This window comes from Harmonia axyridis, chromosome 4 (genome assembly GCF_914767665.1).
Source record: "Harmonia axyridis chromosome 4, icHarAxyr1.1, whole genome shotgun sequence".
NCBI lineage: Eukaryota > Metazoa > Arthropoda > Insecta > Coleoptera > Coccinellidae > Harmonia > Harmonia axyridis.
The window spans coordinates 7,125,337-7,374,911 of record NC_059504.1 but is presented as its reverse complement, the minus strand read 5'-3'; the positions used below and the strand labels follow the sequence as shown (position 1 = coordinate 7,374,911).

At 34.5% G+C, this 249,575-nt stretch overlaps 8 protein-coding genes and 1 non-coding gene across 22 annotated transcripts; 3 read left to right on the top strand and 6 right to left on the bottom strand.

Annotated features, from left to right (window-relative positions):
• Nucleotides 1–8,620: 8,620 nt before the first annotated feature.
• LOC123677379 (translation initiation factor IF-2) lies at nucleotides 8,621–25,783 on the bottom strand. The gene is made up of 4 exons (XM_045613870.1): nucleotides 25,635–25,783; nucleotides 12,345–12,561; nucleotides 9,838–10,009; nucleotides 8,621–9,183 (listed from the first exon to the last, which is right to left on the bottom strand). The coding sequence occupies exons 1-4, from the start codon at nucleotides 25,649–25,651 to the stop codon at nucleotides 8,972–8,974; spliced, it is 618 nt and encodes a 205-aa protein (XP_045469826.1). The 5' UTR covers nucleotides 25,652–25,783; the 3' UTR covers nucleotides 8,621–8,971.
• Nucleotides 25,784–28,360: 2,577 nt separating this feature from the next.
• On the bottom strand, nucleotides 28,361–33,888 carry LOC123677377 (coiled-coil domain-containing protein 6). 2 transcript variants are annotated; one of them, XM_045613868.1, is made up of 7 exons: nucleotides 33,798–33,888; nucleotides 33,143–33,360; nucleotides 32,417–32,710; nucleotides 32,151–32,362; nucleotides 31,822–32,039; nucleotides 31,467–31,688; nucleotides 28,361–29,915 (listed from the first exon to the last, which is right to left on the bottom strand). In XM_045613868.1, exons 2-6 carry the CDS (start codon nucleotides 33,356–33,358, stop codon nucleotides 31,468–31,470), a joined length of 1,161 nt encoding a protein of 386 aa, XP_045469824.1. In that variant the 5' UTR covers nucleotides 33,359–33,360; nucleotides 33,798–33,888; the 3' UTR covers nucleotides 28,361–29,915; nucleotide 31,467. The 2 variants fall into 2 exon arrangements, with proteins under 2 accessions (XP_045469824.1, XP_045469823.1); XM_045613867.1 differs by lacking the exon at nucleotides 33,798–33,888 and adding an exon at nucleotides 33,471–33,630.
• A 33-nt stretch (nucleotides 33,889–33,921) lies between these two features.
• On the top strand, nucleotides 33,922–37,047 carry LOC123677376 (dolichyl-diphosphooligosaccharide--protein glycosyltransferase subunit STT3A). Its single transcript, XM_045613866.1, has 9 exons — nucleotides 33,922–34,200; nucleotides 34,262–34,429; nucleotides 34,489–34,847; nucleotides 34,903–35,094; nucleotides 35,217–35,609; nucleotides 35,827–36,215; nucleotides 36,322–36,542; nucleotides 36,626–36,778; nucleotides 36,841–37,047. The coding sequence occupies exons 1-9, from the start codon at nucleotides 34,110–34,112 to the stop codon at nucleotides 36,987–36,989; spliced, it is 2,115 nt and encodes a 704-aa protein (XP_045469822.1). The 5' UTR covers nucleotides 33,922–34,109; the 3' UTR covers nucleotides 36,990–37,047.
• Nucleotides 37,048–37,408: 361 nt separating this feature from the next.
• LOC123677375 (elongation factor G, mitochondrial) lies at nucleotides 37,409–41,833 on the bottom strand. The gene is made up of 7 exons (XM_045613865.1): nucleotides 41,680–41,833; nucleotides 41,208–41,626; nucleotides 40,609–41,114; nucleotides 39,904–40,315; nucleotides 39,064–39,308; nucleotides 38,668–38,916; nucleotides 37,409–38,080 (listed from the first exon to the last, which is right to left on the bottom strand). The coding sequence occupies exons 1-7, from the start codon at nucleotides 41,749–41,751 to the stop codon at nucleotides 37,734–37,736; spliced, it is 2,250 nt and encodes a 749-aa protein (XP_045469821.1). The 5' UTR covers nucleotides 41,752–41,833; the 3' UTR covers nucleotides 37,409–37,733.
• Nucleotides 41,834–42,030: 197 nt separating this feature from the next.
• Nucleotides 42,031–43,502, top strand: LOC123677378 (geranylgeranyl transferase type-2 subunit beta). The gene is made up of 2 exons (XM_045613869.1): nucleotides 42,031–42,596; nucleotides 42,694–43,502. The coding sequence occupies exons 1-2, from the start codon at nucleotides 42,191–42,193 to the stop codon at nucleotides 43,284–43,286; spliced, it is 999 nt and encodes a 332-aa protein (XP_045469825.1). The 5' UTR covers nucleotides 42,031–42,190; the 3' UTR covers nucleotides 43,287–43,502.
• Nucleotides 43,503–43,901: 399 nt separating this feature from the next.
• Nucleotides 43,902–44,056, bottom strand: LOC123679380. The gene has a single exon (XR_006747393.1). It is a non-coding gene; the product is annotated as a U12 minor spliceosomal RNA (small nuclear RNA).
• A 420-nt stretch (nucleotides 44,057–44,476) lies between these two features.
• LOC123677371 (sodium bicarbonate cotransporter 3) lies at nucleotides 44,477–111,106 on the bottom strand. Of its 10 annotated transcripts, XM_045613855.1 has the most exons (18): nucleotides 96,468–96,665; nucleotides 81,257–81,359; nucleotides 76,893–77,018; nucleotides 76,537–76,707; nucleotides 70,529–70,828; nucleotides 66,370–66,465; nucleotides 62,125–62,196; nucleotides 56,865–57,305; nucleotides 54,661–55,289; nucleotides 54,132–54,290; nucleotides 52,923–53,069; nucleotides 52,587–52,866; nucleotides 50,535–50,920; nucleotides 49,025–49,255; nucleotides 46,782–46,975; nucleotides 46,319–46,436; nucleotides 45,694–45,715; nucleotides 44,477–44,629 (listed from the first exon to the last, which is right to left on the bottom strand). In XM_045613855.1, the coding sequence occupies exons 2-18, from the start codon at nucleotides 81,342–81,344 to the stop codon at nucleotides 44,625–44,627; spliced, it is 3,465 nt and encodes a 1,154-aa protein (XP_045469811.1). In that variant the 5' UTR covers nucleotides 81,345–81,359; nucleotides 96,468–96,665; the 3' UTR covers nucleotides 44,477–44,624. The 10 variants fall into 10 exon arrangements, 9 of the variants coding, with proteins under 9 accessions (XP_045469811.1, XP_045469807.1, XP_045469808.1 ...); XR_006747095.1 differs by lacking the exon at nucleotides 45,694–45,715 and having other exon boundaries at nucleotides 46,223–46,436; XM_045613851.1 differs by lacking the exons at nucleotides 45,694–45,715; nucleotides 96,468–96,665 and adding an exon at nucleotides 110,803–111,106.
• Nucleotides 71,756–229,684, top strand: LOC123677373 (protein Wnt-1). 4 transcript variants are annotated; one of them, XM_045613860.1, is made up of 5 exons: nucleotides 71,756–71,910; nucleotides 71,992–72,065; nucleotides 206,057–206,319; nucleotides 219,927–220,228; nucleotides 228,508–229,678. In XM_045613860.1, exons 3-5 carry the CDS (start codon nucleotides 206,118–206,120, stop codon nucleotides 229,081–229,083), a joined length of 1,080 nt encoding a protein of 359 aa, XP_045469816.1. In that variant the 5' UTR covers nucleotides 71,756–71,910; nucleotides 71,992–72,065; nucleotides 206,057–206,117; the 3' UTR covers nucleotides 229,084–229,678. The 4 variants fall into 4 exon arrangements, with proteins under 4 accessions (XP_045469816.1, XP_045469818.1, XP_045469817.1 ...); XM_045613861.1 differs by lacking the exons at nucleotides 71,756–71,910; nucleotides 71,992–72,065 and adding exons at nucleotides 166,365–166,576; nucleotides 166,639–166,783; XM_045613862.1 differs by lacking the exons at nucleotides 71,756–71,910; nucleotides 71,992–72,065 and adding an exon at nucleotides 72,129–72,219.
• Nucleotides 117,840–122,664, bottom strand: LOC123677374 (protein Wnt-4-like). The gene is made up of 4 exons (XM_045613864.1): nucleotides 122,395–122,664; nucleotides 121,712–121,927; nucleotides 118,992–119,350; nucleotides 117,840–118,212 (listed from the first exon to the last, which is right to left on the bottom strand). The coding sequence occupies exons 1-4, from the start codon at nucleotides 122,463–122,465 to the stop codon at nucleotides 117,842–117,844; spliced, it is 1,017 nt and encodes a 338-aa protein (XP_045469820.1). The 5' UTR covers nucleotides 122,466–122,664; the 3' UTR covers nucleotides 117,840–117,841.
• Nucleotides 229,685–249,575: the final 19,891 nt, after the last annotated feature.

The window sequence follows — 249,575 nt, the reverse complement described above, 5'->3', positions numbered from 1 at the left end:
GACATCCATATCGATATTCAATGATAGTTCGATTCTTCATGATATGCTTGCAGAAGTAGTTTCTCGTCGAGATCACTTGATCTTGGATGGCTACAAGAAGTCCTTCTGTTCCTGGATACATTCTACCTGATGTGAACCAATAGTTCAACGCTTCATTGTCAGCAAAATCCTGGTTCAACTCGTTGAAATGTCTCTGAGGAAGTTTCAGGCATGGGTTTCTCACCCCATATTTGCAGTTTTTCTTAGATTGTCTGGTGATGGTACGAAATATGGTTTTCATGGAGTAAAGGTGTTGATAAGTTTGCTTCGGACAGTGTTTCGGAAACCTCCTATGTAATTGCTTGCCATTGGTCTCTGAAGTAAGCTCGTAGGCTTTCTATCTGATCACGAGCAAGTTCCATAAAGTCCATCAGACTCCTGCTTCCTTTATTCTTTGGCAGTGTTGTCCTTTCAATGCAGCTTTTTGGAGGGAACTCCAGCGTTCTCATTTCGCTTGTATCTTATAATTATTATTATTATTAGACACCAGTTTGGGCCTAAAACGAGGATCTCTAGATCCGTGGAAAGTGATCTTGCAAACCGAGACACTAGCTGTCTATACTTGCGCCCATGAGTGTCCCAAAAGAAAGCTCAAAGGGACAGCCAGAGCACGCTGAGATCCCCGGTATCATATAGCCAGGTGTCTTTACTGACATGGGAGTGCCATAATACCAAAAAGCGAGCCATAAAGCAACTGGCTAGAGGAAATAAAGTAACTCTACTATGTATACTGAGAAATTGTGGTATTGAAGTAAACGAAAAAGTTGATTAACCTGCAAAAAGGCATCAAGGTTAACACCTGTTAGTCCTGAGCCCTTCTGTGGGCTAGGAAAAGACCAATATAAGGTCCAACAATGAGAGTGAATAATAGAAAAACCCTCTGGAGAAACACTTCTAGTCTTGCTTAGGCAAATAAATTTGTGCTGCTTTCACCGACCTAACAGATTTAGTGGATAATAATAGATACCAGTTACCTCTGGAATATATTTTCTTCTTTGCAACATCAAAAACTTATTAGATAACTATATTCTTTACATCTCAAAACATATGCTGCCTAAATTTCAGAATGGAATTAGAATATTTTTACCTTGAACGATCCCATCAGTTGGAATTAAAAAACCAAAACATACTTAATTTGACACCAAAGATGTTCGAGCCCCTGGCAGTTGACTATGATCCACAATATATTAACAATAATTAAATTCAGATGATCTTCACCATTCAAGGACGTCTAGCAGAATCCTTTGGATTTTAATCTTCAGAATACATTTAACTTCAGTGATGGAGAAGGCAAAATTTGGGTATGACGTTCTTGACGTATTCAAAATTAGATGGTTGATTATGATCATCAGGAGAAATGGAGTCGAAAAGACTGCCTGCGGCGATGTTATTTTAAGTAATGAAATATACGGACGAAAGAAAGTGAACAAGGCGGCCTTGAGGTGCAGAATCATCCAAGAAACGTATGGGCTTTGTTGTCAATTCTTCTTCGAGCTCTTGGATGCATGTTGTGAATTAATTCGGTGAAGACTTGCAATTGCCCACAATAGGAATTCAAGGATGTCAATTCAGCTACGATAAAAAAGATGAGTTTTAATTTCAGCAGTAAGCTTCATCATTTTCACATCTACAGAAATTAACAAAAATTTTATTTCTCAATAACATTAAAACATTGGTAGTATAGGGAGTTTTTTTTAGAGCTATAGAACTTTAAATTGCAATAAAACAACGATGGATTATTCGATTGATGAATTTCATTTATCCGAAAGACAATCTTGTGGCATTACATTTTAAATATGATTTCTGGCATATGACCGCCACGGCTGGCTCGCATGTAGTTCAATCTTTACGTCCAATTTTCGATGACTTTTTTCAACATTTGTGGCCGTATATCGGCAATAACACGGCGAATGTTGTCTTTCAAATGGTCTAGGGTTTGTGGCTTATCCGCATAGACCAATGACTTTATATAGCCCCACAGAAATTAGTCTAGCGGTGTTAAATCACAAGATCTTGGAGGCGAATCCACTGGTCCAAAACGTGAAATTAGGCGGTCACCAAACGTGTCTTTCAATAAATCGATTGTGGCACGAGCTGTGTGACATGTTGCGCCGTCTTGTTGGAACCACAGCTCCTGGACATCATGGTTGTTCAATTCAGGAATGAAAAAGTTAGTAATCATGGCTCTATACCGATCACCATTGACTGTAACGTTCTGGCCATCATCGTTTTTGAAGAAGTACGGACCAATGATTCCACCAGCCCATAAAGCGCACCAAACAGTCAGTTTTTCTGGATGTAACGGTGTTTCGACATACACTTGAGGATTAGCTTCACTTCAAATGCAGCAGTTTTGTTTGTTGACGTAGCCATTCAACCAGAAGTGTGCTTCATCCATAATGGACGTAGTGCGCGATACGTATTCCGCACAGAACCATTATTTTTTAAATTTAATTGCACTATTTGCAAGCGTTGCTCAGTCTATTCATGATGAATTGCCAAACCAAATTGAGAATAAATCACTTGACAGCTGTTAAATCGGTCGCCATCTTGAACAGTAATGCCAACTTAAAGTTGTATACTTCGAAAAAAACACTCGTTATTTATATGAACTTTTTTTCATGAAAAAAGTTGTTCTATCTAACGCCAAAGTTATTGCTTCAAAATCTGGATCATCCTGCATAGATAGAATAATCAATTTGAGTTTCTCGTAGAATTTCGTGTTGATAGAGTCGTCAGAACCATAGAAAATTCAAGTAAAACTTCGAAAAAAAACTTATATTTTGGTGACAACACATCCGATCGAGTTGATATTACAAGGAACATAATATTATGACAGTTTTGAATTTAATGCAAAATTCGCATCATCAGAATCATTCAAATGAGATTTTTTTCTGATTCTGAAATCGCATCGTGAATTTCGGTTCTTTTTTTCACGGTGTATTATGGAAAGTTGTTAATATTCATGCTAAACTGGAAAAAAATTTATTATGCAATTTTAAAACGATTAAGCGAACCTAAATGACTTCCTGTACTTAGAAAGACCAAGTTCCTGACGGTGAAAAAAATTAATTGAGAAATTTTACACAGTGGCTTAGACCTATTATGAGTTCGGAGTTCTATTCAAGCTTGCAAATTTTGATATGATGGACAACTTAACTAATTTCACTAAGAACGGTTTATTATTACCTCTGAATCAACAAATCTCTCAACTTAAAAACTTCAAAAATTCAATTACAGCCTGTAATCCTCAAAGAAAGAACTCAAACATTAGGAAATATTCACAAAATTTTTATTGTTTGAGTGTTTTTCAGAAATGTTCAATTAACCGCCGTTTGAAAGTGTTCTTATACTACTACATACTTTTAAAATTCCAAATACCTAGGTTTTTCACTTCGAGAGTTATTGTGTTCACGGTCGGACGGCCGGTCGAACGAATAAAGTTGAATTCTCGACGATCCTTATAGTTTTAGACCCTTCCCGGCTTGAAATTCCAAATTACAGACACAGAACTCAAAACGGAATTCTTCTTCCATCGAGCTTGGCAACAATGCTTTATGGAAAGCAAAAGTTGCTATGGTAAATTAATGGTACTCCCACAGGCGAATGACATTTGAGAAGAAAAAGGCTACAGGCAATGACGAATGCAGCGGAGACACAAAACCTGTATAATAATTATTAGCATGTTTTCGTTAATAGCTAGTTCGATGACCGAAATCGCAAAAGATGAGAAGCATAGATATTTATCAATTTTAATGTAGTTTTCTTGTTTGCTTATAGATTACCATTAAAAATTTGTAAGTATTTATAAAAATATTTCATGGAAGAATTTCCGTACGAGAGTAGTATAATTTTGATGATCTATTAAATTCTGTAAATATGACCGTTGAAAATTCTGTTTTTCTAATGATTTTGAAACCATAAATACGATATTTAGATGTGGAACAACAGTTTCAAGCTTAATGCAAAATTTCATGTTGATTGCGGCAACAGAACCATAGAAAATTCCAGTTGAATATCGAAAATATTTCTGTCGAAATTTAGTGCAACTGTGTGAAATAAAAACCTGACTTTCATTAGAACCCCTCATCTAAAGGGTTTTCCAATTAGAGGTTTTGTTTTTATATTAAAAATACGAGTATAAATGAATGGATTTTTATTCAATTATAAGGAGAAAAGTTTCTACATTTCGCACATTTGCGCCTGTTCATCCTCTATAACTTCAGGAAAACCATCTTTCGTGGCCCTAAAGAAAAAAGTCTAAAGGTGTTAAATCATAAGATCTCGATCACCTCTTTGAGAAATATCACGTCCAAGAAACTCATCTTGCAAAATTGCGATTGTTTCGTTACTACCTCCAAGGGCACTTTCTGGCGCATGAATGAACGATGGCTCGAAAACTCCTGTTTTTATACTCATTCGAATACTATTCGTTGATTCAATAATCAGTCATTTCACTCTGTGTTTCAAAATTGAATACCCATACCTATATTATACTTATAAACCAGTTTTGAAGAAGTTTTTTCTCCGATTTGAAACATTTTGGTTGCAAAAGACTCCTTAAAATCGAAAAGCGAAAAGAATAGAAGTTTAGGTAGGTCAAAACTTGGCTGAATGGTTAAATTTCTCGTGAAGAAGATGAGAATGATATTTATATTTCCACACATTATAACAAATAAGGTCAAACACTGACCTTTATACCGTATTACGTGGAAACAAGTGAAGATTAATTCAAAATGTCACATAACGTACCTACTTGGTGAGAGTGAGATTTAATAAATTAAAGATGGAACTGCAGAGGTGTTTGGATCTATGCTTGAGAAATAACGCAGTATGATTCAACTACTCACAATGTGATTTTTTGTTAGTAGGCTGAAACATTTGCGAGGGTTGTGAATTTCAAATCAGTTTGGATTTCAAAAAGATTTCTGATTTTTTTACATGAATTGAAAAACAATTAATGAATCTTTCAAAAGATGACATTGTACATGAGAAAGCCGTGTGCAAAATGGGTGCCGCGCGAGCTCACAATCGCTCAAAAGTAACAACGTGTTAATGATTCTGAGCAGTGTTTGAAGCTGTTTAAGTGCACTAAACCAGAATTTTTGCGTCGATATGTGACAATGGATGAAACATGGCTCCATCATTTCACTCTGGAGTCCAATCGACAGACAGCTGAGTAGACAGCACACGATGAACCGAATCCAAAGCGAGGAAAAACACAACAGTCGGCTGGCAAGGTTATGGCATCAGTATTCTGGAATACTGAAGGTATAATATTCATTGATTACCTCCAAAAGGGCCAGACCATCAACAGCGATTATTATATAGCGTTATTGGATCGTTTAAAGGATGAAATCGTTAAAAAACGGCACCATTTGAAGAGAAGAAGGTGCTGTTTCATCAAGACAAGGCGCCGTGTCACAAATCAATGAAAATATGTAATAGCAATGAATTGGGCTTCGAATTGCTTCTGCATCCACTGTATTCGCCAGATCTGGCCCCGAGCGACTTTTTCCTGTTCTCAGACCTCAAAAGAATGCTCGCTGCAAAGAAATTTAGCGTCAATGAAGAAGTAATCTCAGAAACTGAGGCCTATTTTGGAGCGAAAGACAAATCGTACAACAAAAATGGTATCGGAAAGTTGGAAGATCGCTATAATCGCTGTATCGCCTTCGAAGGCAACTATGTTGAATAATAAAATCGAATTTTGCCAAAAAAATGTGTTTTACGATGGTAGACCGAGGACTTTTCAATTGGCCTGTAAGATAGTAATGATTTCTTTTAAGGAATTTGAAGAATCTTTTAGAATTTTCTGATTAGTGTCGATGTGTTTTTCTATTCGACTTCCATTCCCAAAACATAAGATGTAAACATTTCAGTAATTTCTCTTCTAATGATTCGAAAGAATCTTCAAGTAATAAACCGAATCAAACAATTATTCTAAATTGACGCAGAAGAATATAAAATCATGAAAGGTCTCCAGCAGAAGATTTATTCAATTCTTACATCATTCAATTTATAGGTCGGTATGTCTAACATTATAAAAGTGAAATTATTGTTATCAATATGATGATCGATGATATTATACCTATAGATTATTACAAAACATTTATTACTTCTCTCTCGGTAATCAGTATTCCATCTAGTTGATACTAAAAAAAATTCTTATGAACTCATCATCCAATACTCGTTTTGAATTAGTATCATGGTCAACAACTGATTCCTCTCTTTAATGAGATCATCAAAATATATTCCAACCCTGTCTAGATCACCAAATATTTTATAGTTCTTTCGTGAAAATTGAAGTACATACTCACGTATTGATTAAAGTATTGCCCATTTATGAATATTTCGATGAGACAATTGAAAAGTATTTTTGTCTTACTGAATTATTTAGGAGAACCCTTTAAAAAATGACTCCTCGAAAACTTTTCTGCATACAATAATAAAACCTATATTGCTACGATGATATTGTGAAGGGTGTTTTTTTTTAGAGCTATAGAACTTTAAATTGCAATAAAAAACGATGGATTATTCGATTGACATGAATTTCATTTATCCGCAAGATAATCTTGTGGCATTACATTTTAAATATGATTTCTGGCATATGACCGCCACGGCTGGCTCGGATGTAGTCCAATCTGGACGTCCAATTTTCGATTACTTTTTCTAACATTTGTGGCCGTATATCGGCAATAACACGGCGAATGTTGTCTTCCAAATGGTCAAGGGTTTGTGGCTTATCCGATATATAGACCAATGACTCTACATAGCCCCACAGAAAGTAGTTTAGCGGTGTTAAATCACAAGATCTTGGAAGCCAATTCACAGGTCCAAAACGTGAAATTAGGCGGTCACCAAACGTGTCTTTCAATAAATCGATTGTGGCACGAGCTGTGTGACATGTTGCGCCGTCTTGTTGTAACCACAGCTCCAGGATATCATAGTTGTTCAATTCAGGAATGAAAAAGTTAGTAATCATGGCTCTATACCGATCACCATTGACTGTAACGTTCTGGCCATCATCGTTTTTGAAGAAGTACGGACCAATGATTCCACCAGCCCATAAAGCGCACCAAACAGTCAGTTTTTCTGGATGTAACGGTGTTTCGACATACACTTGAGGATTAGCTTCACTCCAAATGCGGCAGTTTTGTTTGTTGACGTAGCCATTCAACCAGAAGTGTGCTTCATCGCTAATGGACGTAGTGCGCGATACGTATTCCCTACAGAATCATTATTTTGGGAATGAAATTTCACTATTTGCAAGCGTTGTTCAGGCTTGAGTCTGTTCATGATTGACAGCTGTTAAATCGGTCGCCATCTTGCACAGTAATGTCAACTTAAAGTTATATACCTCGAAAAAAAAACACCCGTTAGAAACAATTTTCAACTGCATCAAAGTCCTAAATAATATTTTTATTGATTCTCAACACTAATTTATCAGATTGAAATGAGATTCTGTGAGATAGGAAGAAATAATAAACCATAGTGGAAAATTTGTAGTATTTTCTAACATGACATCCTTTAGATGACCATTTTAGAAATTAACTAGAATAGAACCCATAAATAAAAAAATCCATTCAAACATTACATTCAAAAAACCAAAATCGTACTAAAGTTGGGAAAACTTTATGTTTCAAAATTATGCAGAGAATGACCTCTCTCAATATTGAAATTATGAAATACCATATAATCAATGTAAATTTCCAATTGAACTTTCTTGTCATTGCTTCATTTTATGAACAACCTTTTTTCAAACTAAATTATAACTATTTCATGCCTCATATATTTCTCTTCATGAATATATTGATTGTCATCATTGGTATTCAACTAAAAATTTGAAATTTATTGGCGAATTCCTAAGAGAAACTACATATTATTTTCTTTGCTTTTGTGACCTCTTTGATAAGAAATTTTCATATAACAATCACTATCACAGTTTTGTTCTGCATTATTTGATTTCATCAATATGTAAAAGTGGCTTCTTTCGCAATTTATATCCTCTTCGCTAATATAAACCTTCTAATAAGTAAATGTACTTTCTATTATTTGCATTGAACATCCAATTTATACCCTTCACTTCAACGTTTGTTCTCTGAAATATTCGCTGAGAACAAATCCTATAAGCAACAATTCTCTTTTCTATTAATATACTTTTCTATTCTTTATCATGAGATTTGTGATAGTTTTCTCTAATCAAATAAACCAACCAATAATATTTCAATGAATGGATAAGGAAAAATTTCTCCAGATCATGGGATTCTTGATAGTAAGAATATCATAACAATCTTGACGATTGGCATTCAAGAACTTTTCAACTGATAATTATCCTTCATCGAGCAGAAGAAAATCTTTCAATCAATTTTTTTAGCAATTAGTTTTTGCTTCATCAAATCTCAGTTATTCTATAGAAAGAATTCAAGGATTCTTTATTGCATTGGTCCAGAATTGATGAATATTACATTTATTTCCACAAAATGTAATAGGAAGGCTTGAGAACTCAGGTGATCATTTTTATTGATTAGGTATAGACTAGATTATTTGCGATATACGACTATGAACAAAAACATCAAAATTCGGTCTATTTCTTGTGTATTTACAATGTTTTCTGATAAAGTTTCACACCAAATTACAATAATTTAAAAGAAATACTTAATCTTTAACAGTACACAGTTTTAAACAACAACTTATTTCATACAGTTATTCGAAATGAGATTTTATAATACATATTCTTCATTGCAAGTGCAAAACGTAAACTCAAATGTTTCATATATTCGTCAGAAATTGTAAAAATATCATTACGTAACACTAGTCTTTATTTACATGAAGGTGCTAAAAAATAAAATAGAGGCTGACGAACAATTAGAAACATAACCATCAATAAAGTAGTTGTCCTGGCAATTTTCCAAAATTTCTAATTCATTCACTAACTTCTAGAGCTGAATCTACGTCCAGATCTTGATGAAGAAGATGCAGGTGCTGGCGCTTCTTCTTCTGTTTCTTCATTTGTTGTTTCTTTTTTAGGAGAATTGAATCGTTTTCGACCTGTCGATTTGTTCTTTGAAGGTACGGCAGCTTTTTCTTCAGAAGGTGCACTTTCCTCAGCTTCATGGTGAACAGCTTTCGCGTTGTGTTTGTCTGAAAATAAGTATACCAAATGTTATTAATTATTCATAGTTGAGGTTGTATATCACAGATTAATATATGTTTATCTCGAGTGAATACCGGATTTCATTGGATTTAGAATGTTGTCACATATAGCCAACCTTAAACTGTTTCCTCTTCCTTCATAAGAAAATTGTCGCAATATTGAGAATCGGAAATCGAATTCGAAGTTCAAGAAATTTGAATTTCTAATGAGTAAATAATATCAGCTATTAGATAAATTAATATTTCATCAAATATCTTTGTAAAAATTAAAAATACTATTTCCGAGATTCTTTTTGTTGCAAGACTGTTCTACATACTCACGCGGAGTTTGGGTGTCTGTTATTTGGTTTGATGACAGTGCTCTATTTTATCAATTAATCTCAATCTCAAATCTGTTTTGAGATTTTTCTATGAATAAACTTATCGAACAAAGAATATTTACTTGTTAATATTTTTCAATGTGAATGCAATATCGTAGATCAACTTTATGCAGGTGAATGCAGAAATATAGTCAAATATGTTCTTCCTATCTAGCTGTAGTTGCTCGAAAACAGATACATAATTTTCAAATTTAAAAATAGAAGGATTGTAGGCCTAACAATTCTGACAATTATATATTTTCAATTATAACTATGAACTTACTTAGAGCAGCTTGTTCTCTGCGTCTTTTCAAGGTAGCTAAAAGATCATCGTTGCTTCTGAAAGGTCTGACTACGCCTCCTTTAATAAATTTCTTTGAAGTTTCTGTTGTAGAACTTGGTTGTTCAGCTGGTTGTTCTTCAACTTCTCCCTCTTCTTCAACTGGTTCTTCTTCCTATGAAGAAATAGTTTCATTATGAACGATATTATACAATGGTTTCCTCTTGTGAAAGTGAATCTCTTTCTTGAATGAATCAATACTTTATAGGGATTTGATTGAATGAGCAACATAACGAGCTGAACTTTTTTACATTTTTTAAATCGAAACCTTCATTATAAACATATTTTACAAATAAAACAATAATTTGAACCGTTTGTGAAATTGGTAGTAGACAATGTGCTATCATGTTATCATTGGATAATTAAACATATTTTTGATTATTTACTTTGAAAATACATACATCTTGTCGGGTTGTCTAGCTGAGAATCTATCAAAAATCACATTTGAAGCTTTTGTACTGAATTAGCACCCTTTATATTTATTTCTAAGCAGTTTTAATGAATTTTTGACGACAAAAGTAAAGCAGATGAGATATTTGGAATTCGAGATCTAAATTATAATAATAATAATAATAATAAAGTCACAAAGGAAGAAAATATTCCATGTTAAAGAGAAAATTATCAATATCACAAATAAACTTTGTAGGTTCTCGTAAATTTTCACACTGATACTTGGATTGTATAGGGTGTTTTTTTTAGAGCTATAGAACCTTAGATTGCAATAAAACAACAATGGATTATTCGATTGACATGAATTTTATTTATCCGCAAGATAATCTTGTGGCATTACATTTTAGATATGATTTCTGGCATATGACCGCCAGGGCTGGTTCGGATGTAGTCCAATCTGGACGTCCAATTTTCGATGACTTTTTCCAAAAGTTGTGGCCGTATATCGGCAATAACACGGCGAATGTTGTCTTCCAAATGGTCAAGGGTTTGTGGCTTATCCGCATAGACCAATGACTTTACATAGCCCCACAGAAAGTAGTCTAGCGGTGTTAAATCACAAGATCTTGGAGGCCAATTCACAGGTCCAAAACGTGAAATTAGGCGGTCACCAAACGTGTCTTTTAATAAATCGACATCGGTAAATCGACATTGACTGTAACCTTCTGGCCATCAATGTTTTTGAAGAAGTACGGACCAATGATTCCACCAGCCCAAAAAGCGCACCAAACAGTCAGTTTTTCTGGATGTAACGGTGTTTCGACATACACTTGAGGATTAGCTTCACTCCGAATGCGGTAGTTTTGTTTGTTGACGTAGCCATTCAACCAGAAGTGCGCTTCATCGCTAAAGAAAATGAAATGGACGTAGTGCGCGATACGTATTCCGCACAGAACCATTATTTTCGAAATAAAATTGCACTATTTCATGATGAATTGCCAAACCAAATTGAGAATAAATCACTAGACAGTTGTTAAACAGTTGAACAGTAATGTCAACTTAAAGTTATATACCTCGAAAAAAACACCCTATACTTGGATGATTTTCTGTGGTTACCTGATATAACCCCCAATAAATTACCAAATTTCTCTTGTCAATCGAAAACGATCTTATTTAAATTCATCATTTTGGTTTCTTGCAGTGAATTTCAGAGATCCGTTATCATCGAATTTCTCCTGTGAATACTAAGTTTTCCACGTATACGCATTTCAGTACATTTCAAATTCTCAGAACAGTAGGTAAATCACACTCTTGCAAAATGACTTCCAAACTTTCTCAAACTGCATTAATGTCATTTATCTGAACTTTATGGGATGGTCTTTGCATATGTGGATGTTCGCTTTCAATATTTTGGTAGATGTAGGATCCTTGTGGTTTGAATTGCCTCAATAAAATAAGCTGAGTTGTAAATATTAATTGAAGAACCGCTAGATTTTACAACAATGCATTTCTTCATAAGACGTGATCAATTTTAGTCGAAGAATTGAGAGAATCTCATTTGTTGTTCTGCATGGCATTACCTAAGTAATGATTTCACGATATTGGGTGGTTATGATGTTGCACATCAACTGAATCATTGTTATTCTAGAAATATCAGTAGCAAAATTCTATCTAGCGAAATTGAAATGCTAAGAGTTAAGCCTGTTGTTCTAGTCGATTCAAATCATTTGTAAGTATTTTTTCTCAATTTTGACTGAAAGTTATATATTACCTGGACAGCATGCTTATTTATTTTTATTCGACAAGTTTTTCTGCTTGTTATGTAGCTAATTTTTTCCACTACCTCCAAATTTCCAGAAATTCAAAGCGTGAGAATATTTATACAACAAAATGTTGATGATATTGGTTTTATGGTAAATCTAGAAAAATATCCATAATCTGGCAACTATGCAAAAAACTTTAATGACGTCATAACATTGCTAAAGTGAATGGAGTTCAGATAGAACGATGACTTTCTTAAAATGGATTCTTTTTTTCTTCAATTACGAAGTTTGACCTACCTCAGGTGGTGGTGGAGCAGCTGTAGTTGAACTGGCTTTCGTGTTCCTAGAAGCCAATGGGTTTCTTCTGTTCAAAAGGCTCCCCCTGGACGCCACTGGTGATTTCTTTGGTGGTGGTGGAGCTGGTTCATCGGCGTAGTCCTCATAGTCTCCATTTCCCTCATCTGCAGGTCTTCCACTGCATAGCACTATTAAGCACGCAAGCCCAAAAAATAGCCTGAAATAAAAGAATTATTTAGATTTTAATTGTAATGAGAGAAAATGGAGATTTAGTACAAATGATGTGGGTGCTCTTGGGATAATTTAAAGTTAAATCAGTCGAAGCGTCCAAACGTTATGAAGAATTTAGATGGCTGTTATTCTAAGAGAAAGCTATTTTGGACAAACATTTTTATGAACTTTTTTTTATTTTGATGTTTACTATCACTACTATTTCTAGGGATTCATCAAGCCGAGTAGCTTGACATTTTAACCGACTACTTGACTTGAAAATCAAGCTCGTGTAAAATAACATACTTGAGCTTGACTTGACTTAATTTCAGATATTTATTGCTTGACTTGATATCGAGCTACTTGATATTACTTGAGCTTGATATACACGCGTCGTACGGCATATATTTCTGCAATCTCGTGCGCGCTTAGACTAAATAAGGGGATTCCTCGAGCGCCGAGAGACTTAAGCATTCGCCAGTGTGACTTTATTAGTAGTTTCTCACATTTCTATGAAATCATTTGGTAGATTTTGGTAGTTTCAGAAATATCTTTCCAAACTTGGCCAAAATGGCCGAGGATTTTTTATCAACGCCAGCATCTTCAGCTCCTTTTGAAAGACAATTTTCCAGAACTGCTCTTGCAGTTACAAAAACCCGCAATAGGTTAGGCGACAAATCTATAAGATGCCTCATGTGTCTTAGATCCTGGATGGAAAATTATGAAATCAAACAAAGCCTGGTGGTTTCTCAATATTAAGAAACTTTATTATTTTTTAATTTGTTATGATTCATAGTGAATTAATTTATGTTTCTATTTCAAAAAAGCTTATATTTTCGGTTCTTTATACAATAAGTTTAATAAATAAACGTGTTTTTTGCAAGGTTCCTTCTTATTTCATCATTTTATTTATTGATGTGACTCTACACAATAAAACTGCTAAAACCCAAGTAGCTTGATATGATTCGAGTACTTGATAAATAAATAGTTAACTTGAGATTGAAAAACTACTAGTTGAGATGAGCTTGGCTTGAAATCAAGTCAAGCTCAAGTCAAGTAGCTTGAAAATCAAGCCAAGCCGTGAATCCCTAACCATTTCTCTGTCAACTGGGCTAAGAGTGCTTCTAATAAATAGAGATTAAAGAGAAGAAGAAGAATATCAAGTGTTCTATGGAGTTAACTGTCATTTTCCTAAACCATAGAGTAAAATTTGTAGTGTTCCGTTGTATCGGATCGAGTCTCAGACAGTGACGTAGTCCGATTCTTCGTACGCCCACTACTATTTTGTTATGATTTATAGTGATTTAATTTATGTTTCTATTTCGAAAAAGTTCAATAAATAAAAGTGTTTTTTGCAAGATTCCTTCTCATTTCATCATTTTTTTATTGGTGTGACACTACACAATAAAAATCCTAAAAATCAAGTAGCTTGATATGATTCAAGTACTTGATAAATAAATAATTGACTTGACCTGAGTTCGAAAAATAGCTACTTGACTTGAAATCAAGGCAAGTATCTTGAAAATCAAGCCAAGCCTTGAATCCCTAACCATTTTTCTGTCAACTGGGCTACGAGTGCTTCTAATAAAAATAGATTCAAGAGAAGAAGAATACTGTTCTATCCATAGAACATAGTTAAAGCCAGTTAACTGTCATTTTCCTAAACCATAGAGTATAATTTGTGAATACTACAGAAAATTTGTAGTGTTTCGATGTATTGGATCGAGGCTCAGACATTGACGTAGTCCGATTCTTCTTACGCCCACCAGTTCTTGGGGATCGCGAGAGATTCCGCAACTTGTTGTGACCTATGATCATGATAAACGTCTTATCCACTTTCACCTCTCGCGGTTTCCACGTATCCGTCTACGGAACTCCCATCCATGTCCACGGTTACTTCATCCGAAGAGAGGTGCATCCTTGAAACCGACTCTGGAATTTCTCAAACATAAAGCAAAACCTGTTTCCCTCCAACGACGGAGAGGGCGTTGACTGTTGTTGTTCATCAGGGACGTGGGAGTGTTTTTGCGAAAAATTATCTGAGGTTAAGGGCAGGGGAGTCGTTGCAACTGTTCAGAGATGGGAACGTTGCGAGTTTTACATGACATTTTACGTGGAGTTTGAGCTAAGATGCAAAGAAAACCTGGTTTGTCTACTTATACCTGTAAAACTTTCAGACAAAACGGGGGATTTTTCAGATTTATACCTACTTGATTTCGAGGAATCGCGTCTGTTTCAGATGGCGCATACATCGTTTATATTTGACATTTCTCTCGATTTTTGGCTTTCGTGACCTTTGAGTATAGAACAATAATATTTTATATTCTATGCTCGTAACAATCTTCTATACTCTGTCATTACATTACATTCATTTCATGAAAAATTCGATAGGAACTAAATTGGAATTTATTGTGAAAGTTTGTAAAGTCTAAAATCACTATTTCATTTTTAAACGGCGCCAGGCAGATAGCGGGAATTCGAAAATTTCTGAAGAGCGCCACCTTACAGAACTCTGGTGAAGCAGAACACCAAAGCAACAGGTGGATATCTCAAAAAGTCTGAAACTAAATCGAATCAGTACACACACCAGGGATTCTATGCATCTTAGCTTAAGCGTTATATGACATTTACTCATTGTTCATTAGGTATTAGGTTAGGTTAGGTTCAATAGGTTTTGCGGTTCTATAAGAAAAACACAATTTTATGGTTTAAAATACACTTAATTATTCAGTATAGTCTCCCTGAACATCAATACACTCTTTCCAACGAGATTCCAATTTATGAATTCCATCCCAAAAGTGAGAATCTTGAAGGGTTGAAAATACGCTACAGCTGTTATGACCTCATCATTTGATGAAAAACATTTTCCACTTATAATTTTTTTTGGTTTAGAATCAGATGGATGTCGCTTGGGGCCAAATCTGGTGAATACGTTGGATGCTCGAACTATTCGAACTTTAATTCATGAATTTTAGCCAATGCACAAAATCCGCTTTATCTTTTCGAAAACGCTCTAAATATTGCTGAGAAAGTCTCATTCGAATGTGTTTTTGTTTCATTGTTAGTGAATGCTGCACCCATTTTGCACACAGCTTTTTGAAACCCAATACCTCAGTCAAAATATTGATTATAATGTCCTATGAGATGTCTAGGCCTTCTACTAAATCTCTCTTATTCACTAGATGATTTTCCAATACGATATCTTGTATTATTCTACCATTTCTGGTGTTGTTGCTGTTTTTGGGCGTCCTTGACGTGGATCTTTTTCAAGGTTTGTATGACCACGTTTAAATTTAGCAACCCATCTTCCTACTGTACTAATTGAAGGTGAAGAATCCTTATACACTTTCAACATTCGTTCATAAATTTCCTTTGCTTTAAACCTTCCAAAAATAAGAATTCATCACAGCACGATACTTGTTTTTTCCATCATGAAGAAACTACTGTGACACTATACTATGACGATACTAAATGGCTTATAAACAAATAATGAATTGGCAGATTCAAATTAAACTTCACACACGTTCATATGAAGGGTGTACCAACACAACAACGAAACATCTAGACTAGTAACAAAACTTATTGAACAACCCCAGTATTTTCAATAATAAACTTTTGCAATGTCTAGTATCATAAAATCGAGATATTTCAAATTGAAAATCATTGTTGAATTGCTTGTTCGATTTGTGATGAAAAAAATCTCTCATGCCTTTTTTTATGGGTAACAGTTTTTATGCAAAAATAAGACATCTTAACTTTAATACCTACATTGACAATATCATGAACTATCTATAACAGATAATTTATTGAAGAAATGAAAAATACGCGTTAAGATGTTTCATTTTTCTGCATGAAAACGGCTTAACATACGGTAAAAGACGTGAGATTTTTTCACAAATTGAACAAGTAATTCAAAAATCACTTTTAGCGTAAAATACCTCAGGGGCGTGCAATTTTTTTATAATTAATCAATACTCAGATACAGATATTTCATATTTTCATCACAACTATAAGTTGATGCATTAAGATGATGCACTAAGATTATCCAACAAATCATAAATCCTTCAACCTTTCAAAATACCAAGATGTATTTGGCATTATTCAGAGAGAACGATTAAATTACACTGAGATAAAACATTCGGTATAATCCAATCCTCAATTTCATTTCGACTCAAATTGATCACTTTAAAATTTACATAACCCAAGAGCGAAATACCAAGAAGAAGATCCTGATTACCGTGAGTTAATAGTGATATTATGATTGCTACGTATCTGCGATGCTAGCCATAAAAAACTGATCATATGTCAAGGACAGAATTCGATTTTTGATCATTTTGTAATTGAAAATATTCAATAACTTTCACTCTCACAATCTGGTTCTTGATACTACACCGATCTGTCTACCTGTGATAAGTAATAGTATTCATGTGATTCAATCTTGGTTTTACCAAATGGGTACTTCGTAATTAACATAGGAATTCGAACGCTGATAGCCGTACTAGTTTTGATACCTTGATTTTTTGGATCACCCAACCCATATTTTCATAGTCCATGGGGTATATAGGTTTTCGGTCGGATTATTATTTTATAATAACTTATATCACGCTTTGGATTCGACAAATTGAGGTTAAGCCATCGGGATTTCGAAATTCTGGGCATTACGCGTTGAATCTATTGGTGACATAAGAATTTTCATGAACTTGAGGAAACATCGTTTATGAAGAATTCAAAATTAAATACTTCCAAAACTATATTAACTGATAAAGAAACTGCAACACCCAGAAGGAGCTGTTCAAATTCCATTTTTTTTTTTGGTAAAACATAGATAGTATGGTAAAAGGGGTAAATGATTGAAATTTGTAGAAAAAAAAGAAGGGTTTACAATTTTTTTTTGATAAATTTGTTAATAATGTGTTTGTCCACCGCGATTATCTATACACTTCCCAAAACGTCTCGGCATTGATGCAATAAGATGGTCTATTTCTTCTTGAGGGATACTATCCCAAGCTACCTGTATTTCATGTCTTAGAGCCGCCAAAGTCCGTGGGGGCTGGGGTGAATTACCAAGCCTTCTAACCATGATGTCCCAAACATGCTCTATGAGCGAAAGATCGAGGGATCTGGGCAGCCATGGCAAAAGATTCACATTGTTCGCTTTGAAAAAGTTTAAAGTAACTCTGGCAACATGAGGTCGGGCATTATCTTGCTGAAATATTGGATTCTCGAGCCGGTTAAGGTAAGGGAGAACATATGTCTCCACTATTTCTTGAAGGTAACGCAACGCTTTCATGTTACCTCGAATAAAGACTAAAGGTGACCTACTTGCATGTGCAATAGCACCCCATACCATAACGCCGACTGTCCGGTGAACATGACGCTCAACTTCAAACTGAGGTTCACATCTTTCTCCCCGACGTCGTCTAACCCTTCTTCGGCCATCATGTGCACCCAAGGAGAATCGAGATTCATCAGAAAAAACGACCTGATGCCATTCCACATTCCAATGTTGACGTTCTCTGCACCACTGTAATCGTTGCCGGCGATGCTCAACCATCAGAGGTAACACAAGATGGGGTCGATAATTCTGCAGTCCAAAAGACTTTACCGACGATAAACCTTTCAGACAGTTACAGAATGGCCTTGTTCTCCTAACCACTCATCAGTCAAAGATCGAGTTATTGCAGATCGGTCTCTAATGGCCATAAGTCTTAGATCTCTAACTTCATTTGTGCCCCTTCGACGGCCGGTGCCTACTCTTCTTCGATTTTGGGCATTATCAAACCATGCTGGACAATATCTCATAACAGTAGTTGGATTTCTGTTCGTACGGTCAGCGATTTCTCGAAATGGCAACCCCGCCTACCGTAGACCAATAATTCGACTTCTTTCAAATTCACTTAGCTGGCGATAAATTCTGCGTACACGTGCTCTAGGCATTTTAACAACAACTCAACATCTACTTTGGATCTCCTCGAACAGCTGGTTTGTTGTAAAATTTGAACAAAAATTGCAAAAAACGACTACAATAATAAGTTACAAAAATTGTTTAAATGAAAAAACCTTCACGATTTTTTTCTCCAAATTCAGTCATTTTTTCCTCACTATACCATCTATGTTTCAAATTTAAACAGCTCCTTCTGAGTGTTGCAGTGTCTTTGTCATGTCATTAGAAGTATTTCCAGAGTTTTTGACCAAGAAATTCATTTGTGGTGAAGTGAGTTATTGTGATGCTCAAACTCGCGTGTGTATAAAAAGCAGCATTGCCAACATTAATAACAATTTTTGACCGATGATATAAAAACTTTCATGAATAAATTCATAAAAGAAATATTCTTCACACTTCCTTAAGAATAATTCAGCAACGAGATATTCTGCTGCAGCTGCATCTCATTTTTTTCCTGCAGGTATCAGTATCCCATATACGGAATGCTATCCAGTCTGATAAAAAAGGAATACACGGAATAACTGTTCATTTCACCTGACTCGACCTTCAGATTCAAAAGTGAACACTGAGTTCTACCGGGTCTGCTGATATGATACCTATACATATCGAACAAGAGACTAATGTGGTTCACTATACGGTAGCACTAGTCTAGATTTTATAATGATAATCATTTCCGAGACCTTGAGTAATAGCTACTACCTACCGTTTAGCGATAACCATTATTATTAATCATAGTTGTAAGGTATTCGATGTTTGAATCTGACTTCATTTAAGGAGATCGATATAAAAAATTTTGTAGGGAATCTATCGATTCCTTCGAAAATGTTCTGAGTCCGAGAACTGAAGAATTCGGTGTACAAACTTAGGATTATCAAAGCCACACCCCTAAGGGATCCGTAGAAAGGCTTTGCTAACGGTCGAATGGAAAACATCCTGAATACCCATACAACTCGGCATTTCAGGGCGAATAATTCAATTGAGTTCAGACCAGTCTACAACTACAACATATGTTCAACACTTGCACCGACAACGAGAAGATTAAAGATTTTCACATCTGTTCCCGAGACCGACAAAAAGTACCTGCAACGACCCAAGTGACCAGCGACCCTAAGAATCGATTACACAAATTATCATCTTTTTCAAACTCTTTTAGTGGGTTGAAATAAATTGAATTTTATCCTGTTCTTTTATTTCCCTAAATTATCCTTGGCCGTGAACTACTCTAGTCACAGTATAAGGACCACAACCCACAATTTATTCCACACGATGAAAGTACTTATTACATATTTATTTTCGAGCCATTCTGGGAATGAAAGAAAGCTAAGGTTCAAAATGCATACTGGCGTCTTTTGGAGATGATATTTCTACATATTTTAAGGCAGAAAGTTCATAAGAACAGAGGCAGAGATACCTACTTGCAATAGAAAGATTTGTAGAAATTAACCTAGCAAGAAACTATCAGAAATGTAATATAGCGATACATTCTGATAGTCAGGCTGCAATCAAAGCACTGAGCTCACATATCATCGATTCTAAGATGGTATTGGAGTGCCGAAGAAAACTCAATGAATTAGGCAAGAATAACAAGGTCTTTTTAATCTGGGTTCCCGGCCACTTGGGAATTAGAGGGAATGAAGAGGTCAACACACTTGCCAGAAAAGGAGCACAAACTCCTTTTATCAGCCCGGAACCTTTCTGTGGCGTAGACAAATGTACCTACAAGAAAGAGTTTCAGGAGAAGGAAGAAACAGAAAGAGAAACACTCTGGCGGAATCTTCCTGGTTTGGATCACTCCAAAAAGTTTCTTCGAAACTTTGACTCTACGATATCCAAGAAGTATCTGGATATCTGGAAATATGCTACACCTCCTCACTGGATTCCTCACAGGACATTGTCGCCTTAGGAAACACCTCATGAGAATGGGTCCAACAGAAAATGACGAGTGCAGATTCTGTGGGGAGGAGGAAGAAACTCTGGATCACCTGGTGAAGGAATGCCTCGCCATCGCTAGCCAACGCAAAACCTGCTCTGGACACGAAACTTGTGGAAGTAAGGAATTAGCCTCATTGAAGCCATCCCAGATATTGGAGTTCATCAGAACTCTGGAACTGGAAGGCGAGCTGTAGATCACGTTATGGAGAGAATAGCTCTGATGGGGCACAATAGACCATTAGGTCGCAGTGAAATGAAACCTCCTTAATTAAAACTAATCATAAGAATATGTGTGTTTTTATTGGCAGTTTTTGGCACAAGAAAAGGTAGCGAACACTTCATTAGAGAGAGAGGCTTCTGTCAAATTGGATGAATTTACTATATGTTATAGTCAAAATTATTCCAAACGAAAAGTTCAATAGGCACAAGTTTTTCTATATGCTAGTTTTGACGCTAGAGGCCTCTGAAAACTCTAATTCGTATTCTAGCTAACTGATTTGGCGTAGATTTTGGAAATTTATTGCTTTTACGATATTCTACACCATATCTCTTCATTTCTCTAGAGAACTTGTATCTTTGAAAACATAGTAACACCATGATAGTTTTTTCAATGACTTTTCAATTTTATTATTCGCACTTTACCTTTTAATTTACTGATTTTCAGTTTAAAGTCTTAGGTCTTTCACTCTTTGGAAGATTTAGGTATAGTAAACCTTCCTCATATTCTGCTATATTGTACGATGAATGGTGATCTGGATAACATTTTGATTTCCAAAGAGTCGAATCATTTGAGCTGCAAGCATCTGCCAACCAAATTATAGACACTTTCTCTAAGCTCCTATTTACAAGCATAAAATCGATTTCGAAAACTGTCAACATGAAAAATCATTATATTTTTCATACTTTTTTCATACAGTTGCAATTTGTGCCAAAAAACATGTGAGACATGCCTACGTGTGGCAAGTTGTTATATTATCAATTATTCACATTATTGAGGATAATTCACAATATTGAGGATAATCTATTCCCTATCTTATTCCTCATTGCCACTTCTGTTGATTATTGCGAATTTAATCTTATTGCTTCAATGTTTTTTAATTTGTAAAGATGGAATAGATATTCTGATGATTCCGAAATCTTATAGCTTCTTCATGCTCATCATTAAGAAGTGAAAACCTGGTGATTCATATAACCTATTTGGCTATTTATTTATATGATGAAAATATGTAGGTGTTTTTTTTTCTATCAACTCATAAACGGAACGATCTCCAATTAATTGTTGAAAAGCAAAATTTCCACCAATTAGTCGAGTTCTTTTAGAGCTCATTAAATTTTATCTGTTTGGTGTGTAGTTGTTTTTATTATAGGAACTAATCAGATTTAGTTCTTCATGGTGTTTGGCTCCAGACTACGCTCATTGGTTTTCTCTTGATGGGCATGATGATGATTTTCTATCATCATTTGGATAAGTTTCAATTGCCGCAATAATTCTAAACTAAACTAAGACGATGGAGTTTATGTATTGTTTTAAATCCATCCATAACCAATGATATGGTGGATTATTTCAATTAGATACTAAATATAGATTGGAGATTTCAACGATAGAGGAGGAGCGAAACACTTCTCTTTGGATGGGACTAAAAATAACATATCGTTGTCGTATATTCTTGTAATGTGATATGTTTGAAAAGTTTTCATTATTCATTATCAAAATCAGAAGATGAAACATTTGTGGAAAGAAGTATAGAAAGGCGTACATTTCTAAGGATATCTCAATAATTCCTCAAAATTCAGGATTCGTACCTATCTTGAGCGTTTCAAACTCTAGTTGTGTAACAATATAATGTAAAAGTACACCAAGCAAGCTGCTGATCCTGCATGTCTATTGTCTATTTGTTCCAATTAATTATTTTCGAACTTAAGCCTTTGAAATTGTTCAAAGAAAAAGTTCATTTAGACCCTTGAAATGTTTCAGAATGTTTCAGAATATATTCTTAAAATCTTGAAGAATATTAGAACTATTTGCATAAAATTAGTGAAAAAAAAATTGGTTGCTATACTGCATTGATCCTTGAAGGTCAAGGTTCTTACATGTATGACAAACCAAACTTTTCAGGGTCTAATTCAGAAGAGAGCAATTTTGTTAGCAGCGTTTTTTCATTATTGTATAGGGTGTTACCAAATGGGCGAATGTTTTTAGGAGGTAAATCTTTGTTGAAAATTTTAGGGGATATTTCATGTGAATTCTTTGAATTATGTGCCTAAGTTCTATTAACGAATGAGACGTAACTTTGAAATGTAACCACAAAATGGACTCAATTGATTCAAAGGAATATATTTCAATCATATAGATCATTCTGACGTTTAAGAAAAAAATGGAGTGAAAAACATCACAACTGATGCACAGTTACTTTGACGCACCCTGTATAATTCAGTATTATCCATTACAAATTATCAATTACAGAAAGTTTCACATTAGATATCATTCATTCATTTATATCTTCATAAAAGGAATTCATGCTGCAATTATTGTAGCTAACTTATTTAATTTTGGGAAGTTTATTTAAACACATTCGAACACTTATCAGTCTGCCGAGAGGTTCGCAAGTATTCTGAATTATTTCAGCAATGACCTTAAAAGTATTCAGGTCATACACACCCATCCTACAGATTTCAATTACAAATTTATTGAATGACTGTATAACATGAAGATACTCTTTTGCGATTAACATTTGAAGTCATATTGTAGGCTTTCAAGATATGTTAGAGTTCTAACGAAAACAAGTAGAAAGACACGTGTGTCTTCATTGTCAAAGAAATGATCTCAAGAAGATAATTTACAGTCTAATGAGAATATAACGTGTACTTAGGTATTTGAGACAGATGCCAGATATTGAAGAATAGAATTGAATTTGTCGAAAGAGGAAGAAGTTTCATTTTTTTTTATGATTGGTCACATTTTTTTGTAGATCATTACAGATATTCGAAAGTGTAACTAGAACTCCAATTTAAATTATGTAGTTTTCACATTTCTTAATATATCGGCTTTAGGACTGGCGAATTAAAGAAAATTTGAACCAAAATCCTTGTTAAAATGGCCAACGTTTCATACCTTCATTGGTTCTTTATCAGGGTTACAAAATAATTATAACCTATCGTTATGGGTACAGAACCAACACAAACTATAAATCCAAAAATCTAATGAACAAGATTTTTGTAATTTCAATTTTCCATAATTGCTCTGTTTGTGTAAGTTGCTGTTCATTAGATTTTTTGGATTTTTTGTTGATTAGCTTATAGTTTGTGTTTCTTCTGTATCCATACTGAAAATAATTGTACACAGTAACGAAGCCTACAAAAAACATAATCTTCTTCTTGATCACAGACTACTATTAACATTTAGGGCTACGTTCCATACCTAACAAATACTGCAGATGAGTTTTTGCGCTACAAATCAATATTTCTTTTACGAATTTATGAACTACTATATCGTATACTTTTGTGTTAAGGAACTTGCATAGAATTTTATTCTTTTCCTGCATTACATTTACTGTCGAAACCGCTGTTATACTTGATTTTTTTCAGCTGGTGCACCTTGAAATTCAGATAATTTGGCTGGGTTGATCTTTCGATATTTCAATAATGAATTTTTCAAGAATTCATTATTGCATATAAAACATATAATTATGTGCAATAAATGCTAGTAAGTATTTATAGCATGAAAACTTAATATCTACGAGTAGTAAAAGTATATACACATATTTTGTGCATCTTTACTTGTAAAGTTTTCAAGGTTGATTATACCAAAGCAAGATAATTCACACTGCTGATGCCGAAGAGCAAAGAACCTTTCTCTTGTCGATAAAAAATATCTAGTCGTGAAATCCATTGAATCTTTTGTCACGCAAAATTCAATGAAATCGGTAATTTATTCTTCGGTAATGCCATATCTTCAATTCTCCAGCAGGTTCTATTCGCAAATTGTTATGATGGTAACAGACACATCTTTCTTGAAAGGTCAAAAGTAATGCATTCTATCTATTAGAAACATGATTATATTTTATAAGATTTTACGTAACGGATACAAGAAAAAAGTTTTCATGGGATGGTTGGTGTTCGCGACACACATTTCGGTGTGATGAGGATTTATATTCTATGATCGAATTGTCATCGACAACTCAATTATCTTGCCACAAATGGCCTTAACCATTAACATACAAAATTTTCATCTTAAATGAACACAATTTTAAATCCTTTTGAAAGCTTCGTGTTTTCAGGATGTTTTTTTGAAAATGTGTGCATAAATGATAAAAACATTCTAATATCATTTGAAGAAAAAGTAAAAACAAACAAGTAAATTGAAGTGATTTCAAAACTGTTTCATCAGGTCTTAGAAGAGCATTTGGATCTTTAAAAATGTAGTAGATCATAGTTTTTTCTTTTTATTTTAAAAGTTCTTCGTAGAGAACCTATATAAATATATTACAACATATATGTTGTAATATATTTTCATCAAAGGTCTTCAAATGCCTATGAAGAAGGATACTTATAGATACGTTTAAAAGATTTATAATTAACGAAAATATAAACCTTAAATTAACACAATTTTCTCTGAGTGTAAATTGAAGATATTCATAAATAAACCAGTTGAGTTTTTAATAAGCAAGCTATTGATGATGATAGTTCCAGCTCTAATGTTTGTGTTAAATCTCTCAAGACGTAGAGTAGATTTCAAAATCAATTATCATCAATCATAACATATGTATACCAACTCTAATAAATGTCAATCAGGAAAGTTTAGTGAAAAATATTGTTACATACAACTAAAACCAGCTATTAACATTTTAGGCACTTTCACTAATTGCAATAGATAAAATACCGATCATGTTTTATTAGATAATTAACTAGATTTTGAAATAGTTCACAGAATATCGATATCGTGATTAATAATTAATTGAATAATTTTATTGAAACAAAATTATCACGAAGATTCACGTTAGACCAGAAGAGTTGAAAAATTCAGGTAGGTACCTTTGTATGATATTAATGTGATTAAAAATAGAGATATAAACATTTTTGAAAACTAATTCAGTTCCTCCTAAGTTTGCCAAATCAGATTTGAATAAAATGAAGTTTCCCTAATGAGGATAAAAATACACACACTAAAACGTATATCGATAACAAAAAAAAAAAATAAAACTTACACTATGCTAAGCTTCATTTTAACACATAAGATGTTCCAAACACAGACGAAATTCAGTAACTAGAAGCTGTCTGCAAAACCCACTGTCATATTTATAAATTCTGAGTTCGTTTTTCCCTTCACTTTATGGTAGACCAATCAGGTTCTAAACGTAACCATACCAGCAGAAGCACACACATGATTGTCAAGAATGCATTGATCAAGTGTTCTGTTTGAGCGTTTTATTTTTTCGAAACGAAAATCTCAAGTAGGTATTTTAAGTCCTTCAGACCAAATATTGATTTACGAGGATTGCTACTTGAGAAGATGATTTTTTGGTCGAGAATTTTTTTTCATTTTCGTTAATACTTTTCATTCCAAGAATGGAATACGAAATATGAAATTTTCAAAAAATTTGGTTTCTGTCAAATATCTACTTAATTAATCAGAATTTATGGATAACATACATATAAGTATATATAACTATGTATAACAATTAACAATGAAGATTTCGTATATTGTTCATTTTTGATTGAATATTTTCGATAATAAGCTGAGAGAATTGCACTAGAAAAATAATTTTAAATCTTCTGAACTCAAGGTGTTGGAATATGGACGCATCTGACAAAAAGATATTGAATTCACAGCAAATTTTGAATAACATATCATCATTTCCACTTTCTTATCTACAGAGTTGCTCGATATGGAAAAAATTTGAAAGCGTATTGTTTAAAGATTTTAAATGCACTTAGGATCATGTTGTTACCTACACTAGCTATTACATGACAGAAAATCCAATACAATTCTTTTTAATAACATTCAATTTTCATGGATGTTGTTTCTGTCATATGGAAAAAAATTTCCAAGAAGATAATGAATGTCAAAATGGCGAATGCGCAATTCTAAGATTTCTTCGAGTAAATTTTCAACAAGTTTTCATTTTGGCAATGTAAGATGCTATAAACCTTCATGGGAATTTACTAAACAACTCTGCAAAATTTCATGATAATTGGATGAATGTTTTAGAAATACATATAGGACAAACACACATACTGTCTGGATTTATTGTTATTTGAAAATTATCCTAATAATTTTGTGCTTTCGTCGTAGTGCTTTAGAAAAACTGATCATTTTAGATTTATTTTTTGGGTTTTTAGCCTTCATTCAACATGTATAGAATTACCAATATATGGGAAGTACCAACCAAAATATATACCAAACTGAAAATTTTGTTTGAATATTTTTTCCGTGATTCCAAAAATTCATTATGCATTAAGAAAACATTTTCGGAGTTGTGTAATTTTGAATTATAAGTTTGTTATGTGTGAAGAAGCTTATATAAATCAATCAACAAATGGTGCAGTGTGATGGTACCTCAATAATGATCAGTTATGGGTGTTATCAAAAGAACTGCTATTGTATTGTGAGGATATAATAAACCTATGGATAAAATTAGCATTTAAAGCTCATATTGGATCACGAAATCTTTGAAATACATTTTAGAGATATATGAGTAGCAGTATATCACAAAATTGTTCTTCCTGGTTACTAATGCCAATAAATAAAAAAAAATAAATGAATAGATTCATTACAATGAACAAGGTGTGAAAAAATGTTAAATGATTGACGCTCTTCTGTATATAAAGGTGAAGTGGTTTCTTGAAGCAGGCATTCTGAGAATCCATCAATAAACATATGCTCAAGTATAAAACACGTCATTTCCAACATAATGGATTCTCAGAAAATCAGCTATACTAATTGAAATTTTTCATCCTGAATTTTTTGAGAGAGCTAGTATAAATGAATTAATGGGTGCCAATTTTGAGCGCTCGCTCCCTGAACAGATCACAATATGGGTAATTTTCGAATTTAGAACCAAGAACGGTCTCAAACAATAAGGTTCGATTCGATATAGGCAAATTCGTGGCAAAATTCAAGGAAATCTGTCCGTCCGGCCGAAAAATCCCGAACAGGAATACCTAGAATTTTGAAATTTTCAAATCTTGAATGCCAAGGTTGAGTTAGTTCAAAATGTTATAGTCCTGTTAATTTGAAAACTGCATACTAGACAGAAATCAAAATTCTCATTTAGATACGAATAATAATTATTTTAAACCCATTGCAAAATTTCATGTTGATCTAATAAGCAGAACCATAGAAAATTGAACAAAAGCATTAAAAAAAATTATCCAATATTTCTGTGATTATGGAACCGACGACGCTGAGATTCTGGATATTCTTATACATTGTAAAATAACAATTTTAAGCTTGGCTCAAACTTTCAAACTGTTCCCAGCATCAGAACCATAGAACATTCAAGAAGAAGAATTTCAAGCTTAGTGAGAATTTTTATCTGAAAATTTTTTTTCTAAGTCTTTTCCCTCCAAGTTACTGCCCTCTAATTTTTTTTTTTTTCATATCGTCCCATATAAGATTTTAGTTCAAATCAACTTCTTTCATTTCAATACTCATCAATGATATACAGAGACATTTAATATTTTTATAAGATTATACGGAAAGAACCTGAACATTATTTTATTTTTCTGTTATCAAACCAATAATTTTAATAGAAAAAGCCAAAATATAAAACAGATGCAAATTGAACTTGTCTTCTTTGATTTTTTTCCCTTGCAAAATGTTGAAGCATCAACAAATATTGTTGTTGATTTTCTCATCTTGTTGAGATATTTGGGAAAGCTTAGGGTCAATCTCCATTTTAAAAGTGATGAATTTAGTTAAACAAAGATCTTCATAAACAGGATTTTATTATAATCAGAATAGGACAACTTAAAATCAAAAAAGAAACCCTAGCTAAGATCAAAAACATTTCCAAAAAACAAAAATTTTTTATCCTAATATCACCCTTTATCTTAGCAACAGTCATAACACTTAGAAAATCGCAGATTTATGGATCAAATACAAACAACATCTAGAACTGTAGCATGTATACACTATATATTTGTTGCAGTTGCAAAGAAAATTCAAACAAATCATAATTAAAGACTAACACTACCTATTAAAAACAAGGATATCAACAAGTTGAACAGTACGTTAAAATGTGAACTTCAAGAACTATTAATATTTCTAAATTGAAATATTTCCTGTTTGAGATTATTAATCAGAAATTATATGATTGAAATTATGTATTCAAAGGAACCTTTATTATTAGGAAGGATTTACAAGTTTTATAATTTACTTTTTGATCTAAACACATACAAAATGTTAACATTGAAATTGCTTGTGAATAGAAATCAAGTGTCATCTTTTTTCAGAGAAATTTTCAGTTAGTTGAACACACATATTCCATCATAAAAAAATGTAAATAATTTTACAAAAATATGAAAACGATTTTCTAAACTAAAAGACTATCATGAGCGATTTACCTCAAATACATTTTTGACTTTCCAAAATCAATAAATAACCATCGATTTTAGTGTTTCTTAATGGAAAATAATCTGACTGTTAAGGGCCAAATTTATAGATACCCTGTTCCATATTTTATCTGATTGTATGTTTTTTTTAATTAATTTTTCTCATCAAGAATATTTCACAAGCTATAAGTTCAAATACTTGAATATACTTACTTACATAAATATCAAAAAATGGACTTTGGCTCAAGAACCAGAGTGCACCAAAAAGCAAACATTCAGTTAGTAAAGCTTACAGCCCAATCACTTGTACGAAACCGTGGTACAAGAGACCATCATTTAGAGCTATCCACAGATATTGATTAAATTAAATAAGAAAATCAGTACAATACAAACTTCTTAAATAATGACATAGCATTTCACAATCTATTTATCATTTTGAATACTTTAACCTTACTGCAACTGCATTCAAATGAAGTTTCAACTTCCTCTGTATATTTGTATATATACAATATGACTGAGCCGTCAAATAGGAGTACAACTTGTATAAATGCAAGAATATGTTTCACAATCAAAGTCGACAATCAGCACACTGAATCTGATTACGTCATGTTTAAGCTGTACTTTACAATATTGATAAACATGGTGAATTAACCTCTGTGTTGTAAATACTGAAATTACCAACCTCTAAATACTTACATCGACATATAATTTATCATTTCAAACTTTTTGAATTTTATATTTTTAGTTTTAATAACATCATGCTCAAGAAAGAAGATGTATATCAAAAGAAATCACTAATTCTAGAGTGTTCTAGTAGATGGTATATTAAAAATAAGACAATATAAACATATCTTGCAAGCACCTATAAAACGTACTCTGGTCTCTTTAGGTCAGAACTACGAGGACATTCATTGTAATTTATTTCAGTAGCACTGAAAATGAAACAGAAGCATGTAAATAGGAAGATAGGTCAAATTAAACTTCATTGAAAGCAATAGATGAATGAGAATAGACTTATCTTGATGACTATTTCGTTGAAAAATAAGCTATTCGACAAATATTTCAAATTCTGTCAATTTATTCAGAGATCCTCATTCAGAACATAAAATTTAATCTGTAAAAATTGTAAAAGAAAGGAGTGGCCGCCAAAATGTCAGAATTTTACTCAATATGACGTCAATGGGTTCAACAGAAAGGTACCGTAAGTAGCTTCGCTACTGATAGGTATCAGTTAGTATACTCTGCTGGATGGGTTGCTACTTTTCTTGCCAGCAATAGGTTCTGTGGGTCCTTCTTGAAGGTTACGTTATGATGAGAGACAATTTTCTGTTATAATATCGATTTTTATTTCCAAGTTGGCTTACAGTATTATTACTTTTTTATTCTTCAATATATGGGAAATTTATTCAGAGTAACAGTTCAGAATGTTGATAAACGTATAAGTTCCTATTATTGCTATATTTGAAATTTAAATTTCGTCCCAAAATCACTGTCATAACTGTCACTAATGTCAGTTACTCAACATGTTACCAAAAAGTAGCTTAAAATAAATTTGCTACCAGAAATGGCGACCGCTCCGTAGCATATGCTTAAGATTCATAGAATCCCTGGTGTGTGTACAAATTCGATTTTATTTCAGATTTTTCGAGATATCCACATGTTGTTTTGGTGTTCTGCTTCACCAGAGTTCTGTAAGGTGGCGTTTTTCAAAAAATTTTCGAATTCCCGCTATCTGCCTGGCGGCGTTTGAAAATGAAATAATGATTTTAGATTTTACAAACTTTCACAACAAATTACAATTCAGTTCCTATCGAATTCCAAATGAAACGTATGGAATACCATGACAGAGTATAGAAGATTGTTACGAGCATAGAATATAAAATATTATTGTTCTATACTCAAAGGTCACGAGAGCCGAGAATCGAGAGAAATGTCAAATATAAACGATGTATGCGCCATCTGAAACAGACGCGATCCCTCGAAATCAAGTAGGGATCAATCTGAAAAATCTTTTTGTCTGAAAGTTTTACAGGTATAAGTAGACACACCAGGTTTTCTATTTTCAGTCAACTGCTGGAGCGCTTATGTAATGTTAAGTAATGAATTTATTATCAATTAGTGTTTCATTGCAAATACTACTTTGATCTCTCACATTCTTACTGTAGCAATCTGTTTTAGGTTAGAATTCAATGTTGTTTCAAAAACCCTGAGTTTCAAATACCTTTCTATAGAGAAAATGATTCTGTAAAATCTATCGAAGTCTAATATGTGAGGATTTCAATAAATATGAAAAATTTCTTCTTATCATCAAATAGCCTATTCTAGGTGATTTCGAGATTGTGTATCATAAGTTATAACTTAATCAAAATATGACTGGCTAAATGGATAATTGAAGGCTTAGAATCTTCATCGTAGATATACATGATCCGATAGCCATTCACAATATGAATTTTTTCACTGAAAAAAAAAATGAGGAAACAAACCTTAATCTTTTGAAACAGACGTATCCATAGGACTAGCAGGCTGTGGTGCAGGAATAGCAGGTTTAATAAATCTCTCCGAAGGCCGTCGATGAGCAGAAGCAGGGGAACCGCCGCCACCGTGATGCAGTGGAGCTGGTATCAACTGACCACATGCATGACACCTTAGTGACATACCCACCACTAGCGAATCACGAGGGGAAGGTGCCTGCATTGGGGCTGTACCTAGAAAATAAAAACAAATTATTCAAATCATGTTTTTTTTTGGTTGAAATATGTTAGTATTCTTCTGACTAGATAGATCTCCAAGCTAGGGAGATAATAAATGGCACTGCTGACAGACTGAGATGTTACATACCTAGAGCCTGCTCGCTGCTTAAGTGCTTATCTTCTTCCAATTCTAGAGAACTTTCACTTTCAGACAGGTGTCTGCATAGAGCTTCTCTTCTATCCACTTCCATCTGAAGTTTTCGCTGTAATCTGAGATTCTCCTCCTTGATGTTACGTTCTTCTTGAGCGTAACGTTGCATATTTTGAGTATGTTCTTGCTGACTGTTAGTAAGAGTTTGACGCAACCTAGCATAAAAACAAATCATTAAAATAAAATGCCTCGAAATACACTCAATTTTCTTTTATGAATTCAGTATTGTACCATAAATGAAAACTGGAGAATTTCAAAAAAATTACCTTGAAACCTCTGAGCGAAGATTTTGAATATGCGAAGTGAGATTGCTTGCAGTATCACCATTGTTTATTTCCCTAGGGCTGGTAGGATCAGAAACAGGTTGATCCAGTTTGATCTGCAGCATTCTCTTCTCAGTTTCTAATTTATCCATCTTTTTCCAAAGTTTGTTGACTAAGGCCTCTTGTTCTTGTTCCAGTGTGTTTTCTAGTTCAACCTGAGAATTTATATTTTATTTTTTCTTCAATTTTACTAGACAATAGAAATATACCTTTTCTCTTCTAAGCTGCTCCAAGTTGCTCTGTTTAGCCAGAGTTTCTGCTTCTAACTTTTCTATCTTTCTCATAAGACGATTGACAAGGCACTCCTGTTCCTGCTCTAAAGTCTGTTCTAACCTGCATTTTTCTTGACGTAATTGAGTGAGTTTTCTTGATAGATCATTAGTTAGGCATTCTTCTTCTCTCTCATAATGATGAGCTAAGGATTCCTTTTCCTTTTTCAAAGCCTGAATTTTCTTGAGCAAAGTGTTGGAAATGTATTCTTCTTCCTGCTCTGCTTTGGCTTGCTGTGAAAAAAACATGTAAAATTCAAAGCAAAAGCACACTTCACTGATAAATAGATTGAAGAAAAATTAGCTGTATTGTTATTCATACATACACTGAAATATAAAAAGCTAAGAAAGATTTAATGAGAAATAATCCATAAGATGAATATTTAACAATGTTATAAACAACCACAGTTTGGTAAATGACACCATATATAAATTCAGAAATGAATAATATACAAAGTAGAAAATGTTAATATACTTAAAAATTTTCAATGAAAATTGTGTTAAATAATTAGCAGCCTAGGTATAGGTTCTCAAATAACATTAACACTGTAAAAACCGCCTGTCATCTAAACAGAAACATGTAGAAAACTAATTTGTTCATTCTTAGAATGTACAATCGAAATAATTAATAAGTGCCTTTTTCTCTCAATTTGCTATAATACTTACTATAATAACAGATGCTTGACGTAGGCCTTTATTTTCCTCTTGAAGAGCTTTAACACGGAGCTTGTATGTATCTAGCTCCACCTTCAAAACTCTATTTTGTTGTTGTAAGCTTTCTATCCTTTTTTGCAATTGTTCTCGTGTTACAGGACTTGGAGGCATCATAATTGGGCCTCCATCTATGCTACTGGAGTCGGATTCACTTGCCGAATCTGCCATATCTTAAAAAAATTACCAATTGGGCTCACAAAAAATCACTTCACACAGCCGGAAATTTTATTAAAGATTCACAAGTTATTATTATTATATGGAACATATTCCTATGACTTACTTTTATTTTGAATATCAGAGAGATAATCAATTTTCAAATGAAAAAACTAGTAGCATAAAATTATCCAGTAAAAGATTCTAGTTAGGGCTTATAAAATTGACAGTACTTCGTGACAACTTCAACAGCCATTTGCATCACAGAAAACTATTGTCTCCTTATAAGAAAAATATGTAAAATTCAAAAAAAAAATTAAGAATACTGATGCAAAAATCAGAATAAAACTAATAATGAGACATAAAAAATTTGGTTCAAGGTTGAATGATTACAATTTGGAAAATTCTAAAGCAAATCAGTTTCAGAAATTGATTAAATACATAAAAATATTACTGATTTCTAATATCTTATTTCCTTTATTCAATTTTCACTTCTTCATGTGACTGAAAATTTTGTGTTCAAGAAATCCTCTAAATTTGACAACTGATGTCAAACAAATAAATAGTAAATTGTCAATTTTTTTTTTCGGCAAAGGATAACCTACGTTACCGTTTTGGGGTGTACTCTTTTCCGGTAGCTTTGTGGATTTTTGTGAATATTTGTATTTAAACTGCAGATAACTTGCAAAAAGGAATTGTGTGAATACACTCAAAATATGAATTGAATTTGAAATTTTTGATTACCATTAAAGAAATAAATATCAAGATGCTTGGTATAGGAAAGAAATCGTCAAATAGGTCCGAGGAACAGCTTACTCTGCTCACATTCTCTATTTTAACTTTGGCATCAATTTTATGTTAGTAAAATAATAATAAATGCTTTTCGTATTTATAATTAATAGAATGTATTGTTTACAGCCTTTGCTACTAGATTATTTTCTGTACTGAGATTTGAAAGTGTTATTCATGAGTTTGATCCATATTTCAATTATCGAACTACAAAATACTTAGCTGAAAATGGTTTCTATGCATTTCACAATTGGTTTGATGATAGAGCTTGGTATCCATTGGGCAGAATTATAGGAGGTAGTTGATAATTGATATTATGTTATGAATGCGTGTAATTGTAATTTGAAAATTTACAGGAACTATCTATCCAGGCCTGATGGTAACATCAACAATTATTTATAAACTTTGCTGGTTTCTCAATATTACTGTAGATATCAGAAATGTTTGTGTTTTTTTGGCACCTCTGTTTTCATCATTTACAACAATCATTACATACTTACTAACTAAAGAAGTCAAGAATGAAGGTGCTGGACTAGTTGCAGCTGCATTGGTATCTATTGTACCCGGTTATATAAGTAGATCTGTTGCTGGAAGTTATGACAATGAAGGAATTGCAATTTTCTGTATGCTTTTCACATATTATACTTGGATAAAAGCTGTTAAAACTGGAACAATTTATTGGGGAACACTTTCAGCTTTAGCATATTTCTATATGGTAATCCAGTATTTAAATTTCTACTCCTCAATTATATTAAAACCTTGCATTTCAGGTATCTTCTTGGGGAGGTTATGTCTTTCTCATAAACCTTATACCTCTTCATGTTTTGACACTAATGGCAACTGGACGTTTTTCACATAGAGTTTATGTTGCATATAGTACACTTTATTGTTTAGGTACCATTCTTTCAATGCAAATTTCATTTGTTGGATTTCAACCAGTACAAAGCTCAGAACATATGTTGGTAAGAAGTTATTTTTCATCTCACGTTATTGAAAATTTGTTTGTGGAAAGTAATATGTGCATTTTCTTAGGCTAGATCGAAATTTATTTTTGGCACTCGAATTGAATTGTTACATTTTGCAGGCTTTAGGAGTATTTGGTTTGTGCCAAATAATGGCTTTTGTGGATTACCTTCGAAGCAAAGTTACCAAATCAGATTTTGAAGCTCTTTCAACATTCTTGATGTACACTGTGGGGTTGATATTCCTAGCAGGAATTGGAATACTGACTCTTTCTGGAAAAATTTCCCCCTGGACTGGTCGATTCTATTCCCTCTTAGATCCCTCATATGCTAAAAACCACATTCCAATAATAGCCAGTGTTTCGGAGCATCAACCAACATCTTGGAGCTCATTTTATTTCGATCTGCAGATTTTAGTTTTCCTATTTCCAGCAGGATTGTATTTTTGTTTCAACCAACTGACTGATGCCAATATCTTCATTATTTTGTATGGTATAAGCAGTATTTACTTTGCAGTAAGTCATTTTTTTTAAACAAAATAATTTTTGGTTTTATACCAATAGGATGTTTGGCGGTATAAAAATATTTTTCTATTTATTGATATGCTCCCAGTTTTGACGTTTGAAAATAATATTCATTAGTTTAAAAAAAAATTATCAAATGCGCAAAAAAAAAAGATTTTCAGACATGGTTAATGAAAATAAATAAAATGAAAATGTTCCATGTTTTCAGGGTGTGATGGTTCGTCTCATGTTGGTTCTTGCACCTGTTATGTGCATTTTGGGAGGTATTGCAGTATCCCATCTTTTAGCCAAGTTTATGAAAAATATAGAGCAACAGAAGCCTCAAGAAAGCCGTAAAAAGCAACGCCTTGAATCAAACCATATTCTCAAAAATGAAATATCTTTAAGTTTTGTTGGAATAGTTTGTGTCTTGTTCATTTCCTACACCTTTCACTGTACTTGGGTTACATCGGAAGCGTACAGTTCCCCTAGTATTGTCTTAAGCGCACGATCTTATGATGGAGGAAGGATTATTTTCGACGATTTTAGAGAAGCCTATTACTGGTTGAAAATGAATACTCCCGAAGATGCTAGAATCATGTCTTGGTGGGATTATGGGTATGTATTCTTAGTTTTAATAAATCAGTTCTGTTAGCTTCAAAAAAATGAAAAAAGACGTAACTCAAATTGGTAATGAATGATTTTTAAAAATTTTCATTTACAGATATCAAATAACAGCAATGGCTAATCGGACAATTTTAGTTGATAATAATACTTGGAATAATACTCATATTTCGAGAGTGGGACAAGCCATGGCTAGTTCGGAGGACAAAGCTTATGAAATTATGAAAGAATTAGATGTCGATTATGTATTAGTAATATTTGGTGGATTAACTGGATATTCCTCAGATGACATAAACAAGTTCCTATGGATGGTTCGAATAGGTAAATATTTACTCGGAATTGTGGAAACATACCAAAAAATCCTTGAATTTGCATGTTCTTCACATTGTTCCATCATTTTCTAGGGGGTAGCACGGATCGTGGTGCTCATATCAAGGAATGGGATTTCTATTCATCAAATGGAGAATTTAAAATTAGTAAAGAAGGATCACCTACCCTTCTCAACTGTTTGATGTACAAGATGTGCTACTACAGATTTGGCCAACTTTATACAGAAGGTGGGATTTTATGAAAATTTATATGAATTCATTCGAATTTAACCAATTAAAATAATTTTCAGGTGGTAAACCTCAAGGTTATGACAGAGTTAGGGGTGCTGAGATTGGAAATAAGGATTTCGAATTAGATGTACTAGAAGAAGCTTATACTACAGAGCATTGGCTCGTACGCATCTATAAAGTTAAAGATCTTCCGAATAGGGGAGTGTAAAAATCACTAATTTACGGACATTTACTTTTTTCACTGATAATAAATACTTTTTTATATAACCCACTTTTTTTTGTTCCTATGTGATCAATCTTTGCAAGCTGGTGGGATGGCGCGCCACACGCTCCGCCAATCAGATTACAAGAATGGTATCAAACTTTTCTTGCGACCAATGGCAGTGGTAGTTCATTTGATCTGAGCATTTGACGTTTGGAGAGGTTATGTAAAAAGTATTGACATTTTATTTCGTCCTTGCGTAATTGATTGGTCAAACGCAAAAAAATTAGCGATTCTGAGGGGAAATAAAGGATGTACAGTTCAAATTAATGTTCCTCAATTTATCCATAAACATTATTCAAAGAACCAAAGAGTTATAAGGTAATGTCGGGAATATCATTAGTATGGAAATTAGTAAACTACAATTCATTCTATTGTCAATTTAATTATAAGTCATTTAAGTATAAAACAATAAACAACTTTGTTTATGAAATTAAAATATTTGTAAAAAATATTGTTTCAAAATTTATTATTTACTTAGTTCCTTTTTAGTTAGCTTTTTGGATTAAAAGTTCCAAAGTTTTCATTATTACAAACTAAAAAATTCACTACTCGCAGAATTTTTTCCTGAATTATATTTCTCACTAAAACATTCAACTTCGAGGTAACTACAAGTATAAACGTTAAGTCTAAATCCTACCTTAGAAAGACAATTTAAATTAATATTTACATTTTTAATTCAAATGATTCTCAGTTCTTCTTCTTTTTCTTATCTTCAGGTAACAGTCCCATAGATTTCTGATACTCTAATATTAATTTTTCTTGTAAATCCGGTAAGCACGGCGAATATCTCGAGTATTCCATTGTGTATTCTCCTTTTCCTTGCGTGCTAGATCTCAATTCTCCCACATAACCAAACATTTCATTCAGAGGCACCTCGGCATGTAGAGTAAACCATCCTTCTGTACCCTCCGTGCCAGTTATAATTCCATGTCTTTTGTTCAACTGAGCGATGACAGTCCCTTGAAATTCATTTGGAGCATTCACTTCTACGGACATGATAGGTTCCAGGATATGCCACGCTCCTACTTCAAACGCTAAAACAAGGAAAAAGAAGATAATAAGAATAAAAATATTGTCATTCAATTTTCTTCGTATTCTGATAGTGGGAATGTGCGAATGAAAGATAAAATATCAATTTTTTAATGAAAAAAGGTAGTCAGAGCTACTTTCTTTCCACAAATCTCATATTTTAGACGATTTTAGTACTTTGACACAAAATTCTATTCATGTCTTCTCACAGATGTTTGGCCGGATCACACTATGCTTTTCTGTCACTTGATTCAGGGCTGATAACAGAGCTGGAATCCTTGAAGTTAGTTTCTGCGGTTATGTATGAGGTTAATCAAATTTTCTATATTAATGCAACATAACATGAAACGAAACTACAAAAAGCTGTTTTACTATGTTATAGGTAGTGTCCTTCCTAATTTAAGTTTATCAAATAGATAAAATATGTTGGCCAACCTGCATTTTGACATTTCAGGGGGAAAATTTCGATTGTATTTCATACTTGACTCGAGTGTCACAAATTGGCAATGTGTGATACAGGATTTATTCAATATTTTTGCTCATTGAAAAAATTGACGGGATTCAACCGATAGGTACTGCATAAATAGATTACCTTGTTTTACTGCTCCTTGAGCTGCTAAAAAGAATGACAATTCGCTGGAGTCAACAATATGGTGGGCTCCATCAATCAAACGGAACTTCAATCCTGATAATTTTTGTCCTGCCAATAAACCTTTTTCAGCCATAGCCAAGAACCCTTTTTTTATACCTGGAATGAACTGTTTTGGTATGTTGGTACCAACTGTTTCATCCACAAAGTCCAAGTAAGTATTTCTTTGGGGAGGAAGAGGCTCCAATATTCCTGGAAAATCGAAATGTTTGTTATCACCAACGGATAAATTAATAGATATCTATCGTGAACAATGAAAGATGGCCGTAGTTGAGCTAGGAACAGTAATCTGTATCCCCGAAATTTATAGAGGTTGGTAGATAATTTTCATTTATTTACCTGTAACTCTAGCAAATTGTCCTTGTCCTCCAGATTGCTTCTTATGGAGATAATCAAATTCACATGGTAACACCAAAGTTTCTCGAAATGCTACTTTTGGCTTACCCAATAAAACTGGACAGTTATATTCTCTTTCCATTCTCTGCGCATAAATTTCCAAGTGAAGTTCGCCCATACCTGATACAATAGTTTCTTTATTGTCATTATCAAACCAGAAATGGAAAGTTGGATCTTCTTTAGTAAATCTGTAATATTAGTAGATTATTTCAATTTTTAATAAGTTATAGGAATGCTAAAGTAGGGGTATGGTCTGTATATCGCCGAGAATTTCAGAGCGGTTAGTAGTGTACAATGTCTCAGGTAACCTGCTTCGTATTTACGGACCGCTTGACACTTGTCAATGGTCAACTGAATTTTTCATTTTGGAGGTTATAAATGGTTGATCTCTTTTAATTTGTAAACAACTAAAAGTTCTTAATGACTCTGAAGGTAATTTGTTTCATAATAAAAATAATAAAGTTTTTGAGTGTTAGATATCATGGAAAATGTTCATAAACAATATTCGAAAATTAAAATGACAACTGTCAAGCCGAGTGGGCGTGGTTACCGAACCTAACCAGAATAAAAGTACAGTTGCTCTGGTGACAGATAACACACCGAAGTTTGAGGAAATAGTCACCAGTTTATGAGGAATATGACATATTCGGACCACCAATTTAGTAACCAAAGTGATATATGGACCATACCCTAAATGATCAATTTTGTTTCTGATTGACTCAAAACCTCACTCGAAATATCTCCAAATAAGTCTTTGTTCATTAAAATTTAAGCCATACTAACCTAGAGATAGCCTTTGAAAAATTATCCCTATCCTTATTATTTTTTGGATTGATCGACATGGAAACAACAGGTTCCGGAACATAAATGGATTCCAATGAAATGTTTTCTTTCAAGTTCGTTACAAAAGTGTCACCACTTGCACAATCCACTCCAAATAAAGCGAAAATGTCACCAGCATACACTTCAGTAACGTCTTCCATAGTGTTTGAATGCATTCTAACTAATCGAGATATCCTAACTTTCCTTTGAGTTCTTGCATTGAAGATTGTATCACCTTTCTTGAGCATTCCTTGATAACATCTCATATAGGTAAGTTGCCCAAATCTGCCTGCCTCGAGCTTGAATGCTAAGGCAACAAATGAGCTAGAACTACTTCTACTTGGATTCAATATTATTTTTTGGGTTTCTTCACCTAGAATAGTTATAAAATACCTAAGAATAAACATCATTCAATGTTCAACCTCATTTAAATATCATATATTATCATGGATTCCATATAATATGTGGAGAAAAGTTGTCGTTATTTTCCTTCTTGAATTCTTAAACTTTTGTACACATATAAAATTAATTTTTTATTTATGGTTCTTCAGTTTATATTATAAATTCATGAATTATAGAGAGATCAGAAATAATGCAATATACATATTTCCTTTGAATAAACATACTACTTGCTATACATATATCAGAATACATTCGACTACATACCATCTTCCTCCTTTAAAGCATAGTTATCAACTTCTCCTGGATTAGGTAAATAATCAAGTACTCCATCTAATAAAGGTTGAACTCCTTTATTTTTTAGTGCTGTACCAACAAAGACAGGAGTAAAACTTCTCTTAAGACAAGTTCTTCTTATTGCTGATTTTATATCTGCTACTGTTATTTCTTTCTCCTCCAGATACATTTCTCCAAGTAGTTCATCAGCATTAGATAGATGTTCAATGAGTTCATGTTTTCGATCATTACTTTCTGTCACCATATCTTTAGGAATTTGATCATATTTCAATTCCTCACCATAGTTTCCTTCAAAATAAATGGCTCTTTGCTCTACAATATCTATTATACCTTTACATTCACTCTCAAGACCTATGGGTAATTGAACAAGGGCAGCATTATGGTTTAATTTGGATCGCATTTGTGATAAAACACGAAGGTGGTTTGCCCCCATTCTATCTAATTTATTTATGAATGCCAGACAAGGTACATTATACCTATAAAATAAATCAGATTATTCAATAGCAATTTCTACACGCCAAATGTAATTTTCATAAAAATATATATTAGTTAATTCCCTACATTATTACCTTTTCATTTGTCTATTTACAGTAAGAGATTGACTCTGAACTCCCCCAACTGCACATAAAACTAAAATTGCACCATCTAACACCCTCAAAGCTCTTTCCACCTCCACTGTAAAATCCACGTGACCTGGTGTGTCGATTATATTGATATTATGTTCTTTCCATAAGGTATATGTTGCCGCAGATTGGATTGTAATACCCCTCTGTCTTTCCAGTTCCATTGAATCCATTGTTGCACCAACATTATCTTTTCCTCTTACTTCGTGCATCGATTCTATTCTGCCAGTATAGAACAATATCCTTTCGGTAAGTGTTGTCTTACCAGAATCTATATGTGCAGATATACCTATATTTCGAATTTTTTCAATTGATTTATGTTCTGAATATTTAGAAATACTAGACATATATTTGTAAGATGAGACCTAGAATGAATTTGAGTTGTGAAAATGGTAATTGTCAGAAAATACATTTATACCTTTCCCGAATGCCTCAATATTCTAAATTTATTCATTAAATGAGATATTCTAGGTGCATTTGTTAGAGACATTTTGATATTTGGGATTATTTAGTATTTAATAAATTATACTTTTTCAGTTATAGGTTAAATCACAGACAAACGAAATTAGTTTGTCCCTGGGTGCAGTCTCTAAGTATAGAACTACATTTTGCATTCAATAAAAATTAAAGCATTGTCTCTTGTATTTTCAAAATATTCATATTCGTTGGCAATAAGTTGACGTCAAAGAAAATTAGTGAGGATAATTTTCAGTGAATTTTTTATCAATTTTCTGAAAGGACAAGACTTTCTAAGCCAGGTTTTATTTCTGTGCTTATCCTTATCAGTCTGTGATTTGTATTTTCAGCTGATTTTAATTTTTAATTTTTTTGAACAGAAACCTCACAAACAATACAAAACATACGTCGAATAGATAAAAATCATTGATATTCTAGGAAAATTGCCTTTAAATTTACGTTATATAGTTACTATGAATGCCGTATACCAAAAGGATGTACATTTGAATCAAAATGTACCTACTACAATTCTTTTCTCAAAACATATAGAGTTCCTCACAAATTATGGAGAACACAAAGATAATTATGAAGCTACCATGACAGAATATCTGAAAATGTCTGGAATGTATTGGTGCCTTACAGCCTTAGAATTAATAAATTCGTCACCTTTCCCCAAGTATAAAATAGTAGAATTTATTAAAAGCTGCCAAGATCCAGATTGTGGAGGAATTAGTGCTTGTATTGACCATGATCCTCATTTACTGTACACCTTAAGTGCTGTACAAATTTTATGTTTATACGATAGTTTGGATGAAATAGATGTTGAAGGTGTTATCAAGTATATTGTTTCGTTGCAGCAACCTGATGGCAGTTTTGCAGGTAATATATGAATATTATCCGTTGGCTACTTGAATTTGTATCTGCTGCTGTTTGGTAATATTGTCTTACCTTAATGCTATGTTTATCTTACTTCTAGGTGATAAATGGGGGGAAATTGATACAAGATTTTCATTTTGTGCAGTTGCAACACTGTCACTTCTCAAAAAATTAGATGCCATAAATGTTGAAAAGGCTACTGAGTTTGTTAAATCTTGCATGAATTTTGATGGAGGATTTGGTTCAAGACCTAATTCGGAAAGTCATGCTGGACTCATTTATTGCTGCATTGGATTCTTATCCATTGTTGGAAGGTTAGATATTGTACAACAGGATAATCTAGCTTGGTGGTTATGTGAGAGACAATTACCATCTGGAGGTCTCAATGGAAGACCGGAAAAATTACCAGATGTTTGTTATTCATGGTGGGTCCTATCTTCATTAGCTATACTAGGCAAACTTCATTGGATTGATCGCAATGCTCTCAAGAAATATATACTAGCATGTCAAGATGAAGAGACTGGAGGATTTGCAGATAGGCCAGGTGATATACCTGATCCTTACCATACACTTTTCGGACTTGCAGCTTTATCGCTTATTGGAGAAGATTCAATCGAAGAAGTGAATGCAGTATTTTGTATGCCACAGGCTGTTATAGATAAACTAGGGATAAAAACTCAAATGCTGAAATAATTCCATAAGATTTTGTAATGATTTTTGATATATTTCAATCTGAACATTTTCCGTTTTTTTCATATACATTAATAAGGGATTTAAATATTTTTAAATATGTAATGAAATGATACTTGTGAAAATATTGAGATTGTTTTATCCATATCTCTCTTTGAATTACCTAGCATGTAATATTGATATGACTTATTGTACACTAATATAGAACATATAAAACAGTTTTTCACATATAAAATTCTAAATTTAAAAGATTAGATTACTCATAGTCAATTAGATTAGTCATTAGAGATTTTCAATTCATCTCTAATTCTTCTTTTGGTGCCTATCCATTCCGGATGTTGGTTAACATGATGGCGACACGGACCTTTATCAATTGCTGCCCGAAATAGCCCTGTGGTTGTTGAGTTGAACCAAACTCTCAAATTCTTCAACCACAATATTCTTCGTCGTCCAATGCTTCTCTTTCCCTGTAGTATCTCTAAATCAATCTGCATATAATGGTTAGAATTAATATTCATTAAGAAACTCTCCAAAACATTCAAGAAAGCAATAATTATTCAAGGTATCCGCGAATGTTTTGGGGAAAATTTTAGGTGGTTGTGTGTAAATTTAATCAATAGGGTAGATCGCTTCACTAGGTCATCTGCAAAGTAAGCAGACGTCCACAGGACGACCTTTACCCTTTCAAAAAATGTTAGGCTAGAAATAGCTAGCAGCAATGGCTTTGCGCTAACAAAGCCTTAGAATTTTCCTTACTCATTAGTTTAAGGCACAATTATAAATCACATTTTCCAGCCATTTATAATTGTTTGGTTCATGATTACCGAGTGAAATATATAATACTGCGCTATCTAGTGAATTTCTTCTTAAAAACTTTCATCTAGAAATAATAGATGGTAGTAGTTGAGCTAAAAACAGAAATCTATACTGGCGAGGGTTCACAGAATATAGAAATCTACAGAATTCAACGTTTTGATTAAAATAACAGATGGCGGTAGTTGAGGTAGAAACAGAAATCTCTCCACGCGAAATCTATAGGGGTTGGTAGATAATTTTCGTTTCTGCAAGATTTACTGCCCGGAATTCCTTGTGAAAAACATTATTAGGTGATTGGTCTATTTGTCATGTTAATAAAGAAAGTGAAACAAATGATTTCATCACTGGAAAAAAATTGAGGTACATATTAAGAGGGATTCAATTACTAAGAATTTATTGATTAAATTGAAATTACAATAACGGTCAATCTCAAAACACAGCCCAAGAGTTCCTCAAACGTGAGTTTCATCTGAATGTAGGGAATTCTTTCGTTTCTCCTTCCAATATTCCTTATCTCCAAGAAGTTCAGACTTGAAAAAAGAATGCTCAGTTATACCTTCGACAAGTTAATTTCAGTTAAATGCTATATGTATACATATAGGTACTTAAATGCAATTTGATCTGTATTTGAATGATTATTATTCATTTTCAAAATATAAAATATTTAACACAAGCGCGGATCCAAGAGGGGGGAACGTCCCTAAAATATTGCTGACCACCCCTAGAATTTGACATACTGAGGCTAAAATAAAAACAAGATCATAAAAAATTTAATTCGATTCAATTTCTAAAACAAAGATGTCTGAAAGTACCCCCCAAGACATTGGTCATGGATCCGCGCATGATTTAACCTTAAATTCCCCTTAAATTAGGTATGTATATACGTGCTTTTAATATCTTCATGAATGATGTAGATAATACATACTAGAGATAGCCTCGACTTTCATAACATCTAAACCAACCAATTAAAAAAAGAAAAGTATAGCTAGCTTCATTATTTTGCCTGAATGACTGTTACTTCTGTATTTGATTCGAGTGTGATCTCAAAGTGGTAAAAAGTACGCGAAGACGAATTCAAATCTCTTTATTTGTATCTACATTCCTACATATGGTAACTAAAGATTCGAGGTCGAATATATTGGTAATGTTATGAGCAAACTTTACTTATTGGGTTTGCAGATAAAGTGGTCTCAATTATTTTCAATAAGTCGAAAAATACTAACCTGACAAAACTAACACTCAATATTAATTTACATAGGTGTTTCACGAAAAAAAAGTATTTTTAATTATACATATCTTAATTCTCGAAAGACAACTACGACATTATGCACACATATACAAAAAGTTCTGAAAAACAATGCAGATGCTACTTATGTACTTTCATTCTCAGAACAACATACTTAAGCTAGTTTAAACCGAAATTCAAAAAACAAACACTTTCTTTTCGAACCTCATAGTCATGCTAATTATAGAAAATGTAGAATAAACTTTAAGAATCAGATTGATTCAAAAGAAGATATTTCCATTGTTTTGAAATATGGAAAATTTTAATGCACATGCTAGAATCTTAATGTCAAAAATTTTAAATAGGTACCATTTTCCTTTTTTTCTGAAAGCTGAAAAATTAATTTCGTGAATTACCAACAAAAGTGATTAATGTTACCAGAAATAGGATGATTTTTGATGCTGTGAAGAATGATTCAATATTTCTTTCTGTGTATTTTTACATTCAGCCAAACATATTCGTATCAATCGTATCCATACCTACTTCTAACAGTTGGAAGTGTATAGTTTCAAGATGAAGAAAATACATAATTAAACATGCAACTAAGGAAACTGAATTGTTATAGAGAATCTATATTTTTCACCTTAAAATTCTCAACCTTTTCTTATTAGTTTACGGTGTAAAACTTCCAGAATCACAGGGGTAACATAAAGGTATTCAAAAGAATATTTCATACTGATGAACAAAAGAAAAATAGATTCAGTTTGTTTGGTTCAATTTCTAATGAATTAAAATGATGTTTGAAGTAGTGCAACCTATCATTATCCTCTACTACAATTCGATTCAAAATTTCTATATTCATGTGATTTCTAAAGAAAACGGAAAGGTGCATACTTACACTTGGTCTACTACTAGTGCAACATTTGTACTATTGTGATTTGGTGAAAAGTGTTAGTGTAGGAACTTGTTAAAAGTGTATGGTAGTATCGGTCACCTTAATTGTTATTCCTTCATCTTCCTCTTCTTCTTCCATTGTAGATAGACGTTTTTCCAGCTTTTTGGTTTCTTCGCGTTTCTCCTCTTTCTTAAGAGTTTTCTTCTTTTTGAAGCGACTGAAAAACGCTTGTTTTGAGTTGACTGTCTGTTTTGAATTTGCATTAATTAAAATATGAAATACTTATTTCGTAAATTTATGATTTTTTTATCTCTTCATCATTTTACTATTTTGGAGTGTATTCTCACTTAAGTACTTTTTGTTTTTCAAAAAGGTAGAAACATTTTCTACAATCTACATTATATGTCAGGAGCTGTAACTTCTTCTATTTCTTTACATACTATTTTATTGGGCGTACTTATATTTTTATATTGCTTATTTATAACAGATAATGTTTTCATACGTTTCGAATAAATACTTTTTTTGTGCGAAAATAATAAATTAACTTAGAGCAATCGTATACCTGGAATTTTTTGAATTTTTCTTCCTTTCTTTGTTTTGCGATATATTATCGTTGACTTGTTTCCATATTGCAGTTTTGTTAACTTCTTCAGATATATTCACTGCAGATAATGGGATGTTCATAACATTTCCATTGGCGAGGGCTATTTTCAAATTACCGCTTGGCTCCATGTCCAAAGGCGATTTCTCGTTTTTCTTGAAAAAGATATTTGATATTATAATTGTTGTTTTTATTATTGCATTATTATTTTTCGCGAAAAAAGTGATGAAAATAAATGAGGCTATAATTGATAACTAACAAAAATAAAATATTTATACTTACTATAAGAGAAATAAGAAAAAATATGTGAAAAGAAATAAAAAATAAACTGTAAACAGAAATATAATTCAAAATACTACTTAACAATAATCCAGAATTTCAATGGTAAAAACACAATTTAATGAAATATTTACATAACTAAACATAACATAATAAAATGATAAAAAGTACCTACAACATTCATTCAATTCTGCAACATAAAATATACAGATTTTAAAAACTAAATATAAATAAAATAAATCTGTCCACAAGGGTCTATTCAAAAACATGAATCAAGGGTTTCCTATTGTATGACAATATCATTAAAGAATCACAGATGCCTTTTTGTAATTGTAATACTTTATAACGTATATAATTTCACTTTGAATACTCATTGATATCAATATTAAGAATATCAATTTGATTTTTTTCTAACACACAATTTCCTACAGCTAGTTGTTCAATTTTCCTAACATATTTAATTGCATATACCTACTATAGAGCTTGATAATTTTTAGTTAATTAATTTTAATATTTCATTTTACTATTGATCCAAATGAAAGAAGACTATAGATATAAATAAATTTGAAAGGTATACAGGGTTATAACTATTTAGAGGGGCGCTACAGGGATATCGAAAACCGTTAGAGATACAGGGTGGCTTAAAATACAAAAAAGTTGCGTTATTTAGGGATTAGTGTGTTGGTGTTAACAGATCCATAATATCTCCATTGGTTCCCAAGATATCTCGAAAAAACTGAAAATCGATATTTTATTTTTTTCTGTATAACTCATTTGTTTCAGGAGATAACACGAAATTTGGTTTGTAGTCATTATCCAATATAGAGATTCGAATAGTGTCGTCAGATTTTTTCTGTTTTCCATTGTTTCAGAGAGGTGATGGTCAATTTTATTTTTCCTATGGATGCCATATTGGTTTTCCTTTTGGGTTGATGAAAAAAAATTACGAATTCAACAATGTATCACACTCTACAAAAATATCGAGTCTAGGTACGCAAATTTGAAGAGTTGTTATGTGAAATCATCACTTGACTATCGCGTCTCTGAAACAATGACATACAGAAAAAATCTGAAGACACCATTAGCATCTCTATATTGGATAATGGCTATAAACCAAATTTCGTGAAGTTATCTCCAAAAATAAATGAGTTATGCAGAAAAAAAAAGAAAATCTCGTTCTTCAGTTTTTTCGAAATATCTCGGGAACCAATGAAGATATTTCGGATCTGTTAAAACCAACACACTCATCCCTAAATAACGCAATTTTTTTGTAATTTAAGCCACTCTGTATTTTCAACGGTTTTCGATATCCCTGTAGTGGTCCTCAAAATAGTTCTAACCCTATATATGATATTGGAAACCATATTACAATAAATTTGTACATAGTTATTATTATGGTTATCAGAATTTTCCTCGAGATTGGTAAATATTCTTTTGTACGATATACTTACCTATTTTGATATTATTGAAAAGTGAACGCAATAATTATGGAATGTTTTCTATCGGAGAACTCAAAACGAATAGATAACAATTGTTTAAAAAAATGGATTATGTTATAATCCATTTATAATCACTGTGAAAAGAATTAAGTATTAGGTATTGAAAATATACACTAGTAAATGGAAATGGAATAAATAAATTCGTTGTATTAGGTAGCAAAAGTATTTTGAAATGTAGGAATGAATAGAGAATATTTTCAGGGATTTTTGAAACTTAAATGTTCATATTTTGGTAAGTGCTGTAACGACATTGAAAAAACTTGATTTTGCATCATAATATTATCAGTCTTGAATCATTGTGGATCTTTCAATTTTTCTAGGAAATATATCTAGTATCACTCAACAAGCTACTTTGTCATCTTTTTTTGTCATAATCAATTTTGGACCTAAAATAAATTGGGAAAACTTAGAGCCAAATCCTCGCACCTCTTCATCTGTCAGCATTTCGTGTCTTTTTGACATTTCCGGCATTATGTCGTCCAATATCATCAGGTCCCTTCTGCTGAATATGAGGTCCAAGGATTTTCGGATTCCGATTATCACAACCAGCATCAAGGGGAACAGGATGGACGTTGAACTGAACGATTTTATTGACCATAGACACGCCAAGCAGAGTATCTGAATGGCGGTGAAGAGGTGAACCCTTTTTATAGGTACCTGGAAAAAATATAACGAAAAAACTTGGTAAGTGTTATAGGTACAATATGTCAAGACAGTAGGTACTGGCAATTGATCAGTTTGTTGATGTTTGAGGAAAAATGATTAGCAGCATGCTAAACTATTGTAAAGGACGAATGAAAATGATTGCAATTTGAAGAAATCTATGATCGCGATGTCTAACCAAATAGAAAATTTCGTAACAAAAAAAACGCCTATGAATAATCATACTCTATGTTAACTTATTAAGGCATTTTTGTGAGACAAATTTCCGTCTAGCTATAATTCAATCTTGGTCTCGTGAAGTTAGTCGTAATAAAACGCCTTATTATGATATTCTGTGATTCGGTACAGATGTCTAAGTCGTTTTTTTGCGACGAACTTTCCTTTTGAATGTGACAATTTTCCATAGAGTAATAAACATAGATAGAGGAAGTATACGCAATTTTTACATGTCCCCAACATGGTTAGATTACGTTGTCGGATTGTGATATATTTTCAAATCCACAATTTTACTACATACATCATTATGAATGTTTATTATATTGATGAAATATATTTATTTGAGCGATAAAATACGCAGATTTGAATATTTGGAATCCGATATTTTTCCTAATCGTCGAATTTATAATGAGCAGAATATTTAAAATTTTCTGTATCTACCTGCTGAAATCCAAGGTGTGGCAACTTTTGCTCGCCTAGTGTCATCGGTTGTTTCACGTCGTTTTGCGCGCTTGAAGTTTGTTTTTCTGAATTTCTGATATATTTAGGTATCAATTTCAATATATTTTGAGTTAATATGAAACGTTGATTCACTATGGGACATAAGAAGTGCGTTCTTTAATGAGAAACTCGCGAATTGAATGAAATATCGTATCACTGATATGATTTCATTTCCGCGCACCTTATGTAAAATTTGATAGTTCATGTTGAGGATAAAATTTGCTTACTGAAAATGATGTATGCTCCATCTATCTATGTTTATTAGTCTGAGCAATTTTTCATCTTGTAGAGTGCGTCGCGAAAAGAACGGAAAAGAAAAAATCGGTGATATATTTCTAAAGAAAAATCATCATTGGAAATGATTTTATATTCACATGTCATACACTCCTTGTTGTTCATTATTCATATTCTGTTTTGAACAATAAAATTTTCGTTTTTTTTTTGTTCGCATTAATCACGTTCGATCTGTGTTTAAATTTAATATACTTGAATTGCTTTATGTATATTTGAAGTGAATAAGAAATCCACAGATAGATAGTAAAAACATTGAACTCACCTGTCTCAAAAACATGTAGTCTGGCTGATACTTATTTGGCATGAACATTATGAGTATTCTATCGAAGAACTGAAGTCCCTTCAACGAAGCGGTTCCCATGTACAAAAATACTCCAAATAATACAGGCATTGGTATATAGCCCAACATTGGCGTTAAAAATACTGATAGTCCAATAGTCAAAAATATCAAAATATGAGTCACTCTCTGCTCTCTCACTCCCAAAAATTGGGGCTTCTCCCCTGGAGCGGCACATTCTGACTCCAACTTCAAGGAGTTTACGTGGTTGATAGACAGCACAGTAGCCGCAACAAACCAAGGAAGACCCATCAAGGAACAAATCTCGATCAATATGGATAGGACGAAAAGATCCAAATGGTATCCACAACCTGGAATGAAAAAAATGGAGGTTGGACACAATTTTTACATCTCCAAGAATAGAATGAGGAGAGCACTGGCGTGAAGTCAGGAGTTTTGGAGCGCTTGTTCATTCAAAACGTGTCTTTGGAGGCCACAAAAAATAATGTAAATTTTACCCAATTTCGCCATCGAAATTTTAGTCGATTTGTGTCTGCATCATAAAGTTATTCTCGATTAAACATGTCAGCTTACGAGCCAAATTCTCGTCATTTGCGGGATATTTCAATTTTCTGCTTTAAAATGACGAAATCTGCGGCTGAGGCTCATCGAATGCTCTCAAATACCTATGGTGAGGCCGCTATTAGTGAAAGAACGCGCCGAGAGTGGTTTCAACGCTTCAAGAACGGTGATTTTTGACTTCGAAGACCAGCATGGCGGTGGAGGAAACAGGTTTTCGAAGATGCAGAATTAGAGGCATTACTTGGTTAAGACTCATGTCAAACGCAACAAGAATTGACAGGATCATTGAGAGTGACGCAATAAGCCAATTCAAAACGCCTGAAAGTCATGGGAATGATTCAGAACCAAGGGTATTGGGTGCCGTACGAGTTGAAGCCGAGAGATGTTGAACGGCGTTTGTTTGCTCGTGAACAGCTGCTTGCAAGGCAAAGACAGAAGGGAATTCTGCATAAAATTGCGACTGAAGACAAAGGTTCATTACGATAATCCCAAGCGCATAAAATCATGGGGATAACCCGGCCATGCTTCCATGCGACGGCCAAACCGAATATTCACGGTTGCAAGGTCATGCTTAATATTTGGTGGGACCAGCTCGGCTTAGTCTATTACGAGTTGTTAAAACCGACTGAAAAAATCACAGGTAATCTTTATCGAACACAATGAATGCGTTTGAGCCGAGCATTGTAGTACAAACGGCCACAATACAAGAAAAGTGATGATAAAGTGATTTTACAGCATGACAATGGTCGACCCCATGTTGCGAAAGTGGTCAAGACATACTTGAAAACGTTGAAATGGGAAGTTCTATCCCACCCGCCGTATTCTCCAGACATTGCTCCCTCGGGCTATCACTTGTTTCGATCAATGGCACATGGCCTGGCTGACCAGCACTTCCGGTCTTATAAAGAAGTGAAAAATTGGTTCAATTCGTGGATTGCTTCAAAAGATGACCAGTTTTTTCAACGCGGGATTCGTACGCTGTTCGAAAGATGGGAGAAAGTAATGGCCAGCGATGGACAATACTTTGAATCATAAATGTATAATCTGTTAATTACAATAAAGCCTAAATTTTGGAAAAAAAAACGGCGGAAGCAAAGTTGTACGCCTATGTAATTTGTGAATTCTGAGAAAAATTCAAGAAGAATTCATGACGACATTATTCAGTTAATAGACTCACTATTTGTCGTATTCAGACAAATTTAAATGTGATTTTTCTTCAAACGATACAAGAATTTTCTCAGTGTACACAAATGAGCACTAATTTTGATGAAACAATTCAACAATTTCTAAACGTTGTTGAAGCGTGTATCTTTCCACAATTGAATGGCATAACCTACTAAACACAAAAAAAATGACAAATGTCAAGAAATAATATACAGTGTTGCCATTGTAACCATTTCAAAATGTATTGGAAAACCATGTTCTATTGAAAGTTCAATAAAATATTCAACTCACCTTTCTTCAGCTTATGCTCCTTCCTATTGACTATCACACTTGTAATTTGTTGATCCATAAAAATCAATATTGTGCCCAATAGGGCAGGGGGGAACGCAACAAATACTGAATACAGAGGATTGTTTTGGAATGGAGGGATCAACCATCCCCTGTCAGGAGACGTAGGTTTGAACTCCTTTGGAACCTCCAATTTTGGAGTCAAAATACCCACGTAAGCGTCTAGCAACGTCATTGACATTATTGCAATAATCACAGCAAAATCACTGATGAACTGTCGAACCTGCAAAATAATTCGGAGATTAAAATCGAAGTTTTTAGCAGGATGGTGTTACTCACTTTGGCAGGGAAAAAGAGCGCGTTCTTGAAGTCCTTCAGTTGAACGGAAATCAGGAATGTTCCGAAAAATAGAATGATGGACATGAGGAATACATCCGGTACATATGTTGGAGTGAAACAGCCTGGAGATAAAGTACCGCTGAGGTCCTGTAGAAGGAAATGGTTCAGTTGGGCAACATTGCTCATTCATACACGTGTTGTTCAATAAGTTAAGCGATTCGATATGAGTTGCTTAGAAACACCTCTAAATTTTGTTTTATTAGGTTGGTAGATTGCTCTTATGAACGTGTGAGAAATTTCATTTCAATCTGCCAATTCATTCTTTGTTTACAAGCCAATTAGTATCGACGTATGACAGTATTCTTTAACAATGGAAAAATCGAGTATCCTGCTGTGATTGAATTTTTATTTTTGAAGGTTTACAACCAAAGTTTTTTTGTTTTTTATTCAGAGTTTACTTCATATTTCATATTGTAAAATACATTATATTATGTTGAATAAACTCATATCTATCTATCTATCTAAAAAAGGAAATTTATAAACGAATGTTTGAAGTGTATAAGGACTCTTCGTCTTCAATGAGTACAGTAGAAAGATAGGTTGCTGAATTTAAACGTGGTCGTACATGCCTAGAAGACGATCCATGTCAAGGACGTCCAAAAACTGCAACAACATCAGAAATCGTAGAAAAAATAGAGCATATCTTATTGGAAAATCATCGAGTGAAAGAAAGAGATTTAGTAGAAGAACTAGGCATGGTTAGTGTAAGCAATATTTTAACTGAAGTATTGGGTTTCAGAAAGCTTTGGGCGAATTGGGTGTTACATTTGCTAACAATTGAACAAAAATACATTCGATTTCGACTTTCTCAGCAACATTTAGAGCGTTTTCGAAAGGATAAAGAGGATTTTGTGCGTCGATTCATCACTATGGATGAGACTTGGTTCTATCACCATGATCCTGAATCAAAACAAGAGGCTAAAGAGCTGTGTGAGCATGGTTCTTCGGCTCCGAAACGAGTTGTGTCAAAATTGTTTATAGTTTATCGCATATTGTATATCTGGTGAATTATACTCGGACGATTCTCGAGAACAATCGAATGATCTCGAGAAACGATATTCGATTCCCCATCATTAATTTATGAACTGAAATCCAATTTTTATTGAATATTTTCCCCCAAATTAACTGTTTTCAACTGGAATAACTTACAATACAAGCTGTCTTATTAACAGCTGTCCAATTTGCTATCTCAGGATGCTTCAGCTCAATGGTGTCGTTGAAGAAGCAAGCACACTCATGACTCAGATTGGTGTTTCCAGTTGTGTTTATAGGAAATTGTTTCCCTATCATCAAAACGTTCTCCACAGCCTAGGAAATAAGAAAAAAATTACTTGGACTTGAGCGGTTCAAAATTATGGAAGAACAAACTTATAAAGAGCCTTAAAAAGAGTACTCGATCTTTGGAAATAAATATCTATGGCTCTGATGACATAATCTTTCTGAAATTTTCAATAAACATTTGAGGAACTATTTTACATATACTTAACAAAATTTCAAACCTAAAAAAACAGACATCGTTGTGTTATAACAAGTGAATAAAGAAGCAACTTGTAAACCTTCACTTCATGATTATTTTTTCGTTCGGAATATGTTTCAATGTCAAAATTAAAAATTCAACACTAAAAACGTAGTAAAAAGATTAACTCCTATCTCATAACAAAAATATCACCTAACTCACCTTGAAAATAAATATGACAGCGATCAGAGTGGCGAAACTTTCTTCCGTGAACCTGGTGATGTAACATACGAAAGCACTCGCGTCTATAGCAACTAACACCAAGAGAATAATAGCGATCCAGGTTCCGATCCAAAACCTGAACGACATATAGTCCCAACCTATGGTATTGCAGAAATCGTACACTATAGTTTCGAACACCAAGACAGGCCCTGTCGACCCTAGAATCGTCAAGGGTTGACCAGAAAACATGCCATATCCCATGCCGCAGATGAATCCCGACACCAAAGACTCCATGGCCGCCATGTTTTTGCCCGTAGCTTGGGAAAGAAGTCCTCCGAAAGTGATGATTGGGGATAAGCAAGCGAAGTAAAGGAAGATCCAGGAGGCTATGCACTGAGATGCTAGTGCATCCTTGAAGTCCGAGAGGTAAAAAGGAGTCTTTCGCTTGATATCGTTGATGAGACCCCCAAATAAATATCCTGTTCGTGCTAGTCCCGACTCTTCTCGTAGTTTCTGCTCTTCTTCGTCTTCATCAAGTTCTTCAACTGGTTTTTCTGGTGGTCTTTTTCTTATCTCTTGGGACGGTATAGCAGCTGGTGGTTCTATCCTGATGGAAGGATCCCATTCACCTGAAAATAAGGTTAGTTTATTCAACGATCTTGGTGCCTTCAGACAAACTTTTTTCATTTCGAAATTTTTCTATCAATTGAAGGTTCGGCTGTTCTTTTATTGAACTACCTATAAAAAAAATTATTTAGATTAGATTATGATAAAAATGAAGTTGTAAAGATGGGCTACTGAGTAATTCATTCAAATACAGCCAAATCAGGGAATATCATGGTTGGTAGACAAGAAGAGCTGAGTTTATGGCCAAAAGTTCCTAATACTTCTTCCAGATAAAGATTCTGGATGATATTCGAGGCACCTTTACTTTTGATCGATTATGGCTTGATTTTCAACTTATTGCTCAGTTATAAAAAGAAATTGATGGTTGACCCGAAGAAAGTAAATCTTAAAACACATCTTGACCTTACTGAATCATAAAGGGTGTTTTTTTTTTAGAGCTATAGAACTTTAAATTGCAATAAAACAACGATGGATTATTCGATTGACATGAATTTCATTTATCCGCAAGATACTCTTGTGGCATTACATTTCAAATATGATTTCTGGCATATGACCGCCACGGCTGGCTCGGATGTAGTCCAATCTGGACGTCCAATTTTCGATGACTTTTTCCAACATTTGTGGCCGTATATCGGCAATAACACGGCGAATGTTGTTTTCCAAATGGTCAAGGGTTTGTGGCTTATCCGCATAGACCAATGACTTTACATAGCCTCACAGAAAGTAGTCTAGCGGTGTTAAATCACAAGATCTTGGAGGCCAATTCACAGGTCCAAAACGTGGAATTAGGCGGTCACCAAACGTGTCTTTCAATAAATCGATTGTGGCACGAGCTGTGTGACATGTTGCGCCGTCTTGTTGGGACCACAGCTCCTGGACATCATGGTTGTTCAATTCAGAAATGAAAAAGTTAGTAATCATGGCTCTATACCGATCACCATTGACTGTAACGTTCTGGCCATCATCGTTTTTGAAGAAGTACGGACCAATGATTCCACCAGCCCATAAAGCGCACCAAACAGTCAGTTTTTCTGGATGTAACGGTGTTTCGACATACACTTGAGGATCAGCTTCACTCAAAATGCGGCAGTTTGGTTTGTTGACGTAGCCATTCAATCAGAAGTGCGCTTCATCGCTAAACAAAATAAAATGGACGTAGTGCGCAATACGTATTTTCGAAATGAAATTGCACTATTTGCAAGCGTTGTTCAGGCGTAAGTCTATTCATAATGAATTGCCAAACCAAACTGAGAATAAATCACTTGACAGCTGTCAAATCGGTTGCCATCTCGAATAGTAATGCCAACTTAAAGTTATATACCTCGAAAAAAAACACCCGTTACATATATCGTCAAAATAAACGCCGAAATTGAAAATATTGAAATAAGACATGTATCAAAGAAATGAAAACTACGAAGGTGTTGAGGTGTACGAGGCAGAAGTCATTATATTGGTTAAAATCGAAATGAACTGTTAAAATTTAGTCATGTGAAAACTATCGAAAAGATTACGCTCAAAATCAGTTTGAGTATAGAGGACAGTTGTGCCAACTAGTGTTAAACAATAATGAAACTCACCAGGCGGAAGGACGGTCACTGCATCCAAGAATTCGTCAACACCTGCCAACAGGTGACTACGATTCCTGGCTCTGTACGCCACTTCGTGGAAGATTTCATCGGACATAAGGGTTGCCATAGCTCTCCCGATTTCATGATAACCACCAGTGTTGTTCGGAGGTCCCAGAAGTACGAACAAGAACCTTGTAGGAACTGGAACCTCTGTAAGGTCCCCTAATACTGCTGCCGTGTTCAATCTTACAAAAGCTGCTATGGTTTTGGTCAGGAAATTGACTTCGCCGACAAGAATATTGCTAGCTTCAGCACCAGTTGGAATTTTTTTCATGAAATGAAGATTATGTTGTGGGATGTCACCATTCATGCCAAACTCATTGTGACTGAGGTTTCTGTGCATCGAAGTGCTGCTCGCACTTTTCTGCATCGTGTGGGTTTTTTCTGTGCCTAATTGATGAAATAACAATGGATATAATTTATAAACGTAATAATTTATATATTCCCAATCGAAACCAGCAAACCAAATTACGTAGATTACAGTAATTGAAACATTTGATTTTTTTCATGATGACACAAAAGTCGTTGCTGACGATGCTCTTAAAATGCTAAATTAAAAGTCTTTTTATCCAAACTACTTGTTCAGATTCGATCAGAATGAAATAATATGATCTCTTAATTTTTTTGCTATTTGTCAATAGATGATTAGGAAAATTAGGTTTAATTTATTTTCGTAAACTTCGTTAGAATCTGGATTTAATTCTTTCAAAATATATAATAGTCTGTAATATACGTTCATCGGAGAAGCTTGTTTTTATTGGGACATACCATATAACCTATGGATATGAATAAAATCAACATGCATGAAAGTTAGTGAAAAAAGGCATTTATTACAGCAAGCAGAAAAAAAGGCAAGCCAATTAAGCTCTAAAGTGAATTTTAATGAAAGGTAAACGAGAAGTTGTTACTATACTATGTGGCATAAGAAATGAAATATCAAGAAGAAGCCTTTGAAGTTTTTTCACCAAACTTGGATGAAATGTTTAAAAACTCGAAAGCAGTAATTTTTTAGAATTTCATTCATTTAGTAGTAATGTGATCACTATCACCCAGTTGTCGATCATTTTCACGTTGCACTCTAACGATAATAGGAGCCCCAAAACGCAAAAAGAAAACAAAAACAATAACGAAATCGACCAGATAACTTCAATTGTAACAAAGAAAACGTAAACTTTTCCATGGCTACCAGATTTTGAATGAAATTCCTGTCAATTATGCCTACAACTTTTAACTAGTTGAAATATTTTTGTCATTTTTTATGTCGCAGAGTATATTACCATAGCAGTTTGTATGAAAGCGGTTTGACCCTATTCAAGGGAGGTGCTAATGGAACGATATCGTATATTTATTATGTCATTGTTTTCGTTTCAGGAAGCTTTCAACAAAACATGTGAACCTCTGCGTAAAATGGGGTTAAAATTTAAGCACCAAGATCTTATATCTACGAAATGAAAGAGAAGTGGTAGAGAATTAGGGAATAATCAAATATACTTAGGGAAACTGTGTCCTTGCGATATATCGCCACACCTTCGTTCAAACAAACTCATAACTCAAATAGATTAAACTGGAGAATTAACACGAGTCGACAAATGGAAGTGTGTCGAAAAGCCAGGCCTATAAATCGGTAAAATTTAAATGGTCGAATTCTCCGAAATTCCATATATATTCCTGTCTGAATTAGGTTTAACAAGGCTCTTCCTTCTTGTTCTCAATAGCTTCATGATATGTTTTTAACGAATTCATCAAAACTCAAGATTTTTGAATTAGATTCTAATTTTTTTATTATTTCAGTCAATTCTATATATAAAAAGAAGGGGGTTACTTGAGCAAAACCTATTCCTAAAATGAAAACTTGAATATTCATGAAGGAAAAACTTCTGAGTGGAAGTAGTCTGTGACTTTTGAAAACACAGGAAGAAACTGAAGATCTGTGTTTCGAATACTAAATTTGACATTTCGTTAGGATAGTTTTCATAAGTAATTGCACAAGTGCATCAAAATTACCGATAATTTTGCATGACAGCGTGTTGTCATAAAAACTGCATGAGTTCACTGCAGTTTTTCAAAGAAAACACGCTGGAATGCGAAATTATCCGGTCATTTTGATGCACGAGTGTTATTCGGGGGAATATTTCCCGGATAAACTGTTACTTCACTTGTCAAACTGATTTAGAATGGAATTGCCATAGATTCGAACTGTGTAAGATGCATAGAAACTATGCATCTATGAACAGAACAATTATCGCAGTGCTGTTTCGCTTCCTACAATGCAATTATCGTAAGTAATTGCACAAGTGCATCAAAATTACCGATAATTTTGCATGACAGCGTGTTGTCATAAAAACTGCATGAGTTCATTTTCATTTTTGGAGAAAGAGCCCGACACCGAAGGTGTCGGGCTCTTTCTCCAAAAATGGAAATGACCGAATGCAGTTTTTCAAAGAAAACACGCTGGAATGCGAAATTATCCGGTCATTTTGATGCACGAGTGTGATTCGGGAGAATATTTCCCGAATAAACTGTTACATCACTTGTCAAACTGATGTAGAATGGAATTGCCATAGATTCGATCTGTGTAAGATGCATAGAAACTATGCATCTATGAACAGAACAATTATCGCAGTGCAGTTTCGCTTCCTACAATGCAATTATCGCTGTAATTTTCGATAGTTGTTCTCCACATACATAGAATTTTTGACAGGAGGGAAATATTCGCTATAATTTTCGATAATTTGTTCTCCATATACATAGAATTTTTGACAGGAGGGAAATATTCATTCGAAAATTTTTTTAAATGTTCACACATGGAAATTTTATATCATCATATCGATTGATTCGTTGAAGTAGATGACGAAAATACAGAAAGTTCAGTGATGAGTCCATTATTTCAGAAATTATAGGTTGTAAACTCAAACTTTCAAAAAAAAATTTCGATAATATTCTCGAAGATGCCAACTCTCGTTGAGGCAACTTACGGACTTGAAACTTCAATATGTTATAGCCCACAGCTCATTTAGTCTTGTCAAGTCGACAACTTGTTCAAGGCTTTGTAAATATACGGTTAATTTTCTAGCCTTTTCGAAGTTAAAAATAAACGATTTAGATTTCTTCGTCCTCTCTTCAAAAATGAAATTTAAACCTAATAAACTAGGGTTTTCACGAACCGAGATACACTGCATTCAACAGCTAACGAAATTCCAGCGTTCAATCTACAAGGAATAAAACATGATCGTTTATTTCGAGAACCTATTCAGTGGGACCATAGAATTAAGTTCTGAAAGGAGAAATTGAAATTACTCTTTCAGCAGGTTATTTAAAATGCGATATTCCAACAGTTGATCGACTGGCGTCGATTTTTCTTCATTCCCCTCATTTCCATCCGTGAAAAACCGGAAACGGACTGCTAATAATTTCCGGTGCAGGGTGTGAAGCGATGAAACTTTGAGAATCGTCGTTTCGAGTTGAAAGCTTAGCTGGCGATTCAGTGAAACAACTAAGTCGATTCCTGCAGTTTACCGAATAAGCTAATTGTTGAATTGGTTGAATTCAATCAGATGATTAGGGCTTCTCATTCGAGGAAGTGGACTTACGAATGAATATAACAGTTACTTGGTTTGGTTTTACATGAATGATTTTTTTTTTGTAACACAGGTTTTTTAAATCCTCTCAAATAATTCATTGATGTTCAAGTATTAGACATTAAACTCATAACGAGTGAATATTTCCATTTCCTATAAATATTTCTTGGAAATAACAGTAAAAAAGTTAAATTCAAGGAGGAAATTTTCCATGTCTAATTCACACATTTTTGATTATATTCTCGAGGCTGCCCACTCTCGTTGAGGCAAGATACGGACTTGACACCTTGATATGTTTCAGAGCATAGCTCAGTCTATAAAAAACGTTTTTATTTGATGGGGCTGTGACCAATATTTTAGAAGATATAACGATTATTTTGTAGATTTAATTTTTACCTTTTTTTCCAAATTTTGAGTTCAAAATTCATAAACAGGGTGGTCTACGAACAATAGGTAAGCGGTGTTGGGATAAATGATCCTCAATTAGCCGTATTCCGCACTCACCCGAAAATCCGTGTTTCATTTTGATATTGAAAAAATGAGTACATTTTAAGAGAAATCAATGAATGTTGATTTCATTGTAAAGAGGTCGGTTTGCCATTAACGATGGAAAACGATATCAGCCAAATGGCCGCCACTCCTACGGTTGCAATTGCAATATTTTCAGTTGAACTTGAGCTACGTACACGGTTTAGATTCGTCACATCACCAATTTGCCCCGACAGCTCAAATTGAAAATGAATGTGTGTAGATCCTCAAAATAACTAACATATTTATTTTTATGTCGAAATTCGTAGCGAAACTCAATGCAAAAAACTATAAATGACACGCACATACTTCAAATTGACGTCATCGTAAGCAAGCCCAATCCTGTTTGTTTCTTATTACTTGATAAGAGGTATAAATATTTCGATTTTTCATAGTTTTTCTTTGTCGAATTGATGTTTATCGTTACCAAAAGTCTAATTTTCAAAATGTAATAAGTAGGATAATTTTTTTTTACTGAGGAAAAGTATATTTATTTAAATGATATCAAACCTAATATACTTATTCAACAAAACAGAGCAATGATTCTATACCTGAAGAAATAAAAAATGCACGAATAAAGTATCTGCATACTTTTTCGAAGGAAATCCAATATCCTGGAATATCTATTTTAACCAAAGTCGAAGTTTTATTGGAGACTAACATGCCATTCGGAAGAAAAAGACAAAGTCTTCACGGCAGCACGTGATTCCAATAAGATTTCAATCAATTTAAAAACAGCAGGGTAGCCCAATGCAGATTTGTTTCAATGCAATTTGGCTAGAAAGAAAATTGCAAGTGAGATTGAACACTGTCAGGTTTGATCTATGTTAGTGAATCGAATAAATTGTACTGTTACAATTCTGCAAATATATCTTTCTTTCCCTTCAGAAATATTTCAATAGTTGCTTTGTTGTATCTCTGAACATTGAACTACATGCTAGGTTTGAGAATGAGTAGGAATTTGTGTAAAAAATTGGGAATAGTAAAGCATTCAGAAAAAAAAGTAATCTATTGAGAAAAACAGAAGAGAAAGGTTTCAAAACAAAAGAGAGCTACCCTAAAAACATTCCACATGCTCTCAGGAATATCTGTTATGGATTTACCATGACCTGGAACTATCAAAAATTTCCCAAAATCAGGCGATCTCTCCGATTCTTCGTTAAGGTGCTCTTCCACTGCAAAGAGTAACGGAATGATTGTTATTGTATGCTTCTCTCAATGGTTTCAAAAAAAAATTGTGCATAAGACTTCAAGACTGTAATCACAATTCATACACTTAGTAGATAAAACGCAATCGAAGATTCCTGTATATAAAATCATTAAAACATAAACATGCATATCATATGTGAAGATGAAAATCTCAATTTTTTGTTGAAACACTATATAATGATAATAGTGTTCTCGATACACAAACTATACCAACGATCAACAATCTATGGCTGATACAACTGCATAATAATGAAGTTGAAAAATTGTTTGTATCCTTTGCAGCATGAGAATTCTTCTTTTTGTTGAAAATATTTTTATAATTCCCTAAAAAGGAAAAATAAATATGTGAATTTGAAATGTAAATCGTTTCGTTTCCATTGCACAATATGAAAAGATATCTATAGTTTGTCATTTCATATTTTGCACTGAATTTGTTGTACAAGCTTTCCATTTAGCACTGTTGTCACTTTGTGCAGACGTAACGAAGCAATTCTACCATTTTTGAAAACTGAATCTGAATAGTTTCTATGGATAATTTGAAAAATCATGGAATTAACTCATATTACTTAAGTTCAAGATTGAATTTGAAGTAATAACCTAAATTGAGAATTTCCCATTGTGTACATGTGTAAAAGTGGCTTGTGTATTTTTACTCTGAAGGAATTCATTAGATACATACGTGCTCAAGTAAAAAATAGTGTTCTATAATTCATATATTTGTAATCATCAGAAATATCGTGATATTATAAAATAGATAGTAGCTGAAAGTATATTGTTGGAAGATTTCTTAAGACATTAGCATAAACATGCATATTATACGTTGAGATAGAAATCTGAAAAGAAATTGATCGAAAAATCATGGAAAGAATTACTTCAGTAGTTTCCTAGGTAAAAAATGTTGGTAGTAGCATGAATATAAAGAAATGACAGAGAATGATTTTTCAAATAAACTCATAAAATACTTCCTGCTGGATGTCAATTTAGGTATCTACCGTAAGATCGAATGGTCAACAAAATTCTAGACAAGTAGGTACATGGAGCTAAAAGATTTCCAGATTTTTCATCTTGTTCTACCTATAAGCCTTACATGTCGGAGAAAAATTGAGGTGACCTGAACCCCTGGATCCTACGCTGACAGAATACAGATCACCTAAGCGTGAAATCCACATTTGCAGTGAGAAAAATTGTTTCTGTCATGAGTTCTCCTGTTTTGAGAAACAGGTCATTTTGTTTGCAGGTGGATTAGTTAGTTTTTTCCAGTTCGTAATGTTTACTCACTTGGAATTGAGTTTTTATGATCGTGGTTGCTAATAACATCAAGACCCACAGAATGAAAGCTATAAAAGAGGACATCAAAACATAGCTGCGAATTAATTTAAGAAAAGTCATTGAATTTATCATTAAGGTTTATCACTGGTGGTTTATTTTAGGATATAATCAATGGAGCCATTCAGTGAAAATGAAAAAAGCTTGAAACCAACAAAAAAGGGTTCAAAGGAAAAATCGAGTTATCTTGTACATCCTAGATGTATAATTAGATGTGATTGAATAAGACCAAGATCTTCATAAAACATAATATTGAATATTACTCGATAAATTATTGATTGAGGAGGCATCTGAACTTCCTCGGATTTTTTTTGGATATCTTAACGAGGAGAGATTTGGGATTAAAAAGTTAAACTTTCCTCGAAAGATCAGATCTTGTACTATTGTACAAATGAAGTTAGGTTCTGTAAAACCTTTGTTACCTTGTTCTTCTGTTACTTTACGTAAAGTATTTCAATGCTTCAGCTATGGGTCCGAAAAATTCTTCTTTGACAGGTAGATTTAAAATCGGAATAAAAATAAAAACTTTTGAATGAGTATAGCAGTGATATTCATAAATCTACGTTTTGCTCAAATTTCTCAAAAATACCAACATGCTAACCATTGAAAACTACTGAAGTGAATTTGTTTTCACGTTCTGAGCATCACTCTGTCAATTCTGACCTTTGCCAGCATCATGCAGAGTAACCCATGTTGTAAAACCTTGAACATGTGTAGAATACTGGGCTGTGGAGAAATATGTATAATTTATAATTATTTTTATTAACAAGATTGATTTTTTACCACATAAAATATTTTCGTCTAATGTTATTAAATAGAATAGATAACAATCGTATCTTTGAAGTTCTCAGGTGCCTCAAAATTGACTTTTCTAGGGCTCACAGAACTTCGAAAAAAAATGTAGTTTGTTTCATAAAATTATTTTCAAAAATGCATCCAATGGAAACTACTACATACGACTTAATTTCAACTTATTAAATTTGATTGAAATTTGATGTTACCGAAATAGAGCGTATTTTTCAATATTCTACTTGAATATTTTTGGTTCTGATGAAGCAAACAACAACAAAAATGCATCATGCTTGAAACCCTCGTTTTATATCTACATATTCTTATCATTCTTCTTATATTAGACCTTAGGTCTGTTCCTGATCGATCTCTCTATTCTGCAGGCATATTTGTGATGTATTCAGATAAGCTGTCACAGAAATATTGAGTATTTTTTGATAATCTTCTTAAATTTTCTCTGGTTTTGATGCTGTGATCAATATGAAATTCTGAGTGAACACATTTATTTTTACAATCCTTATTTTTCGGATTATTTTTTATCCTAGAAAGTTCGAAAAACCGTGTTTGAACGCAAATCTCTGGGAGATGAACATAATCTTTTAAATAATTGAATTCGTCGACTTTCTCAAAAAACATTACAATTTCCAGATTGATCACATTAAAGTTGAAAACTTCATTTAACTGCAATCTTTCCACCTTAGAGAAAAAACTGTTTCACAAATTAAGCGAGAATACTCATTTCACGTAGATATTCATAATCCGTGTGAAAATTCTACTGAATCCTTTGATGTGTTTGGAACTCGAGATACCTGAAGTGCAGAAATTTTCCTCTCAGTGCTTTCTACGGTTCACCGGGTAAAAGGCTTTTAAGAATTCCCAAGCTCTCTCTTCTCTTTCAATCAATTTCACGATATTAGAAAACCTCAATCCCTCCAGTCGTATGGTTTATTGCATTATGATTTCAAATACACTGAGCTCAAAAGTTTTGGTATACAGTGGATTTCCTCTACCTCTACAAAACATTTTCCCAAATATTCATTTTCAATTCTAGTGACATAAATTTTTCTCTCTTGTTTTTTAAAATGTAGCTACATGGGTTATCAACTGAATACGATAGTTTTTAGATGGTGAATTTTTGTCGATAACTAAAGGCGATTTTCATGTAAACGAAAGTACTTCTTTGAAAAATTACACCTTGCTGAAAATGCGGAAATATTTTTTTGAAATTTCAGACTGGTCTGAAGAATGGCATTCATCATATTCTATCCATACACAATACAGGAATTTATTGCAATTACTCGTTATTTACAAAAATAAGCACACATAATGCCATTCCTCTAACTATCCTGCAATATCAAGAAAAATATAAAAATGTTTTTTCTCACTTTTCAAGGAAAGGCTTAAGAGATTCTGTTTAGACATGAAAGATTCCTCAAATTTTCGATAGATTCACCTCTTGAAAAAATTCGTACTTACTTGGAATCACTCTGTAGAAATATAACCTTATTTCCATGATTAAATTTCAAGTGTCCAGAACAATTAAAATATTATTGGTAATTTTGAATCGAAATTCTGAACCATATGATTAGCTATCAAAAATATTTTTAAATATTAGGACTCTCTGGACAGGGATTCATTTTTGAAGCGCTATTGTTAATAGTTAGGTAATCGAATAGCAATATGTTATATGCCATAAAAAATTATTAATACAAGATGGGTTTGAAATTCACTGGAATGTTCTTATTTTCTGCTTGTATTTTCTCAAATAGAACACTTTCATAGTGTTCATATTGTCTATATTCGACCTTTGAATCATTGAGTATTAAAGTAATATCTCTTCAGAAATAGTTCATCATCAATTTTATTCAATGGCTATATTGGGAGATCTCCAGACATTTTTTATCGAATTTGCTTGGTTATAAATGTAATTCTGAATGCATTCTATAATTGTTAGTAGTGAATATGCGAGAATGAGCTAAAATGACCCTCCACCATACCCAAAGCTATCTAGGTCTTTTTCTGACCTGGTACTGCAATATAAGAACCGTTTCTCTTCAATTCTTTATTATCTAGTTCCACAATTCGAGGTTTTTTCTTCTTGGTTCCTGTTTTTCCTTTTTCTGAAAATTGAATTATGATCTAGTTCATGCACACAAATTATAACTCTGTTATTAATTAGTAGTAATTTCAATATCAATATCGGAAAGAACTGACAAATTGCATATGATTTTGATATTATTAATTCATCTTACCTTTTCTACTACAAAACTGGTTTTTATGATGAGGATAATTATAGATATAATTAGATTTATGTTCATTTTGTTTTCTAGATCTTTGAAGTAAGTTATAATATAATGATTTGCAGCATCATCACGATGTGCAGAGGAAATAAATAAAAATGATAAGAGTGAAATGTTTTTCACTTTGCAAACAAAGTGAATTTTGTATTATTCCAGTTTTTGAACTGTTATATAATCATTTTAAACGATAAAAGTTTGTGATAGTTTGAGAAAAAAAAATTCAAATGGCACAATTTTTCAGCTTATATTAGCTACTTATCTAAGATTTCTTCAATAATTGTCCCTACAAACATTCTCTATAAATTTTAAGATTTGCCAATGCAATGAAGTTTTTGGAGCGGATGCATTATTGATCTATATTTCTTCGAAAATGAGGACAATAACACTATTGGGGACTTAATGGAGAGACCTAACGATATCATTGAATTCTCAAATTTGTCAAAACAATCCTCCTATCTTTTGAGAGCATTTCTGGCACAAAATTCTAAACTTAGAGAAATTACGAAATGATGGTGCGAAATAGGGATTCATCAAGTCAAGGAGCTTGATATTTTAATCAACTACTTGACTTGTAAATCAAGCTCGTGACAAATTACATACTTGACTCTTGGCTTGACTTGATTTGAGATATTCATTGCTTGACTTGGTATCGACCTACTTGATATAACTTGAGCTTGATTTTATCTTTGTTTCCATTTCAATAGAGTTGATATTTTTGGTTCTTTTATTCTGTGAGTTTCATAAATAAGGTGCAAGGTTTTCTCTCATCATTTCATCATTTTGTTATTAATGTGTTCGCTATATAACAAAAGTGCTAAAAATGAAGTATCAACTACGACTTGACTGGAACTTGACTTGATTTCAAGTCAAGCCAAGCAGGGCCAGCGAGAGCAATTTTGGCGACAAGTATAGTAGTCTAGTAGCTTGACAATCAAGCCAAGCCGTGAATCCCTATTTGTGATTTTGATTGCCAGAAGATGTGGAAAATAATGATCGGTTATTATTGTCCACTTAACAATCAAAATATCACGAAACATGACTCTAAATATTACTTACTCCCATAGCATAGAAGAAACAAATTTACTAGACGATTTAAAATTAACCTACAAGGGACGCCCAAGAAGACCTTCATTAAATAATTTCAAATAAGCCTGCTGATTTACATAATACAATGAATAAAATACAGATTTGACATCTGTATAATTCCAAAGTTTTAAGTTGTTTCATCATCTCCGGTTTTCTCCAGAACAAAATTAATGCCAGTTAGGAGGAAAGAAATATTTTTCCGGTCTCGATGTCCCCGATTCCGAAAGAAGATAATTCTTCGAAATGTCAATTACTAGCGAAATCTCCCCCGAGTTCTTTGACAAAACGTTCGTTGTTCGCCCTACAGTCTGAACCTTAAATTAACGAGGCCTTTTTCCACTCTCCTCTTAATTTATACACTTGTAGAACTTCCAAAGATACGATCTTCTCACCGAAAGAAAAGGAGGCTTCGAAATAGGATTAGCAGCAAGTGGTGGCGCGTGACGAAATAAAAATTCCGAAGAAATTGATTCCGCTAATAGGTAGTGATGAAATGGATGACTGAGTCGTGAGTAGAAATGCGAACGCCACTCAGAGTATCGCGGATTTACGTGATCAAATTTCGAATCGAAAAATGTGGAAAAATAGCAGATTCGTGCGGTTTTTCAAACGCTCGTTTCGCACTAGAGATTCACAGCCTGACTTGAAATCTTGTCAAGTTCAGGTTAAGTTCGAGTCAAGTTGTAGTTTTTCAAGTCAAGTATTATTTATTTATCAAGTTTTTTGAACGCCCGTTTCGCACTAGAGATTCTCGTCTTGATTTGATATCCAAGTAAAGTGAAGTGACTGTTTCAGGAGCCTCTTTTCGATGGGCGGCAATTTAGCCCAGTTAGTGGCCGCTAATTCATATTTCTGAAAAAATATGGTTTTAATTCTTAAAAACAACATGAGGTTGGTCCGCTTTGCTGCGTTTATCAACATTCCCTGCAATAATCTCCAAACCGTCTTCACTTAGTCGAATGTTCAATAAATAACACATGGCAACCCAACCAATATAAGCAGCATTGCCTATTACCCTAATTGAATGAGGGATGGAATGTATTTCATAAAGACGAAAAACAACACTTCAAATTACGTAGAAGTTGTTTACACATTCCACATATTATGGAAAATTACTAACTTAAATTCTTAATTCGAAACTACTTACTGATAAATGCTAAATGAACCGCCCTTTGTTTTTTGTGATGTGATAGGTATTCGATCGATTGTGAATGTGAGAATCAGCTATATTACTTACGCATTGTTCATCGGTGTCGAAGAAATCGCGGAATTCATTGTAGGTAATACTGTCTGAGAAAAAAAGAAACCAAGTGTGAACGACTTCAGAAAGAAACGATTAGCAAAATTGCTAGAGAAATCAAAAATGGCGAATTATCATCGAGGTAGGTGATGTTTTTTGTTGTTTTCAATTCAAAAAATACCTCTGCCGATTATGGATTATATGTATAGTATGTAATTCCATTGAAAACCGGAAAATAGTTGTGAATCTATTACTTTCCTTTTTTCCTTGCCCTTTGGATTGAGAAAGTAATATTGAGGGTGTTGTGCTGAAAAATGAGGCATTCAAAATCTCAGGGGGGGCCATGGCCCCCCTGGCCCCCCCCTGCGGGCGCCCATGGGCATCTTATAGATTTGTCGCTTAACCTATTGCGGGTTTTTGTAACTGTAAGAGCAGCTCTGGAAAATTGTCTTTCAACTGAAGCTGAAGATGCTGGCGTTTATAAAAAATCCTTGACCATTTTGGCCAAGTTTGTGGAGATATTTCTGAAACTACCAAAATCTACCAATAGATTTCATAGAAATGTGAGAAAACTACTGATAAAGTCACACTGGCGAATGCTTCAGTCTCTCGGCGCTCGAGGAATCCCCTTATTTAGTCTAAGCGCGCACGACATTGCAGAAATATATGCCGTGCGACGCGTGCATATCAAGCTCAAGTAATATCAAGTAGCTTAATATCAAGTCAAACAATAAATATCTAAAATCAAGTCAAGTCAAGCTCAAGTATATTATTTTTCACGAGCTTTATTTTCAAATCAAGTAGTTGGTTAAAATGTCAAGCTACTTGGCTTAATGAATCCCTAATCACAAAGCATGAGACTATAGATACACGTTTTTTTCTAGCTACTTTGTTGAAAGGCCTGGATGACCTGCATTTAGGAATTCACGGTTTGGCTTGATATTCAAGCTACTTGGCTCAAGCTCAAGTAGCTTGAAAACAACTCAAGTTCCAGTCAAGTAGTAGTTTTTCAATGTTGAGTCAAATACTAAATAAATAAATATTTGACTTAACATTGAAAAACTTCTACTTGACTTGAACTTGAGTTGATTTCAAGCTCAATCTGCTTGAGCTTGAATATCAAGCCAAGCCGTGAATCTCTACCTGCATTCACCATTAGGCTATGGTCAACTACTCATGTTACACCCTTTAGTTGTTCATAATGGACTGAAATGCATTTGGCGAGTAGGAATTTTCAAATCGGAAAAAAACCTTGCTTCATCCTAAAAGTGATCACAACGCTTCGGTAGACTCATCAGCAGCGTAACGAACATCTGAAGCGATACAAAATGCTAAAAGGTATAAAATGGAATATTGATTCAGTTCATCGTCGACACATTTATCGCTGTACTCCGATGTTATGCAACAAAGCTCAGCTCTCGGACCAGTAAAATCGATAAAGTGAGGATTATCTGCCAAACAATTGGAAATCACGTACAAATACTCAATTTGTCAGTTCTCACCAATACAAACCTGCAAAATAGACAACCTAAAATGTTAAATGTTAATATAACTCACTTCTGGACGATGAATAGTTTCTTCCGATATCGGTAAAAGATCTGATAATCGGCAACACGTGATCTTTTCTTTGATGTTGGTGTCGGTGTCTTTTCAATAGCGCTTCTTTCACTTGCATTTTTTTATCTGAGGCCAGTGAGTTGTTGTTGACCATGTGATCCAGTACTAGATCTGCTATGTGTTCGATTGATGAGGCATCCATGTCCAAGATGACTGTTCCGTTTAAAATCAAACTGCGGAGCTCAAAGAGGGAATGTAGAGACAATGTGCCAACGTGAGGTTTTGACCATCTATTTCCACCTGTAAAAAAATTATTCATCAAGAATTTTCAATCTTTGAACTGTAGGTTTTAAACTACAAAATATGATAATTTTGATCGCAACATGCCTTATACAAATACTGATTGTTTCTGAGATGCCGGCAGTGTACATTTGGATTTTCATTTTCACAATAATTGGTTTGACTCGGTCTCTACTTCTTGGAAATTAACTATAATTCAACATTGTTGATAGAAGACGCTAGTTACACTTGGTTATGTTTATTGAGGCAAAGGACAAGTTTTTTTCGACCTTCAAATCAAATATTGATACTGAGTTATTATATTCATTTATATTTTGATGTAATGATGAGAATAGGTTGAACGATTATTTTGATTCCATTTTATATTTACCTTCGCCATCAAGATCATTCGCTATTTACTCTCTCATATGTTCTTTTTGAGCATTTTCAATTTTTTTGGGTTATATACCGATATCAATATTATTTTTATATTCTAAGTTGCTTTCAGTATAGGGCCATAAAGTTACTAGAAGCCTCTGTTCTGCAATGCCTTTGAAGTATACCAATAATACTGACTCAGAATGGTGCAGAACATTTTTCTCCCTATGAATCTGAGTAGGTAAGTTCTCTCGTACAAATTTCGGTTCTTTTCGGGTAGCAAACTAGAGAATGCTGCTTGAGCAGTTTCTTCCACATTTGAAGTTATCAAAGATAAATTTTCTTCGTAATTCATTTTTATTTACTCTTATCGGCAAAATCATGATTCTGATTGAAATCATATAAATAAATTTGACAGCGATGCTTTGATTTGAATTATTTCTTCTATGGAATTACATAGTGAAGTATTGAGAGTACACAGACCTTAAATTGAAAATATGAAACACATTTCAGTAAAGTTGTGACCACAGAGTGACATAATAAACATTATTTTATTACTCTGATGTTGAGGCATTATTCAGAATGCTGTGGAATACTTCTTTCTATGTTCGGTTGCCTATGACAGTTTTGAATTAATGTGAAATCAATCTGTGATTGAAAGTAAATGATTTCGAATGTGACTCAACTAAAAAATAGATCGTCTGAACTTCTTGTTTTTTTGAGAGGTGAGTAGTGGGAATCAATTTTGGCTAGTCAACCGATTGTAAATACGATAACATCCAAAAAAATCTCTACGAATTTTTCAGGTTATGGCAAACTCCTGGCTATTTCTAGATTGGACAATTCTCTCCCTAACAGCTATGGATACATAATCCCACAGGTACGTAATTGGATTTATGTTCGGTAAATTAGCAGACCACTTTAATCCTTGAATATTGCAAATCCTCGAGCGCATATTGTACATACAAGTTTGGTTCGTTGGTGCCAAAATTACTATACACTTGGAGGAATATTATCAAATCTCTGAACGTAAGGTAAGGTTATCAACACGAGTGATGTTAGTTTTTATAATAATTGATCCTTTATTTGTTTTTGTTCTCAAAGAGGAACAATGCAGTAAAAGATATATGGAAGCAAAAAATTTCTGCGGTTTCCTCGAATATTATTATTTTTCCAGAAAAGTCTCTTAGCATTCTAGTAAGATTATAATTGCTTATTAGGGCAAATTTCTACATATAGATCTGTGAAATAAGGAAAGTACTGATAAGAAGTTAGGAGCATTTGAGAGCTCACACATTCATATACACTGTGCTGATTGGGAAAGAGTTCTCTTCACAGATGAGTCTAGATTCTGCCTCTACCATTGTGATCGACGTTCTCTTGTATACAGACGTCCACATGAAAGATATGCTCAGTGCAATTTCCTGAACACTACTGGTTTCGGGGGAGGATCGATTATGGTATGGGGTGGAATATCTTTGACTGCTCGCACAGGCCTAGTGGTCGTTGATAATGGAGCTATGAATGCTGATAGGTATATAAGGAACATTCTTTAAGAGCATGTAGTGCCATTTGCCCCATACATTGGTGTAAATTTCATTTTTATGGACGATAATGTCAGACCCCATCGTGCGCGCATCGTTCAGGAGTACCTTGAAGAGGTTGAAGTCTCTCGAATGGAATGGCCAGCAAGAAGTCCAGATCTCAATCCGATTGAGCAGGTTTGGGACAACCTCAATAGAAGGCTGAGAAGTGCAGAAAATCATCCAGCTACTCTTAATGACTTAGGAATCCAACTCAGAGAAATCTGGGAAGGATTAGATCAGAACATTTTAAGATCACTCATTTTGAGTATGAACCGTCGTTGCCAAGCTGTAATTAACGCAAGGGGTGGAAATACAAAGTATTAAATCACTTATCAGCATTCCAGTATTTTGAAAATTGTTTATTTCTTTTCTTTCACATAAGATTCGGTGAAATCCTGAATTTTTCTTCCATTCAATGTGTCTTGTTTCGTTCGAAACCTTCCTGAGAGAATATAAAAAATAAGTTATAAAGTCAATGTAGAGTTAACTTTCATTAAAATTGAGATTTTCAGAATACGCGTTAATTTTTTTGCGCAGTGTATATAAACTACGAGAAACAATCAAATTATCAATTTTGCAAGGTATGTATGTTGTGAAGTTCGAGGAGTTCATAATTTCAGTATGAACTTATTCAATATTCTGTGGAATTATAGGGATGCTAAAATTATTTCGCCCACATTCTGAATTGAGACCAATAATAACAGCTGAAACTTTCGGAACTGTAATTAAATTTCAAGTTGCTAGGCGTTCGAACTTTCTGCCATGAGGACATTGGTGATTGAGATAATTGAATTAATCAGGATACCTCGAAGGCTAACAGATTAGCGAGTGCGAAGAAATTAGCTGTCTGAGAAAATGCAAAGATGAGGATTCATTATAAAGGATTCTCCAATGAGTGGTTTTATTTTGAATAGCCTGCTATCTGGGCAGCTGTCACTTTTAAAGCTGTCATCTTTTGACATTTGACAAGTAAATACTAAGCCATCTCTAGAAATGGAACGATACATGCTTCAGCAATGCATTTAAACTGTTGAAATTCACTAAAAAAAAGGTAAAAATTTCGCAGTGACAATTCGCAAAACTAAAGCATTTTTGGTTTAACGTGAAGCCACCTTCTCGACCAGCAATAATGAAACCGGTGGAAAATTTGAGCTGTGGGGGCGAATTTAGTGATGTGAAGCATCAAAATCGTGTGCGTCGTTCTAGATCAACTGTCGATATTGAGGGAGTGTAAACGAAAACCCAGGTTTGCTGAGTAGAAAATTATTATTAACGAGGTGACCGTAACCCATGAAGATAATTCTGATGTTCTATAGGGAACATTTGTCATTTCAGCACTGGCCAAAATAAGAGTCAATTAAAATTAAGGGGCATTCGAGTGCACATTCCTTAAAGCAATATCTACAACTAGAATTTGATATTTCAAAATTCAGTTTTTCTTTAGAATTTTTGTTTTCTTGGAAATTTCAAACATAATCATGTTGGGTACCTTCTTTTTTCCTAATTTCTCGTGAAATGGGTAGTTACGTCAAATTCTATATACTCGAGATAAAATTCAAGAAGATAAAATTTCTCGATTGTAATATTCAAATTTGTTGCTTTTCAGTATTTTCCTCAGAGTAATAAACAAAGATAGAGGGAGCATATATCATTTTCAGTAAGCAAATTTTGTCCCCAACATGAAATATCAAATTTGGCATGAAGCGTGCGGAAATGAAAACATATCAGTGATACGATATTTCACTCATTTTGCAAGATTCTCCTCAAAGAGCGCACTTCATATGTCCCATAGTGAATCAATGTTTCATATCAACACAAAACATATTGAGATGAATACCTAAATATATCAGAAATTCGGAAAACATACTTCAAGAGCGCCAAACGTCGTGAAACAACCGATGACACTAGGAGAGCAAAAGTTGCAAAACCTTGGATTTCAGCAGGTAGATACAGAAAAAAATAATAATAATATAAATTCGACAATTAGGAGAAATATCAGATCCCAAATTTTAAATTTGCATATTTAATCGGAAATCACTCAAATAAATATATTTCATTCAATATAATATAGATTCATAACGATATAGTAAAATTGTGGATTTGAAAATATATCACAATCCGACAACGTAATCTAACCATGTTGGGGACATGTAAAAATTGCGTATACTCTATCTATGTTTATAACTCTATGCAATCGAGAATTTTTTCTGGCAAAATTTAAGATTGCTATGTTATACTCCTCTTCCTACAAATTTAAGCTTGTTTTCATTTCTATAATTCTTCACGTGTCATCTCTAAGATGCTACCCTGTTTATTTGTTCTGAAAGGTATCAGATGTAGTAGATCTTTACTATTCCAACTGAATGTCTCCCTTAGCGTGCGTTTCGTCTATATTCCAAGCACGAACTCATATAAATTTCTACTCTGTGGAGAAAATTAGAACTACAATAGTAGACACATGTGACATACGGAAGGCGAAGTTTCATTGGACGAGGAAGCTAAGGGAGTTCATTTTTAATCAAAGAAGAGAGTTGGGTTTTCTTTCAGTTTTCCTAGTTATAACGATCTTGCATCTTGTAGGTGATAAAACTTCACTGAATAAGTGCTGAGCCTAACCAGTGACAATACATTTTTTTTTGAGAATTTAACTTTCTTTGTCAACATTGTCACATTCAAGAGTGATACACGTACTTCAATGATTCTCCTATTTTTCAATATTTTTTGTGTAAAATCATTTTTAAACCATACCATCTTTGTCGATGTAGCACAGTTGAAATAACACTTATGAAGCCATTCCTTTGCTGAACAGTATTTTACCCCATCAAAGAACAGTGTTTTATACACGAAACTTGTTTGTATCCATTTTTCACACAATAAAAAATGTAGCTTCACTTAACCTATGTATGTAAAGGGTGTTTTTTTTCGAGGTATATAACTTTAAGTTGGCATTACTGTTCAAGATGGCGACCGATTTAACAGCTGTCAAGTGATTTATTCTCAGTTTGGTTTGGCAATTTATCATGAATAGACTCACGCCTGAGCAACGCTTGCAAATAGTGCAAAATGAGATTGCCGTTGTTACCGATTTTCATAAGCGAATTTTGTTTAGCGATGAAGCGCACTTCTGGTTGAATGGCTACTTCAACACACAAAACTGCCGCATTTGGAGTGAAGCTTATCCTCAAGTGTATGTCGAAAACGATGATGGCCAGAACGTTACAGTCAATGGTGATCGGTATAGAGCCATGATTACTAACTTTTTCATTCCTGAATTGAACAACCATGATGTCCAGGAGCTGTAGTTCCAACAAGACGGCACAACATGTCACACAGCTCGTGCCAGAACCGATTTATTGAAAGACACGTTTGGTGACCACCTAATTTCACGTTTTGGAAATGTGAATTGGCCTCCAAGATCTTGTGATTTAACACCGCTAGACTATTTTCTGTGGGGCTATGTAAAGTCATTGGTCTATGCGGATAAGCCACAAACCCTTGACCATTTGGAAGACAATATTTGTCGTGTTATTGCCGATATACGGCCACGAATGTTAGAAAAAGTCATCGAAAATTGGACTACATCCGAGCCAGCCACGGTCATATGCCAGAAATCATATTTAAAATGTAATGCCATAAGATTATATTGCGGATAAATAAAATTCATGTCAATCGAATGATCCATCCTTGTTTTTTTGCTATTTAAAGTTCTATAGCTCTAAAAAAAAACACCCTTTATATCAACATACTAATATTTTCTTCTCTTACCTTCCTCCACGTCTTCTTCAAACTTAATCCATCTAGCTGTTTCTTTCCATTCCATTTCTTCACCATCAACAACCAGCTCTTCCATTTCAGAAAACAGGGGATGACTCTCGTGTTTGTCATCGTTGATATCTTCACCCAGTATAAATTGCACTCTTTGGGAGGGTGGAGTAACTGTAATGAGAAAGAATTGTTGTTTAAGAACTCCAATTTGAAAATTTAGGAGTTTGTGGAAAGGCTTCGTGGAAACTTTTAAATGAATTTTTCCTGTACAAAAGAGGATTATCCTGACTATAACAGGAGTTGAATTTAATAATATCGAAGAATCGATGAATACAGGATTCTGGAATATTATATACCTGGTCGATCATCCTCTGATCCTTCTCTGCTACTATCGCTTTTGTGATGATGTTTATGTCTTCTATGTGAATGTCGCCTTTCCATTGGGATGTGAACTCCTACAAAAACACTGTGAGCTCTATGTCCTGAAAAAATAGAATCACTTTTATTGAAAGTCGCTTTTAAGGATTCATCAGTATCGAAATAGCAGGAGGATTCTTATTTAAGTATCGATTATTCTTTCACTGATTTTCTCATTCATTATTTCATTGTTCATTCATTGATCCCTTCATTTATTCTTTATTTTATTTTTATTTATTCGTTGATTCATCATTCATTACCCATTATTTTTGTATTTATTAATTTTTATCCAATTCATTATTGAATAAAAGTGAGTAATCAAATAATGTCCAAAAACAATGATTTTGATAGATGAATAGAGTTAAATTGTAAAGAATAACTGGGAAACATCAAAATTAAAACAGATGTGGAGATTTGTAAACTTATCATTCTGCTCGTTTGTAAACATATTTGAGAAGAATATTGCGGTTTCAGGAAATTATTGAGAAAGCTATTAATTTGGAATTGAGGAAATGAATAGTGATATTTTAATAAATTCAATAATCAAAATGTAGTGATATCTATAACAAAGGTTCTCAGTTAAAAGTTTCATTTGCATGCAACCGTATCATCTGCCTTGAACAAATTCAGTATCTACCAACTTAAGGCTGTGAGTAAAGGCCACTCAAAAACAGATAACATAATGCGACCAACCTTGATTTTTCTCTAGAAAAAAATGTATAACTCGATCTTTATATTTGAAACCGAGTAGAATAGAGAAGAAATAAACACCGCATACCTCTAGTTATTCTCAGTGGTACTGAATATCTCATGACCTTATTGCTCTTTCAAGTTCATTGAACAGTGAAGACTGACTTTGAAAATGATCTAACAATTACGTGTTAATGCAAATGTATTTCGAAAAACGATTTCATGCTTAGAAGTCAATAACGTATTATGTTTGGACATTTTTCAAGACCTCGTAATACAATATCTACCTCATACTTTTTATGATTTTTATTCCATGACAAGTTTATAACCTTATCCACGATTAATACAGGATTTCCAATAAGAGGTTTCATTTTGAATAGCTCATAAAGCACATTTTGGTCGTCGTGAAGCGCCTTCTCAGCCATTTTCTATGGCCTATTTACTCTAGTTCTGATTAGATTGAAATTTTGCACTGAGCTGAAAATTGTTATTTTATTTAAGAGGAATAACCACTACGAGCCTTTCGCTTATATTTTTATCGATATTCTTGAATTTTTTATTGTTTTGGTTGCGCGATCACCATGAATTTTAGCATGAGGGTTAAAGGTGATTTGTCACATGCAGATTTTCATCTCGACTGAATGTGCAGTTTTGAAATGACCCAAAAACATTTCGAATGGCTATATTGACGGAACCCCTAGTCGATTTCTGCTCATTAACGAACTTAACCGCGGCATTTGAGATTAGGGCTTCATCAAGCCAAGTAGTTTGGCATTTTAACCAACTACTTGACTTGAAAATCAGGCTCGTGAAAATTTACATACTTGAGCTTGACTTGACTCGATTTTAGATATTTTATTGCTTGACTTGATATCAAGCTACTTGATATTACTTGAGCTTGATATGCATGCGTCGCACGGCATATATTTCTGCAATCTCGTGCGCGATTAGACTAAATAAAGGGGTTCCTCGAGCGCCGAGAGACTGAGGCATTCGCCAGTGTGACTTTATCAGTAGTTTTCTCACATTTCTATGAAATCAATCGGTAGATTTTGGTAGTTTCAGAAATATCTTCACAAACTTGACCAAAATGGCCAAGGATTTTTTATCACCGCCAGAATCTTCAGCTCCTTTTGAAAGACAATTATCCAGAGTTGATCTTACAGTTACAAAAACCTGTAATAGGTTAGGCAAATCTATAAGATGCCTCAAATCCTGGATGGAAAATAATAAAATCAAACACAGCCTAGAGGTTGCTCAATTTTAAGAAACTTTATTTTATTATTATTTTTATTTTTTATTTTGTTATAAGTTATAGTGATTTAATTTATGTTTCTATTTCAAAAAAGTTGATATTTTCGGTTCTTTTATACAATAAGTTCAATAAATAAAAATGTTCTTTGCAAGGTTAATTCTCATTTCATCATGTTTTTATTGATGTGACAATACACAATAAAACTGATGAAATCAAGTAGCTTGATATGATTCAAGTGCATACTTGATAAATAAATACTTGACTTGACTTGAGATTGAACAATCACTACTTGACTAGAAGTCAAGTCAAGTTAAAGCCTAGAATCGTTATTTGAGATCTAAACCTGAACCTAAACGTAAAAATTTGAAGTTTCTAGGTCATTCCGTTCAAAAGAATAAGTTATCGAATTTTATCGTTTGAGACCATTCTCGGCTCAAAATTCTAAAATTACCGACATTGTAACGAAATGATAGAGCGATAGCTTTGGATACGAGAGCTCAATGATATCTTGGCCATATACCTCTATTTTCATGGGTCTCATTTCCCTGAAACGTTCCTAATAATCCTAATTCATTCTTGATAGCATTACGCTGAATTAGTGCCAATTGAGTTGCTCACTAAAATTCACCTTCGCATGAACGAACGATATTCTAGGCATGATTACATCCTCCAAATATAAGACGATCGAACAAAACCAGAAATTATTAATATTGGAATAACTCGTATACGAAATTGATTGAATGAAGCAAATTTTCATGTGCGCCATTTTAGCATAATGATTATGTCATGATGGATTGATAGATGACACATGGGAATTGGTAAACATGAAGTGTTACACGAGCAATGACACTAAACAGATGCAAATGGAGCATGCAGATTTTTTATTTGAATAAACTCATTTGTCCCGAAATGTTCAGAAAGAATAGTACTATCAACAACTTAAATGCAATCTCTCATAAAAGATAAATACTTAAGGCAGAGCCAAATAAAATGATATTATGATATCTTAGCAATGATTATTCGAAATTAGATATCTTGTTTATTTAAATATAAATGGATCTGATTCTTGATATGGGAGAATGGATTACCTAGTTGCACTGATTTTTTCACCGAATTTTCAATACGCACCATAAAATATAGAAAAAAAGATGAAAGCAGTGAAGTTAGGAGCTTTTGAGCGCTCGTTCATTGCATCCTTAGAGGACAAAACTGTATTCAGACAGGGTGCTTTATTAGCTCACCGACAATCTTTGCCGTATGAAAGATCATCCTGTATAGGTGTGTATGTGGTATCCATTTAGGGATTCATCAAGCCAAGTAGCTTGACATTTCAACCAACTACTTGACTTGAAAATCAAGCTCGTGAACATATTAATTGTTGGGCTTGACTTGATTTTAAATATTTATAGCTTGATTTGATATCAAGCTACTTGATATTACTTAAGCTTGATATGCACGAGTCGCACGGCATATATTTCTGCAATCTCTTGCGCGCTTAGACTGAATAAGGGGATTCTTCGAGCTCCGAGAGACTGACGCATTCGCCAATGTGACTTTATTAGTAGTTTTCTCACATTTCTATGAAATTTATTGGTACATTTTGGTAGTTTCAAAAATATCTTTCCAAACATGGAAAAAATGGCCAAGGATATTGTGTTAATGCCAGCATCTTCAGTTCTTGTTGAAAGACGATTTTCTAGAGCTGATCTTACAGCAACAAGAACCCGCAATAGATTAGACGAAAAATCTATAAGATGCCTCATGTGTCTTAGATCCTGGATGGAAAATTATGAAATCAAACAAAGCCTAGAGGTTTCTCAATATTGAGAAACTTCATTTTTTATAATTTTTTATTTTGTTATGATTCATAGTGATTTACTTTATGTTTCTTTTTCAAAAAAGTTGATGTTTTCGATTCTCTTATACAATAAGTTTGATAAATAAAAGTGTTTTTTTGCAATGTTCCTTCTCATTTCATCATTTTTTTATTGATGTGACACTACACAATAAAACTGCAAAATATCAAGTACTTGATAAATACATACTTGACTTGAGATTGAAAAACTACTATTTGACTTGAAATCAAGCTCAAGCCAAGTATCATAAAAATCAAGCCAAGCCGTAAATCCCTATTTTCAATGGTGAAATTGACGAATGAATGAACGAACATCTAAATATAAATGATCTCATCTCTATCAAATATGCAATCAACATAAAAAGACAACATTTCGAACCATAAGAATAAAACGTTTTGGTAGAAAAGAATGTACCATCCACTAGTATACACGCGTGATATGTAAAAAGAAAATTTCAAGAAAAACTGTCCCTTTTAAAATCCCATTTCCCGTTCCTACTCACCTTCAAAATCATTCTCGTCAAATGCCAAAGATTTATGTGCACCAGGATCCCTAGAAGCTTCATCATCTGCTTGCTCTCTGTTGTCCATTTTTCAGAATGAAAACTGCAATCAAACAAGACACAAATTCAATGACAATAACACAGTAAACACAGATTCAAGATAAATTTGCGTCCAGTGCATGCATGTTGTCTAGCGTTACGTTTATTATTTACCAACTACGTTATCAAATTGTTGTATATATCAAAATAGAGGAAATGTTTTTATCAGAAACATCATATAATATGATAAATAATTGCCAGGGAATGTTGAGTTCAGTCAACTTTGAATTGGTATACGTCGGTAGGTACTGGATTGAATATCGAAAGATAGATAACCAAGCATCTGGGGAAAAGCACATCAAAGATTATGTTTATTATTATCGTTAATGAACGTTTGGAATCGTTCAAGGAAAACTTTGTTTCTTTTAATCGCCTTGAAATGTTTATTAGGCCGATTGAAACGTCCCCGGTCTGATGCACAGATGGCGGTGCTAGTATTAAATTCCATATAATATTTAGTTAGTACCAACCTTCAAACAATAAGTGTCAAAATTTGACAGCAGTCCTACCATTGGTTTGTGAGTGTAGCTACTTTTGTTATTTGAAAAAGAAGGAAAAAAAGAATTTCGTGTGCTGATAAAATATTTCTTTTTGAATGGAAAAAATACAGTTGAAGCAAAATCTTGGGTTGATGAAGAGTTTCCGGGGTCTGTACCAGGAAAATCAACCATCATTGATTGGTATGCTGAGTTTAAACGTGGTGAAATGAGCACCAAAGACGGCGAACGCATTTTATCAATTATCATGGTATACTGTTAAGAAAGCTAGTTATTGAGAATTACTAAAATATACCTACAAAAACCTACAGCTTTAGTCTTTCAACAGTACTTTTCTAAATTATTCCAATTCGCTTTTTCATTTCAAAACATCAATTTCGAAATTCTTAAACCGTCAGATATTTTTATTGAACAATTCCATCGTTTGAATATAGTGAATCAAAATAAAGATCGCGCCGAAACTATATCTAAGCATTGAGGTTCTAAAATAACTAAATAAATCTATTCTTACCAATTTCAAGGAACTTATTTCACATTCAAGCTTAAAAATATCATCAACAAATGTGTTAACGATTCAACACGTCTGGTCTAAGCGGAACACCAAGAAAAAAAACCTTGTCATATCCACACATTGTAAGAAAAGTTTCGAACAAACCATTTATAATCTCATCTAAATTCAGTGGGATATAAAATGATATAATTATATCAATTAGCCAGATAGCAAAATAATTGGAAACACGTAAAGATCAAGTAGGTATGATAGTTCAAATTGGTTCTTCTCAGACTGACAAGGAAAATTCAATCTTCAATCTCGGTGTATTTACTTGAAATATGAGAAATTAATTTTATAGACTGTACTCATGTTTGACCCTGACCATGTGCTGGTGAAGTTTGGGAAGATGGATACAAAATACCGGAACTCTGAATAATAAATAATCACTTGAAGTAATGTTGATTCATTATCAACCAGCTGAGATATTACCCAAGCTTTGTTTTCTCACGATTGATTGTTTCCGAGTCTGTCAACGGTAGGTAGTGGAAGCATTTTGTGATAAAAAGTATTTATGGTCTTTGATTTCGAAAGTTTCACTCGTGAAATTCATTTCAAAACATTTTGGAAAATTTTATTTCGATTCCATTCCTTGAACTCTTCATTAAACATTATTTCCTCATTTTTTGAAGCGTGTAAGCAAAGGGCTAAATGCTATTGTTTAGGGATTCATCAAGACAAGTAGCTTGATTTTTTAACTACTCGACTTGAAAATCAAGCTCGTGAAAAATTACACACTTGAGTTTGGCTTGACTCGATTTCAGATATTTATTGCTTGACTTGATATCAAGCTACTTGATATTACTTGCGCTTGATATGCACGCGTCGCACGGCATATAAAGGGTGTTTTTTTTAGAGCTATAGAAATTTAAATTGCAATAAAACAACGATGGATTATTCGATTGAGATGAATTTGATTTATCCGCAAGATAATCTTGTGGCATTACATTTTAAATATGATTTCTGGCATATGACCGCCACGGCTGGCTCGGATGTAGTCCAATATGGACGTCCAATTTTCGATTACTTTTACCAACATTTGTGGCCGTATATCGGCAATAACACGGCGAATGTTGCCCTCCAAATGGTCAAGGGTTTGTGGCTTATCCACATAGACCAATGACTTTACATAGCCCCACAGAAAGTAGTCTAGTGGTGTTAAATCACAAGATCTTGGAGGCCAATTCACAGGTCCAAAACGTGAAATTAGGCGGTCACCAAACGTGTCTTTCAATAAATCGATTGTGGCACGAGCTGTGTGACATGTTGCGCCGTCTGGTTGTAACTACAGCTTCTGGACATCATGGTTGTTCAATTCAGGAATGAAAAAGTTAGTAATCATGGCTCTATACCGATCACAATTGACTGTAACGTTCTGGCCATCATCGTTTTTGAAGAAGTACGGACCAATGATTCCACCAGCCCATAAAGCGCACCAAACAGTCAGTTTTTCTGGATGTAACGGTGTTTCGACATACACTTGAGGATTAATTTCAGTCCAAATGCGGCAGTTTTGTTTGTTGACGTAGCCATTCAACCAGACGTGCGCTTCATCGCTAAACAAAATTCGATTATGAAAATCGGGAACACAGAACCATTATTTTCGGAATAAAATTGCACTATTTGCAAGCGTTGTTCAGGCGTGAGTCTATTCATGATGAATTGCCAAATCGAACTGAGAATAAATCACTTGACAGCTGTTAAATCAGTCGCCATCTTGAACAGTAATGCCAACTTTAAGTTATATACCTCGAAAAAAACACCCGTTATTTCTGCAATCTCGTGCGCGCTTAGACCAAATAAGGGGATTCCTCGAGCGCCGAGATACTTACGCATTCGCCAGCGTGACTTTATTGGTAGTGTTCTCACATTTCTATGAAATCTATTGGTAGATTTTGGTAGTTTTAGAAATATCACACCAGTTGGCAACTTGGAAAACCAACAACCAACTAGCCCACAGATGAGCAACTTAATCGCAACTTAGTCGCAACTTGACAAGTTGGCAACTTGGTTGACAACTAAGTTGCTCGCCTGTGGGTCCTATAAGACTCCTCGAAACAATCAAGTTTTATGCACATTTTCCAGATAAATTGCATTATTAGATTTTTAATCATTCTAGATGAAATTAAATATTTTTGGTGTTCAACTATAAATCAAGTTGAAATCCAAGATGTACTTTCTCTCTTTAAACTCGGAGCATCTTGCCGAAATGAAGTCATTTTCAAAGGAAACAAGCCACCAACACTCTCTCTTTATATGCAATAAATTTAGTGGATACGGTTTTAGTGAACGTTTACCGTGAGATGTAGAACATATTTTCTACGTTGTAAACGACGTGGCTTCGATAGAAACTGTTACCCTACCCCATTTCCTAGCGCTTAAAAAACATTTTTCATCATCATAAACGATATAAACTACTATTAAATGTCTTCTCTTCCAGACTTTTATATCACATCATTAACTTTATGAAATGGAAAGATTTAATTTCATTTTCTTCCTGTGGGTTATTAAAGGTACCGTTAAACTTCTTTGCAAATTATTTAGATTCGTAGTTGTCAATTCAATTTTCCTCAGGTTATTAAATTTGCATTTACAGTTTGTCGGTATTTCGCATTTGAATTCTAGTAATATCGAATATTCAATTGGGAACACACTTTTCAATAATTTCCTCAGGTTTTATGATGGAAAATGAGGAAGTTAATGATGTGCATCTGTTCATAAAATTTTTGCACGAAATTAACCTCCAAAGTGAAAGCCATGTGATCATGGAATAACTCGAAACTTTCAACATAAAGCTACTTCATGAAAAAGCACGAGAAATAATGAATTTTACCACTAAAGTGTACCAGAAAACACACTGGAAATTGTTTTGAAGTTCATACCTCTACCGTTAGGGGGCTTAATAGCTATCGTCGAGTAGAAAAATTAATTTTTTCGGTAACCGTCCGGGAAGTGCTCACTTTCCGGAAGCTTTTTCTCTGCGAAAGTAGCATTTCCCGGCCTAGTCCGGAAAGTACGTACTTCCCGGACTAGGCCGGAAAAAAATCACGTCGTTTGTGTCATTGTGAATATGAAAATCTGAGTAGATATATTTTTAATAAATACAGTTGGTCATTACCATGGTAACCGAGAAAACGGCTGACAGTTCATATGAAATTAGTTTTCAACAATTTGCATGTTTTTATATCGCAATCGCAATAAAATATGGAAAGCAGCAACGATAGTGTTATTCTACACGGTTGCCGAAAAATTATTGTACGCAACACGCCCGAAAATGGTTTTTTCGGACTCAAAGATTTTGTCTATTCGTCAAAAAAAAACCTTTTTTCCGGACTTGTTACGTAATAGTAATTTACGTAACAAGTCCGGAAAATAGGGTTTTTTTGGACGAATAGACAAAATTCCAGGACGAGCGTGAGCGAGTCCTGGAAGTCTGTGAGTCCAAAAAAACCATTTTCGGGCGTGTTGCGTACAATATTTTTTCGGCAACCATGTAAAATAACACTATCGCTGCTGCTTTCCATATTTTATTGCGATTGTGATAAAAAAACATGCAAATTTTAGACAACTAATTTCATATGAACTGTCAGCCGTTATCTCGGTTTCTATGGATTCTATGATTCTTTTCCGGCCTAGTCCGGGAAGTACGTACTTTCCGGACTAGGCCGGGAAATGCTACTTTCTCAGAGAAAAAGCGTCCGGGAAGTGAGCACTTCCCGGACGGTTGCCGAAAAATTACTATTACTCCAAAATATGAATGTTTTAATCTCCTAATGATATAGCCTCACGAAATTTTCATGATCATTTCTTTCACCATTTTGAAACTTATTTTAATTTTCAATCTTCACCAATGATTCTTCTCCTAGTGCTTCACACTCGGCTCAAAATTCGAATAAGGACATTTGCTCAAAATGATATTCCTCTATCTTTATGGAATAAGTAACCATTGATTTTGAGATTCTGGAATATTTTATAATGCAAAATATCACCTCCAGTATTTTCAGAGTTTCAAAAATCCGAAAATTGTTGAATTCACATGTTTTCGGACTATCAGATTCATGTTAAATTATTCTTTATTTTCTCCTTCTTTTGGATATGTTGGAATTTTCTGACAACTCATTCATTAGACCGAATTTCAAAAGTCGGAAGTCTACATTTACCACTACTTTTTGATGTTTGTCGATAAATTAAAAAATATTTCTGCAATTTCATTTTATGAGTGACTCAGTCATCAAGTCCTAGATCGTAATATACCTAATGATCATGCAGTGTCATCACATCTTTGTGCAGCTTCCTCATTTTTTAACAGGCGGAAAATGCCACATCAATTTGTTCATTAATAGGATTTCCTTTCAACGTATTAACCATAATTATTCCATTCTGAAACACTCCAATTTAAAAATTCCTCAGCAGGATGCGCATTTTCTTTCAGTTGATCCTACAATTCACTTCTCACAATTTCGTGATAAACTGCATAAAAAGAGGTCAAGGCTAAACGAAAAGATGACTCTTTTTTAGTTTTAAGTACTTCCGGGTCCACCGAAAATAGAGAAGGTTTGTGATCAAGATCAATTTCGGGATGAAAACAATTTTTGGTATCTGTTGTCATCAAATAGGTGCAAAAACTTTAGTGATGTGAATCTTTGTCAAAAATTAAAGGGAGTCTTTCATGTAAATAGGGATTCACGGCTTGGCCTAATTTTCAAGCTACTTGGCTTGAGCTTGACTTGAGTCAAGCTCAAGTCAAGTAGTAGTTCGACTTGAAATAAAGTCAAGCTCAAGCCAAGTAGCTTGAAAATCATGTCAAGCCGTGAATTCCTATTTGAAAGAGAACTGTTTAGGGAAATATTCAAAAAAAGAATTATTCTGCTTTTGAAAAATTCCCGAATATATTGATGACATTAATATCTACTTCCGCGAAAAACATTTATTCAAAATACGCTATTGAAATATCAAAAACTGAACCATAAAATTGAGGAATATTGTCGAACAAAATACATACCTACCAACTGAACTATTATGATAAAATATCCAGAATAAAATTTTATAATAATAAGCACCAAATTAGAAACTGGGAATATGGAAACTTGAACTTTTGAACTCGCCAACTGCCCAGTTGCGCACTTGGAGATCACATAGTTCTAGAAAGCCCCTGATTTCACACCAGTGTATTTGTGTATTTCTCATTTTTTTCGAAATTCTGCTATAAATTCTATTATGATTCTCACTATATTATTCATTTGAAATTGTGCACGAAGCAGTACGAAATAAAGGCACTTGGTTATTGTTATTATTGTTTTATATATTCGGAGAACTGGCACTCAAAAATCTGGCTAGGTTGTAATACTTCAGAACTATCAAATTTCGAACGTATCAGTCGATTACGAAAGGATCACGTCGAAGGGGGCTATGAATATGAAAAAGATATGGTTGGAAACCGGTGAAAACTGGTATATTCAAACTTGAAAAAAGAGAATTCATTACGTCATTAAGAAATATCTTTCCATAAATATTTGAACTTTTCTGAGGTTATCTTAGGCATCAGATTTGGATTAGTCAACAGAGGTGATCCATTGTCTACAAATAGTAGGTATACACTAATTTTATTCGTCGACCTGTGAATCTACTTTGTATACTTGAATAATTTGACCTTGTCTATCGACATTTCAGATGATAATACACTGTGTACGTGAAGTATGGAACAAATTGATTTTTAGCTAAACAGACCATTTTGAGAAATAATCCTGAAACACGTCGATTTTTGATTTTAATATACCGTATTTTAAAATTATAATCTAATATACAGGGTGAATTACTTCCGAGTAATGACGTTACCGTCATTTTTAAATGGAACACCCCCATTTTGTCTCAATTTTCCGATCACTCTAGCTGAGCTGATTCCAAAAATGTATCACATGTTGATTCCAATTGTTACATGGTGAACAAAAATACAATAGTTATGTGTGTGCTCATAAAGTAACGCGTAACATTCTTTATTAGTTAAATTAACAATACTATCAAAAATACTTATTGCCTATCGGCAATTGGTTTGAATGTAACACCCTGTGGTTTGTTACATGTTTAGATTAATAAAAATGAGCTGTTTCCAAACATGTTTGGTACTTGTGGTCTAGCAGACAGAATATGAAAGAAATTATTTCATATCAATTTGAAAAAAAACATAGACGTCTAGTTTTTTGTGAAATGTCATTATTTGTTTAATAATTTATTGGTGTTCAATGACAGTTTATTACTACAATATTCTGGTATTCGTGAATGTTTTAATTATTGTTTAGATTATTATTATTATTATCATATTGTATTTTTGTCCACCCTGTACTAATTGGAATCAACATGTGATACATTTTTGGAATCAGCGCAGCTAGAGTAATTGGAAAATTGAGACAAAATGGGGGTTCCATTTAAAAAAATGACGGTGACGTCATTACTCGAAAGTAATTCACCCTGTATATTAGATTATTATTTTAAAATACGGTAGATTAAAATAAAAAATCGGCGTGTTTCAGGATTATTTCTTAAAATGGTCTGTTTAGCTAAAAATGAATTTGTTATATACTTTATGGACACAGTGTATAAGGATCAGATGTGAATTAGACGTTTCAACTGCACACAGCGGAAAAATTAAGAAAACGGACAAAATCTCGATGTAGTTTGTAGTTCCTTTTCTTAATTCATCGGGTACATATCTGTCCAAACGTCGTCCTCAAACAATTACTCTGTTGTTTATATACAGGGTGTATCAGTTTTAATCGTTAAAAATTCAATGGGATATTTTCCTCGTTTTCCTGATTCGGAAAAATGTATATTATATACCTCTATCTCGATCCCTAAGAGAGATACAGGTGTGAAATAGCTTCCATAAAAAAGCTTGAATTCAAATGAAATTTTGCATGGCTACCCTACTCCCTAAGGGCTATTTTATGAAGATATTTTCGATTTTCGGGGAACAACAGTGGCTTGCAATTCGGTCACATCTCAAGTATTTCGAAGAAAAAAGTATACCGCTGTTTTTTGGAAGGAATGAACGAAGCAATATCGAATTGCTCGTTCAATTTGGAATATAATTTGCTTCTACAGAACAAAATTTGAAATTTCAGATCCAGAGATGATTAGCTTTTTCGAAAGACGTGCTAACTCGAAATTGGCTACAAATTCATAATTTAGTCAGCCACGAATTGAATTCGGTAATATCTCGGATATCTTTCGCATTAAGTGAACGTATCTGTCAAACAAACAATCACATCTATTGTTTCAAGATATCTCTCCGAGATATTACCGAATTCAATTCGTGGCTGACTAAATTATGAATTTGTAGCCAATTTCGAGTTAGCACGACTTTCGAAAAAACTAATCATCTCTGGATCTGGAATTTCAAATTTTGTTCTGTACAACCAAATTGTACTTCAAATGGAATAAGCAGTTCGATATTGCTTCATTCATTCCTTCAAAAAAACAGCGGTATACTTTTTTATTCGAAATACTTGAGATGTGGCCGAATTGCACGCCACTGATGTTCCCCCAAAATCGAAAATATCTTCATAAAATAGCCCTTAGGGATTAGGGTAGGCATGCAAAATTTCGTTTGAATCCAAGCTTTTTTATGGAAGCTATTGCATAAAAATGATTTTTTCTTGTGAACTTCAACACCCTGTATCTCTCTTAGGGATCGAGATAGAGGAATATAATATACATTTTTCCGAATCAGAACAACGAGGAGAATATCCCATCAAGTTTTTAACGATTGAAACTGATACACCTTTCACAAAGATTTAAAATAAAAAAATAAAAGAAGGGTTTTATCCAGATGTGAGTGAATTGTTGGATGTTGTTCATGATGATGTTCGAAATTTGTATAAATAATGTAATCACATCAGACATAAGATATAAGTCCGTCTGACCGTGTCTTGTTTGACCTCGTTTTTTTTCCCTGAATGCTCACTATAATTGGCACAAATTCACATGAGGCTTATATTAGAATGAAGTCTTGGGATTCCTAGCAATCTCAGTCAGTCAGTCAGTGTAATAATTATTATGCCTTTCCAGGCTGGTTAACACACACTTAGTATTCACAAAATGTAGGGAAATTAATGTTACATTGTTTCGAATTAGCTCATTCTTGCTATGAATTAGCAAGAAAGAATAGGAATATGTGAGGCAGAATGAAAATTGGAATGAACGAGAATTAAATATTTGCGTGTTGGCGGTGTATGAAATAAAGTAAATAGTGAAACTAATTTTATATTTGAGAGCAACTAATTGTATTTTACGCTTATTATTTCTAATAATTAATCTTTGAAGTCAAAAATTTTGATGTATTACAGTTGTTTCTAAGTGTTAATTTACGTTTTGAAAGACAAAAGTCGGCAGGAGTCATATGAGGTGAAAAAGATGGTTGTCCGATATTATTTTTTATTAGGTGTACAACTTTTGCAATAGATGGCTGCAAAGGTAAGTGGTACTCGAAATGAATAGATCGTAGATGTCATACAATAAGTTTAGGTATTTATTAACATAACGCCATCTAAATATTAGTCGATTTGTGTCTTCATCATAAAGTTATTTTCAATTGAATATATCAGTTTACGGTCCAAATTCTCGTCATTTGCATGAGGTTTTGATTTTCTGTTTTATTATGAAGGAATCTGCAGTTTAGGCTCATCGAATGCTCTCAAATACCTATGGTGAGGCAGCAATTAGTGGAAGAACTTGCCGAGAGGGGCTTCAACGCTTCTAGAACGGAGATTTTGACGTCGAAGACCAGCATGTCGGTGGAAGAGAGAAGATGCAGAATTGGAGGCATTACTTGATTTGACTCGTGTCAAACGCAACAAGAATTGGCAGGATCATTGGGAGTGACGCCTGAAAGTCATGGGAATGATTCAGGAACAAGGAAATTGGGTGCCGTACGAGTTGAAGCTGAAATATGTTGAAAGGCGGTTTGCATTGCATTGTGACTGGAGACGAAATATGGATTCATAACGATAATTCTAAGCGCTGAAAATCATGGGGATATCCCGGTCATGCTTCCACGTCGACGGCCAAACCAAATATTCACGGTTCCAAGGTCTAATATACTCGTTTACATTACTGATATTCAAATCAAACCTCTCTTTGGAAAATCCTACAAATACTTACTATAAAATTGGCAAAAATGCTAAATGACAGATGAAGCTCAAAATTCCGAGTTTAGAGATTGATTATGTCATCCACTTACAAAATTCATTCATCCCATCGATCTTATTGCTTGAATAACCCAAACAGTAATAGAAAACATTGAAAACATAAACAAGTACTATGTCAGTATCATGTTTCTCGAGCAATACACTTTTTAGCAAGGTAGTAATACATTTTATGAATTGTTTCTATTTTTAGACTTTTATGTTTGGGTAGAAGTGAAATGTTACAATGTCAGTATCTTCAGCAATCTTTAATTGTTGAAATATACAGGGTGTTTCATCATAAACTGGACAAACATAATATATAGGTAGTCGTGAAGATGACGTCGGGAGAATCATTTTTGCCTTATGATATATATCTTGTTTTCAAAGCTCAACCGAGATATAGGGTGTTCAACGTAATTTCTGAGCAATATTCTATTGAGTGGAGTCAGTTATGTTACAATTTCTGGTTACATCAAATTATTTTCGAATGCTGACCATACTCAATAAAATATGGCTCAGAAATTACGTTGAACACTCTGTATCCGCTTAATATGCTTCGAAAACGAGATATAAGTCATAAGGCAAAAATTATTCTCCCGGTGACATCTTCACGACTATATTATATGAAACACCCTGTATTACTGAAATCACATTAAAGGAGAACTGTTAATGGTCTGTAAGATCTCGTTATCCCGAAACCCATTTTCAGGTGGATATCACTCATTCGTTATCGATTTAATAGACCAATAAAATCAACTATAAAATTTCAGGTTCAATGAACCTACATATAAAACTCGCAAATTTCTATTTTTCGACTGAGGGGGCGTATCTTCATTATGATGATCAACTTGCACTTTCAACACCCGTCACATTATAGCTGATTGATAACGATTTATTTCATGCTTTAAAAACGAGCAATAAATTAATTGATAACGTATCTATTAACTTAAACGAGATAATCATTCAGGTTTGAGATCAATATTATTCGTCCTGTATTTTGAAATAAAATTAATGAGAGAGATGAATAAGAGCTTAATAATCCTTCATATTTTACAAATAAGGAACTTGTGGATTTTGTAAATTATTTATATGTAGTAGTTTCGAAATGAGAACATTTTGATTAGGGCCCACTGCATATTTTGAAATTATTTTCATTGTATTGGTGATATCTGAATTGCAATTTTTTAACCTTAGAGGTATAGGAAAACATAAGTATTAGATTGTGGTTATTTTTTTTTCGGAAACGCTTTTTTTTTGAGTTATAAGCCAAAATTGAAATTTATATTTGAGCGATTTCTACATTGGTCATTATCCTGTTTGTTTCTGTTTGTGGTACAATATTGAAATAAAAACATTATTGAAACATTTTCTCGATACTTCATTGGGACACTCTGATTTTTCGAAACGATTTGCTTGATCAGCTGTAATAAAAATGTGTTTTTTTATGGAAACGATAGTTAAAAATGACATACGAAGAATCAGCCTACTGAAAAATATATGGAATATCATATATCGTCCCCAGATTCGTTTAGATATCATGATAAACATGTTTTCGTGCGAAATTTGAATTATTGAATACAAAGTAGGCTGAATCTTAGAATAATATATCATTAAGTATGGTGTTGCTATTATTTTGCGGTTGAATATTTTATGGAACTCATAATTTTCCATGATTTGATCTTTGTTATGAGATAAAAAATAATAAATAAATATTCAACCACAAAACCAGTACCGAGCGTAAAGATATACATATTAATTTGAGATTCAGCCTATTTATATTTAATAATTAGAATTTCATATATCAACTATATTTTTCATGATATCTGGATGAATCTGAAGAAGAAATATGATATATTATAAATTTTTGAAACTGAAAAGAAACAGAAAGTTATTATATATATATAAACTATTGTTTCTATGAGAAAATGTGAATAATAGCTCAGCAAGGAAACCTCTTGGCAAAAATCAATACGAAGGAAGTTGAAAAAAAAAGGGTTAAAAAATAGACAGGACTCGTAAGAGATATTTACTCAGATCCTAAGAAAACTCAAGAATCTAAGTCTAACCTCCTCTATTCGATTTTTACATGTGTAAATTGAAAGTTCACTAAGGAGTAAACTCATTTGGATTAAGATCAACATTTCGGGTGCAAATTCATCATAAGCTCAGCTCGGAAGAAGAGAAGATATATGAGGATGGTTCAATTATGATTAATTTGCAGCACTGGTAGGCTCAACATTTATTATAAGTTACTTCAAGCTAAACTTTGTTATTCAAACTTTCCCACCTTGTGAACATGCTAATGTTTCATTTTCTTCCAATTATCTTACGCGCTCTCCTCTTTGATCTACAGCATCTTGAATAACACCTAAATATTCTTTGTATAAACTGTATCATATATCATCGAGATTTTAGGAAATGTGAGCTTATCAGAAACAACATAAAAATGATTTAAATCTGAGTATAAAAATGACAATTTTCATTGCGTACCAGCCACAGAGGAAATTGAGCCTTTCTATGATTTTGGAAATTAAAAGAAACATATCTTTTCAATAAATTTTGTGTTTCATTGACGAACTTATGGTCTATTATTACGAGATGTGATTTTCCTTGTGTAGCTATCAAGGAATAATGATAGAGAATGCTTGTGATATTTCAGTCCATTCTGGTAAAGATTATCATGGAAATAGATCGTACAGCTCTAAAGTATATCTGAAATAGAGCTTACAATGATGTCAGATTTTCTATGTTATGAAAGTTTCAAAACTACGTTAAAAGTTCATAATTCAAACATATCCACTTGTCTGAACTAACGTTTTACTTATAATAGCGAAATAGTTGAAGTTGAAGGAAGCTTCAGTATTAGTTTCTGGGTTCACTACTTCGCAAACTATCATTCGACTAGAATACAGGTTTTCTAAAGACATGAGCAGTTGCAGCGAAGTGGTTTAGGTACATACTGCACATCTTGAATCAATTCAACTTCACTCGAAAACACGTTTTCAAATATGTATAAAAAACGCATTTATGTGCAATGAAAAGTCGATTGTTTAGAAAAATTACGTTCTTCTTGTAGAAAAGATGAAACATCGATATTCTATCTCAAAAAATATCAATGAGCAACCGGAGACTTTAAAACTACAAGACTTTTCTTCTTTGACGAAGAAATTAACGCAGAAAAAGCGGGAGATAACAATTCAAAAATAGCAAATAAATTCAAATTGAAGGATTTATTGAATCTCCGTACTTCATAGAAAGTCTCAATAATTAGAAGTTTGGACTCCCTGACACAAGAGGCGCGCAATGCAATGCTTGTTGATATTCAATTTTTCTGCATATACAAATGTCGATAGTCAACTCTGTTAACCAAATCAAAATATTTTGACAAAATAAATGAATATTGATAACCCTCTTATGTCACGGAATGGAACAAAATAATCAACATTGCGAATTATGTATTCAGAATATCGATGAAATGGGTACAAAAGAATAAAATAGGACTAGTGATAAATTATGACACATAAAAATGCAAATTGAAGAATTTATTGAATCTACGTACCAACCTACACTCAACAGAAAACTCTATAACTAGAAATTTGGAATTCCCTCACAGAAATAGCGTGAACTGCAATTATTGTTGATTTTCAGCTCTGTTAATTGTATTTGCATGTCGATAGACAAATCTAATAACTTTATCAAGATATTTTGGTGTTGGAAATTTATATTAATGATTCCTTTAATACCAGGCATGAAATAAAATAAACAGCAATTTGAATAATTCAGAATATAGATGAAATAGATACAAAACAATAAAATACGATTAGACTGAAAGCGTTAAGTGATAAATTATGACATACATAAAAATGCAAATTGAAAAGATTTATTGAATTCAAGTATATGTATACCTAATGAAAATCTCAATGACTTAGAGTAGGTATTTAATTCCCTGGTAGAAAAGATGCACAATGCAATTTTTATTGAGTTTCAGAATTATTGCACCTACATGTCGGTAGTAAATTCTATTGGTCCCTTGATTGGGTTTTAATCATTACTGAAGAATTGGTTCATCGAAAATCATCTCGTTATCGGTTTTTCAAAAATGTCATCAGTTTTAAAAATAATAAGGTTTTCGACTTTTTTTTTTCTATTTGGAGATTCAATTCATTTTGTTTCTATTGTATACTTGTTATTAAGTCATATATAGGGTGTCTTATTTAAAAAGCACCAACTTTCTTCTATATCTCTAGAGCGATACACAATTTCAAATAAAATGGAACACCCTATACATATATGTATATGACTTGATTACAATTATACAATGGACACAAAATGAATTAAACCTCGAAATGAAAAATGAAAAAAATATATATATATGGTGTCCCATCAAAAAAATTAAGTTGAAAAACACAATATCTTTGAAACGGATGTCATTTTAGAAAAACCGATAACGGGATTCTTTTCGACAAATTTGTGGTCAAAAACTTCGTTCGAAAAAACATATCGGGGATCCTTCAGAGTTTTTTCTTCAAGTTTTCTAGTTCTAGAGATGCTTTCAGTGTGTATCAAATTTGGGACACCATGTAGGCACATAAAAATTGAAATTTAAAATATTTATTAAATCTATTTTAAAACCACTAGAATTTTTTTGCATTTTCATCCGAGACATAAAGCAAAATAAACAACATGTTGACAAATGCAAGAATCTCGATGAAATGCAAAACAATAAAATACTACTACACGACAAGCGTTCAATAATGAATAATTTAATATATTAACTTGCAATTTCTACCTACATCCTCAACATAAATCTAAATTTTCCGGTATTTTGAATTCCAATCCCAAGAAAAAGCGCGAATTTTAAATATCTAGCAATCATGACCTACCTGTCAGCCCCCTTATAGCAAGTGTAACCAAACCAAACACCCGCACACTAGATTGAGTCAATACCGAGATGTCGAAAAATCAACAACGTAACTTTTCAACTGAACAGATCGTACAATTTTAGTCATGTTTTCGAACTATATATCTCGACTCCGGCTACTCTGACAATAGTCAGTGGGAATATGATCGAGGTCCCTGGGATGATAGCGATATCATTTGAAGCGTTCTATGTCATTGCTGTGCCAACTGCGTTTATGACTATCATTGCACGAAAAACCACCTAAACATTGGCGTAGACAGGTAGGAGCTTGGGTGGCAACGGTTCCCCTAGAAAGCTCGGTACATAAAATCTACCCATCACAGATACAACAACTCTGCTTCCGCCTTTTTTTTCCGAAATTCGAGGCTTCACTGTGAAAAACTGATTATAAAGGGTGTTTTTTTTAGAGCTATATAACTTTAAATTGCAATAAAACAACGATGGATTATTCCATTGACATGAATTTTATTGATCCGCAAGATAATCTTGTGGCTTTACATTTTAAATATGATTTCTGGCATATGATCGCCACGGCTGGCTCGGATGTGGTCCAATCTGGACGTCCAATTTTCTATTACTTTTTCCAACATTTGTGGCCGTATATCGGCAATAACACGGCGAATGTTGTCTTCCAAATGGTCAAAGGTTTGTGGCTTATCCGCATAGACCAATGACTTCACATAGCCCCACAGAAAGTAGTCTAGCGGTGTTAAATCACAAGATCTTGGAGGCCAATTCACAGGTTCAAAACGTAAAATTAGGCGGTCACCAAACGTGTCTTTCAATAAATCGATTGTGGCACGAGCTGTGTGACATGTTGCGCTGTCTTGTTGGAACCACAGCTCCTGGACATTAGGTTGTTCAATTCAGGAATGAAAAAGTTAGAAATAATGGCTCTCTACCGATCACCATTGACTGTAACGTTCTGGCCATCATCGTTTTTGAAGAAGTACGGACCAATGATTCCACCAGCCCATAAAGCTCACCAAACAATCGGTTTTTCTGGATAAAACGGTGTTTCGACATACACTTGACGATTAGCTTCACTCCAAATGCGGCAGTTTTGTTTGTTGACGTAGCCATTCAACCAGAAGTGCGCTTCATCGCTAATGGACGTATTCCGCACAGAACCATTATTTTCGAAATAAAATTGTATTATTTGCAAGCGTTGCTCAGGGTGAGTCTATTCATGATGAATTGCCAAACCAAACTGAGAATAAATCACTTGACAGCTGTTAAATCGGTCGCCATCTTGAACAGTAATGCCAACTTAAAGTTATATACCTCAAAAAAAACACCCTATAGAATTTCAATGTTAATATGAATATCCAAAAAAACATATTTTATGTCTGTAGTACCAAATATCTTTAAAGTTTTGTTTAGAAAAAACATGAATGTTAAAGAAACCAGTTTTTTGTCTTTTTAGACTCTTCCAAGAGAAAATCCTGGCTACGCCAATGCACCTAAAACACTTTCCTCCCATTGAGTAGCTAGGTATGGAGAACCTGAAGCCTGTTCTTGATATGGCAACGGCTATGGAAATTCATTCTAGACATTTGCATTCAATATGAGGAGATTATGTCCTAGGGCAGGGATAGAATAATAATTTCATTTTTGTTCATTTCGTAGTTTCCAGCTTGACTATCGTTTTTCAGTGGCGGTAATAGATTGTTAAAGAAAAACTTATACCAAGTCACGAAATGCGAAAGCCCTGACGTCATCAGGAGATTTTGCGCCCTTGATCCAATTCGTATTCATGTAATTTTTGCACGAAAATTCGCCAGCAAGTTTTTGCGTCTTGAAATAAAAGTATATTAATATACAGGATGCCCCAAACAAAAATTTGACCCCTCCAGAATTCAGAAACGAAGAATTTTCGAAGATTATAAAAAAATAGGTCAACTTCTGTTTTGAGGGGGAATTTCCATAATTGGTTTATTCGGAAAAAACCACCCCTATGAAAGAGTTTCAGGAATCTAAGAGTTTTGAAGAATACAATTAAAATTTTTAAGGTCTGTATTAAGTAGAAAGAATTCTTTTGACGACATTGTTCCCAAAAAACCCACTGAGGGTGGCAACAGCTCTTCTGATAATATGAAATATTAATTTGCTCAAAAAAATCACCAAATTTGAAAATTTTAACAAGGAGAAAAAAATCAAAAAAAAATTAACTGAACCACATCTGCACCTATTTCCTATTAAAAAAAATTAGGGGTTGTCACCACCCTCAGGTTGTTTTTTCGGAAAAATGTCGTCATAGGAATTGTTTTCTACCCACTGGAAGGGGTTGCTTCGTTGCGATAATTTTAGTTTAGGAGACAAAAAACACAACCAGCGCCATGTCAAGAAATCTTGGTGATTTTTCAATTATATTTGCTGATTTTTCGATGAGAAACTTTTTATTGTGCGTTATTGCGTTATCCAAAAGTCTTCTTATCGTAAAGCTATTCTTTTTGAAACTTTTTCTTCGATTTTCGATATTTCCATAATTATAAATAATATTAAATATTTGAATAAATCAAATAATAGATTATGTGTGATTGAAGTTATACAACTCACCGAATTAGGTAATTAGTATACTTATCATTTCCCTATTATGTACTGTTGTAGTTTGTACCACACTCCTATTGTTCTTAACTTGGGTTTAAAGTTCTTTTCTGCACTTGATTGACATTCTTAAGTTCCGCCTAATTCACTGTTTATATACGTATCTAATATATTATAATGATATCTGTAGTCATCAAACACCAGAAACAATTTGAAAACTCAATACTCAATAATCGAATAGCTCGATTATTTGCCAGTAATTGTGTATTTATGTATCTGTGAATCCTATCAGGTGATTCAACTGTCAGTAAACAAACTTCTTCATTGGATTATTTATGCAAATTTGAAGCATAAATATGAATACAAAGTATTCATTTTACGCTCCATAACAGAGGTGCAGTGTTATAAATTTTAATGGAAATATTAACTCTTTCCAAATATCCGAAAAGTTGATTTTTCTAAAATACTGCAGGTGTATATTGATTCGCCAATTTTTTGAACTGAAATCCAGACTAGGAATAACCTCTTTACAGAAATGTTAAATGCACACACTGGAATAAATTTTATATTTCAAACATACTTAATGATGTTTTTACATGAAAGAACATTTGCAACAATTTCATTGTTCCAACAACTTTACTGAAGTAATAATAAAACGTATACATTTGGAATAAAGAGCTTGTTTCTACCGGTTCGGACTAATACTGAAATTCGTCCATTAATATTTAATTTGGGTTAAATGTTGGTTAGGTCTCTCAAGTGCCATATTTGTGGTCCTCACATATTACCTCCAAGGTTCACCACATCCATGATCCATGATTTAATACAGATGGACTTAAATAATTACATATGTATGGCGTACCTACAGGGATTGCCCCTTAAGTGCAATAAACCTGAATTTTTGCGTCGATATGTGACAATGGATGAAACATGGCTCCATCATTTCACTCCGGAGTCAAATCAACAGTCAGCTCAGTGGACTGCACACGATGAAACAACTCCAAAGCGTTGAAAAACACAACTGTCAGCTGGCAAGGTTATGGCATCAGTATTCTGGGATGCGCAAGGTATAATATTCGTTGATTACTTCCAAAAGGCCATGTATCGTTTAAAGGATGAAATCGTTAAAAAACGGACCCATTTGAAGAAAAAAAAGGTGCTGTTTCATCATGACAATGTACCGTGTCACAAATCAGTGAAAACAATGGCAAAATTGCGTGAATTGGGCTGCAATTGCTTCTGCATTCACCTTATTCGCCAGATCTGGCCCCCATCGACATTTTACTGTTCTCAGACCTCGAAAGAATGCTCGCTGGAAAGAAATTTAGCGCCAAAGAAGAAGTAATCACCGAAACTGAGGCCTATTTTGAAGCGAAAGACAAATCGTACTACAAAAATGGCATCTAAAAATTGGAAGATCGCTATAATTTCTGTATCGTCCTCGAAGCCAACTATGTTGAATAATAAAATCGAATTTTGCCAAAAAAAATTGTTTTACTATGGTAGACCGGGGGCTTTTCAATTGGCCTGTTATTATTTGCACTTTTTTCCTTCAAATTATCGTTTGTTCCATCAATTTAGGAACATCCTGTAAAGCTTGACGCAGACGATGTTGCGGTTAAAAGCTAGTTGATGAAATTTGTCTATTCAAAGTTGAATCCACACGCATATTTCATAAAGGATCCCACTAAAATATCATCGTTTGTACATTATAAATATGAAGCCATTCAATCGAAAATGATTTTAATAGACTAATTAATTATATATTCAGTCTCTTGTTGATTGGGTTTCATCTTAACGCTAGAATGATAATGGCTTTGAAAGCTATTTATTATCGATTAAATTACTGGGGCTGTTACAGTGTTCGCTGTTTAGCACAATCAATAGAATATATTGAATACGGGGAATACCGCATTCTGCAGACTGTAAATAGTCGAATAGTGTAGGGTCAGGTCAGCATCTATGATTCATCAATGATCGATTTAATTTCCCATCAAACTCTGTGTTATGTATCTTTGATGTGTGATACTCTATGGTCCTTCAGCTGATGATTCAATTGGCTATTAGACACTGTTTCATGTACTCGTATCTCTTTGATGTTTACTTCTCGATGGTCCTTCAGCTGATGATCGATTTGCCTATTAGACTATGATGTGTTATGTATCCTTGATGTTTAACATTGTATCTTTGAATAATTGCGTTTGATAATATGTAATATTGAATTTTCAAGGATGAAGGAATTTGATTCTAACATTTAAACAAGGGCGTCTAAAATCTTGGGAGGCTTTAAGCTGATAAGGGAATATGTATATTCTTCCAATTTCCAGGTATTTCGTCAGTTGAATCAACGATATCAGATTATTTCAAGCTATTTGGATTAATAGTTAATTAGCAAAATAAATTAAACGTATTCTATAAGGGAAAAATTATCCAAACATCTACTTAACCTCTAACGGTTATAACGGCAAGCAACAAGTACATAATCTTGAATTTCACTGATATCTAAGAGGCCTCTATTTTCTACCTTAATCCTAATCAGATTTACGCAATGCAAAACATTCAATGTTTTTTCGTAAACAACAAGTATTTTGAAATAGGAGAAAGGTTTTGAGAGAAGAGAAAGTGAAGATAGTTTTGAAGTTATGAATATTGGATTTGGAATTTGAGACAAATCATTGGGTAATAACCTGTAGTCTACTTATTCTCCAATAAGCTGAGATATTTTGTGAGATAAAGGAAATATAAGAATCTGAACACTGATAGTTTTGACACATATGAACTAAAATATATATATTATTGAAAATTATCGGATTCAAAATTTATGGCTGGATTAAGATGTTACGTCAACTGAATGTCTGTTTCTATTATGGTTATCAAAATTCATATGGCAGAATTTTGAAAGCGTCGACTCTGAATTCATTTGTCGTTATCCCCTTTGTCATGTCAGATTTGTATCATTTGAATTTACATCACGCTTCAAATATCAATTAACGTAAAGAATTTTTAAAATTAGTTTTGAATGAATTGTAAGAAGCATGAGTCGAACTCTTCTTCATAACGTTTAACGTTATGTGGAACAACTGCATATTTTAAGATACAGAAAATGCGAATATACACCGCGCAAAAGAATTAACGCACATTATGGAAATCTCAAATTTATTCTACAACTGAAGGTATTCTCAATGATAATTATTTTTATCAGAATTATGCATGCATATGTTATCCACTTTCAACGTTTTTCTTCAATATAGATGTTTTTTCCCCGCAGGAATAAAAAAGATGAGATTATCAGATTTTGAATGTATTGGCTCCATTCTGAAATCAGTTGTTCTCAATCAATTCTAGTGATCAATAGTTTTTCTTTCGTTTGATTTTCTACACTCGATCGCTATGCAACGCGAAACACGCAATTTGACCCAAGAGGAATGTGCCCAAGCGGTAGTTTTGCGAGAAGAAGGGTGGACATACACAAGAATTGCGGAAAAGGTGTGTCCAGAATGTTGCAGCGATTCAGGGAGACAGGTATGAATGTCCGAAGACCAGGACAGGGTAGACCACGGGAAACAACTGCCATTCAAGAACGTTACTTGAGAGTTTCTTCGTTGAGACAACGGTTTGCAACCGCTCGCCTCCTTCAAAATCAGCTTGAGCAAACTCATGAGATGCAAATTAGCTCTCAGGCAATAAGAAATCGCCTCAGAGAATATGATTTAAGGCCTCGTGTCGCGGCAAGAGGCCCAGCTCTTACCCCAGCCCATAGAAGGGCGCGTTTGGATTTTGCGAGGGAGCATATCCATTGGAAAGAGGCTGATTGGGAAAGAGATCTCTTCACAGATGAGTCTAGATTCGGCCTCTACCATTGTGATCGACGTTCCCTTGTATACAGACGTCCACATGAAAGATATGCTCAGTGCAATTTCCTGAAAACTACTGGTTTCGCTCTGGATATACTCTCTCGCAAAATCCAAACGCGCCCTTCGATGGACTGGGGTAAGAGCTGGGCCTCTTGCCACGACACGAGGCCTTAAATCATATTCTCTGAGGAGATTTCTTATTGTCTGAGTGCTAATTTGCACCCCATTAGTTTGCTCAAGCTGATTTTGAAGGAGGCGAGCGGTTGCAAACCGTTGTCTCAACGAAGAAACTCTCAACTAACGTTCTTGAATGGCAGTTGTTGCTCGGGGTCTACCCTGTCCTGGTCTTCGGACATTCATACCTGTCTCCCTGAATCGCTGCAACATTCTGGACACACTTGTATGGGAAACTCCAAACCTTGCTGCAATTCCTGTGTATGTCCACTCTTCTTCTCGCAAAACTACCGCTTGGGCACATTCCTCTTGGGTCAAATTGTGTGAAAGAAAAACTATTGATCACTAGAATTGATCGAGAATAACTGATTTCAGAATGGAGCCAATACATTCAAAATCTGATAATCTCATCTTTTTTTATTCCTGTTGAGAAAAAACATCTGTATTGAAGAAAAACGTTGAAAGTGGATAACATATGCAAGCATAATTCTGATAAAAATAATTATCATTGAGAATACCTTCAGTTGTATAATAAATTTGAGATTTCCATAATGTGCGTTAATTCTTTTGCTCAGTGTAATTTATAATATTCAGAGAATCATAGAATCTTCGCATTCCCTTTTGAAGTGCGCATTCAAAAGTTGATATAGGTATGAATATATTTATTTATTTGCGTTTTCTTATAATCACACAAAAGAAAAATAACTAAGTCGAATGCTTCATACGTAAATCTATAGGTACTCACTCAGTAAATTCGCTAAAGTTATGATACTTCCTGTATTCACTTGTACAGAAATGAAATTCCACACATATTCCTAGATTTCGAGATCACAATTTAACACACACCAAATCGAATTATTTCATTTTCCGTTTCGAATAAAGTATATAAATCCCCGACAATTCTCTATTTTGATTGTTGAAAATTCAATTCATATCGTAGTGTCAAGCGTAGGTACAAACTGTTCTTTTGGCAACAAACTGAATCAGGAAAGAGACTTTCCCAGGATAAAAATAGAGAGCGATTGCAGCTATGAACGAAGGCCAGCGCTTATCAATATAAATTTGTTCCTGCTAAACCTATTTCCAGAATTTGATCTGAAATTTGGCACAGATGAGATTTTCAATCGAAATTATATGATTTCGAAAAGTTAATGAGTTCTGTTCAATATTTAGGTTCAGGTCAAACGTACCACTTTTCAACCACAAAATTGTGGTCGGTCTGAGGTGAGTAAAAACCTTTGGTCCCACAAACTTGTGGTCCGTCACATTACTAATTAGCTACTTACCACAATCCGACCACTATTTTGTGGTTTGATTCTAGCTGAAAAGTGTGACTTGAAGCATTGGTGTAAAAATTTGATCAATAACGACTGTGTTTTCATTGTGTTCAAAATATTTTGACAATCGAGGTTCCTCAAGTATGGCCGTCAGAAATGTTTTCCTGATTATTCCAAAATTACCAATTCGGTGAAGATGAAATTTCGCATGTGAATGTGCGATAACAATTTCAAGCTTGATGCAAAATTTTATGTTAATCGCATCATCAGAAACATAGTTAATTCAAGCAGGTTGGCGAAAAAAAAAACGATTTTCTGTAACAACAGATTCGTTATTTGAATATATTCAAATTATTTTGAAAAACGGGGTTCTGCGAATATGGAAATATAAATTCCAAGCTTGATGCAAAATTTCACGAAGATCGCTTCACCAGAACCATAGAAAATGCGAACAGAATTTTGATGAAGAAAGTTAGAGAATATTTTCGACTGAAATATGGTTTGTTTATGAAAAATAATAACTGGGAAGTTCATGCCCGAATTAAAGAAGAACCCCATCTAGATAAACTAACATAAACATAACTTAAAATCAGCATTTTCCTAGAATGTTTTGCAATTATCTTATGCCTTCTGAAATAGGATAACTTTTCAAGAATATCTACAACTTTATAATAAGAGAAATAGGAATTCGATATAGATATATGTTGGTAATGAATATTGCATGCATGGAATAGTCTCTTGTGGGTGTATTCACCTGTTCAGTGCATTTCTAATATTTTCAAGGTGAACCGCATTGAAGTGATATTTTTTTCCCAATATAATTATCGCGTATACCATCTGTATTTCTGAGGAAAGCAGTTGAAATTGAAACTCGTTTCTTCAAATGGAAGTATTTCGAACAATAGCTAACTATTTTCCAGTAGGTAACTACCAGATTAATAATTCATCGATGCAATCATGACTCACGCAATTGGCGTATGAAAGAAAGAGGGATCAAAAAAAAAAAGGGATTAAGTTGGCATTACTGTTCAAGATGGCGACCGATTTAACAGTTGTCAAGTGATTTATTCTCAGTTTGGTTTGGCAATTCATCATGAATAGACTCACGCCTGAATAACGCTTGCAAATAGTGCAATTTCATTTCGAAAAAAATGGTTCTGTGCGGAATACGTATCACGCACTACGTCCATTTTATTTTGTTTAGCGATGAAGCGCACTTCTGGTTGAATGGCTACGTCAACAAACAAAACTGCCGCATTTGGAGTGAAGCTAATCGTCAAGTGTATGTCGAAACACCGTCATCCAGAAAAACTGACTGTTTGGTGGGCTTTATGGGCTGGTGGAATCATTGGTCCGTACTTCTTCAAAAACGATGATGGCCAGAACGTTATAGTCAATGGTGATCGGTATATAGCCATGATTACTATTTTTTTCATTCCTGAATTGAACAACCATGATGTCCAGGAGCTGTGGTTCCAACAAGACGGCGCAACATGTCACACAGCTCGTGCCACAATCGATTTATTGAAAGACACGTTTGGTGGCCGCCTAATTTCACGTTTTGGACCTGTGAATTGGCCTCCAAGATCTTGTGATTTAACACCGCTAGACTACTTTCTGTAGGGCTATGTAAAGTCATTGGTCTATGCGGATAAGCCACAAACCCTTGACCATTTGGAAGACAACATTCGCCGTGTTATTGCCGATATACGGCCACAAATGTTGGGAAAAGTCATCGAAAATTGGACGTCCAGATTGGATTACATCCCAGCCAGCCGTGGCGGTCATATGCCAGAAATCATATTTAAAATGTAATGCCACAAGATTATAAATGCGGATAAATAAAATTCATGTCAATCGAATAATCCAAGTTCTATAGCTCTAAACACCCTTTACGTAATGTAATAATTTTATAGTTTAAACGCAAAAATGAACCAATTCAAATAACTGAAATATCAGAAAGAGATTTATCTGAAGAAAAAGCCTACAGATTTGAGTTTCCATCACTGAACCAATCATCCCTGAAATACCCTGGATCATTATTTTCATAGAGAAGCAATGTCAATTTGTATCGCTACCTCAACCGCCCTCAAAGGGATTCCGATTCATATAGATAAACTCTGGTCAACTGGTCCGATCACGCACGCCATTGCTCTTCAGCCAGGGCAGGAGTTGGGTTTTACAGGCTCTCGACAACAGAATTTCACGATAAGTGCTTTAAAAGAAAACATGAAAGAAGTGAAAAACAAGGAATGTTGCCGATCTACTTCTCTAGTGGATCCACATTTAAATTAGTTCAGAAAATCGATATATTCAAAATGAGCACTGGCTGCAACTGACAAACTCCGATATACAATCATCACTAAAAAAAATTAGACGAAATTTCATAATTCCTGATTATTCTGCATTTTCGATGGACGTGGCAGCATTGCAGTATTTTTGTGTATTCCTTCACCGTCTTCATGAATTTGTAAACGCCAAATTTTTAAGGTCTCTGAATCTACATCTTCTGAAACAGATTTGATCACACTGTCCCAACAGGTGTGGCCTTATAATTCAGCATCCTTCGCTCCTACAATCAGCTCTTAGTGTAGGTATTAACATCAGGTTATGTCTTGAATACTCTTCAAGACTTTCTAATTTAGGGATACATAGCGCGCTGTATATTCAAAAGAGCAAAAACTCGCATGGAACTACTAAGTTCTTAATTCGAATCCCCATATAAAATTTCATCAAAGCGATTTTGATAAAATTTCATATCGATGTGGGAATGAAATTTCATCAAAACGATTTTGATGAAATTCGACTTAAGCGTGGAAATATAATTTCATCAAAATGATATTGTTGAAATTTGATATAGTTGTGTGAATAAAATAAAATTTCATCAAAAACGATCTTGATGAAATTTGAGATGGGTATCATATTTTATCAAAATCTGACAAGTAATAAGCGAAATACCGCGATACCAAAGTTGTTCAGAATGGAATCGAGTGCATTTTGCGAGGAATAGTTTTGAATAGGAGAAAAAGCGATCACAGAGTGAACTACCTAGAGTCGAAAGCAAAAAGAACACCATTACCGATCAGGAATTCATGTATGTACATAATAAGTACATACATACGTTTATGAATAAGTATTGTCGAATTTTGCTCCTTTTGGCCAATGATCTCGAGAGGGAGTTGCTTCATTTCAATCCGGGCCTGCATCAGACGAATTACACGAACACGTGGAAAAATATTTGGATTGAATCCACTATCATTTGTGCAGAACATGCCATTATGCGTTTCTCTCACGAAAATCCAATCGGAGCAGTTTAATTAGTGGTTTTTATTGGATTATCCAATTATGGTCAGAGTATTAGATGGACGCCATCATTAGAAAACTAATTGACGTATTGATTTAGACTAATCCAGGAAAGGTTGATGAATCCCGGTCAAAATTTGAAAATTACAGACATCGAAATGAAATGATCTATTACGTTACTCAGTGAGTCTCGGTTCAAGCGCACAGATGGCAACGCCAGGTCATACCACTTTTTTTCTCTCTTGAAGCTTGGTACTAAGCAATTGGGATTCATCAAGCCAAGTACCTTGACATTTTAACCAACTACTTGACTTGAAAATCAAGCTCGTGAAAAATTAGATACTTGAGATTGACTTGACTTGATTTTAGATATTTATTGCTTGACTTCATATCAAGCTACTTGATATTACTTGAGTTTGATATGCACGCGTCGCACGGCATATATTCCTGCAATGTCGTGCGCGCTTAGACTAAATAAGGGGATTCCTCGAGCGCCGAGAGACTGAAGCATTCGCCAGTGTGAATTTATTAGTAGCTTCTTCACATTTCTATGAAATCTATCGGTAGATTTTGATTGTTTCAGAAATATCTTTCCAGACTTGGCCAAAATGACCAAGAATTTTTTATCAACGCCATCATCTTCAGCTCCTGTTGAAAGACAATTTTCCAGAGCTGTTCTTACAGTTACAAAAACCCGCAATAGGTTAGGCGACAAATCTATAAGATGCCTCATGTGTCTCAGATCCTGGATGGAAAATTATGAAATCAAACAAAGCCTGGAGGTTTCTCAATATTAATAATCTCAATTTTTTCATCATTTTCTATTTTGTTATATTTGTAGTGATTCAATTTATGTTTCTATTTCAAAAACATCGGTATTTTTAGTTCTTTTATCCAATAAGTTTAATAAATGAAAGTGTTTTTTGCAAGGTTCCTTTTCATTTCATCATTTTTTTATAGGTGTTAGACTACACAATAAAACTGCTAAAAATCAAGTACCTTGAAATTAATCGAGTACTTGATAAATAAATACCTGACTTGATTACATGTCAAGCTCAAGCCAAGTAGCTTGAAAATCGAGCCAAGTCGTGAATCCCTAGCGAAAAACGGAAAAGTTGTTTCCCCTCCAATCAGAAATTGAAGTTTTCGTTGGAACACACTGTATATTTCTCCGAGACCAATAGTTCTTGGATTCTTCCAATTACAAGAATCGACTAGCAACATTAAAAAAACTAATAAATTGCCTTCAAGAAGGTACATGCACTTCACAGTGATTGCATTCTATAACTTAGAGATTAGAAAAAAAAATCCTACTTAACGAGAAGCAAAAAGACAATGTCATTCTATAATCCAACAAACACCTTCAAAACTCCATAACCATAAGCACGTGATGACCCAAATGTGTTTACTATCTGACCAGTCTTTTGTCGATTGTGAAGGCTGCGTAGGTTTTCTCTCTACACTTGAACTGGTATTCTTCAGAAATTAATTAATTCAGGTAATGATTTATAATATTTCACTGAGAACGAGTTTCATGTGATCATATGATCATAAGCATGTGATCAGTCACCATGAACTAGCGAATAGGAAATCAGTTATGCTAATGTAGATTGTGAACGAAATTTTCCCTACTCTCACTGTGTTCAATTGCGCGAAAAGATTGTTACTGATTTATTCTTCGAAATTTTTGCTTATGCTAATAGGAAAAACTAGGACTTCCGTAAATTTCGTGCGAAACAACCTAATGCGAGACAGTTTCGAAGAAAAATCCAAAAATTTCAGCGCTTAACCGTAATAGAGTGTCGCGTCAATGGAGCACCCTGTATATACGAGGGTTGCCTATTTTATTTCGGGAATTGGCATACCTGATGGCTAAACGTCAAAAACCGACGTTACTATCGTGAAGTTTAACATTTTTCAGCATGAACTTACTCAGAACGTTTTAACGTTTGAATTATGTGGCTTCTAACGGTGTAAATGGCGCAAAAAAGAACGAGCGTTCAGAAGATCATGACTCTTCCTAATTTCTAACAGATTAAATGGATCATCCGTTCAAGATAGAATTGGTGAACACCCACATCACTTATCAGGAAACTCTAAACAAAATTCGAAAGTTTGGGAAGAAAGTGTGGGAGGTATACTACTTGAAACAACACATACAAAAAACGCTAAAAGCCAGTGAATTACAAAAGGAAGAGAAAGATATCAAGTAATATATTTAGAATCGAAACTAATTAATCCTATATGCAAAATCAACTATTCCGGGTGTCCCAAGTTATCGTATACACGTATACAGGCAGCTTATTTGACAAGATAATAAAAAACTTACTTTGTATAACATCAAAGTACCTTTCCAATGATGTCTGAAAAAAGGGTTCATACATTTGATAGCCCTGTGGTAGCTACCCCTCACTTTTCATTTTCAAATGAACCCCTGTATATTGTCAGTGCAAATTGCGTGTCATTCTATTTGGAATACAACGATAGCACATACTTAATTTTTCCAATAATAACCTGTGGAAATTTCAAAGGTATTGACAACAATTTACCTTCAACGAATTCAAAGGGTATGACTTTGAAAGCTCATAATAATTTTTAAATTACTTATACCCTCAAAATTATATGTTTTGTTTTTTTTCGAATGCATTGAACCTGTAGAAAAAAATTGGATCATTTCATATTAATCTGAAGAGTATTATGACTAGAGATTAAAGAAACCTTGGAACACTTCTAAAAACCTATACACGCAATCTAATTTTCTCGAGAGTGAGAAAACTGAAATTTAATTATGTCGCAATTATCTCACAAAGTGATATCTATAAAAAAAAACTTAAAGAAACACTCAAGATATTTTCCGATCTCGAATCGAAAATAAATAAAACTTTTCATGGTTTTTCTGAATGGAAGAAACGTATATTTGATTCGAGTCTGAAATGCTCGAACATTTACTAAATTATAGTTCGTAAGTTGACGTTATTGATTGGAATTGTTTCTATTTCTACCCTTAGTTACTAAAATTAGATATGCATGTTGTGTATATGTTCATTACAGGATATTTTTAATACCAATTCACTAATTTTTTCGAATACTTTTCGTGCAGTGATAATAGAAGCGAAAATGTTAACAGAATCTATATACCTACCTTGTATTCGATTTTTAGGTAAAAATAGCAAATCGGAGAACCAATTATTTCCTCCAGTTATTTTCAAAAAGCTTGTTATTTCCTCCGAATGTTCATCGGCTTTTATTACTTTCAGTAAACATTGATAAAATTCCACTACGAATAATAGTCGAAATATATGAATTAACAAAGTATATTTTTTTGGCAATTTTTAGCACTACGTAGCAAAAATTATGTATAAATTCAATTATTGACAAATATTCGAAAGGCAATGTTCCGGAGTCTTCATGGACGCGATCGCGACAAAGGGATGTTTCTCTTCCTTTGCACAGGACCTCTGCAGGACTGAAACAACTCCTGCCTAGCACGGGGAGTACGGGATTCTGCAAGTGGTATGCTGTGCTGTCGCATCAGGAACTCTGAACTTTGACAGTCTTGTTTGTATTGCAATTAAACTATTTGATGATATGGTTTAGGTTCTTCATCTCGTGTTATACAAACTTTTGTCATTCGGAATGATACTCGTCATTTAATTTTGAACATAATATTTTTGTACCTGGTCTTCGGGCAGTTTATTTCTGAATGAGATATTCTGAAGTTAATTCGTTGGGAATTTAAATAACTTCGAAACTTCTCGAATGTTTCGGACTTGTTGGCTTTCAGTGCATTTCTCATTTCCTTTACGTACGAATTAATAACTTCATAAAATCTCCATATTCATTATCGGCAAGTCAGAAAAACTTTTATATCAGATAGATAAAGAAAGGATTTCATCTTGAAATGTCAATATATGTATCAAGTCATGAAATTATAGGATTATTCAATTGATTGAGCGATAAAATAATTTGATATAGGTAAGCGATATCTTGTATGTACTTCAATAAATATTTGTTAATGAAGTGTTCGAAAAATAATATACAGGGTGTTTCCGAATTAGGCGTGAACCTTGGAGGAGGTGTAAGTATGACACATTTGCTGTCGTTCGAGCTATAATTAGTGATTACCAGAAATCAACAGTTTACGAGATATTTGAGTTCTTGTTATTTTCAAATGATTTCTCACCTTACTTCAGTTTTCGTCAATTTTTTTTACGTTGATTATAATTTTGGATTCATTTTTGTGGCCAGCGAAAAGTCCGGATCTTACACCGTTAGAATAAACGAAGCAGCGAGAAGATTGAGAGTGAATTTCAGGTGAAAAGTAACAACTAAAGAACTAAAGAAATGAGGAAGAGGGCACGTGCTTGTATAAGGAATGGTGGATTCCATTTCAAACGTAATTTATAAATATATTTTCAATTGAAATTTTGAGTTAAATGTAATAAAAAAACTCCTTTCTTTGCTTCTTTCCCCTATCAAATCAAAATCTGCTGAAACAAAACTAGTGCCTGCATTCCAACGAAAACTTTTTTAAGAAATGAAGATGGAATTTGGCAAGTTTTTGAAATAATTTTGTCATACATAAATTGTGGAATTCGAAAGTTGTACGCACATTTATAGATATTGGAAATTCACAATTTTTTTCTTCAAACAAGTTCCAAATCAAACTAATACTTATTCAACATCTAATACAGCATAGTTTTGCATTTTTCATACATATCATAACCTTTTTTTTTCTGATGAAAGTAATCCAAAATCCGAGTCAACGTAGGAAAATTGATGAAAATGAAGAAAGGTGAAAAATTTTTCAAAAGAACAAGAACTCAAAAATCTCGGAGAAATTTGGCTTTCGCCCATAGTTGATGTTTAAAGTGGAATTCTCTAGATATCAGTAGATATCACCGAAGCAGCTCACTTAAGTAAAATCAACATATTTTCAGATCTAGATCATTAAATAAAGAGTAATCAAATTTCAATTCAAAACTATATATCGACTGGAGATTTCGATATAAAATATCGATTATTCTTATCAGAGAAAACACCGACCAGATTAGAGAAAATATTGAGATCTGCATCAAGTGTGTTACGAAAATATCCACGTGTATTTATACTTGGTAATGTCCTATGAAATAATTATAATCAATACGTACAGAATCTCGATGTTGGAAAGGACTGTCTTCTTATCTACGACAAGCCCTTCTCTATCGTCAATATGAAAGATTCAAATGTGAAAAATTAGTTTTGTACAAGAAGCAAGTCAAAATTACTTAGAATAAAAATATTAATGAAGCATTTAAACTAGTTCTAATGAATCTGATCGATTTTTTTTTTCAAGATATTATGAGCAATATCTCAACAATGCAGGTTGAAGACGTAAGTGTTGTGCGTAAATTGGAAGATTACCAACACATTGAGGTTGGCCAAATGTCGATATGTGAACAAAATATTAAAAGTTATGAATTTACGTCCAAAACTCCGAGGTGCATCATTTATTTGCAATTCTCGAATTCATAGGAATATGATGAATCACTTGCATCCAGCGTATGAAGATTAAATAAAAAATTTGCATATCTGAGATTCGCTTTTAGCACTTTTCAACTAAGTTGCGGCCAAATTGAGTTATGTATATATATATACACAGTGAGTTTTACGTATGGATCACACGTTTTTTATTTATAATTTTTGGTGTATAAGGGTCTTGTGGTATGGCCGATATTATGGCATAGAATTCACATTGTATTCAAATCTCTTCATTTTCCGGAATAATACCGAACTTTTTTATTTCGAATGAATATTTTAAATGAATGCCATAATTCCAATTTAATGAGTTTATTCAATTATGGTCATCTAAATGTATTATTGAGATATACATATTTGGCGAAGAAATTGTGGATGTAGCTATATAACTTCGAAAATTTGGAATTTATATAGGGAGAATCACATGAAAAATATTCAGTACTTTTTAAAGGCGAAAATATGCAGGGTGATTCGTTTGAAATAACAAAGTTCATTATTATTCATTATTATGAGGCTGTAAGATGATGATGATTATTATTCCGGAAAAGAAAAAACCTGACAACAATGTGTATTCCACTATAATATCGGTCATATCAAAATAACCTTGCACATCAAAATTTATAAAAATCGTGAGATCTGATTCCGATATGAATGAGGCGTTCCATATTTAAAGAATTATCGGAATATAGGATGAAAATATTATGTCAAATACTCCTGACTGTTAAATGATAATGCATTTCAAACAATATAATTTATAACTAAATCAGTGTCACATCATGGTGTCTTGGTAAAATTCAATATAGGTGGTTCAAGAGATTAAAATCAATATTTTAAAATTCAAACCTTTATTTATAGACTGAATCAATTCTCCCATAACTGTAGTACATATTATGCAAATACCATTAGCATTGTATCTTCGTATGGAATCAGACGATTCTGTATATACCCAAATGTTTCACAAGCTATAAGTGCTTTAAATTATGCCATATGTGCTAAATCATGGAATTGCTTGTGTTCATACATGTAATTGTTTATGCTAATTCATAGAATTATTTGTGCTAAATGTCTTTTACTTACTTAATTATGACGATAAAGCTCATGTTTTAGGTATTCTAATTTCTATATAACTCATGAATCATGTTAAATGTTATTGAAGATTTATTAAATTTTGTTCCCCTGATGATTTCGTAACTTGAGTAATTCAGTAGGAAATGAATAGCACATCCAAATAGAAGTAGAAGAACAATTTCAAGTTTCAAGCGAAATTATGATCTCGCGTCACCGGATCCTGAGAAATATCAAGAATAATATTAGAAAAAACTTCCTTAATTCAGTGAGAACAGATCCAACTCTGCTGAGCTTTTGCTAGTATGTATAAGTAATAACAATTTCAAGCTTCATTGATTCCGTTGTCAGAACCATAGGAAAAAAACTCTAACAAAATGAATAAAAAGAAGTAATGTCGTGTACAAAATATGCATCATTCAGAAGATAATGAGGTTGAATTATTGTTACATGAACAAATTCATGAGCCTATAAAGTTATTCAGATGGAAAGCAATCCATAAAATATTGAAATACTTGAACAAATTGTTATAATTATATACAAGAAATAACTGTCATTGAATTTTCAAGAGAACAAGTGTAGGTACATGGCAACTTTTTACTAGTTCATAACGCTAGATTGACATTCAGGGTCATTTTAGCATCCAAATGATAATATTACACTCTCATAACAAACCTAATATTGAAATTTATGGATTAAATATGCATCAAAGGCATTTTCCCTAAAGCACGCAAAGTTGTTCAATAGCTCAGAGACTAAGGGAATTGAAAGTTTGCAGTAATCAATTTGGTTCTTTTTTGATCTGTTGATTTCAGTTTCTAGATTATGTGCCTCAAATTGGTACAATAAAAGAAATTGATTTTTTATTCTGTATTCGTTTTCTGTGAAAATTGTAATTTTCTTTATAATTTTTCATTCTTCAATCTGAAGAATGATCTATCAATCGTGTTGTTGACAAAATATCAATTTTCTGTAACAAAAAAGGTTGAACTGGCCTATCTTGAGAATTTTGAAGAGAAATGTTAACGCAAAAATCCATTTTATAATTCAAAACCGAACAACTATGACGCAAAAATCTATGTATAGCGAATTCAACGTTTTCACAAGAGCAAGGCTGGTTATATTCAAAAGATCTGAAATTTCTACCATTTACTAAACACCTATACGAATTTTCATCAACATTGGAAGAGTAGAAAGCGAGATATGGAAACTCCGCTAATTTCACGTTTGCGCATGCTCAAAGCACACGCTTCATCTGAAGAAGAGAGTGTCGATTACCATGAGTTCCAGACGCCAATCAATACTTGCCACAAATGTTCTCCACTCAGTCTCAGAAAGGAAATCCACTCAAACATTTTTCATGTCCTCTTCAGATGATCCATCTTAGAGCACGAAAAAACTGCAATCAACAGTGGAATCCAAGAGAGGTAAAAGCACAAATTGTTGAGATTTCAGGATGCAGCTCTCCTGTCACGCTATCAGCCCAAACTTTGGCATCAGAGGACATGCGTTCAACACCATATTGATCAACGCTTAAAGCTTGAAAATTTTCACAGAATGAAATATTATATCTTCTCCAAATTTTGCTGAATGGGAATTTTGACCTCTTGGAACATGAATAGATAACGAGATTACCCAATGATTTGTAGATGTTCGGAATGTATTATGATGAGATTTTATTCTCCATGAGTTTCCTTTCTCTTCCATTTTCGAGAGAAATAATGAACGAATTGGTGTGAGATGTTTATTTATGATATTCACTGGAAAATTATCAGAACGTTTATTCAAGAAAGGTAAATTAGTGATTATCTAATTAATTCAACTGAGAGATAGACCTAATAGGTTTTGATTTTGAAGAATGTATCTAGGTAATAATATTTCGAAAGATATCATGTGAAATTTTATATCGAACAAAATTCCTGAAAAAACTTTCATTCGATTGAGAAAAATTATTCTTGGTTCTCTAATATTACTTGAGAAATACATGCTTCATTGGAAGTGTAATACGTTTTCGTACAGGGTACAGGAAAGCTCAATTGAATGAAAAAATTTATTTAATTACTAACCATATCTAGTTTAACATTACCCTAGTGCTTTACATTTCAATATACTGAATGTTTCTTGAGGAAATATCAAAATGTTTACTCTATACAATGTATTATCTTAATCTTTGGTTCAATAGTGCTCATGTTCATAAAATTGATGTACAGCTTAAAGTTTCTATGAGAATTATCAGTGGAATTATTAGATCTATACCTTTATATTGGTTACCAGTGCTTACACATATACTTCCGCCTCATATTCATAGACAAGTTGCAGTCAAGAAATCTTGGGATGAATTTCATTTCTACCCGAACTTATTCCCAATTGTATCTTACCTCTCAGATACTAGAACTGCCAGATTGAAGTCACGTAAATCTTTTTGGATTAATACTTTCCTTCAATCTAATTGAAGTGACAAGGAAATTTGGCGTTCGGAATGGAGTTCTAGTAATCCAGTTTTCAACAAGAGTGTAATCGTTGATCCTTCAGAGAAAGTTCCAGAATTGAATCTTCTTAGGAAAATTTGGTTTATTTTGAATCGATATAGGACTGGTCATGGTCGATGCAATAGTATGCTCTACAGATGGCTTTCTTTTGAAAGCCCACTATGTGAGTGTGGTGTAGAAGCAACCATTGACCACTTGGTGAATATTTGTCAAGTTTATAAATTTCATGATGGTTTACAAGCTATCCATTCAGTTTCAGATTCTTTTTCAAAAAGTGTCACTAACTTACACGTAATGAAGCATTTGCAGAGATCTACCTGAAATATTTTTGAGATTTTTCCCATTTGTGGATAAAATTTCAAGAAAAGCGCTGAATTTTTGTCTGGTGCTTTGAGCGCTCGTTCATTAATGCGCCTATTGAAGACCACAGAACTTGTACTAGAACAATATATTATGAGAAAATGATAGGATCCTCCTAAAATTCGAAAATATTGGGTAAAATTGGGTTCATATTCTGTTTGAAGAATTTTGTATGGTTGATGTGACGCATCGAGCTTTAAATTATTAATATACATGTAGATTCCCTCAAATTTTCAACTCGTTCTCTTGTTCCATAAAACCTTTTTTATATAAAATTTTGCGTGAAGTTTGCAATTATTTTTTCACGTTTGAATGCATATTTTAATATCGATCAAATGAAATTTCTAACGGACATAATTACGGAACCCCTATAGACAGATTAGACTCATTAATGAACTCGATCAAGGCTGTAAATTTCTAGGATTTTTCGTTCAAGATTGATCGTGTTTATGACGGAGGGAAAACATCGAATCTTCTCGATTGAGGCATTCTGAAAATTGCAGACTTCATTACTAAATGACCTAGCCCTTAATTTGACTTATTAAGAGTTAAAGTGTGGCTGAATGCTTGAAAATATCATAGTATTAGATACAATTGTAATTTTACCGTTAATAATTTTCGTGGGTGAAGTTGCAAATTTCAATTGATAAGTACTTCACAGTACTCATTTTTACTTCCACATTCCATCTTCATCTCATACATTAGGTAAATGCAAATGATAGAAAATTTAAAAATCTAGATAGAAACATTTTATTTACAGGTATAAACATCTTGATTCTTCCTACATTGTTCACATACCAAGTCATCCCCATTGAACACAGCATGGTCCTTCCACTCGCAATTACAGATATAAACGACCTCTATACTTTTTACTTCGTAACCTCGACCACAGCAGAGCGTTGCACAGTTATCTGTACCGTTACAGTGGCGTCCAACGGTTGTATGACAGAGATCTAACGTAGGTTTGAGATACATGATACGGTGCGCAGTATTCTTCACTGGGTTGTTGACTACGTTCGTAAAGTCCACAGAGATGGCGCTGTGATATTCGTTTTTCAGGAATTCGGAGATTTTCTCGAAAGGTTTGATTCCTCTCCAACAAGTTTTCACGGAGCAAGATCCTAGAAAAATCACATAATGTTATATTTCAAAATAAATTCATAAATAAAAAAATACATATTTCAACTTGAGAGGGATTATCACCTCGTGGTTTTTCGCTTATCACACAAACTCAATTCACACAATATAAATCTAAAGTCAGAATATGCTGATCTGTGACATGCATATAGTAATAAACATAGATAGAGGAAGTATACGTAATTTTTACATGTCCCCAACATGGTTAGTTAATGTTGTCAGATTGTGATATATTTTCAAATCAACAATTTTATTTTATCGTTATGAATGTATATTATATTGAATGAAATAAATTTATTCGAGTGATTCCCGATTAAATATGCAAATTTGAATATTTGGAATCCGATATTTTTCCTAATTGTCGAATTTATAATAAGCAGAATATTTATAATTTTCTGTATCTACCTGCTGAAATCCAAGGTTTAGCAACTTTTGCTCTCCTAGTGTCATTGGTTGTTTCATGTCCTTTGGCGCGCTTGAAGTTTGTTTTTTGAATTTCTGATATATTTAGGTATTTATTTCAATATATTTTGAGTTAATATGAAACATTGATTCATTATGGCATATAAGAAGTGCGTTCTTTGTGGAGAAACTCGCGAATTGAGTGAAATATCGTATAACTGATATGTTTTCATTTCCGCGCGCTTCATGTCAAATTTGATAGTTCATGTTGGGGACAAAATTTGCTTACTGAAAATGACATATGCTCCCTCTATCTATGTTTATTACTCTGAGGTTCTATCTAACATCTATTTCCACCCACCTGACACACCATGACATCTACATTTTCTCTCCAAACTGGATTGAACACTCTTGAATCCAATTTCACTGTTATGTTTCATCAAAAAAGCCAAACCATCCTCGTTCTTTCCTACATTCAAAAATTTTCTGGCCATTCTTTTGGCGTATGGAACATTGAAGCTGCATCCGCCCCAATGCCATTTACTCCCATTGATAGCTTTCCCGTGTTTTCCGCATTTACAGCTTTGAATCAGGCCTTCTGAACAAGCCACACCATATGAATACATCAAACTTGCTGCTGCTATAGCTTGCATATATCCAGTTTCCCTGAATGATTCTTTGAAGTATTTCATGTTGAAAGCGCAATTCCATTGGTCGTATCTGAAAAAGGCTATTTATCAGTGATCGATATAGAGCATGATGCTATGTGTGTAGTTATTGAAGTGAATTAAAAAATTTAAAAAAAATTTGAAGTTCTTTCTTGGGAATATTGTACCCTTTTATCGATTGATTCGATTACGTAATGGGTGTTTTTTTTCGAGGTATATAACTTCAAGTTGGCATTACTGTTCGAGATGACGACCGATTTAACAGCTGTCAAGTGATTTATTCTCAGTTTGGTTTGGCAATTCATCATGAATAGACTCATGCCTGAAGAACGCTTCCAAATAGTGCAATTTTATTTCGAAAATAATGGTTCTGTGCGGAATACGTATCTCGCACTACGTCCATTTTATTTTGTTTAACGATGAAGCGCACTTCTGGTTGAATGGCTACGTCAACAAACAAAACTGCCGCATTTGGAGTGAAGCTAATCCTCGAGTGTATGTCGAAACACCGTTACATCCAGAAAAACTGACTGTTAGGTTCGCTTTATGGGCTGGTGGAATCATTGGTCCGTACGATGATGGCCAGAACGTTACAGTCAATGGTGATCGGTATAGAGCCATGATTACTAACTTTTTCATTCCTGAATTGAACAACCATGATGTCCAAGAGCTGTGGTTCCAACAAGACGGCGCAACATGTTACACAGCTCGTGCCACAATCGATTTATTGAAAGACACGTTTGGTGACCGCCTAATTTCACGTTTTGGACCTGTGAATTGGCCTCCAAGATCTTGTGATTTAACACCGCTAGACTACTTTCTGTGGGGTTATGTAAAGTCATTGGTCTATGCGGATAAGCCACAAACCCTTGACCATTTGGAAGATAACATTCGCCGTGTTATTGCCGATATACGGCCATAAATGTTGGAAAATGTCATCGAAAATTGGATTGGACTACATCCGAGCCAGCCGTGGCGGTCATATGCCAGAAATCATATTTAAAATGTAATGCCACAAGATTATCTTACGGATAAATAAAATTCATGTTCATCGAATAATTCATCGTTGTTTTATTGCAATTTAAAGTTCTATAGCTCTAAAAAAACCACCCTTTAGATCATGAAAATGCTTGCAGTTGGGCGATAAGTCCATTGTTTCATGAATTGTAGGTAATAATCTGAAATTTTCAAAGAAAATCGATAATTTTCAAGAAGATGCCACTTCTTCTGGACATAAGCTACGCACTTGAAACCTCTGTATGTTATAGATCAGAACTCGATCTCTGAAAAACGTTTTCATTTGAGGGGTCTGCGACGAATATTTTAGGAGATATAACGAGTTTTGGATAGAGATTTTATTTTTTTGTTTTCTCCCAAATTTCGAGTTCAAATTTCCTCGAAACTGTGAGGTCAACGATAAATTAGGGAGCGGGGTCAGAATTCACGATCCCTAATTAGCCGAATTTCGAGTTTGCCCGAAAATTTTTTGTCGAGAAATTTTTCTAGAAATCACCATACTAGACCCTAAATAATAAAGTTATGCTGCCACACCCAGTATATTATTCACGAAATGGTCGTGATATAAAATCCATAAGAAAAATAAATAGTAAATAACAACCAATAAAATAAAATGAAAATTAGATTCAGTTATCGGTTGAAACTTTTCCATCAACAATAAAAAAACTAGATCTGGGAAAGTATCTGAGGATTATAGATAGTTTCTCAATAAAATTTATATACGAGATAAACACAATTTTTTCGGTAGAATATCTACCCGTATTTACGACTGCTGACAAAATACTGCCCCAAGCCTCTAGTACCAGTAATTTCTCAAGCGGTAAACTGCTTATTAATTGATCTAATTAGAGCAAAAAGTGATAATTCCGTCGTTAAATATCCAATGATGTTAATAAATTACCAGGAATCTGCTTTTTGCCCCACAGTTCTGCTGAAAAAATATCGCTAAACGCAGTTTGTTCCTTGTTCCTTGTATTATAACGACATCTATAAGCATTTTGTAGTAATAATATTATGATGTATAATCATACGGTTTTGGTCTAATAACTTCATTATTCAAATTATAGTGCTTGAAAATATATGGTAACTACTGCATCACAGTTTTTTCTAGCCGTATATGTAGATACTAAAATTTGAACGATGTGAATATATTCCAGAATTGGAAATTGCATATTTGCATTCGAAGAATGCTCAAAAAAATCAACCACATCTACAAATGTGGCGTCCAAATGAATCGATCTAAATTTTACAGCTCACTGAAGAAGCCTTATTTTTTTTCATAAAGAAGTAGTTTGCTTGGAAGAAGGTTTTTGAATTTAGTTACTTTTAATAGATCAGAAATTTTATTATTTACAGAGAAGTCTATCCTTGATATTACAAGCAAAAATATTCTTACTTGAATTGGGATTCACAGTATTTTACAGCCAGCTTCCTTGCGTTCCACAGTATACGTGATAAATTTTTTTGTTTCGTACACATCTTCTTCTCTCTTCTACAACCATTCAACCAACTGCATGAACCATTTATTTTAGCTTTATCCATGGTGTGGAATTTTGCTCTTGCCATGAAAACGAGTTGAAAATAGGGTTTTCTACAGCTTGGATTCAGTGTTCTATGAATGAATGAAGAAAATAAATTGAAAAGCGAAAACCTAAAGAAATATTTTATGCTGTTTTTTTATCATGAAAATATCTTTTCATCATTTATGAATTTATGATTCGCGAAAAGAAGTAAAATATAGCAAGTTTGAATTTCTGCTATCTATCTATTATTGAGAAGATAGAAAGACAGGATTTGAAATCGTAGAGGAAACATCATTAGATATGACCTTATGAATCAAAATACCATTGAAAACTACCAGGATAATTTTGAGGAAATTCAAGTATTCCTACATTATAGATCATTTGGGAAATGTAGCAAGTGATATAAAAATCGCAGATGATACACAAAATTATTGAACATGCCACAATTTTGTTCTTTTCGTTTTTGATGTTCCGAAAAAATTCTTCGTATATAAAAAGGATTTATACAATTAGAAAAGCTAATGAATACTCTACAACAATATGGAATAATACTCACTTTTTAGCGCTAGACAGACTCCACATCAAACACAAAATACAAACAGGTACTAACACTCTTCTGCAGTTCATACTGACTTTGAACAATTAGTCAATACTTTGCAAACTGAGTGATATTTGCGATATCCTGTCATTTGACAATCCCATGTTTGTTTGAATATATCGCGTTTGAACTTCTAATGATTAACGATATGAACACTTTTTCTTATTTCAGGAAATAGGTAGGATATGATCTTTATTACTTTACCTAATGGATTTGTGTACTTTTTTCTATAATATAATCATTCCATCTAATCTGTTATATTTTGATTCTGGTGAATATTGAAAAAAAATTCAACTGTGATGAATCCATTCAAATTCTAAGAATTGTTTATAACCATGTAGTTTGATTCATGTAAAAATGTTCAATATGAATTGCTCAATTTTCTATAAGATTCTGTTACATTCCTGAGTGATCTATTTATATACGGGGGCGCATATAAAAAGCTGGCTGAATATTCCTATACCTAAACCTAAGTATGAGTTTGTCTGGAGGGAGGTCACTTTTTATTTGGAGGGGGTCAAAATGATCGCAAAATTGCCACCCAGTTTAAGGGCAAGATCTTATATCCAAGAATTTATAATCCCAAGATGAGCTCCTCCAAGTAAAAGAAAAAATCCGGAACTTGAGAGAGCCACCCTGTACATACTTTTCGTTCACACTTTCAGATGCGTAAAAGTCTGTTTCGTCGAAATGATTTATAATTTGTCCAATCGATATCTTGACTTTCGTTTCAAACAGCCGTGTATATAAACCAAAGCAGACCTGTGGTAGTGCTGCCCTGACAGTAAATATTTGACACCCTATTGACACAAGAAATCTTTATGTAAACTGAGTAAAATGGCCAACTAGTCCATTGTCAATATTGTATCCTTCACAAATATGTGCTTTCCGGATAGTTGTGTTTTATTCTGTTTACTGAATGTCACTTTGAACTGTAAAGTTGGCAAACATGATGACCAACGTTATGTCTTTTTTTCCCAGTTGATCCAGTACTGCAGTCACGAACGATGACGAAACAGCTCAAGACGTCATTTTAGATTTTATACATCGAGATCTTGTGTAGAGGTTTGGGGAAGTTGGAATTTCGTTTCAATATAATATGATTCAACTTTTTTGTTCCACAAAAAATATTAATTTTGATGTAGTATGATATCAAAAAGAAATGAAGACTTTGAGATGATTAATAACTTTTATAAAGTTATAAGGATCTCCTGAAGAAAAATTTGAATTGGATTGAAAGAGTGATATTGTCTATATTTCCCACTGCTTTTATATATCAAAATAATTTTCAATGTTAAGTCAAGTACGAATGAATACTTGACACTGATGAACAACTGAAGGGTGTTTTTTTTAGAGCTATAGAACTTTAAATTACAATAAAACAACGATGGATTATTCGATTGACATGAATTTAATTTATCCGCAAGATAATCTTGTGGCATTACATTTTGAATATGATTTTTGGCAAATGACCGCCACGGCTGGCTCGGATGTAGTCCAATCTGGACGTCCAATTTTCGATGACTTTTTCCAACATTTGTGGCCGTATATCGGCAATAACACGGCAAATGTTGTCTTCCAAATGGTCAAGGGTTTGTGGCTTATCCGCATAGACCAATGACTTTACATAGCCCCACAGAAAGTAGTCTATCGGTATTAAATCACAAGATCTTGGAGGCCAATTCAACGGTCCAAAACGTGAAATTATGCGGTCACCAAACGTGTCTTTCAATAAATCGATTGTGGCACGAGCTGTGTGACATGTTGCGCCGTCTTGTTGGAACCACAGCCACTGGACATCATGGTTGTTCAATTCAGGAATGAAAAAGGTAGTAATCATGGCTCTATACCGATCACCATTGACTGTAACGTTCTGGCCATCATCGTTTTTGAAGAAGTACGGAACAATGATTCCACCAGCCCATAAAGCGCACCAAAAAGTGAGTTTTTCTGGATGTAACGGTGTTTCGACATACACTTGAGGATTAGCTTCACTCCAAATGCAGCAGTTTTGTTTGTTGAGGTAGCCATTCAACCAGAAGTGCGCTTCATCGCTAAACAAAATAAAATGGACGTAGTGCGCGATACGTATTCCGCACAGAACCATTATTTTCGAAATGAAATTGCACTATTTGCAAGCGTTGTTCAGGCGTGAGTTTATTCATGATGAATTGCCAAACCAAACTGAGAATAAATCACTTGACAGCTGTTAAATCGGTCACCATCTTGAACAGTAATGCCAACTTAAAGTTAAAGTTATATACCTCGAAAAAAAAACACCCTATACTTGACTTGAACTTGAGTTGATTTCAAGTCAAGCTCAAGCAAAGTACCTTGAATATCAAGTCAAGCCGTGAATCCCTTACTTCAAGTCAAGTACTTAATGAATAAATACTTGACTTGACATTGATATACTACTACTTGACTTGAACTTGAGTGATCTCAAGTCAAGCTCACACCAAGTAGCTTGAATATCAAGTCAAGCCGTGAATCCCTAATTTCAAGTCAATCTCAAATCAAGTATCTTGCATATCAAACCAAGCCGTGAATCCCTAAATAATATACAAGGTGTTCTATTTGAAACATCGAAGTTATTAGTACTTTTTATATAAGTGGCAGAATCGCTGTGCTGAAAATATTTTAGATCGATACCAAGAAGAAACCAAATTTTCATTGAAATCATACCTTCTGTTCTCATTAAAAGTCCAGGATACCATCGACTGTGACCCTGTATACCTGTCTACAGTTCTGTAGTCTTCAAGGGCGCTATTAGCGCATGAATGAGAGAGCGCCTTACTTGGGAGCTCATTTTTTCCAAGAAGAGCTGGATACAGTACGACTGAATGATTTTCGTATTCAATATAATTCCAAAACGTAAACTATAAAAATTCTAAATTCATTATTGTGTATGATATTTTAGATATTCAACTCAGACTGTTAATTACATAAGTTCTTAATTACTTTTCTCAAACTTATAATCTTAATCAGATTGCTACCTACTTAACAACGGAGAGAAGGAAAATCCTATCCAGTACTTTATCTTTACGTATCACTTCATTCCCCCAAATTATAATTGAATGAATAATTCTCCACTAAAAAGATAATTGTCACAGTTATCACCTCTTGCACCTGATTTTAAGGAATTCAAAACTTCAACCGTAAAACGTTGAGAATATCCGTATCATCGGGTCAAGACCTATTGGACAAATAAAAATAAAACACTCCTAGCTTCCTATGCCTGCACCCTACAACAGATACCTTAAATAACCTGTCATCTTTATCTAATCTCCCATAATATACTGAGTGTATTCTATTCTATTATCGCTAATTAAGCAACTGATGAGTTCGACACAAAGAAGGGCTCAAAATAAGCTGATATGAAGCTAAACTCCGACCACCCTGTCACAAGAGGGGACCATTCTTGCTGACAAAGGCTACTTAGATCGACTAAAGACGTTTTGCCATTTCCTTTTCACTACAGACAATGTGACAATGTAACCTCATAATCGGTGTTAATGTTTTTGGTTTGTTTTCGTTGTGGTTTCTTTTCAAAATGACTAGTAGCTGGAAAATGATACCGTAAGCCGCTTTAGGTTTTACTGTAACAGAGGGGTATTACGAACATGTTAAACTATTAAAATTTGTGTTTTTTTGAATTGAATTTCTTCGAAGCCCTGCAGGTATTTATTATTCAATGCGTTTTGAGGTTTTAGTGAGGTTATACAATGACTTTGAGAAGTTTGCGCGAAAGATCAAGAGATTAGTTGAAAATTAAGTGGAAATACTTCGGATTTTTTAATTTTTTGTTTTGAATATAATAAAAAGTGAGATTGGAAATTTGAATACTATATTTTACGGTCCTAATGATTTCGGTTTTTTTTTTATAAATTTATAGAACAAGACTTAAGGGTTGGAATATAATTCTAATCTTCTATTTACTGTTTCCATATACGAAATTCGGTACACGCATTCCAGAATTTTAGAAATCTCAACAAGTGTACTAGATATACAAGTGAACAAGCCAATTGTGACAATATATTAGGTCAATTGAAAAGTCCCCCGTCTGATGCACATCAGATGGCGGTGCTAGTATTAAATTCATATTATTTTTAATTAGCACCTACCTTCAAACGATACGTGTCAAAATTTGACAGCAGTACGACCATTAGTTTGTGAGATATTGCTTTGTGAGTGTAGCTACTTTTATTATTTGAAAAAGATGGAAAAAAAAGAATTTCGAGTGAGGATAAAATATTGCTTTTTGAATGGAAAAAATACAGTTGAAGCAAAATATTGGCTTGATGTTTCCGTGGTCTGCACCAGAAAAATCAACCATTATTGATTGGTTTGCTAAGCTTAAACGTGGTGAAAAAAGCACTGAAAACGGCGAACGCAGTGGACGCCCAAAAGAGGCTGTCACCGATGAAAAAATCTAAAAAGTTCACAAAATAATTTTGAATGACCGTAAAGTGAAGTTGATCGAGATAGCAGATATTGTGAAGATAACATCTGAACGTCTACATCATATCATTCACGAATAATTGTAGATGGGAAAGCTGTGTGCAAAATGGCAAAATGGGTGCCTCGCGAGCTCACAATCGATCAAAAGCAACAACGTGTTTTTGATTCTGAGCAGTGTTTGAAGCTGTTTAAGTGCAATGTGACAATGGATGAAACATTGCTCCATCATTTCACTCCGGAGTCTAATCGACAGTCAGCTGAGTGGACTGCACATGATGAACCGAATTCAAAGCGAGCAAAAACACAACAGTCAGCTGGCAAGGTTATGCCATCCGTCTTCTGGGATGCGCAAGGTATATTATTCATTGATTACCTCCAAAAGAACCAGACTATCAACAGCGATTATTATATAGCGTTTTTGGATCGTTTAAAGGACGAAATCGTTGAAAAAGGCCCCATTTGAAGAAAAAAAAGGTGCTGTTTCATCGAGACAATGCGCCGGTACCGTGTCACAAATCTATGAAAACAATGGCAAAACTGCATGAATTGGGGTTCCAATTTCTTCTGCATCCACCGTATTCGCCAGATCTGGCCCCAGCGATTTTTTCCTGTTCTCAGATATTGAAAGAATACTCGCTTGAAAGAAATTTGGCGCCAATGAAGAAGTAATCGCCGAAACTGAGGCCTATTTTGAAGCGACTAGAAAAATGGTATCGAAAAGTTTGAAGATCGCTATAATCGCTGTATCGCCCTCGATGGCAACTATGTTGAATAATAACATCGAATGTTAGTCCATCATCAATTAATATCTAGACAACAATGTTTTTTATAGTCCTACTTTTAGTGATGATTATATCAGTTTATCGAACCTTTATTAATCTTCGCTACAGATTGGTAAATAAGTACCGAAACCAGCAGCAGATGCAACAAAACTAAATATTATTGAAAAGTGTAGTATTTGGCCCAAGTTCTGGAGGAAAGAAGCGGCCACTGTTCCAGAGAAAATATCACCCTGTAGATTTTCATTCAAAATTATCATGCATATCACATATCGAAAACTTCAAAATGGAATATATAAGTTGAATATATTGTGAAGGGGAGGTGCTACAAGAAAAATAATTGATAGAAATCGAACTTCAACACCCTATATCTCGAAAAGAAAGCCACAGAGTTTGCTACCCGATGTTTATAGGACATTTTTCTTGAAACGATCCGAGGAATCTCTCATTTTCGTTAGTACCTCCAATTTAGGAACACCCTGTATATGTTACATGAACAGAACATTTGCCTGATGAAAAAGTTAATTATCTATCATCTGAAAATAATATAATCGGCACAAACCTTATTATTCCAACCATATATCGTTTGTCATTCAAAACCACAAAATGGCCGAGCTATCCCCAAATTTCATGACATATGTTTTGGGGATAAAATGTCAGGAGGTCGTCTATTGGTGAACTGACATTCTCTGGAGTACAGTATGGACAGGTCTCATCTTTTACGACTATTGTGTTTCAAAACACAAACCCAAATGGCTGCCCTATTACCTCAGTCTTGAAACCACTTCAGCAGTTTTTCGCCAATATGGTTAGGTCCATTAAAGTCACATTTTGAAATACAACTTAATAAAATCCGTCGATGGTAAATAAATAATAATTTTTAGCTTATAATTCTGTGGATGTGCGACCGGCCAGGTAACGAAAAAAGCTTTGTTTTGACGCTATTGTGCTGTGGTAGGCAGGAGCGAAACTGGCCAGCCCAAATATTAATCAATGTCAGGAAAAGTCGACTATGCCTCGGCTAACAGTTGACCAGACAAATCAGCCTTGAAAACGCTGTTTCCTCAGCAGTCACTCAGTTTGCGGGCAGTCTCAACAAGCTGGATGAAAATTTGGACTTTAATGAGATCTGATTTTTTGCTGCTGCTTCGGTTCACTATTGACAATATTCAAATAGCAACATGGGCTGGAAGAAAAAAGAAAATTAATATAAAAAGATGATTTTAGAAGAGATTTTAAAAAATTATTTTTGAACATCATCCTTTAAAATTGGCAATAATTCATTTCGAAATTAAATTTATCCGCCGCCGCCAGACATTTTGGCGTTCCGGCAAATTAAAATTTTGCCGCCCTGCTTTGCTTGATTTATCCGAATTGTCATTGAAGGATCGTTTGTTATTTCTCTTAGATACCATTTCAATTTCATATGAAATCGTATTTTTTTACTAAAATCACCTTTTTTAAAAAAAAAAGACGATATAGTTCTGAAAGGTACCCATTTGTATTTTCATGAATATAGTTGAGAGCGACTATTCGATAAAAAAAATATATTTGGTTATTTCATTATTTTACTACAAAAAGTGGTATTTTCACTAAGAAAACATTTTTGTGTAAAAAAGTATGTCTTCTTTTATTACTGCGCCCCTAAAATTTGGCGCCCCGGCAAAATGTCCGGTTTGCCGCTCCTTGCGGCGGCCATGTCTAAGAGTAGCAGGAATCTACGCAACATGGAGTGAGGGTGAGAACTAGGGTTGCATCAAGCCAAGTAGCTTGACATTTTAACCAACTACTTGAAAAATTACATACATAGCTTGACTTGACTTGATTTTAGATATTTATGGATTGATTTGATATCAAGCTACTTGATATTACTTGAGCTTGATATGCACGCCTCAAACGGAATATATTTCTGTAATCTCGTGCGCGCTTAGACTAAATAAGGGGATTCCTCGAACGCCGAGAGACTGAAGCATTCGCCAGTGTGACTTTATTGGTAGTTTTCTCACATTTCTATGAAATCTTTTGGTAGATTTTGGTAGTTTCGGAAATATCTTTCCAAACTTGGCCAAAATGGTGAAGGATTTTTTATCAACGTCAGCATCTTCAGCTCCTGTTGAAAGACAATTTTCCAGAGCTGCTCTTACAGATACAAAAACCGGCAATAGGTTAGGCGACAAATCTATAAGATGCCTCATGTGTCTTAGATCCTTGATGGAAGATTATGAAATCAAACAAAACCTGGAGGTTTCCCAATATTAAGAAACTTTATTTTTTTATTATTTTTCATTTTGTTGATTCATTTGTGATTTAATTTATGTTTCTATTTCAAACAAGTTGATATTTTCGTTTCTTTTATATACTAAGTTTGGTGAATAAATGTGTTTTTTGCAAGGTTCTTTCTCATTTCGTCATTTTTTATTGATGTGACACTACACAATAAAATTGCTGAAAATCAAGTAGCTTGATATGATTCAAGTACTTGATGAATAAATACTGAGATTGAAAAATTACTACTTATTACTAAATTAAGTCAAGCTTAAGCCAAGTAGCTTGAAAATCAAGCCAAGCCGTGATTTCTTAGTGAACACAGTTGTCATAACTGAAACTATAAGTTATGTTCAATAATACAAAATACACATGTAACTAACACACAAAGAAACTAGAAAATTTCAAATTTTGACGTAATTTTCTAAAAATTTCAACGAATTCTATGTAATAACCGCCCCAATCGCTTGATATAGCTTCGACCGATTTTTTGTTGTTGATAGAACATACAGAAGGTAAGTTCAATATCAGATTGCAACAATTTTTCATGTATATTATTTTGAGGGGACCCTACTTTGAAAGGAATGAAATAAATTTGGATGACTAAGGCAAGGAAGCTTAATGATCAGTTTGGGGATGATAATTATTCAATTTTTGGTTTATTATCATCAATAGTATAAAAGAAATACGAAATTCAAGTTTAAGACTTTTATCGAATTATCCCAAATTTTTTTTTCCAGAGAACATCATAAATTTTAAACGTAATTATTATTTTTGCCAAAATCCATTTCTCTCAAGTATCAAAAATACCACAAGACGTCTTCGTAACCGCACTCACCTCGGCCCAAACTTCTTCCTTCAGCATTTCGAACTGACATCATTTCTTTTACCGATCTGAGCGACTGTAGCCGCAGGATGGAAGTATGAAGAACTATATAAGTATTAATAACGGCACAACTTTATTAATGTGTTGGCGTAAAGATGCGTGTGGTCCGTACAGGACGCGCCCCCACCTGGCACGGTCCAGAACTACTTTACACGGTTCTTGGGGGCCCTTTTTGACACTCCCTGGGCCCATTCAGCTAACCTAATTGAGTTTAAGAGGCAGAAAACAGCGGTGTAAGCAATTGTCTGTGAACGTTTGGAGGTGGGAAGTGATCAATCTATGGTGCAAGGATTTGAATGAATTGGAAGGATCAACTAGGATATAATTTTTATTTTTTTGAAAAATTGATATTACGGGTGTTTTTTTTCGAGGTATATAACTTTGAGTTGGCATTACTGTTCAAGATGGCAATCAATTTAACAGCTGTCAAGTGATTTATTCTCAGTTTGGTTTGGCAATTCATCATGAATAGACTCACGCCTGAAGAACCCTTGAAAATAGTGCAATTTAATTTCGGAAATAATGGTTCTGTGCGGAATACGTATCGCGCACTACGTCCATTTTATTTTGTTTAGCGATGAAGCGCACTTCTGGTTGAATGGCTACGTCAACAAACAAAACCGCCGCATTTGGAGTGAAGCTAATCCTCAAGTGTATGTCGAAACACCGTTACATCCAGAAAAACTGACTGTTTGGTGCGCTTTATGGGCTGGTGGAATCATTGGTCCGTACTTCTTCAAGAACGATGATGGCCAGAACGTTATAGTGATCGGTATAGAGCCATGATTACTAATTTTTTCATTCCTGAATTGAACAACGATGATGTCCAGGAGCTGTGGTTCCAACAACATGGCGCAACATGTCACACAGCTCGTGCCACAATCGATTTTTTGAAAGACACGTTTGGTGACCGCCTAATTTCACGTTTTGGACCTGTGAATTGGCCTCCATGATCTTGTGATTTAACACCGCTAGACTACTTTCTGTGGGGCTATGTAAAGTCATTGGTCTATGCGGATAAGCCACAAACCCTTGACCTTTTGGAAGACAACATTCGCCGTGTTATTTCCGATATACGGCCACAAATGTTGGAAACAGTCATTGAAAATTGGACGTCCAGATCGGACTACATCCGAGCCAGCCGTGGCGGTCATATGCCAGAAATCATATTTAAAATGTAATGCCACAAGATTATCTTGCGGATGAATAAAATTCATGTCAATCGAATAATCCATCGTTGTTTTATTGCAATTTTAAGTTCTATAGCTCTAAAAAAAACCCCTTTTATATGGAGCTCTTGAGTTCACATCTATACCTACTTTGACGAAGTATTTCTGTTTTGATTATCTTTCATAAGAATTTGCTCGAAGGTATATTTTTTACACTTAGAGGGGCAGTGGCGTAACTAGAATTGACTCATGGAGGAGGGATATTCAAAATTGCTTCACTCATCCTGAAAAGTGGTGGGATCTCAAAAAGGCTGAAGAAAAAGGAGTAGTTAAACTGGCAGATCACGCGAATACCACGTGGTGTTAACCCCTCTTAATGCATAGGTGGGTGTGATTTCTATTCTTCTGTTGTCTCAATGTGTTATTTTGAGTTTTACAAAGGAAAAAAAGCAGGATGAAGCCATATCAAGGAATTACGTTGCTTTATACCATAAGTTACATAGAGTACATGTCGAGAAATTCATTATCCAAAATTTTGTTTTACTCATAGGTAATTTCAAAACTACCCATTCGGTGGTAATGAAATTTCTTATTTAAATACTAACAGCTTCAAGATTGATGTGAAATTTTATGTTGATCAGTGATCACGTCTTTAGAACTAGAGAAAATTCAAGAAGAACGTCGAAAAAAAAACTTGGTGACATCAGATCCTATCTAGATGAAATATTGCTTTTCTATTAATAATATACAAGTCAAGTATTTATTTATCAAGTACTTGAATCATATCAAGCTATTTGATTTTTAGCAGTTTTATTGTGTTGTGTCACATCCATAACAAAATGATGAAATCAGAAGGAACCTTAAAAAAAACAATTTATTTTCAAACTTATTGTATAAAAGAATCGAAAATATAAACTTTTTGGAATAGAAACATAAATTAAATCACTATGAATCATAACAAAATGAAAAGTTATAAAAAAATAAAGTTTCTTATTGTCTTTCGAAAGGAGCTGAAGATGCTGGCGTTGATAAAAAATCCTTTGCCATTTTGGCCAAGTTTGGAATAGTTTTTTATAATACAAGTGCAGAAGGCATTGATATTCTTCCACGAGTTCAAAATTCAAAAACGAGCCACGAAGTGGCGAGTTTTGGAATGAACGAGTGGTAGAATGAGCCTTCTGTACGAGTATTATACATTATTTTCTCTAATTCATTGCATTCCAACAAATCATCGATAAAATTACCTGAAGAATTTCAAGTCCTTAATAACGAAGCTACCCATATCTTCTCACTGATACGTCACTGTCCATGGTATAGAATCAGCCCATCAGCATGTAAATCGTGGCAACATCTTTATACACTCCTGCATTCCCGATTGGACACACCGCTCTGTGTGGCGATCTCGGCCTGGTCTAATTTAATAATCAACAACAATGTAAAACAATTCCAATGATCTGACAGCACAGATGAAGAGGGTTGAAATATTGAAGGGAATGCTCACATCCGAGGCCCTTGCATTGAAAACAGTTATTGATTAACAAAGGGAATCAGTCTGGCAAGGCATCTGGATTTTTTGAACGGCAGGCGTCTGGTATGATTGGTATTTTATCTGGGAGGTGATATCTTGTAGGAAATAGATCGGAGAGGGGCTGATTATTTTTGTGAAAAAAGGGGAGATGAATGTTGAAATTTTTTTTAAATTTTTGAAACTAAAATGAGAATTGCGAGTCAGTTAAAAGTAGAAGTAGAAGTAGAAGTTTTACTCAGTGTGTTAAAAAATAGACGCGCAATAATAACGGTAACAGGCCAATTGAAAAGTCTTCGGTCTACCATATTAAAACATATTTTTTTGGCAAAATTCGATTTTATAATTCAATATAGTTGCCTTCGAGGGCGATACACCGATTATAGCGATCTTCCAACTTTTCGATACCATTTTTGTAGTACGATTTGTCTTTCGCTTCAAAATAGGACTCAGTTTCGGCGATTACTTCTTCATTGGCGCTAAATTTCTTTCCAGCGAGCATTCTTTTGAGGTCTGAGAACAGGAAAAAGTCGCTGGATGCCAGATCAGATCTGGCGAATACGGTGGATGCAGAAGCAATTCGAAGCCCAATTCATGCAATTTTGCCATTGTTTCCATTGATTTGTGACACGGCGCATTGTTTTGATGAAACAGCACTATTTTCCTTCGAATGGGGTCGTTCGCTAATGATTTCATCCTTTAAACAATCCAATAATGCTATATAATAATCGCTGTTGGTGGTCTGGCCCTTTTGGAGGTAATCAATGAATATTCTACCTTGCGCATTCCTGAATACTGATGCCATAACCTTGCCAGCTGACTGTTGAGTTTTTCCTCGCTTTGGATTCGGTTCATCGTGTGCAGTCCACTCAGCTGACTGTCGATTGGACTCCGGAGTGAAATGATGGAGTCATGTTTCATCCATTGTCACATATCGACGCAAAAACTCACGTTCATTGCTTTCAAACAGCTTCAAACACTGCTCAGTATCATTAACACATTGTTGCTTTTGATCGATTGTGAACTCGCGCGGCACCCATTTTGCACACAGCTTTCTCATGTACAAATATTCGTGAATGATGTGATGTACACGTTCAGATGATTTCTTCACAATGTCTGCTATCTCAATCAACTTCACTTTAGGATAATCAAAATTTTTTTGTGAACTTTTTTGATTTTTTTGCCGGTGACAGCCTCTTTTGGGCGTCCACTGCGTTCGCCGTCTTCGGTGCTTATTCACCACGTTAAAACTTAGTATACCAATCAATGATGGTTGATTTTTCTGGTGCAGATCCCGCAAACTCTTCATCTAGCTAAGATTTAGCTTCAACTGTATTTTTCCCTTCAAAAAGCAATATTTTATCAGGACACGAAATTCTTTTTTTCCCAACATTTTCAAATAACAAAAGTAGCTACACTCACAACACAATATTTCATAAACCAATGATCGGATTGCTGTCAAACTTTGACACGTATCGTTTGGAGGTTGGTACTAACTAAAAATCATATGGGTTTAATACTAGCACCGCCATCTGTGCATCAGACCGGGGACTTTTCAATTGGCCTAATATACATTGCAGAAATTAAACTATGAAAATTTCACGTGGTTAATTCTTTTCTTTCAACTATTCCAAAGGTTCATTCTCGAAAATAAAAAACCAAAATGAGTTTATTCTTCTTGTATTTTTCCATTTTAAGTTGTATAAATAACCTCGAATCTGCTCTTCAGATAATCTCTAAACCATGAATAGTCGTCTACATATCTTCTCCTAATTTTATGCTGAGCAGTTTGAGAGTCGGTGGACAAATTCCACAGCCACCATGAAAAATCGGCTGTCACGTACGTTAACAGAAATATTAAGAAATGGGTTGTTAAATCCAATCATAAAATAGCGTTAGATGAAACAGTGGAACACACACGAATTGCCTTTCTGAATATAAATTAATTATATCTGCTTAACCGCAAGTGTCAGTTGCTTGTCTGATGAATTTAGTACTGCTTGCTCCAACAGTGTTTCTTAATCGACTTCTATGAATCTTTCTAATTATGTTTGAGAGCGAATTGAATTTTTATTGCACCCAGAGGGGAACTTATTCATTGTGTGTTTTTGATGAATTTCTCAGGAACGAATTTCAATCGTTTTATTTTATTCGGTCGATTCATCTTGATAAAAATGTTAAATTTGCACTTCTTACCTCACTTCAATTTATTCCGGCATATTCAGTAGAAAATATTTCTAAAACGGGATCTCTTCGACAATATTTTATAGTTTCCTTGAAAAGCAGCAGACGACTTAGACCAAAAATAGTATTTTGGTACGATTATCGGATTTTAAACGGAATTGAAAAACTAATTGCTTCTATTTTAGTTTGTATATTGGGAAATTCATAAAGATACACCTACTAAAAAACAAATATATCCCAATAGATGCAGCTTCAAGAATACACATTTAAAACCATTTTTCTATAGCTAGGGATTCATCACGCCAAGTAGTTTGACATTTTAACTAACTACGTGACTGCAAAATTACATACTTGAGCTTGAACTGAATTGATTTCAGATATTTATTGCTTGACTTGTTATCAAGCTACTTGATTTTACTTGGGCTTGATATGCACGCGTCGCACGGCATATATTTCTGCAATCTCGTGCGCGTTTAGACTAAATAAGGGGATTCCTCGAGCGCCGAGAGACTAAAGCATTTGCTAGTGTGGCTTCATTAGTAGTTTTCTCACATTTCTATGAAATCTATTGGTAGATTTTGGTAGTTTCAGAAATATCTTTCGAAATTGGCCAAAATGACCAAGGATTTTTCATCAGCGCCAGCATCTTCAGCTCCTGATGAAAGACAATTTTCCAGAGCTGTCTTACAGTTATAAACAGCCGCAACATGTTTGCCGACAAATTTATTAGATGCCTCATGTGTCTTAGATCCTGGACAGAAAATTATGAAATCAAACAAAGCCTAGAGGTTCCTCAATATTAAGAAACTTTAATTTTTTATTATTTTATATTTCGGTATGATTTATAGTGATTCAATTTATGTTTCTATTTCAAAAAAGTTGATATTTTTGGTTCTTTTATACAATGAGTATAATAAATAAAAGTGTTTTTTGCAAGGTTCCTTCTCATTTCATCATTTTTGATTGATGTTACACTACACAAGAAAATTGCTAAATATCAAGTAGCTTGATATGATTCAAGTATTGGTTAAATAAATATTTGGCTTGACTTGAGATTGAAAAACTACTACTTGACTTGAACTTGACCTGAAATCAACTCAAGCTCAAACCAAGTAGCTTGAAAAGTAAGCCAAGCCGTGATTCCCTTACGAAGATACCCGAAGCTAGAAAAGTACCAACCTTCAGGAATTGATTATTTTAGAATAGCTCTTGAAGGGGCCATCGTTATTTCTCAGGGGCGAGTTTAGATGAAATACAATCTGTGATTCAATTCGATAGGTTGTCAATATTTTATGCATTTAGTTGAATTTAATGTACAACTTTGAGACTCACCTATATAGCTTTTATTATCATTTGTTTTTGCAAGTTATATTGAGAAATTCATGAAGATACACCTATAAAGAAGGAAACATATTCCAACAGTTACAGCGACAAGACTACACTTTTAAAACCATTGTGATAATATAGCTATGACTTTATAACATATATCGATATGCAATTTGTACCACTTAGTTTACCATTCGAATTGACTTTCAAGGTTTTAATATGGTTCAACCTGACCCACCCTGTACATCCCTGGTATTCTGATGAGAGAATAAATGAGGTAGCTAGAAACATTAATAACACCGAAGATTGGCTCCCAAGCAATTTCGAGAATTTCTTTCGGTGATATCCTGAAAAGGCTGTGCATCATCATTCAGTCAATGAAGATCATTATAAATCACTCCTTGGAAACGTTGATTAATCATCGACAGCGAATGCTCAATTACTGTAGCTTCTGAAAAAAACAGGAGATGAAGACAATTGGCATTACCCTTTGAATCATTTCCTGCCAGTCTATGGTCCAAATGGGCCATCGGAATCCATCGATGACTTCGTGAAATGACTTCGATGACTCTTCATCTACACGTGAACTGCATGAAGACGTATAGTAGGCGTAGCGCGTCCACAGAAAATCATTAGTCATAGGCATCTCCTGAGGGCAAGTGGTTTATCCGCGATCTACAAGCGTTCAACTAGATATGATCGGATTCAATTGTTCCCCTGTTGCCAGATGGCTCACAAATACAGATAAGCATCTAATGAAATTATATCGTGGGGTGTAGTTGACCCAGCGATATGGATAATTTTAAAGAGACATTTTATCATTTCATCTAGCCATCGTTGATGATGGAAGTGTATGAGAGCAAAATTATTTGAAACTACATTGGCGTACAACTCTTCAAAGTATTGTCCATCGCTGGCCACTACTTTCCTCTATCTTTCGAGCAGCGTACGAATCGCGCGTGGGAAAAACTTGTTATCTTTTGAAGCGATACACGAATTGATCCAATTTTTCACTTATTCATAAGACCAGACTTCTCGTTGAATTGCGGCCGTTTGCCTTTCAATACTCAGCTCGAAAGCATTAATTGCGTGCGATAACGATCGCCTGTGATTTTTTCAGTCGGTATTAACAACTCCTAATACACTACGCCGAGCTGGTCCCATCAAATATTGAGCATGAACTTGGAACCGTGAATATTCGGTTTGGCTGTCGACGTGGAAACATGGCTAGGATATCCCCATGATTTTCTGCGCTTGGAATTATCGTAATGAACCCATCTTTCGTCTTCAATCACAATGCGATGCAGAAATCCCTTTCGTCTTTGCCTTGTAAGCAGCTGTTCACAAGCAACAAACGCCGTTCAACATCTCTTGGCTTCAACTCGTACGGCATCCAATTTCCTTGTTGTTCATTCCCATGACTTTCAGGCGTTTTGAATGGCTCGTTGCGTCCCTTCCATTGAACTTGCCAATTATTGTTGCGTTTGATACGAGTCTTGATCAAGTAGGTAATGCCTCCAATCCTGCATCTTCGAAAACCTTCTCTCTTTCACCGCCATGCTGGTCTTCGACTTCAAAATCACCGTTCTTGAAGCTTTGAAACAACTCTCGGCACGTTCTTTCTTTAATAGAGGCCTCACCATAGGTATTTGAGAGCATTCGATGAGCCCCAGCCGCAGATTTTTTCATATAAATGCTGAAAATTGAAACCCCTCACAAATGACGAGAATTTAGCTCGTAAGCTGACGTGTTTAATCGAGAATAACTTTATGATGCAGTTACAAATCGACTAATATTTCGATGGTGTTATATTTATAAATACCTAAGATCATGTTAAGACATCTAAGATCTATTTATTTCGACTACCACTTACCACAACAGCCATCTATTGCAAAACGGCGGAAGGAAAGTTGTACACCTAATAGAATAAGAGAATATTAATGGTAACTGGTGAATAAATGAATGGTAATGGTGAAATTCCATAATTTCCTTGAATTTTTTTTAACAAAAAACACAATCAGAGATCGTTAAAATTTCTGAAAATTATAATATGATCCGATATTTTCTTCAAATTTTTTGATTTCTTTTCAGTTTGGCAACGTCGCGAGAATTCTCGAACATATCAATTATTAATATCATCAATTCTTCCTAATCGTGATTCAACGCTCCTCTCCTTCAACTACTTCTTGTGCGGTATTAGATCAAGAGCAGCCTTCAGAAAATATCGACATTGATTTCGATAGGTCATCGAGAGCACATCGATCTGAATTATATTCGATGTTCGACGAGCCAATTGCGAAATCTGAGAGCCAAATGCTTTTCCTCCTCAAAAAAATTTCTTAATCAACTCTTTGACCCACAGATGTATCAAAAAACTAGGACTTTGTGAGTATATTATAATATACTCAATTTTTTGGATTTGAATTTTCTATATAGGGTGTTCCTCAAGCTCTATGACAAACTTTCACAGTTGGAAGTTGTGCTCATTCTGAACATTCTTGTTCAGTTTGAAAGTTACACGAATTTCCATGTTCTAATTATAAGTAGGCCGAATATGATGAAAATACCAAACCACTAGAATTAAATAGAAAAAAAATGTTCAGAATGAGTGCAGCTATCACAGAGACGTTCAAAATTGATTCGATAAAATCGTTTGAAACAGCCAGTCGGTAAGTTCAACCATATTTCTGACTCTTACAACGAAATATTCTTGCAAATACTTCTAACTTTTATAGGGACAAAAATGAATATAGGACCTATGTTCATAGGATAAAAATGTTCAGAATAACTCCAGCTATCATAGAGACGTTCGAAATTCATTCGATAAAATCGATTGAAAAAGACAGTCCGTAAGTTCAACCATATTTATAATTTTAACAACGAAATATTCTTGCAAATACTTCTCACTTCTATAAAAAAAACGAATAGGACCTATGTTCCTAGAAAAAAACATGTTGAGAATGAGTGGAGCTATCATAGAGACGTTCAAAATTCATTCGATAAAATCGATTGAAACAGCCAGTCAGAAACTTCAACCATATTTCTGACTTCAACAACGAAATAGTTTTGCAAAGTCTTCCAACTTCCATAGAAACAAAAACGAATTGGAACTATGTTCATAGGAAAAAAATGTTCAGAATGAGACGTTCAAAATTCATTCGATAAAAGATTGAAACAGCAGGTCGGGAAGTTCAACCATATTTCTGACTTTAACATCGAAATATTCTTGCAAATTCTTTTAACTTCCATAAAAACAAAAACGAATAGGACCTATGTTCATAGAAAAAAATGTTCAGAATGAGTGCAGCTATGATAGAGACGTTCAACATTCATTCGATAAATCGATTGAAACAGCCAGTCAGAAACTTCAACCATATTTCTGACTATAACAACGAAATATTCTTGCAAATTCTTCCAACTTCTATAGGAACAAGAACGAATTGTTCAGAATGAGACGTTCAAAATTCATTCGATAAAATCGATTGAATTGAAACAGCAAGTCGGATAGTTCAACCATATTTCTAACTTTAACAACGAAATAATTGCAAAACAAAAACGAAAAAGAAACTATGTTCATAAGAAAAAAATGTTCAGAATGATTTCAGCTATCATAGAGACGTTCGAAATTCATTCGATAAAATCGATTGAAACAGCCAATTGGAATGTTCAACCATATTTCTGACTTTCATAACGAAATATTCTTGCACATTCTTCTGACTTCTAAAAAAACAAAAACGAGTAACACCTATGTTCATAAGAAAAAATGTTCATAATAAGTGCAGCTTTTATGGAGATGGTCTAAATTCATTCGATGAAATCGATTTAAACAGCCAGTCGGAAAGTTCAACCATATTTCTGACTTCAACAACGAAATATTCTTGCGAATTCTTCTAACTTCATAGGAAAAAAATGTTCAGAATGAATGGAGCTATCATAAAGACGTACAAAATTCATTCGATAAAATCGATTAAACTCTTCAGATAAAACGCATCTCATGAAATGACCCAACCAGAATCAATTTAAATCTCAGGGATGAATATTATAATCCGTTGTTACCACTGCTCATCCTCCCTGTCTACGTGATCACATGATATGGCCACCTATATTCTCGCATTCCCATTGTTCTCCTCAGTTCTGAATGCTTGCCGGATGTATTTCTAGTTGCTCTGTTGCCTTTTGTCAAATGTTCGAGCGTTTGCTCTTAATAGCCTGCCGGGTTCAGACGGTGAGAGGCCCTCCAAAACATCTTCAGGTCTTTGTGTCTCTATTTGTACTGCTCGATTCACGGTAACTTCAATGGACCTATTCAACAGTTTAATTCGATGATTAGGTGTAATTTTGGACTTTTGTGTATCGTATCTCTTTCAACTTAAGGACTGATCTCGTGTGAAAAAGGATCAATGAATATATCTGTTACAAAATGATAGAATCCTCGGAATTTGGGATGGATGTGTGTTCATTCAAGGAATGGTTGCTCATCTTACTTTTGGACCTTTTCAATGGCTTCGAGTCACTTCAGAATGGCCTTTCCGGTTTTCGACTTTTCAGTTAGTTACGCTGATTTTTCATGGAGGGGTTTGTGGGTTCTGATTTTCTAACAACTGTTGCAATTTAAGATTATTCATGATTGGATACCCCTAGGGCACGTTGAATTTTCGCAGTCGTTTGAATTGGGCTTAATGTATTCGTAGATGTGAAGTTTAGCTTATGAGGAGGAATAATTTCTTGCGTTCTTGAATTGTAATTCGAGTATTTAGGAACTTCCCCTCTCTCATCGAAAATATAATGAAATTGAAGTCTAAAACTATTGAACAAGAATAGATACAATATTGATAAAACTATTTGATAACACAAAAATAATATCCCGCAAATCCGGGATGCGGATTAAACTACACTACGATTCATGATCAGCATTTTGGAAAGTCATTATAATTCGACTTGAGTAAAGAAATAGTTAAAGCTTTGTTTGATAGAATAAAAGAGCGCCGTTCATTAATGACAAGTATGGTACAGTATTTAGGAAACCCAGGCAAATATCTGGAATTTCTGGGAAACAGTCAAAATGTCTACAGGAAAATACATTTGTACTTCATAAAAAATCAACATTACGAAATGAAATTAAGAGTTCGACTGACAGACTGCAAAAAGAGACGACTTAAGAAGACAAAACACAATCCCATGCCGAAGAACATTTCACTTATGCCGAGGATAAGGTACATACATTATTTCAGAAATTACATATAAGTAAAAATCTGAAATTTTCGAAAAAAAATGGATGAAATTCCTGAGGCTGCAACTTCTCCTGGACGTAAGCTACGCCCTTGAAACCTGATATTTCAGATCAGAACCCGATGTTCAGAAAATCTTCCTATTTGAGGGGTCTGTGACAAATAATTTAGGAGATATAACGATTTTTGGATGGAAATTCAATTTTATCCTAAATTTCGAGTTCAAATTTCAAAAGAATCGGTGAGCGTTGCCATAATTGACGATTTCTGATTAGCCGAATTTCGATGTCACCTGAAAAATTTTTTGTCCAAATATTTTCGTGAAATTTTCTATACCTAACCCTTAGAAAATTTTTTGAAAAATAAAAGTTCCTTAATGGAAATATTGTATCATTTTATTGATTGATTCGACTATGTAGATTACGAAAATGCTTGCAGTTAGGCGATCAGTACACTATTTCATAAAATATAGGCAAAAATCTGAAATTTTAAAAGAAAAAATTGATAATATTCCCGGAGCGGCCACTTCTTCTGGACATGAGCTACGCACTTGAAACCTCACTATATATGTTCTAGAGCGGAACTCGAAGTTTGAAAAACGTTTTATTTGAGGGGTCTGTGACGAATAATTCAGGAGATATAACAATTTTTAGAGGCGAATTCGATTTTTTCCCAAATTTCGAGTTCAAATTTCCTCAAAACCGGGAGCTCTACGAAAAACCGGTGAGCGGTACCATAATTGGCGATCTCTGATTATCCGAATTTCGATCTCACCTGAAAAACTTTTTGTCCAAAAATTTTCGTAAAATTTTCTATACCTAACCCTTAGAAAATTTTTTGAAAAATACAAGTTCCTTCATGGTAATATTGTATCAATTCATTGATTGACTCGACTATGTAGATTACGAAAATTCTTGCAGTTGTGCGATCAGTACCTTATTTCATGAATTATAGGCAAAAATCTGAAATTTTCAAAGAAAAAATTGATAATATTCCCGAAGCTGCCACTTCTTCTGGACATGGGCTACGCACTTGAAACCTCACTATGTTTCAGAGCGGAACTTGAAGTTTGAAAAACGTTTTATTTGAGGGGTCTGTGACGAATAATTCAGGAGATATAACGATTTTTAGAGGCGAATTCGATTTTTTCCCAAATTTCGAGTTCAAATTTCCTCAAAACCGGGAGCTCTACGAAGAACCGGTGAGCGGTGCCATTATTGGCGATCTCTGATTATCCGAATTTCGATCTCACCTGAAGAATTTTTTGTCCAAAAATTTTCGTAAAATTTTCTATACCTAACCCTTAGAAAATTTTTTGAAAAATAAAAGTTCTTTCATGGTAATATTGTATCATTTTATTGATTGACTCGACTATGTAGATTACGAAAATGCTTGCAGTTGTGCGATCAGTACATTATTTTATGAATTACAGGCAAAAATCTGAAATTTTCAAAGAAAAAATTGATAATATTCCCGAAGCTGCCACTTCTTCTGGACATGGGCTACGCACTTGAAACCTCACTATGCTTTAGAGCGGAACTTGAAGTTTGAAAAACGTTTTATTTGAGGGGTCTGTGACGAATAATTCAGGAGATATAACGATTTTTAGAGGCAAATTCGATTTTTTTCCAAATTTCGAATTCAAATTTCCTCAAAACCGGGAGCTCTACGAAGAACCGGTGAGCGGTGCCATAATTGGCGATCTCTGATTATCCGAATTTCGATCCCACCTGAAAAATTTTTTGTCTAAAAATTTTCGTAAAATTTTTTATACCTAACCCTTAGAAAATTTTTTGAAAAATAAAAGTTCCTTCATGGTAATATTGTATCATTTTATTGATTGACTCGACTATGTAGATTACGAAAATGCTTGCAATTGTGCGGTCAGTACATTATTTCATGAATTATAGGCAAAAATCTGAAATTTTCAAAGAAAAAATTGATAATATTCCCGAAGCTGCCACTTCTTCTGGACGTGGGCTACGCACTTGAAACCTCACTATGTTTTAGAGCGGAACTTGAAGTTTGAAAACGTTTTTATTTGAGGGATCTGTGACGAATAATTCAGGAGATATAACGATTTTTAGAGGCAAATTCAATTTTTTCCCAAATTTCGAGGTCAAATTCCTCCAAAACCGGAAGTTCTACGAAGAACCGGTGAGCGATGCCATAATTTACGATCTCTGATTAGCCGAATTTCGATCTCACCTAAAACATTCTTTGTCCAAAAATTTTCGTAAAATTTTCTATACCTGACCCTTAAAAATTTTTTGAAAAATAAAAGTTCTTTCATGGGAATATTGCGTCATTTTATTGATTGATTCGACTATGTAGATTACGAAAATGCTTGCAGTTGTGCGGTCAGTACATTATTTCATAAATTATAGGCAAAAATATGAAACTTTCAAAGAAAAAATTGATAATTTCCCCGAAGCTGCCACTCCTTCTGGCCATGGGCTACGCACTTGAAACTCCACTATGTTTTAGAGCGGAACTTGAAGTTTGAAAACGTTTTTATTTGAGGGATCTGTGACGAATAATTCAGGAGATATAACGATTTTTAGAGGCAAATTCAATTTTTTCCCAAATTTCGAGTTCAAATTCCCCCAAAACCGGGAGCTCTACGGAGAATCGGTGAGCGATGCCAAAATTAACGATCTCTGATTAGCCGAATTTCGATCTCACCTGAAAAATTTTTTGTCCAAAAATTTTCGTAAAATTTTCTATACCTGACCCTTAAAAATTTTTTGAAAAATAAAAGTTCTTTCATGGGAATATTGTGTCATTTTATTGATTGATTCGACTATGTAGATTACGAAAATGCTTGCAGTTGTGCGGTCAGTACATTATTTCATAAATTATAGGCAAAAATATGAAACTTTCAAAGAAAAAATTGATAATTTTCCCGAAGCTGCCACTTCTTCTGGCCATGGGCTACGCACTTGAAACTCCACTATGTTTTAGAGCGGTACTTGAAGTTTGAAAACGTTTTTATTTGAGGGATCTGTGACGAATAATTCAGGAGATATAACGATTTTTAGAGGCAAATTCAATTTTTTCCCAAATTTCGAGTTCAAATTCCCCCAAAACCGGGAGCTCTACGAAGAATCGGTGAGCGATGTCATAATTTACGATCTCTGATTAGCCGAATTTCGATCTCACCTGAAAAATTTTCTGTCCAAAAATTTCCGTAAAATTTTCTATACCTGACCCTTAAAAATTTTTTGAAAAATAAAAGTTCTTTCATGGGAATATTGTGTCATTTTATTGATTGATTCGACTATGTAGATTACGAAAATGCTTGCAGTTGTGCGGTCAGTACATTATTTCATAAATTATAGGCAAAAATATGAAACTTTCAAAGAAAAAATTGATAATTTTCCCGAAGCTGCCACTTCTTCTGGCCATGGGCTACGCACTTGAAACTCCACTATGTTTTAGAGCGGAACTTGAAGTTTGAAAACGTTTTTATTTGAGGGATCTGTGACGAATAATTCAGGAGATATAACGATTTTTAGAGGCAAATTCAATTTTTTCCCAAACTTCGAGTTCAAATTCCCCCAAAACCAGGAGCTCTACGAAGAATCGGTGAGCGATGCCATAATTTACGATCTCTGATTAGCCGAATTTCGATCTCACCTGAAAAATTTTCTGTTCAAAAATTTCCGTAAAATTTTCTATACCTGACCCTTAAAAATTTTTTGAAAAATAAAAGTTCTTTCATGGGAATATTGTATCATTTTATTGATTGACTCGACTATGTAGATTACGAAAATGCTTGCAGTTGTGCGATCAGTACATTATTTTATGAATTATAGGCAAAAATCTGAAATTTTCAAAGAAAAAATTGATAATATTCCCGAAGCTGCCACTTCTTCTGGACATGGGCTACGCACTTGAAACCTCACTATGTTTTAGAGCGGAACTTGAAGTTTGAAAAACGTTTTATTTGAGGGGTCTGTGACGAATAATTCAGGAGATATAACGATTTTTAGAGGCAAATTCAATTTTTTCGCAAACTTCGAGTTCAAATTCCCCCAAAACCAGGAGCTCTACGAAGAATCGGTGAGCGATGCCATAATTTACGATCTCTGATTAGCCGAATTTCGATCTCACCTGAAAAATTTTCTGTCCAAAAATTTCTGTAAAATTTTCTATACCTGACCCTTAAAAATTTTTTGAAAAATAAAAGTTCTTTCATGGGAATATTGTATCATTTTATTGATTGACTCGACTATGTAGATTACGAAAATGCTTGCAGTTGTGCGATCAGTACATTATTTTATGAATTATAGGCAAAAATCTGAAATTTTCAAAGAAAAAATTGATAATATTCCCGAAGCTGCCACTTCTTCTGGACATGGGCTACGCACTTGAAACCTCACTATGTTTTAGAGCGGAACTTGAAGTTTGAAAAACGTTTTATTTGAGGGGTCTGTGACGAATAATTCAGGAGATATAACGACTTTTAGAGGCAAATTCAATTTTTTCTCAAATTTCGAGTTCAAATTTCCTCAAAACCGGGAGCTCTACGAAGAACCGGTGAGCGGTGCCATAATTGGCGATCTCTGATTATCCGAATTTCGATCTCACCTGAAAAATTTTTTGTCCAAAAATTTTCGTAAAATTTTCTATACCCTTAGAAAATTTTTTGAAAAATAAAAGTTCCTTCATGGTAATATTGTATCATTTTATTGATTGACTCGACTATGTAGATTACGAAAATGCTTGCAGTTGTGCGATCAGTACATTATTTTATGAATTATAGGCAAAAATCTGAAATTTTCAAAGAAAAAATTGATAATATTCCCGAAGCTGCCACTTCTTCTGGACATGGGCTACGCACTTGAAACCTCACTATGTTTTAGAGCGGAACTTGAAGTTTGAAAAACGTTTTATTTGAGGGGTCTGTGACGAATAATTCAGGAGATATAACGATTTTTAGAGGCAAATTCAATTTTTTCCCAAATTTCGAGTTCAAATTCCCCCAAAACCGGGAGCTCTACGAAGAATCGGTGAGCGATGCCATAATTTACGATCTCTGATAAGCCGAATTCCGATCTCACCTGAAAAATTTTTTGTCCAAAAATTTTCGTAAAATTTTCTATACCTGACCCTTAAAAATTTTTTGAAAAATAAAAGTTCCTTCATGGGAATATTGTGTCATTTTATTGATTGATTCGACTATGTAGATTACGAAAATGCTTGCAGTTGTGCGGTCAGTACATTATTTCATAAATTATAGGCAAAAATAAGAAACTTTCAAAGAAAAAATTGATAATTTTCCCGAAGCTGCCACTTCTTCTGGCCATGGGCTACGCACTTGAAACTCCACTATGTTTTAGAGCGGAACTTGAAGTTTGAAAACGTTTTTATTTGAGGGATCTGTGACGAATAATTCAGGACATATAACGATTTTTAGAGGCAAATTCAATTTTTTCCCAAATTTCGAGTTCAAATTACCCCAAAACCGGGAGCTCTACGAAGAATCGGTGAGCGATGCCATAATTTACGATCTCTGATTAGCCGAATTTCGATCTCACCTGAAAAATTTTTTGTCCAAAAATTTTCGTAAAATTTTCTATCCCTTAGAAAATTTTTTGAAAAATAAAAGTTCCTTCATGGTAATATTGTATCATTTCATTGATTGACTGGACCATGTAGATTACGAAAATGCTTGCAGTTGTGCGATCAGTACATTATTTCATGAATTATAGGCAAAAATCTGAAATTTTCAAAGAAAAAATTGATAATATTCCCGAAGCTGCCACTTCTTCTGGACATGGGCTACGCACTTGAAACCTCACTATGTTTTAGAGGGGAACTTGAAGTTTGAAAAACGTTTTATTTGAGGGGTCTGTGACGAATAATTCAGGAGATATAACGATTTTTAGAGGCAAATTCGATTTTTTCCCAAATTTCGAGTTCAAATTTCCTCAAAACCGGGAGCTCTACGAAGAACCGGTGAGCGGTGCCATAATTGGCGAACTCTGATTATCCGAATTTCGATCTGACCTGAAAAATTTTTTGTCCAAAAATTTTCGTAAAATTTTCTATACCTAACCCTTAAAAAATTTTTTGGAAAATAAAAGTTCCTTCATGGTAATATTGTATCATTTTATTGATTGACTCGACTATGTAGATTACGAAAATGCTTGCAGTTGTGCGGTCAGTACATTATTTCATGAATTAGAGGCAAAAATCTGAAATTTTTAAAGAAAAAATTGATAATATTCCCGAAGCTGCCACTTCTTCTGGACATGGGCTACGCACTTGAAACCTCACTATGTTTTAGAGCGGAACTGGAAGTTTGAAAAGCGTTTTATTTGAGGGGTCTGTGACGAATAATTCAGGAGATATAACAATTTTTAGAGGCAAATTCGATTTTTTCCCAAATTTCGAGTTCAAATTTCCTCAAAACCGGGAGCTCTACGAAGAACCGGTGAGCGGTGCCATAATTGGCGATCTCTGATTATCCGAATTTCGATCTCACCTGAAAAATTTTTGTCCAAAAGTTTTCGTAAAATTTTCTATACCTAACCCTTAGAAAATTTTCTGAAAAATAAAAGTTCCTTCATGGTAATATTGTATCATTTTATTGATTGACTCGACTATGTAGATTACGAAAATGCTTGCAGTTGTGCGATCAGTACATTATTTCATGAATTATAGGCAAAAATCTGAAATTTTCAAAGAAAAAATTGATAATATTCCCGAAGCTGCCACTTCTTCTGGACATGGGCTACGCACTTGAAACCTCACTATGTTTTAGAGCGGAACTTGAAGTTTGAAAAACATTTTATTTGAGGGGTCTGTGACGAATAATTCAGGAGATATAACAATTTTTAGAGGCAAATTCGATTTTTTCCCAAATTTCGAGTTCAAATTTCCTCAAAACCGGGAGCTCTACGAAGAACCGGTGAGCGGTGCCATAATTGGCGATCTCTGATTATCCGAATTTCGATCTCACCTGAAAAATTTTTTGTCCAAAAATTTTCGTAAAATTTTCTATACCTAACCCTTAGAAAATTTTTTGAAAAATAAAAGTTCCTTCATGGTAATATTGTATCATTTTATTGATTGACTCGACTATGTAGATTACGAAAATGCTTGCAGTTGTGCGATCAGTACATTATTTTATGAATTATAGGCAAAAATCTGAAATTTTCAAAGAAAAAATTGATAATATTCCCGAAGCTGCCACTTCTTCTGGACATGGGCTACGCACTTGAAACCTCACTATGTTTTAGAGAGGAACTTGAAGTTTGAAAAACGTTTTGAGGGGTCTGTGACGAATAATTCAGGAGATATAACGATTTTTAGAGGCACATTCAATTTTTTCCAGAATTTCGAGTTCAAATTTCCTCAAAACCTAGAGCTCTACGAAGAATCGGTGAGCGGTGCCATAATTGACGATCTCTGGTCAGCCGAATTCCGATCTCATCTGAAAAATTTTTTGTCCTAAAGTTTTCATGAAATTTTCTATACCTAAGTTTTAGAACATTTTTTGAAGAATAAAAGTTTCCTCATGGGAATATTGTATCATTTTATTGACTGATTCGACTATGTAGATTACGAAAATGCTTGCAGTTGGGCGATCGGTACATTATTTCATAAATTATAGGCAAAAATCTGAAATTTTCAAAGAAAAAATTGATAATTTTCCCGAAGCTGCCACTTCTTCTGGACATGGGCTACACACTTGAAACCTCACTATGTTTTAGAGCGGAACTTGAAGTTCGAAAAACGTTGTGTTTGAGGGGTCTGTGACGAACAATTCAGGAGATATATCGATTTATGAGTGGAAATTCAATTTTTTCTGCAATGCTTGCAGTTTGTCGATTAGTACATTATTCCTGACATTATAGGTAAAAATCTGAAATTTATTCAGATGGCCTGTTCAATTGACCAGTTAGGCCAAAACATTCGTGGAGAAACAAATAAAAAATCTCCGATAAAGGAGTTAAAACCTCCCATATATCTTTCCAGGTCAACATCATTCATGAATTCTCCTTGTCCGTCACGATGAGTTAAAAATCAAACCGGAAAAACCTAACTCTACGAGTTCCGTCCTGAACGAAATTCTCAGAAACTCGAAACAATTATTAGCTCCTATTATCTCGCTAATAAAAATCTCATACCTGCCACTGCATTCGATACGGTCATTTCGGCCGTTTCATTTAGAATGTGGATATGATTATATTTTGGTGTTATTTTTGATGACTCAAGCAGATTAAGGTGTTGCCAGAGGTGTAAAAAAATAACGAAATAATAGGTCCTTGTGGTCGTTTCGGTGGAATATAGGATGAAGGAAATATTTATCGAAGTGTAGGAAAAGTATTTGAGAAGTGATTCATGATAATCATTGGTTTTGTATTGGAAACAATAGGGCAAGGTGAGGAATATGGGATATACTACAATGATGCGTAATATGTTGCAATTTTTGTTTTGATATGGGTTAAATTTGTCACGACAGTTCGTTTTTCATTCATAGGCATATCATTCATTATTTATACAGGGTGTTCTGAAATTGGAGGTACAAACGAAAATAACAGATTCTTCGGATCATTTCAAGAGAAAAAGTCTTATAAACATAGGCCCGTAAACGCTTTGTTTTCGTGATACAGGGTGTTGAAGTTTGTTCTTTTTTCTCGCAAGATATTCAACTTAAAGAAGGCATAGATATTCCAATTTGAAGTTCTCATCATGTGATATGCTAATCTACATGGTGATATTTTTTCTTTGCGCGTTTCTTAGCTCTAGAACTTTTTTTGATGGACTGCTGGTTGTTCTGAAAAATATAGAAAAACATTGGTCCAGTACTACAATTTGAGGTTTCTTGTAACGGGTGTTTTTTTTCGAGGTATATAACTTTAAGTTGGCATTACTGTTCGAGGTGACGACCGATTTAACAGCTGTCAAGTGATTTATTCTCAGTTTGGTTTGGCAATTCATCATAAATAGACTCACGCCTGAACAACGCTTGCACATAGTGCAATTTTATTTCGAAAATAATAGTTCTGTGCGGAATACGTATCGCGCACTACGTCCATTTTATTTTGTTTAGCGATGAAGCGCACTTCTGGTTGAATGGCTACGTCAACAAACAAAACTGCCGCATTTGGAGTGAAGCTGATCCTCAAGTGTATGTCGAAACACCGTTACATCCAGAAAAACTGACTGTTTGGTGCACTTTATGGGCTGGTGGAATCATTGGTCCGTACTTCTTCAAAAACGATGATGGCCAGAACGTTACAGTCAATGGTGATCGGTATAGAGCCATGATTACTAACTTTTTCATTCCTGAATTGAACAACTATGATGTCCAGGAGCTGTGGTTCCAAGACGACGGCGCAATATGTCACACAGCCCGTGCCACAATCGATTTATTGAGAGACACCTTTGGTGACCGCCTAATTTCACGTTTTGGACCTGTGAATTGGCCTCCAAGATCTTGTGATTTAACACCGATGGACTACTTTCTGTGGGGCTATGTAAAGTCATTGGTCTATGCGGATAAGCCACAAACCCTTGACCATTTGGAAGACAACATTCGCCGTGTTATTGCCGATGAACGGCCACAAATGTTGGAAAAAGTCATCGAAAATTGGACGTCCAGATTGGACTACATCCGAGCCAGCCGTGGCGGTCATATGCCAGAAATCACATTTAAAATGTAATGCCACAAGATTATCTTGCGGATAAATAAAATTCATGTCAATCGAATAATCCATCGTTGTTTTATTGCAATTTAAAGTTCTATAGCTCTAAAAAAACATCCTTTATATCATTGAAATTTCTACTTCTTATTAATACTGATAATGATAATATTTTTTCACTCAAATGTCGAAGTGAAGCATATAACATTTCTAGAAATAATGCTGTATACCATTGGTAGAGTCTCTCTACTCCTATCACCTATTACGGTCCTGCTGTTTATCATGGTCGAGTTAGCTTCAGTTATTTGAAGTGTCATTTCTGGATAATATCTGAACATTCAACATTTATCGTGATGGCAGTATAAGAAGAGACAGATCGTCTCTTTTCATTCTTCATTCTCAGCTGCTGCAGATTATCGAGGAATCTTTTACAAAACGTTCGTTCTCCTGTTGTGTCAACCACAACTGCTCAGAGTATTCTGATTTCAAAATACAAAAATTTATTTATTTCTTCAAATTAACGTGTTTCGACAGCTATGGCTATTGACATAAGATTACATTGAGAGTAGAAAATATTACATCAAATAATTACAATTACATCGATATTACATTCAAATAATTTAGTACATTTTTACATCTTATTTTTCAGCTGACCTGATGATGGCCTAGTGCCGAAATCGATTGTCTTAGAATACAATTATATAAATAAGTGTGTCTTCCATTTTCTTTCCTAATTTAATTTAGTACAACCTATTTTAGAATCTGTTATTATTTCTCTACTGAAAATCAATTAATGAACCAAGCGTTGCTATAGATTCAACTTATAGTTAAATTCAAACACTAAATCTTTATAAATGTGATTCTAATGAAAGAAAAAATATTTTTACATTGTTCGAATTTCAATATACCATCTAGGATTCTGGTTATGTCCTGAAAATCATTTTCACGAATATCTTCTTATGTATGCAGCCTTGAGTGTATTATGAAGAAGGCACTGACAAGATATCATCACATATTCCCGAGCATATTCCTATAAATGTGCGCACCGACATACAGACAAACACAAAACGAAAAACGTCAATGTTATTTAACAAACTCAAAAAATCGTAGATTTCGGTATTCATTTGAACAACCCTAGATGGTGACTTCTTTCCAAAATAACATAAACCACAGATTCTTCTATTCATCTTATTTGCTTGTGTTTTTGGTACCTAAGCAAAAATAGTAATTTCTTCTTGACAGTATTCCTTCACCGAAGATTATCTCAAGGATTAAACGATAATAGGTGGTCAAGATTTCAAATTTCGTCCCCTTCGCTGAAAAAAGTTAGTTCAACTGGAAAAACATCGTGAAATGGATTTTTTTGGTATATTCGTTACCCTAAGAGGATTAGATCTGCTGGTCCACTTTCAGGTTAGCCTTCTTGTTGCAACAAGCGTGGCCGTTTAATGATATTGTATGGCTTCCAAATTGAGGCAATTTGGGGATTTTGAAAGAGGATCACCTTTAGCTGATCAGCTTTGTGCAGGACGGTTTCACGGTCTGTTTGAAAATACATAAAAGGAGGATTTGTGAACATATTTCGAGATTAAGTTGTGTATGAATAGAAACTAGTAGCGACTTCAGTCCCTTCAACTAGAGGTACAATTATTCGGCTTTATGAAGCTCTTTGGTTGACAAAATACGATGTGAAAACATTCAATCATTTGAAGTGGTGTTCAAGGAATTTGCTCTGTTGCAAGAATGATCAATGATGGGAAGGATTGAACTTAAGATGGGTTGCCTACATCAACTTAAATTGTAGGAAACTGGACCACAACATCTCATCATTCTTTTCCTAATATCAGTTTTCTCCGACGCTGTCATTTGAATTGAGGTCTTGTCCAATTTTTGTCTTTGGTTCTTGGCTGCTCAATATGTTCGTGGATAGTGGAATAATCAATGAAAGTGTTGATTTGGTTGTTCCTGCGAATATTGAAGAGTCTGCAAGAAGAGCAACTTTGGAATTCCTACCTAAAAAGTCAGCTCAGCAATACGATATTGCATATTCTAATTTCCTGGCCTAGTGTATATTGATAAATGTAGAAGGAAACTTCAGTGAACCTGTTTTCCTAGCATACTTACAAAGGAAATAAAAAATATGGAGCTCATCAACTTTGTGGAGGAAATTTTCAAGAATTTCGTGTGCTAATAAAATATTGCTTTTGAAGGAAAAAAATAGAGTTGAAGTAAAATCTTGGCTTGATGAAGAGTTTCCAGGGTCTGCACCAGGAAAATCAACCATCATTGATTAGTATAGTTCAAACGTGGTGAAATGAGCACCGAAGACGGCGAACGCAGTGGACGCCCAAAAGAGGCTGTCACCGACAAAAAAATTGAAAAAGTTTCACAAAATAATTTTGAATGACCGTTAAGTGAAGTTGATCGAGATAGCAGACATTGTGAAGATAATATCTGAACGTGTACAGTATATAATTTACGAATATTTGTGAATGAGAAAGTTATGTGCAAAATGGGTGCCACGCGAGCTCACAATTGATCAAAAGCAACAACGTGTTAATGTTTCTAAGCAGTGTTTGAAGCTGTTTAAGTACAATATATCTGAATTTTTGCGTTGATATGTGACAATGGATGAAACATGGCTCAATCATTACACTTCGGAGTCCAATCGAAAGTCAGCTGAGTGGACTGCACACGATGAACCGAATCCAAAACGAGGAAAAACGCAACATTCAGCTGGCAAGGTTATGACATTAGTATTACCCCCAAAAGGGCCAGACTATCAACAGCGATTATCATATAGTGTTATTGGATCGTTTAAAGAATGATATCGTGAAAAAACGGCCCCATTTCAAGAAAAAAAAAGTGTTGTTTCATCAAGACAATGCGCCGTATCACAAATCAATGAAAACAATGGCAAAATTGCACGAATTGGGCTTCGAATTGCTTCTGCATCCACCGCATTCGCCAGATCTGGCATCCAGCGACTTTTTCCTGTTCTTAGACCTCAAAAGAATGCTCGCTGGAAAGAAATTTAGCGCCAATGAAGAAAATCGCCGAAACTGAGGCCTATTTTGAAGCGAAAGACAAATCGTACTACAAAAATGGTATCGAAAAGTTGGAAGATCGCTATAATCGCTGTATCGCCCTCGAAGGCAACTATGTTGAATAATGAAATCGAATTTTGCCAAAAAAACATGTGTTTTACTATGGTAGACCGGGGAATTCTCAATTTGCCTGTTACGATTAATATTAATGTTCATGAGTAAAGATTGTTAAATATTGATAATAAAAATTTGCAATTCCTAAAATTATAATTATAATTTTATCTGATTTCATCATAAGAAAATGTAGTGCTAAAAATGTTATTAACACTGTGTTAGAGATATTTTTAACTCGCTTCCATGTGAACAATCTTTTTTAATACTGTTGGATGTAATTGAAAGTGTCACTTTTAATGGCAGTGGTACAAAAAATGGTTTAAAATTTCATTATTTGATAAGAACTCCTGTGACTTGAATAGTCAAAAATTCAATTCTTCAATATCAACTCAAAATGAACAAGTATGTAACTATGTGAAATGTAAAACCAATGATACATCATTTTGGATGGAATTGGCTACATTTACAGCATGAGGTCGCTTTCATATTCCTGCGCATTCATTAACAATCCTGTAGTCACTTTCACCTTCACTAGCTTACAATCAGTCAAAGATGTACTCTACGACCTTGTTGATGGGCCCACCCAAGGCTGTGGTCACTCAGGTAGGGGGTCAGGGGCAAATATATCTAGTAATAGAGACTCATTTTGAGCGGTGTGATATTTTTCACTTCACTGTTACTAATAACATGCCGCACCCCATCATTTAACCATTGTTCCTGGGCTAATTGTGCGTCAGGTACCAAGTCACATATTTTGGAAAATGCTTTCAGGATGATACCTCCCAAATTGCAGGGTGTTAATAGATATTTATTAGATCTCGAGTAGTTATTCAGGTCATGGGAATATTTTTGCACCAGGAATTCGGGAATCCATTATTGATAATAACATCATTTTGTGAGTTTGTCATGCCCCATTATTCTGCATCTTGTTCGAGGGGGCCCACTCGTAACTTTTAAACTTTAGGGGTGTACGCCCCCTTTTCCCAATTGGTGGCTGGCTGTGTGAAGTGCATCAAATTCTGCACTCGTTTAGAAACCAATTATTCACCTATCAGTGGGATGGATAACTTCCTTCCCACAAGGATTTGGGGAATTTACAGTGTTTGAACATAATTCACTCGTAAATAAAACGTTCTACCTACTTTTATTGAGGGTCGTTTTTGGTTGGACGGTGGCTAGTGTGAGAAATTTTGGGTCTTTCACATTTTTTCCCATACTGTCTTAGCTTACCGATTCGAATCTTAGCATTCTTGTGTGTCTTTGGTTGTTGTCTTGTCACTCGTATTACTGTTAGGCGAATTGAAAAATCCCCGGTCTGATGCACAGATGGCGGTGCTAGTATTAAATCCACATGATTTTTAGTTAGTACCAACCTTCAAACGATACGTGTCAAAATTTGACTGGAGTCCGATCATTAGTTAGTGAGATATTGCGATGTGAGTGTAGCTACCAAGTAGTATCTTTCGATCTGAAGTCAAGTCAATTATTTACTTATCAAGTACTTGAATCATATGAAGCTACTTAATTTTAAGCAGTTTTATTGTGTAGTATCACATCAATAAAAATGATGAAATGAGAAGGAACATTGCAAAAAACACTTTTATTTATTAAATAGCAACGTTTTTGAATTAGAAACATAAATTGAATCACTACAAATCATAACAAAATAGAAAAAAATGAAAAAATAAGTTCTCTAATATTGAGAAACCTCCAGGCTTTGTTTGATTTCATAATTTTCCATCCAGGATCTAAGACACATGAGGCATCTTATAGATTTGTCGCCTAACCTATTGCGGGTTTTTGTAACTGTAAAAGCAGCTCTAGAAAATTGTCTTTTAAGAGGAGCTGAAGATGCTGGCGTTGATAAGAAAATTCGTGGCCAATTTGGCCAAGTTTGGAGAGATATTTCTGAAACTACCAAAATATACCAATAGATTTCATAGAAATGTGAGAAAACTACTAATAAATTCACACTGGCGAATGCTTCATTCTCTCGGCGCTCGAGGAATCCCCTTATTCAGTCTGAGCGCGCACGAGATTGCAGAAATATATGTCGTGCGACGCGTGCATATCAAGCTCAAGTAATATCAAGTAGCTTGTTATCAAGTCAAGTCAAGCTCAAATATGTAATTTTTTACGAGCTTGATTTTCAAGTCAAGTAGTTGGTTAAAATGTCGAGCTACTTGGCTTGATGAATCCCTACTTGAAATATATGCTTATTGATTCTTCTTCAAGTTCATTCGATGATATCAAAGGTACTTCTATTTTGTCATATTGGTCCAAATTAGCGTGAGCGTTCATTGAACCCATAGGAGAGATCTGAACTCTGTAGATGAAACACTCTGTATCACGTACATCAATTCCAATTCTAAGAAACATTTGACACTATCCCAAATTGGGAGTCAGACAGCAGTAAAGAAAGCCATAAAATTTGGTGAATTTCCTTTAAGGGCAAGAAGTACGTTGGCGAAGGAATAAGTACTAAATGATAAAGTAAACAAGAAATTAATACACCTGTATCTGTCGTATAAAATTCATTTCCGTTGATGAGTTGTCTAATTGTGAAACCAACAAACCAGGTCATAAATGATTCAGTCAGGTCTACCAGAATCGGTCTTAAGCCCTAACAACACGTCAACCAAATTTCCATGTGATTTTAATCTCTTCTATGTTGGTACCCATAAAAATTTAGAATTGCAGGTAACTGTTGATTCTTCAGTTTAATTTGATTTTATTTTCTGTATGATACACTGAGAGAAATCCATATTTTTTTTTATTAATAAAGCACTTATTTGGAGGTTATTTATTCACAACTATTACAGCAGATTTATATTTGATATATTCATTAATAGTTAAATTATGCATTCAAAAAAGTTTATTTATAGAGAATAAAATATTTGTTTACAAGGTATTTGATAATATTTAATATATTTCGGTGATAAATAATTTATTTGAACTTACGTTACCCCCCACAAATAACATAAATTCAGTGTCAACAAATTTTCCACTAGTAGTTAACGAACATTTGCTATTTATGAATAAACTTTTACAAGAATTCGATAATTTATTCACTCAGAATATAGGATTTATTAATAATTAACAAACTAACATAATTCTAGCGATTCAATCTGTGGAAAAGTTTAAGGACACATCCCTCAAAGAGAAGCGCATTTCCTTGAAGGACCTGTCCTTGAACTTTTCCTTTGATTTGAATTTCCTTTTTAAAAATAAAATCTGTGTTACTATGGGCTCATTGAACGCCGCTTAGCACATCTGTACTGAATTTTGGGTTTAGATCGTTTGTACCTGCCTAGTTATTAGTGTTGTCAGAACAGTGGTTAGAGTGAACAGATGCAATCAACATGACTAGGGTTCAAACCCGGATACCCTTAATATGATCTCTAAAAAAATACCTAGTTTGGCAAACGGTTCTTCTCAGACCGTTACAATCGGATAATAGAAACAACCAAAATAATTATCTAAGAAATACGTTAACCATTACTGAATTGAAATATTATTTTTATTCAGCATGGATACATATTACATTTAAATAAGGTTTATCAAATATTACTCAAGGATATATTGACCTCAACTATATTTATTTCCTTCAAATGGATATTTCTTCAGCATTATTAATATAAGTTATGCGTAAATGAATGAAGTGTAATAATAAATGATGATTATTGGTGGGATTTCATATAAATAAATTATTTCCATGAAACTAATATTTGTTTGTCCATATGTCCAATAAATGATTTATTAACTATAAGGCATTTTCGATAATATCAAATAAATCTCTCAGTGTACTGCAAATTAATCCAGTTTGACATGCGTAAATCTGGTGTTTTCTAACTCCGATCCTGCGTTTTAATTCGATTCCCATACACGTTGATAGGAATAATGAATTGAGAAATGTCGTAAAAGTTTGTGATGGGCAGGATTTCCACTATAAAGCCATTAGCGCCCCCTTGTGGAATGTGTCGCAGGGGACAAACAGCTGAAGCCAAATTTTGTGCATATATCAATCCGTTTGATGGACCACTCAGATCTTCTACTGTTCCCTGTGAAGTATATCTTCCTGTGCTTCTTCAAGAGGGTGGTCAAGTGGTTGAGTTGGCACCTCATATCTACCCTTGTAAACTTTTTTGGGCCAAAGGTTGTTTACTTCCAGATTATGAATGAAAGCTTGTGAACTCTGGATAATTTACAATCTTGTGAAATATTTTTTGGTTTATTTTTCCGGATTGGAATAATTCGATGATTTCTTGGAATTTTTACAATTTTACTTTGGTGAGAGTGAAATATAAAATATTTCTACAATTCTATGATTTTAAGTTCTTATTATAATCCTTCGGAACTTTACTGCCCAAATTCTGAAAAGCTTCAGTATGTAAGTCACAGCCTAACCTAACCTAACCTAACCTGACCTTACCTTCCTGATGATTAAAAAGGTTGTAGAAATGTGGGTGAAAAACTAATTGAAAAATCACAATGTGGTTGATTCAGATTTCAAGTTTAGAACCAAACACACATCAGAAAAATCTAATTATTTCATATAAAAAGGAGAAATTCAAATAGCTTTACAAGTTCAACAACCTCCTTGTCATTTGTCGGAATAAGTTATGAAAAATCATTCGTAAACTCAGTTTCTTTTTTCGAATAAAAAATCGAATGCCATGTTCTTCCAGCATCTTCCATCCTCGAGAAATGATGAATGATGATCATTTATTATTTCCGTCTATTATAACTTCTGAAACATTCTTACTTGTCAGCATGAGCCCCTGTATATTATTGTGTCCATTCATTCTCCAAAAGGTACTAACAAGTTAAAGCGTTTGTAATGAAAACCTCTAAATTGCTATGGTTCCTTTCTGCATTGTTGTTATTGTGTGTCATCCCTAAAACGTTGTAAACCAAGAACCGTTGAAAGGTGACAATAAATTGTCCCAGAAGCTAGCAGGAGGAAGATCTGTGTTGGTTTGGTCGGGAATTATTCAAGTTGGACCTCCCAAGTTTGAATCTATATTATAAAGAATATTGAGCTTAGTTTCAGACCAGCAAATTATGCTAATATGATAATAAATTAGATTAACTGAAAAAGGTAACAGAGTCATTGAAAACTTATTGTTTGTTTGAGTCAGCCAAATAAAGTATGTGATAATTATTTGAATTTTGGAGAATTATGCAATGGCAGACATTCATCAACTTTAATTACTATGTGAAAAAAAATTAATTCCTGTAACCACCTACATAGGTATTTAAAAATCTTAATTATCATAATTATCTTCAAGATAGATTTGTAAGTAGGTGTTTGGAATAAAACCAAATAAGTTTTTATAAACTCAATAGACAAAACCGCTTACTAACTACAGGGTGTCCCAAATTCGACGCTCACTGAGAGGCGAGAGCAGAGAAATTTAGGAGTTCAAGGAACACCAACATCTCTTTTTGAAATAAAAAGATAAAAGGGTGAGGTATGGAAAATTTTTCGATATAAAAATTTCCGGGCAAGTTCAAACTTTGGCCAATTAGAGATCGCTTATTCTCAGGTCGCCCACCGGTTTTTCGTAGCGCTCACAGTTTGAGAAAATTTGAACTCGAAATTTTCGAAAAAATCAGTGAAAATTGAATTTCTATAGAAGAATCGTTATATCTCCTGAAATATTTATCACAGACCCCACAAATAAAACCGATTTGGAAGATCGAGCTCTAATCTACAACATAGTGAGAATTCAGATCCGTTTCTCACATAGTGAAGAAGTGGCAGCCTCGAGAATATTATTATCAATTTTTTTGGAAAATTTCAGCTTTTTACCCATAACTTCGGAAATAATGGAACAATTGCCCAAGTGTGAGCTTTTTCGGAATCTACGTGTCCGAATCAATCAATAAAGAGGCACACAGTTCCAATGAAGGAATTTTCAATTTTTTCAAATTTTTTAAGGATTTTACAAAAATTATTCGATATAAAAATTTTCGGGCGAGTTCAGAGTTCAAACTTCGGCCAATTAGAGATCGTTGATTTTCAGGTCACACATCTTCTCGAGTAACAGGGTGTTTCTGTAAAAATATCCAAATATTTCGCTATATATTACTCACCTACATTTCGACAACGTTTGTTATCAGAAAAATTACAGGTTAGGTCAGGTTAAGTCAGAGAAATCAGAAAAATTACAGGTTACTGAGTAGTAAACTATAGTTTCTGTAGTTCTAGCAAAACTCACTCATTGGAACGTGCGTCAAATTATTTAGCTTTGTCTGATGAGGCATGAAATGAACAATTCTTTAAAGTCTATTTGTTAGTTGAAAGCTAAATATATTCAATCTTTCTCTCCCTAATACTCCACTGCCGAACAAAAGAACTCAAGAATTTTTGGTTTTGTATTTACACCTATTCAAAAATACAAATGAACAGCATAGCGTAAGATTAGATTATACGTTTTAAATAGCGTGAGTGTCTTCATTTGAAAGTGAAAGAATATTCATCTTGACAGCAGTAGACTGAAGGTGTACAGGTAGTTAGCAGAGTATTTCATGATGTTGTTCATTTTGATTTCACAGTGTTAAGTGAATGACATTTCGAAAAATCAATATTTCTTGAGAGATTTTTAACATATGTAAAATAAATTGATTATTTATTCTTCTGATAATAAAAAGCTTCGAACTAGTTGCCAGTTGATCAGGTTGTTGGTAGATCTACGTAGAAAGTAGATCTACCTAATAAGTTTTCTCGATATGTTCTAGCGTGAATCAAATAATTGAAATTTTCCATAACTATTTCCCTTGTCTTAATTTTCCATCAATAAAAAACATGCAATTTTGAATCATGAATGTTTTCTAGATGAAAAAACTGTAAGATAGCACCTGTCATCAGTTTTTTCGAGTCTATTCGTGGCAAAATTTGATAGCTGTTGTCACTAAAATTTCAATACTTTTAGTTGATATCATAGAGTAATACTCTGAGATTGATCCCTACATATTTATCTATGCATGTATGTAGAAAAGGATGTAGATTACGAAAAGTTACAGTTGCGCGATCAGTACCTACATTATTTCAGAAGTAAAAGGTTGTAAACTGAAATTTAAAAAAAAAATTAAAATTTCCTTCATGGGACTATTGTACAATTTTATTGATTGATCTACTATGTAGATCACTGCAACTTCTCCTGGACGTAAGCTATGCCCTTAAAACCTCACTGAGTTTCAGATCAGAACCCGATGTTCAAAAAACATTTTTATTTGACAGGTCTGTGACGAATAATTTAGGAGATATAACGATTTTTGGATGGAAATTCAATTTTTTCCCAAATTTCGATTTCGAATTTCCCCAAAACTGTGAAGTCTACCAACTCCCAATAATCTTTGCTTAGGTTCTAATGTGACTCAAATAGTCAGCTACACTTGCAGTATTTCCCCAGAGCAATCCAACCAGACTTCTAGCATCACCTTCAAAGATCAGACAGCTTTGAATAATAACTACCAGCAGGTCGAATCGCTATCCATCACCCAAACCTAATGAAGTTATAAATGCATTAATATTACAAATTGACTCATAACCTGCTACCCGAAATATCTAGCATAGATAGCTACCCAACATCTGGTCTGCCCACAACAAATTCCTGGTTTCTTTCTTCTTCATTATTATTTCATCATAAGCAAGTCTTATCTTGTTGCATTCAGAAGCAAGTAATCAAAATGTCTCTATAGTTTCCTATTATAGATATATCAATTCAAGTCTTTTACCCATATATGTAGTACTATTCTTATGGAAACAGTCAGCTTTGAATTACTCAGCTTCCTAATCTACTTCATCGGTAGATCGACATAGTCCACAGATCTACTTAGTACATAGATCTACGATCTACTCACTTGGTAGATACCGTTGGAATTGAAATAACGTCAATCATAATGTTGAGAATCATATATTTGGGTTATTAACATCATAAAAATTCACCAAATTTCACGATTATTCAATCGATGGATCTATTTTTTGACAGAGTTACTTCCCTCGAACAGCGATTTCTGTTTTTATGAATCTTCTTCCATTTCACCCGGAAATTTTATACTAAATAATTAATTGACTTTGCTTCGATTCTATTGTGACTCAAATAGATAGCTACACAAGTTGTATTTCCCCAGAGCAATCAAACCAGACTTCTAGCATCAACTTCACCTTCAAAGATCAGACAACTTTGAATAATAACTACCAGCAGGTCGAATCGCTATCCATCACCCAAACCTAATGAATTTATAAATGCATTAATATTACAAATTGACCCATAACCCCCTACCCGAAATATCTAGCATAGATAGCGACCAATGTCTGGTCTGCCCACAACAAAATCCTTCTTTCTTCCTTCTTTATTATCATTTCATCATAAGCAAGTCTTTTCTTGTTGCATTCAGAAGCAAGTACTTGAAATGTCGCTTAGTTTCCCATTATATATCATTTCCAATCTTTCATCCATATTTGTAGTACGATACTTATGAAAACAATCAACTTTGAATTAGTTAGCTTCCTAATCTACCTCATAGGTAGATCGAGATAGTCCACAGATCTACTTAGTACATAGATGTACGATCTACTTAGTTGGTAGATTCCGTTGAAATTGAAATAATACTAGTCATAATGTTGAGAATCATATACCTATTTGCGTTATAAACATCATAAAAAATCACCAAATATCACGATTATTCAATCGATGGATCGATTTGTTGATAAAGTTACTTCTCTCGAACAGCAATCTTAATACTAAAGCATTTATTTACTTTACTTCGGTTCTATTGTGATTCAAATAGTTAGCTACACTTGCTGTATTTCCCCAGAGCAATCTAACCAGACTACTAGCATCACCTTCAAAGATCAGACAGCTATGAAATATAACTACCAGCAGGTCGACTCGCTATCCATCACCCAAACCTAATGAAGTTATAAATGCATTAATATTACAAATTGACCCATAACCCGCTACCCGAAATATCTAGCATAGATAGCGGCCAACAGATTGCTCGTCTGCCCATAACGAATTCCTACGATCTTCGCCCACAGTATGCAGATATGAATCGTATAAAATTTCAAAACTGCCCGACTCCAACCGGCTGTTACGACTCTATTAGTGTGATACCTGCGGAGGTGAGAACACAAAATCCTTCATAGGAGGTCACCGGTTATGGGGTCCGGACCATTATTTTTTCACACAGTTCCCATTCAATTTTGTGTGATTTGACACGCTGCGGATTTTCTTTAGTTTCTTTCGGCTTTAATGATACTGCAGACTCCCTTGGCGGAGTTGGGTTGGCTGTCTTTCCAGAATATTTTTGCATATTGACATTTCTGCGGTTGTCAGATGCTCGAAGAATGAGATGTATATGTGAAAGGGGTCTTTGTAGAAGGCTTTTGTTGGAGTTTTAATACACTCGCTGACGTTATGAGAGGCACATTGGGAAGGAATTATTTTTTTTTCAATTTTAGGATGATTGTACCGAAACATTACATAGGCGCAAAACTTCTCGAAATTCGAGGCTTTATTGTGAAAAACTTGTAATATGTTTATGATTCAAAGTATTGTCTATCGCTAGCCACTAGTTTCTCCCATCTTTCGAGCAGCGTACAAATCCCACATTGAAAAAACTGGTCATCTTCTGAAGCGTTTCACGAATAGATTCAATTTTTTACTTCTTCATAAGATCGGAAGTGGTGGTCAGCCAATCTGTGTGCCATTTATCGAAGCAAGTGATAGTCTGAAAAAACAATGTCTGGACAATACGGCGGGTGGGGTAGTACTTTCGCAACATGGGGAGCATTATCATGCGGTAAAATCACTTTATCATGTCTCTCGTTGTTTTGCGGCCGTTTGTCTTTCAATGCTCGGCTCAAACGCATTAATTGCATTTGCTAAAGATCACCTGTGATTGTTTCAGTCGGTTTTAATAACTCACAATCCACTACGCCAAGCTGGTCCCACCAAATACTGAGCATGACCCTGGAACAGAGAATATTCGGTTTGGCCGTCGACGTGAAAGCATGGCCGGGATATCCTCAAGATTTTCTGCGATTGGCATTATCGTAAGGAACTCATTTTTTGTCCTCAGTCACAATGCGATGCAGAAATCCCTTCGTTCTTTGCCTTGCAAGCAGCTGTTCACAGCAAACAAACGCCGTTCTACATATCTCGGCTTCAACTCGTACGGCTCCCAATTTCCTTGTTTCTGAATCATTCCTATAACTTTTGGGCGGTTTGAAATGGCTTGTTGGGTCACTCCCAATGATCCTACCAATTCTTGTTGCGTTTGACACGAGTCTTGATCAAGTAATACCTCCAATTCTGCATCTTTGAAAACCTTCTCTCTTCCACCGCCATGCTAGTCTTCGACTTCAAAATCACCGTTCTTGAAGCGTTGAAACCACTCTCGGCACGTTCTTTCACTAACAGCGGCCTCACCATTGGTATTTGGGAGCATTCCATGTGCCTCGGCCGCAGATTTCTTCATATTGAAGCAGAAAATTAAAACCTCCCGCAAATGACGAGAATTTGGCTCGTAAGCTGATATGTTTAATCCAGAATAACTTTATGATGCAGACACAAATCGACTAATATTTCCATATTTACAAATACCTAAGCTTATTGTATGACCTTTATGATTTATTTATTTCTCTAATTCTGTGGTTATTCCGTTCATTCTCCCACATCTTGTAGAACAAAATCGTGCGAGAATATATCAGAAACGCACAGTTTTCATGGTTATATTTTATTATTCTATTTTGGTACTCCGAACTTTCCGCCACGGCTTTATCTGTCAATTCATCAATTTGCCTTAAAGAAATCAGATCTGCCAACCAACATTTTTCAATGCAAAAATCACTAAAATATATTTATGGAAATATTTCATTAATTTCAATGAAAATGCAATGAATTAGAGAAAATAATGTATAATACTCGTACAGAAGGCTCATTCTACCACTCGTTCATTCCAAAACTCGCCACTTCGTGGCTCGTTTTTGAATTTTGAACTCGTGGAAGAATATCAATGCCTTCTGCACTTGTATTATAAATAACTATTCTATCTATTTCTATTGCGAAACGGCAGGAGGAAAGTTGTACACCCAATTGACCAAACAAGTTGAAAAAGAAGAAATGCCAGTCCTCTTCCGAATTCTATGGTCAAAACTAAAATGTCTTTTTTTTATCTGGAAAAGTCTATACGTTAGAAATGTCGCCTATAACTGTCACCCAACAAGGGACCCTATTGGTTAATCTCTCTATTCCTGCAGGTCACCGAGTTTCATGCCAGTGAATGAAAATACTCTAGAAACGGATTCCAAGAAACAATCAAATGTGTTCTTCCCCAGGAGAGGTCTATAAAATCGACAAATACAATAAACAAAATGGTTTACGACCAGAGAGTCGTGTCGGTCCAATGTTTTCTATGGACCGGAGGCCAGGTGACGACACTTGGATAGTTTATGACCTACCTTGGTGGTAAACACGAGTAAAAGGTAAAGTTTTCGGCTTATCAATGCAGAAATAGCCCAGGATGTCTGGTTTCACTCAATTTCAGGCCAAATAATAAGCTACTGAAAGGCTAACATAATGGAAGTGTGGAGTTCAGCTTCTTTTATTCAGTGTTTGGTTTGCACAATGAGCTGAGAGGTGGCTGACGAGAATGCATCATTACAACATTACTGCTGGTGAACATGCAAATTGTAGGTATTTCATTTTGTTACTTACTCTCTTCATGAGTTATTCTCAGGAGTAAAAACTTTGTTTCACCTATTCTTCATTGCATAAAGAAATAAATTTGCTTTTGCATCTATTACTTCAAATTGTTATCTTCTATTTTCTGAAAGGGAAAGATCTCCAAATTCTAAATGTCATTACTGCATTGATTCTCCTAGCTCGAAAATAATTTTAAAGAATCAAAAGCAAGGAAGCATATTCAAGAAAACTATACAAATAATAATTAATTTCAGAATTTCTCAAATAACGTTACAACAACATTAAAATATTTGGACATAAATGTCATTTTTTTCATCGAAATAAATCGAACATATAATTTTTCAGTTCATTCTGAAAATCAATACTAATATCCGGGTAGGCGCTCTGAAAAGTCAAACACAATATACTATTTTTCCAACCTCAGAGTAATAAAAATAGATAAAGGGAGCATATGTCATTTTCAGTAAGCAAATTTTGTCCCCAACATGAACTATCAAATTTGACATGAAGCGCGCGGAAATGAAAACATATCAGTGATACGATATTTCACTCAATTCGCGAGTTTCTCCACAAAGAACGCACTTCTTATATCTCCATTGAATCAACGTTTCATATTTACTCATAATATATTTAAATAAATACCTAAATATATCAGAAATTCAGAAAACAAACTTCAAGCGCTCTAAACGACGTGAAACAACCGATGACACTAGGAGAGCAAAAGTTGCCAAACCTTGGATTTCAACAGGTAGATACAGAAAATAATGAATATTCTGCTTATTATAAATTCGACAATTGGGAAAAATATTGGATTCAAAATATTCAAATTTTGAAGTCTGTTTTCATACGAATTTCATGTATAGCTTTTGTTGAAATTCTGTGCTGTTTTTGTTATTCCTTTTTGAATAACTTTAATTCTGCATTTTTAGTTTTGTTGCTAATTCACAAAAATTGTCTGAAAACATATTGATAGATAATTTGTAATGTTTTTCTTACTGTACCAAGAACAGAGTTCTAATAAAAGGCTGTGTTGAATTGTTAATTTTTTTTTCGCTTTGTTAGCCACAAAACTATTAATAACAGAAATGTAGCTTTACATTTGCTGAATACATCAGATGTACTGACTTGGTTCTTCAACTATTCTTCTAATTCTTGGCTCTACTGATATTGTTACACAACCCTGCCATAAAAGTATTTTACTCCTAATGAAACAATAGCTACAAGTTCAATTATGAAAGTTAGGTTCGAAGATGGAATAACATTTTCCTAAACAGTTTACAAGCTTTGAAGATGTAACCGATAAAGTTTCAGTTATGTATTTCAAAATTTAATTATAAATAATATACGTTGAACCACGAATCAAAAAAGCTACTGGTTCCCCAGACCTCAGACCTTCTGTAAGAATGCAACTCACTCTCCGATATTTTTTGTGATCTATCAAGAGATGAAAAATTATGAGAAAGAATTTATTGAATGAAGCAAGAATAATCATCTCATCACGTTGTCGTTGTGATACCTACCTCTAAATTATGGGCAATCGATTTGGTAAGCGGAGAAGAGCAACTTCTCACAGGCAATTATGGATGAATTTGTTAACAATATTATGCCGAGTGAGAACTGAAAGAGGCATTAATACATCATCAGCAATTTCACAATTACAAAGTTGCTTATCATGCGGTGATTTGTTGAAAAATGATACCCACTCATCTTGTTCACTCACAGCTCTCACATACTGCAGGTTAAAATGATCCATTGTTGAGTCTGAGGTAAAATACAACTACAATCTAAACAATCTACAATGGAAATTCAATAATATAAGCTCAAGTAGCTGTAACAACAAACATTATGATGATGCTATTTTGTTGTCATTCTTGTAAATTTTTGCTAATTATTTTATTTTAGGCATGATGAATATCAAGAGAATTTCATCATTTCATACAAATATTTTTAGCAAGACGAATTGATTATAGTGAGATACAGACCTTTTCCAATGAAGCCGACGAAAATACTATAAGCAAATACTAGGAAATACTATCTAGCAAACAAGAAGTTTGGAATTAACATACAAGAAAAGAGGTGGACATCAATATCAAGTAGGGTCTACCACAAGGGTCTGTAATAGGCCTCTAATCTTCTTTCAGGGACGACGAACTATGCGGGCAAAGCTAAGATCTACTTCTCTAATCGAAAATTGCGACAAGATAATACAAAGTTGTGAAAAGAAAAAAAACCAGTTAAACATTGAATTTAAATAAAAAAGAGGCACAAAGAAGACCTTACAAAGTGCATTTGAGATTATACCAAAAGCAAATGTAGAAGAAATTACTGAGAGTACATTTTGGCAAAATTTTTCAGAATAAGCATGATTCATTAGAGAAGCCAAAGGTTCATCAATTAAATATATGACTAGTATTTTCCAATTGCTTTTTTAGGACTTTGAATTTCATATAAAGCTTTCTCTTCACCCTTATGGTGATTTACCTACAAGACCAACTGGCATCTCAAACTAGTGGAGCCAGTGCTGGAAAACTTTTCTTCTTATTAGGCATTATGATAATCTCGAATTTCTCTCGATTTCCTAACAACGCACTATGTAGCAATTACTGGTCTGATAAAATATTACAACTATTACAGGAAGTTCTTAGTACCCATAACCCCAATTTTCTTAGGTACTGATAGCCATTCCGGAAATACCAATCTTCAAAGGTAGGAACCTACCCAATAAAAAAATTGAAACTCATTTGTACAGTCGGCAGTACTTTTCGTCCCATTCATACAGTCACAGTTCATTTCCCTACAGGTAGTAAATATTAGAAAAAAAAATCCAAACAACCCATTCATAAATGTTTGTGGATTTACAGCCCAATATTATTTCCAAATCTGCACCATAAAATGCAAATATAAATATTTGGGAATTATTGTTCCTTGGAAGTTGGTGAGGTAGTTGGTTCGGTAGATAACTCTGATTTGGTCAACGATAACTTATCTTTATTGTACTCCTTGTTACCACCTTACCACCCCAGCACTTACTAAGGATGCTTTTGGTTTTATTTCAGGCAGGACCGTACTTCATTGAATTTAATCAGATTATTTTTAATTATTTTTGAATTGAATTGGTAAGAATTACAATTGAGAGGTAAGATTGAAATGAATAGAAATCAAAAAAAGCGATCAAAGAATATTTGGGAAACGTCTCGCACACATCTTTCGATGTAGATAGATATCTAATTTCGATAAACCAGATAATATCCAATTTTATAAAATATTATTTTTGTTGTTTTATTTCGATGTTATTTACGTAACCATCCATAAAACCTGATTATAGTATAGTCCTTGATGCCGGAGGTAAGTATTATGTTAGGTCTTCTCGTTCAAGAACTTGTCAGGTATTATTTCAAACAGGTCGGCACTTGCACAAAGTGGAAAAAATTCTTTCTCGACATAATATGTAGGTAATAATAATACATTATAGGTGTATTGAAATTAATCATGTTTCCTAGAAATCTGAACACAAATTTGATATATGGTTTGACATAATTTCAAAAAGTGATTTGGAGTTTTTTTTTTCTGAATTGATGATGGCTTTATAGTTTGAACCCTTCTGGATTATATTGAAAGATGGAATTATTGAGTAGAAGACAATACATTGAAGTATAGAATACATAAAATAAATCAACTTTCAAGTATCGAGACAAAACGGTTCATCGAACAAAAAAAAAATTAAAAATTAAAGAAATTCTTTGGAAATTTTATTCACTTCATTTTTGTATGGAAAGGTTAGTCACAAAAAAATTGATATTCACCGAGTTATATGCAAAAAACCACCAAATAAATAAAATTTTCACCGTTTTTTGAATTTTTTCCAATCTTCCGTGACGAAACTTTGCTTCCGCCGTTTCGCAATAGATGGCTGCAGCGGTAAGTGGTAGTCGAAATAAATAGATCATAGATGTCATAAATAAGCTTAGGTATTGTAGAAAAAATGCCATCGAAATATTAGTCGATTTGTGTCTGCATCATAAAGTTATTCTCGATTAAACATGTCAGCTTATGCGGTAAATTCTCGTAATTTGCGGAAGTTTTAATTTTCTGCTTTAATATGAAGAAATCTTCGGCTGAGGTTCATCGAATGCTCTCAAATACATATGGTGAGGCTCTATTAGTGAAAGAACGTACCGAGAGTGGTTTCATACCTTCAAGAACGGTGATTTTGACGTCGAAGACCAGCATGGCGGTGGAAGAGAGAAGGTTTTCGAAGATGCAAAATTGGAGGCATTACTTGATCGAGACTCGTATCAAACGCAACAAGAATTGGCAGGATCATTGGGAGTTACGCAACAAGCCATTTCAGAGCGCCTGAAATTCATGGAAATGATTCAGAAATAAGGAAATTGGGTGCCGTACGAGTTGAAGCCAAGATATGTGGAACGGCGTTCGTTTGCTTGTGAACAGCTGCTTGCAAGGCAAATACGGAAGGGATATCTGCATCGCATTGTGACTGGAGACGAAAAATTACGATAATCCCAAGCGCAAAAAAATCATAGGGATATCCCGGCCATGCTTCCTCGTCGACGGCCAAACCGAATATTCACGGTTCCAAGGTCATGCTTAGTATTTGGTGGGACCTACACGACGTAGTGTACTAAGCGTTATCGAATGCAATTAATTCGTTTGAGCTGATCATTGAAACACAAACGTTCGCAATTCAACGAGAAACATGAAAAATTGATTTTACAGCATAAAATTTTTGGACATACTTGATCAAGTTGAAATGGGAAGTCCTACCCCACCCGCCCTATTCTCCCTCGAACTATCACTTTTTTCGATCAATTGCACACGACCTAGCTGACCTGCTCTGATCTTATGAAGAATTCATTCATTCCTGACAAGTTTTTTATTATATTGACATCATGGACAAAAACCAAACTGATGTTTAACCAGTTTTTCACAATAAAGCCTCGAATTTCGGAAAAAAAAGGCGGAAGCAAAGTTTTACACCCATGTATATGAATACGCTTTATTAGTTTGACATCACACACCGCCATTTTTGGTTCTCCTGTCAGTGTTCGGAATTCAAACAAATAAAATGTCATTCAAATTAGTACGGTGCCGTTGAAGGAATTAGCTTATTAACATAAATAAGAGTATTTGATGAACGATTTCAGTATTAATTGATAGACAGAAGGAACGAGCCTAATATCAGTAAGTTTGAATCCTGTATCATTCCCCAGATTTTGTAAAAAGCCGTGTTTATTAGTTGAACTTCAAGTTCGAACTTACTGGCATTAATCTCGTTCCTTCTGTCTATTAATTAATAGTAAAATCATTCCTTAAATAATCTTATTTATTAAAATAAGCCAATTTCTTCAACGACAACGTACTAATTTGTATGACAATTTTTTTGGATTCCGAACACTGACAGGAGAACCAAAAATGGCGGTGTGTGACGTCATCACTAATAGAGCGTATTTCGGAAAAAACGGCGTAGAAGAAGTGGTGAAAAATTGAGCCGGCCCTGCCGGCCTGACACTCGAAAAGCAGCAACACCAGGGCCGAAATAGTGCGAATCATCGGTACCTTCAAAGTTACCCAAAAGGTATAATATCCGAGTCGGCGCCGACCGACAAGGGGCCTGCGGGCCCCTCAGAGGTGTCTTCGGGCTTCATGGGTGGCGCTAGCCCGTGTCCAATGCCGCATTCTTGTATTCAATGAGACCCAAAGGTGGCTGATGGTGTGTTAATGTCCCGCACCACCTTTACCTCGCTACTAATTCCTTTGTAGGGGCTGCAAATATTTTTCAATGGGGTAATTAATCAAGAGGGTGGTTGTCAAGGCGCGAGTTTATGAATGGAGAGGTGAGAAGGTAGTTGGAAGCGTTGATAACAACCCTTCTAGAAGAAAATATGGGTAATTACTAGGCTCTGGATGAATATGCATTTGCATAATTACGTATTCTAATGCATTTTTGAGTTGAACTCCATATTTAAGTGATTTTCTGTTTTATTATCTGCTCATTTTCAAAGATAAATATATTTGGCAAATCCCAAACACCTTTTATTACCTTTTATGACCTATTTACCTACCCACCGACCTCCTTGGAATGGAGTACTCGGAGAAACTATTCACCTATACTAAAATTCGTTCTCAGCCTTAATGTTTGGTAATTCCAATTCCTTATAGTATTCGTTTTATTTGTTCTTCACTTTAAAAGATACAATTTAATTATTTTTTCTCTTATTAAAATTCAAATTTCGCGGGTACAGCAAGGTGCACATCTGAAAAGTCTACAACTGCTGTCTGTGAGGGTATATGACATTCTTACTTCAGAAATGAGTCTCCCTACTTGTGCTATCAAAATTCTTATCATAAACCTATTTAAAAACTTTATTGAATGCTGTTGTTCGAGTAACTCCTACAAGCACCAGTGAGGAATCCGAATATCCACTATCCAGGAATAAAAATTATGTCAAGGTAAGAGGTTTCCTTTGAAAGCGATATACAGATTTTAGTGCAATAACTTTGTTGTCGGATGGAACAACTCTTTGTTTGAAAATAAGTTCATATATATCCTTACAAGTTTCATTTTCGAGATAAAGGGTGCTAAATAGTTTGAATAAAAAAATCAGTTTTTTACTTATAAGTCTAGTATTATTATTCATTATTTTAATTCTTAGATATTGAAGTCTAGATAATGTAATGTTTCGAATTAGGCAAGTGTCTCCTACCAAACTTATTCAGTGGCGTAGATTTAGGGGTGCGATGATTCTTTTCTCTCTGAAAATCTACACCACTGTCTTCTTTTCGAATGAATTGTTTCATTTCTGAAATCAACAGACCTCCATAAAAAAAACGTTCTTGAATATCTTTCATAGAACGTGCCATTTTCTGGATAATCGAGTATAAAGCAAACACTATCCTCCAAAATCTACAAAAATTGATTCTTGAACCTCCATAAAAAAAACGTTCTTGAATATATTTCATAGAACGTGCCATTTTCTGGATAATCGAGTATAAAGCAAACACTATCCTCCAAAATCTACAAAAATTGATTCTTGAACTTTTCCCATTAGTGATAAATGAAAGTACAAAAATCAACGTAAACGTATTATAGATAACGCTTTCAAATCGAATTTAATGGTGATATGAAAGCTTTCAAATAAAATTTAATTGTCATTGATTGAATAGTGGGTTTGTGGCTTGAGGACAGGGCAATTCAAACCAAGTCCTTATGGCATTTAATTATCATATAAAACCGTTATAATACACATGTTTGTACTTTCTTACTGATGGAAAATTATTTTTTGTAGATTTTCGTGGATAGGCTTTTCACTCGATTATCTCAAAAGTGGTACATTCTATGAAAAAAATTTAAGATAACTCTGTTGATTTCAGAAATGAAATAATTTTTTCAGAAAGAAAACATTGTTGTAGATTGTCAATAGGAAAATCACATTATCCAGACTTCAATACCTAAAAACTAAAACAACGAATGTATAATAACACTAGAGTTATAAGGAAAAAACTAATTTTTTCTTCAGACTTTAACACCGTGTAAGTATCCCAAAAACGAAGTTTGTTAGTATATATGTTCAAATGAACTTTTTCTCATGAAAATAGTTGGTCTATCGGACGCCAACGTTATTGCAGTTAAATCTGGACAACCCTGTATAACGCTACAATACGAAAGCTGAAGATGAAAAATATTTGTGTATCTTTAGATGAAAGAACTGATGTAGAACAAAGATACATAGCAAATTCTGTTTTTGGTATTCTGGGAGTTGAAAAAAAAAATAAATAAAAAAAAGAAATAAATCGTAACTGCTTTCAATGATAGTGTAAGGGACAAGAGTTGCCACATTTTTTAATGATGCGCTAAATTTTTTGTGGCCAACAGGCATTTGCTACTAAAAAATGCTCGTTTGTGTAGAGATATTGCTTCACACTTGTGTTAAGCAATGAAAAATTACTCACGTTTCTTGTGTGGCACATGGCCTAAATCGATCGAGTGGCCAAAATGAGAATGAAATAGATTTGGAATATTTTTCCATAGCAAGAATTCAGGCACCAAATTTGTTTGTACTATAATGCCAAAAATTTTTGGAATGTAATTTTTTGAGTCAAGCCTGAACATTCAACAGTCAATATAGTCCCAAAATGTGCTTTTATCTGAATGAAAAATTCTATTTTTGCCACAGAAAGCTTTCAAATTATTGAATAATTACACATATAGGTACTCTAAATTCTCTAAAAATTGCAGCTCAGCTTTTAAAAAAAAGGGGTAATCAATCATATAATATAATTTATGTAATACAAAACACTTTTATATTGGAAAGTACTTTCCATAAGTATCTATTCACAAGCTTCAACTTTCTCAAGCAAATTATATGAATACACACTCTACGTCCTTGCCTGTAGGTAAGAAATTCACGTATCTACATTCAACCAAAATAGTATTCTAATGTTATGGTAATCAAGTTAAAAAAAAAACAACTTTGTTTATTCTCAATTACCTGCTGAGATTGTTCCTGCTGATAACTTGATAATCGAATATGCACACTAATGAAAAGGAACGAAAACTTTCAAGAGGTTTCTAGCCAGTATCGAAAAAATTCTCAGACAAGTCCATAAAGAAAAAAACAACAGTGAACAAATTATGTATATTGCTCAAGGTGATTTATCTCTTGATCGTCAAAAAACTGGTCACTTATTACGTTTTTAAATTGAGTTATTTAAGGAGGGCGAGCACATCATCAACATAATCAAATTCATCATCGAAAAAAACACGAAAATGTATACTTTTTTCAGGCGGCACTAAGGAGGAATACATTTATTATTGTCGTTTAGAAGTGGAGGGGAGCGGATTTGTGATTTCATGACTGGAGAACATAATGAAAGTTCCAAGAGACTACCTGATATGTATACGGTTATGATTATATCATAAATTACACAGGAAAGTTTGCTAATGATTGTGTCAGAAGTAATAAAATTTTTTGTTCGACTTGAATTAAATTTGAGACATTTTCATCGCCTGAAGTGTGGAAATTGAAAGCAGGAATTAATATTGGTGATCATATGGTTTAGGGTTTTTATAATTCAATATGGTGAACAAATGTAGTTGAAAATCAAGAATGCCGACCACAAAATGAGCCAATCCTGTATTCTGATTCGTTGTTATGTATGGAACTCCTATTATACTACCTATACTTTTTATGTTTATATCATAGTTATGTTGCAGTTGGTACAATTATTAAACATAGGTCGAACTCTACCCAAAACGACATTATCTTCTTCAAGAACCTCTGTGAATGTATCCATTACATTAACTCCCCAACACGTCTCGGCATTGATGCAATAAGATGGTCTATTTCTTCTTGAGCTACCTGTACTTCATGTCTCAGAGAAATCCGTGGGAGCTGGGGTAAATTTCCAAGCCTTTTACCCATGATGTCCCAAACATGCTCTATGGGCGAAAGATCAGGGGATCTGGGCGGCCATGGCAAAAGATTCACATGGGTCGCTTCGACAAAGTTTAGCTCACTCAGGCAACATGAAGTCGAGCATTATTTTGCTGAAATATTGGATTCTCGAGCCGGTTAAGGTAAGGGAGAACATCTGGCTCCACTATTTCTTGAATGTAACGCAGCGCTGTCATGTTACATCCAATAAAGACTAAATGTGACCTACTTGCATGTGCAATAGCACTCCATACCATAACGCCCACTGTCCAGTGTACAATGACGCTCAACATCATTGAGGTTCATGTGTTTCTCCCCGACGTCGCCGTCGTCTAACTCTTCTTCGGGCATCATGTGCACCCAAGGAGAATCGAGATTCATCAGAAAAGACGACATGATGCCATTCCACATTCCAATGTTGACTTTCTCGGCACCACTGTAATCGTTGCCGGCGATGCTCAACCGTCAACACAAGATGAAGTTGATAATGCTGCAGTCCAAAAGACCTTATCCGGCGGTAAACCGTTCGTACAGTTATAGGATGGCATAGTTCTCTTAACCACTCATCAAATATCAAGTTGTCGCAAATCGGTCTCTAATGGCAAAAAGTCTTAGACGTCGATCTTGAACTCCATTTATGCTCCTTCGACGTTCGGTGCAAACTCGCCTTCGATTTTGGGCATTATCAAACCACGCTTGATAACAGCTCATAACTGTAGTTGGATTTCTGTTCGTACGGTTAGCGATTTGTCGAAATGACAACCCCGCCTTCCGAAGACGACCTCTTTCAAATTCACTTAGCTCTTGATAAATTCCGTGTACACGTGCACTAGGCATTTTAACATCAACTGAACATCGACTTTGGATCTCCTCGAACAGCTGGTTTGTTGTAAAATTTAAAAAATGCAAAAAACGACTACAATATTTGAGTAACAAAAATTTATTACATGAATAAACCTTCACGATTTTTTTCTCCGAATTCAATCATTTATTCTTTGCTATACTATCTATGTTTCACCGAAAAAAAGTTTTAATTTAAACATCTCCTTCTAGGTGTTGCATTTTATTTGTCAGTTAGTAGGTATATCTAAAATATTTTTCGTCATACAACAATAAACAGCAATTGGACAAGCTGAACTAAAAACTACTCCACGAAAACTATAAAATCAACCACAAACTCCGTATTTCGTGCAAATCAGGAGGCTGACAAATAGAGATGAAACGACTGCAATATTGATTTTCATGAGTGATTACTCTTTTGAGACGAGGTCACGTGTGGAAGACACCATGATGGATCACAGCTATCTTTTCACGACATGTCACCTTACCAAATCCGGTTGTTAGCTTGTTTAGCTATTCATATGTCATTAACAAATGCTGAACTACCCGTGTTGGTTGCGGTATTAGGGACCCAGATGGTTTTTGGTAGATGTTTGTTGTGTTCCATGTTAACCTTGATCGATCTGAAGGAGTAGTATTCTGGAGTAACAGCTAGGGCTTTTATGAATGGGTGAGTGGAAACTTCTGGTTCCTTTCATGGTGAGTGTCATTCATGTCTCAGGATTTTTAAGTGTGTGAGATTTTGTGGTATATTCGTTCATTTCGGATGACAGAATTGCTTAGCTTGGTTTTGCGAAATATTTCATTGAATTTAATTAAATTTTCAGACATGCTAACGAATTTTCGTACTCTTTAAAGTCAACCTTTGATGAGGTCATCACCTAGTCGAGTGACCCGTTTGTTATGCATATAATACGACTCGGATACTCGAAAATTTTGAGTTGATTTCTTATTGACCTGACAGATAACCAAAGCACAGGAGCTACTTTTAGTTCAGTCATTTCTCAAATTATTTATATAATTATAATGTAAATACATAATAGGCCAATTGAAAAGTCCCCCGTCTGATGCACAGATAGCGGTGCTAGTATTAAATCCATATGATTTTTAGTTAGTACCAACCCTCAAACGATACGTGTCAAAATTTGACAGCAGTCCGACCATTAATTTGTGAGATAGTGCGTTGTGAGTGTAGCTACTTTTGTTATTTGAAAAAAGATGGATAAAGAAGAATTTCGTGTTATAAAATATTGCTTTTCGAAGGAAAAAAATACAGTTGAAGCAAAATCTTGACTTGATGAAGAGTTTTCGGGGTCTGCACCAGGAAAATTAAACATCATTGATTGGTGTGCTAAGTTTAAGCGTGCTGAAATGAGCACCGAAGACGGCGAACGCAGTGAACGCCCAAAAAAAGGCTGTCACCGACGAAAACACAAAAAAAAAGTTCACAATATAAATTTGAATGACCGTAAAGTGAAGTTGATCGAGATAGCAGACATTGTGCAGATATCATCTGAACGTGTAGATCATATCATTGACGAATATTCGTACATAAGAAAGCTGTGTGCAAAATGGCTGCCGCGCGAGCTCACAATCGATCAAAAGCAACAACGTGTTAATGATTCTGAGCAATAAACCTGAATTTTTGCGTCGATATGTGACAATGGATGAAACATGGCTCCATCATTTCACTCCGGAGTCCAATCGATAGTCAGCTGAGTGAACTGCACACGATGAACCGAATCCAAAGCGAGGAAAAATACAACAGTCAGCTGGCAACGTTATGGCATCAGTATTATAGGATGCGCAAGGTATAATATTCATTGATTACCTCCAAAAGGGCCAGACCATCAACAAAGATTATTATATAACGTTATTGGATCGTTTAGAGGATGAAATTCTTCAAAAAATGGCTCCATTTGAAGAAAAAAAGGGTGCTGCTTCATCAAGACCATGTGCCGTGTCACAAATCGATGAAAACAATGGCAAAATTGCATGAATTGGGCATCTAATTGCTTCTGCATCCACCGTATTCGGCCCCCAGCGACTTTTTCCTGTTCTCAGACCTCAAAAGAATGCTCGCTGGAAAGAAATTTAGCGCCAATGAAGAAGTAATCGCCGAAACCGAGGCCTATTTCGGTAGTATGTGCTATCGTTGTATTCCAAATAGAATGACACACAATTTTCACTGATAATATACATGGGGTACTATTTGAAATTAAAAAGTGAGGGGTAGCTACCACAGGGCTGTCAAATGTAAGAAACTTTTTTATACATCATTGGAAAGATACTTTGATGTTATTCTAAGCAATTTTTTTATTTTTTTCATTATCTTGTCAAATAAGCTAGATATTGCTGCCTGTATACGATAACTAGGGACACCCTGTATTGAGGGATCGTTAAGAAATAAAGCGGACATAGCAGATAAGGGGAAAGTGTCAAGTGTTATATTTTAGTACTATTATTACCCAAGACGAAAAGAGCAATTTCGCAGACTATTCAAGGATAATCGCGGTGGACAAACACATTATTAACAAATTTATTAAAGAAAATTGTAAACCCTTCGTTTTTTTCTCCAAATTTCATTTACTTCTTGCTATACTATCTATGTTTCACCAAAAAAAAATCAAATTTAAACTGCTCCTTCGGGGTGTTGCAGTTTCTTCGTCATTATAATTCATGCTTCATTTATGGAGAAATGTAAGACATTCAAGTTATTTACTTCTCATTACCATAAATAATAGGTAGTTGCTAAAATAATTGAATCAAGAGGTAGAAGCTGAACAACTCATGTAAAACCTGCAGACTGATTTTTCTCCCCAAAAATTCCTTTTGTTTTTTCAAACCTCGGAAATACTCGGAAACCCTTGAATGTTTGTTTGGACCGCATCCCATCGTTTATAATGCACTTAAACTTCAAGAGTGTCAATTGGTACGACACGTATCTTTACTTAGGACATTAATGTAGTTCCACTCCGTTAGTTTGAATATGCCATCTGCAGGTCTCGAGAAATCTCATTCAGCCATTTGTTTTGGGTATATATTTGTTGAATGATGGTTCTTGTCAACATAGTAGTGGAAACGGAGGAATTCACGAATACGTGCTTGCAGCAGTTTCATTTAGCAGATTTGTTGTTGAATCCAAGCAGGTACTTCACAACCTTGTTTTATTTCATTTGTCCCATCGAGTAGAATTTTTTTTTGAAATCGTTCAAGAATTCCTACTTTCTCTGAGAAAATTTAGACCACAAAATACGTTAATCTAATCGAAAGTTATCCCTTCTGCTTTTTTATATAGGCACCATCATAATTTTTTCACTATAATTTGACCCCCCTTTAACTTTGTTACTAAAAGAGGTATAAAGAAATGTTTTCTACAAAAGTTTCGCGATATCGACTAATGTTTTTTAAAATGATTTCACAAAACGAAATTTCTACAGAGTGGGCAACATATTGATTGCAACTTCATTTTTTCAAATGGAACACCTTGTATATTTTTCTAAAGGGTGTTTTATTTCGAGGTATATAACTTTAAGTTAGGTTGAGTTGAACAGAAGATGTACTTAGGTGCATCACTGGACTCCGCCTATTCTCACATTTTCGAGGTTATTTTTTTTTCTTTGTAAAATTATTTGTATTGATCTTGTATTGTGGGAATAAAGTCAATTATTATTATTATTATTAAGTTGGCATTACTGTTCAAGATGGCGACCGATTTAACAGCTGTCAAGTGATTTATTCTCAGTTCGGTTTGGCAATTCATCACGAATAGACTCACGCCTGAACAACGCTTGCAAATAGTGCAATTTTATTTCGAAAATAATGGTTCTGTGCGGAATACGTATCGCGCACTTCGTCCATTTTATTTTTTTTAGCGATGAAGCGCACTTCTGGTTGAATGGCTACGTCAACAAACAAAACTGCCGCATTTGGAGTGAAGCTTATCCTCAAGTGTATGTCGAAAGACCGTTACATCCAGAAAAACTGACTGTTTGGTGCGCCTAATGGGCTGGTGGAATCATTGGTCCGTACTTCTTCAAAAACGAAGATGGCCAGAACGTTACAGTCAATGGTGATCAGTATAGAGCCATAATTACTAACTTTTTCATTCCTGAATTGAACAACCATGATGTCCAGGAGCTTTGGTTCCAACAAGACGGCGCAACATGTCACACAGCTCGTGCCACCATCGATTTATTGAAAGACACGTTTGGTGACCGCCTAATTTCACGTTTTGGACCTGCGAATTGGCCTCCAAGTACTGGTGATTTAACACCGCTAGACTACTTTCTGTAGGTCTATGTAAAGTCATTGGTCTATGCGGATCAACCACAAACCCTTGACCATTTGGAAGACAACATTCGCCGTTTATTGCCGATATACGGCCACAAATGTTGGAAAAAGTCATCGAAAATTGGATGTCGAGATTGGACTACATCCGAGCCAGCCGTGGCGGTCATATGCCAGAATTCATATTTAGAATGTAATGCCACAAGATTATCTTGCGGATAAATGAAATTCATGTCAATCGAATAATCCATCGTTGTTTTATTGCAATTTAAAGTTCTATAGCTCTAAAAAAAAACACCCTTTATTAATGAAACTGTGCAGCCCTAATTTCACTGAAACAATTAAGAAGAAGAATAATAACATCGGTAATATACCATAAGTTATCTGTCATAATTAAAATAAAATCGGCTTAAAAATTGATATCTCCACAAGGGAATACGATAAGAAAATTAGTTGTAATTGTTGTTCCTTTTATGGAAGCGTCATTTTGCTCATTTGACCATTGGAAGAAAACCCTTAAGAACCTAATAGAATAAATTCCCAACCAAAAAATCGATAAAACCAATTTCTATCCATCATCTCATTAACACATCAACTTATATGGTATCCCCCTTCATCTTAACTATTTGGTTTTGACAAGCGTGGGATAACCATCTCCACAAATTCTAAATCAACAATTATTTTGCTTTCATCCAACCAATCATCCATCCCCTTTAATTTTCTCGTCAACGTGCAGTTTCTAGATGGTCTTCCTTTAGTTTCTTCCAGCAGTTTCAGTTGCTCATAATGGTCAGTTACAAAAGAATATTGTCGACTAATTGACTTGTATAGCAAGTCATGTTGAAGGTGTCAAGATAAGATCTTGCTGGGGTAATTTGTAATAACAGGGTTCTTATGGCGAAGTTGATTGTGTGAAAAATTTTGGTTGCACGATGTGGTATTTCTGCTTCGGCATTTTTTCTTTATTTCTGATTGATTTCGTCAGGATTCAGTTAAAATTGAAGGAAAAGTCTATAAAACACTTCTGTTGTTGGAACCTTGTATATTGAATCATCCGGTTACATGTTTCGGCATATTCGCCATTATCAAACCAAAGATTCTGAAAAAGATTATACTCTTAGGTAGGTATATATGAAGTTGAGCGAAAAACTTAAATAAAAGTTGAAAAAAGGTGGATAACATAATTCTACAGTTTGGTTAATTGCTCACTAAAACTTACGATTTTAAGGTTCCATAGTCATATGGTAAAACATTGATAAAATACAGAACAGAAGTGTTTTATAGACTTTTCCTTCAATTTTATACTCGACACTTCAAAATGGGATTTTATAAGATTAGGATTCAGTTATTTATAGTTGCTTCTCAACTCAACAATTCGATCAATGGTTGTACTGAGATTGATATACTAAGGTTCAAGTTACCATAACCTTATTCGCAGAATGTGTACTTGCGTTTAACGCTGTTTCGACAATTTTTAATTCCTGGTAATGAAAACTTAGATTTACACAACACTTCACTCAATAATTCTCGAACCTAACTAGTAAAACACATTTTTTCTTGAAAATTCAATTTTATTCGAAGATATAGTCATATTCATGTGTGATATATGTTACTCAAACTAGGGATTCACGGCTTGGCTTGATTTTCAAGCTACTTGGCTTGAGTTTTACTTAATTTCAAGTCAAGCATAAGTCAAGTCATGTTCTTCAAGCTCAAGTCAAGTAAAGTATTTATTTATCAAGTACTTGAATCATCAAGCTACTTTATTGTTAGCAGTTTTATTGTGTAGTGTCACATCAATAAAAAATGATGAAATTAGAAGGAACCTTGCAAAAAACACTTCTATTTATTGAATTTATTGTATAAAAGAACCGAGAGTATCAATTTGTTTGAAATAGAAACATAAATTAAATCACTATAAATCATAACAAAATGAAAAATTATAAAATTTCTTGATATTGAGAAACCTCCAGGCTTTGTTTGATTTCATAATTTTCCATCCAGGATCTAAGACACATAAGGCATCTTATAGATTTGTCACCTAACCTATTGCGGGTTTTTGTAACTGTGAGAGCAGCTCTGGAAAACTGTCTTTCTACAGGAGTTGAAGATGATGGCGTTGATGAAAAATCCTTGGCTATTTTAGCCAAGTTTGGAAAGATATTTCTGAAACTACCAAAATACACCAATAGATTCCATTGAAATGTGAGAAAACTACTAATAAAGTCACACTGGCGAATGCTTCAGTCTCTCGGCGCTCGAGGAATCCCTTTATTTAGTCTAAGCGCGCACGAGATTGCTGAAATATATGCCGTGCAACTTGTGCATATCAATCTCAAGTAATATCAAGTAGCTTGATATCAAGTCAAGCAATAAATATCTAAAATCAAGTCAAGTCAAGCTCAAGTATGTAATTTTTCACGAGCTTGATTTTCAAGTCACGAAGTTGAGCTATTTCACTTATTCAGAAGCATATTATTCAAGTGGAACCACAGGACAAAAATCTAGGGATTTTGTTTATGTATCTTGAAGTTTTCCTCTTTTAAAAATTCGATTGATACATTTAAAACACTAGAAGTTAGAGGGTCAAACTTTTTTTATTTTTTCAAAAAGCGTTGGAATAGGTGGAGGAAAAAACTCATCGTGAACTACTTGGTTAAAGTAAAACCTACCGGGTACTACATATTTTCGGAACACTACATGAAAAAAATTTGAGAATCAACATAATGCGTTCAACGAAATAAATTTACCTATCAATACATATTTTACTCATAAATGTTGCAAAATGGTGTATGCACTAGCATTTTAAATAACTGAAAGCAATAAAATAGCAGTACCCTGTTAGTTATGAATCCATGTATCTTTGTAATACGTTACTCGTAGGTTACATTTCGATATTGAAATATTCGTGAAAATAACTTTGTTTTATTTTATTTATGATGAATTCTCGTCAAGTAAGGACCGAATTAATGAAATAAAATTTGAAAATCTGTTGAAAAAGTGTGCAGCTTCAATAGAATTCTATATAAAATTAAGTTTTCCCACTAAGAGTAAGAATTGATGAAAAAAGAACCCATTTCATCTTGGAGAAGTTGGCAAGGATTTTGAGGACAAGTGATACAAAATCAAAAATCAACGAAGTCTTAAATTTGAACTCCAAATAAAACAAAACAAAGTTATTTTTACAAATATTTCAACGTTTACAAAAAAAATTTTTTTTTCGAGAAGGACTAAATTTATTCAATAAAATTTTAACACTGTTGAAACTATTTTGAACAGAATGTATAAAAAAATGGTGGTATCCCATTCCCATCCATCGCCTCACTTGATAATGTGGGAAATCGAACGAATGGAGCAGAATATATCAGAGAAATTACCACGAAGTAGTCCAACAGAAACCAGAAAATTTATTTTTTCTGCGAGACCGTACAACATTCTTGCGTTCAATTTGCGAGACGTTTTAGACTGAGATTTAAATGCTTGGGATTCATTCCTAGCGGTCCGATGCGTTACGAGGATCATTCCCAAAATTAATCATGGGACTTGTAATTTTTTTTCGAGAAGCGTATAACTCTCTCACACAAATCTCCAGACAAATGCGTCAGAAGCATTCAGAGAAGATCATTACCTGGACTTTTTAACCCATTCAGACGCGGCCGAAGGGTATCCAGCAGCGTAGCATGAGCGGGGGAAGAGGGGATTGCATCAGGTGAGAATGAGAGAATTTCTCTCTAGGTATAGGGCAGTGGCGTACAATAGTAATTGTTTTACGAACGATCTTATTCTATTGAGTGAATAAGTGTATGTAGTTTGCATTAAACTTTTGTTTTCTAGGTGGGAATTTTCAATGTTTATAATTTCGTGGGTTTTTGTTTAAACTAAGTTTCAGTAGCTATTTATTTTAGTGGAATATTAAGTTACACTTTTTCATTACTTCAGAAGGGACTACAAAATAATTAGAAAAGTTTTGTCCCCAACGAGTATATTAATTTCTGTCATGGGGCTTGTTACCCTACACAATTGAAAGTTTCTAGCTCAGTTACACCATGCAATCCTCAAATTGTTGATGGCCAATTTTTTTTTATTTAATTTGAATTAACGTGTCTCAGCACCTAGTAAATTGACACATGGTACAATGTACTCATCTTCTAGGCTTTACAGGTAGATTTCCAATTTTATTGGTAGTAAAAATATCGAAAGTTCTAGGTTATCAGTATCAATATTGTTGATGAAACAATTTTCAAAAAAAGTTTATTATGATTGATATTTTTATTGATTTTGGTATTGATTACAATATAATGAGACTTCAGTATAGTTCAGTCATAGCAATTATGTATATTAATCTGAAAAATTAAAAAGAATCTAGGACTTATTATGACAATGATATCCTTTGTTTGTTTTAATTCAATTCAATTTTGAAAAAATCCTAGTAGATCTGGAAGTACCTGAGCCTACTTTCTCCAACATCTACCAGTGATTTAGATACATTTTGATACTGATGGATAACCAGGCTCAGTTTACCTATATAAAGTTTTTCATTGGGAATTGTACAATTCAAAATTATTATTATGGTAACACTTATATTAATTTTTGACGTTTCTTATGTTTATGTTTCTTATGATATGTTCAGAAGGTTATGCCCTTGATCATAAAAAGATACACGCTTCCAAAACGTTTAGATTTTGTTGAATTGTTTTATGAAAATCACAGCTCATTTGAGAATTTTTCATATTATGCTGTAAAACTCGTGAATCTGATTATTTGATCAGGATCTCGAGTTATTCATTGCATGACCAATCTAAATTCAACTGTTTAGATTATAGATGGCGCTTAAAATAACTCATCCAAAAATTCAAATGGCTTTTGTAAAGGAACTTCTTCGAATATGTAAACTTAATCGACTGTTTATATGGTTGATTGAAGTCCACTATTGGGAAAAATGATGTTTGCACGCATAGAAGATATACAGGGTGAGTCCAAAGATATCAAGTTCTTCAGTGATTCCCAAAAAATTGAGCGGTGAAATTTTATTTATTTTCACATATTTTGTGGGATATCAATACCAATTACGATTGATAATCTTACCATCCTCTAAATTAAACTGATATATTTATTATAAATGTATTTCTTATCAAACTGCATCTATCAAGATGACTGAAATTCCGAAATTGTCGATTACCAATTCTATCGTTCACGGTGAAAAATCACTCGTCAGTTAGTTATATAAAATATACAAGGTGGATCAGAAAATGATGTCCTTTCATGATAATTTCCTCGAGATCATCATTTTGCACCCAGCATCTAAGACACATGAGGCATCTTATGAATTTTTCGCCTAATCCATTGCGGGTTTTTGTAACAATCAGAGCAGCTATGGAAAATTGTTTTTCAACAGGAGTTGAAAACATTAGCTTTCATAAAAATCTTTGGCCATTTTAGCCTCGTTTGGAAAAATGTTTTCGGGTCTCTTCCACTATTCTAAAATATGTTAAGAACTGTCACCACGTGGTTCAATCAGATATTTGCTTATTCAATATAGCCATTTCATTCGCTAGATTTATTGGAGCTTTCTTAAATGAAGTTTGGAGATCGATGTCGAACGATCTCAGTGTATTTAACCTTTGAAGATGATCATTTTGTCTATGAGCGCACGAGCTCGAAGAAATATATACTGTGCGACTGGTGCATATCAAGCTCAAGTAATATCAAGTAGCTTGATATCAAGTCTAGCAAAACATAATATATCAAATCATGCCAAGTCAAGAGTCCAGTATGTGAGTTTTCACGAGCTTGGTGGACAAGTCGTCAAGTCAAGTAGTTGGTTAGGTTAGGACAGGTTCGTTTAGATTAGGTTAGGTTAAGTTTATAATTTGATTTTCAAGTCACGTAGTTGGTTTAAATGTCAAGCTAATTGACTTGATGAACCCCTACTCGAATCTAATAAACGAAAGTGGCATAGTAACAAATCTAAAAACAGGCTCAAATTAATGAAGGAATGTAGGCAGATCGATCCATTTTACTCACAGCTTTGAAGCTCAGCTCTAATAACATCCCCTCCCCCTAGTCCTTCATCATTAATTAGCGTGAATACCCGGAATAACGACCCGGAATGCGATAGCACGCCACTGTTCAAATAAGATAAAAAGAATGGACCCAACGGAATCCATACCAAAAAAAAAAAAGGGAGCACAGAAAAGTTTTGCAGGAAATAGGCGAGATACATTCTCTCTCTGTGAGTTAGAGAACTTATTGTTCAATGGCGTTGATTTTAATAACTCAAACCGGAGAAAGGCGGTAACCTCATCGTCATTGGTGGATCTCGTTCAACTGGGCGTGGCCAGCATCCACGTGCATCTGGACCACACGTGCTAGCACCGAGCAACCTCACTTCATCTCAGTGCAACAAAGACCTCATCTGTGGGTGGTCAGTTCTGTGCTCATGCTCCGCCTCTATTCGGAAATGATCGGCTGCCTTCGTAAGCCACCCCTCCAATGTACCCCGGTAAAGTAAATACTCAGTCATATTGAGGTGATATTGTTTATTTTTTGCTTTTGAAGTGAAGTGGACGTGCCGGTTAGTGCGCGGGTGGACAGAATTTTAAAAATATGAAAGTGGTTTACGTGTTTCTGTTCATTTGCGGGTGTGCTTTCACCCTAGGTGAGGTGGCTGGAGGGAGGAACAAGAACAGGGGAAAGGGATCTATGTGGTGGTACGTCGGATTTTTGTTAAATTTGGTTCGATTTTTTTGCGGTTGTGTGGTTTTTTTATTGGAGACTAGGATTTTTCGAACCTACAAGGTTTTTGAGGATTCATTGTGGAAATGTGTGAAATTTGAATTTTTTCAAATGGAAATTATAGCTCAATACTGATTCCAATCATCTGAAGTGGATTTGCATAACTAATGGATTCATATTACGTGATTATCTCAATTCATTTCCTTATTCAAAATTTTTTTTCCAAACATTTCCACATCATGAATTCTCAAATGAACAATAATTGACATTTATTCACTACCTATACCATGCTAAACACAAAACTATAACGAAACATTACCAACTATAGATAGAATATTGTAATTGCTAATTGGAATATTATAATTAATGATATTCAAATTATTACATCTTGTATTGTTAGGAAAATCGATCATTTTAAAATTGCATTCGGTGAAATGTTTACATTCGAAAGTAGTAGTTCATTTCAATTCTTCAAATAATATCAACTCATTTCAATATCTCAAATTGTGGGTTTCCATTTCAATTCACAACTTAGATCAATTTATAGGTGACCTGGATTTTTCGACCCTTCTATATTTTTGAGGATTCATTGTGGAAATGTGTTAAATTCGAATTTATTCAAATGGAAATTATGGCTCAATACTGATTTCAATCATCTGAAGAGGATTTGCATAACTAATTGATTCATATTAAGTGATTATTATATCAATGAATTTCCTCATTCAAATTTTAATGAATACAATTTTTTTTCTAAACATTTCCATATCATGAATTCTCAAAAAGAAAGTAATTGACATTTATTCACTACCTATACCATGCTAAACACAAAACTATAACGAAACATTACCAACTATATATAGAATATTGTTGTTGCTAATTGGAATATTATAATTAATGATATTCAAATAAGTACATCTTGGATTGTTAGGAAATTTATCAATCATTCTAAGAATTGCATTTGGTAAAATGTTTATATTCGAAAGTAATATTTCGTTTCAATTTTTCAAATAATATATGAACTCAACTTAATATTTCAAATTGTAGATTTTCATTTATTCACAACTTAGATCAATCAATTCAAACGAAAACCACCTGCTTAAATGCTAATTAATTATCATATTGAGAGATATCAAACAATAATGAAACGTGAACATATGTTGAAACTGATAACGTGATGTTGAAAAACATTGAAAATACTATTTTATGTAAAACAAACACATTTTATAACGGAATTATTACAATTGTTTCAAAACATCAGTATTTTCTTGAGTCTAACAAAATCACCATAAGAAAGTAATCCCAAATAGGTATAGAAATTTCAATAACCTTCCACGATGTATTAGAGTTTTCCAACAATTGTGGTTTCAAATTACTTAACCTTGATCGAGAATTCGGTTAGGTACAAATTCGAGTATTTTTGATTGCGTCAATAAATATTTTTGAAGTTATATGGCATATAACGCTGTCTACGGGTCTAGTAACAGAAATACTATACCCAGTTCAAAATTTGAGAAAGTTAATTTCATTCAAAACAATTTCCCATTGAATATTGATTTGATCCATTTCATACATCGCTTACAGGCTCATAACCTTCACGATTGAGGTTTATTCAACGATAAACTTGCTTGAATTCAAACCTATCCACCTAGAAAGGTACCTTCTTCTTTAATCGAAACAAAACACCTTGGGGCATTTTCATTTTCTATAATGATAATCATATGGTCTTCGGTCTTGTCAACTTATGATGATTCATACAAAAATAAGACAATTCCCAGACAAAACCCATATTTTATTCATTTATTGGTCTCTTCGCAAACAACAACTAGACAGTATCTACATGTCAAGTTGAAACTACAGGAAAAAATCAGAAAACAGTATAAAACATCGAGAATATGAATATAGACCACAGCCTTTATGTTTTGGAAACTAGTATTCAAAAAAACCAATTTAGACCTAATCAAGTATTTCATAAGTTAATATCATCATTTTATTGAAAGAAGAAATATCAAGGTGCTTTCTGGATCTACACTAAAAATTTATTTTTATACCTACGTAATTCTCAAATTAATCTTTGGTACATAAAAGCTTATATGATTAACTCATTTCTCATTTATACCTTATTTACTGGTTATTATTCAAAATATGAGTAGGTAATGAAGATATATCACAACCTGTCGTCTTTCTTGTGCAAGAGTTTGAACAAAAAATATAATATAATATAGGTATTATATTACATTTTATGTTCAAACATTGAAGTATACTTCAATGATTTAAATGATAATTATGATGAAAAAATTACCTATTAATAGGTACTCATAGTATTGTAATATGTTATTGATATTTTATCTTGTGAATTCATTCATTTAAACGTCTAGTATCGGAGGAATATGGAAAGAAAATTATTGAAACCTTCTCAAATTCAAAAAAATTTTGATGGTAATTTTATTCGACGCTTAAGATGAAAATTCTCTGAATCCGGTACTGCGTATTAGTAATTCAAGCATATCGCCAGAAGTGGTAAATATCGATACATCACGTAAGGAAAAACCATCCATTCATCAAATCAAAGCCTTTACCAAAACTCATCTACATCATGATTCATACCTAACCTCTTCCGGTCCGGCGTCCAAAACTTGCCGAACTCTCTACCAAATCCGCTTCCTCCGAGCATAGCCAACTAATTGCAAATTTCTCGAATCGCCCCGGCTCCCATCACAATTCAGATCACGTAGGCTGCGACCTGCAAATTTCACGAAAATAGAATCGCAATTGCCGTGGTGACATGTTGGCGAAGTGACAGAGGAGATTTAGGGGACTCACTCTGGATCGTGTTCTGATCGCCACAACGTCCATCCATCAATCCTACCGGACTTGAACCCGTCCGTTTTTTTTTCGTTTTCTGAGGATTGGAAACGGTTCCCTTGTTTTTGTGGTCGAAAACGATGTAATTTATGTATGGGTCGATGCGTTGCTCTCTCGACGGTTACTCTTTTGTTTTATACGTTTGTTCCGGGGTTACGGGGATATATCTCGTAATTTGAGCGAAATTTTTTTTTTAGTCGATTTCACTTGAATGCTTTGGTAAGATCAGAATGAGATACTCTAAGTGAAAGTGTGGGCACTTATTAGTATGAACTATATAATAATAGCACCTTCATTTGCAATAACAAAAAATAGATAATATCAGCTGAATTTTTCAAGTTGAATCAGTCAAAAATCTTGAAAAGGAAACATCTTACGGAAAAATGTTTCGAATAAAAGTTTAAAATTTTTGAGAAGGAAGTCTACTTATGCTACAGCCTCTCTCATTTCTGGGGGGGTCAACTTTGGAATTTCAAATGGTAATCCTTACAGCAAAAAATACAAAAGTTTTGTAGGAACAATTTTTCACGATTCTTCTCAGTTGGCTCTGAAATCGAATTTAAATTTGGTCTGAACGACCTTACAATGTATCTGTTCCATTGATTACAGAATGTATTTAGGATCTGCTATAAAAAAAAAACAGGGGATTCTATTCAAAATTCCAACCACAAGGGTAAAAAAAATTGTAGAGGTTGTAGCAAATGTGGACTTCACCCGGTTATAGTACGTTTATCTGGGAATTCTACTCCACTCTCTTCCCAAATAAAATTAAGGAAAATATCAAGAAAAAACAGAAACAAGAAACAACTACCATAAAGCAAAAATAATAATATCTTGTTCTCTGAACAACTTTTCCTACGAAATTTGTTGTTGTTTTGTTGTTTGTTATTATGTTATTACTATGCCAGATTCCAAATGTTTATTTATATGCATATGTGAATATTTTCCAACTAATTATAAAAATTTCTAGATTCTGTAAATGAACAAAAAGAATAACAAAAACAATAATATGGTGGAATAATTGATTTGTGAATTATAAAAGGACATTGAACGATCTATAGAATAAATTGGAAAATGGTAATTTTTTTCTGCGAATGTGGTTGAAAGAAAACTAGGTTATCTGTTCCCCCTCATTTTAATGCTGGGAAGTTGACAGATGACTTGTCTTTGCATTCTATTGAAACTTTCATTTTATGAAATAAGAAATCTTTTTTTTTTGTTGATTGAAAATTAATTTTATGTTCATTACCAAGAAAACTAGGTTAAGTGAAATTAAGTCAAGGTTTTCTACAGGCTATAGCTGTACTAATTGCAATGAATTCAGGCAATTTCAATAAAGAAAAATTCATTCATTTGATCGAATAATAAACTCAATATTTGATTAGTTTAATGGAAGTTGTTCCTTGATACAATGAAAAAAAATCATTCACATGACAAACCATTTCTCATTGTATAATTGTTCATCAGTTGAAAAACCATGACTGAATTCATCAATGAATGAACGTTTTCATTGAATTTATGTACATTTTCGGTTCAGTGCTACAACAAAAAAAACTTATTTTTCCAATGTTGTCTGGTATTAATCTCACAAGATCCAGAATTTTTTGAGAACATTGAATCAGTAACAAATCCCAGTTTTACCCAGCCCATAAACCAATTTCCTACGCGTCCAAGAAGACCTATTCACCACATAATGGATCATACTAAGAGAAATAATTGCACCAATCCTAGTTTGCATATAGTAATAATCTGCCTGTACTAAAAGAACAGTCCACCAGATAGGTACTCGACCCAGGTACACTGTATATGGCTACGAACATAAATTGTTCTATAATTATTCATTCTGCCATTTTCCGATTTTATCTGAACCACTATTTATTCACAATTATAGTGACATCCAGAGTACAATTTCTGCTTAAGATGCCTGTGGATTCTTAATCGGAGAATATCATTATTGATGCGACCTACGTGTATGAATTTGAATATGAATTAGATGATTTGAAATTGTAATTGGGCTATTAGGGGATAGATGTATTTTACATGATAAGATTGAATATGATCCTTCGATTATTCAAATACTTCCACAGTTGGGCTTCGTACCAGCTTCCAGCTACGAATATGAATTGTTTAAATCATGTTTTGTTATTTTGTGAGAAGCCACTTACAATCGCCTTCGCAACATTCAACATTTTTCGAAAATTTTCACGTAAAATGGAAATATTATTTTATTATTATTATATTCATTATTTCGTGCTTCTACAACATATTTTCTCTATTTCAGTATCGTAATGAGTTCATTACAGCATTGTTTTCAGTTATATTCTTCGTTTTGTGGTTGTCTACCCAGACTTCCAATCCTATCAAAATTCAACACACGTCAATTGTCAATGTGATAAAATTGGAATTTCGTGAAATGATTTACGATATTATTTGCAATTTCTCTTAATTCTGTTTATGTTAAATCAATTTCGTCAGAAATGATTCACGAATTCAATGCGTAATTATGAATTATTTCAAAATTCCAAACGTACGATTCAACTTCAAATCCCGTAATCTGTCAATTTTCGTAACAGTCACACCAACTGCCAAGATACAATACTAATTTCACTAGAATGTTTCATCTGAATTTTTCATTGAATTCCGACAATATTTGATAAAACTGACTGAAATAGAGAAAATATCGTCGAATACTCGTTGCAGAAGGCAATTCCAACACTCATGCGTTCGTAAACTCGAATTTCACATTCGTGTTGGAATAAGTGCCCATTCAGCAGCTTGTTTTAGAATATACTATTACATAATTACAGAGCTGCAAAACTTTGATGTTATTTTTGAGGTTATGTTTATGTTAATTAATTAAAATTTGAGATATTACTAGCAAATTTTCCAAGATAATACAATGAAACAAGCTACAAACAAAACAATCTAACAGTGTTGAATCCAGAGATCTTGCTGTGTTAAACTGAAACTTTTGTTTTATATTTTAAAGAAGCAGTTTGTATTATAACTCCAAAACTAATCGCGATATAAACAAATGATTCCCCCAATAGATTCTACTGAAAAAAAAGTGCCTTTAGAATGTTTTTATTTCATGTTCATAGCATCAGAAATAAAGAAAATATAAGAACTTTTTATTTCACGCCAATTTCAAATTTTCTCGTACAACTTGAAAACAGTTGAATTTATGAGGTTGTAGTTTTCACCAAATTGAGTCTCTCAAAAATCGAGCCCAAAAATCTGCCATTCATTTTTTTCTAGTTCGAAGGGATTCTGAGGTCTCCTGACTAGACAACGAATTTTGGGACACCCAATACATATTCTGATTGTGCGTAGGTATTTATCTCGTTCGTAATAAGAATTGGTTTTCGATTTGATTTTCATTTGTTGTCCTCATGATTATCAGTATTTTTGTATAAACTATTGAATTCATAAAGAATTGATTTAATTATTTGTTATATACTTCGAGAATGTAATGAAGAGTAGGTTTTTCAAGTTCTCTCACAATTCCATCAAGATGGCATTTGAAAGGTATATTCATCAATTTTTATACTGAGTATTTAGAGAACAAAATTTCCACTGTAAGTCTTTTCAGAATTCAGAATGGGCTTCATTTATGGCATTGATTCTCAAAATTCATTTCGTAAGCAATAAAAAGGATCATTTTGACAGTCTGGCAACGTCACTTTCTTTCGATCCCTGACGTTGCTAAAATGAATGAACTCTACACATTGATTTCCACTCAAAAATAGTCGATTATCGCGAGAGACTTCAACGTTCGACCAAGCGCGTAACTCCACTCGCCTACTATCAAAAGAAATCGCAAGATTGGGCGTACTGAACCCGGTTACCCAGCAACGAGAAGAACTTTCACTTCTGCCAGACCGAGAGAATTCACACTAGAATCATCCCATCGTCATTATTCTCGACTAATCCTCAGTATCCAATACCTGGACAAGTCGTCACATCAAGTTACCGTCGACTGGTTTCTTTTGTGCCTTTTTTCATCCTGCGTTTTGGCGTTTCCTTCGTGTCGATACATCAACGTTCGTTACAAACAGAGGAAAGAGACGAGTGCAATTTACGCCGTGCTGCCATCTTAGTCTGTTAATGCGGTATTAATTGCCGAGGACGAACATCAAGTAGGCTGTATGACGGAAATTAATACAGAGTTATTATAGCGAGATATGTGCGTACAGGTGTTTGGGTTTCTCGTAGCCGGCAAGGCATCCAATGCGAGGAATTGTTTTTTTAGACTGGATTCCAGATGCTTCGTTTGTCGTGGTTATGTAGGTTCTAATGATAATCAAGAAATTCCTACGGGTTTGTCGCTGTGCCGATGTGGAACGGTATTTTTTTAATCGGCAGCTCTGATTCTTCCAGTTTCAGTTCACTTTTTGGTTTAATTTTAGATTTGTTCGAGGAAAAAATTAATAACCCCCTTGAGTTTTCACAGTAAGGTATCGGAATGTGTAGAATTCATAAATCAAATGAGCACCGAAGAATGTAATCCTCAGAGTAATAAACATAGATAGTGAGAGCATATTTCATTTTCAGTCAGCAAATTTTGTCCCCAACTATCAAATTTGACATGAAGCGCGCGGAAGTGAAAACATATCAGTGATACGATATTTCATTTAATTCGCTAGTTTCTCCACAAAGAACTCACTTCTTATGTCCCATAGTGAATCTTCGTTTCATATTAACTCAAAATATATTAAAATAAATACCTAAATATATCGAAAATTCAGAAAACAAACTTCAAGCGCGTCGAACGACGTGAAACAACCGATGACACTAGGAGAGCAAAAGTTGCAAAACCTTGGATTTCAGCAGGTAGATACAGAAAATAATAAATATTCTGCTTATTATAAATTCGATAATTAGGAATAATATTGGATTCTTAATACTCAAATTTGCATATTTAATCGGGAATCACTCAAAGAAATAAATTTCATTCAAAACAATATACATTCATAATGATATAGTGACATTGTGAATTTGAAAATATATCACAATTCGACAACGTAATCTAACCATGTTGGGAACATGTAAAAATTGCGTATACTCCATCTTTCTATGTTCACTCCATCTATTTTCACAGTTGTATCACTTATTAAATTTACTACTACCATATTGAACTAATAGACGAATTATTTGTCACTTAAAATATAACGCTACTTGTATAACCTATAATATAGATATGTGTCTTGTATAGATACAGCTAATTGTCGGAGAATCCAGGTATGTAGGTTTACAAAATTACATCCTAAACGGGACCATCTAGAGCAAAAAAGACAAGAATAAGACCCCCCTCGAAATCGTCTAGAGGCCCCAGGAAAACTTCCAAACCTTCGATTCTCCTCGTGGTTTTCGAGTATACGGGGTGATACTAATAAGTACGCGAAAATATGTACCTACAACTACACCGAGTTGCCGTTTTCTAATTTTCCAAGTGGAATGCTCGGTGCTCAAGGAATAAAATTAATCCCAGAATAATGTTCAACCTGACATTAGTGAGCAAGTCGATCCACATGAGAGCCAAATGGACGGACATAGGAAAGGGTTTCAACCTCAAATTCTTCATAACTTAATCATTTGAAGTGGAAAATTCGAAAATTACATACATTTGGGTAGAATGAGTAAATAGTATTCGTATAATGTGCAACAAGTGGGAAAAGAAGAACTTTTCTCGCGAGTGTTGAAGTTTGTGTCACGAGCCTGAAAGGCGAGTGCCGCAAACACACGAGCGAGAAAAGGGACTTTCTCCACATGTTGCACACTATACTTTTCCTACAACTTCTATGGAAAGTAGCGTATTATTCACAGCTTACTCAATTTCAAAACTATGTATTGCTCATACTGTGGGAAATATTATTTCTCACGGCACTTTGCCCACACCTCGCTTGGTAGACCAATGAAATTGGGCTTTTGAGTCGTTTCTATGGAAACGCAATAAATTAGCACATACTGTCAACGAAGGCCATTTTGATTTGGATCAAGTCCATTACTTGAATTATTGAAATTTGTGCAGTTGTAGCCAAAGTATAGTGTGCAATATGTGGAGAAAGTCCTTTTTTCGCTCGTGTGTTTGCGGCACTCGCCTTTCAGGCTCGTGCCACAAACTTCCACACTCGCGAGGAAAGTTGGACTCTCCCCACTTGTTGCACACTATACTTTTCCTACAACTGGACGAATTTCAATAATCCAAGTCATGGACTTGATTCAAATCAAAATGGCCTTCGTTGACAGTATGTGCTAATGTATTGCGTTTCCGTAGAAACGACTCAAAAGCCCAATTTCATTGGTTTACCAAGCGAGGTGTGGGCAAAGTGTCGTGAGAAATAATATTTCCCACAGTATGAGCAATACATAGTTTTGAAATTGATTAAGCTATGAGGAATACGCTACTTTTCATAGCGGTTGTAGGAAAAATAACAATAATTGAATTGAATTCTAATATTGTTTCTTATGTATATCCAGTTATTGGAAGTTTTAGGTAATACCCAAATTTTGGATTCAGTTCTTTCGATAAAACTAACAGTGCAATAGGTGTTTATGATCGAGAAATAGACAGGATTCAAAGTGTGTTTGAACTGCTGACATTTTAACCATAGTGCTGTTGTTTTCCCAAAGCGCCAACAGCATTATGCTGGAAATGTCGTCATTTCGAATAACCAATCATCAGGGATTCCTGGAAGGAAGTGCATCCTTCCCAGAAGACGACGAGGACGAGAACCCCAATAATCTCGTTTTTATCTACAGCGTGGTCGCAATTCAGCCTTGTTAAAACTGAATGAAAAGCTATTACTTAAGCCATTCAGATAATATAGATAGCGGTCCCTGAGTTACAAATCAGGTAGTCTTAAAGGTACCTTATAGTTGAGATAAGACAAGGGACATCGGAGGAGTCGAAAATGTGAACTTCTGGTAATAAAGATCGAGAAAACTGAATCCCATGTCCACAAAAATTCGGTGTTGAGGCAGTAAAGTCGAAGGAATGCTTCAATAAATTCAGGAAGATATCAGACCTACGTGATAGAAATGTATAAGAAGAAATAGCTCATGGGATCTGAACGGGGCCTATTTCATTATGGATATTTATTAGGATTTTTGTACAGAGGGGAACTCTTTTGGACCAGTTCTTCAGGAAAAAAAAAATTTGATGTTTCAAAATACGATGCAATTCAGAAAAATAAGAAGAGTTGATGTATTACCTTGATTGAACTGATCGAAAGATATCTTGAAATTCTGGTCTGATACAGTGTTTTTGAAGATTTCATAAAACTTGAGAATCAGGATTTCTGCTGAAAAAAATCCTATATTTTTTTATCTCAAAATTATTTCTTTGATTAAATAGGCATTTATAAAGTTCTGGCGCAACTGACCTGTGTTGCTCAACTCTTTGTGAAATACATTTCAATTTATCGCATTAATGTTGATTCATTATTATTTATAATTACAAACCTTTGAAATCCTGCCTGGAATGTTTATATTTGGGTGGGAAAGAGTAGAGTTGAAAAATTCCCCAATAATTAAATGCTATTTTCATGGAATTCAGTGAGAACTAGCAGATCTGTCTAGTCTACAGATCTGGTCGAATATATCTTGATATTTCTAAAATATTATTCCTAAGTGAAGCAGTTGCTTAATTGAACCTTCTAGTTAGATTCCCTCTACCATAGTTTTGAAAGATAAAATCAAGGACCCACAATAAAAGAATATTTCAGGGTTAGTTACATTAAAGTAAAGTAAAGGGTGTTTTTTTAGAGCTTTAGAACTTTAAATTGCAATAAAACAACGATGGATTATTCGATTGACATGAATTTTATTTATCCGCAAGATAATCTTGTGGCATTATATTTTAAATATGATTTCTGGCATATGACCGCCACCGCTAGCTCGGATGTAGTCCAATCTGGACGTCCAATTTTCGATGATTTTTTCCAACATTTGTGGCCGTATATCGGCAATAACACGGCGAATGTTGTCTTCCAAATGGTCAAGGGTTTGTGGCTTATCCGCATAGACCAATGACTTCACATAGCCCCACAGAAAGTAGTCTAGCGGTATTAAATCACAAGATCTTGGAGGCCAATTCACAGGTCCAAAACGTGAAATTAGGCGGTCACCAAACGTGTCTTTCAATAAATCGATTGGGGCACGAGCTATGTGACATGTTGCGCCGTCTTGTTGGAACCACAGCTCCTGGACATCATGGTTGTTCAATTTAGGAATGAAAAAGTTAGTTATCATGGCTCTATACCGATCACCATTGACTGTAACGTTCTGGCCATCGTCGTTTTTGAAGAAGTACGGACCAATGACTCCACCAGCCCATAAAGCGCACCAAACAGTGAGTTTTTCTGGATGTAACGGTGTTTCGATATACACTTGAGGAGTAGCTTCACTCCAAATGCGGCAGTTTGGTTTGTTGACGTAGCCATTCAACCAGAAGTGCACTTCATCGCTAAACAAAATAAAATGGACGTAGTGCGCGATACGTATTCCGCACAGATCCATTATTTTCGAAATAAAATTGCATTATTTGCAAGCGTTGTTCAGGCGTGAGTCTATTCATGATGAATTGCCAAACCAAACTGAGAATAAATCACTTGACAGCTGTTAAATCGGTATCCATCTTGAACAGTAGTGCCAACTTAAAGTTATATACCTCGAAAAAGAACACCCGTTATATAGGAATTATTTGACTTTTCAGATGGTTTTTGCATATTATTAATAACATATTTTTATGCCAAATTGATAGTTATCATTCTATGAGAAAATAAATAGAAAGAACGATATTTTCGATACCGTGAAATAGTCAATTGTTGGAGAGTGATCTCGACCACAGAATTATTCAACGTATGCCGACCCTGGCACCTGATGCCGGCTCCGGTAGACTGAGACAAATGGAAGCATCGTCAGATCCGGTATTAAGTGAAGAATCCTATATTAGTCCACGGTAGTGGTGTGTTTTTTGTCGGTCCTTGTGACATACCTTTCGGCCGTGGAATCCGCTGCTAAGAGATAAGGGGTTAACGTATGACCAAGACGAAGACCATAGATAACAGCTAGATGATGCTGTTCTCACGCTCCTCTGTACCCGCTTCCACACCAACCGTTTCATTTCTGTGACTCGTCCTGACTGTCGTTCGTCAATTTCTTACACCGTCGACTGTGCGAGTTGTTAGTTTTTGCGATTAAGATGTAAGATTGGCATTGGCGCCGACTGTATCTATGTGTCGAGCGTCACACGTTATGACCATAATGATGAGGCTGCTAGATCGGGAAAAAATTGGACTGAGATTGTTTGTACGATATGACGTTTTTGTTTTGTGACTGACAGGAGCAAGTTTACGATTAATCGGTATAGGTTTCAAATGTATAAACTTGTACACATCTCGGCAAATACTGCAAATTTTGTAGAAACCCCTCTTTCACATTATAGAAAATAGCATATTGTTAACAAATGCCTTAAAGATTTTATAGATTCCTCCTCTATTTTGATTTTTTGAACATCTACCGAGATAACTTTTTCTAACTGATTTGTTTTAACCCATAGAGAAAGAATTGTCCTTCTCACAAAGAACATTACGATATTTCCATGTCTACAGATAAATCAGGAATCCTGAGATTTTATTGAAATTATTAATTTATCCAACTCTTTTTCTACTCTTTGGCGCTCCTCAGTCCTCACGATCTTATAACATGCTAAGGCGAAATAATTTTGAAAATTTTTCGACAGTTTTAACAACCACTCAAATTTCACCCAATCATGTCAACATCACACTGAATATTTCCCTCCTGTCTAAAATTCTATGTAAATGGAATGCAATTATCGAAAATTACAGCGAATATTTCCCTCCTGTCAAAAATTCTATGTATATGGAGAACAATTATTGAAAATTACAGCGATAATTGCTTTGTAGGAAGCGAAACAGCACTGCGATAATTGTTCTGTTCATAGATGCATAGTTTCTATGCATCTTACACAGTTCGAATCTATGGCAATTCCATTCTACATCAGTTTGACAAGTAATGTAACAGTTTATTCGGGAAATATTCCCCCGAATTACACTCGTGCATCAAAATTACCGGATAATTTCGCATTCCAGCGTGTTGACAACACGCTGTCATGCAAAATTATCGGTAATTTTGATGCACTTTTGCAATTACTTACGAAAATTTTTTGACAGTTCTAACAACCAATCAAATTTTGTCATTTTGTGTCATATGAAACAATTTCACCCAATCATGTCAACATCCCACTGATAATTGCATTCAGTGCAATTATCAATCACTATGACAACACGATTGGGTTTGACAACTTCATTCCAAATAAATTTCAAAACGTCACGTTTTGGCAATGCGCATGTTCAAAGTATTACAAAGTATAAATGCGCTAATCAAAGAAAAATTCCCAGAAATACAACATACATTCACAAATATATTTGGAAAATATTTTAGAATTTTTTAAATTCAAAAATTCAACGCCTAGCACTAGGACGTGATGAGCAAAACAATACAAACCTCTGTGAGAATGTGCTATACTAGCTAGCGCAAATCAAATTTTTCGTCCATGAACATAATGTAGTTTCTGTCGAAGTTGATGTAACCGAAATAAAGAAGTAGGGCTTCAAAAAAAAAACTATAAACAAAATTTAAATTTCATTAGGAAATGTACGAATTTGTGTGGTTCAACCTGAAATATACAAATGTGGTAAAACGTTTTGTCTTTGGTGATACAAGTGTTTTCTTTTCGAATTTGCTAACTGAAAAAAATTCATTTGTAAGTAATAAAAAAAATTGATAGAATTCGAATCATTCCTTTCAGAATAATTCAACAATTTGTCAGGTGGTTACGTCAATCGCACTGAGGTGATTATTAAGCGATGCTATCTACGCCAATGGCCGTTTGTGTCGCCTCTTCACATACTTTGGCCATAAAAGTTCCAATCTGTGCAATGAAAATTTACACACTCGTAAACACAATATTATACTCCTTTCCACTTCTTTTACTCATGGGTCTCCAAGATTTATTAATTATTTATAGCGAAGCCTCCTGTCGAGATCCTTAAAATACTGGACGAATAAATATATTCCTATACGAGCGTATTCACATACGTTCAATTTTTTGTAACATTAAGTTGTTGAGAGGATCCCATGGAACGAGAGCTTGCAGGAATCGAATATTTCGATACATTTTATATGCTGGCGTCGACATTTTTATGCCATACACGTCTTTATTGGCGATCACTTGTCATATCTTTATGAATTTTCACATTTTTTACGGTTTTTAGAGAGATTGTTCCTCAACAGCACAACAAGAGGTTCCTGTCCAGAATCGATGAAGATTCTTGACATTCGAGGATTCCAACACGATTTATTTCTTCCTTAATACATTACTACACATTTTACACTATCAGTTTTTGCTTTTTTAGCCCTCAAAATTCAAGGATCTGGTTTTTGAGCTAGATCAAAACGGACGAATTTTTACTGAAGTGTGTTTTTTTTTAGAGCTATAGAACTTAAAATTGCAATAAAACAACGATGGATTATTCGATTGACATGAATTTTATTTATCCGCAAGATAATCTTGTGGCATTACATTTTAACTATGATTTCTGGCATATGACCGCCACGGCTGGCTCGGATGTAGTCCAATCTGGACGTCCAGTTTTCGATGACATTTTCCAACATTTGTGGCCGTATATCGGCAATAACACGGGGAATGTTGTCTTCTAAATGGTCAAGGGTTTGTGGCTTATCCGCATAAACCAATGACTTTACATAGCCCCACAGAAAGTAGTCTAGCGGTGTTAAATCACAAGATCTTGGAGGTCAATTCACAGGTCCAAATCGTGAAATTAGGCGGTCACCAAACGTGTCTTTCAATAAATCGATTGTGGCACGAGCTGTGTGACATGTTGCGCCGTCTTGTTGGAACCACAGCTCTTGGACATCATGGTTGTTCAATTCAGGAATGAAAAAGTTGGTAATCATGGCTCTATACCGATCACCATTGACTGTAACATTCTGGCCATCATCGTTTTTGAAGAAGTACGGACCAATGATTCCACCAGCCCATAAAGCGCACCAAACAGTCAGTTTTTCTGGATATAACGGTGTTTCGACATACACTTGAGGATTAGCTTCACTCCAAATACGGCAGTTTTGCTTGTTGACGTAGCCATTCAACCAGAAGTGCGCTTCATCGCTAAACAAAATAAAATGAACGTAGTGCGCGATACGTATTCCGCACAGAACCATTATTGTCGAAATAAAATTGCACTATTTGCAAGCGTTGTTCAGGCATGAGTCTATTCATGATGAATTGCCAAACCAAACCGAGAATAAATCACTTGACAGCTGTTAAATCGGTCGCCATCTTGAACAGTAATGCCAACTAAAAGTTATATACCTCGAAAAAAAATAACCCTTTACAAGGATCTGGTTTTTGAGCTATATCAAAACAGACGAATTTTTACTATCAGATTTTCGATTTCAAGTCATTCCAAAAAGAAAACACTGGAAAAATATCTGAGCTACACTCCATATTCATACTCAACGAATCAACCAACTCATCAACACGTCGATAATGAAAGAATCGTTTATATAGAGTATAAACAAACCTAATAGGTTCCCAAATGAGTCACAGCGCCCAAAAGTTCACTTACTTCAGTAGAAATTGACTCGTTAATGGAGTTTAACTTAATACCACCAACTCAATCTGTTTTTATATCAACTTAATTATAGGTTATTGTTTCATACCAGAGGCAATTTATTGCAAATTGAAAGTAATTGGCTGAGTTTACCCAACCGTTGGAAATTGATGTTCGGTTTCACCATCCATTTTCATTTTTCAGGACAGCAAAAAATGTTTATTACCTGAAAAAAAATCATTATTGAATTTGATATGTTCCGTCATATGTTCTTGTTTTGGTTATGCAATCAATAGCACGAGAGTCATATAAAATGCCCTTGAGTCTGTTGAGCTGGTCTATAAAAACAGCTTAAAAAATTATGTTGGTGAAATATGTGGTGTTCGATGGGTTATAGTTGTTTACAACCATTTTACAGTTAATTATAGTTCGAGTATATTAAGGCCCGTTTCAGACAGAATTATGAAGCTCGGGATGGTTTACCTACAATAATTACTTCATTTTATACCCACGATTCGGTAATCTACTCGTACTTACCTTAGATCATCCTGGAAAGTCCTTCATATCAATAAATTCTCACATTATTCAGATGCATTCTTTCAATTCTCTCCATAATTAATCCCACGAGTTTAGGCTTTAATATTCAAATTGTATAAAACATGAGTAATTGCCCACAATCCAATAATATATTATTTCCAGTAAGTTGTAGCCCCGTTCACACTATTCATTGGCATTTCGAGTGATATGTAATTTATGGATACAACTGTATGCTGATATCCCGAATGAGCTGTTATTAAGTCATTAGGCATGTTGATTCCTAATATCAAGGTTCTTACATTCAGAATGGCCAGAACTTTCTTATTTATGGAAAAAGAAGAATCAGGTTTTTGTGAGAATCAATTCCTGCCATCCCTCAATATGAATTCAAGAATTCTGCGGTTCAGAACTTCTGACTTTCTCCATTCTTTTTATATAGCCAACTTGAATTTTCTATTGTTCTGACTCTCTATAAACACCTCAGAGAAAAAACAAAGATAGATGGAGCATATGTCATTTTCAATAAGCAAATTTTGTCCCCAACATGAACTATCAAATTCGACATGGAGCGCGCGGAAAAGAAAACATATCAGTGATACGATATTTCACTCAATTCGCGAGTTTCTCCACAAAGAACGCGCTTCTTATGTCCCATAGTAAATCAACGTTTCATATTCACTCAAAATATATTGAAATAAATACCTAAATATATCAGAAACTCAGAAAACAAACTTCGAGCGCGAAAATAGCGCAGAAAATAATAAATATTCTGCATACTATAAATTCGACAATTAGAAAGAATATCGGGTTCCAAATATTCAATTCACAAATTTAATTGAGAATCACTCAAATAAATATATTTCATTGAATATAATATACATTCATAACGATATAGTGAAATTGTGGATTTGAAAATAAATCACAATCCGACAACGTAATCTAACCATGTTGAGGACTTGTAAAAATTGCGTATATTTCCTCTATCTATGTTTATTACTCTATGATCAACACGAAATTCTGCACAACCTAATTGAATTGACACAATTTCATTACTTTTATTCCACATATGCTGTATGTAGTGTGTGAGTGACTTCTATGAAATGAAGCATCAATTGAAAATACATGAAGCAGTGTTTCTTCATTATTAAGAAATGGGTTATGAATTCTTTTCCTTGTTATCGATAAAATCTCCATAGGTATTACCACACCTAAAATTATCCACTTCTTATCTTCAAAACCGTTGGGAAACATATGATACAGACGGAAGAAGAAAATACATTTCAGCCTTTTCATTTGGGAGTGTACCTTGAATAAACACCATCAATAAACTAAAGAGTCAATAAAATAAAATTTCTTATCGCTCTTAGCCGATCCCATGAGTACAAATATTGGACTTTGGAACTTTCGATATTCAAATAGAAGAAATTACTGAAATTTTGTAATGAAGAACAAATTCTGAAGATTCCACAATCGGGAAAGAAGTCGTAGACATAAAATTGAAAGCTTAAGGGTTCTGTGCTTGCATACCTTCATAAATAAACATTCCAGAAGAGGATCAATCTGATCTCGATCAATCACAATAACTCGAGAGATCACAGTCACACATTCTTCTTCTTGGTCTCTGAAGTTGCTTTTAAGTTTGGGCCATCTCGTAACTAGCTGTAAGTGTGCCTCAATACACCATCAAATTACAAAAATTGGATCGAATAACAATTAACGAGAATAGGTTGAATCACACCATAAATAACAGTTATTAAATAACAATTAACGACAAATAACATTACTGCTATTCGTTACATAATAACTTAATAACTGTTACGTGCACAGTAAGATTTTTCGCGGTTCGTGGACGAAATTGTAAGAATTGAATTTTTTCTAGGGGTATAGCAAAAGCAGGCGAACCTAACAACCTATCACCAATTTCTCCAGGTCGTCTTTACATGGATAGGCCAGACCATGGGACGTTGAGAAGAAAGCAGCATCGACTAGCCAGAGAAAATCCAGGATTGCTAGCTGCTGTCAACAAGGGTGCTAATCAAGCGATCCAAGAGTGCCAATACCAGTTTCGTCATCAGAGGTGGAACTGTTCTACACGAAATTTTCTCAGGGGGAAGAATTTATTCGGGAAGATAGTTGATAGAGGTGAGTAGATAAAAAATTGTATCATACAGGGAAAGCATAACTTTGGAAGAACTAAGTACTCGAAAGTTTCGAGCTAGATATGATATGGGTTTGTTCCATCAAATACAGGGTGGCCATTTGAAAACGAAACAGACGAGATTACAGACTGAATAAAGTTTTTCGATAGAAATGCTCGGACAGGTCGATTTCTGTTTCGAGGGGGACAACTTAAGATGTAGGTTACGGACGCATAGCGCTTCAACCCTTGCTACTACAACCCTCACCCCCAAATTTTGAATAGGGAAGATGGGGTGAGTGATACCTCATTTGAAAGGTATTTTTATACTGATTTCAGCACAGTAATTGTTTTTTCATTTTATGCATTAGTTCTCGAAATATTCTTAACTAAGTATTTGAAAATGAAGTGTTGTTTTCATGGCACTTGTAGTGTTTTGCGAAAAATCGACATTTTGAGCTTCAAAACAACCATGACTGTGGCTTCCTTCCTAACTAACTAACGCATGAATATTTCAAGAACTAATGTATAAAATGAAAAAACAATTACTATGCTGAAATCAGTATAAAAATACCTTTAAATTGAGGTATCACTCACCCCATCTTCCCTATTCAAAAATTGGGGGTGGGGGTTGTAGCAGCAAGGGTTGAAGCGCTATGCGTCCGTAACCTACATCTTAAGTTGTCCCCCTCGAAACAGAAATCGACCTGTCCGAGCATTTCTATCGAAAAACTTTATTTCGTCTGTAATCTCGTCTGTTTCGTTTTCAAATGGCCACCCTGTATAATTGTTGCGATACGAAAATGTGGTAGTTGATTGAAAGAACTTATTGTTCGTAACGAATACTAATAAAATAACCAAACCAATTTGGAATAACAGTAACAGTAAGACAAATGGTTATCCCCAGATTTGTGATTGTTTCTAACAGTGACAAAATGTTTTTGGTTGGCACCAAAATGTCACTAGGTGTGACGTCAATTCAAACCTAAATTAAATGGATTATATTTCTGAATTTGGTCGGTTTTTCTGAGAATTCTGAACTGGCAAGTCCAACACAATCGGATAAAATGTTCACCCCTCATACCTAGTGTTTCTTGAGGTGCCTCGCCGTCGCTGCAATAAACAATCCAGCTAATCAAGCTATCCACGTCTGGACGTTACCAAATTCGGAGGCTGCGTCCAAGACAAGAATCTCCATAGACAGAAAAACCTATTTGGAAAAATCGCCTATACGGGTCAGTTTTTTCTCGCTATGTTACACGCAGATGATTCTTAATTACACCACTAGAGGCCGCATACGCTCAAATTAATCGCCTTGTTTTTACTCGATCAGTTCAATTCATTAAATGTTTGGCGTGGTTCTTTGTCCGAGGGAAGAATGGCGAAAGAGATGCCGATTCTGCCAGTTTTAATCTAGAAGTGTCCGGTTTTGCGCATTCTTCTACATCTTGCCGAATTATCAATAATTTTTATTGATACTTGTGGACTCAGCAGACGTTGATCTGCCAAAAGTTCGATTGGCACAATTGGTAAGCACTTTTTGTCAAATATTAGAAAATATCGTTCAATTTTTTTTTTTTGATTTGCTAAATGCTTATATGTATACCAGTCATTGTTTTCGGCGATCTTTGACTACCCTCCTAGTGGATTCTGAAGCTGATTTGCCTAGAATTATGAAGTATTAGGCCAATTGAAAAGTTTCCGGCACAGATGGCGGTGCTAGTAGTGAGTCCATATGATTTTTAGTTAGTACCAACCTCTAAACTTAAGTCGATATTTGTGAAGTTTGAGAAGAGTATATTCTAAAACAAGTTGCAGAATGGGCTCCTATTCCAACACGAATGCGAAATTCGAAAACGAGCGTCGAAGGAGCGAGTTTTCGAACGCATGAGTGTTGGAATTGCCTTCTGCAACGAGTGTTACACGATATTTTCTCTAATTCTGTGGTTATTCCGTTCATTCTTCCACATCTTGTAGAACAAAATCGTGCGAGAATATATCAGAAACGCACAGTTTTCATGGTTATATTTTATTATTCTATGTTGGCACTCCGAACTTTCCGCCACGGCTTTATCTGTCAATTCATCAATTTGCCTTAAAGAAATCAGTTCTGCCAACCAACATTTTTCAATGCAAAAAGCACTAAATTATATTCATGGAAATATTTCATTAATATCAATGAAAATGCAATGAATTAGAGAACATAATGTATAATACTCGTACAGAAGGCTCATTCTACCACTCGTTCATTCCAAAACTCGCCACTTCGTGGCTCGTTTTTGAATTTTGAACTCGTGGAAGAATATCAATGCCTTCTGCACTTGTATTATAAATAACTATTCTATATTTCAGTCAAGTTTTGTGAAATATTGAAGAAATTCAATGAAAAATTCAGATTATATATCCTAGTAACTTTTGTATTGTATCTTGGCAGTTGGTGTGACTGTTACGAAAATTGACAGATTACGGAATTCGAATATGAATCGTACGTTTCGAATTTTGAAATAATTTACAATTACGCATTTAATTCGTAAATTATGTCTGACGAAATCGATTTAACACTATCAGAATCAAGAGAATTTGCTAATAATGTTGCACATCATTTCACTATATCCAAATTATATTATATGACAATTGTTGACGTTTGTTGAAATTTGATAGGATTTGAAGTCAGTATAGACAACCACAAAACGAAAAATATACCTGAAAACAATGTAATGAGTTCATTACAGCACTGTTTTTAGAACTGTAATGAACTCATTACGATACTGAATTAGAGAAAATAATATTCTGTTTATTTTTTATTGATGGAAGTAATAAACGAAATGATGTGTTAATCAAGGAGAAGTTTTTTCAGATGAGGTGTTGTGGCGAGTCGGTAGATAAATGTGTTGAGAAAGAAGCCACAATCAAAATAAATAAAGTTTTACTAACCCGCCTAATTAACATGTTTTTAAATATGTCTACTCTGACCGAAAACCCACACACATACCTAAAATGTGCGGTGTCAAAAGAATAAAATGATAAAAATATTTAATGGATCGTAAAAACATCACCGAATCTATAAAATTCGGCCGCTACATTAATCGAAGATTTGGAGTTTCTCGGATTTCGATATCTGACCACGACTGACTTCTTCAGGGGTCTTTTAGTAGTTGGCTTTCGAGGAGGTCCGTTTCTCAAATAGCCACAAGGGTATATGTTGATTTATACGTATTTAGTGAGTTTTATAGTTATTTTATTCACCAAATGCGATAAAGATTGTGCTGTTCTTTGTAAATGGGGCGTATTCGGTCAAGTGTGGATGATTGGGAAGAAGCCGGACGAGTTTCTCTCAGATAAAACTTATATTTTTAGCTCTTTCATAAGATAAAACATTCCTGACACCAAACGGAAAACTATATCATTTCTTAGCTCTATACTTTTTGAAGATGAATAGTTGAAAATGAACATTTTCTACTTATTTCTCTATTTCAGTATCGTTATGAGTTCATTACAGTTCTGAAAACAGTGCTGTAATGAACCCATTACACCATCGTTTTCAGTTATATTTTTCGGTTTGTGGTTGTCTATACTGACTTCCAATCCTATCAAATTTCAACAAACGTCAATAATTGTCAAAATAATATAATTAGGATATAGTGAAATGATGTGCAACATTAATCGCAATTTCTCTTAATTTTGGTGGTGTTGAATAGATTTCGTCAGACATAATTCACAAATTTAATGAGTATTTGTAAATTATTTCAAAATTCGAAACGTACGATTCATATTCAAATTCCGTAATCTGTCAATGTTCGTAACAGTCACACCAACTGCCAAGATACAATACAAAAGTTAATGGGATATATTATCTGAATTTTTCATGGAATTTCGATAGTATTTCACAAAACTTGACTGAAATAGAGAAAATATCGTCTAATACTCGTTGCAGAAGGTAATTCCAAAACTTTGGAATAGGAGCCCATTATGCAACTTGTTTTAGAATATACTATTCAAAGGACAATAAAAATAATATTTGATTTCCAATACTATATTAATGTCCGATTATTCTCTCATCTGTCGCCCCTCAATATATTCCAATCTCAGTAAACCTTGTATGAAGCTGCGAAGCTTGAAAACGAAAAAAAACGTACCTTGCAATCCTCTTTCAAACTCATCTCTCAAATATACTGGAGAAGACGATGGGATTGCTCCCTGGGGATTCCACCCCCATCCGGTCTTCTTTATTAGCCTTATTCTTTGATTTCAATGTCCTGATTGAGATTTCAGGCGATCATTCATTTCTTCAGACTTCAAAACGTATGTATTACTTCACCAGATCAAAGGAACTGGTAAAGATAAAGATGATCGCCCCCTTTTGTTATTGTGGATGTATTTCCTTTCGGTTAGAAGATGAAGAGGAATACGTTCCAGCCCCTTTCAGTCCACTTCGCCAAGAACTTGAATTGAACATCAAATTGAATTTTTTTTATTTTTGATTGAACTTCTCATTTCGATTTTCGGATGACCAACAACGAAAATAACAGTGACAACTGTCTGTAATCCTCTGCTATCCAATTAGCAGTCCTAACGAATTGATTTATGCCCATTTAGAAATAAATGCTGAGGTCGATAACTTTGCAGGAATATAATTCTATAATTATATCTGTTACACACCTGGAAATTAATGAGACTCGAATAGTTTGCGGTTTTGGTGATCATCATGAGGACAACAGAATGAATAGTTGTTTTACGATCAGGTTGAAAAATGTCCTAATGTTGTGCAGGAATTTTTATGTAACACTAAATTGGAAATTGAAGATTTCGTGGAAAATTTGTTGGCAGGTAATAAAAGACTGAGAGCCAAGCTGTCTAGATATTATGTGACTATTCCAATTATGATTTTCTCTAATTCTGTGGTTATTCCGTTCATTCTTCCACATCTTGTAGAACAAAATCGTGCGGGAATATATCAGAAACGCACAGTTTTCATGGTTATATTTTATTATTATATGTTGGTACTCCGAACTTTCCGCCACGGCTTTATCTGTCAATTCATCAATTTGCCTTAAAGAAATCAGTTCTGCCAACCAACATTCTTCAATGCAGAAAGCACTAAATGATATTTATGGAAATATTTCATTAATTTCAATGAAAATGCAATGAATTAGAGAAAATAATGTATAATACTTGTACAGAAGGCTCATTCTACCACTCGTTCATTCAAAAACTCGCCACTTCGTGGCTCGTTTTTGAATTTTGAACTCGTGGAAGAATATCAATGCCTTCTGCACTTGTATTATAAATAACTATTAATGTTTGAGAAATCTCAACTGAAGAAACTGCCTGAGTTTTCATCTAATGATGAAAACAATGAATTGTTTTTGTGAAACAAATTAAGTTTTAAGTTCATAATAAAGCATTTATGCAGATACCCAGCATTTAATTGGTATTAAGGAGAACAGGATCCATATAACTATAATCAATGAAGAGGATATGAGTCTTACTGCAATTTTTTCACAAACAAATAACAGGAATCAATTTCTAGAACATGGAAATTGTCGATATATGACCTCGACTGCTAAAATCCCCAATTATATATGCCTCTCAACTCAACATCCGAGATACTTCCAGAAGAGTTATAGCCTTCGAAATGGAATCAAATGATCGCTGTCAAAACCATCAATATCTGTCTGAGTATACCATGATGTGATTTGTTTATTTGATCGAAAATTTACAAACACAAAACGTAACACGTTATTCTAATTAAGCTAATGGTCTATTAATTATGACTCAAAAATGTCCAGTATGATCAATTTGTCACGTGGTTTAATTAGAATAATTAGATGGACAGGCCGAAAGATTGGACCAATTTAGATACACAAGAAGTCAGCTATGGGCGAACATGAAAAAAATAGAGTAATATTTCGGGTAGTCTCTTATCTTTGGATCTTAGGTCCAGTTGGGTATACCTCCACAGGGGCGTACCTCATAAATAACAGAATTTTGTTGACTTCATTCCATTCGAAGCAATTCTAGAATCTAAATGGTGGATTTCATCTGAGAATCTACTGATGAATTCAATAAAACTTGATTGCAACTTGATTTCTTCACTTCACAATTTATCAATTCTAAAGACAAGTTTCAACATTTGCACTCAACGTTTCTGTCATAATTAAAAAAAAATACAATTACCTCACCGAGGTTTTACTCTGAGCTAAAGAATGTGAGTTGTGATAAATAACAATAAAATTGGCAAATGAGGATTAAATTATGTAACTGCGTAGTTTCGAACTTATTTCAAGTTCTTCTTCAGACACTGTATGTTCTACAAATGGTATAGATTATTTACATGAATCAGGTACAAAAAGGTGATAAGAAAAACCGAGAGGGGGCTATAAAATTTGGTAAAGTAGGACACAACATTTTTCACCGTTATGCAAATGTATAGGATTTCACCTATTATTTGAACGCGTTGAAAAATTTTGATTAACAAAGTTCATTCGTTTATTCATAATTTTGAAACTATTTTTGTTCATTAACTTATAAATTGCAATTCTCAAAAGTTGAGTTACCTGATTGTCAAAAGTAGTCTATTTGAAAGGGATCCAGAATTTTTTGTCCTCAGCGTGAATGAACAAGTATTAGAGCCCATATTCAAGAAAACACTTGAAATAATAATCTATGGTTCATTCTATCTTCGTATGTCACAGAATATAAAAATAATAAAAGAAAATTCAAACTCGAGCAGTGAAAAGGTTGAAACCTCAGCCGAAAACCCTTCCGGCGCCACTGGCTCGGTCCCCATTTGTAACTTCATCCGATAGGGCATCTGAATATAATCCAGGCCTATTAGTCCCCCAATTGATCGGTCATTTGGGTGCACCCCATGAAAGAAGCGCGCAGTTTACCGGGCCCAAGATCTTGTCACCGGTGCAGCGATCTGTATTATCGGCAGTCTATCTATCCTGTTCGGAAGGACCATTTAACTGATGCTGACACAGCCACCTATCAAACGTATCGCCGATGACAACACTATCTTCGGACAAGGTGCTGTCAACCATGAAAATATTAATACCGACGTTGTTTTGTTTTTGTTGCATTAATTTCGTTATCAGGTTCCCACAGCCCACTTATGTTTATTAATCGCTGGGTTAGGTGTCATGGATATCTCTGTCTTCTGGTATATAAATGGGACTTATTATATCTTTGTTTTGTTGTCTTGGCTCGTTAGGTGATCGGTTCTTTCTAGGTTTTGGACGTTTTCGGATTGTTCGATTCTGGTAGGAGTGAGAAAATTGTGTCTTATGCGATTAATGGAATTCTGGATATTCTCGAAATAACTTTATGGGGCTCTGTGAATACATAAGGCTTTTTCCATGTCTATTTGTGAGCCTGACGGTCTGTCCAATCTAAGTTATGAATAGCGATGTCCGTTAGGTGTGTATATTCTAGTGTATATTTATATTCCAAAAATTTACTTCGATATTTTTGATAAGGCTATATAGATATTTCAAACGTATATTCAATTGAGTTATTGGGTTCTGACTTTATCAATTAAAATATTTGTTTATATTATATAATGCTGAAAGCTTTCACAGCTATATCCAAATTGTAAAATTTTGCTTTTTAGCCAATCCAATCCACCATCCATCTAGAAATTTCTGGAGATGCTTACCGAAGTAGTAAGCGAAACGTCACTTGAAAAATCGACTAGACACACCTTGAGAGACCGGAATTTTCCAATTCTATTTGTTTGTTTTCCAAAGATTTCGAGATAAATTGGAAAAGTTTGTTTTGGAATCATCAAAAAAATATTCTGAAATAAAACAAAGGCCAGAATTCACCGTCGAGCTTCAAATTAAGACATAAAAGAATCTCCTTATCACGTTCCCCTGCAGAACAAATTTTATTTCCGAATTCCGAGAAAACCATCGTACGACAAACAGAAAAATTAGCACAACCATAAAAATGTGCCCCCTTAAAACACGAGCGAGGTCGATAAATCCACAAACCCCATCCACATTTTTATAACTCAATCTCGAAATGTGTTAAAAGCGAAAAACACAATCCTGAAAATAACGACCTTTGTAAGCGCATTACAGCCAGTGGTTTTCACCTTCAGTTCCAAGTAATTACGTCATCACGTTTGGTCCCCGCTGGGCCCCCAAGTAATATACAACATCTCGGGATACACGACCCGGTATTGTTTAAAAATATGTAGTTGTTTATTCATACATCACTACAAGGAAATTTACATAGGTTCGGGTCATTCATAATATACCTACGGTCCTAAATGAGAAATGGCCATACCTGAGTTTATATCTTAATAGGAGGCTGTGTGTGAATCAATAAATATGGGGGTGTCCTACTACTTAGCTCCGATGAATTTGTATGGAATGCGAAACTTGAGAATTATGCATATTTTTATGCAAATCTTGTGCCACACACAACGAAGTCGACATGTTAATTATGACGCTTCATCTTAAGGCAAAGTTTCAGTGGCCTATCTGTTTTAAATAAACAATATTGGATAATGTTTTATTCAACTACTTCTGCAGAATTTCCATTTATGTATTTTTGTACAACTTTGCTTCTGCCGTTTTGCAATAGATGGCTGTAAGTATTAGTCGAAATAAATAGATTATAGATGTCATACAATAAGCTTAGGTATTCGTAAACATAACGCCATCGAAATATTAGTCGATTTATGCCTGCATCATGAAGTTATACTCGATTAAACATGTCAGCTTACAAGCCAAATTCTCGTCATTTGAGGGAGGTTTCAATTTTCTGCTTTAATATGAAGAAATCTGCAGCTGAGGCTCATCGAATGCTCTCAAATACGCTATTAGTGAAATAACGTGCCGAGAGTGGTTTCAACGCTTCAAGAACTGTGATTTCGACGTCGAAGACCAGCATGGCGGTAGAAGAGTGAAGGTTTCTCGAAGATGCATAATTGGAGGCATTACTCGATCAAGACTCGTGTCAAACTCAATAAAAATTGGCAGGATCATTGAGAGTAACGCAACAAGCCTTCTCAAAACGCTGAAAGTGATGGAGATGATTCAGAAACAAGGAAATTGGGTGTCGTACGAGTTGAAGCCGAGAGTTGCTGAACGGCGTTTGTTTGCGTGTGAACAGATGCTGGCAAGGCAAAGATGTATGGGATTGCTGCATCGTATTGTGACTGGAGACGAAAAATGGATCCATTACGATAATTCCAAGTGCATAAAATCATGGGGACATCCCGGTCATGCTTCCACGTCGACGGCCAAACCGAATATTCACGGTTCCAAGGTCCAACTTTGCGAATCACTGATTTCGTCCATACCCAGTTATTCATTGACAGTACACTTTTCCAAGTATTATGAAAGTACCGAGAATTGATCATTTAAAAACCTCTTCAAGGGATTTGTCGAAATTGGTTTATATGATACTCATAATAAAACATAAATTGAATATCGTTTTAGAGATATAGAGGAGAGATGGTGTTTCTAAAATTGGACACTGTATATTATTCGCACTTTTAGGGTAACATCCTGTATAGGAAATAGTACAATTGAAAAATTTTTATCTGAAAAAAATCTTCATACAATCGTACGATTTCAACCGTGAAATGCGCAGATAAACGGAACCCACTGAATCAAAATACGCAATTGCAATCAGATCTGGCTAATGCCCCAGTTGAGAGGGGTTGGGATTGAGGCTTTCATTCGCTATTGAAGCAGACGTGTACACACAAAACTAAAGGGCATACACGTCCAATTTAGATCAGGCACTCGTTTCCAACTCCACTTTTTGATGTCCGGCACACAAAAAGAGAGAACAAAAACACAGGACCACTCCAATCCGCAAACATCTGGACAAGAGACCCCCTTTTATGTTTTGCACCCTTTGACAAATGGTAATAAGTACGCATAATATGTCATTGAATGCGATGATGAAGGTTTGAGGACATGCTCGTTTTCCAAATGGACTGCAAACCGGTCAAGTCCGTCTAATTTATTAGGCTGACAAATTACATGTGTAGTTTTTTGTGCAGTCTTACATCGAGGGTACTTAGGGGGGTTCAACTGTTGAGTATGATGTATATTGATTTAATGTAGTCTCGAGGACTACTACTACAGCTTGAAGTATTTCCGACAAACGGGGTGACATTTGACATTTCGAGTTTTTGTGGTTATATTCATAGGGTAATAAACATAGATAGATGGAGTATATGCAATTTTTACGTGTCCCCAACATGGTTAGATTACGTTGTCGGATTGTGATATATTTTCAAATTCACAATTTTACTATATCGTTATGAATGTATATTATATTGAATGAAATATATTTATTTGAGTGATTTCCGATTAAATATGCAAATTTGAATATTTGGAATCTCATATTTTTCCTAATTGACGAATTTATAATAAGCAGAATGGTTATTATTTTCTGTATCTACCTGCTGAAATTCAAGGTTTGGCAACTTTTGCTCTCCTAGTGTCATCGGTTGTTTCATGTCGTTTGGCGCGCTGAAGTTCATTTTCTGGATTTTTGATATATTTAGGTAGGTATTCATTTCAATATATTTTGAGTTAATATGAAACGTTGGTTTACTTTGGGACAAAAGAAGTTCGTTCTTTGTGGAGAAACTCGCGAATTGAGTGAAATATCGTATCACTGATATGTTTTCATTTCCGCGCGCAACATGTCAAATTTGATAGTTCATGTTGGGAACGAAATTTGCTAACTAAAAATGACATATACTCCCTCTATCTATGTTTATTACTCTGAGATACTGCCTACAGGTACGTTTTCATTTTCGCACTATTTTCAAAAAATGGTACGCAGTTCCAACACGTAGAATTGAGTTTTACACACTGTTGTAGAAAGAAATATCCTTGATATTAATGTCAAATATTCTTTTTCAACGGTTGCATTTCATTGTAATTTTTTTTTTCACCTAGAATGTCCCATTGGGACATTTTACAGGTGCTTCATTTCGAGTAATATCACTAACAAGCATAAGGACGGTCTTTATTATTCTCAAGTTCGAGGAAATAAGTATCTCTTGTTGCAATATTGTTTCTGTTCGAAAACCTGAAAAATACCTCTTCTCGGTCGATTAGAGCTACCGTTCTAGCTAGATAATAAACTCAAGGTGAAAATAATGAGACCTGTAGGGGCTCATAGGGTAGCGGAACAGATTGTTGTATGGGTACAATTCAAACTCGCCTTCATATATTCATAATGATGGATGAGTGTGTTCTGTTCTTTAAAATCACGGGAATAATAAAATCGTAAATAAAATTTTCCGTCTCGATTAAAGCAGAAAGCAATATATTCATTGTTTGTATAATTTGTAACTATTCGTGAACACTACTACGTATACAGGAGCTTCTGCTGTGCTTTGTTAGAAATGAGAGCAGTTATCTTCACAGAGGGAGATTTGTACGAAGAAAGCATTTTAGTTTGAGTTGGAATCTTATGTTTTGATGTTTTTCTATCTTCATTGGGAGTAGATACATTCCTATGAAATGGGACAGAAATATGCTTGAGATACTTTTGTAAATATCTTAAAGTACTTGTAATTAAACATATCGAATACATACTACAATCCTTAATTCATCCAGGAGTTTGTTATTATATATTATGTTCAAGGATAAGTGAAATTCACAAAATGAAAACTAGGTAACTTTGTCCCGAGTTGTAGAAAAAAATATTGTTGCTAATGTACAAGTGTTTATGAGAGTGTCTAGTTTATTATGGAAATGGGTATTCACCGAAATTGGTGCAGCAAAAATAAACTTCACTACTAAATATTACAAAAAGAAGGAATACAACTCTAATAATTTTTTTGCATTTAATTCATAACAGACGTAAATGTATTAATTTTGACCCTTCCCTGAACGAAATAAAATAAATTTTCATTTCGTCTCATTTACCATTTCCGACAAATTTTTTCAACATTAAATTTTAAGCCAATTCCATTTCTTCTTCCCCTCCCATAAGAATGAAATTAAGTTATTCCCAATCCCATTATAAAGACATTCAACAACATCAACTCTGAATCTCTGACGGCACTGCATATAATTGACATGTAGATAGGATCTCCCATTCTGTTATTAAATATGACAGGTGCACTCAATAACTCTTCATTTTTATTGCTGCTGGCGCAAGAATCCCGTCACACGAACAGCTATGCCAACTATTGATCATATATATATCGATTCGTTTTTTTTTGCGAATCATAATTTATATTTATCGTATCGGATCGAGTTTTTTTCGGTTCAAATGGATTTATTTCGTTCTTGTTTATGATTTATCGTTGTAGGAAGGGAATTGATGGAATTCATGATTGTGATATACGAAAAAGTTCTTGAATTCTACCTTTTTTAGCGTGGAGAAAGGAATAGTGAGGAAATGATTTCGATATTGATCAATGATTTCATGTTTTTTTAGACTATATAACGAGAAGTTTTTAGTTGCGTAATTTAATTGAATTCTCTAAAAGAAAAGCACAAAAACTAGAAAAAGACGATTCAATCTTTCACGGAATGTTCACCTTCATCAGGTACTACACTATTTCCTACATACATCTGATTGTTTATCTTATACCTATTGAGAAATCAATAAAAAGAAACATACCTCCGATTTCCTGTGTTCATTATTATGTTATGTAAAATCATGAATCTGGATCGCCAATTCCAAAATATTCTGAAGGATTTTAAGAATTTTATGGAATAATAAGAAAAATCGGTGGAAGATTCTCTGAACGTCATTTACTTATGCGTTAGTTGAAATATATATTTTTTTTATGAACATATAGGTCAGAGCTCAAAATGATAAACAAGAAAGAGGGAGCACATCTCATTTACAGTAAGCGAACTTTGTCCCCAATATGAACTATCAAATTTGACATGAAGCGCGCGGAAATGAAAACATATCAGTGATACGATATTTCACTCAATTCGCGAGTTTCTTCACAAAGAACGCACTTCTCATGTCCCATAGTGAATCAACGTTTCATATCAACTCAAAATATATTGAAATAAATACCTAAATATATCAGAAATTCAGAAAATGAACTTCAAGCGCGCCAAACGACGTGAAACAACCGATGACACTAGGAGAGCAAAAGTTGTCAAACCTTGGATTTCAGCAGGTAGATACAGAACATAATAAATATTCTGCTTATTATAAATTCGACAATTAGGAAAAATATCGGATTCCAAATATTCAAATTTGCATATTCAATCGGGAATCACTCAAATAAATATGTATATTTCATTCAAATAAGATACATTCATAATGATTCAGTAAAATCGTGGATCTGAAAATATATCACAATACGACATGGTAAGCTAACCATGTTGGGGATATGTATACTTCTTCTATCTATGTTTATTACTCTATGAGTCAGAGTCGTTTTCGTTTTCGAAATTCCTCTCTGGCTTCAGTTCAAACCTCACAGATTTTGGTCGTTTCTTATGCTGGTTCAGTTCAAATCCGGTTTTGAACTGATCCACGACTAGTCACAAATTGAATCGAACCTATCTGATAAAAAACCTACAGTATCTAAATCGGTTAACAATAATTGTTTGCAATCATGTTCTCACATCAGAAATTATGTTTCTTGCAGGTTGTAGAGAGACAGCTTTCATCTATGCAATAACCAGTGCAGCAGTCACCCACGCAATAGCCAGAGCCTGCAGCGAAGGGACCATAGACACCTGCAGCTGTGAAAATCACCACAAGGCTAGGAAATACCATTTTTCCGAAAATTCCGTTGCAGTGGCAGGAGTACGTGATTTTGAATGGGGTGGTTGTTCTGATAATATCGGATTTGGGTTTGCTGTGAGTCGAGAATTTGTGGACACTGGCGAGAGGGGGAAGACGCTAAGGGAGAAAATGAATTTGCATAACAACGAAGCTGGCAGATGGGTAAGTTCAATTTGAGATCACAAGCTTATTTTATTTCTAAGGAAATCGGAGTTGTTTGAATGAATTTGAAAAAAGCATCTACATGAATTTTCGAGGGCACCCTAAGAGACCACAGCAGTATATATGTGGTCTACAAGAAAGGTGTTTTTACTCGATCTTGTGAAAAAAATTTTTCTGCAAAATTTTTTATTTCAGTTTGTTGCTTTTTGGAATTTTTTATCAAGACATTTGTTAAGGTATAAGCACTCGTTAAGAAAGATAGTAAAATTGTTAAAAAATTCTTATAGCAATGGAGAAGTTTGTCGTTCCTCGCTTATGAAATCATATACGAAAAAAAAAATAGTTGGCTTGTATAATGGAAATTCTGGATATAAAACTAATGTTATACTGGTGGATCGAACCGTAATTAAGATAATTCGAAAAACCTGCAGGTTACGAGGATAAGGGTATTAGGTGAACGACCATTTTCGATAATAATGAATAATGTTTCCTAAACCGTTTGAATGAAATTTGAATATTAATTCAGGATTTCCGCTTACAAAATACTAGATATTCATAATTATGATCAACTAATGGTTTATCAGTTGCGTCCACGACAAAAAAGACCTGTGTCGAACTTGATTAACCTTGATTTTGTCTCAATTAAAAAAAATATCGACAAGCAATTTCTGCGTTTTTTTTCGCTGGTCGATCTAGGACGTTCAGAAACAGATTCAGCAGAATGTCACATTATTAGTAATGTAAAAAGGTTCGGGAAGGTGCTCCGTAACAAGTTAATATGCATTTTAATACGCACTTGAACCGACCACCCGGTAGTAATGACCACTTTTCGTATAAATCAAACCTTTTTCTCACACCAGTCATCATTAGAATGTTTTAATCGGGCATAAATAATATTTATTTTCAACCACAGAGGTTTCGATTTGGTCTTGTGGGGAATAGCGACCTGCTCCTCTTCCCAAGATTTCCAGCACCGTACTGGCTCATTTCTATGGAATTCTAAACACAGTAATGTCTTTCAGCTGATGTGGTGTCGAATTAAACGATTGCAATACGAACAGAATTTCGAGTGTTAAACTCTGAAAATGCCAACAAAAAGCGAAAAGCTGAACAATGTACTGCTAACGGGTGTTTTTTTTCGAGGTATATAATTTTAAGTTGGCATTACAGTTCAAGATGGCGACCGATTTAACAGCTGTCAAGTGATTTATTCTCAGTTTGGCTTGGCAATTCATCATGAATAGACTCACGCCTGAACAATGCTTGCAAATAGTGCAATTTTATTTCGAACACAATGGTTGTGTGCGGAATAAGTTCAATTTAATTTTGTTTAGCGATGAAGCGCCCTTCAGGTTGAATGGCTACGTCAACAAACAAAACTGCCTCATTTGGAGTGAAGCTAATCCTCAAGTGTATGTCGAAACACCGTTACATCCAGAAAAACTGACTGTTTGGTGCGCTTTATGGGCTGGTGGAATCATTGGTCCGTACTTCTTCATAAACGATTATGGCCAGAACGTTACAGTCAATGATGATCGGTATAGAGCCATGATTAATAACTTTTTCATTTCTGAATTGAACAGCCATGATGTCCAGGAGCTGTGGTTCCAACAAGACGGCGCAACATGTCACACAGCTCGTGCCACAATCGATTTATTGAAAGACACGTTTGGTGACCGCCTAATTTCACGTTTTTGACCTGTGAATTGGCCTCCAAGATCTTGTGATTTAACACCGCTAGACTACTTTCTGTGGGGCTATGTAAAGTCTTTGGTCTATGCGGATAAGCCACAAACCCTTGACCATTTGGAAGACAACATTCGCCGTGTTATTGCCGATACATGGCCACAAATGTTGGAAAAAGTCATCGAAAATTGGACGTCCAGATTGGACTACATCCGAGCCAGCCGTGGCGGTCATATTCCAGAAATCATATTTAAAATGTAATGCCACAAGATTATCTTGCGGATAAATAAAATTCATGTCAATCGGATAATCCATTGTTGTTTTATTGCAATTTGAAGTTCTATAGCTCTAAAAAAAAAACCCTTTACATTTAAAAAAAAATAATTGCTCAAATCGGCCAAGAGTTCAAGAGAAAATGAGCAACAAACTTCGTTGAGATTTTGTCCGTTTCCCTTATTTTTGCGCGTGTGTATATATTCATATAATATACTTGATATAACGTATAACTGTAGGTACTCAAAGCCTATGAAATTACATAAAAATTGCAACCACAGAAATATACTTCGACAAGCTGAAAAAAAAATTACTGAAAGAAGCATATACGGGCCTTCGAATGACCGAATCCTTTCACTGTTCATACAAGTTGGCGTCCCTCGCCTGCAGATCCGTCCATACGCGATACTCTTCCTCCTGCGATGTAAATTTTCGTAACGTCTGCTGTATTTCAAACGATCAACATGCGGCGAACATAGAATTTCCGTGCCATAGACACTTAAAATAACTTTTCTTATCGGAAACGTACTGTGGTGCAAGATTTGAGAGCATGTTGGTCTATAAACTAAAATTAGCCGGTAGTAAGTCACCCTCCACCACTTTGCGTATCGAAGAATTAATTGCCACAGATAAATCGAGAGAATATCTCCTCTCATTAGTGGTATCTTCTTCTTGGGAAATATATCTCGGCAGAGTTCGTGCACTCATTTGCAGCATAGTTAAATATGGGATCGCAGGCTGTTTTAGAATCACGAAGTGGTTTTATTGGTTTATGATATTTTATATCTTCGGTCGTTATTCTGTTCAAAACTCTGCGAGAGCTATATTTCTCCGCTTGTTACAGATTCTTAAATTCGGTCCAGTCCAGTTTCTAATGATGATGCCTATTTCGTGCATTTCTAGGCACCTTTCGTGCCTTTTTTGATCCTATTTGTGAACTAAAATTGAAACTAAATACGCATTTCGTTTTTGCCGCTGATACGATGAGATTTTGAAGCTTTTTTTGTTGGAATCTCACGTTCGCTTTTGAAATATAAGTTTGATTAAATTAAAATACCCAAAAAATTAATGAAGCGAAGTACACCCCAATTCAACTACAACAAAAAAAATATCATGAATTTGATGTATTTGGTTTCTCAATCATGAAAATGGGGATATGTAGGTTTCTCTACTAAAGTATACTTCCTATAAATCCTTTATATTTCATTTGTTTCGATGTTTCGTTTTTATTCATATAATATTTGTGTCGAAATGCTGGTTTATGGTATAAGTCTCCTCAAAGTATAAACAGCCCTGACATATTAGAAGCGTTTTTTCAATGATTGATTTAAACATTTTATTGTTTCAATATATCATTTAATAGTATTATTCTTCTGCAGAAATTCCTTCGATTTTTAAATTCTTACTATAGCAATTTATTTGAGCTTAGTATTCAATGTTGTTTGAGATGCCCTAAATTTCAATGTCTTTCATTTAGGAAAAATTAATCTGTTCAAACTCTTAATACACAATATTGTCGAAAATATCAGTATTCGCATTGAGCATCGTGAAAAAAGGCATTGTTTCATCATTGATGCCAATCATCTGAGGAGATATTTAGCAATCAAACAACTATAAAAAGGCACAAAAAAGGCACACTAATCCCTCCTATTTTTCAATGATAAATAACAGTGCCAGTTAGATCGACAAATTTAGGCGATAAACATCTACGAAAAGGCACAAAAATAGGCACGAAAAGGCACAAAAATAGGCACGAAAAGGCACAAAATAGACACGAAAAGGGCACGAAATAGGCACGAAAAAAGGAACAGTGATCTTTTTCATTTTCCAATGGGAGAAATAGGCTCCTATCAAATATTTCACACCTCTTTCAGTTCCTTTTCACATCACGTAGGTACAATGATATTAGAATTCGGCCGTTTCTTGAAATGATATACCTTTGGCTTATCGCTCGATAAAAGGGCGCCCCATGGGGCTCCAGATGTCCTGGCAGTGCGACGAGGGGCACGGCCCCCCTGTTGTTAAACACCGTATTACACGGGTAATGCACCAGTCGGAACATGTGTTCATCTTGTCCTTATCTCCAGTAGCATGTCACAGGACGTACGTGAAATCTCAGAAAATTGCAGTCGCGCACCACTGTCGTCGGGTTGCTGACACTGTTTAAGGGAACGCTTTCTGGCAATAGAATGAATAATTCGGCCTAAAAAAAATTTTTTTTTTTAGGTACATAAACATTTTTCATTAGAAGAAATATATGTGAAATTCTCTTCTTTAATTTTGTGGTGCAAAATATGCCGTTACATTCCTTATATTTGGTATTTTCAAAGGAAATGTATCGAATAGGTTAAAAATATGAAGATGTGATTGAAATAAAGTCATTAGAAAATTTATAAAATGAATAACGTAAGATTGATAACCAAGGAAGAGAAGTTATTTAATACTTCAACTCGATGCTATGAAAACAGATATTAGAAGAACAAAGTTTATTTTGAATAATAAACTGAAGAAATAGAAGGAACAAAATATCTAGAAGACGAAGTAAAGAGCAGAACAATGAATATCATTAACGTGTTCAAAAAAAAATTTTCCAAAACCTATTTAACATAATTCAACAGAACTTGATTAGTTATAAATATTATACTACTATACTGTTACCAAGATACGAGCCTGAAAAATTTTTCATAAAATTATGAGGCATTTTTTCAATGCTGCAGGGATATTTGGCGGAAAATTTTTCGACAAAAAATTTAAGACTTTATTAAAAGTCAACTAAACGTTAGATTTGTTGCTGTTCTCTACTATAGATGATCTATTACCTTTGCATCGTGGGCTTCTCGGGCTGATTCAAATATTATATTGTTAAACGGGTCAATCATAATGTAAAAGTCATTATAGTACTTTTTTGCAAGAGTTTGCACAAAATGTTCCACATTGTCTTCACCGTTGCTTCTTTATATTCGGCCCCGTCTTTCTTTCTCATATTGATAGACCAATCTTTTAGTATCAACGTCAATTCTTCAAGCTCCAGCAAAAATCGATGAATATTTCCCAAATATATTTGTAACTGTATGTTGTATTTCTGGGAATTTTTCTTTGATTAGCAAACTTATACTCTGGACATACGCATTGCCAAAACGTGACGTTTGGAAATTTATTCGGAATGAAGTTGTCAAACTCAATCGTGTTGTCATAGTGATTGTTAATTGCACTGAATGCAATTATCAGAGTATAGTTGACATGATTGGGTGGCATTGTTTCATATGACACAAAATGACAAAATTCGATTGGTTGTTCGAACTGTCAAAAAAATCCATTTCAACATTATTTGTTGTTAAAAGTGAAAAGCTTGGAGAGTGGTTTCAAAAACTGGAGCTTCTTAGAGGTTGATCCTCTAATGTCAAGGCGCTCCTCAATAAGTGCGCACGAACGTGGTAACCCGTCATATCCCATATCCGGTTTTTCAGTACAGCTTGTAGAATTACCAACGATCGTGTTTTGCAGATTAATACTTGATTAAATCCAAATCGGCAATTCGGAATTCTTCTTGACTTGTACTCGATACTAATTCTAGTCCTTCTTGCTCATTCTGAAATCATTTAAAGGCAAAACTATTAAACTAATAGACGAAATGGTACTCATTTTGTGTCCACTCAAGGAAAAAACATCGTATTTCTTGTTTTACGGCTCTTCTGGCCGTTTGATTTTAAATGTCGACTTTTTCCACGTTGCCTGACATATCTGTTTAATTATTATGGCAGAAAATTGCATGGAAGGCTCGACAGGCTCAGGACATTTCTGAAATTTCGAGATGCCTCGATCCGAATAAAAAGTTTTCAATGTCACAATTAAGATGGGCGAGTTCGGTACTCCTGCTCTTTTTCTTCTCGGAAAAATGGATTCAATCGATTACATGTCATTGTCAGTGATGGAAACAATCTCAAAAAATATGTGTTAATTGCTCCCATTGATCAAAGATTTCCAGCTGATTTACGCCTGGATGCGTTGGATTCTTAGCTTGAAGAAATGACGAGGACTTTCCGTTTTTTTCCTGCTGACATACGCTCTCGTCGAAAACAGGGAGGGACTCAGGAAAAATATAGTTTTGAGAACGCCACATCTACCACCAAATCTAAACAGGAAATTATGCTATAAGTGAACCTTGAAACCACAAGAAACAAGTTTGAGAATATGAGTTGCAATAGTAGAGTAATAAACATAGAAAGAGGAAATATACACAATTTTTCATGTCCCCAACATGGTTAGATTACGTTGTCGGATTGTGATATATTTTCAAATCCACAATTTTACTGAAGGGTGTTTTTTTTTGGAGCTATAGAACTTTAAATTGCAATAAAACAACGATGGATTATTCGATTGACATGAATTTTATTTATCCGCAAGATAATCTTGTGGCATTACATTTTAAATATGATTTCTGGCATATGACCGCAACGGCTGGCTCGGATGTAGTCCAATCTGGACGTCCAATTTTCGATGACTTTTTCCAACATTTGTGGCCGTTTATCGGCAATAACACGGAGAATGTTGTCTTCCAAATGGTCAAGGGTTTGAGGCTTATCCGCATAGACCAATGACTTTACATAGCCCCACAGAAAGTAGACTAGCGGTGTTAAATCACAAGATCTTGGAGGCCAATTCACAGGTCCAAAACGTGAAATTAGGCGGTCGCCAAACGTGTCTTTCAATAAATCGATTGTGGCACGAGCTGTGTGACCTGTTGCGCCGTCTTGTTGGAACCAGAGCTCCTGGACATCATGGTTGTTCAATTCAGGTATGAAAAAGTTAGTTATCATGGCTCTATATCGATCACCATTGACTGTAACGTTCTGGTCATCATCGTTTTTGAATAAGTACGGACCAATGATTCCACCAGCCCATAAAACGCACCAAACAGTCCGTTTTTCTGAATGTAACGGTGTTTCGACATACACTTGAGGATTAGCTTCACTCTAAATGCGGCAGTTTAGTTTATTGACGTAGCCATTCAACCAGAAGTGCACTTCATCGCTAAACAAAATAAAATGGATGTAGTGCGCGATACGTATTCCGCACAGAACCATTATTTTCGAAATAAAATTGCACTATTTGCAAGCATTGTTCAGGCGTGAATTTATTCATGATGAATTGCCAAACTAAACTGAGAATAAATCACTTGACAGCTGTTAAATCGGCCGCCATCTTGAACAGTGATGCCAACTTAAAGTTATATACCTCGAAAAAAAACACCCGTTATATCGTTATGAATGTATATTATATTGAATAAAATATCTTTATTTGAGTGATTCCCGATTAAATATGCAAATTTGAATATTTGGAATCCGATATTTTTCCTAACTGTCGAATTTATAATGAGCAGAATATTTATCATTTTCTGTATCTACCTGCTGAAATCCAAGGTTTGGAAACTTTTGCTCTCCTAGTGTCATCGGTTGTTTCACGTCGTTTTTACTTTGTGTGACTTTTGAATGAACACTTTTTCTTTTTAATAATAGGGTATCAATTCTCCTTTGACTCCATAAGTTTGATATTCTAGAAGTTGTTTCTTACAACAATTGATTTTCTAGAAGTAATCGAATATATATGGTACTTTATAATATCGAACCTCAACAACCAATCAAGATTGCACCAAATCTCTCATTCTGAGAGCTCTAAATCATTGCGCATTAATTAACGAGATAAATATTTACTATGACTCTCTTAATGAGCACTCACTGTATGGCATTGAATTATACTATTGCGATCTTGAAAATTCTTGAGCATATTAACCGTTCGCATAACATAAAATATACAAATAGCTTGATTTATAGGATCAGTCCACCGGATATAATACTCATTTCCCAGAACATCATTCGGGCACTGAGCCAGCTATAAATTGAATAGGTGTATAATTATTCCTTAGGTACTTGTAGTAACGAGGCACTTAACGTTGAAGAGTACTGAGTTATACTTGAAAATGGGATGATGTGATTCTTCGCAAATATTTATGGAGCGATTCGGGAAATTGAGTTATACAGCCAAAGTACTTATTATTTGAGAGTGGCTTCTTCATTCATGTCATCTTCTGCAGGCTAAATTGATTAACTCCATTCGTTTATGGAACCAATCAACAACAAAAATTACACTTCACATTATACCCTCAATTCTCATCTCTAGTACAGTGGATGCTGGCTTGGCAGCTGCTAGCTATCTGCCACTACCACTTAACTCAACAACAAATTCATTATTTCAAACAACTCCAAAATCTTAGATCAATTCCTCCACATGAACCATCATTCTAAATATTCCTTCTTTTACAGCATGTCCAACAGCAGATGAAGAAAGAATGCAAATGCCACGGGATGTCAGGATCCTGCACAGTGAGGACCTGTTGGATGAAACTACCCTCCTTCAGAGTAATTGGCGACATCCTCAAAGACCGCTTCGATGGTGCTTCCCACGTGACGTCTGGTAACAGCCATCAAAGGAACAACAAGGCGCACGGCAGGATGCTTAGTAACAACGGCAAATACAACAGCATCTCCAAGAACAGCATATACAGCAAAAGAGAAAACAGGAGGAAACAGAAGTACAACTTCCAACTGAAACCCTTTAACCCAGAACACAAACCACCAAGTGTGAAGGATCTAGTGTACTACGAGATGAGCCCAGGGTTCTGTGAGAGGAACACCAAGCTTGGTATCCAAGGGACCCACGGCAGGGTCTGCAACGCCTCTTCCATTGGAGTCGACGGTTGTGACATCATGTGCTGTGGGAGGGGGTACAGAACGCACGAGAAGATAGTAGCTGAGAGGTGCAACTGTACCTTCCACTGGTGCTGTGAAGTTAAATGTGAAATCTGCAGGACTAGAAAACTTGTCCACACATGCGTCTAGGTCTAATTTAGTCAAGATTTTGCAATCTTCGTTCACGTTTTCGACCCAAGAAATTTGTGATAATTCTGTATCCAGTGAAATAGTTTTTAGTTTGTATATTTGGTGGAAATGTGAACGCATTTTGCATCTTGATTGATCAGTATTATCGAATTCAAAGACTGATTCCGAATTTAAAAGCTCCAGTCAAACTTGTACATATGTTTTATTTGTGATTGTAAATTTAGTGGTATATTTGTAAATTCGTGTGGTTATGTAAGAGGATTTTGTTGAATGTGAATTGCGATTCATACCGATTTTAATAATATTCTTCGAATGTCAAGACAGGTGTTGTTCGCATTAGAATGGAACTTATTGTAATACCCAATGAAAAGTAGGTTAAGTAATTTATTGCATTGTAAATAAATAATCAGCGCGTATAGTGTATCTCAAGTTGTAAATTATTATTTTTTTTTAATTTATGTAATTGAAATTTTATATATTTCTCCATATTTATTATGAAACTGCTTTTTAATTGTAAATTATTCGATATGTATATAATTCTGTTTTGTAGTATTTTGTAATTATATTTATTATCATTGAAATATATCTGTATACCTTTGGCACAATCAGTTGAATATTATTTATTTCGTCGACGAACATCCATAACTTTCCTACACTTTCCTCAGGATTTTCAAGTTGAAATCTATCAAATTCTTTGAAATTGACTTTTCATTAATCAAAAATTATAATCTGGTTACTTCAGCTAAAATACAGAGAACTGGAAATATTTCATATGCGATTAGAGGAACTTTGATGAGATAAAGGCAATGTAAAAATTTAATCTTAGTTCAGAAAAAAGCTTATACTAGGTAAAAAGAGCTGTTGAAAATAGTATTCAGTATTTCTGAGAAAATCAGAATTTTTCCAAGGGAATTTCACTCACAGAGATGTTTCAGTTGCTGCTGAATTTATGTTTATTAAGGGTATCCATGGTTCACAAACAGACGATTCAATTCAGTTATATAATTCCCTTTTTAACCGTAAAAGCGCAATCGGTTATTTTATTAGTGCAAATATTTGATAGCATGTTGAGTAAACATAACTGTTACTGTTTTGCTTCTGTTGCGATAGGGCTAATATATGAACCAGATATTAGTATCTAAATGTAGGTATTTGGCATGTGTAACTTTAGCCAACTGCCTGCAATACATATTTGGTCATAAAATTAAATTCTTCTATTTTAATGAAATATAGAAAGAAATAAAAATTTCAACGTAGATAAAGAAGAAGACAATTTCTTGCAAGTTGAATAGATTTTCATCAACCATAAAGCTAGTTTATTTAGTTCATTTGATTATATAGGATTCTGCAACAATGATCGATATATCTAGTTGGGGAAAAGACAGGAATCTAATTTTATATAGTCACATAGGGTGTTCAGTTCTTCCTGGCTGGATCCCAATTCTGTGTTTCAATGGAGAATCTGATTTCTTCGACCGATTCTAAAGCGAGGAAAAACACAACAGTCAACTGACAAGGTTATGGCATCAGTATTCTGGGATGCACAAGGTATAATATTCATTGATTACCTCCGAAAGGACCAGACCATCAACAGCGATTATTATATAGCGTTGAAGGATGAAATCGTTCAAAAACGGCCCCATTCGAAGAAAAAAAGTGCTGTTTCATCGAGACAATGCGCCGTGTCACAAATCAATAAAAACAATGGCAAAATTGCATGAATTGGGCTTCGAATTACTTCTGTTTCCACCGTATTAGCCAGATCTGGCCCCAGTGACTTTTTTCTCTTCTCAGACTAAAAAAGAAAGCTTGCTGGAAAGAAATTCAGCGCCAATGAAGAAGTATTCACCGAAACTGAGGCCTATTTTGAAGCGAAAGATAAATCGAACTACAAAAATGGTATCGAAAAGTTGGAAGATCGCTATAATCGCTGTATCTACCTCTAAGGCAACTATGTTGAATAATAAAATCGAATTTTCCCAAAAGAAATGTGTTTTACTATGGTAGAACGGGGACTTTTCAAGTGGCCGGTTATGTCTGTTCGTTCAGTGTACACAATAAGTCGCGAATAGAATCTGCTAAGAACTTCAAATTCCCAAAATAAATTCAGTGTCCCAAATCATGGTTAACTTTGTTATTCAGCAATTCATTCCAAGGTTCAGGGGAATTTGTTGTCTCAATAATTTAGAAATACCTACCTGTCCTGATTTTCTTGAAATTTAGTAATGAAGTTCACAATTAAGATTGAAGTTTACAATTATAAATCAGATGCAGAATAGTAAAACGAATGTTCATGAAAAATCTCCTAACTATACGTCATTTTTTCTTATTTTGTTCTTTGTTCATACCTTGATGAATTAGTGTTCCAAATTGCTATTCAGACTAACCTGATTCCTGATTCATTCACTGATATGTAACTACAGATCTAGATTGATGTAAATGTGATAAGAATTCCAATATATCAAAGTTGAAATCATATTTCAAAGGCATGCTTTAAAAATGCTCCCAGATTTGAATATTCACAGAGAACGATTTTAATGATGGGAAAACACTGAAGATAGCCTCGAGTCCACAGGTCTGTGAATATTTCAGTGACACTTTGAATGAATACAGGAAATGATCGACTAAGATTTCATGCCATCGAGATTTTTTCCATTATGTAAGACAAAGTTGTTTTCTCATATATTCCGATATACATACAGATATTTAGGTAGTCGGCAGTAGCATTCCTATTCATGTTTTCTATGGTTTATTTATGGATTCAGAATGTTGGGTTCCTTGAACCAATAATGGATGTATCGATGGAGCTGATTCACACCATACATCTAATATAATGGAATGTAGGGTCGGAGTTTTCCGAAAAATTCATAAATTCCGGAAAATCACTGGGTGGTAACATTGTGTGCTCATTCAGTTATAGTTGATTTTTTATTTAAAAGAATAAGATGTTTTTTACGCAACTCAACTAATTATTTGAAAATTACGAATGTTTAGTAAAAGAATAGTAATTTACGTAACAATTCCGGATATTACGGTTTTTTTGAACGAATAGATAAAACAGCCATGATTACTAACTTTTTCATTCCTGAATTGAACAACCGTGATGTCCAAGAGCTGTGATTCCAACAAGACGACGCAACATGTCACACAGCTCGTGCCACAATCGATTTATTGAAAGACACGTTTGGTGACCGCCTAATTTCACATTTTTGACCTGTGAATTGGCCTCCAAGATCTTGTGATTTAACACCGCTAGACTACTTTCTGTGGGGCTAAGTAAAGTCATTGGCCTATGCGGATAAGCCACAAACCCTTGTCCATTTGGAAGACAACATTCGCTGTGTTATTGCCGATATACGGCCATAAATGTTGGAAAAAGTCATCGGAAATTGGACGTCCAGATTGAACTACATCTATAGCTCTAAAAAAAACACCCTTTATAACTAGTTTTTTACAATTAAGCCTCGAGTTTCAGAAAAAACGGCGGAAGCAGAGTTGTACGCCTATGTAAATATGTATATATCAAAGGATTTAACGAAAGTAAGGGTTTCAACAGAATTCTACAATTTGATAACACCTGAATTTCGCTTCATTCCATTCATCACCATCGCAACCGTACATTCAATTTCGAAACAGTAATCGTAGTTACTTCACGCAGAAAAAAAAAACGGAATTCTGCGCGATCACTGATATCCTTCTTTGTACTGCATTCCATCAGAGGAATGCGTAGCCTGCCTCTGCCCTTGTTGAAATCCTCTCTCGTTTCTCCACAAAGATTATCCAAAATGAGTTATTTATCTCCCTATCTAATCATAACTGAAATTGTTTATGAATACTTGTGGCGAATTCAACTCGAAATTAATTTGAATTCTTGAAGTGCGATGAACGCTTCCCTGCTGAATATTACTCCTCTGTACCTAACTTGCTAGATATTGAGGGATTCATTGAATTTCGCTCCGTAATGTTTCCCATACCTACTAGTATTTTTTATTTTTGTTCTTTGTATTTTGAGGTGATGTTTAATTACATTTATATTGGCCATAAAGTTTTGCATTTGGATATTTTTCTTCTTGTTTGTGTTTGTAGTTTAATTATTCGAATATTACTCAATTTACATCAAGTTACGGTTGATGCAATTCGAAGCCCAATTCATGCAATTTTGACAATGTTTTCATTGATTTGTGACACGGTGGATTGTCTTGATGAAACAGCACATTTTTTTTCTTCAAATGGGTCCGTTTTTTAACGATTTCATCCTATAAACGATCCAATGATGCTATATAATAATAGCTGTTTGGCCCTTTTGGACGTAATCAATGAATATTATAACTCCCAGAATACTGATCAGTGGCGTACCCAAGGGGGGGATAAGGGGGATATATCCCCCCAGAAGAAATATCCATTATTTGTAACAACCTTATTTATCACAATTTTATAATGAGTAAGCAAAATTCTTTAGAAAACTTCTTCAAAAGAAGGAAAATTTGAAAAGTTGTTTTCTTTATCCTCCCAAGACTTATGTCTGGGTACGCCACTGATACTAATGCCATAACCTTGCTAGCGGACTGTTGTGTTTTTCCTCGCTTTGGATTCTAACTAAAAGCTAGATTTAATACTAGCACCGCCATCTGTGCAGTTTGCATCAGACCGGAAACTTTTCAATTGGCATAATATACTGTGAGCGGGTGTAATAACTGAAATTTCCATATCAGTGTTTGGGAAAACTGGCTTTACGAGACGGTTTTGTAATTACTCCTTGAATAGCAGAATTCCAATACGTTTTTATTTTATTATTTCCATATTTCTTAATTTGTGATTTTTTCTTTTTTAATCATTAATTTTTTGCTTCAACAAACTATCTCGTTTCCCTGAACAATTCCCACGCTTACTTATTGCAATAGATAAATATCACTCCCACAATCATCAAACAAGATTGCAACGAATGCTATTCGTTCACCTTGACAAATGCAAAATATTCTTCCATTGGCTGGGAACCAATCAGAATCAATTAATTATTTCACGTATCAGGAATTTCGTGCAAGATTAGACAGCAGCGATCACAGATATTCCTGGCGTCCCAAAAAACATCGTGTTTCAGCTAGAAATACCTCCATTCGAAAAAATTCCGACCCCATCAGGAAAGTATAGTTACAATTCCAATCGCCTTGTAATTACCGAATGAAATTTAACTACAGGACAACAAATCACTGAAAACCCGATTCTGGATTAGTAAATTTATTTCACAGAATTGTGGTGAAGTTGGAATTCGACCTGATAAGTTCTTTACAAGAAACTTCATTCCGGCTGACAACTTGATTGATGTATAAATTTTTATTAAATGCTGGAAATATCATTTGAAGGATTTGCTTTCAACGAAGTGTTCCTTCAATATCGTTGAACATGAAGGATTCCAGTGGCGCCAGCAGAATCAGGAATTTCAGGTGCCTAGTTTTCTGGATCAGTATATACTGAATTTTGATATTAATTGAAATTATTACTTTAGTATCAATTAGAGTCACAATATGAAAGATTATTCCTCAGAGTAATAAAAATATATAGAGGTAGCCTATGTCAATTTCAGTAAGCAAATTTTTGTCCCCAACATGACCTAAATTGCAACATGACATGTAAAAATTGCGTATTCTCCCTCTGTCTATGTTTATTACTCTATGGGCTATTCTAATGAGAGTTTTCATTTTGAATAACCCTCTATTTTAGCAGCTGTCTATTTTGAAGCCGTCATCTTTTGACATTTCACAAGTAGAAACTACACCATTATAAAAAATGGAATGAACACGCTTCAACAACTCATTGAAATTGTTAAAATTCACTACAAAAATGATGAAAATTTTGCAGTTGCAGTTCACAAAACTAAAGCACTTTAGGGTTGTTGTAAAGTACCTTCTGAAAACTTCGACGTCACTCAAGATCAACTGAAAATATTGATACTGTAACCCAAAGTGTTGGTGATAACGATGGCAAATTCGTTCCTCTTTTTGAAGGTGTGAACTTGCTATTTATAATCAACTGCAATGGATCTACTGAATGAAATCTTTTGCCACTGCTATGCGAAATTATTTTGGATAGATTGGAATAAGCTAGAACAAAGGTGGGTACTATGTACGTCATTCTTTTTTTAAAATAACATCACAACAAAAATCATTGAAATCGCTGATACTGGGATACCACCTCATTTGAATTGCTAAGCTCTTCTTCTCATGTCCAATGAAACAAAAAAACTAGAGAAAAAAATCAAGGTGGGGTTTTATATGTGAAATCATAGAGGTTGGAATATCACTGCTGAAAATGATAAATAAGCAATAATAAATAACTGTAATTGTAGGTTCAGCGATGATATAAATTCCTATTATACAATTCGATTTTCAATACGAATTCAACTTTGATTTCACAGTTGAAATAAGGAGTGGTTTACAGATCCGTACAAGTTCGTTTTGTTTGGAGCTTGAGATTGTGTAATATTACAATTCTAAACAATATTTCATCAAGAATACACAATAATTGAGTTATAAGAAACTTTTTTTCTGGAAAATCAATCCAAACTAGGAATTTTTGCACTTACTATGGTTATTACTTTCATAAACATACATATTTCAGTGATGATCAACGTTTTGTAATATTGTAGATTTTTGCTTTGATATATTCTATTCTGTCTTCTGGACAAAAGTTCAGTTGATGAAATGAAACAGCTTAAAAAAATTTCAAAAGCACCTTGGTCATCTCGTATCATTTCAGAAAGAATCATCTGTGGAATGTATATGATTGTATTTTTATATTTTTGGTATACGGTTATTTCTTTGTTCTTGAAGTATTATATTAATTCCCAGATTGTTACTGTGTCACGTACTGAAGCTAATGTATATTATTTATTTCTGTATTCTTTTTGTTGTTTGCGCTGTAGCTTTGGTTTTTCTTATTGCAAGTGTAATTATTTTCTGTAATTGAGTTTTTACCTGTTGAAAATAAAGGACTTAATATTATTATTATTATTACTTCAGCCAAAAATGGGGAGATATCTGATCCTGTCTTTCCATTCAGACTTTTTTATGGTTCTTATTCCGATACTAATACGAAATTTTACAGGAAGCTTATAAATTGTATTCTGTGCATGTTTTTCGATATTTTTCTTGAATTTCCTATGATTTTGGTGACGATAACCAAACGGAATTCTCCAAAAAGTTTTAAATAGTTTATGTACATGCAAAATCTCAACCTAATCGAATATGTAATCACGAAAGTATATTGTGCGTTTCTTATCCAATATTATTCCTTGATATTTCATGGCTCTAGTTACGCCATCAACAAAAAATTTCGCAAGAGGATTGGAATTATCAGTTTCGAAATTAACAGGAAAAATTCCAAAAATACAAAAATTGTGACGAAATCATAGAACTAACGATTTGGACAACCAGCGCCCTAAAACCAATTAATAAATTATATAAAATTATGCAATTCGAATGTTACGATTGATTTCCAGTGTCACGTTACGCCACTGTTTGAATCATTGCGCATCCGTTAAATACAAAATTGGTCACCGAACAGCAGATCGTGGGAACCCACGATATTGTCACTGAATTCTCTTCGGACTGAACATCAGATTCCATCTATGCGTATGTCATTAAGTTAAGGCTGCTGTAGCCCAGAAGATGTCGACATATCATACCTTGGATTTCATTCGCGTAATTTTTTTTTTTAATTCAGTCCCATTTCATTTCAAGTGGACCTTTCTCACGGAGTTTCGTGGTCCAGCCTGACGTTGGATAGGAATTCTGCACAAGGTTGGTTTTTGCTTGGCGGTGGTCGACGTTTTTTTGAATGGGATTCTTGAAAAATTGGCCGTGGATTTCGAATGGTCCAGAAAGTTCCCTTCAATCTGTACAGGAGGGAATCTTTGTAGGCTTTTGAACGTAAGAAAGGTTTGTTGCATCATCACCTGAATACATTTAATCAAAATTAAAGAGGAGCAAAAACAATGAAAAGTTATTTTTGCATTAACCAGCTTTTTAGATTACATAACTAAGCTTTTTGCAAGTTTATTTTGATGTCTATATTTAGGTCAATTTATGGTCTGATTTCTAACAGATATCTGGCACGGCACTGTGTTTCTTTTACTTGTTTTATGCATAATTACAAAGCTGCAAAGGTTGAAGTTATTTTCATAGTTTCTCATGAATTTTTGTGACATTATTATAACTTTTACTGTGTTAATACCTCAGTGTTATAAACATAGATAGAGGGAGCATAGTACGCCAACTGAAAAGTCCCCGGTCTACCGTAGTAAAACACATTTTTTTGGCAAAATTTTATTCTCCAACATAATTGCCTTCGAGGGCGATACAGCGATTATAGCGATCTTCCAACTTTTCGATATCATTTTTGTAGTACGATTTGTCTTTCGATTTAAAATAGGTCTCATTTTCGGCGATTACTTCTTCATTGGCGCTAAATTTCTTTAAAGCGAGCATTCTTTTGAGGTCTGAGAACAGGAAAAAGTCGCTGGTGGCCAGATCTGGCGAATACGGTGAATGCAGAACCAATTCGAAGCCCAATTCATGTAATATTGCCATTGTTTTCATTGATTTGTGACACGGCACATTGTCTTGATGAAACAGCGCCTTTTTTTCTTTAAATTGAGCCGTTTTTCAACGATTTCATCTTTTAAACGATCCAATAACGCTTTATAATAATCGCTGTTGATGATGTGGCCTTTTTTGAAATAATCAATGAATATTGGGAATATTGGACACAATTTTATTCTATTGTTTAATTTGTAACAACGCCGACGTTTCGAAACAGTTCGTTTCTTTTTCAAGGCTAAAAAATATAAATAAATATATAAGGCATACAATATGACATAACATGATAACACATTAACAATGGATGATAACCAAGTAATAATAATCAATGAATGTTATACATTGCGCATCCCAGAGTACTGATTCCATAAGCTTGCCAGCTGACTGTTGATTGGACTCCGGAGTGAAATGATGGAGCCATGTTTCATCCATTGTCACATATTGACGCAAAAAATCAGGTTTATTGCACTTAAATAGCTTCAAACACATCTTAGAATCATTAAGACGTTGTTGCTTTCGATCGATTGAGCGCTCGTGCGGCACCCATTTTGAACTCAGCTTTCTCATGTACAAATATTCGTGAATGCTATGTTGTACACGTTCAGATGATATCTTCACAATGTCTGCTATCTCGATCAACTTCACTTTACGGTCATTCGAAATTATTTTGTGAACTTTTTCGATTTTTTCGTCGGTGACAGCCTCTTTTGGGCGTCCACTGCGTTCACCGTCTTCGGTGCTTATTTCACCACGTCTAAACGTAGCTTACCAATCAATGATGGTTGATTTTCCTGGTGCAGACCTCGTAAACTCTTTATCAAGCCAAGATTTTGCTTCAACTGTATTTTTTCCCTTCAAAAAGCAATATTTTATCAGCACACGAAATTTTTTTTTCCATCTTATTTCAAATAACCAAAGTAGCTACACTCACAACGCAATATCTCAACAACTAACGGTCGGACTGCTGTCAAATTTTGACACGTATCGTTTGAAGATTGGTACTAACTAGAAATCATATGGATTTGTTACTAACAACATCATCTGTGCATTAGAGAATCCTCAATTTCATGTAAAAATTGCGTATACTTCCTCTATCTAAGTTTATTACTCTATCCCATCCCATAATATCACCATCCTACCGGAAATATTATTGCATATAACCTCATTTGATGGTATTCCACTCTAAGAAAAAATGAAATCGAAGTACTAAGCATTGAATCTCAACCCATCTTCGTTAAAACGATGTGAAACAATGTCCAATCACTATACTCTTTATTCATTTGTATTTACATTAAACGTAAGTCACTTGTAACTGACAACGAATACGAAATTCTTTTTATACGAATGATGTGTGATCCTGCCAAGCGATCTGCGACCTGTCATATGAATTTCAAAATTTTCTACTTTTTGCAACTCCGGTACCTTGGAAATTACCATCGAAATTACTCGATGTCGAACTTGTACCGGCCAAAGAAATGCTGAAGTTTGTTTTCATTCCTGGTTCGCACGGTATAAATAAAGCCTTTTTCTCCCGCTTGAAAAAATGTCTACCAAGAAGCTATGAATCATAGGTGTTTTTCCTTTATTCGCAGTTCCTTCTAGTTTTATTTTCTGGTTTACCTATATAGCGCTTCACGATGTAGTTTTCAAGAGGAAAATAAGGAATTACGTTTATATCTACGATACAGACCGTTCAGATTTGACGTTTAAACAATTTCAAGACGTGATTTTATTAGAATAAATACATTGTTGATATGCACTTCTGGTATTGATTATTTTAGTCACCATATGTAACATTGACACTAGTTATAGTTCATCACTCTTTAAACTGAATACTAATATAATAACTACAAGTTATGGGCCCAGCACGCTTCCACTGCGTACTAATATACCAACTTACCAAGAAACTGCCCAGAACACTACCCAAAACCACCCAGAAGGATCTGTTTAAATATCGTTTTTTTTATGAAACATAGATACTATAGCAAGAAGTAAATTATTGAAATTTGGATTAAAAAACGAAGGGTTTAAAATTTTTTTTAATAAATTTGTTAATAATGTTTGCCTACCGGGATTATCTATACACTCCCCAACACGTCTCGGCATTGATGCAATAAGATGGTCTATTTCTTCTTGAGGGATACTATCCCAAGCTACCTGTACTTCATGTTTCAGAGCCACCAAAAACCTTGGGGGCTGGGGTAAATTTCTAAGCCTTCTACCCATGACGTCCCAAACATGCTCAATGGGTGAAAGATCGGGAAATCTGAGCGACCATGGCAAAAGATTCACATGGGTCACTTCGAAAAAGTTTAAACAAACTCTGGCAAAATGAGGTCGGGCATTATCTTGCTGAAATATTGGATTCTCGAGCCGGTTAAGGTAAGGGAGAACTTATGGCTCCACTATTTCTTGAAGGTAATGCAGCGTTGTCAAGTTACCTCGAATAAAGACTAAAGGTGACTTACTTGCATGTGCAATAGCATCTCATACCATAAGGCCTACAGTCCGGTGTACATGACGCTCAACATCAAACTGAGGTTCACGTCTTTCTCCCAAAGTCTTCTAACCTTTCTTCGGCCATCATGTGCACCCAAGAAGAATCGAGATTCATCAGAAAAGACGACCTAATGCCATTCCACATTCCAATGTTGACGTTCTGTGCACCACTGTGATCGTTGCCGGCGATGCTCAACCGTCAGAGATACCACAAGAGTGGTCGAAAATGCTGCAGTCCAAAAGACCTTATCCAGCGGTAAACTGTTTGGACAGTTACAGGATGGCCTAGTTCTCCTAACCACTCATCAGCCAAAGATCGAGTTGTCGCAAATCGGTCTCTAATGGCCATAAGTCTTAGACGTCGATCTTGAACTTCATTTGTGCCCCTTCGACGTCCGGTGCCTACTCTTCTTCGATTTTGGGCATTATCAAACCACGCTTGACGAAATCTCATAACAGTAGTTGGATCTGTTCGTATGGTTAACGATTTCACCCCCGCCTCCCGTTGACCAATAATTCGACCTCTTTCAAATTCACTTAGCTGGCGATAAATACCGCGTACACGTGCTCTAGGCATTTTAACAACAACTAAACATCGACTTTGGATCTCCTCGAACAGCTGGTTTGTTGTAAAATTGTAAAAAACGACTACAATATTTAAGTAACAAAAATTGTTTACATGAAAAAATTTTCACGATTTCTTTCCAAATTCTAATATTTACTCTTCGTTATATTATCTATTTTTTACCAAAAAAAAATTAAAATTTAAACAGCTCCTTCTGGATATTGCAGTTTCTTTGTCAGTTAGTATATTAATGAAAATTGAAGGTAACACTTATTATTTTTAAGAATCAAGCCCTTTTAGTTCCCAATTGAAGGTACATGATCAAGATCAATGGAAGTGCTCAGTTCAAAATGTCTACAGAAGACATTTATTGAATGCCCCTCTTTTTATTGTGGAGTCCAACGCAACAATATTTACAATTTCCAATAAACTTTCAATTGGTTGTCGCTCATCAATAATAGATGAACCCATCACAAATAAATTCGTCATTTAATATTGACTTAACGTCGAAATAAATTTCGAACAACATGTGTTTCTTTACGTTTTTGCAGCATTTCACTTGATATGGACGTTTTCGATAATACTTTATTCTGATGAGATTTACTATTTTACTTTTTCTTATTGTTGTCTGGCTCATTGTGATAAATTATAATGTAGAACTTCAACTTAACAAAAAATTGGATTCTCGAACATCGTTTTCCTGAGGAAGAAGACAATGACAAATCCCTTCTATGGTTGAAATATATATGACAGCAATGATTCCATGATTGCGATTATATTGACAATTACAATAAATTTCTATGCTGCCAATCGTCTGCAAAAACAACAGCTCCTCTTGTACCTTTTCGCAATTATTTTACATTGGATGTCAATATAATACTTCATAAGTCCCAGACCTAACAAGTAAAAACACATTTTTTCTTCAAACTTCGACTTTATTCTTCAACATGTTCACCTTTGAGAATGATATATGTTTTACAAGACTCTTCTAATTTTGCAATATTTTTTCTGTAGAAAGATTCGTCTTTGCTTTCAAAATAGGTTTCAATCTTGTCAATCTTGAGCATTCTTTTGAGTCTACAAACAGCAAGTAATCACTTGGGGCCAGATCTGGACAATAAGTTGGGTGATCAAGCAGTTGGAACCACAATAGGACCATGGTTTTCATCGATTTGTGACAAGGAGCATTGTCTTGGTAAAAGATGATTTTTTTCCAATTTTGGTCGCTTTGGACTGCTTCCACCGCTGACACTCTCTTTTATGAATCCATAATTCATCTTCTTCATCTTTCTCAACCGTATGCAATCGATGTTATACCTTTGGTGGTGCTTCATCTACTATCACATATAGACGCAAAAAATCATATTTATTTTGCTCGAACAGCTCAACAGATCAACAGCTTTGGAAATGTTCCTGTCACATGGCTTCCAACGATCACTGATCTCAATCCACTTGATTCTAAAGGGTGTTTTTTTTAGAGCTATAGAATTTAAATTGCAATAAAACAACGATGGTTTATTCGATTGACATGAATTTTATTTATCCGCAAGATAATCTTGTGGCATTACATTTTAAGTATGATTTCTGGCATGTGACCGCCACGGCTGGCTCGGATGTAGTCCAATCTGGACGTCCAATTTTCGATGACTTTTTCCAACATTTGTGGCTGTATATCGGCAATAACACGGCGAATGTTGTCTTCCAAATGACCAATGACTTAACATAGCCTCACAGAAAGTAGTCTAGCGGTGTTGAATCACAAGATCTTGGAGGCCAATTCACAGGTCTAAAACGTGAGATTAGGCGGTCACCAAACGTGTCTTTCAATAAATAGATTGTGGCACGAGCTGTGTGACATGTTGCGCCGTCTTGTTGGAATCACAGCTCCTGGACATCATGGTTGTTCAATTCAGGAATGAAAAAGTTAGTAATCATGGCTCTATACCGATCACCATTGACTGCAACGTTCTGGCCATCATCGTTTTTGAAGAAGTACGGACCAATGATTCCACCAGCCCATAAAGCGCACCAAACAGTCAGTTTTTCTGGATGTGGACATACACTTGAGGATTAGCTTCACTCCAAATGCGGCAGTTTTGTTTGTTGACGTAGCCATTCAACCAGAAGTGCGCTTCATCGCTAATGGACTTAGTGCGCGATACCTATTCCGCACAGAACCATTATTTTTGAAATAAAATTGCACTATTTGCAAGCGTTGTTCAGGCGTGAGTCTATTCATGATGAATTGCCAAACCAAACTGAGCTGTTGACAGCTGTTAAATCGGTCGCCATCTTGAACAGTAATGCAAACTTAAAGTTATATACCTCGAAAAAAACACCCTATATTTGTATATTTGTTGATGTTGGTATAGTATATCCAAAGTAATAATAATAATAATAATAAAGTCACTTGGAGGAAGCTGAGTATTTCGATTATACAAGGGTTGTCCAAGTTATCAGAAATTCCTTTGGGGCCAGTGAATTTAATGCTTAACAATAATTTCAAATAAACCCCGGTATTCAGCGGATCGCGGTATCCACTTCAAAGGGACATCTATGGCCAAGCATTTTTATGGACAAGTTCAAGTGACTTTGGATATACTATAACTTATCATTCAATATCTTGTCGCAAAATGATTGATTTCAATTGCATACTGATTAAGATTAAAGATACCTACAAATTCTTTTGAAACTTCCTCCCAATACGTTGTATTGTGACGTCAGATGATAATACTCTACTTACTTATTAACATTGTGGACATTCCGCTTCTTTATGATTTCTTTTGCCCAAGGTAGGGACAATTATTATCGAGGCAGCCATCAATATTTTCATATTTATATCCCATTAAATTCCACGAAATTCGATTCGAAATTTATTCAGGCCGTTTTTATCCAGTTCATCTCTTTTGTTTTGTGGAATTGTCGGAACACCAACGTGGATAATTGACAGTCGAGGTATCAATCGACACCTGTGTGACCTTCGTTCGATTGCATGCAAAATTCCTCGATGCTTCGGGCAAGAAATTTTTGTATCGAGTGATGCAATGTCTGTATTCGTGAATTCGGAAGGTTTTAAAGTAGTAGTTGAAAACATGCAATCAGCCAACTATATACTTAATCTTAATCAAAAGCGTCATAATCGTTTCGATTACCCATATATTATAATGGATTATCATTATACAATCAACTTTTGGAAATGAACGAAATTGTTTATTGTGCATTTTTTATGAGTAACCGGAAGATTCAAGGATAGGAGTATGAAGCTGAGAATTATAACACGCGAATGATAAAGGTTTATACAATTTCATTGATTAAATGCAACTTTTTGCTGGTGTCATCAGTGCTCACCTGAATATTTTGATCAAAATTTTGTTAAAACTACTCAATACTGCCAACAAAACTATGAAGATGCTGTTTAGCGTTACTTATTTCCAGAACGGGGCTCATAAGCTATTGACACCCCATTGTGATTTGGACAATGATATTATCACAGCTTCATTCACACCAACAATTTTCTTTAAGGACCATTAGAATGCTCTATTGACAGAAAGTGTGACAGTAATGCCCAAAAATTTTCTGTATTCTTTTTGTGGGCAATGTTATCTTACTCTCTATCAATACAACAGCTCGATGCTGATGATGAGATTCATGAATCAGATTCTTGGCTAGTATTATCATTGCTCCTGTTCTAGCGTCTTGAGATTGATAATAGAAGTAATAACACTGCCCATAAGAGCATTTCATGAGAGTTTTTTAAAACTTTTTTTGCCTTATTATCATATCTTCAATCATTATAAGAGTCCGTGTAATCACTTCTTCTGATGATGAAAAATCATCTGAATAGTAACATCAGAATGTCACCTAAGATTTTTTATGATGCATTTTTAGAAAGAATTTGTTGGCAATTTTCTATCATTATAATACTGTGAAAGAATGTTCTCTTTAATTCATGAGTACCATCGGACTGTTCTATTGACAGAGAGTGTGACAATATTGCCCAAAAAAGCTTTCTGTTTTTTTTTTTTGGGCAACGATATCCAACTTTCTATCAATGCAACACCTTGATGCTTTCAGATTCATAAATCAGAGCCTTGGCCAGAGTTATCACTCCTTCTATACCTTTCTTGGGCAGTGTTATCACTTTTTCTGACAATAATAATCAGGTAAGAAGTAGATTCTGAATGCTACCAGAAATTTTTCATGAAACATTTTTAGAAGAAATTTGTAGGGCAATTTTCTATGAATATATTAGGTCCAGCCCAGGAATATTTTCTTTGATCCATAAGTATCATCGGACAGCTCTATTGACAGAAAGTGTAAAAATATTGCCCAAAAAATATTGTGAATTGCCCAAAAATCTTTTTTTAATTTTTTTGGGCAACGTTATACAACTTTCTGTTAATACAACAGTTCAATGCCATCAGATTGATAAATCAGAGCCTTGGCCAGTGCTATCACTCCCTCTATTCCAACGTCTTGAGAATCTTGTGATCCTTATATTGATAATGGTTGTGATAACACTGCCCAAAAGAGCATTTCATGATAGTTTTCTAATTTTTTGGTGCCGTATTATCAAGCCTTCACTTCAATCATTATAAGAGTCCGATGCAACTAAATTCAGAAAACCTTTCTTCGGCAGTGTTATTACATCTTCTGTCAATAAAAAAACCTTTAAGTACTTACCAACATTTCTTTATGAAATAATTCTAGAAGGAATTTGTAGACAATTTTCTAACAATAACACTGCATAAGAATATTGACAGAAATTGAGACAATACTATCCAAAGAATATCTCCTGGAATTTTTTTGGGCAACGATATCTCAATTTCTATCAATACAATAGTTTGATCCTTCCAGATTAATAAAAACAGATCATTGCCCAGCGTTATCACTCCCTCTATCAACAAAAGAGTCCGGTCCTGCTAGAATAGTGGCAATACCTAGCTATATAGACGCGCAGTACAGCATCTTCCCGAGGATCTACTCCTATCTTTGGGTGGTCTATCACGCGTGATGCCCTGGGCTAGTCGGCTGACCCATCATTAGGCCATTGCAAAAGGCGTTCTAATTGCTGCACCGGACACCCATCGACTCTGTGCCTCACACCTTACCGACTGGCAAGCCACGAAAATTATAGGGCAAATGACCCCAGCGATTCCGATATCGATTCAATTTGGTGGCCCAAGTACCGATATTATGGTCACTTGATTAATGATCGGCGCTAATGTGTGGATAGTTTGAGGTTTCGAAATGCTGTTATTGGGAGATTTTGCCGTTTGTGACGTGTTTCGGGTAATTCGACTCATTAGATTGAGACGTGAAACTGTAATTGCTCGCACAGAGTGAGGTGGCTGGGATCGGATGGAGCAGAGTGGATGGAAATTGAGTTATCTACCCGACTTTGACCTTCATTGAGACTTCAGGTATGTATCAGTGGAGTGGATGTCAATACGGACCTGGATACGATTTTAATATAGGATTTTCTATTGAAAGTTGGATTTTGATAATGAAAAAAAGTGGAGTTCCCCAGGGATCGGTTTTGTCTCCCATACTTTTCAATTTATACTTGTGTGATATCCCTGTTACCTTATCTGAGAAATTCATATATACCGATGATATTGATCTTGTGTTTCGTCATTCTGATTTCGGAATTATTGAAAATACTTCAACTGAAGATCTAAAAATTATGGAATAGCATCTTGTGTAACAAGTGGCGAGAGTCCAACTTTTCTCACGAGCGAGAAAAAGACTTTTCCTACAACTGCAATGAAAAGTAGCGTATTCTTCATAGCTTACTCAATTTCAAAACTATGTATTGCTCATACTGTGAGAAAAATTATTCCACACGGTACTTTGCCCACACCTCGCTTGGTAGATCAATGGAATTGGGTTTTCCTACAACTACTATGAAAAGTAGCGTATTCTTCATAGCTTACTCAATTTCAATACTTTGTATTGCTCATACTGTGGGAAATATTATTTCTCACGATACTTTGCCCACACCTAGCTTGGTAGACCAATGAAATTGGGCTTTTGAGTCGTTTCTATGGAAACGCAATAAATTAGCACATATACTGTCAACGAAGGCCATTTTGATTTTAATCAAGTCCATCACTTGAATTATTGAAATTTGTGCAGTTGTAGGAAAAGTATAGTTTGCAACATGTGGAGAATAGTATATTGTGCAACAAGTGGGGAAAGTCCAACTTTTCTCGCGATTGTGAAAGTTTGTGGCACGAGCCTGAAAAGCGAGTGCCGACTATCCGGCATGAGAAATAATATTTCCCACAGTATGAGCAATACATAGTTTCGAAATTGAGTAAGCTATAAAGAATACGCTACTTTTCATAGCAGTTGTAGGAGAAGCTTCCACACTCGCGAGAAAAGTTGGACTTTCCCCACTTGTTGCACAATATACTATTTTGAGAAGTCTTTTCCATGGAAACGCAATAAATGAACAGATTCTGTCAACAAATATCTTATCTAATGCAGATGCCATGAAAAAAAGTTGAGACAATCAACCTTCAACATCCTGTATTTTGAAAACAAAGCGTTTGCGACCCATGTTCATAGGATTTTTTTTCTATAAACTCCCGAAGAATATTCTCATTTTAATTCCAATTCAGGAACACCCTGTATGAGTATTGAGTCATTGTATTTGTCACTACCTGATTTTCTGCTCATAGTTTGAGCACCCAATTTTCATATACTGAGAAGTATAATTTTCATACACCTGACAAGAATATTGAAACCATCTTTATAGTCTATAGATAAAGTAAATTTCCACATCTCAACTAGAGTGAGATATAATCATTCAAGTACTCAATTACTGCTTATGAATGCATTAGGTATACCTATTTGTAGCGATTCAATTTCATACGTATTTGTTCGAAAAAACACGCAATGAGAAATCGTGTTTATATTGAATGACTAATTAAATTTTACATAATTGCTATGAACGTTAATTCAACGGTTAAATTTGTAAGTGTTTCCTACTATATGTTCGAATGAATCTCTCCATTCGTTCTCATTAATTTGACAATCACCCGATATCTATCCAATCAATCAATTAATTTAACGATGATTGTTCTTCCTACTCTGTATTCCTAGAATTGAATAAATTATTTCAGCATATTAAAGGATTATTAATTTTCATTTTTCAACGTAATTTATGTGCATAAGTTTTTCAGTAATTGAATTATTTGTTTATGAATTACCTCATTTCAATTAAATCATATACATAATTCAGTTGATAATTAAAATAATGAAGAGACAAGTCTATAAAACTGTTGAGATATGGAAACTTATATGTTTTGTGTCAGTTGACTCAGCGTTCTAGACGATAATTAAGAAATTTCATTTATGCTTTGACGTCATGCCACTAAGATGTGATTTGGTAATAATTTCTCCTAAATAATTAATCGCTAGTTCTCACATTTGCTTCCACCGTTTTTTTTTTCGAAATTCGAGGCTTTATTGTGAAAAACCGGTAGAACATTCATGATTCAAAATATTGTCCATCGCTGCTAACTACTTTTTTCCATCTTTCGGGCAGCGTACGAATCCTGCGTAGAAAAAACTGGACATGTTTTGAAGCGATCCAATTTTTTAATTCTTCATAAGTTCGGAAATGCTGGTCAGCCAGGCCGTGTGACACTGATCGAAACAAGTAATAGCCCGAGGGAGCAACGTCTGGAGAATACGACGGGTGGGGTAGGACTTCAACGTTTCCACTGTTTTGACCACTTTCACAACATGGGGTCGAGCATAGTCATCCTGTAAAATCACTTTATCATATCTCTTGTTGTATTGCGGTCATTTGGCTTTCAATGCTCGGCTCAAACGCATTAATTGCATTCAATAATGATCGCCTGTGATTGTTCCAGTCCGTTTTAATAACTCATAATGCACTACGCCGAGCTGGTCCCACCAAATACTGAGCATAACCTTGGAACCGGGAATATTCGGTTTGGCCGTCGACGTGCAAGCATGGCGGGGACATGCTCATGGGTCTCTGCCCTTGGGATTATCCTAATGTACCCATTATTCGTCTCCAGTCACAATACGATGCAGAAATCCCTTCCATCTTCACCTTGCAAGAAGTTGTTTACAAGCAAACAAACTCCGTTCAACATATCTCGGCTTCAACTCGTACGGCACCCAATTTCCTTATTTCTGAATCATTTCCATGACTTTCAGACGCTCTGAAGTGGCTTGTTGCGTAACTCCCAATGATCCTGGCAATTCTTGTTGCGCTTGACATGAGTCTGGATCAAGTAGTGCCTCCAATTCTGCATCTTCGAAAACCGTTTCTCTTTCACCGCAATGCTGGTCTTCGACGTCAAAATTACCGTTGAAACCACCCTCGGCACGTCCTTTCATTAATAGCGACCTCACCATAGGTATTTGAGAGTATTCGATGAGCCTCAGCCTCAGATTTCTTCATATTTAAGCAGAAAAGTAAAACCTCTCGCAAATGACGAGAATTTGGCTCGAAAGCTGACATGTTTAATCGAGAATAACTTTATGATGTAGACACAAATCGACTAATATTTGAATGGGGTTTTATTTACAAATACCTAAGCTTATTGTATGACAGCTACGATCTATTCATTTCGACTAACACTTACTGCAACAGCCAACTATTGCAAAACTGCGGAAGCAAAGTTGTACACCTAACAATATAGGAGCATCAATAGCAACATGAAAGATGTCTTCTCAAAGTGAATGGATTTCAAAGTCAAGCAAATATCCCATCATAAAATTTCACTCGGAAAAATAAATTAGATATAGGAAATGTCAGGTTTCAGTTTGAGAAGCGTTAGCTCAACTTT

Bases quoted from the DNA above. Each gene is read 5' to 3' on its own strand.
- LOC123677379 (XM_045613870.1), bottom strand. The intron at 10,010-12,344 runs GTAGGTCAAACT...ATTTCTTCATAG, and splicing joins CTGCTCCACCACCACCTGAG to GAAGAAGAACCAGTTGAAGA. The intron at 9,184-9,837 runs GTAAGTTCATAG...ACTTATTTTCAG, and splicing joins CAGAGAACAAGCTGCTCTAA to ACAAACACAACGCGAAAGCT.
- LOC123677377 (XM_045613868.1), bottom strand. From the start codon at position 33,358: ATGGCAGATTCGGCAAGTGAATCCGACTCCAGTAGCATAGATGGAGGC. The intron at 32,363-32,416 runs GTATATTTCTAT...ATAAATTCTCAG, and splicing joins AGCAGCTTAGAAGAGAAAAG to GTTGAACTAGAAAACACACT. The intron at 32,040-32,150 runs GTAATTTTTTTG...TTTTTATGCTAG, and splicing joins CTTCGCTCAGAGGTTTCAAG to GTTGCGTCAAACTCTTACTA.
- LOC123677376 (XM_045613866.1), top strand. From the start codon at position 34,110: ATGCTTGGTATAGGAAAGAAATCGTCAAATAGGTCCGAGGAACAGCTT. The intron at 34,430-34,488 runs GTAGTTGATAAT...GAAAATTTACAG, and splicing joins ATTGGGCAGAATTATAGGAG to GAACTATCTATCCAGGCCTG. The intron at 36,779-36,840 runs GTGGGATTTTAT...AATAATTTTCAG, and splicing joins TGGCCAACTTTATACAGAAG to GTGGTAAACCTCAAGGTTAT.
- LOC123677375 (XM_045613865.1), bottom strand. From the start codon at position 41,751: ATGTCTCTAACAAATGCACCTAGAATATCTCATTTAATGAATAAATTT. The intron at 39,309-39,903 runs GTTAGTATGGCT...CTAATATTACAG, and splicing joins TTTTCAAAGGCTATCTCTAG to ATTTACTAAAGAAGATCCAA. The intron at 38,917-39,063 runs GTAAATAAATGA...TCGATTTTCCAG, and splicing joins ACAATTTGCTAGAGTTACAG to GAATATTGGAGCCTCTTCCT.
- LOC123677378 (XM_045613869.1), top strand. From the start codon at position 42,191: ATGAATGCCGTATACCAAAAGGATGTACATTTGAATCAAAATGTACCT. The intron at 42,597-42,693 runs GTAATATATGAA...TCTTACTTCTAG, and splicing joins ACCTGATGGCAGTTTTGCAG to GTGATAAATGGGGGGAAATT.
- LOC123677371 (XM_045613851.1), bottom strand. From the start codon at position 81,344: ATGGACAACAGAGAGCAAGCAGATGATGAAGCTTCTAGGGATCCTGGT. The intron at 76,708-76,892 runs GTATATAATATT...TTCTCATTACAG, and splicing joins ATCAGAGGATGATCGACCAG to TTACTCCACCCTCCCAAAGA. The intron at 66,466-70,528 runs GTGAGTTATATT...TTCAATTTTCAG, and splicing joins AAACTATTCATCGTCCAGAA to AAAAAGGAAAAACAGGAACC.
- LOC123677374 (XM_045613864.1), bottom strand. From the start codon at position 122,465: ATGAACTGCAGAAGAGTGTTAGTACCTGTTTGTATTTTGTGTTTGATG. The intron at 119,351-121,711 runs GTAAGAATATTT...AGCCTTTTTCAG, and splicing joins TACTGTGAATCCCAATTCAA to ATACGACCAATGGAATTGCG. The intron at 118,213-118,991 runs GTGGGTGGAAAT...TGATTTTTCTAG, and splicing joins TAGATGTCATGGTGTGTCAG to GATCTTGCTCCGTGAAAACT.
- LOC123677373 (XM_045613859.1), top strand. From the start codon at position 187,988: ATGAAAGTGGTTTACGTGTTTCTGTTCATTTGCGGGTGTGCTTTCACC. The intron at 188,092-206,056 runs GTACGTCGGATT...AATTTTTTCTAG, and splicing joins GGAAAGGGATCTATGTGGTG to GGGTATAGCAAAAGCAGGCG. The intron at 220,229-228,507 runs GTAAGTTCAATT...CTTCTTTTACAG, and splicing joins ACAACGAAGCTGGCAGATGG to CATGTCCAACAGCAGATGAA.